The sequence below is a fragment of the Pomacea canaliculata genome, linkage group LG3 (assembly GCF_003073045.1).
Source record: "Pomacea canaliculata isolate SZHN2017 linkage group LG3, ASM307304v1, whole genome shotgun sequence".
Taxonomy (NCBI): Eukaryota; Metazoa; Mollusca; class Gastropoda; order Architaenioglossa; family Ampullariidae; genus Pomacea; species Pomacea canaliculata.
The window spans coordinates 12,440,620-12,728,977 of NC_037592.1; the positions used below are offsets into that span (position 1 = coordinate 12,440,620).

The 288,358-nt window shown below is 39.5% G+C and overlaps 14 protein-coding genes and 5 long non-coding RNA genes across 39 annotated transcripts; 14 read left to right on the forward strand and 5 right to left on the reverse strand.

The window, feature by feature from the left end:
- Positions 1-20,243: 20,243 nt before the first annotated feature.
- LOC112559018 (tumor protein p53-inducible protein 11-like) lies at positions 20,244-88,326 on the forward strand. 4 transcript variants are annotated; one of them, XM_025229835.1, is made up of 7 exons: positions 20,244-20,462; positions 22,572-23,521; positions 64,981-65,074; positions 67,161-67,268; positions 67,801-67,900; positions 70,994-71,095; positions 83,693-88,326. In XM_025229835.1, exons 2-7 carry the CDS (start codon positions 23,382-23,384, stop codon positions 83,854-83,856), a joined length of 708 nt encoding a protein of 235 aa, XP_025085620.1. In that variant the 5' UTR covers positions 20,244-20,462; positions 22,572-23,381; the 3' UTR covers positions 83,857-88,326. The 4 variants fall into 4 exon arrangements, 2 of the variants coding, with proteins under 2 accessions (XP_025085620.1, XP_025085621.1); XR_003098262.1 differs by lacking the exon at positions 20,244-20,462 and adding an exon at positions 76,246-76,441 and having other exon boundaries at positions 22,573-23,521; positions 83,693-83,827; XR_003098261.1 differs by lacking the exons at positions 20,244-20,462; positions 83,693-88,326 and adding exons at positions 76,246-76,441; positions 76,947-78,597 and having other exon boundaries at positions 22,573-23,521.
- Positions 88,327-94,129: 5,803 nt separating this feature from the next.
- Positions 94,130-98,442, forward strand: LOC112560732. Its single transcript, XM_025232757.1, has 4 exons — positions 94,130-95,057; positions 95,307-95,430; positions 95,594-95,718; positions 96,203-98,442. The coding sequence occupies exons 1-4, from the start codon at positions 94,973-94,975 to the stop codon at positions 96,358-96,360; spliced, it is 492 nt and encodes a 163-aa protein (XP_025088542.1). The 5' UTR covers positions 94,130-94,972; the 3' UTR covers positions 96,361-98,442.
- A 763-nt stretch (positions 98,443-99,205) lies between these two features.
- On the forward strand, positions 99,206-105,727 carry LOC112560334 (transmembrane 7 superfamily member 3-like). The gene is made up of 10 exons (XM_025232130.1): positions 99,206-99,485; positions 100,110-100,430; positions 100,596-100,870; positions 101,245-101,422; positions 101,646-101,732; positions 102,522-102,602; positions 103,019-103,171; positions 103,360-103,457; positions 103,774-103,936; positions 104,346-105,727. Exons 1-10 carry the CDS (start codon positions 99,413-99,415, stop codon positions 104,552-104,554), a joined length of 1,638 nt encoding a protein of 545 aa, XP_025087915.1. The 5' UTR covers positions 99,206-99,412; the 3' UTR covers positions 104,555-105,727.
- Positions 105,728-107,630: 1,903 nt separating this feature from the next.
- On the forward strand, positions 107,631-112,580 carry LOC112560143. 2 transcript variants are annotated; one of them, XM_025231745.1, is made up of 6 exons: positions 107,631-107,681; positions 108,214-108,339; positions 108,603-108,619; positions 109,292-109,366; positions 110,166-110,443; positions 111,007-112,580. In XM_025231745.1, exons 2-6 carry the CDS (start codon positions 108,263-108,265, stop codon positions 111,325-111,327), a joined length of 768 nt encoding a protein of 255 aa, XP_025087530.1. In that variant the 5' UTR covers positions 107,631-107,681; positions 108,214-108,262; the 3' UTR covers positions 111,328-112,580. The 2 variants fall into 2 exon arrangements, with proteins under 2 accessions (XP_025087530.1, XP_025087533.1); XM_025231748.1 differs by lacking the exon at positions 107,631-107,681 and adding an exon at positions 107,858-108,011.
- A 1,973-nt stretch (positions 112,581-114,553) lies between these two features.
- Positions 114,554-121,869, forward strand: LOC112560142. Of its 3 annotated transcripts, none has more exons than XM_025231744.1 (10): positions 114,554-114,648; positions 115,311-115,431; positions 115,697-115,713; positions 116,213-116,284; positions 117,089-117,384; positions 117,979-118,285; positions 118,678-118,881; positions 119,274-119,421; positions 119,896-119,942; positions 120,734-121,869. In XM_025231744.1, the coding sequence occupies exons 2-10, from the start codon at positions 115,364-115,366 to the stop codon at positions 121,198-121,200; spliced, it is 1,626 nt and encodes a 541-aa protein (XP_025087529.1). In that variant the 5' UTR covers positions 114,554-114,648; positions 115,311-115,363; the 3' UTR covers positions 121,201-121,869. The 3 variants fall into 3 exon arrangements, with proteins under 3 accessions (XP_025087529.1, XP_025087528.1, XP_025087527.1); XM_025231743.1 differs by lacking the exon at positions 114,554-114,648 and adding an exon at positions 114,685-114,918 and having other exon boundaries at positions 117,143-117,384; XM_025231742.1 differs by lacking the exon at positions 114,554-114,648 and adding an exon at positions 114,687-114,918.
- Positions 121,870-123,204: 1,335 nt separating this feature from the next.
- LOC112559777 lies at positions 123,205-128,412 on the forward strand. Of its 3 annotated transcripts, none has more exons than XM_025231178.1 (8): positions 123,205-123,464; positions 123,953-124,056; positions 124,588-124,625; positions 124,886-124,959; positions 125,739-125,937; positions 126,502-126,628; positions 126,883-126,947; positions 127,528-128,412. In XM_025231178.1, exons 2-8 carry the CDS (start codon positions 123,962-123,964, stop codon positions 127,968-127,970), a joined length of 1,041 nt encoding a protein of 346 aa, XP_025086963.1. In that variant the 5' UTR covers positions 123,205-123,464; positions 123,953-123,961; the 3' UTR covers positions 127,971-128,412. The 3 variants fall into 3 exon arrangements, with proteins under 3 accessions (XP_025086963.1, XP_025086962.1, XP_025086961.1); XM_025231177.1 differs by having other exon boundaries at positions 123,206-123,457; positions 124,573-124,625; XM_025231176.1 differs by having other exon boundaries at positions 123,207-123,464; positions 124,573-124,625.
- On the reverse strand, positions 125,805-130,793 carry LOC112559778. Of its 3 annotated transcripts, XR_003098367.1 has the most exons (6): positions 130,749-130,793; positions 130,001-130,057; positions 128,856-128,937; positions 127,613-127,817; positions 126,479-126,601; positions 125,805-125,944 (listed from the first exon to the last, which is right to left on the reverse strand). It is a non-coding gene; the product is annotated as an uncharacterized LOC112559778 (long non-coding RNA). The 3 variants fall into 3 exon arrangements; XR_003098366.1 differs by lacking the exon at positions 130,749-130,793 and having other exon boundaries at positions 130,001-130,133; XR_003098365.1 differs by lacking the exons at positions 130,001-130,057; positions 130,749-130,793 and having other exon boundaries at positions 128,856-129,266.
- Positions 130,116-150,464, forward strand: LOC112559775. Of its 4 annotated transcripts, XM_025231172.1 has the most exons (10): positions 141,419-141,475; positions 142,402-142,466; positions 143,725-143,841; positions 144,397-144,488; positions 145,065-145,177; positions 145,808-145,956; positions 146,833-146,917; positions 147,423-147,555; positions 147,891-147,976; positions 148,405-150,464. In XM_025231172.1, the coding sequence occupies exons 3-10, from the start codon at positions 143,833-143,835 to the stop codon at positions 149,361-149,363; spliced, it is 1,626 nt and encodes a 541-aa protein (XP_025086957.1). In that variant the 5' UTR covers positions 141,419-141,475; positions 142,402-142,466; positions 143,725-143,832; the 3' UTR covers positions 149,364-150,464. The 4 variants fall into 4 exon arrangements, with proteins under 4 accessions (XP_025086959.1, XP_025086957.1, XP_025086955.1 ...); XM_025231174.1 differs by lacking the exons at positions 141,419-141,475; positions 142,402-142,466 and adding an exon at positions 130,116-130,222; XM_025231170.1 differs by lacking the exon at positions 141,419-141,475 and having other exon boundaries at positions 142,334-142,466.
- On the forward strand, positions 130,932-137,376 carry LOC112559776. Its single transcript, XM_025231175.1, has 8 exons — positions 130,932-131,610; positions 131,925-132,016; positions 132,439-132,551; positions 133,443-133,591; positions 134,478-134,565; positions 135,058-135,190; positions 135,489-135,574; positions 136,001-137,376. Exons 1-8 carry the CDS (start codon positions 131,458-131,460, stop codon positions 136,294-136,296), a joined length of 1,110 nt encoding a protein of 369 aa, XP_025086960.1. The 5' UTR covers positions 130,932-131,457; the 3' UTR covers positions 136,297-137,376.
- LOC112559779 lies at positions 138,792-142,361 on the reverse strand. The gene is made up of 3 exons (XR_003098369.1): positions 142,240-142,361; positions 140,161-140,255; positions 138,792-139,563 (listed from the first exon to the last, which is right to left on the reverse strand). It is a non-coding gene; the product is annotated as an uncharacterized LOC112559779 (long non-coding RNA).
- A 1,747-nt stretch (positions 150,465-152,211) lies between the features above and the next one.
- Positions 152,212-159,468, forward strand: LOC112560372. Of its 3 annotated transcripts, none has more exons than XM_025232192.1 (9): positions 152,212-152,605; positions 153,112-153,218; positions 153,923-153,967; positions 154,996-155,021; positions 155,445-155,548; positions 155,846-155,942; positions 156,369-156,507; positions 156,918-156,973; positions 157,956-159,468. In XM_025232192.1, the coding sequence occupies exons 2-9, from the start codon at positions 153,133-153,135 to the stop codon at positions 158,828-158,830; spliced, it is 1,428 nt and encodes a 475-aa protein (XP_025087977.1). In that variant the 5' UTR covers positions 152,212-152,605; positions 153,112-153,132; the 3' UTR covers positions 158,831-159,468. The 3 variants fall into 3 exon arrangements, with proteins under 3 accessions (XP_025087977.1, XP_025087979.1, XP_025087978.1); XM_025232194.1 differs by having other exon boundaries at positions 157,959-159,468; XM_025232193.1 differs by having other exon boundaries at positions 153,123-153,218.
- Positions 159,469-159,562: 94 nt separating this feature from the next.
- On the forward strand, positions 159,563-166,147 carry LOC112560373. Of its 2 annotated transcripts, none has more exons than XM_025232196.1 (8): positions 159,563-160,695; positions 160,959-161,027; positions 161,346-161,377; positions 161,951-162,048; positions 163,048-163,153; positions 163,551-163,674; positions 164,145-164,203; positions 164,825-166,147. In XM_025232196.1, exons 1-8 carry the CDS (start codon positions 160,601-160,603, stop codon positions 165,511-165,513), a joined length of 1,272 nt encoding a protein of 423 aa, XP_025087981.1. In that variant the 5' UTR covers positions 159,563-160,600; the 3' UTR covers positions 165,514-166,147. The 2 variants fall into 2 exon arrangements, with proteins under 2 accessions (XP_025087981.1, XP_025087980.1); XM_025232195.1 differs by having other exon boundaries at positions 159,614-160,695; positions 161,343-161,377.
- A 1,356-nt stretch (positions 166,148-167,503) lies between these two features.
- On the forward strand, positions 167,504-173,961 carry LOC112560374. 4 transcript variants are annotated; one of them, XM_025232200.1, is made up of 8 exons: positions 167,504-167,634; positions 168,226-168,300; positions 169,006-169,068; positions 169,606-169,637; positions 170,076-170,739; positions 170,969-171,083; positions 171,381-171,442; positions 172,480-173,961. In XM_025232200.1, the coding sequence occupies exons 5-8, from the start codon at positions 170,550-170,552 to the stop codon at positions 173,268-173,270; spliced, it is 1,158 nt and encodes a 385-aa protein (XP_025087985.1). In that variant the 5' UTR covers positions 167,504-167,634; positions 168,226-168,300; positions 169,006-169,068; positions 169,606-169,637; positions 170,076-170,549; the 3' UTR covers positions 173,271-173,961. The 4 variants fall into 4 exon arrangements, with proteins under 4 accessions (XP_025087985.1, XP_025087982.1, XP_025087983.1 ...); XM_025232197.1 differs by having other exon boundaries at positions 167,506-167,634; positions 170,966-171,083; positions 172,480-173,960; XM_025232198.1 differs by having other exon boundaries at positions 167,605-167,638; positions 170,966-171,083; positions 172,480-173,960.
- A 1,645-nt stretch (positions 173,962-175,606) lies between these two features.
- LOC112560530 lies at positions 175,607-182,332 on the forward strand. The gene is made up of 9 exons (XM_025232449.1): positions 175,607-175,755; positions 176,115-176,190; positions 176,844-176,891; positions 177,230-177,261; positions 177,720-177,868; positions 178,580-178,670; positions 179,165-179,291; positions 179,520-179,584; positions 180,826-182,332. Exons 2-9 carry the CDS (start codon positions 176,123-176,125, stop codon positions 181,758-181,760), a joined length of 1,515 nt encoding a protein of 504 aa, XP_025088234.1. The 5' UTR covers positions 175,607-175,755; positions 176,115-176,122; the 3' UTR covers positions 181,761-182,332.
- A 10,362-nt stretch (positions 182,333-192,694) lies between these two features.
- LOC112560776 lies at positions 192,695-193,510 on the reverse strand. Its single transcript, XR_003098583.1, has 3 exons — positions 193,489-193,510; positions 193,095-193,347; positions 192,695-192,837 (listed from the first exon to the last, which is right to left on the reverse strand). It is a non-coding gene; the product is annotated as an uncharacterized LOC112560776 (long non-coding RNA).
- Positions 193,511-197,868: 4,358 nt separating this feature from the next.
- Positions 197,869-198,862, reverse strand: LOC112558888. Its single transcript, XM_025229633.1, has 3 exons — positions 198,625-198,862; positions 198,249-198,408; positions 197,869-197,920 (listed from the first exon to the last, which is right to left on the reverse strand). The coding sequence occupies exons 1-3, from the start codon at positions 198,860-198,862 to the stop codon at positions 197,869-197,871; spliced, it is 450 nt and encodes a 149-aa protein (XP_025085418.1).
- Positions 198,863-211,119: 12,257 nt separating this feature from the next.
- LOC112558889 (putative G-protein coupled receptor F59B2.13) lies at positions 211,120-211,854 on the reverse strand. The gene is made up of 2 exons (XM_025229634.1): positions 211,617-211,854; positions 211,120-211,370 (listed from the first exon to the last, which is right to left on the reverse strand). The coding sequence occupies exons 1-2, from the start codon at positions 211,852-211,854 to the stop codon at positions 211,120-211,122; spliced, it is 489 nt and encodes a 162-aa protein (XP_025085419.1).
- Positions 211,855-231,304: 19,450 nt separating this feature from the next.
- On the forward strand, positions 231,305-239,301 carry LOC112559968. Its single transcript, XR_003098448.1, has 4 exons — positions 231,305-231,482; positions 231,818-231,976; positions 233,850-234,631; positions 239,201-239,301. It is a non-coding gene; the product is annotated as an uncharacterized LOC112559968 (long non-coding RNA).
- A 7,206-nt stretch (positions 239,302-246,507) lies between these two features.
- Positions 246,508-251,737, forward strand: LOC112560914. Of its 2 annotated transcripts, XR_003098622.1 has the most exons (4): positions 246,508-246,677; positions 250,589-250,791; positions 251,121-251,331; positions 251,463-251,737. It is a non-coding gene; the product is annotated as an uncharacterized LOC112560914 (long non-coding RNA). The 2 variants fall into 2 exon arrangements; XR_003098621.1 differs by having other exon boundaries at positions 251,121-251,737.
- Positions 251,738-288,358: the final 36,621 nt, after the last annotated feature.

The following is a 288,358-nucleotide window of genomic DNA, read 5'->3' on the forward strand; positions in this document are numbered from 1 at the left end:
GACAGGTGCACCAACCGTCAGCAGCTACTAGTTACGACTAACACGAAGCAACCAAGACGTGATGGTGCTTGGAGCAGTAAACTGTTTCGACGAGTCAGTGAGGGTGAGCAGTCTAAGGGAAACAACCACTATTGAAACATTAGGTGGTATTTAAAGCGTTACCTCCCATTATTTACCCTCCGCTTAGTCTCTAACCTCAAACCCCCCCCCCTCTCCTAAAAAAAAAAATCATACTATTTTCAAAAGAGAGGTAAATCATCGTATTTTAAATGGGCGCGTTATACTGGAATATTTGTAAAGTTGCAATGTAAATACGAAGTCGGCCAACCATTGCAGGATGAGGATGGCGTGAAGTCTCAGCTGATGGGATCATCTCAGCGCCTTTCAACCTCAAGCGAGGGCTTACGTTTTCTGCATCTGGCACAAATGCAGGGATTCTCCCTTTTTCGAAAGATGTTCCAACTCCGCTTCGGTCTGACCTAGAGTTTGAATGACCTAGGGATTATAACGATAAGTAAATTATGTGCATATGTTTGTACCAGCCACTGCCGGATATTCCTCATGCTTTCGAAAGAAAGAACTAAAACACAGTAAAACAAAAGCAAAAATTTGCTCCAAAGAGAAATAGTAAGAATAAAGTAGTCTAAGTTATATAACATATTCTGCCACTCGTTTATTCCAAAGGTTGACTAGCAGGTACACGTGGTTTTAGTATAATACTAGCGAGCAGAAAGCAGGGTTCAAGAAGCATAGTATATCGGCAGCAGTTAAGTTGCTACATCACAGGATGACCCTCCGCCTCAGTATACATCGGTCCATTTCGGATATATTTGTAACATGGCGTCGAAATGTTTTTCGAATTAGGTGCTGCTATAATTATAGGCGTACACCTGGTACATTTTTATCTGCTGCTTATGTCATTAACTCCACGTTTATATGATCCTCCCTCTCTTCAACCCTGAGCCTCTTCCACCCAGCTGGCCTCTTGGTTATCGTTTGTAGGTATTTTGCCAGACATTTCTGTTGCGTCTTTAGAAAAATATAATTGTATGTATAACTACTGTACAGCTCTACTGCAATGCTGTACTGAACAATGTGCTCAATATTTGCATCAGAACACTGAGCCAGTCCTGGGAACGACCACACAAACCAGTGTCATACCGAAGAAGTGGTTGTCAACAGTACTGCTTCGAATTCCAGCTTATTAAATTTTCCCAGTAACTACTATAGCGAGGCAGATGCGTAAAGAGCTTCCGGTTTCAGGCACATTCTTGTTAAAGCTCGCCGAGACTAACAGCAGAGAACTTCGCAAGAGGCTAAGCGCTGGTCTCGGCAGACAGACAGCAGTCCACCTATACACGTCCGTGGACCAACGATTCTGTGCACATGCATGCAGGACCGACAGATAAAGGCTGTCCTTCGTTGTTTCGGTCGTGTGACTTCTGAACACTGCTGTGTACGAATGAATATAGATTATTTGTAACCCTGAAACGTGATTGTAGGAGTCTTTTTGGTGGAGCGAATATGAATTTATTGTCGTTTTATTGTTGTGCTTCCATATAGAGCTGTATCTCATTGCCCTCTGGGATAAATAAAGTCTTAGTTAATCTAATTCTTCTCGAACATCGCCATCTCATTCTCGATATATCCTCTACATCCGTAGGTTTGTAGCCTCAGGAGTTCTCGTTTAATATTAGTAGACGAGCTAAACTTCGATCCGTCCTTTGTATAATTAGCTGTAAGTTATGGGGATTGTGGAATGGGCAGGCTTGGGCATTGCATATGCATTATGCATAGAGTTTAAAAAGTTTATAGCTTAGTTTAAAATTCTTTATAGGATGCTCCATGTGTTAAAGCTGTCAATAAGCATCATTTGTCTTCATTTCTTCATAATTTTTCTTGGTCGTTTCCACAGACTTCACTCGCACTGAAAATCCGTAGTTCTTCAAAGATTTTATTTTGTTCCTCTGTAATTATCTGCTGTTGGCTGTAGAAAGCCTAACGAGTCATTGATTTTTCTCTTTGATCTCGCTTGCGATTTACTTAAGTGGGTGTGGAGACCCCGAAGAACAAGACAGTAAAATCCGATTTCAAGAAATGCCGTAAAGATGTTAAGACGCCGCGAAGACTTCAGGATTCAACTGCTAAAAGTAACGGCTTGCACGTGTCTGGTCTCTCGGTCCCCCTGTCGCCACAATGCCCAGCAAGGATTCGTCCTGTTTTCCGTCGCTGTAATCCAGTGACGTCGGTGGGATTTGAAAGTAAACGAACATGGCGCGACCTTTTAGATTGCCTTCCCGAGCTTTATGTTCAGTAGAGTCTTTCCAGCTGACAAGATGGCTGTTTCTATGCAAGTCTCTTTTCACGCTTCAGAGTTGGTAATGTAGATATTCTACACTCCACCCATAGTCAGCAATATGTATCAGACCTCAGCATTTCACAATATACTTAATTTTATTTGCACATATCTATCTAACGGTCTGCACCTCATTAGTCAAGATTTCATTCCGGATCTTAAGGAAAGAGTCGTCGCCAAGGACAGGTTTGTCACCGTTATAGAGATTCACTGGTACCACTCCAGAGCGGTCGTTTGATTGTTATTATTGTACAGTAGAGTAGAAAACTGCATAGGTCTGGTTTATTGTGGAGGCATTGGGAGCAGAGAAGCTGCAGTAAGCTAGAGTATACATGATCACATGACAAAATATTCTCGCATTAATGTAGCCAGATCTTCTGCTCTGCAGTGAACGCCCGAGTAGTAACAGGAATGGTGCTCCCAGAACTGTATAACCACCAGCTGGCGCGTCAGAGCTCTCCATCCTACCCTTACATCTCTTCCCTGAATCCCACTGTTCTAGGAAGTAGCCATCACTCACTGCATTACAATGGAGTATTTGTCTTTCTCTCGCTTGTGGACAGCAGCCAGCAGCCAGCCAGGACAGCACCCCCCTCACAACCCCTGCACATTCTTATCGAAGGGATTCAAGTGCAGCCATTCAACATTCCATCTTAACGATCACGTCAGCGAAAAGTATTTGCTCTGCAGCTTCAGCAAGTAGCTCGCAATCGGTGTTAGATTAGTTCATAAAAATCCCCCTTGATAACAATTTTTTTACATCATTTTTCTCCCCCACCCTCCTAATTTTTTTTTCTTTTTTTTTTTTTTAACCCTTTCCAATGCTCCTGTTGTCATTCACACTCCAACCGCTTCAAGGACCCGGCCAGCAATGGCACCGCTCTGAGATCTCGTCTCCGTTGCCATGGCAATGACATGAGCAGCTGCTGTCAAAGAGGTCAAGAACGGCGAGGCGTGTGTCCCCAAGTCGATGAGGGTTGTCCTGCCGAGATTGACGTCTTCCTGCCAGGATTGGCGTCTTCCTCCGACACCGGCTACTGCGGAAAGGGAAGTTTGACCAGTTCGCAGCAGGCAGCCATGGTCGACATACCTTTGACTCGTGACTTTAATGTTTTAAATGCCAACTCACAATTAAAAACTTTAAAACCTAGTACGGTTCAAACCCGATGTGTGAGTTTATTTTTCTATATCTATATATCAAAACTAAGATTCCAATGGAACACTTTTGTATGCAATGTATGAAATTTGTTTTCATGACATGTACCTACTTCTTAACAATAACATATTCCTCCTGCCTGTTAACGGCCACACCAATCTGTCTCAGAGTGATTAGCCAACGACCGCTTAATCCGGGGATAAACTGTTACAGGGCCTGACTAACTGCCAATAATCACCCAGAGAACAGCTTTAAATTCCAGTTCCTGAAAAACGAGACTCCCCCCCCTTCCACCTAGGTCCCGATACGTGACAAAGCAACACACAGCCCGCCATGTGCCTGTAATCACACCAAGATAAGCGAACAGAGCGAGCACGCGCCCATCCACTCTGTCAACGGCATACCGGAAGATGTCCGGCGCAAGCTAAACGCTACTCACAGGTAAATGTCAAGTGGGACAATCAGGGAATTAAAAAAGAAGTTCAGCCATGCGTAACGGCAGCTTGGAGGAGGTTGGGTGGTGTGCGGCTGGCGATCAGCTTATGTGGCAAGAGCATGGTCTCCTCCCTTCCTCCCTTTTCTCTTGCCATCGTAATGACCGCTCGACATTATACAGAACATCATTCGTCTCGTCTGAAGACGTGGAATACTAATTTCATGTCTCGCATCGCCAGCGCCAGCGAACTACAGCACTAACATTTTTTAATTAATTTTCAAAAGTTTTCAATTAACGTGACCTTGCAGAATAGTGTTTTCCGTTGGGGCAAAGGTTTACTCTCACAAGTCAACAGACCTACTAACAGTTGTGACAGTTGTTGACGGACATCATGCAGTGGCACGGCGCTGACTTAAACTTGTTAACAAAACCTGTTTGCATATGGATGACACGAGCACGCGGTCTCGTAATGCGGGACTGAGATCTCATACATACTGATGACAGTGTCGTCGCCTTCTGACGTTGAAGAACGTTGTTGGCGATGGGGGACTGGACACGTGTCGATGTAAGGGGCTGGCAGAGTGACGTCATGAAGGGACCTGCTGGTGGCGCGGAGGGCACACGTTGATGAAAGATAGAGGAAGTGGAGGATGAGCAGGATTACTGGCGGACCGAGATCAGTCTTCACCCGTAACACCGACTAGAAAAAAACCTTTAAAAATTATGACTTTCTGGACAATTTGCATCAGTCATACCTCCAAAATGTTTTTTGCCAGTTAGATGTGATGGTAAACTACTTTCTCTCTCTCATTCACACGCACACATACCCACGGCCAAACAGCTACTTACTTGATATTGTGACCTCGGGTGGAGTATGCGTTACACGTGCGGCAAAGCGACGCGGAATGGCGATGTAAAACTTACAGTTTCCTCATCTCCTCCATCCTTCATCTAGTATTCCTAGTCTTCTTCAGAAATGCCCAGTCCAAAGAGAAAGAGGGAAGAAAAAAAGACAGCCACAAATAAAACCGCACACACACACACACGGTAATTGGTTCTTCGTCCACTGAGTCTCATTAACCTTCTCTGATTCCCAGCTTCTGCCGCGGTGTAGTTTGGTCTTCAAGTATTCTCTTTCAGGACCGCTCTTTGTTCCCGCGGCGAGTGCACAGGGGAGAGTGCTACACTGTTCTACACTCAATGATCTATGAGAATCATCATCCCCACGGGGGCCCAGAAAACAGGCGATGGAGCGGGTTTTGTCAGCAGCAGGCTATATCCAGCTAATTCCTGTTACATAAACACATCCTGCTACTCTACGTCCCGTTATGTAACTACATCCTGCTTGTCCTCGATTGAGCGTTAAGAAAAACAACCCATCCTGCTATTTGGATATACTTCCCATTATGTAATCACAACATGCTATTTGCAGCTACTTTCAGTTATGTCACTAGGACCCGCTATACGCACGCAGATCTTGCGCAAGGCACACGTAACCCTACTTGCCAGGACACACGCGATCCTCATGTGACGTGTGCTAAGAGATCCGAGTGGAAACTAGATTATTTATTGTGCTTTAAAATGTTCGCACATTATTTTACATCACGAATTATTTATTCATTATCTAAGAACTTGTCCAGTCCAAACACGGACTAGACGGACATCAACGTGCGTCACATCAAGTGCGTACGTCACATCAAGCTCACCATGCAAACTCACTCACAGTGCGTGCTACTAGCGCTGGGTGATATCTGTGACTATAATTATTATTTACTTGACTGTAAGACTAACTCACCTCCCATCCAGTCTTGAACTGCGCCCGCGGTCTTGGGTGGGTGAGGTAGTATGTGTGGTGGTGGTGGTGGTGGCGGGGATGGTGGCAGGGTGCAGGCAACCTTCAACATGCTGCAGGATTTAAGCTTTAAAGAAAACAGACTACAAATTATTTAGCTCATCAGATTTGGAGATTTTTCAAGCAGTTTTTTTTCATTATAACATTTGGTTGTTTGTTTTCGAACACATTTCTGATTTACAGTTACTGTCAACTTTCATTCTAACCTAATCTGGAGCTTATCTGCAGCCGTTGGCAACAATTTCTGATGAAGATCAGTCTATTTTCGTCTGGAACTTTTTTATTTATTAGGTCCACACCAATCGTACAGGCGGATAGCTGTGACAGGAAGAAAGAGCGAGAGAAAGAAAGCCATAAAGACTAGGGAGACAAGGAGGAAACAAAGAGTTACTTCAAAGTCCTTGTGCACAAGAGTCAGACTCGTCTTTGTGGGTCAGCGAATGGCAGCTGGACTTGTGAGGCGCTCAGAGTAAATGTAGCAGCGCTACCTACCGGCCAATTTGTCCGCCCGCAATGCCATTCTGAGCAACTTGAAGCGACTGGAGAGCGTCTGGAGCAGCTCGTTACAGTCTGCAAATGTTGGGGTCCGCCCTGGGCTCCCTCCCAGTGCTGAGCACGGTAGGCGGAATCGTCTGCTTCAACCGATCGCATCTTCAGAGGCAAAGAAGGAGAAAAAAGACCATGCTCATAAGAAAGTGTTTGTGCTCACATTTGGTTGGTGGCTTGCATATTAGACATATAAGTGTGTTTGATCATTCAAACAAACAAACAAAAAAACAAAAAGAAAAGAAAAATCCCCAAAAAAGAACAACTGCACACCACCGAATCATTAATGTCACTTTCCTCGCTAGTCGTCTCCATAGAAACGTTGTTATTATTTTTTTTTATAACAATCGCATCTCGTCTCGAATTCTGCTGAAGCGTTTTACAATGCCCCTGTATAGTCTTCTCCATAAAAAGTTTGACCGTCTTTAGTGAGCCAGAGATGACCAATTAGCAGACATGCCATAGGTTCGATCTGGGGATCATGAAAGCCCACGGGAGACAATTAAAGGCAAACACAGCTAGAGTTGCTGGACGTGGCGAGCGAACGGTGCACTGGAGGAGGAGGAGGTGGAGGGTAAGTGCAATAAGGATAGGTAACGATCCTACGACAAAAACATACAGACAGACAAACAAGTTTAAAATAAAAGAAGATAAATGCTTGGGGGTCGGCTGCTAATTGTAAAGATGCGCAGAAACGGTTTCTTGTAGGCTTGCAGGCTTGTAGGCTTTTCTCATGGGAAGCCTCCTTATACAGCACAGATCCCAGCATATAGCCAGGCTCTCCACTATTTACATTGTCGGGCTAAGAATAATACATGTATACGTATGTATGTATACCTTCATTGGAGGTAGCACTTGTAAAATCTAATACTTTCCCTCGCCTTCTCTTTCCAAACACTCACACAAACACACACAAATGGCGCACATTTTAATTGCAGACAACTTCAAACAGCAGTGAGGAGGATGGCACTGCTAAGCTTCTCAACCTTGATATTGTTTATCTGGGATTCTCTGTCCACTGTGCTGGAGGCTGTGGTTCGCATCCTCTTCTAGATGTCTGTAAAGAGCTCGGCATCCCTCCTGTCACTCCTCTCAACCCTCTTGAAAACTGGAAAAGAGAGAGAGAGGAGAGAGGAGAGAGGAAAGAGGAGAGGAAGACTATCAGAAAAGGGAAAGTATTTTTATCTTCAACTTTCGCTCTATTTTGGGACTAATTTTCCCTCGACGGAGGGACATTAATGGCTGTACTACCTAATTCATGTTGAGTTTGATTAGGTTTCCATCCTAACCAGACCATTTCCTGTCTTAATTAAGCCCCGGAGTCCCACCCATGGAGGCTGGGCTCGTTACTGACGTCTGCACCTCGTGGAGCGACGCTGCTGTGGAGGGTTCAACACATCCACCCGAGAGATCGTTGCTCGGAATGGACTGATGACGAGACAGTGAGCGGGACATCACTGGTCCAAGTGTATGTCGGCGCCTGCTGCACGTGGACAGTCGCTGGCAGCTGTTTGGATGTTCACGTGAGGTGCACGTGAAAGGACAGGACATGCAACCGAAAGTACTTAGTGACAGACTGACAGCACCTATCACGGGAAAGAACAATATTTTTGAATTACAATCTTTTAAGAGGTGGAAATCAATCTGCTGTTCGTTGGGAGAGAAGCATATGACACTTTATTCATCCTAAAAATTTATGAAGCTCTCTAAATAATAATTCTGAATGCGATTTTTAAACAAAAACCAGGAGCAAACGGTCAGGTCAGGTCAGGTCAGATCGAGTCAGGGGGAGACTAGCGTACATGTACACCAATCAAACGGTCATATTTCAGAGCCCTGGGGATGGGCAGCACTCTAGAAACATGCTCGACACAAGCTCTCAAGCTTTCTGCAGGCTGCCAGAGATAATCTCATTTTGGAATAATTCATTTCCTCTTCTCCTCCCTTTTTACCTCCTTATGGCTTCTTCATTGCCATGTGTACCGGCAACCGCCGTCATTCGGCATTACCTCCCTTGCCTGCCAATGGCAGCAATGAAACGCAATGCAGATAATGAAACACAAGGAGACTATTAACATCTGCGGCTTGTGTAGACAGAGCATGGGACACTTTTAGCAATGTTTCACCTCAGTTGTACTCCACAGGGCGTGATCGGTGCTCGGGACCTTGTGACGTCATGGCGGGACCGAGCGGTGCACGTGCTGGCGTTGATGTTGGAGGTCATGGGGTCATGGACTGTGATCAGTAATCATTCAAAGAGGATTAGAATCCCTTAAGATACTTCCTCGTCCTCGACCAAGAGGTAAAGAGACGCCAGTCATCGCTATCATCTCTTGGCGGGTGATTTAGAGGGCTTCCCGTGGGACGGTGTGTACTCACCCACACCAGGAATGCGCTGAGAGCACAAGATGGAGAGCTGAGCAGCCAACTATAGAAAGTAAAATGCTGCCTTTTAAGCGCTTTACCACGATCCCTCTAATAAATGTCGGCAACTGCGATTTCTCATACTTACAGCAGTACAGGGTGGGATGGGGGACGTCTGTAGACACATTCGTTCTGTATACTTATCTTAATTCAACAGAAAACAGGACCTCCAATGAAAGCCAACATGGACCTCAGAGCAGACGACCTTTCCGGGACTCCCCAACATTAATTGTACTCGTTTATTATTTTTCTAGTGTATAACAGTATGTTTATAAATTTTAATGATAATGGGAATGTTTATATTTCTTTTACTAAAGCAATATAAACAGCAAAATTTAGGAAAAGTGCACAGAATTTGGATCTACATCCCTGAATGAGATGAACATTTGAGAACTGTACACATGAGTGCTGAGTAAATGAGGGAAAATGCAGGCACACACCCATGTGGACTGAGCTCCTGCCTCTAAGACCATCACTGCACCAACTTTCACTCCATCCAAACAGCTTCACAGAGAGGATGCATGAAGGGTCGTCAATCACCATTAGTTATAAAGTGTTCAGTTTCAAAAAACAAATCACAAGCTATAAGGCTAAGCTAATAATTGGTGTTCATTTAAGTAGATCACAAATAGAGGAACAACATTAATTCACAATCATACAAATGTTTTGCTGAATTATAATGGTGCGTTAAAACCTAATTAAGCAATAAAATACAAAACATTTTTACATGTTGACAAAGGACTTAGTAGTAAAATGTTTATGTCTCGATGCATGAAAATAGTCGGTGTCCAGCCTGACACGAAAATGATAGCCCTGACTACACCTTTGTCTCCAGCCTCACCTGCTCACCTCACTACTCCACTAGCACACCTCAGACTTCAAATTTGATTTCTCCATGATTCAAGCTCTGGTATTTCTTCCCATACATTCGTTAACAAAAGAAAAACAGTTACTGACCAAGACTGCCCCTCCCTCTTCTTCCTTCTTCGGGTCCGGGTACACCACCTCTCTGATCCCCCACCCCACCCATCGTCCAGGGTGACAAAGATGGCGCTTGATCACGTCATCTTTTCATGGCAACACGAACATCCCGCAGGCAGTTGATTGACAGAACCATGTGTGCATGTGTGGACGGCCGGCCCGTCCTACGGCAGGCTTCCACGAGCGCTTGAACCACTCCACCTGACAGACGAGACACTTCACCGACAAGATTATTTTAATTGGCATCAGAACGTCACCGCGAATGTGCGAACTACTTCCGACATGCGCACACCACACACGACAGAGGCAAATCAAATCGAAAGTAGGACCAATGATAAGATAGTCACGCTCAATACAACCTGCACTAAGTGTACACACATTCAATCAGCAATGTATGCAAATGTCTGTCTATAAACTGTTTGTGAGCACGATGAACAAGCTCTAGCAGATTTTATCTCGAATGTTTTCACTGAATGCAGCAGCAGACAATAGCGGGTGGGTGGGGAGAGGGTGGCGGGGTAGCGCTTCATTGGTTTTGATTCACAGCTTCATGTCAAAGGTCAATGCTGGCCTCACGTACCACAGACACGAAGCTTTAAAAGTCGAGCTTGATGGAAATGGATGCATGTTCATGTTATATTCAGATGCTGCTCCCGGCAGGAAACGTCGCAGGAAGGACACACATGGAAGGCTGCGCTTGTTGTCATCGGCGTGGACCAGGAAGCTGGAGGCGAGATGAGGGTCTAAGGGCGGACAATCGACTTGTCAGCTTACAACCCATCATGCTCTAACATGTTTCTAACCGTGTCATCACAACAAAGACTGTAAAACACGTGCACTCCCGGATCTCTGACTGTTGAATGTGGTCACGTGATTCAATAGGCACAATGATGACGTGACTTCCGTGCAAACCGATTTCCTTTGCGCTGATATAAATACTAATCTGGTTGATCAAACATCGAATTCTAGATATCAACACAGCCACGTTTCCTTAAGATTTGTATTTTTTTTTTACATTTGTTCCATCAAGATGTGTTCATTTGGAGAATGCGCTAAGTACTGGCAGACTGGTCACAGGTCATTGACTTGTGTTCACACGTGACCTGGTTGAAAATTACTCGAATGGGCTTATGGAGGGAGATCAAGGGAGTGGAGTCAGCGGTGCATCTGCATCATCCCATGAGACTGTGTGTGGGAAGTTGGTGGGGAAGATGTCGCAAGTGCATCGTATCGCAATCGATATACACTCGACAGAAACACATTTACTGCACTGAAGTGTAAACAAACCCGTTCTTCACTCACAAGATCTTCGCCGAGCGGCAATCTTTCGCACTGCACCGAGCAGAAAGCTGTCTGTGGAGAAATGTGCCGGAAGAACATGTTTATCCGGCGTCGGGATCCACAATCCAACAAGACAGTATACCAGCAATAGGGCATCATGCTAGCAGAATGATCTTTGTTTAGTTCTTGGACACGACTCGCGCATATCAGCGATGAAGAACATGTTTGTATCCGTGTAGTCTTGCAAATCAAAATATATTTCTCTACAAATTATGTCTTCCGACACTTGGACACAATCTTATGCCCAAGAACATGTACCGACATAATTTTCTACATTAAAAGTAATCTTCCATACACAAATTAACACTGTTACATTGCTAAACAAGAAGAAGTGCAAACAAACAAAAGCTAACATATTGTCCTCTGGCTCAGCGCCATCTACAAAGCTGTCCTCCCGTTGCCCGCCCAACATCGCTCATCTCCTCGGGTCTCGAATACCTGTATCCTTTGTTAGTTTAGAAAGCGGAATCGAAAAGCCATCTGCCCAACACATTTCTAACTTATTTGTTTAGATAATCACATTTATAGAAAGCGTACAACACAATTTAAAAACTTGTTTGTTAAAAACCTAATCGTTTTAAATAAGATACAGCTGTTTTAAGCCTGTCTGTCGCTCCCATCAGAATATTTTTGTTAAACCCTTGTTCATCTCATCTAGATGGCATAGGAAAGATTTTTGAAAAAATTGCTTCTAAGTTTGCTTCTATTCCCAGGTCTCACATTCACACAGCAGACTTGTACATCCAGTCCTCGGCAGCAAACCATTGGAACTTGGTGGCTGTGCCAAATACTGATGAACCTGACCATGGAGTCCCAAGGCGAATTTCTGCTGTGCACCTGCCAGCCTTCGGCTGACTTCCAGGTACTTGAAAGTGCATACCTTCTTGACTTGCACTTCGTTCATATAAAGCTCTACTTTGTTGTTGTAAATAGTGTTAAACATATTTTACTGTTGTCATTGTTGGTCTCCTTTCCATATTCATTGCCACTGTCATTAGATGAATGTCACAGCATCGCAAAGCGTATATGTTACATACCAGATCCCACAGATGGACATGGAGGTGTGATGGGGTCATGGAGGATTCCTCGCATGATGTTATACAAGAAGGGGATGAGAGGTAAAACAATAGGAAGGCACCCTGGACATCCCTGATAGTTGAGCAGCACTGCACTCAGTGAGATTTTGTACAACATTCGATGACTTCATTAAGACAGGGTCGTGGTCGCTGCCTGTCTACTACTGGATCTTTCTTTTGTTTTGGCTCTGATCTTGGATTTGAAACGACTTGGCAGCAGGATTCAGTCAATTCAATTATGGACCACACCATCTGGAGAGTGCCAAGATCGTGTCCTCCATTCTTTGTGGGGATGAAGGGTGCTAGCTAAAGTCAGTGAGTGGTTCTGTGTGAAAACTCTGTCAAAAAATTGTCATCTCAAACATTGTGATGACAAACACTGATAGTTCTGGCGGCCCTAGTGGCGTAGAGGTCCGGCATATGTCGCCAATACAGTGAGGACTGGGTGTCTCGAGTTCCGAATCTTGTCTTATTTTGTTCTTTCTATGCATGCAGCAATTGTTTATATGGCCGTCTGCCTTGCCGTGATATCGCCAGACCTGACAACACCAATTTTCCTCCGAGCATAAACAAGATTACCGTGAATAAATGGAAATGGCAAGTTTCCAGAGCTCAGAGCAAACAAGACTTGCATAAATTAACGGAAATGCCAAAGCGATAAAACTCCCAAAGAAAGAAAGTAAAAAAGCAAACATGAAAACCCACTCTAAACCAAAACAAAACTTTTTTACATCAGCAAAAGAGACAGTATTATTTTTGCTGCATATTCGATTGATTTCGTAGATGAAATAAAGGGTTAAATGTCGGTGTGAAGGATACCCACCAAAGGCGGGAGGACATGTGGATGGTATACGGGACACGTGATCATCAGGCGTCACCTAGAGAAGTTTATTCGTCTACTTGTTGTTATTGACTTCAGGGAAAAGTGGTGACTCAAAGAAGGGAGGAAGGAATCAAGGATAGCTTGTGAGAAGGCAGAGGGTCTTTGGATGATGTATTGCTCTGTGCCAAGTCCTTGCACTGATGCCAACAATCACCCAGCCTCTGGTTAGAGACTCTAATTCGGTAAAACACTCCCATCCTCTCCAACCGTTGTGCTGGCATAAATATCCCACAGGCCCTCCAGATATCAAACAGACTGGGCAAACCTCCCAGGAGCATCCTTGCTTGCTTGATATTGTAAACAAGAGTAAAACTCTTTACACACCGGTGTAAGGCTTGTACCCTGTTGTCAGACACACTTCACTCGTTCTTCGTCCCATTGTGATGTCACAACGTGCAACACATCTCTCACTTCGCTGTCAAAGAACTGAAACATTTTCTTGTCCCACGTAGAAGTGTCGGGTACACGTGACACTCCACCACCACTTTTTTTACAGTTTCGCCGAGGCACTGAATGACACCCACATTCAAATGTTAAAATCGTCCTCTCACCTGTCTCACCTCCACCGTCTCTGTCGTCGCTGTTTGTTGAAGTCTGATGTCAAGTTGAAGTTGTCGCTCTGCTTCCTTGATGACCAAGGCACGTTTTGAGTTCCTTCTCGAAATGGCAGGTAGCCAGTGTACAAATGGGTTTTCTAAAATTCTCTTTGAAATTGAAGTTGTGAGTAACCTGATCTGTCTGTCCAGGTATCATCTGCGCGAAATAAAACAAACCTCCGGTCAATAAGGAATGTATGAGAAGTATCAAATTTATTTGAGGAATGATTGATGGTGACAAACATCTCGGTTGGGCAAATGCTTTGATTGTGCACCTGAAACCCTGTGTAGCGGAGAACAGCAATCAGTCACACTGTCAGTGATGTATCCACAATCAACAAAGCAGGAGCAGGCTGTTGTGAGGAAATTGAAGAGAATGTGAGGATCGTTTCTGTTTTGTCTTTGTAAACTTTGCCTACAGAAGACAACAGACATCTAGTGACTTTCACCTACAAACATCTTCAAACATTCACAAGAAAAAGTATTTGTTATCCGCTAAAGATACATCAAGGAATGTCAGTGTGTTGAATACATCAAGGCTGCTTCAGATTGCTTATCGTCTGGAGGACGATAACGACTTTCCTCCTCCTCCTACTCGTCGTCCTTGTCCTCCTCCTCCTCATCATCATCTCCTAAGCACTCTTTGCCGCGAGTTCGTTCATCCTCATAGTTTCACAGCCAACTCTCGCCATTTTCTCATCTCTCTGATATTCTCTATTTGCCGAAGCCAAGCCAGTCTCCTGTTTCCCCATTTCGTCTTTTTTACTTCTTCCTACTGTTCCCAGCGGGACCGACTTCGCATGGTCTGATGATCATGATGGCCGTCATGAAGTAGTCTATATGAAACATAAATAAATATTCCGGCCTGGCTGGTCTTGTTACCGGGATCTCTCCATCCAGTGGTGTTCTCTCGAAATGGAGCTTGCATGTTCATTGTTTTTATGTAAATGAGTGGCAAACTAAATTGATCCGTGATCAATATTGACCAATATCATGGTGTGACAAAACATCTGTAGAATTATTTCCAGGAGTTGTTTTTGTGTCTGCCGACAGTAACATTAGAACACAGCTTTTTATTAGAGGATGTAAAAGAACATAAAATGTGTTTCAACCTCAATTCAGTTCTGCATTTACAATCATTTCTAGATGTATCCTCGACAAAATCGCTGTAGCTACATGTTTAGAAAACAACTGCAGGTGAATTAGAATAACGACTAGCCATGTGTGGTTGTGTGCGTGCACATGCACAAACAAATACAAATCAAGGTGGAGAGAAATAAAGAAGGAAAGAAAACGAGAGAAAGAGTGTAAGATTGGTAAAGAAAGAAAGAGAAAAAATTGACAGTAATTTCGTCGGAAGAAATCACTGTGGTCACTACGATCCATGGCCTCCCCAACCCGCGACTGTTGCCAATGACACTAAACTCAACATTGGAGTTGAATCAGATTTTGTGAAATGTTTTGAAGGTGAATTGTCCTCCTTCCTGTAGGAGAGACGAGACCAGAATAACCGAGATGGTGTGGTGCTTACTGCGTCTGGCGCCGAGCGAGTCAGGAAAAATGGATGTGTGGTCACCGGAATACGAACATTGAATTCCGCCTGGTCTTATGGATTGCCTTCTTTGTAAATCATTCGTCAATGTTTGGCTTTCTTTTTTTATGGACCTCAAAGGAAGACAAGCTGAAATGTAGTAGCGAGGGCTTCGAATGAAGGGCTGAGGATCTGTTTTGCACAGCTGTCGTACGTTCTAACGAAATGAGGAATTCGCACTTTATTTTTGATAAAATTGTGAAAGTGGTTTGATGCTGTTTAATAAATTCATCAAAAGAAATTCTAAACTTTTTCTAAAAGATGCAGGAATAGTAGTTTAGGAAATCTCGAATTCAATGGGATGGATCTGGCTGTTTGAGGACACTCAACCTCTGAACAAAGTGACACATCCTGGTATGTCTACAAACTTTGTTTCACCCAAAACTGTGTGTGTCTGCTGTTTGGTTTCCGGACTAACCACTCTCCCTGACTAATGAACTGTAGAGTGGTTCTTATGGTGGTCAGCCAAAACCTGAGTCCATACATGATTGACACTTGAGGCTGATAGGTGAAATCCTGGCGTGGAAATGTGTAACCTTTGATCCTGACACGTGATGCTAAGGTCCAGCCTCCGCAAGGATGGACACGTGATGTTAACAAGTACTCGCCTCTACAAACGAGTGACTGGAAGTCGACCTGTGGTCAGTCAGATGCTGGACTTATCAAAGGATTGACTGGCTTGTGGTCTTCAACAACCAGCTTCTCAATGATGGATCCGTGAGAATTGACACAAGATCATTCAAATAAAAAGAATGTCTTCTTTATTACTTTTTTCTTCTTTTCTGATGATGATGATGATGAGAAAAGGAGCACTTATAAAACGCATTTCCCCAAGAGGTAAGAAGATCAACTGAGTTTCACAAAAAAATGTACCACAAAAGAGTTATCAGGAGTATTAAAATATGAAAGTGAAATACTCAGAGTTTCTCTCTGCGGCCATGATTTACTTTTGTACAGTCCAAGATACCAGACATGATTCAAATCTGTACACCATAAAACAAGGATGTTATTAAGAGATTATCAAGTTACCAATGCATTCAACGGACTGTTTACTCCAAACAGAAAAAAGTTCACATAAAAATGACAGTTTGTTGTCCCCACATAAAAGCCAGATAAACAAACACCACGCCCATCAAATTCCTCACCTCCTCAACGATTTACAGGTGCTGCCATGAGTAATATGCTCTACTATTTTATACACAGACATTACGATATAAAATGTTCAGATTTTCCCTCGCTCCTGTCGATTTCGGGGTAGGAGTTATTCTTTTGTTTTCTTTTGATCAGGTCTGGCATTTTGACGGTTAGCGTCGCGAGCCGAAAAACTAATCAGAGAAGATTTACATTCTCCAGGGCTGCTTGTCAAGTCGGGCAGCATCGCCAAGAAAACATTTGTCTGGAGCCACACGGAAGGTCCCCCTTTTCTCCCCAGAAACCACGAAACCTTTCCCGTTCCTGTAGCCCGACTTCGGGAGCAATGGAGGCAGACTTGTGGCGACACCAGGGTGTAGTGGACTGACAGCGGCGACCGTGCGGTACGCAGTCGCCATCCGAACCTCATAATTCATCGCCGCCTGCAGTCTCCCACCCCTCCATTGCCAGTCTACCCCGAACTCCCTCTCCTCTCCCCCAGTCCTCTGTTCCCTCTTCCCCTGCATCCCTCCGTGCGACGTTAAGTCATGTTCGATTGAACTCTCTTAGATTCGCGCTGGGCGAGTCCAGAACCTGGATGAAGAGGGTGGCCTGAGATGGGTGACGGAGGGTACCGTGCAGGTTTCCACCTCCTCCTTTTAATTTCCAGCTTGTCACCTGCAGCTGCGACAAATAACGAGTGCGCATGCGCACACGCGCTTAGTGTGGGTGACTTCCGGCTTCCGGTCAACGAAAGGCTGGGTTATTGTCTTTAAGGATCTGACCACCACTGGTGGGAAACACTGCTGTTGTACTGAGCGGAAAAAAGGTTTTTTAATCTGCAGAGAAAGCTGGGAGAGGTTGGGACTAGCAGTAGTGTCAAATCAGCTCACTGGGCATTGAATTCTGATTCTTTTCTCGTTCTGGGTGAAGGAGAAATTGAAAGAAAAATGCCAGTGAAATGGCAAGACGGGATTAAAAGATTTTCCCACACAAAATGTTGGCTGTAAAAGAATTCTCATGCGAGAATGTTCAGTAAATTCGCTCAAAGAGATTTTTGCAATGATGGAATGTGAGCGAGAGACCGAACAACAACAAAACAAGACGGGAACATCAAAAATCAAAGACACATAAGACAAACATCAACATACAGCTAAAGTAGGCCACAACAAGTACTAGGCTAGCCTCAATATCGTCTAGCCAGACCAACCAAATATGCTCACCAATCAGACTAACCACATTGACGCCCCTCGTAAGTCAGATGGTCAAAATCGTGATGTCGGATTCTTGGAGCAAGAACTGGAGGCTGGGTGGTGGGGAAGGGTCAGAAACGTTAGGTTATGAAGAGCTGTCTGGCAATAGTCAGATGAAAGTCGCCAGGCTCCAACCGTCAGACCAGCATATATCTCCACCTTACCCATCCCTCAAAGCAGCCATGACAGATTTTTGTTGGCACACTTTTCGCCTAATGCGTTTTTCAAATGCACTGGCTGCTGCAATATGGGCTGGAGGTATAAAATTAAACCTCTCCTCGGAATTTTGTTTTAAACACCGCTCCCACAAATTTACTGCAAGCAGCAGCGACCTGGGACCGAGTACACAAGACGTTGCTAGGCACCGGCCGGAAGCACAACACCAAACAGTCAGCGAAACACTGAACATGTTTATGACCACAACATATTAGAAAATGGCACAGGGCTACTGAATCTTTATTTCTAATTGCTAATGTAAATGTCAGCTGGGAAAATAAGAGTCAACCGTGGCCCCAGGGCTTATGGCAATACTGGTTACAACTGACAAAATAATATCGTCAACAATAATCATAATAATTACACGTTTGCTTGCCATTATTAAAGAGCTCAGGGCTCAAATAAAAGGTATTAAATATTGTAAAATTCGAAATTTCAACTGTTCAGGGTTTCCCAATCAGTGACATAACAGGTGTTCACCGCAATTTATAGCGAAACATAAGGAATGTAAGTCCAGAGAAGGATTAGACTCCACCAAGGGATGTTTGTTGGCTTTCAAGTTCTACCAGACAAAATTAATATTTTTAATTAAAGAATCACAATAGGTTACACATCATGGATATTAAAATACTTGAAATCTTTTATACTGAGATAAACTTCTAATTATTTAGGTTTTTAATATTTCTATTAAATATTTAAACCTTTAATGAACATCGGTCTGACTTTGAACGAGACCACAAAGCACCATTAAGTTTAATCTTGATTAAAAATATCTCTTCTGGCTTATATTTCATGCAAGAAGAACCCTTTACTTGTATGTTTACACTTGTCAACCCCTTTTCACTGACACTTTTAAGACTTATTGCTTGAGCAACATTATAGATATAATTATAGTGACCAGTCCGTGAGAATGAACGGCTTTAAAATAGTTGTGTAGCAAGTGCATCTTGTTGTTTAAAAAAAAATACAAAAATAATAAGAAATTAATTGTTTTGGCAAATCGAAATAACACACAACTGTGAATTATTAATCGTTTGCTCGATGGTGAATAATTCGTTTTATGACTTTTAAAATAAATCCGAAGCTAGGCTGAACATCAAGGACTAGTTCACCTCGTCACATTTTTCACAAAGTGTTATAATTTGAGATATTGGCTGTTTCAATCATTTAATTACTAGTCCTAGAAGAGAAACTTCGAGAAGATTTGTGTTTTGCCAAAAAAAAAAAAGTTTAATAACACATAATAATTTTAATCATGGTTATCATTCTCAAATAAATAAAACTATCGTTGATTGATGAAGCTGTCAAGCAGAAGCCAGAGCAAGCAACATTGACTGTTTTTTGATGTGATCCAAATAAACACTTTTGAGTAAAAAGTAAAATAAAACTGATTAATGTACAGTGAAAGTCATTGAACATTTGACAAAGGGGATGGGAACAACCATATATTACACTTACTTTGGTCTTGATCACATGACCTGGTCCTTTGGACAAAACTTCATTTCTTGTACACTGAGCACTCCGGTATCCTCCCCTCACCTCCTCTTCCATCTTCATCTTCTTCTTCTTCTTCATCATCATCCCAGAGTGCCAAGTCACCTGTAGGCACTTTCCTGCCAAACAACTTCTACTCTTGTCAGCTGCATTTGTGTCTCCTGTCTCCTACTGCTCAATTAACCTTTAGGAGACTCCAGCTCTCCCCCGTACATCATATCCTTCGCCAGGTCACCAAATGTCAGTGGCAGTAGCGAAGTAGGGGGTCTACTTCCCAAAGGGTTTTATTGTCTCACAAACATCTAAACCAGAAATACTCTGCAATTTCTCCTTATTTCGACTGAATAATTTCCTGTCTAGCCTGTCGGAATACCTCCCTTTTCTCCATAATTAATGTAAAACTCGTATTGTCCTCAACCTTCGTCTGTAAATCTTGAAGACATATCCCACAAAGCACCGCACAGTGATGCCCTATGTCCCTCTATTTTCACTATTATCAACTTTAGTACAAAGTAAATTACTAGAAAATAGCAAGGGACGTGAATTAAGAGAAGTAAGAACCTATCCTTTCTTTCCAACCACAACAAGACAGCAATAAAATGAGAGAATTAAAGGCTGGTTTGGATACTCTGTTGTCGCCGAGTCCGCCATCTACATTGTGAGAGGATTTAGAGAAAAGTTGATGAGGACGGAAGTCAGGATGGCTTTGAAGCAGCTTAGAAATCCTCAGCACTGTCATTCTAGAGGAAGAACTTTTTAAAAAAGAAATTTAGCGATGAGGACTTTTGCTTTCACAATTCTATTTGACAGAGTGTTTATCATTTAGGAAGTAATTAAATAGTTGCTCCAGTTTGCTGGTTGATCAGGAACATTCATGGATTCTACAAATGATTGTTAAGATGGAGTAGAACTCATTTACACAGGAGACTGTCAGTGACTGTCAGCAGCCCCTTGTGTCCAAGGTTCTATTTTCAGTTGGAATGAAAAGTGTTGACAAGGTATCAGGCGAACTTTGACCTTGTCGCTTGAAGTGAGAACGACATAGCAGAAGGATTGTTTATGTGATTGAAGGATATCCCAGGAGTCTTCATTGTTTCTAAGATCTTCACACTTTCAAGTAGGGACCCAAGGTGAGACAAAATAAGATATTTAACTGTTTTCTTCCATTTATGTCTGCCAAAGAGACTGATTTTGCGCCAAAGCTTTTCACGAGCTCGCCATGTCCCCCTCCATCCCTTAATCGAAGATATTTGAGACGATGAGATGGATTTTTCCGTCGAGACATTCAACAAAAAATGACAAGCGCCATAGCAGCGCTTAACACCTTTAACGATCCGAGACCACGTGATCGGGTTCGATTGGCGTTATATTTAGAGAACTCGTCCTCCCACCTCTCCTGGTTTGTCTTCCCCTTCCTCCCTCAACATCCGCCTGTAGTGCCATGCCATCCGGGGACTGCGTGCAGACGACCTGAGAGAACTGTGCGCGCGTGGCAGGGCGCAGTGGTTGTGGGTGTGTTCGATAGTTCGATGTCTGTGATCACAGTCAGGCGTGTCTGGCGCCGAACATCTGTGGATCTGAATAGTCCATGCCTACACCACACCCGACATACCCCGCTTCCACTTTACCACTTAGTGTCGCTCGTCGCACCCTGGGATTAGCTTCCGGCCAAGTAGAGGAGGTGGAAGTGAATAGATAGACTGTTTGGTTACCAGGAAGGGAAACTGTGTGTGTGTGTGTCCGTGCGTGCATGCGTGCGTGCGTGTGTGTGTGTGTGAGTGTGTGTGTGAGTGTGTGTGTGTGTGTGTGTGACTGACTACTAGAGCTCTCCTGAATACTTCAAACATGCCGACAAATAGTTCGAAACAAAGCCATGGTTGGGTAGTCTTAAGGACCGTGGCTGATTTACGTGACCCGGATGAAGTACCTCGTGAACCCGCACACGCGCATTTTTTTATGCATTCCTACCTTCTTGCATCTGAGCATTTTTGAGTATGTGTGTATACCTTTATATATATACAGTCACGCGATAGAAATTGCTACCGCTTAGTGCCAGACTTGTAACATCTCTATTGTCATTAAGAGTAATTTCGGGTTAAGCGAAGAAGACAGCCTGTGGCAAGGGCAGCAGAAAGTTGAGACAGAAGGAGAGAAAGAAGAAGTTCGCGGCAGCTGGGAATGTAATCAGCGGTAAAAGCCACACCGCCGCTGCTGAAAGCTATTAGTGTACGATGGGCGGACTAATCTGTCTGACCGGTTTACTGACTAATTTCTCCACAAATTGGTCAGTGGCTGTCTCACACGCACTTCATTTGGTCCTCACTATTTCAGTTTTCTCTTCCTCCATTTTTCTTCTTCCTGTCTTTTTATATTTGCACTCATGCATGCATGCACACGCACACACACACAACCAAACATATAAGTGCACACACCTATGCACGCGCACGCCCAAACACGAACTACCGAGAATTGTCGAAACAGGAATTCGATTTCGCCTCTTTACATCCTTTTTCCCAAGTAATTCGGAAACACAGTTCTACACTCAACTAAACCTGTGCTCTCCATTTTTAATGCCCATCCTTTGATGTACTCTAGTATTTCAATCCTGCATTAAACATGTTGTTCGCTTTTTAAACACACTCTGGCAGGCACACGACCTGGGCACGGCTGATGAGGTAAAATAAATAAATACAGAAATAACAGAAGCGCGCACCTGACTCTCAGACTCTCTTCCATGTGTAACGGAATCATCGGCCACAGCTCTGTGAGGTGTGTGGACGGCCGTGTGGCTGTCTCGCTGGCTGATTACCAAGTAATTCCTTCCAGTATGTTGATTGACAGCTCTCTCACTCAGCTTATTGTCACTTAGCTACACCTCTCTCTCTCCTGTATTGGGGATGGATGATGTGCGGTGCAAGTAAACAAACAAGTATTTTGATCCGTTCTGCGTCAACACTGGGGTGAGTAAGTCAATGTTTTCGAGCATGCGCAGGCTAAGATGATACGAAAAAAGAAAACCATTCCTCAAAACGCAAATACATTCTTTCTGCGTCTTTAACACACACTCCATCTTATCTGAGTAGTTATGAGTGTAGATGAGTTTTTTATTCGCTAGTGGTCGCGAGTGTGACTGTGGGTGTGTACATATGCTAGCAGTCCGCTCACGTGTGTGTGTGTGTGCGATGCAAGCCTGTGTGGCAGAGTTAAGAGATAACATTATCTCTGTTTTGAAATTCCAGAATGAACTCGAAGAAGGTGAGCAGAAGGCCCCCCGGAGTGGCGGGCCTGGCGGGACAGGCGAGCGACGAGCAGCATCACAGCTCCTAACGGCGACAACGCCACGCATCCCACGCCACTGGCACCACCTCCATCACCACCACGGTTTGCAACAACAGCCCCGCGATTTGCCACGCCACTGAGCGACTGCCGCGGCAGAAGCAAAGAGCGAAGAGAGGGACTGGAGGGAAGAAGGGGGTGAATGAAGAAAGGGAAGTACAGCGAGGGAAGGTGGGGTGAGTGCAGACGCTTGGCTCACGTGTGCTCAGCCTGTCTTTCTCTCCAGCGCTCGGGTGTGGAGCAGTAGCTGGCTCGACTCCTCCCGGGTCAGCTGCTGCTGTTGTCCTCTCTTGTGTGACGGGCTCGTGTGAACTAGAGACTGGGGTGGACTACAAACAACAATAACAACAGGAAAACTGAGTTCTCCGGCAACTACTCCGCAACAATAATCGGAAAGAAGTTTTGTTTACATATCAGAAGTAAAAACAACAACAAAAACAAAAAGGAAAGTGAATCAGCTGTTGGGTGTTGACAAGTGAGATCATGTGCGAATCGAACTCCTCGTGAGAGAGAGCGACCGTCGTTGGTGATCGTTGGGGAAGTTAGTGAAGAGAGCCCTTTAGCAGGTGGGAAGAACTGCTTTAAAAGTTTTATTTGACAAAGTCTTGTTACCATGGGGACGTCGGTCTGAGGACCCGCAACACAAGAGAGAGAGATCAGCGTGTGGCGCGTGCACCACATCCCTTCTCTCCTGACCGCCCGTGTACCGGGACATGGAAGAAGGCGACATGGTGGCAAAAGGAAAAAGCGAGGGTCCCCCATTGCAAGGACTGGCACAAGCAGTCAACCCTACACCTGGCGATGGCTCCACTGCTCAGACGCGCCGCATGCCCCACCTGCACAAGCTGGAAAAGTGAGTAAACTTTTTATTTAGTGTCTGTCATCGACTACGTGTGCACTACGTGCTTGTCACGTTTCTTGTCCGTAGCACGTGAATATCGTTAGTTCGTGTCTATCGGTATTACGTGCATTATAAGTATTCAGTGGAGTGTCAAAACTACAGGTATTTTCAGTAGTTCTGTGAATATTACAGTAGTATATCCCGTCTGTATGACAATCACTGTCAATAGTATATACTTAACTCTTTGTTGATTATTAACAGTCAAAAACAACATTGACAGTGGTTGAAAAGAAGAAATTTAAGTTGTAAAAGAGTTAATCATTAGTACCTGTATTACTAAATTCACGTGCATTGCACACACTCAAACCTCACCTACACGTGTAGTATATTTAGCATGAGGACAGTAACAAAAATTACGAATTTCCCAAAAGTCGGGAACCAAAGCTTTTTATTTTTTGCTTTTCCATCTAATTCGTCGACGCTGTCCTGTGGGTCCATCTCCGACGGACATTCAAAAGCATTGTTTTCAACTTTCATCTGTTGTTAATCCTATTTTTCAATTACAAAGAAAACCGTATTTTTATCTTTTATCTAACATTTTAGACATCTTCTAGTTTGAGGGCTTGCCTCATCTGTTGTGTATTACTGTGTATTGCTTTGCCCACAAATAATCTCACTGGTTCCTTCTTGTATGATAGATGGCAACATTTTGCCCACGAATGATTTCACTGCACCTTTCTTGTATGATTGATGAGAACAATTTTTTGAAGGATTCAGTTTCGGTCTGTTCTACGGATTTAATGTTTACTTGAATACCTATTCTACCCTTGCCAAAAATATCTTCTTAGAATTTGTTTCATCCGTGTGGATTTATCTTACTCTTTGTGTTCTTGATTCTATTTTGAAGTCTGAAGTATTTTTGAAGACTTTGAAGTTTTACATTTGTTTATTTTTGTCTGTCTACATGTTTATTCGTACGGATTTCCCATAATTGTAAAGGGATATTATCAGAATGACAAGAATTGTAAGAGCAACACATTGAATTTGTTTTATCAACGACTGATATAAATCAGTATATACTATGTATATGGTATACTAAATCAAGATTGCAGATTTTTTCCGGGGATTACATGGTTTTATGTAGGTATCGAAGTTATTGATAACTTTGTTAACAGATCGCCTTGTTAACACCTTATCCTAAATGTGTAACTTTAGAAACCGATTTCACTCAATTGCGCGCGCGCGCGCACACACACATACACGCACACACATACACGCGAGCACACACACACACGCGAGCACACAAGCACACACCCACGTACACCGATGATTGTTTCTTTAAATGCCTTGTCTACGCTTCTCATCTCCCCTGAGGCACAAGTCAAAATATTTTGTTTTCCCCTATTCTGCGGCCCCACGTCAGGACGCCATCAAAATGGCGCGCGTGTAACGGGAGAGAACTGCTGGTGCTGACAGGGGCACTGCCGTCATGCTTACAACGACTTTAGACAATTTCAACGTTTTCTATTTAACGAGGATATCACTCTGGAGGGATTTATTTCCTTTCGTCTTTCCTTCACCGTCTTCATTCCAAAAGTGGAAGGATTATTATTCATACGTGCGACGACGATGATGACGGGCATGATGGTGGAAGGAGTTTGGACGATAATATTGACGACAGCGATTTGAATGATGATGACGATGATGAGAATGGTAATGGTTTGGAAGATGATTTTGACAACGACGACGATGGTATAGACGATGGCAATGATTTTAATGATGCAGGTGTGGATAATGAGGACGCGCGTGAAACTATAGTAATTGGTGAAGAAAAACAGGGATGACAAGAATAATGAAGGGAAGCTGTTGAATGACAGATGCTTGAAGTTTTGAGTAATTGAAACATCCCTTCACGACTCAACGATCTGCTCTACAAATGTGTTTGTGTATCATTAGACCGCAGCTCATTAATGACACCACCATAGTACGATATTAAAAAGTATTCTCAACTGATTACTTTCACCTGATTAGTTCATTTTCCTGAAACTTCCAACTGATTAAACTGTGGCTGACAAACAGTGATGCCACAAGAGTCGTGATTGTTACTTCAGTGTGTCTCCAACATGCTATCCCAGTAATGCCTTTATTTTCTGACTTGCTCTCCTCTACACTGCCAGTAATCACATGCTGTCCGAAATGACAACAAATTATAGCATTGTACTAGTTTTTTTGGTAATTACAACCACATCACCTTGCTGCCACGACGAGAAAATGAGACGAGATCTTGTAACACTGCCATCGACATAACAGGATTGAGACGCCCTGGCCCGCCATTAGCCTGTGTAAAGACACTGTGCAGGGATTCTTTAAATTATTTCTCATACTTTTTTCTTTATTCTTTGTCTTTGTTTAGGGTTTGGGATTACTTGCTTGCAATTTAGAATTTAAAAAATGTTTTAGGGAAGACATTGTTTAAGCTATGTTGGTGTGCATACTCCATCACTTCACGATTTCAAAATGTTTTCACGTTCTTTTAGCAAAAATTGTAGAAATTAGTCGCAATATTTTAAATGTGCTTGAAAATCATTATAAAAGGACTAAATAAAACAATAAATAATAATAAAAAAATAAAAGGACCATGAAATGTGATCCAAAATATAGAAATGTAATAGGTTACAAAAATGTAATAGCTACGAGTACATAGGAAGATCAAACATTAAACTGTAAAAAGTGTTGAGTGAAGCAGAAGACATGTAAATGTAAGTGAAAGTCAATGTAAGCCAGAAAAATACTTAAAGAAACTTGTATATAAAGATAAGCTCATACGAAATGGACTCCTGTTGCGAAAAGAATGAAGCAGGGTGCTCCCCGATGTGTTCAATTTTACTTGGGTCCTCCATTGACCAGGCGGCTAGTTTATGCTTAGAGTTATCCCTCGACAGTCTGAGCGCCATTTCTAGTCGAGCAGCTTGATACAAGACTCACCACAACTAGTCAATCGCAGGCAAACAAATGAAAACTTGTAATCCCTGTCCGCCATTGTGATACTTCCGGGCAAAATGAAGGGGAGAAAACTCTTGCGACTTTGACAAAAATCAATGCAGACTAAGTAAAAATACCTTTTCCAGGCAAATTTAATTGGGGAATTTTCCCCAGGAACGCAAAATCGATGACAAAGTGGCAGAGGCGTTGCACCTTGATTGGCAAAATGAATAAGATGAGATTCCTCCAGGATCAAAGAAGTCGGCACATTGGGACAAAACCTCTGTTCGCCGGAGACATTTTTCTGGACGTCTTTCTGTCTCTACAGAAATTTGGTTAAAAGTAAAACAATGGCCGGAAAGAAAGCTAAAGAGCGGTAAAGACAATCAGATCTTGCAGTATGTCTTTAATGTGTCCAAGAGTTCTTCTGGACCCGTCAAGTTACATTAATATCGTCGAGAAAAAGTTGAAGAGTAGAAGATAAAGAAAGTGGATAACAAAGCTATTAGGAATTAACAAAACAAGTCACAATCACAGCCACAACCACAATTACAAGAAAAAAAGCCTTACAAGTCATCCTCAGTGAACGACTTGTATTTCCAATCCCACTATTCACAAAGAACATTTTATAAAGACACCATAGATAAGAGTTCCATGAGTGATCTATGTCACGGCATGGTTCAAGCTTTTTAAGGCTCAGTGTCAAGAAACTCAAGAATTATATTTAGAAAAGGGTTAGATGCAAGGTGAATCCCTGGCAGGACAACTAAAGATAATAGTTAAACAGGTTGTGTTAGTAATACTTTTTGATCAGCAATTTACTTCCATGCTGATAGTTTATTTCTTATATTCGGAAAGAGAGGCAGAGAGCGATGGCAGACAGCTTACTATCTAGGCTTGCATGAGAATTTAAAAATGAAAACAAATACCATGCCAACCGTTAATGGATATCAATTTAGCAGGTATCATCAAAAGTACTTAGCAAATGAGCTTTGTGTCATTCACCAGCAGTCTGTTTATAATCATTCCAAATACTTCAGAATTCCACGCATCTGCTTCACAATTTTTATACACGATGCTCTCTAGCGTATCATTCAAACAAAATAAATACCTTGGCCATCAGCTTCTCATCCTGAAACCAAATAATATCACTCTGTCCATCAAAAGAGCTTTAGGCACATACTTTTTTGTTGTGTGTTCCCTTTATTACTTTATTTATTAATTTTGTCTTCATGCACTAGCTGCTTCAAGTGAAATGAAATTTTAATTGCAAAACTGTTTTTTTTAATATTAATAGACTATTTTATTATTAGTAGTATTACTACGATCATCATGTGATCAAACCCTTATTTTTTCTTCCGTTGTCGATCGCTCAATTATCCAGGAAAATCAAATACTTCCTGTCTTATTTCCACAAAAATTTTTCAGTAAAAAAAAAAAAAGCTAGTGGTGCTGCATTTGCGAGCGACCTCTGCAACACGCGTCGCTTCACAGTTGATGACCGAGTTTATTCTTCTCTGACCCTTGACCTTTTCTAGCACAACGCTTCTCCTCTGACCCTTGACCTATTCCAGCGCAACGCTTCATGGGATAGGCGGTGGGCGGCTCTGGCAGGAAACTGCTGCTTGGGTGAGCTCAACCATGACAAAATACGGAAATACACCAAAAATCGCTCTACTTCAATTTTATAAAATTTTGATTCACGAGTGCTGAGACCTCCATTCACAAAACGCTTTTCCGCACTTCCATCTCACTCGTTCTCCACTTTCTTGTTTCTATCGAACGACCCTGCTGACTCAGGCTTAAAAGAATAATTGCCTGTAAGGAGTTTGCTAGGTGATCTGTGAATAATCTGATTAAAGATAATGGAGAAGAATTATCTCAGTTATGTAACCTCAAGGGTAATAGCTTTCGAATAGGAGGTTTCTTTTTGGAGATCCCTGTTTTCCTCCGCGCGCATTATCCGCGAACAATGAGTTCACGCCTGCAACTCACAACACATGCTGAGTGAGAACCTTGGCAGCAACAACACAAACAAAACAAAAACACACCAGGATTTACTCCCACATTTAGGACGAAGGCGATTACAGTAAATTTGAATTATTAAACCTAAAGTTAAGTATGAAACAAAGCTATCTTGTAACTGAAAGACAATTATTTCATCGGATTTTTTTTGCGAAACCAAAGCGAAGTAAAAACAAGCAAACAAACAAATCTCGAGGATAGACATAGTGATAGTGCTTCTGTAGGACAAAAATAATGAAAAATAATAAAATTGTCTTTGTGGACAAGAAACATGTTGATAAGTCTCAAAGTCAACACTCACTAAAATCCATTTAAACATGTCTAACAGCACGAATAAAAAGACAGTTTGTTTATGTTGTGATAAATGACAAAGCTGCGGTATCCTGGCCTAGGAAATAAATAATTTGTAAAAATGTGGAAGTGCTTTCTTGTGGCCTGGTGGCTATAAATGTAGGGTTGCTAACAAAGATGAGTAAATAACATACTTGTTACTATGTGCAAGCCTCCACACTTGCTGTCTACCCGCTCTGTGCACTAAGTAATAAGTATTAAGCATTTTTTGTTTGTTAGAATAGGGAAAGCCAGAGTGCCCCTTTATTGATGGAAGACAAGAAGGGAAATAGTGATTTTCAAAAGAAGTGAGATTAATAACACTTCCAGAGCTGAGATGCTGCCTCGGGGAGGCTGAGGAATTGACAGAATAATTCACTAGAGTGTGTTTTTATTTTCCTTGCACACACACACGCGCGCGCACAAACACTCAAACCGATTACAAAAATTTAATAAAGCTTGTGTTGTTTCATAAAATCGCGGGTTAGTGCGTGAGTAAGTGAATGATTGAATGAGTCTATAACTATATATATATACAGAAGAGAGAGAGAGAGAAGTAGCGAGAGCTGTTGGCAAACACTTTGCTGAGGCATAAAAATTTTTTCATTGCCGAGAGAGAGAAAGATCCATCAGTGACAAGAGGCTGCTGTTACTTTATTGCTACATTTTTTTTGCATAACACGACAGTTCAAGACTGCTATTTTAAAAGCACAGACCAGACATATGAGAAAGTAATAAACATTTTCAAAGATACTCAAAAGTTGATTTCATTTTGTCAGATATATCTGAAAAAATCAAGCGAAAGATTACATTTACTTTAGATGACAAAACAATGCAAGGATAAATTTTAAATGTATATCAGAGGTAGAATATATTGATATCTAGGATTGGCTAATTTTTAAAGGAAAATTATTAAAGAACAAACACCAGGCAAGATACATGCAATACTCAGCATTTTGCAAACCGACGGAGAGCCTCACAAAATTTATCACGAACATGCTCGAGGGCTGTCTGTAATGTGCTGCAGAATCTGGTGATAAAAGTTTCCACTTGATGCACCTCTGAATACAGGTTTCATACGATATTTACATCACAAAAGAAACATCTTCACAAAAGCTTAAAAAAGATGCAAAAACTGTCAGAAGTTTCAAACTTCCAGTTTTCCGGAATAGATACAGGAAGAGTGCACGAAAGTTTCCATCCGAAATTGAAATTCCGATGAGCAGATAAGACCAGCCGGCAATTGAGCGGAGTAGATGAAGAACATGGCCACATCAGCTCCTCAGCATCTCCATGGCCGTAGTCGCTCAATTTCTGTTTCTGGCAGAGGACTACATCCACTCCCAGCCTTCTGGAATGTTCTGTCTCCGACCTCCATCGCCGGCAGTTAGGCTTGCAGAAAATTCAAAATATAATCAGATCAGACAGACCGACGGTAGAGGGTTTTGTACATGATGTACTTCGCCTCATGTCCCTCAGGACAAGAATATTTTTTTTTTAAAGGGTTGGAGGAAGAAAACGGGAAATGGTTTTAGAAGACGAGTCGTTCATCTTGGGAGTTTATCGGTGAGGTAGCCTAATGGTCTCAGCTTGCTACTAAAATATATTTTTATGGTCATGTTAATTGGTTCTTTTGAAAAAATAATGTATAAAAATAATAATCTAATGGTAAAATAAAATTAGATTGATGCTGTTTATATAAAAGTCAGCAAGGAAGGAGAAGTTTGATTAGAATTAGGATGAGGCTCTTTGTAGAAAAGTCGTCAGGGAAGGCCAGCGACGAAGGGACTTACTATTCCTGGTCATGTGGCCATTAGATTATTAGTATCTATTTCAGAAAGTCCCATCAGCAAAAGTGGTTCTTTCTTTTCACCTTCAACGTTTCTCCATTTTTATTAACAGGAACTTAGTGACTACAGCTTAATTCAAAATTTGCTATTTCATTGCATTCAGCAGACAATGGACGTGGTCAAAGAAGAGAGATTTTCCTTCAGTAAGACTGTGTACTTCTCCTTCCATCTTTTCCCGTAGGACTGGTAGGTCTGTCGGTTCACTGGCTACAGTCTGGTTGTTCCTTCATGACTGAGGTCTTGCCTTCCACAATGGCGCAATTACTTCTTTGTAGATGGAACTGCTTTGGGATTGTTCTTCTTTCTATCTTCAAGGCCCTCCTTTTGTTACAAAAATTCGTTACAGGTAAATCACAGTCTACAAGCACCTGAATCATTGCCATCCACAAACATTTGAATGAACTATAACATTAACTTGTTTTTCCTTGCAACCAAGGTGCCAAGCAAACTGCAGCAGAAAGTCTATTATCCACGCAAGTTGGACAAAATTGCACAAGTAACCGCTTGTTGTTTGCTGCAAATAAATATCACGGTAATCATACTTCCAACGGGGCTAATTGTTTTTAATGAAAACAAAACTTTTAGGAACCAGTAGGCATCTAAAAAAATTATTTTTGTTCAATCAACGGATAATAATGAACCTGCAAACGTCTGTCCGTCTGTCTGTCGATCTATTGACGAATTCACGAATAAAGTTGTGACTAAGGAGGTGTATATGTTAGTACTTTTCTTTTTTCTTTCCTATTCTCTCAAGAAAGCAGCATACGTGTCATGGTGATGTTGCATAGGGTTAGAGGTGTGGAGGTAATGGGGAGGGGGTAGCAGACCTTATAATCTAGTATACTCTGGTCCTTCTACAGCTCAGTGTGAGCTCTGATACTACTGCATCTTATGGTCTTGTAGTTAGCAGCCAAAATATTGCTACTTTTCTTTTCTGCTTGAAGAAAAACTTGTGAGCAGATTCCTTCGAGCTCTGAAGCCCTTCACAACGCCTAAATTCGCATTTTCTAGTTAGAAATATCTAATAAAGATTCCGTTACTTCCAATTGTTTTCCAACGGCCAAAATGTTTCCGTTTACAGTCTTCAACTATCTCTGTCCTTAGACACTACGTTTGTCTCAGTCAGCATTGTACTCACAACAAAATAAAACCCAGCCGTTCGCGTTTTGTGTTTGCGAATAGATAATACCGCTCGTCGTGGGACGGGAGGTGCTTCCGGCACTGCAGTGCGCAGACTCCAGCTTCATCATGAATCCTGAGAGAGCCGAGCGCCTGCAGGCACGACGGTGGCTTACTTCTCCACACCCGCTCGTTTAGACCTCCCGCGCTCTTTCATTTCCACCGTTTGCAATGGCCGGTGTTTTAGCAGGCCTGTGATTTTGTCCAAATACACATGGAGCCGCAAGCTACAAAATGGAAGGCCAGCAAGCATGAGGGACACGTAGAAGAAAGAAGAGCTTAGAACAGGTTGAGAAGCATTGGATGGGGGCACGTCTGGCATCTGGGTTCGTCTCTTCATGGCTTGCAGATCGATTTATCGAACAGCATTCTATCAGCCGCGCTTTCATTTGCGGAAGAGAATTTTCTGCGTCGCCAGACTCCTTTCTTCCAGCTTCCTTCAACCTCTTATTTCCCCCTGGTGATGGCGCCAACCAAAAAGACCTGCAGCATTGGGGGAGGGGGAATTAGTAGACCAAGCTGCCAGGATCGCGAGCTTATATATGATACAACAATAGGACAAACAGCACAATTGATAGAATTCGGCATATATATATATAGAGGTAAAAGACAAGAAACAGAAGCTAACATCAATCTCACGCTCACAGCGAGGACAGGCCAGGAAACAGCAGGCAACAGGATCTCTGGCTCACACACAACGGAGACTAAACCAGACGAGGGCTAGACAGAACCCCTGACCCCTATATAACTAAACGAGAATAGTAAGAAGAACCAAGACTGATAAGATCTCTGACTCGTGTATAACAAAACTGAGATCAGAACCAGGAACAGAAACACGCAAATGTAATACGTGTGTGTGTATATATATATGAGGATACACAGATAACAGATTCTCTACCCGCCTCCACACACAGTCGTAAAGGTCGCGTCAATACTATTGCACGTGACACCCTGCACCCCGGGGCGACCTAGGTGTATGGATCGAAAGTTAACTGTTGAGAGATAAATTCTCATGAGATACACGATAAATATTAAATCTTCACAAAAACTAAAACTTGAAAGTTAATCTTTTAGTGGAAGGAAAAATACATTTATTTGGGAGAAGGGGATGCGGGGTTCCAGAGAGGTGAAAGGTCACAATAAGGCCTTCACTTCGCTTTTCGACACTCGGGGGGTCACTTATGGGAAATATTTCACGATGCTCAGTTTTCTTCTGACAGCTGATGGTACAAAAAAGTTTCAGAAGAGAGAGAGAGAATATGAATTACATGAGATTACTTTGAAAATGTCAAGGTACAAGACTGTACAATTTTCTGTGTACAAGGTATACACTGCTTGTATATTTTTTTTAAAGAAAGAATTTAAGAGACGTTCGTCGAACCCTTGGCCATCGCAGATTAGCAAGAGTAAACACCTTGTAGAGATTCTCCTGTCTTTGAGGACACAAACAAACAACTAGCACCTGCTGGGTCTTCTCACACACCAAGGAATGTTAGTCTGAACAACGAGATGTGAAAGTTAAACAGTTCAACCTCATGAAACGATATGTTGATTGACGGGCATGGGGATTAAAGATATCGGCCCTCCACATGTAAACAAAGCCTTGCTGTTTATCACACAACTGCGATAAGAAGCAGTGGCAGGTAAACATGGAGGAGGAACAAGAGGTAAACAGACTGTTTTCGGCGACCGGTGGAGGCGGTGAGCCCGGTCCAAGCGACCCCATGATTACTTACAATTTGTCTGACTAACAAAGTAACAAGGTATTTCCGTAGGGAACTGAACTTTTAGCTAGAATGATTTTATTACTTTAGCATAATTCTCACATTCACGCACTACGTCTTGATGACTAGTTTTATTGTTTCAGCATGGTCTTCAGATTCCATTGCTACATTCTGCTAACTGTAGTTTTGGTGCTCTCCATCTCCTCCTGCCCCTCCTCCTCGATTCTTTGATGCCGTGGGACCGTAGTTGTAGATCGGGGGCTGTACTCATGAAGGTAAGTTGTCGTGACAGGTAAATAACGGCAATCGTCTTGCCTCCGTACTGATAAATCATACTCCCCGGATGTTGCTTTACCTCTGGAACCGTAGTTTTAAATCACTGGTAACGATGCCCTGTGGTAAAGTAGCATAAAGCTGTATCCACTTGGTCTGGAAGTTCATCTTTACGAAGACAAGGCTTTTTTCTTTGAGTTTCACTCAACTTTATTACTCACGGATAAAAACTTGCCCTCGCTTGTTGAAACGGAGCTGAAGCATCTCGCTCACCTTTACGCTCGGTCGTACCACCGACAGTCTGCGGGTTCCTTTGGGTGCTGCATCAGGGTCACGAAATTGTTTGGTCGGAAAGCGCATTACGAGGAGGAAATTGCCTCCATTCAAAAGCAGGACCCTCCGTCTGCCCACGGCAACCTCTGGACTCGGTGCATCTGGGTGAATGGTCTTCACGGAGTTTCCGCACATTACTCTCAGAATGAAAGGCAAGTGTTAGTCAAACATCAACTTAAGCTCACAGCTGCCGGTAAATTAACAAATCACAGCCCTGTCATTACCATGTTAGAAATTCATTATTGATTTTTAATAAGTATTTATCTAGAAAAGATCATGTGCATTGACCTAAAAGGCTGGTTAATCTCGTCAACAAAAGCTTCAGACTATGTGAGAGCTGTGATGGTCAATCAGTCATCTAGTATTTGTGATCTCGCTGGAAACAATGTCTTGACTTCTTTCCAAAATCTTGGTAAGGACTGAGACGATCAAACTTTCTGCTCAGATATTGACAATCACCGACTACTACTGTTAATCGCAATATCACAATTAACCAATGATAATAGTTATGGACTGATTTCCCTGACACACAGTAATCTCAATGCACGTTGACAACAAGGTGAGGTCCTCACCATCTGTTAGCTTATGGTCATCACTTTCTTACCACAAGACAGCTGCAAGACTTTCATTCTCAATCTCCTTGCAATGTTCCTTGCTCTAGAATTCAATGAGGGGTCAAGGTAATCGGTGTTGTCTTATTTAATTGAAAGTCAAGCAGAGAGAAGCTAACTTGATGCTGAGAGATTTTCTGTCTGTCTGGTTGCATTTATCTAACAATTGCTTTGCCCCTCGCGCCGTTTGGCAGTCAACTTCTCATTCGTTTTATTCCAAGTGTTTGAGACAAAAGGTTTTCGCTGGAGCCGTGGGTGAGGTCCCCTGTTGCCGTAGTTCTCTTCTGGGGGTGGCAAGAAAAGTCGAGATGATTGCATGCATCGCTTGATGACACTGAATGCCAGACTTAGGTCTGCCAAGTCAGATTAGTAAGAGATTATTGCGTTGGCATTTCACCTCGTTCACTTTTTATTGAAGTTTTGGAATTCTGTCATCGCGTATAGATTAACGAAAAGAACTAGTCCAGTTTCCATAAAATTTTGTGTTGAGTGCCTTTTTTTTTGCAAGTGGCGAACACACGCACGCAAACACACTACAGACATACATGCATATACAGGAGAGAAAGAGAGAGAGAGGGAGAGAGAGTGAGATTATCTTACATCTTAGATACATCCTCTGAAAACATCGACATGCTGACATTTATTGACAAATACTCACATCGACACCTTTTGAAGATAAAAGTGTGATGTGACACAATGGAGAGAAAAATTTGCTAAAGTCCTCGTTTTAGGATAACTGGGATTGTGCAATGGTCGACATTCTGACAACAACAGATAATGATGATGCTTTGGCATTTTACTCGGCCAGGCTTTGAAAAGTTTCTGACATTATTTAGCAGCAGACGACGATTGGTTTTGTATTGTGGGAGAACAGTTTACGATGTGGTGTGTAGAAACAACTGTCATCAACGCTGGTTATAAAGTTGCTGTTTGAACAAAGGAAGTTTGGAACCTTAAAATATTTGTATCTTTCTCATTGTAAGAGATATTCACGATGAGTATTAATAAAAATCAGGCCGCTACATGACGTTCATGAGGTTTGTTACTTATTTGCATCCTCGTTTGTCAGACTCAGAACTGAGGGAGTGAGGCTTGTCTAAACATTTATGAGAAAATAAATCGTTTGCAGAAAAACACAAAGAGCGAATTTGTGGACTGTCCAAATGGAAAACAAAATATTTATAGACAAAGTTCTTTGCAAGCTTAGTCCAGGTATTACCGTGTAAATATCTGGATATCAAGTTTTCAGACAGTCCTCAATGCGTTTTTAACAGCAAAGCAAACTTCAGATGATGAACATAAGATAACAGACGATATGAAATAAAAGGTCAAGCTCGCGTGACTAGCAAGTTTCATGAAGGACGACCACACTTGTTCATCATCATCAAACGATTGCCTTATTGGTTGTCTAGACTGTAATATACTTCTTTACTGGACAAAGAATTTTGACAAACACCACACAAATAATACGGAAACTCAAGCTAGAAGATGAAACTAGTCAAGGCAGGGGGAGGAAACGCAAAGGACGTCAGTAGACATTTGTAATAAATGAAGTAAGTATACACTTTCATAAAAAATAGTATTCATTCATATAATTACTTTATCAACATTTACGAGCTGATGCAGCTGGTCTGGAGGCTAACCGCTTGATGGCACCCAAACATTTAGTTTTTCGGAAACTCGTGAAAATCTCAAGCAGCGATATTAAAGATGATGGAAACTGGTTTGTATGGAAGACCAATTATCCATAAACATACTCGATGAAGGAAAGTGTTGGACTCAAAGAGCCTAACCCACTCAGGCTGCACAGCTTTGTTTATCATGTTAGTCCCTGTAGGCCAACACTAAATAGGATTTCTTCCCTCTGGCGAGCTCTCAGTAATTCCTGCAATGGTGGTAATAGGTGTGTGTGCGTGTGTGTGTCTCTGTGTGTGTCTGTGTGTGTGTGTGTGCCTGTGTGTGTGTGTGTGTGTGTGTGTGTGTGTGTGTGTGTGTGTGTGTGTGTGTGTGTGCATCTGTCTGTGCGTGTGTGTGTGTCTGTGTGCCCGTGTGTGTGTGCATAGGTCCTTTATTGTCATTGTTATCTGCTCCTGAAATCTCCAAAGGTTTGTTGCTGTGAAGGTCTGAGTGCTGAAGGCTATGGTCATCAAGTTCTTTCCTTGCAAATGCGATTCTTTTGATCTTCCAGCGACAAAAGTGTGTGTACTTTGGGTTGAGAGGCGGGGACTACCACTGTCACAGCATAAACATGTTTATGTCGCGGTGTTTACATTTTAGATGACGGAAGAGATACCAATAACAAAAACTGAAATGGAAAAAATATGTATGATATCTAAAATTATTCAGCGACCAAAAAAAATTGACATATTTTACAAACATCCATTAAGAAACAGCAAAAACCACAATTTACAATTTTATAGATAAAATTCTATCGGTAGTCACTGTTGTAGGTACTTTGTTTTGAAGCTTTCTCCTTCAGGGAGTGCCAAGCAGACAGTAGACTATCTCCCGGTCCATGCCCCGCAAGATCCAGCACACCAATATACAAAGAACACAAAAAATAAATGGACAGAAAAATATAGCACTTAACAATAGACCAATTATTCAACTTTACTATACCACATATAAACAACTCACAAAAATTTAATAAACCTTACCAACTGAAAAGATTCTAGGATTCGCTGACTCACGAAGAAATACTGACTCTTTTCACAAGTCAGGGTCAAGACTTCAGAAAATTGTCTGGTCATTATTGAACACAACAGCGAGGAAAATTACCAGATTGTCCGCCCCGGTCAAGGGGGAGGCTATTACAGAAGGATGGACAAAGCAGCAGGACAAACCCCTGATTGGACTCGGCCCTGATCTCTGCAAGTTAGAATAATGCAGCCTCTCAATGAGGTAGTTACAGAAAGAAAAAAAGAGATGCCATCACGGCCTGCTATTATCCACACACTCACTCCCTCGCAAATCGCTCGCCATCAGCACACCTTCCCCGTTTCCCGTTCGGACTTCAACCCGTCCGGCCATTCCACCCCAAAAATCAAACAAAAAACTTCAGGTTTGTGACATTAGAAAATTTTTTCTTCGTCCATATCTGTCTACCTACAGTAAGGTAGGGATAATCAGCCCTCTATTTGAAGAGACATCTGAAGCTAACTGCACGGAGAGTACACGAAGGGATGAGATTTTTCGTGATATGCCCATCTTTTCTTCTTAACAACGATGATGACGATGACAACAACAATACAAATTGTGGAGCGCAATTGAGGTGAGCTCAATACGTTGTGCTCGAAAGACTACAAACAAACGGATATTTAGCCACAAAACAAAGAAATACAAGCTCCAGCAGGGGATGACACCAAATACTAACGACGAGTGTGGACAAAGATGAGGAAATGAGCGAGCGGAAGAGGTCGCTGGATTATAAGAGACCTTGAGACGGCTTTTGATGCAGGACTCGAACATTTTGAACAGAGATACAGTTGCAAGAAAAAGGGGCAAACGAATTTCAAACGGTTTGGTCTGAAAAAAAGGGAGGAAAGCGTCTGCCGAACTATTCTCGTCTGGTGCATGACAGAGATCGGCACTAGCATGTCAGAGTCCACCTTCCACTGGGTGGTGGGGCGTCAGTGTGTTTGAAGACATCGGTAGGACAGTGTGGTGATCTTTGTAGACAATGGGAGACATTCTTGTAGACAATGACCTGGCGCCCCCTAAAGCTCGCAAAAGACGGATCTGATTTTTGCTTACAGTTGACAAGAAGAGAGGCATTACTGTGAGCTCTCCGAAGTGTTTCCAGTAAGCTCTCAAGGAAATGGAGGGGTAGAAAGTTGCAGTAATCCAGCTTTAGCCACACGAATGCAGACAAGACATTTGGTGGAGGAAGCTGACAGGAAGAGTCTGTGACTGCAATGCGAAGATCGTTGTTGAATGGCGGTACGGCAAGGCTAAAGCTGAGATGAGGGTCAGATGCCACCATCTGTGTGACATCAGCACAATGGGATGCTGCCGGCCCAAGGAACGGATGGCAAGACCAAGTGGCTGAATGACTACGGACAATAAAAGAAAACCAGAAAGCTGAGCCCTGAGTCACCCAGCACTTCAAGGTCGCAGGTCAGATGTGTCTTCAGCTAACCACAGACTGGGTGCGATCTGTCAATCAGGTCCAGAGCGAGGCCAGAGAAACCCAAAGTCAGGTAATAGTGTTGAAGAACAATGTCCAGTGCACCAAACTCACTTAGCAGATTCAGCATTGACAGTAACGAGGCGTCCTCCCTGTCGAAGGCAGATAGTAGTTTACCGTTGTACTGGAAGGATTTTTGCGAGAGAAAGACTTTGAATAAATTGTGAGTAGACTGTGTCCGGCAAACAGTTCAAGAGAGGGAGTGGAACTTCTCAGGTTAAAATTGATTTCCGTTATAATCTCTTGCAACGCTTGGTGGTCAGACATGTAAATACGTTTCAATCAAATCAACTTGACATCCTATTACTTTTAATCACTTGAAGTCTGAGCTGTCTTCTGTTGGTTGAGGTTTCTTTCATTCAAGCAAGAAAGAGAGAGAAAGATAAAGGGGAAGGAAGAGAGAGATATATATAAAAACAGACTCTACCTCTTCATCCTTTTTGTTTTAAAATTGTTTTTGTAGGACAGAATCTTGAATAAAAAAGATAAAATGTTTTTTTCCTCGCTAATAAAATACACCAGCCAAAAGCTTCGAAGACAGTCTGGCGGTCGAAATGGAAGTGAACATATGTTTTTACTCTTCTTTTGTTCTTATTTAAAAACTAGGAAACGCCTGCTCGAGGAGCACAATCATGTCTGCGAGAGAAGTCCTGAGTAATGAAGTGGCTAGAAAAATATTTACTCTGGCAGTTGACGTCAATCTTAAGTTGACTTATCAAAAGAAAAGTTACAGGCTGAGATGGACATGAACTCCCCTACCTTCTAGGACATTCTCTAGAACAATGAACGTGTCTTTCTTGTATTGCTGCTGATGGCGTCGATGACAACCGTCTTCGCAACAGCAGACCCTAAAATCAGTGCAATTCAGCAATGCTTTAGAAAGAAGCCTTTGAATACATTTTGTGTAGACATCAGAAATCAAAGGCTCAACGCGAACAATGAAAACTCAAGATGTATTTTCATCAAGTTTTATCTCTCCTGTCAATCCGGAATTATTTCGCTTTCAAAGAATCCCACAGTTAACTCATCTTGAAAAGACTTCAACAGATTTTTGTATTATTCTTTCTCCTCCAAAAGATTAAAAAATTCATTTAGGCTGTTTTTTCATTCTGCAATGACCCTGTATTGTCATTTCCTGTCCTTTATACATTTTTTTTTGTCCTTGTGCATGAAGTCTACAGGCACAGCTTTAGACAGAAAATTCATAAAAACGCGTTTGAACGGGTTGAAACGCGATTGCTAGACCTATACCTTAGTGCACTTATTATTGGCATGATCTGTATAAATAATTTTCAGCAGAGTAGTAAGTTTTTGGACAGACTTATATCAATACTAACCTTAAGAAACTGGATGCGTTTCGAGCTTTAATTCACAATTAGCTGATGAGTAGAGCAAAGATTTCAACTTGTCTACTGTCATGAACCATCATCTGATATATTAAGTCTGATCCCAGTCCTGCTCAACCACCGATGTTAAGTGTGGGAGTATTGTTCACAGTTATATGGTAGTATTACATCTTAGTAATACAATGGCCAGGTGTAAAGTCATTTAGCCGACAGGTTTATTACTTATTGTCGGGAAGTGGCTGTGAGACTCGGCATGTGGAGGACGCCATTGCTTGAACTACTTAGTAAAGGACGGACATTTTCCAGGCAGCTGGTGGTAGTGTTGGTGGTGGTGGTGTTGGTGGTGGTGGTGGGTGATCATTACATACACAGTAGATATTTGCTAACAGCACTACAGAACAAATCAGGCCTCCAATATATTTTTGTCCTTGTTGATAATAAGATAAAGACTTCGTTCATAAAATTTCGAGTTCGTTTCCGCACCTGATTTGAGGAAATAGAAATGATTCATGTTATTTTAAGCTATGGGTTAAATAAACATGGCTACAGTTGAGGTATCTAGACCTTTAGTTCACTATTGGGATGTAAAGGTGTAGGTGTGGAGGAGATTTTCCATGAAGTGAGCCTGTTTGCATGAAACACTTTGCCTGTGATTCATAACCATGTTGAATATTCTAAAGAAAGCTAGCTTTCTGTTTAGAAAGTTTCAAATTGACACACCCAATCTAATTTATACAAAGTATGCAGTTGTTTCTCATGAACCATTCATTTTAAACAGCATTACTTACAAACAATTTTATTCAAAATTGCAGGAAACTAGAAATACGAGGCTACTTATGTTGCATCTTGCTTTGCACAAAGGTCAAAGGTAGAGAGGGTCCATAGTGTGGTGACATTAGGGACATCGACAAGGAGTGTTTCACTCTGTATACGACACAGTATGTGAAGAGCAAGGTTTGACAACACATTACTTGATGAAAGTGTCCCCCATTCCTACTGGTCAGCCGGGTTAGGGGTCACTTAGGGAGCTTCTGTAACTATGAGGTCCAGAGATAATCTAGAGGTTGCCCTGTAAAACACTTACTGACCATCGTACATTGACACGAAAACAATTTCGTAAGATTATTCCATAAACAGGATGGAATCAGAGCATCTTCAGTTAGCTCAGGTGTCTAGCTGATGGACATTTTCCGACAATAAAAGTGTCTACAGTCTCTAAGATGCTTGCAGACGTTGACTGCACAAAAGAACAACCCTGCATTGTCTCAGACAAGGAGGTTTTACACCCTATCTATTTCTGTATTGAATTTCGTCGATTGTAAGCCGTCTGTAATGTGTGGAGTTTGTGTATAACTATTGTTGTCTCGGACAATGTTGATTTCACTAACAAGTAGAGTCGTAAACAACCTTCATTGAGAACTTAAAAGAGGCACCGGGGTTATTTTACGGTCGCACTTACTGGCCCTTAATTTAGTTTTTCTGATGGCATTCCGTGCTTTGAGAGAGTGGAGATACTAAAGAACTGTTTCTCGGAGCTGTGTATTCATTGGTGGAGGACATAAAGACTCCCGTCTAGGATTTAGTCTGTAATAGACATTCACACGATCACGTCTCTATCTATATTGCTTTTCTTGGCAAAAAGACCTCATTAGTGAAGAAACCACGAGAAAGGTTTGATCAGTTCCTAAAGCCAGTTTAATAAAATCTTGAATAAATATGTTTTGGATTAAAGCTTGTTGTCCACGGGATTCAGAAAGGCTTTATTACACAGTGTAACTGGAGGACCGCGTGTTATGTGGTGCCTTTGATTCTATTCTGATATCAGTCTTTATAAAACTCTTTGAAATGCTCTACAAAGCTCACTCAGCTCTGTTACATATTAAATATGTTTCTATGCTTTGGTGACACGTTATGCATTTTCCCCATATAAATTCTTGTTGTCCACCCTCGCCATGTCCAGCCGCTACCCTGGACAGTTCCCTACTGTATCTAACTGCTTAAATACCTTCTCTAAGCTAAAATAATACAAAATGTATTTTTTTCGTGGATCACTTTTGCTCAGGTTAGAAGAAATGCTGTCTGATTGTCTACTGGACGTATCAGGCACCGCTGTGGAAGTCGTAAATGTCGTCTTCTGTTGAGCTAACTGTCCCTCAGGTGAGGCCGCCGCCCACGGCCCAGACTGAATGGAACCTTGGGAGGTTTCTTTAGTTAAATAAACTTCAGAATGTCGGGAGAATCACAGCCATTTGGAGGTATTGTGACAAATAGCACCACTGTCTCCAGTCTGTAACTTGCAGAACCAACAAATCACGGAGAGCTTCTAAGAAAGATACTTGATCAGAAAGAGAAAGTTCATTGAGTTCTCACAGTTCAATCATCAGGAGTATTATTAACTGATTTCCCATCTTTTTGGTAACATAGTACTTTATTACATTTTTTAAATTTTTTTAGTTTAAACAGAAATGAAATAACGCTGTAGTGACTTTTGTTTATTGTGCAAATGTCTGAGGATAAAAACTCGTGAGTGGACGCTAATGCCTTGTTTTAAAACTTAATGAAACGAAACTTTGTATTTAGATAGCTTTTAGTAAAGGTCAGAAATAATAAAAAAAAACAAAACAAAACATTCGGCTTGCTATTTTTTTGTGAACCATCATTTTGCGAAAGTGGTCTTGGCTCTCATTGACATGCTCAAGTCGTATGGCGACATGAAATCTTGGGCAGCTCGACTTTTCCCTCCACTCGACCTTTTGTCATACAGCTTCAGCTGCGTTTTGCGTTCTTGAAGTGAAAAAAAACTTTTAGATGAACACGAAAACTCCAGTTTATGTTATGAGAATGCTTTCGCATTCACGAACCGGATGATACTGGATTTATTTCCCCTCAGAGAAAGAAATAGGCTTTCGCTTGGAGATAACAGGAGAGTGCTCTTCTCTTCAAGAGCATCTCGTTAGAGAAAAATCTCGCGAGACTGGAATTTGTCCTCCGTTGCGTCACGTGCGGTGAAGCCAAGTGACGTTTGGACTTCACACTCCAACAACGGTGATTTCACTTCTCAGTGGAGCGGTTTACAGCCCTCAGTGACCCTAGGGGGCGGGGCAGGAGTCAGGAAAATTACTTTCGGAAACTTCGTACAAGGACTTTGGACTTGCAAACTAGTTCAGACATCATGGTGAAGTTTGTGGGGAGAGTTTTAAAATGTGTGTGTGTGTGGGAGGGAGAGAGGGAGGGAGGGAGGGAAGGAGGGAGAGAGAGAGAGATGTAATGAACAGCGAGATGTGAACTATCATGTCAATATATTCCTCAACATGGAACTCTCTTTGCCGAAAATTCTTGTTTCAGTCTGTTGTAACTTTCAGATACTTGAAACACTTCGACAAACAAACAAAAATTCCTCTGATAAGACCGGGGGGTTGGGGGTGGGGGGTGGGTGGGGAGATCTCCATCTAAGCATCCACGTGAAGTAACCGAGAGAGATAAGCTAAGGAACTGACAATACGCGCCTACAAACAGAATGCACAGAAAAAAAGTCAAAATTGGGATTTCACGAAATGCCTAATTAGCATATGTTCCCAGGTCTCCCATTGGCTGAAACTTTTATAACGTAAGACTTATCCAAGCACTTCCTGGACAGCTGTGTTGTTAACCTCTTTCTCTGCAGCAGGAAGTTTCCAGGCCTGCATCCCGATGACTGAAGTGGCAGTCGAGGGGTATTAATCCAAATGTCGAGAAGTAGTATCTTGCTATTGAGTTTTACCAAATCACGGGACACAAATTGTGCACGTGACTAGTTTTTTTTTTCAATGTACTTTAACCAAAAGAAAAAAAAATTAAGCTACTTTGAAAAAGACAGGAAGCCTATAGAAGGAGAGGTTTGTCGTGGAAAGTGAGTGAAGCCAAAGTGGGGCTTGGTGAGACTAAGCTTGTCATGTCGCCCTTGACCGGCCACGCCATTTCCCGTCAGCCCCTGCCTGCAATATGGAAACTGCAAAAGTCGATAGCTTACAGAGTGTCCGTCCGTCGTCAAGGTAACGATATCCTTGTGTTAGAGACCGAGAGAATCAAATTATCCTCCTGCTCTATTGAAATCAGTTATTGGTAATGGCAGAATAAGCAAGAGAAAATGAGAAGTTGGTGGACTGGCAAATCCACGACCTTCCAAAGCAATTCCTGACGCTGCTGCCGTGGACAAAACACTCCCACTGAGAGAAACAGGAAAGTATTTTTAGAAAGTTGTCAACAGGGGCACAATACCTCGTGTAGAATAGCGGTCTACCTCCACAAGGTCTGACTCTTTGCATTGCAGATCGTGCATCGAGAAGCCGCCAGGTTCCTCTCCGCCATCACGCGATCTCACCCTTTTTCCGAACTTCTCGTCTGCGAGGAAACAGGGGTCTGTCACGCCACCAGGCGAATCTCTACGAAAGATCTCATCACTCATTCCCTTTCTCACCCCATTCCTCTTCCTATCAACATACGCACACAAGCACACTAACACATTTGTTTCGCATAACGCAGGTGTAAAATCTATACTTCTGATTATTAAAGATTACAAAAGGAAAGCTATGTAATTTTCTGAATGTCGAGAATACAGGTGTCATATATATGATCTGATGTGTATGAGGGTGTCATCATGCTCACATCAACAAACATCGGCTAATGATTGTCTCTCGCAGCTACCAGTAAGAATTTGCTGGAAAGTTAATAAGAAATAATCACAATTTGCTAATAACCGTAGTTACATAAAAACACATGTCATATGAAATAATAATGACATTCTAAATGCAGTTCGTGAAAACAAGATAAATAGTTCTTGTCCTTCCTCCATCATTTTCTTCACTTTGATTTGTAAATCTGACTTGCCTAATGGAGAGCTCTCAAAGACAGAGTGGCGGAGATGTCTGGGACAGAGAATAGCCGAGCACGTTCTTAATTTTTTTGTCTTTCTTAGCTTCCACAATAATAATAAAATTTATTTGACGATTGTGACTGGTGGCGTAGGCGTTATCTCCGGAAAGGGATAATAAAGAGAACAGAAGAAATAAATAAAAAAACAAACCCGAAGAAGCTAAAGTCTTGTAAAAATCCACGTGAGTCAGCCTGGAATTTGCAGGACAGCACATCAGTGATGGCTGTATTTTTTTGGGCCGATGAACATTGGTCTTATGATGCATGAAGGGACAAACGGGGACATAAATAATGCATTTCAAAGCTATCTATCTCTCTAATTAATAGACGAAAAACATTCTTTAAAAACATTTTGCTGGTCTTTATTTCTCGCTGCCAGCCAGCAGCGGCAGAAATTTTCGCTGGTGATGAGCCGACAATGGCAGATGATTAATTGGAGAGGACAATAAAGACAGATAGAAACAGGAAAGGGTGAAGGGAGATGCATTTGCTGTCAATGAAATTAAGATGAGGTCTTATTGTGCGGGCTTTGCAGCTTAATTTCTTTCTTTCTCTCTTACATTTCTTATTTTGTTTTTTCTTGTCTTTCTTAGACAAGAATTTAACTTTATTACTTATTTCTGTGCGAACTCTGGACTAAGTAATGCCATACGGTGTAAATGCCACACTATCCCTGCTGCAATACTTCACCAGGAGTTAGAAATGTATTGCACCATGTCCTAAAGTTCTTATTTTTGTCGGACGGGGATGAAAGCTGGGAGCTGGGGGCTGGGAACAGAGATGGCGAGAGAATGAGACTGAGAAGCTTACTGGGATGTAAAGTTCGCTATAAATGAGGTTCTTCTGCCAAGTGACATTCATGTTCTTGCTCGCCTGTGGTATAGCTTATGTCTGGTTGGTTGACTGGCATGAATGGAATATGGAAGACCTCCTTGTCTACTCCTATTTCTCTTTTCCTCCATCTCTCTCTCTTAAGCCTTGTTCAGACCTACCAAGCAGTTCAAGCGCGTGAATATCTACTAACCCATTTTCTTTACTGGCTCTTTTTTTATCTACTTATTCATTCGGTCCCTTCCTTGACCATTACTTCATTACCAGCTTTAATGGTTGACCAGGACTGGTCGGTGGGACTGGATAAACACAGCTGCTGACACTGCTGGCTACAAGGTCTGTTGTTAGTGTTAGTGTCAGGTTAGGGTTAGACACGTCCTGTATTGTATGTCCAGTCTGTCTCTTTGCTGTTCACGAGCCTGTTTTTTTTTTCTATTTACCCTGGATTCAGCCTTTCTCCTAGGTACCCCGAAGCACTGTCTTAGAATGCGGTGACAGGTTCCATTACCAGATTAGACAAATTTGTGCCGCTTCACTGTTGCCAGAAGGGGTTCTTGGGGGTCCACATAACGACCTTATTTGCGATATACGTATTTATAGCTACGCAACCATTTGTTAATATTTTTTCCACGTAAGAAAATTGGCAGCAATTTCCTTACATTGTCGGTCTTAAAATGCCTAGTTTTGTTCTTTTTATACAACAGGACACCTTTTCGCATTTCTGAATATCTGTTTCAAACAAATTACATATACAAGCAGAAAATTCGATCTGGGTTAACAAAAGAAAGCGCAGAAGTCCAACCTCGAAACTCACATTAAGTTGTCAATATATTGGAAAAGATGCTTGAAAGCAACACTTCCTATCACCTCGAGTTCCAAGTGCCTAGAATGTTGACATCAGAACCATTTTGTCTTCGATTTCCTTCACACAAAGCTTTGCCAAAGTTTGTGAAACCTTGGACACCATTTTACATAACCAATAAGTCAAAAAAGACATTGCCAAACTTAGCCACACTCTGGTACATGTTTGTTTACTTTTTGAACAACCTTGAGGCAAATTTGCTGCTGTACACAACAGTCATGACTATAGCATTGCGCCATTGTTGACATGCTGGATCACGTGACTCTTGAGTTAGCAGTCCAGTAGAAGTTTAATTCATGGCACGCGTGCTATGGTAGTGTTCGTTTTGTTTCAGACGCGATCCTTAGTAGACTATCGCTTTGTTATCCGCATTTAGAAGTCAGTATCCATCATATAGCCCAACTTATTATTTGACTTGCCTGATCCTTTAACTGTCCTGGAAAGTTTTGATGACCAGACGGACCTGACTACTGCACACTCGGTCACGTGAGCTTGTCATATCCGGCAAATTTCCGGCAGTCAAAGTGACATCTAGACAATGAGTATCTCTGAATGAACTCATTCTAGCAAGCACTTGCTAACCGCCGAGCTAAGTTCGCGGAAGAATAAGTTCGGTCTAGTCTTACAACAACTTCCCTGCCATCACCAGTGCTCAGATTTCAGTGCAGATTCATCAATTTTGTATCACGTTTCAGCTGACTGTCATCACTGCATTTAATTTCGTTCCATGGAAGAAGTTCTTTTCTTGAAATTTTGTCTTAAAGCACACCTCTGTAAACCCCAGACCGCTTTCTGACATTACTTCTTCCCTCCAAGGCTGTCTGGTGGCGCTTTGGGATCTCTCTAAGCCAGTATCAAAGCTAAAGGAAGAACTTGTAAAGAACATTTTCCGAAAAAAGACAAGAGGACGATCTGAATACATATTTTAAAGAAAAGTTTCAAGGTGATTAATGCCTAGAAGAAGCCATTAGAAATAATATATAATTTAAGTGTAGCTTAAATCTGGGATTGTATTTGTCTGACTGGAGAGGACGGATGTCCAGGAATGCCAATTCCTTTATCAAAGGTCAGAGGTCAGATTAATGTTGAGTTGTAATTCAAATTTTAACGCCTTACGGAAGCCATTACGAAACTGAACGAGGTCAGGGCCACTTATCACACAGCGAAATTATTTTCCTGCAGACTTCTCAGTGAATTCACTTGACGAAATTTCCGCAATCATATAATATATAACTAATAAAGCTTTGAAATCATGCTCATCCATTTCGTAAAGACTTTGTTGGCCCCGTGGTGTCAGTCAAGTGCAAGTAGACATTTTTGCTGCATCTTTCTACCTCCCTCTCGTCTCTCTTTGTCTTTCTATCTCTTTTGTAGAACAGTGAAATAAATAATTCCCCAAAAGGAAAGTAAAGATGGATTGCGTAATGCAATGCAATTCCAAGCCTTAAAATAAATTGAATAGTTTGAAGTCTAATCTTCCATTTCCGCACTTCATTGCCCGAGGCAGTCCATTGGCATGACTTCACTCCCATAATTCTTCGTAAAAGAGCTTCCGGTAAACTTGAGCAAACTCCACTAAATGTTGCAACTGTCACGACCTCAGCTCCATTACAGCTTAAATTTTAAGCAAGAGAAAATAAAAGAAACGTGAATGCATCAAACTGTGTTTGGAAGGAGAAACGACGTGAGTGAGTTTTTTGAGCTTACTTTCCGAAAAAAGAAGTTTCTTAATGTTGTATCCTGTTATTCTTAACTTCCCCTTCTCTCTCTTTTAAACACACATGTAAACACGCATTCACACACATTAAAAAAACGCATGATTAAAACACATATGCCATCCAAGGAAAGGACAGACCTACACATGACAAGGAAATATTAATTAACACGGTAAACTTCATTTCAGTTTCCTCGGAAATTTTCTCTTCCTGGCTTTTGTTTGAACTTTTGCCAGTGTGTCTGTGTGCATGTAACTGTGTGTTCTTTGTGTATGAGTATGTTTTCGAGAGAGAGATAGAAAAAAAAATCAAAACTCAACCACTTGCCATAAGGCTTCTGAACATTAAAGAAAAGAATAAAGAAATAGACTATAGCAATCAAAAAACGAGAGAGAGAGAATGGGCGAAGGAAAGAGACTAAAATGAGGGCGGCAAAGACTGTGTCTATAAATTACACTTTTACATTATTTGTACACAATACTCTTGACCCTCTGTTTGCAACAACAAAACATCCCTCAGTCCTTGTCGCTCTGTGGTTACAATACCTCTTAAAGGTTTTAAAAAACATTCTTCATCAGATTGAAAAAATAAATACATGCTGTGCTGTGTGTATGTCTTGTTTATTGTTGAGCTCGAAGTAATTTAAGACCAGCGCGGGAGAAAAAGAGCAACGGAGTAACTCTATTTCCTTCTTTTATTTTTGGTTTTGTTTTTGTTCCTGAGAAAAGCTTTAATGTAGGGAGGCTGTAACTGCAGAAAATGGGAAAAAAAGCTGGTCATTTATTTGCGTTTCATCTCTGTCATGCCAACAGTAAACGTTTGGGTGGAGGACGAAAGCTAAGAGGCGCACATGTTGCACGCGCCGTGTGGCACGCCACGTCCTGCTCGGAGACTTTCTCTGACTCCCAGCGTTATTTGACAGGAGAGCTACCTCCAGAGCAAGCCATAGTTTCCTCAATCCCCGTGATTAAGTTTCGAGCACATTGCACGTTGGCGACACAGGTGACACGTGACTGTTCTCCGCTCTCACTGCCACGTCGGCTCACGTAACAACGTATTGTTCTTGGCGTTGGAGATTGCCAACAGTTTCCCACCGCCCGTCAACCTCACAGCCGGCCTGAGCACCCTTGACCCCAGAGCCTGCAAGGACGAAAACAATCCGAATGAAGCAAAAGGGGAACGACTCCGTGACAGGAAATTCTCACTCAGTTTTCTCGTCCACGAAAATGAGTCAGACGGTGGCCAGACCAGCAGCCATTGCTCAAGCCCATGTGGGCTTCTAGTCGACAGCTGACAGTGAAAAATAGAAGCTTAGCCGCGCTCAGCAAGGAGGAATAAAATGTAACAGTTAGTCCGTTACAACACATGACGTGATAGTCCTCGAATGGAAATAAATGTCGAGACCATAAAAATGAAGCGATGACCGATACTATATTGGTTCGTGGATCATCAGGGATTATATTTCGGGCATCATAGATTATTCTGAAGAGGACTTCTCTCATTACCAAGTCCACAGGAGTCGATGACCGACTGTCTTCTTGCCATCTGGAAGTCACTGCGTACAATGATATCTTCATAACACTGTCAGTCCATCATTACTAAGGACACAGGAGCTCTTTAGTCGTTTCTGAACTGGCAAGGTAGGCTGCTCCAATTTTCTTTTTTATGTCCATAATTCTAACGCCGGCTACACCGAATGGAACTCTCAACTGACAATAGGGCAACACTCTTAATATGGCCGAGTCACGCTTGTTTTTCAGAGAGGCAGAAGTAAGCTACAGGAGGATGGGATGTCATATCCGGTAGGAAGGCGCACTACATGTTTCCTCATCTGCATTCTGCAACTTGTTTCGCCTCTGCATCGTAGTTTCCGGTTCGCTGATTCTGCGGTTCGACGACCACCTGACCCCTGCACGACTTTCCTTCTCGCTGCTGTCGTCTGGACAAGCCGCTGCCAGGTGTGCGAGTAAACAAACGCACTGATCATTGATTATGCGGATAGTGGAGTGTGCGCCAGACCCGCCGTGGATTAGTCTGTCGGCAGTGAAATATTGTTCTAACCAACGCAGTGTTGACGCCCTTCTATACATAAAAAGAAGCTTTTCCATCGTGAAGGCTGTCACCATTCCCCGTTAAGTCCACCTAACAGACACGTGATTAGCAATAACCAGGGAAAGCTTCCACCATCCGTGGTAAACTCCACATAAGTCATTGACTGTAACAGCTGGACGTCTGCTTCTGCTTCTGTTAGTTACCAGCATCATCGGTCCTCATCGCTGACTCTCTTTCACATGCCAAGATCAACATCAACCCAAAAAAGTGATAGCATTTTTCCGGTTTTATGTAAAAACTGTCAATCGTCAAAGCCAGATCCTTATGAACGGACAGTTTATAGGAGAGATTTTTGTTAGTAAGGTAACGGTGGCTTGGCTACCTTCTGTTGTTGGTTGGCAAGAGCCAGCTGTGCAAAGTCTCAAGCAATCTAAGGGCTTGGTCAGTGTCACTGCCACCGCTCCTCACCCACCATCACCCCACCCCTCAATCCTTCTTCAAAGAACGCCACTCGAGCATCGAGAGCCAGGGTCACTTACCACAGGTCAAGGTCACACAAGTGCTTTGGAGCCGTTGTGACTGCTTGAGACGACATTCATCTTTCCACCCCCTCCTTCCTTCGTCACTTCCTCTACAACTCCACACCCTTAACCGACAACACGCCGCAGACGACACTCGACTGGCAGGTTTGAGAACGCGCTTATCTCTCTCACCTCCCTTCTCGCAATTTCCCCTCGCCAAACAAGAAGGTATTCACGTCTATTTTTGCCTGATGCAGGCAGCATCCTGTCGTGATACAACCGTCGACTATAAATGAAAGCAGGAGGACAGGTGGGGAAGTCGGCTGCCTGAGCGCTGTTTGGCCACCACGGAGGCAGTTTAAGGTCGGGAGGAGGCTGGCGTGATGTGCAACCAACTGCTGGGAACACGGAGCATGTAGTGCCTCTAGTTGCAGATGTAATCACGGGGAGAAGCGATTGTGCTGAAATTAATCTGCGACCAGGCGACAAGGTTTCCTCGCTCTATAATCAATAACGGCGTGTGCTTGGAGGAAATATTTTTTTGTAATATTTTCTGTGAGATTTTGCTCGACGGTCATTTGTTTTGCAGGAGTGGAGTGAGTACGTTGTAAACTCTATTTGCCAGCTGACTCAAGCACCTGGCTTTGAAACACCTTGCCACCTGTTCACCGAAACTAGAGAAAGAAACGATGATGATAGGTTAGCAGGTGACATGCTCTTCATCAACGCGTGGATTCGCCGTTAGTTCTTCAGTGAAAAGCAAAAAAAAAAAAAAAATTAAAAGTGAGCAGTCATTGCTGGCTCTCGTCTCAACATTGCCATCTGCCACAGTGAAGAAGTTTGTGGATAAGAGCGAGAACTCACATCTGACGGCAGTGGCAGGTCCAGGGAGGATTACGTGAGAGCCAGCGCCACTCCGGAGACGATCATTTAGAAAAGTGGATACAAAAAGGAGGTAGACTGTAAACATCGCACGACTTGTTTGTATTGGCAGCTCCTGAGAGTGTGGTCTGCAAGGTGTGGAAGAGGAGGAACATTATTTAAATAAACCGTTGGAAATGTCTGCAGCACAGAGCGTCAGATCAACGGACAGCATAACCGACGTCAGATATGAGGCGTCAACAGAACGTTGGTAAGTGAGATATCTTTCTCCCTCCTCCACCCCAATACTATAAACATGTAGGTAAGTGAAGAGTAGATTAAAATCTGTACCGCTTTGTAACAGAAGAAATCAGAACTTATGCTATATACTAGCTAACTGTAGCGAAACGTTAGAAATGTCTGACGTCTGCTGTCCTACAGTCGTACGTTTAACGTGCTCGATGTAGGGACAGAACAGGGCAGGTTCAAAGTCACTCAGGCCAGAAAATAAAATATCTTCCTTATTCCACAGTAGCAATGGTTCATTGAGGAAGTTACACAAGGAAGGAGCCCCTGTGACGTATACATGTGACGAACCCACTTGCAGCTTGCTCTCCTTCTCTCTCTCTTGCGACTCGTAGGTCGTGGGGTCGCTACCTTGTTAAGGAAATTTGTTTTCTGTATTGATTATTGATCCCCATTGGACATCTGGGCGGCTAGCTGCGTGGATCGTCGCTGAGAGACAATATAATCCTGCAGAGTCCGGCGCTCTTTAGAAAGACATTTTGAGGCAAGATGGTGGGTCTGTATCGTTTATTAGTGAGGTCACATCCAGCTGTGACCCTCGGGTCAATAGTCTCTGGAATAATAGAAGTGCCAGGGAAACTAGATATACCAGCTTTGCTACAGGGTTTTGCTAATTTTCTGTAACTGATCCATGTACTTATTTATTGAGACGGGCGCTTGACAGAATCACTTAACTATGAACATGCTAATTAAGTTTATTCGATAGAGAAATGCTTGAATCTCCTTGTAATATTGTAACTGAATCTCCGTGTATTTTTGAATTACTTGGGACGGGATGGAGGGGAGGGAATAGGTGAGAATGATAAAGAGAGAAAGAAAACCAGGGTACAGGGACCAAGTGCAGTAAGGTCAGCTGGCAGGTATCACGTCCAGAGAGAAATTAATTTGCCCTGAGATGTGAAGCAAGGACCTTTCTACCGTCACTGCGGCGGTGACTTGACTTTTACCAGACTGGACCCCTGAGAGAAAACTCTCCATTGGGGGGTCCTGTATCCCCATGATGCGTCCCTGTCTCAGCTTGGTCTCTCGTTGCTCTCTTCTCGAACACACTTCTAGATGGACCCAATGGCTGTTCAGTGTCTTGGCAGAGGTACTTACACCTCTCCCGCGTGTCGATGTTTTTCCAGCATCCAGATGCTCTCGCAGTAAAAATTAACGAACCCCCAGGGTGTGGATGGCCGGTCTTCACTCCCCACCCGGCCAGACTCATGTGCGAGTCCATTAAAGGAATTGAAGATTGTCCTTGGCCTGTATGTCATGCACACAACTCTCAATCACACACACACACATCAACGATTATTAAAGGCTAAATTACTGGCAATCAATTATCATTCAAAGAAAAATACTCTCTAAATCCCCAAAAATCCGATTGTAGTATAATTAGAAATAATAATACACATTAAAGATCTACAAAAGTAATTATTTCAAAAGTCAGGGGTGAGGTCAGTACTAACACTACTTCTATGTGAATAACACCATCTCTTCTCGAGACACACACTACGAGTATCCCCATCGACAGAAAGTGTCCAGAAAAACTGGCATCGGGTAGATGTGTACACCTCCGTTGTCAAGGCAACTACCGATGTAAAAAGGATCGTAGACTATGTCACGTGTTTTGCATTCATAATGTTTGATATCCACTGAGAGATTTAGAGATAGTGTAACTTTTGACCCACTCATTAAAAATGATTTTCCACTCTCACAGACCTTTAACTAACAATTTTGAAAAGAGTTCTCAATGTTCATCTCTCTGTTGCCCTCGTAAACCGAGATGAGTGCGCATGCCCACTGGCAAGGTCTTCATCGTGTTCAGTAAGAGGAGACTGGTCAGCGGCTGGCGTGACGATGGCGTGCAATCCCGTTCCACACGCGAACACGACATTGGCAAGATTATTTCCATCCTGCCGTACTTCCCTCATCATCAGCAAGCTGACATCTGTCAAGTGCCTTCAATCCATAAAGGATTGTCTTCCCGTAAAATTGTAGATCGAAGAGATAAATATAAAAAAAAAATAGATAAGGATGATAAGTGGGCAGAGAGAGAGAGAGAGAAAAAAAGACGAAGACAGAAAATGAATTAAATTAAAGACGTTTGAAAAATGAGAAGAATGGATAGGGAGGAGAGAGGAAGAGAAGAAGAATAAAAATAAACGAAGACAGGATAGAAAGAGAGGTGGAGTAAGCCAGGAAGAGGTTGATGGGGTTGTGGGAAGAGGGCGTGACAGTGAAAGGCAGAACTTGGGGAAGAGAGAGAAAGCGTGTGTGGGAGAGAGGAGAGAGAGAAGGGAGAGGAAGGAGATCTACTGCGCCCCTCCCCTAACCCAGCTATCTCCAACATACGGGCTACTGCCGAAAAAAACGTCCTGCGACCACGGGGCCGGTATTCAGCGGTCTTATGGATCGGCCATCGACCACGTCTCTCAGGGTTAGTGGAATTTGCCAGATTCTTGAGCGGGAGGCTGAGTGGAGAGGAGATGGAGGCGGTGGCGAGGGGGAGAGTTTAAGAAAACTACGGGCTGAGGATTAAAGTGAGTGAAAGAGAAAGAGAAAAAAGAAAGCATGAGAGGTTATTATTGAGTGGATATATGAGTGTAACTGTGTGTAAAAGAGACTGTGGATGATTGTGTGTAAATACGATTGACTGGCGTGTACACCCACACGCACACACGTGCACCCACTTCTGGAGCCTGGGCAGTCTTTGACTGCTGACGTCACACCCGAACTTTGAACTTCTCTAATCTGTCCAACTTCCGATAGTGGCTGCCCGCAAATAGATGAGATGAACGGGGAGAAACATCACCGGATCTGGACTTCTTTACTCGTGTCCTCTGATAGCTAACATACGGGTGCTTCCTTAGGCTTCATGTGATCGCCGCCATATTGTTTGTAGGATTCCAGATGTTTCCTTCTCGTTCTTGTGTATATCTGTCTATGCACAAGTCCCCTCCGGTGTCGATCGATTGGACCTCCCCATAAAACAACGACCCCTGGCTGAGCAAAAAGTCGGTGCTTTTCACACATGAAAGCATTTCCTGAGGATTGTGTGTTTTATGTAGCTTGTGGACTTAGCAGCGTCCTCCGACTCCAGACTTACACCTGTGAACAGCACGATGCTGTTACCTCTGTCTTTTTCTCATTTTGGCTAAAAGGGAAGGGTGGATCGGGACAGGGGTAGCGCAACAGAAACCAAATATGTAGTCATCGTTCAGTCACGTGGTTTTACCTATTTTAAGAGCCATCATGGCCTGCAAGATGAAGTGTCCTTCAGCCTACAGCAGCAGCCATCAGTTATATGCCTTTTATTTTTGGCCACTTCAGAGAAGCAAAAAAAAAAAAAAACCAAAAAACAAAAAACCTTAAGAACCTTCTTGAGGAGGTCGACAAGACAGGCATGAGGATCGAACATTTACGTTGTGCAGACTGCAGCTAATGGGAGAGCTGTGACCAAATGATTTTCCTAAGAATTTGGAAAACTTCCAGCTCCATGAATTGTTGAACAGAATCAGTGAGTTTTACAAGTCTCCTAAATAAAGCAAGTGTTGATACACAATTAGGCGTGTCAAGTAATGTCAAAAGTTTGACTTCATTCTATGCATTTTGATGTTTGTAGGCTTGTATCATTCATTCATTAGTTGGTGGCGGTTGTTGTGCTGGGGGAAAGAGACAGACGCGGCTGTTGACAAGGATCCCCATCTGGCCTTAGTGGGCGACGGTGAACAGATCCTGCCAATGACCAGTCCACTCCTTTGCTTTCGTGAGTCAGTTCTTCCACTGGACACTGCGACATCGACTCCCCTAACTCCTTAAAGGACGGTTTTCAACAAAGTATCGCAGGATCACAATGCCAAACCAGACCAATTTACATTTGATTGTTGAGAGAAGGGGTTCCTGGTGTTTTACGACTGTCACTACCTGACTTCATACAAACTGATTGGTTTTATGTTTCCTGTAATATATCCTGAGCAGCCTTCTCAGTCCCTTGTTCTTGAATGCCTGGATTATCATTTCCATATCAGTTAGCAGAGTTCACATCCGTAAATGAGGATTGTTACTAAAACGGACTTGTAAAGACCGTACTTGGTAAACCGGAGGATACTGCTGTAGCCAAGCTATTGTAGCCGTTGTTGCTGACATCTTGATGCGGATACCTGTCGAGGAGTTGCCGTCTTTGGAGAGGGTGACTCCCAAGTATTTAAATGTTTACGTCTTCTTAGCAGTTTCAACATAGAAAAAGAGATTGAGAGAGGGAGAGGAAACTACAGAGAGAGATGAAAAAAGAGAGAGAAATCGACAACATCAATAAACAAGAACTGCTGAGCTACTATGATACAGTGGACGTGAGTGAGGTGCATTCAGTGAACGTGCATTGACACAGGACACCCTGGAGCTGTGGTCTGGCCTCAGGCTCATGTGAACGTATTGATCACAACTGGAGTCTCATTGACCGCTTGTTTTTAGAGCCATGGAGCCTGATGAATTTCTTGTCAGGTACCCGGCTTATTTCCTGTAACAGAGCCTGATTTATTCTGGACAAGGACCCAGATAGTTTTCCTCTTGCTAAACCATTATGTAGCTGATGTGTACTTTTTTCCAGTCATTACATATTTCTTGTCGAAGGTAATTACGTATTTTTAACTCATAAATTACGTATTTCTTGTCGAAGGTAATTGCGTCTTTTTGTCTCATAAGTTACGTATTTCTTGCGTCAGAGCCATTACGTATTTGTTATCAAACGTCTTCTGTTCCACTTCCCACGCGTGTCTGACGTCACTGGTTTTAAGCACGTTTCAGCTGCGTGGAAGCATGACGTGAGATCATTATTATTTATTTTAATTAATTATAATCTTTAGCCCTCAGTTCTGCTGATTTATATTGTCTTTGAACAGGAAGATTCCTTGTGTATGAATTCTGACATCTCATTAGCTTTTCTTAAAATAGCATCTTGTCAGATAATTGTTATACGTGTAATAAAGTATCTACCCTTATTTTAGGGTCTGTGGAAGTACCTGACAGATCCTTAGAAAGAAAGATACAACAGCTGTATGCACCTTAGAACAAGCACTACTAAATGGCGACTCTTTCATTTCTGTTATATTTCTCCTTCTCTGCATCTGTTGCTGTATTTCTTCTGCTCGTGAACAAATCATTACAGCCAACACTACAAAATATTACAGAGAGAATGCAGTAAACAGTAGAGGAAAAATATGCAAGTAAAGAGCAACAATGGCTAACGAGTTGGGGCACGAAAGAAAGAAAGGAAGGAAGAATTTAAGAAGCTGGTCATGAAGTCGGTGTGATTTAAAGCTGGTCATGAGGTCGCTGTGATTTAAAGCGATTATCAGCATAATCCCACCCGTGGAATCGAGGAGACCGTCTCTTGTCAAGCTTCTGACCGGTGCTTTGTGTGGGTCGACATTGTTCATAGTTTATGGTTTACAGATAACGCATTTTCCCTAGAAGCAGATGCACTATGGTGCTGTTGAACTTACAGGCCACATGTTCTTGACACTTTCTTCTTTGTGGATTAGGAACGTTTCTTAATGTTGCATGTGATAAAACATTTCTACATAGCATCATTACATGTAAACGTGTCCTAATTATTATTGCTCTAACGATGAAGAGAAGTGAAGGTAAGAGAATCAGGTTTCAGAAAAATGGAAATGGTGGATAAGGGGCATGTAAAGTAAGCAGTCTCAAACAGGGAGCAATAATGGTATGTCGTTCACTGTATCTCGTGAAATGCATGGCTACGACGCAACCCAGTCCTTTCATTCCATCACATTTACTTCTGTGATAAATCCGAGAACGTATTGTCCCTGGAATGGCAGGGAGAGGTTTCCATTCACACACTCAAGCGTGTCTCAAATGTCTGTCCTTCCGTTCCAATATCTGTGGCGGAAGAAGCCATGGTTGTAAAGAAGACTTACATCCCGTTTCAATACCTACAGCCTTAGCAAGCTGTCTCTAACGTTAACAGTGGCCCGCACGCATGACGGAACCTTTAAATTATCAGCCTAGTTCTGCGCCTGTCTTCAATTACCAGACAACATTGCTTCCGGTCATAGCTACCTATAGGATAGAGTGCCTCCTCCATCCTATTTCATGACTATGGCTACAGTATTTGAAACCTTTTGGAGACTAGGTGACATGGAAACCTAAAAATAAATGAATAAATAAATAAAAAACCCGCTATGTTTAGAGAAGCAGATCATGTGTAGGTAGAATTGTATAGAAAGTCGCTAGACTGCGAAAACATACATCTACTCTCTACTGACGCGATATTTCTTTTCATTCAATAGTGTTTTGTCACTTTCATTCACTCTTTTCTTTTTTGAAGCTTCCGAGATATCAAAGTGTAGAAGGACTAAGTTAGACGGGTAGCTTTCTTGCCATATAGATAAATGGACTTTTGTACACGGCCTTTCTGGGGCACTATATATATTTTAAAACAAAAATTAAGTTGCGAGAACTCCTTCCATCTCAAGGATGTGACTGTCTTACCTAAATAGCAAGACCAATGCGAAGAAATCATGACATTAGTTCATTCGTCAATTTTCTTACAATTCCCACACAGAGAACGTTCTCCGAAGCAGCACAAACGTGTTTTTTGTTGCTGAAAATAGCTTTTATTCTGGAAACTGACTCCATTCAGCCTTCCAGAGATGCTATCCCTATATCCCCTAACTGCTTGGAGTTTTTTCCCTTTTCATTTTGCTGTAAACACAAAAAATAAAGACATATAACAACGAGGTAGCCAACCCTTGGCTGCATCCTGTCACGTGATCGCTTAGCTACGCGAAAATCTTCTAATTACTTCCTCTTCTTTGGCAGCGCGGACATCTTGGCTGCAGATCGTGATGGTTGGGTCGCGTTGTATTGACAAGCATCGCGTGAGTACAGATGACGTGGCCAATACACAAGCCCTCGCTAGCAGCAGCCTGCAAGATGCTGGACTGAATGGTGTTACTGGAACCAGTCTGAATAGTTCGCTGCATTATGGCATTATGAATAAATCTGTATAATACAAACTCGTCACTCTGTCGAAAAGACAAATTAAATCTTCCGTTTCTTTGACCTTTAACACCTACTTCATACTGAGACAAGCATGAGCGGACGAGCGCGAGAACATTTATACTTAGACAAACCCAAACACTTCTAGTATATGCTTTGGGAAAGTGGGTCTTGCAAAATTTGAGCCATGCTCTTCGTCAGTCGCAGTGGCTCACACACTCAATTACCTGTTTCCCAATGTAATTATCACGGCGGCTATGCTGGAAAAAAAAATGGCAAGTGTTCCAGAACGATCGATCTCCAGCAAAATGTCGCACGACAGTCGCTGATGTTGTTGCAGGGGTGTAAGGTGGTAAAGTGTGGGAGGAACAGCAGACGGTGTCCAACTTTAAAGTTTCAGAAAGGACAACAGGTCAGAACATTTTCTGACAGTTGTCTGATAAATCCCTTCATTCATTCTGTTTTAATCACGTTACACACAGAGTAGGAGAATATCAGAAAGGTTCAGGTTTGCTGGCCATCAACGCCACCTACATAAATATTACCCGGGCGTGTTGGAACAGATCAAAGACATGTTATTCACAGTGTAGTTAAAAATAGCATTTAATTATATCTAGACACTTTAGTGCGAGTGTTTGCATATAATTCCAACTGGGTAATGGCTCTTTGCTTAGAAAAAAGAATGTTTGCATTGTGGAAAATGACAGGAAATCAGCTGTAGCCCTCCCGACAACCCCCCTAAACGCGGTTAGCCCCCGCTCCACCCGCTTACACTCTCCTTCCACAAAAAGGAAAAAAAAAACCCCTGAAAAAACAGATATTACTGATAATGATTCTATGTTGTTTGGAGTGTGAATGACCGATCGAAGCATCGAATTTCTGTTCCCTGCGCAAAACTTATTTTTATCACAAAGCTCGGTTACACGTGATGTTCACACCAACATCTCAGCAGGCGGCACTTTGATGACAAGTCTCCCTTGTACTCCAGCCATCAGAGAACACAGATCCTGTGTCTTGACTGTGTTTTACTTGCTGCAACATTTTGATTACTAGTCGTTAGTTGTCGTCGACTTCCCTCACTTTGAGGACAAGGGACCTTGTAAAGTGTCGCAATTAGGTTTTCACATTCTCGTTGGTTGCCATTCATCGTCTGGAGTAGTCCCGTGCCCCGGTCACTTCTTGATGAAGGTGGTTGGAAGAGAAGTAGCGATGTAGAGAGAACTGCAGGCTGACTACACCGGGATTAAATCAGGATAATGATTGCTAGATTGAGACACGGCTGATTGAAGCTAACGAGGCAACCACAATCAAGAACTGTGTCGAGGTCTGGAGACGTCGGCGAAGTTATCTCCTTTTGATAATCCGGTTTTTTTTTTCGCTCGTTGTCTGTTCGTTTCTTTGTATTCCCAGACCCCCGGCTATTCTCTCCTGTGAATACTTCTTGTCTCCATGCGGCGGGGCCTTAGAGTCTGAACCTCACTTTTTTTTTTTGTTTTTTTTTCATTAAATGAATTTTTATTATTCTCGGGAACGTGTAGCTTGACTGGAGTTTTGTAACATGAACTAAACACATTTATTTCCTTTGCAAATGGCAAACTTTTGAAAAATTCTTATCTCATGTTTCGTACAGACGTAGACTCCTCCGTTCCTGAGATGTGACATGACAAGAGGAACTCTTCAGCAGGAGATGGAAGGTCTAATGATGTCTGACGCCAGACGTTAGAACTTAAGTCACTTATGTAGTCTGATTTTTAACAGAAATACAAATACATTTGCGAAACATTGCAACACATTTTTTTGTGAGAAACTTATGACACGATATTAGGCATCAATCACCGGGTATCTCTGAAGCTTCCCGTCTTACTCAGGTTTGGTTGTGACGTTCGTTCCACTACCTGCCAGGTAAAGATTGTTTGTCGTCCGATGTTTTTCAGGTAAAGGTCATTGCGATGAACTGTCCAATGATGCTCTTCAATATTTCCTTCATATTGTTCTGTTTTGTTCCAGTAACTGCCAGGCAATGAGCATTTCACTATGTTGTCCACAATAAAACGTAAAACCGAAAAAAAACCCACAGTTAACAAGATGTTCCCAATGCGGCCACACACTCCCTCTCGATCACTGTCTGCCATGGCATCATCGATCAGTTTAGCTCATAAATCGTTTAAACTGCGGACCGTTATTCTTGCTACAGCGCATGCGCATGCTTTTGCTTCCTCCCTCCTAGCACTTAACATTGTGACACGAGCAGAAAGCTTTTGGGATTATAACAGATGGGACAAGCATATTTATCGCAATGTTTTAAAGTGCGGCTAATAAGAGCCAACAAAATGGAGCATGGGCAGACATGTTTGAAACACTTAGGCAGTCTAGACCGTTGGAACACGCAGTGGCAATGCTATGTTTATTCTGTTACATACAAACAGGCAAAGAACGGGTCAACAGAGTCGTTAGAGCACTGGAGCCAGAGCTTTCCCGCAGGCAGGGGAGGGAAACAAAGGAGGGGGAGGGTAGTTTGCGCCTAATTAGCCTAACGGCGTCAACAACGCAGAGTGTAAACATTGTAAAGGCGCCGCCGTCCATCACAAGGCACGTGATCTGTAACAATAAACAAATCTTTGCTAGATGTCCGGCAGTTGCCTCGTTATCCTCGCTGTTTGAAGGGGAAACCACTTTCTTCGCCGTGCATCGTAACTCTAGACCGTGTTTACGTGCTGTTTGCCTTGGCCAGAGCTAACAACCCTGTGTCTTGTTGTTGAGACTTTCTTTAGAGATAATGGGCATGGGTACAAAGGGACGATTACCTTGTTTTTCTTTGTTACAAACAGATAAAAATATCTGCGAAGAAATGTCAGTCATGTAATTAAATGTTAAAACAAAGTCATAATGAAGCAGCTGTTCCAGAAGATTTTGGCCTCATGGTCTGGAAATATTTGTAATTTAGGCAAATCGTAATCGGCTTCTCAATTGTCTGCGTCTCTTCAAATCAGAAATTCAAAACAAGGAGGACGAGGAAGGAAACGTACGCGGGCACAACTGTTTTAACTTTCATTTATGTAGATGTCTTGTATAGATGTACACATACTGTACACATCTACATTCACACAGAAAAAGCTGCTTATTTCCACCTTATGATTCTCTTTCATTGCTGTTGCCATCATGTGTGTGCCTGGCGTCGAGTGTCTGCAGCAATGGCTCATTAAATCACAGAGACCCATGGAGCATCCGCACACCGCGGGGACTGCCATCGAGTCCACGCTTCACTTTATGCTCTGAATCCTTTGAACAGACCCTGCCAGTCCTGTTTCTTGTTTCTCTTATCTCTTTTCTCTCTCCTGCCTTGCCTCTCATTGAACCACGAAAGCGATAACACGTTTGTGCTGTGTGTTTATTTGTGCCGGTGTAGGGATTGTTTACGATTATTTCTTTCCTTTGACTGGGGTATATCTGTGATGTGAGTGTGCAGAATAAGACCTCTTTCAGTTGGCAAAACATTAAGTAGGTTCAGCAAAGCCTGACCTAGGTTAAAGAACAGAACTGTATAAATATTCCTCTTCTTTTCCTTTTATTCACTGGTCTTTTCTTCTTATTGCTGTTATTATTATTAGTATTTTATTGGTCGTGACCAAGGCGACCTGTAGAGGGAACGGGTATCAGATGCGGTGTTGCTTGGAAAGAAGATGGACGCCGCCAAGCGTACAAGCCAACTGTGGGCTGGTCGATCTCTATCCGATCTCTATCTGACCCCACTGCTGACCTTCTGTTTGCACCAAGATCCACGCACGAAGTACGCAAAGAGAAGTAATTCTGTGAAGAACTAGATGCAGTGCCGAAACATTCCTCGTTGCCATTGGCGATTGAAATGTAAAGGTCGGCTCATCCATCAACGGACAGGAAAGGTAGGAAGATTCGGTGTAGGAAAAGCATAGGACCAAGACCTGAGGCTTTCCAGTTTGCACTGCCTCACCCTTGCCAATACCCTATATCCTCACATAAGGGCGTCTGCGGCGATCTTGCACTCTCCGGGTGAATCGATGAATCGGCGTCATCTTGGTCCCAAAGCACTTTGAATTTCGCACATTGTTGCTAAAACAGGGGTATTCCCAGACGCGGTTATGGTTGACATGATCGACATGATCGACGGTGATGAAGAGACCCTCTCTGGGAACAACAAAAAGGTGCTACTGTCCAAAGTCAAAAAAGTTTTAGGGAGGCCTCAGAAAAAACAACCCTGAGTCACGAAGGACGTTCTCGACTTTTTCATTTAACCAAAGGGGACCCTTAAGAGCAAGAAGTAAAGCAACTCTGAAACAGCAGCCTAATACAGAAATGTTTACAGGGATGTTAGAAAAGGGATGAAGGTAGCTCTGGAAAACCGGATTGCGGAACAATGCCATGAGATCGATGAAGGGCTGGTATGCGGAAACAGCAATAAGGCCTTTCGATTACTCAGGACCCGCACCAACAAAGGTCTGCAAAGAACATCAAAGACAACACTGGTCGCCTTCTCAACGAAGATAAGGCTGTACTCAGCTGATGAACTGAATACTGTAATGACCTCTACAACTTCCCACTGGAGACAGACCCAAGCAAGGTGACCAGTGAAATGTTGACCCTAATTAATCATCCTAGTAAGCTTATGTTGAAGAAGATTCAAAACCATCTCAGCCATATGTCTGAGGAGCTGCTAGCAGAAAAGCATGGAGGCTTCAGAGCGGAAATGAGAATGGTCGAGAAAATCTTCAACTGTCACGTTGTGATTGAAAAATACCGGCAGCATTCTAAAAATCTCCTCCATAACTTTCTTGACTTTGAAAAGGCCTTTGATCGAGTCTGGCGTGTGATGATAAATGAAACATTAAAGATGTTCTGTCAGACCACCGAGCGTTATACAAGGATTCCAGGAGCCCAGTGGGTCTTACCAACGACGGAGCTTTCCCCAAGGCTGCACTCTGTGGCATGCGAAATATACTCCCTGACCACCGCACCTCCCTGCCCATCGGAGGAAGGCCATTACGTAACATACGCATTACAGATGAGGTTTATCTAATAGCAGGAAGTAACTGTGAGTTACAGACCCGACACACAAGCTGACAAGAAGCTGGATCTCATATGGACAGGACATCAGCAGGGAAAAGGACAATCGGAGATCCGACCAGTGCCAGCTAAGGGAGTGATGATGATGATTATGATGATGGTGAAGAAGATGATGATGTATTATTGCTCTTATTTAACAAGACATAAGTCTACTAGCTTCTTTCTTCTTTATTATCTCTTTCCCTCATTTTCGATCTTCTTTCCAAAGTCTCCATCTTGCAAAGCTCTATTGATTCTGCTAGCCAGACAGGAAAACGAGAGAAGGAGAAAGGAGATCAGCTTGAAATCTGACCCAACGAGCTGAGTGTTGTCGGTCCTTGAAAAAGGATCTGAGCACTGATGTCTACTAATGTTGGACATGATGAAACAGACATAAAAGACACGAAGCTGAGGTGAGGCGATGATCCTTTTTAACAGGAGGATGATGGAGGGTGTAAATGACATGACTTTATTTTTCTGTTGCAGGAAGCTGAGTAGCAGTGATCTTCACAGTCGCCTCAAGACGCGGAAAGTGCTCGGCGTCGGAGAAACAGACGATGGTGACGTACACAGGTCAAAGGTGAGGATAGTTATGACCTTTCTTTGTCTCCTGCTAAAACTACTGTAGCACTCTCATCGGTGTCTTTCTGAGAAATACTTAAATAAGTTTACTGTTTATGAAAAGAAGCCTTGGCATCCAAGGAGTAAATTCAAGGGGGCAGGACATAATATATGAAGGAAGGAAACATCTTCTAGTATTTTGGACGCGGGAGTATGCCTCCAGTCCTATGGATGGATTGAAGGATTAAGTGGGTGTGACACTGTTTTCTAATAACTGGTTAAATCTCGGAGCAGGAAAACTATTCTGGGGTAAAGAACTCCTTCCGCTCTAAAGTTACACACCTACAAAGATCACTGTGCTCACGAGGTGAAGCTGATGACATCACGTATGTGCATAGACACACCTAATAAATGTATAGTACCAGGGGACTGCTTAATTCTACAGATTTCAACTGTAGTTGACAGTCTGCAGGCTGTCATTCTTCGACCGAACCAACGCTGCCATCGTTTCCAGTTTTGATCACAGATGTCCACGCACCCTGAACTTTGCGTCCTGCTCGCCCTCTGGCCTACCAGCATCCCTCCAGCAATTACACCGTATGGCCGCCCAGGCCTGCAACATCCTGGCTATCTTGGCTTTCTTGACCTTCTTGCCCTTTTTGTCCTTCCACTTCCCACCGTCCTCCTTGCCCAGTATCTTAACCGATTTCGCCGTTGACTTCTCTCACAAGTCAGTGTCGGAGGAAATGTCGACGCTCGCATATCTTTGAAGTCAACAGCTTTACAGATTTCAACGTCGACTTCCGTCGTAATGAAGCTTCACTCGTTGATAATAATAATAAAAACTTCATCTACATTGACAGTGCCGCATTTCAGATCAGTTACTACTTCCACTTTATGGTCACGCGAGCTTTTAGAGATTTCCCCAGTCCCATGTGAAGTGCAGTGAGGTGCACGCATCTGACTGCGCATCCATTACGAGAGTTGGGTGGGTGGGAAAAAGGGAAATTCTTGCTTCGATACCGGGGTCTCGCACTGTTATTTTTTTTAATATGCTTTTTTTTTCGGTCGCTTTCAGTTCCCAGGATTTTTTTTATTAAAGCTTCCATATAGTGTTTTTTGTGGCTTTGGTCAGTTTTTTTTTGCGCTGTCAAAGTGCGTTTGATCATGTCGAGCTTTAATGATTTAAACCCTCTCTAAGGGCAAGGTCTCTTATCAACAGGAAAAGCCGGTGACATAATTTTATCTCGAGACTAAAGAATAGAGCAATAAACCAATGCTTTGCATTCAGTTCTGCCAGCTAGCAGGCCAAAATTATATAGAAAGCAGATCTGGATGATAGGTGGCCTTGTCCAAAGTTTTTATCACATCACGAAACACGGGTCACAATGGAGGAGCAGAGCATAGCTGTCGATTGAATCCTCCAGTCAGAAAGGAATGTTAAAAATGAAGAATAAAAACCCAGATTCCTTTACTTGAAAAAAAAATTGTGGCAGCCCAGCTTTCTAGCAAAATTTATAACCATGACAATCGATTGTGTTTACTTTTGCTGAAGGCATTTCAAATTAAGGACAAGAGTTTTAATATTGTTTCCCTTCCGTTTGACCTTCGTAAGTCTGCGTTAACTGCCAAGATGGCGACTTTGCAGCCTCATAGACATTATTCTGTAGGCTTGGATAAAAAAAAAACCCCAAAAGTATTTTGAACTCAGGTCACGGGATCCGGGAGTCCAAAGCACGAGGGAGAGATTCCAGTCACTTCTTGTTTTGCTTGCACTTGCGGTGTGGCTTACATACTATACGATTTGTAACCCGAAACATTTTCTTTCAGACAAAATATGTTTTAATTAATCTGTGTTGAAATTTATTTTACTTTACAATTTGTTGTATTTTAGAAAGATTAATATTTACTGTTTCACATGCTCAAGTTAAGTAAATTAAAAGAAAAAAAAATCAACACATGAACAATGACTAACAATTATGACATTAAAATAACTTGGGATCGTTAAGGTTTTACAGTATTTACTTGTTGACGTTTATGCACATGCACGTGTGTTTATGTATGTGTGCGTGTATGCGTGCATGGATGTGGCGTGCATTGTGTAGTTGAGTCAGATTCTGGGGCACAGTGACCAGCTGTACATTCGTCTCCCCTGGGGTCTGAGGACCTGGCAACTCGTCCTCGCTGTCACATTTACAGTTGTCTCCCTCTGGGTAAGCTTTTTAAGAAAAACTTATTATTATTATTTTTATTAGTTTTCGGGAACGAACTGCTTCCCCACTTTATGCCCTCGATATTTTATTCAGTGACCCACGTGAGGTCACGCGACGCTTATCTAATTATGTAAAGGCCGGTCGAACGTGTAAAATGGAAATGTCTAGAGATTTCTCCACACATCTCCGGTGTGTCCAAGTGATAGTGCATTTTGACAGATAGAAAGAGTAATGCTAAGACTTTCAGATAGAAGTACCAGAATTCTTCAAGAAAAATGAGGGGTAACCAGAGTGTACACGAGCGCTCACAGCAATATTTTATATTATTGTTGTAAACTAGTTAAAAGAGAGAAAAAAAGACACCGAGTGTTTTGGACAAAGTGATACAGTAAAAGGACCGCAGTAAATATCGCTTTCTTTGAATTTCATCGTCAGATTTATTCCCATGCCGATGCCAGTATTTGGAGTCTCATCATAGAATAATGCCACAGGTGGTAGTGGTTTTTAATTGACCTGTGACCTTTTGTTGCAGGCGTTGGTGCTGCCCTCGCATTTATTCGACATAACATTTGAAACAGAGGAGGGCCAGTATGTGACATTACCCGTGCGCCTGTATGGTGCCGCCTTGCTGGGTGAGACATTTACTTTGTTCCGAGAGAGACTGTGTCTGCTGCTATTTCCTTCTTACATTCCTCGCCATCCTCTGTACCTGGTCTCTGTCAACCTCCCTGTCACCTGCTTTGTCTCTTGCTGTAGTGTACTATATAAAGAGATTTGGTTAATATGTCTCCATAAACATATTTAATAAGCATTAAGTTCATGTCTATAGATAAACATGAATAAGGGCAGGTGTACACGAGTGCGTGCGTGCTCATGGCTGGTTGGTTGGATGGATGGCCTACAAAGGTAGAGATAGATGTGTAACTAGCTTGGATATGATGATTCTTTTCCGTCACGTTTACTTCTTGATGCATAAAACAAAACGAAACAAAAAAAAAAAAAACCAACAAAAAAACAAAAAACAAAAACAAGAAAGCAACAATCCCAAAAACAAACAAACAAACAAACAAACAAAAAACCAAAACAAAACAGAAAGGGATTTAATTCAATAAATATACGAGCTCTCCTTTTAAAATCTAATCCTGTTTTCTCAAGGTCTTACCTCCCCTTCTTTCTCCTCCATTGTCATTCTGTCTTTTTTCTTGTTTTGCATTAGCTTTTTAGTTTTGTTTTTGTTATTTCCACATCTCCTGTGTCGTCTGTCATCGTCCTTCTTTTTCTTTGGCGCTGAGACACGTGTGGTGGCATACTCACTCGTGGCCTCATTAACTTAAACTGATTAAGCAGCGCACACCGACACCTCATCCTTTCACCCTAAAACAGGCAGTTCTTGCCCACCACATCGGCTAGACGAATTTTGGCCGAAAATAGGGCTTGAGAGAACTCGTGAAAGCGGTTGTTATGAAGTAAAGAAAATCGGGGCATGGTGCAAGGCATCCGCCACAATAACTCGTCCTCCTCCCTATTCCGCCTTTCAGCCTTGGTAGGGGAAGGAAGAGGTGTTTTGTCAGATACATTCAAAGAGGTCTAGAATACCTGATGGAAACCAGGAGCAGTCATAAATATACATTAAATTATTTTTACTTCTCTCTCACATAACCCATCCATCCACCCACAACTCACCTATCCACAAACACACAGAAACGATTACAGACAAATAGCAAAAACAAAAAACAAAAAACAAAACAAAAACAAAACAAAACAAAACAAAAAACAAAACAAAACAAAACAACAACAAGAAACAAAAACAGGTTGCTTAGTTCGTATATTCCGACGTTCCTAAATCCAAATAATATTTTTATGCTCATTTGATGCAATTTTATAAAGGAAACGGTAATACAACTCCGTAGTAATAAACGACCAGATGATTATGGAAGAAATGAAAGGTAATGAGTACGAACTGCGAATAACAGGAAGGCGGGCGAGCAAGATCTTTTGTGTGGATCAAAATATCATGTGGTAGCATTCTTTGCCTCCGATTGGGTTTTGATAACTGTGCAGTGATACATGATCGATTTGCGACAATGTAGCCTAAAAATCAAAGTTTGTGCCCTTTTCGTACCCGGTGTGTTCATTTGTTTTTTTTAGTTTAAAGACGTCAGAATATCTCGCTTCAGAAGCATTGACAGTTTCTGTATGTGTGTATATACGTGTGTGTGTGTGTACGTGTGTGTGTGTGTGGGGAGGAGGAGGAGGGGGTCTAGCCGGTATTGGTATTTCTTCTAAGGATCCCACCGCTCAATGAATGAACCTCCCAAGGCTTAGCTGTAATTGGAGCGCACCCGAGGGGCTGTATCACAATCTTGCTGCGATGCTGCAGAGAAGGATGCAAAAAAAAAAATAATCTATTTTTAGCAGGATGTGACAGGGTTTTTGGCCCTTGAGATGTAACTGTTGCATCGTTGATGACCGACTGCGTAAATAATTGATAGACACATTCCCATTCTGAAAGAAATAAGTGCGTCCTGCCCGCGCAGTGTCTGGAGATGGCCCCCATGGGCGAGTATTGGTAAAGGGCGAAGTTCTTCATCTTGTCCAAGCTGTTGCCTGATCAGGTCTGATCCTTGCCATCGGAGACAAGCATGATGCTCAAAATAAGCAGAAGAGCAGATGTTCGCCTCCTGTCGACGTCACAGCTTTCTTACCTTGGAGGTTTTTTCTTACTAATTGTAATTATTCGACCTGTGTTATCTGATACTCTCCACGGGAAATAAGCAAACTTTCAGGGAGCTTTCCATTCTTCATCCGGAAGATATTTTTTAAGCTTACAGAAGACCTACCTAATGCAGGCTTGGATGCTTGTGATCAGGCTCTAGAAGGAAGATGCTTTAAATAAATGTAATGACGTCACTGGATATATAAAAAAACAAAACTCAGATTTCGTTCTTTGAAGACAAAAAAGTATAAGAGCAGAGTGAGGATGCAGACCTGAAGAAAGAGGGCATGGTTGTGGGCTGTAATAGGGGATCAGGGAGGACACCGACCGCGTGCAAGTCCATCAAAAGACTATTGACGCCATTAGAGTGCGTGTCGGTCGTCCTGTGCGGAGAAGAAAATCAGAAGGTTGGGAAAATGGCTGAGATTTTTCACCTAAGACTTCCGGTAGTATAAAAAGTGTCTTTTTAACCTCACGGTGAGCATTATTTTGTCGAACAAAAACAACTTTTAGAGCAAGCGCAGTCCTCCTTGCTTTGTCTTGCTGTCTTCTGAGTTTCTGACTTTTCAAGTGTAAAAAGTGGGCCGGTGCTGTTGCTTCTTTCAGACCTGCATTGGCCTCAGGGTGGGGCGGTGCTGCCACGTCACTGTAGGATTCCTTCTTGAGGTTTTTTTTTTCTCAGATTATATTTGTCCTGGTGTTTTCCTTCATTATCGATGATGTGTTGATGGTTAATTACGCCGTTAGGCTATAGGATTGTACGATGCCTTTGGCAAGTAACACGGTCTGAAATGTCACTGGAGTTATTAATGTCTGTATCGAACACACAAGACAGTTTTATTCCTTATTCTCTCAGCTTTCTATATGAGAACATCCGTGAGTGCATGAGAGCGCATGTCTGCAAGTTGTTCGGATAAAAAGCTCAATTATAGTAACACAAACAAAATATATTTTATGTTGTCCCTGCTTACTGAGTGCGTGACTAGAACGTGCACGTGACTTGTTGCAGCTCTCGCCATCTTTCACTGGAACTGCCTGTACGCCACTGACCGTGACGTCATCCGCATGTCCCTCCTGTCCAGCGCTGTGTACTTCACCTTACAGACTGCAGGTGGGTGCAGGTGACTCAACATTTTGCATAGGAATGTTGATACAGTTATTATCAGTCAAGATATTACTACTTGTATGGCGATGTGTGTCTGGGAACAGCCTTATTGGGTGGAACTGGGAGGGAAGACGAGGGACCTTACCATCTTGTCTAATGGGTGCTACTAGGGAGGCTCAAAGATGTGGTGATATTATTTTTTCATTACAAATGCTGCAATAATTTTTTTTAACTAGCGCACTGAGAAAATGGACATATTAAACTTTCAAAATGTTTGCAAAGGCAAACTCTTTACAATTTTTTAAATACAATTTAATGTATAGTGAAATACATTTCAAGGTATTATTGGCATTATTTTATTAACTGGTAAGAGTGATTGTCTGTGATCCTGGTGTGAACAGAAACAATGAAAGAATCTTGTAACAATGTTATGATAAAGACCTGAATACTTAATACTGACTGTACTGTGATGATGGTTGTTCCCGCGATTCGATTTTATCTTCTCATTAACTACTCCAATGCTTATCTACAAATAGAGGGCTAAATTAAGTACGTGATTTTTAAACCTTTGGGTTTTTTTTCTTCTACCTGTAAAATATTTATGCTTTTCCTTAAACAGAAATCGAACACAGTGATTTGAGTTTGTAGCTATGACAGCCCATACCAGTTGGATCAGTTTGTATCAGTATGACAGGCTGTATCATTATTATCATTTAATCCATTACGATGGTTGGGAAAAAATAGAATGGTGTTCAGGAGAAAAGTATGCAGAATGGAGAATAAGAGTCTCATCATGATTGAAATTGGACGATGAAATATGAAATTGTCAAGAGAGTTTCGGGGGATTCATCGTAGCTATGTCCTACTGGACACACGACTCGCGTGTTATTCATTCCTGTAGATATCGCTTTTCGGCTTCGAAAATTAATTTACGAGTGTCATACCAAGTATTGAAGTTTTACAACTTTGTAGCTTGAGCTTGTAAAAACTATGTAATGGCGCTGCTATCCCGAAAGAATGATAACTGGTTAGAGGGCGTGCGTGTGTGTGCACAGTTGTGTTGTTTGCATAATCCTGATTGTAAATAGACAATGTAAACATAAGAATTCATCTATCATACATTGCTGTGAGGAAGCGACTGGCCGTGATGATGATGAAGCGCGATGACTTAGCGAAAGCTAGGCTTACCGATCTTCTAAAAATCCGATTGACATTTTCATGAAAGAAAGACTTCTGTAAAACAATCCTCGAATACAAACTTAAAAATATATGAGTGTAATGTTAACACACTCACACACTGATTGGCAAACATAAATGCAAACATAGATACAAGAAAGCAACCGCACGCATCCTTTTTCATTGTAATGGTAAAGTTTTGTAGAAATATGATGAGACGAAGAAGATGGTCGAGTGGTTAGAACACCTGAATTCAAAGACGCTTCTTCGATACCTGCATAATGGTACTGTCCACTTCTGTAGAAATACGATGTCTTACATTCCTGTGGAAGAATGAATAATGTCATGTGACTGCAGTCTTCTTCTGTTTCTTACCATGCAACTACCCATTTACTCGAGCGGGACTCATAACTGATTTCTCCGACTGCACTGATTGACCCTACATGAACCCTGTGTAACAGTGTTAAGGTAATGATAGACGAACAAGTGTGACTACAGGAATGACACGTGCACACGTGCTGCTGAACGTTTACTTCGATGATCAGCTGATATTCAATGATACAACATTCTTCGAATTTTTTTCATAGTAAGGAAGATTGACCTTTATGGCATTAAAGAAGAGAAGAGCGACAGTCTGTGAGAAAACTGGAAGCCATAGATTAGAAAGAAAAAGCCAGAGACAAGCAAAAGGTTAAGCGAAAGGACGAGAATACCACCAAGAATGAAAGGTCAAACAAAGGGCACTTAATACATCACAGGTAGGGGAGGTAACCTCAAGAAAGTAAGGCGAAGGGACATTATTCTCAGATCGTCGTCATATTGATGGCAGATAACAAACTGCATTTTTAGCATGGTGGTGTCGGTCAGAATATATGATAACCCCAGCCTCATCTTGCTGAAGGCCTCATCAAGCTGCATCTCGAAGAAACAGGAAGTTTCGCACTCGGCAGACGGCGTGACGAGCCTTGTCCAACCAAGAGCATGCAGATCAGACGTGGATGGACAGGAGAGGAAACACAGGAAAACATGGAGAGCGACAAAAACTGATTGACCTCAAGCAGCTTTACCATGTCTCCTTACCAGAATAAACTTTTATGTAAAAATTTAAGAAAAAATTATTGATCATTGGAACGAACAAATGTTGCGATGTAAATTTTCACTGAAAAAGTGAATAATAATAATAACAACAACAATTAAAAACAATAAACACGGCACAAACTTTAAGAACTAGAAAGTAGGAAAAACTGAATAAATTAATGAAAAATAGAAGCAGTGAAATGAAACAAACAGGATTACAGAGGAGGGGTGGGTGGAGAGAAACAAAATTTACCTGTACATCTGTAATACGAGAAACATTCACGAGAGAATGATTTCGTTCCTTTTCCTATAGTTTACGAACTACAGACTTTTATAACCACACACACACAGAGTCAGGTTCTCCCAGCAACACCAGTTCGACTGCATGCAACGACGACCGCGGTCATGTTGCTGGACGCTTCGCTTCCTCTTCAAGTGCAGTCAACGCATCAACGCCATCAGAAGCCAAAGGGGATCTGCAGGAAAATTTGTGATATGGATTCTTTTTCTGATGTGTCGCACTAGGGCTGATAACAAGAAGCGGATGAAAAATGGCGGACAATGGTCTGACCCTATAGACGGCACTGAGGCGTCGAATCCCAATGTCCACAGCTTTCCTTTACAAAGACAGACTGAGTCTTCTAGAGACTCAACCTAAACACAAAGGTACCTGGGGTCCGTCTTTAGACCGACAGAGACGCGGTGAGATGACAAGAAATCGAGAGTCCAGGACACTGATCAGTCCACTGCGCATGCCCCTCCAATTTCTGATAAACCCCGATTGTTATAATGCAAAGCATGACCGTCCTGTTGATGGTCTACAGAAAGTGGTGCAGGAGGAAACGAAATGAAGATTTTTTATTCTTGATTATTTTTCGAGAGAGAGAGAGACGCGCTTGAAGTATTGCGTTGATATGCAAAGTGGCCGCCATGTTTGTAGCTCCAGTCCAGGCGTGAATGGCAGCTCGGAACATTTTCAGTTTATTTTGTTTTTGGAAAGACTTTGCTGAAAGTGCAGAGATCGCTGGCGGATGTAAGGGAGTGCTACTGCGTGGGATGCCGTAAAGAGAAAAAAAAAACCTAGTTTGTTTTTAGCTTTGTTTGCCGATGTAATGCAATCGACACCAAAGGCCAGAGAATCTTATTTCAGTTCCACTCAGCCACCCTCCTGATTGTGAATAGCGCCCTCTCTGGGTCGTCTCTGTCTCCAAAACACAACAATCCACTACTCCAGCACAGCACCACTTAGTCAAACGCGTGAAAAATGCAGGCACGCACGAACACTCCCCTCAACACACACACACAGCTGAGAGTCCATATTTATCAGTATGGCAGAGAATTAGCTACAGGAGAAAAACACTGGCACTAATTCAAGACTGGCTGCTAGATGAAATGATTTAGCCAGATATGAAGATACATGAACTTGTCAGCCATACCTTAAGGAAAGATGTCCAGGGGAGGAGGAAGGGATGTCGTCAGACGTGTTGACGGCAGGTGGCTAGTAACAACTGATGTGTGGTTACTGATGTGGTGCTCTCAGCTTTTCACACCGGACTGTTAGAAAAACAACCTCAGCGAATAGCTTCTACACAAGCAACCTTTCTGTTTGAAAGTATGTAGAAGCTGGACTGGAATAGGAATCGGGGTGGAAGAAGAATAACCGCCATTTTCTGTTGGATCCTCTATCCCACTCTGTTCTGTACTGTGCACTCCCAACAAGTCATTCATCCTAAAATGTGTATCCTTCGTTTGGTCCATAACAATTCATATTAATTTACATTACATGTAAGTAATTTTGAAATTCATGTCTATCCTTATTGTACCCTGTTTAAGAATCATTACTACATTTTCAACTGAAATCATCCATCATGTTCTATCCAAAAAGGTTATCCGCAGATATTATTATTATCATTATTATTACTAAACGTTTTCGCAGAATGTAAAACGAACATTTACGTACTTTACATTTAATTTAATGTTAATCTTGAAATCTTACTTGAGATATTAATTCATAGAAAGTGTCTGTTCTGTGAATTAGTTAAAGAAATATTTATGTCGAGAACATTTGCAATTTTATTGTTGAAATAGTTATTATAGTCATGTAAAGTAGCACAGAATAGCTTCTTATTTGCACATTTTGTAAGTTTTGTTTACTTTAGAAGCGCTTACAGCAATCCATTTGTTGTCACATTATACTTTATGCATACTGTACTGTTGTAAGCTGCTGGTGGTGTTGTCTACCATTGTCTACCATTACCATAGATGGACAAGTAAACTTTGTAGTTAGAAATGATTCAGAAAAGTTTGGTATTAAAATGGTATTATGTAAGAATTGTGAAGATTTCAGTTTAGAAGACTTTTTCAAATGAACCAGATTTGATTATGTTAGCTACCTTCTTAACCAAACACATTGTAGAGTTGTGGCTAAGCACATTTTGGGAAAGTTTTCTGTGACAAGCGCAGTTGACATGTAGACTTGGTGTAAATAATAATAATAACAATAACAACAACAACAACAACAACAACAACAACAACAACAACAACAACAACAACAACAACAACAACAACAACAACAATAATAATTCTGTCAAATTGAGCTTGTCACGGGAAAACTGTCCACAACTGCCGATTAAAGACCGTTCTTAACAGGACAGAAATGGATTTGACAATGTTTGGCAAAGATTTTAGGGTTAAATTGGAACAAGAGTTAGTCCTCCATGCCTTAAGAAACCCTCATTGTTTGATGTTTGATGCATTTGGTTTGATATTTTTTACCACATTACAAACGTGCACTTCGATGTACGCCAACAAAATGCTTATGGTGTTGATTGTAGCGTGAGCAGAGCTCAGTGTCCAGCACCAACCTCAGTGACGTACGAATGGCCGTTGTTGTATGTGTACAGTGGCGGTGCTGTCCAGTGTCCACATGCGTGAGATCGTGCCTGTCGGGGGCATGCTGTGTCACGTGATACGTCTGGGGGCGGCGGGGCTCAGCGGTCTTCTGTACTGGATTCTCTGTCGTGACGGCCGCCATTACATGTTCCGCTGAGGGCCTTGGCCCCCACACTCTACCGACGACCCCCCGCCCCGCCGCCACAAGTAAGGTCGTAAGGCATGCTCACAAACAGCTGGTCGCTAGACCATCCACGTCTCTCAGATTCCTTCTTACCTTCTTACACTTTAAGAACCTAGAAGGCTTTGGCGATCTTTAACTTTTATCTTTTCGTAATTATTTTTTGGTCTCTTGCTTGTTTCTGATCGCACGCCTTGCTTTACAGACGATCTCTCACTCAGAGGCACAGCTTACTGTACTGTAGGACTATTTTGTTTACCTGCACTTTTCTTGACAACAACTCTCGACCTTCTCTCATTGCACGTTCCTTACAAGCTTCATTTCCAGTAGCTGCTTTGATCTTCGCTGAAATGCCGTTCTGTTTCTTTAGTTTTTTTTTCTCCTTTTTTTCTATTGCTTGAGGTGGACGAATAAAAGAGGAAGCTTCTTAGAGCACTTTTTTTGGTTGAGGTGTATTTTTGTGCCTTATTTTGAACATAGACTGCGCATGTCCTTCACTGCTAAACAACATCCGCTTTTTTCTTTCAACAGGCTTGTGACCTTTACTTACCTAGGATGTATTCATTACTTTACAATTTCGAGTTTTCGAGAACGCGGCGCGCAGTGAAGCTGAAGATCCAAGAGGGGAGAGAATCTTTTGTGATGTATTATTGTTTTTTTTTTTTTTGCACTGCTTCTTCAGTTTTGTGAGACTTGCACTCCACCATTGGTTAAATACTCGTTTCCCGTACTTTAATAATGCCTTTATATCCTATGTACTATATTATGTTAAGTATATTGTGTTTGTACTCTACTACTGGTTCAGTATATGAGGTCTCTACTGTATGCTTAGTATGGCTGTACTACACTCCTGGTGTCTGTTATATTCCTGTATGTCGTGTTTGTACTGTACTGCTAGATGATAGTGTGTTGTCTGTATTGTACTGTTGGAATAGTATTGCCGAGCATGCGGTATTCGTACTAAAAGTTGAGTATTTTTTGTTCTTCCTATACTCCAGGTTTATTTAGTGTCTGTACTGTACTAGTGGACATTAGGTGTCTGTAATGTATTGCCTTTACTCTCTGGTGCCTTGACCAAATTCCTCGTTCGTTGTATGGAGCTTATCCTTGTACAGTATGTGATGCATGGTCTGTATACAGTCCTGTTCACATCCTCCTACAGCCTTAGTTGTTGGCACGACATAAAACTCAAACCAACCAAACCTGTTGACAAAAGTTTTTTTTCTGTTTGATAGTCAGTCGTGTAATATTCCGTACTGCCAACAGGCATTGCAGCGTTTTTATTATGCAAGCAGCAACCCATCCCTGTTATCCAAAGTGTAGGCAGCCGCAACGATAAGATGCCAGGCATTGCAACGGTTTCATTACGTAAGCAGCAGCTTATTTCTTTTCTCTGAAGATAAGGCATCGATAAGGAGCGTTGACGCACATGCGCCGACTTCCTGTTGTAGTCCATGACCGTTCTTTGGGACAACACCACCGATCACTTGTCCAGCCAAATTTTGTCCCTCCTGGACACTCGGCATCCATCTGTGTCCTTTTAGACCCTTCAGCATCTGCATTCATTGTTTCCTTAACTGATGTTAGTAGTAAAAACAGCTTTTTTCTTCTCCCACGATGGCTTAAATATTTTGGATAACCATTTTAATTTTCGTTAAAAACTTTTGACCGTATCACAAAACTTGCTCTAAAGAGCCGGCAGTCTTTCAAGAACACCGGTTATTGAGCAAGGAACTCGCACAGTGGATGTTGACTCGTTTGAACCTGTTTTTATTTATGCATGCTGTGCACAATTAGTAAATGTTTTGTTTTGTCATGTGTTCTATGTTCTGTGTAATGTAGAGAGCATGACTTCTTTGTGAAATGACTCCCCACAATGATGTTCTTTCATTGTTTAGTGCAGTAATTAACTGCTCTGATGTCAGGCCAGGTTACCTCTCAACACTTGTTTATTTATTTAATTGTAATACATCCAATTGTCTCGTTAGTGTTAAGAAAATCATGCCCACAGACAGACTGTTAGAAAGTGTCATTTTACTAGCTCCATCGATAAAAAGATATTGGAATTTTATTCAGAAATGGAATTTATGTTTTCTTTACTATAGGGAAATTTTTATATGACATTCTTATCACTGATTTCTTCATCACTGACATTGCTAAAAAATAAAATAATCCAATTCATCACATTTTGTGTCTTATGATGAAAAGATCATGGCCGTTACAGATGTTTTATTATTGCGAGATGTATGAAAGGGAGAGAATGGCATTCACTGTAGAGTTACCTCGGTTTGTTTATTAGCAATTCAGTTGAAAAGCAGTTTATGTTGGAAGTTCTTCGTTTACTCTGCTTGTCTTCCAAGCTTTGTCAGTCTGGATGCTCAGTTATACATTTTCTTTATTAATATTAATTACATCTCGTTAGTAATGCGACTAGTGTGTACTTACCTGCGAGTTTTGGATGTATTTTATGAGGTTGTCTGTGTGACATTCAAACAGAAAACAGACTCGCCAGATCTTTCCCAAGGGGAGAACATCTTGTTGTGTGTGGGAATCTATATTTAGTTCCATCTGCTATTAAGAATAAATCTTACATTAAAGCTTCAAGCCAACAAACCGATGGATAATTTCAGGATAACATTTAGTGTCGTAAAAGCTTTTATTTTCCTAACAAGTCTTTTTTTTTCAATGATCTATGTTTAAGTTTATTCATCTTTTCCTCCCGGTTCTTTCCTCTTTCATGTCTTTTTTCTTGTTGGCACGAGCTCCTTCCTGGCAGTCCTGTTACACATCCGCTAGTGTTTTAATGTGATCCTAAAAAGCTTTAGAGAAACACAAGCCTAGGGAAATGTAACCAGATGTGCACCAGAAGACACAAAGTGTGATGTAAGTATGGCGCTTGAAGGGCATCTGAAAATAGTTTTTTTTTTAAATTTCTGTACCGGACAAAGGGAAAATGTTAAACGCACAGATAAACGCGTTTATGTTTGCATATGTAGGTGAAGGTTTGAAGTCTAATCTTGCCTGCTGGCTAGTATTTTTGTGGACCTGTTATTTGGCAGCCCCAGTATGGTCGTCTGTCCATAGCAACACCTGGTCTAAAGAGTCTTTTCAACCACATCATCTGCAAGCCTCATCTGCTGTCTGTGTGGTGTCAAGGATGGAGGGGTGTGGTTTACAGGGGTGGATGACGAGGAGCGGGGTGCTCGGCTTTCTATACTGATATGGCAGAAGATAAAGAAAAATGATGATGCTTCTTTGATAAGAGCTTAATTACCTCCCTGCTTGCCATCTGCATCTCGTCAGGTGAAGCTCTTTGAAGAGCATCCTATAGAGCTTGTTATTAAAGTGCTGTTGTTTCCGAGAACTTTGAGAGTCTGTAAAAATTGGAACTTGTTTTTTCAACCCTTTGTAATCGCCTGCCCGTTACTTAAAACAGAGACTGAGTTCACTTTTTTTGGTAGTTCTCGTGAAGAGAGGCAAAACATGCTTTTGAACTGTCGATGTCTTTCGATTCAATCTTCTCCTTCCAGCTGTAACACATGTGGGATCGGTTAGAAAGAGAGTGGTGCACCATCGACCAAGAAATGGCTGAAAAAAAAAAATCTGTACTTCTCCAGCTTGGGACTAGTCGGTCCCACAACGGTCATTTCATTTTGGTTTTGGGACGTTAAGGTAAATGGAATTAATTTTCCATGAGTAAAACATAGGTTGCAGATTTAATTAATTATTAATAATAAAAAAAAAAAACAAGAAAAAATCCGTTTAGTTTTGCGGTAATTTTTCAACTTTTGCTCAAGATGTCAGACCCAATTTGTCTAACGTGGTGCACTCGTTAGTAAAATACATTTAAGCAAGAACCTGGACAGGAGCCTTTCTTAAAATTAATGAGATTCTTTTGCCAGTGAGAGCATCGGCCTCAGGCGTGTAAATGTGAGCTGCTGGTTTTCATAAAACAAATTTGGACTTACTTTCTAGAGTTTTTTTTTAACAGAGAGACATGTTTATGAATCGTGTGACGAGTCAACATGTTCATTGTTCATCGCCTCATCCTTGTGAACTGGAAGGTAAAACTTGTGAGGATAGAGAAGACACGTGTTACTTAACAGAACTGAGGTATCGAGGTTTTGTGTCTGCTACAGGAAATTCATGGTCACGAGGTCTGATTGAACCTAAACACCCTGCTGGGATGCTGTATGTGCTGGAGAGTTTGTGGATTCTAGATTGGATTGATCAGACCGCCGTGTGTTCCATGAAATGCCAGAATATTTCGTTGACTCCCTTCTACTGCCCTCAACCTTGAGCGAACGAAAGGAAAAAAAAAAAAAAAAAAGAAGGAAAGACGAATGAAAGAAAGAAGAAATGGTGAGAGATGATTAAATAACGATCGCTGGTAGCCACAGAATACAAGTGTCGGCGAACTTCGACCAGAAAAGCTTAAAGCACACACTGCGCTGTAGGGGATTCCACAAGCCAGAGGTTGCAAGAAGCACGTGGAGGTTAAAGGGCAACGCAAGTCAAAACACAAGTTATGGATACCGACATTTTGAACCGTTTCTACATAAAAGTTTGGGTCGCAAACATTTTGCCGACCATCGCAAATGTAACCAGAGTTTAGAGCGAAAATAACTTAAGAACTTTAATATGTAGGCAGTGTTTTTTGACCTGTCCTGTCTTGCCATTAAGTTCTTGTCAGTATAATCAGTGCTGCGTTTGTTATCAACACCTTGTGCAGAAAAATTCCCAGACCACCCAAAAAATTCCCTGGGAATTCTGTACCCAAGTGCCAGATTATACAGATATAATTTTTGACTCGGAAAGTCAGCGTGATCCTTTATAAAAGATGGCTGGCGCCATGTTAAAAGCGATCTTACCAAAAAAGATCGGCGTCTGAGCCCTAGCTAGAAAAGACTAGAAATTCAAACGTTCAAAACCGTTAGTCTGGTGTAGTTAAAGGTTGCAAGCAATCAAAGAGCCCCGTGACGTTCCACGCCCTATGCTCGCTCCACGCTGTCATCACTTATCTCTAACATGTTTCCACATCATCTAACATCACCGTCTGGGAAAAAAATGCTCATCGAATTTCATCTGAGAACCGACTGTCGGTATCCTGAGCAAATTCACCCCAGGTGCCTGCACTTACTGAGACTCACAGGTCAACTACGTGGAGCTTTTGATGTTCCAACAAATCCAGCTGCGGCGCATGCGCTCTGTGATCGTGATCCGCACGTGCCGTGACCGCTGTGGTAGAGTGAGTTTAACGTATCGGTGTCTGCAGCACGTAAACACGTGACCTCAACCCAAGAGACCGCTCCTTGTGTGCATGGATCAGCCTAGCATCACGTGGACTTGAACATGGTGTGTTGCGCATCACAATGATGAGAAATATTGCCCAATGGGAGACAACTTGTTTTAACAAGGAAAAAAATGCGAAAAATAACGTGTTTGCGGAAATTGGTGGTCAATGTTGCTGGTCAGACTTTGCCTCAAACATGCGATCAGTCATGACATCATGTCAGATTGAAGCCTGCGAACATCAGGTTTGGCTGATAGACAAGCAGCTTCTTCTGCAGTCATTATCTTTGAGTAAATTTGAACAGCAAACATTGAAAAGGACATCGTTGCATGGCGCATTGGTCTCCGAGACTTGTCTGCACTTGGCTGTGCCTTAACGGAGTGATCCAATCCAGTCCCAACATCGATCACCGATCATCATTGATCCTAATTTTTTTGTGATTAGGAAGAACTAAGCTTCGAATTCTGTCTGGGACATTCGTCTCGAACTAGGTTCATGGTGGGAAACGATGCTACCGGAACTGCTCGTCTGCTAGTCGATCTATGCAGGCGATTTGTTGTGTGGACAAGACAAGATATACTAAAAGTCTTGAAACATGTAGTGGAAATCAATCAGTAAACTTAAAAAAAGTACGAGGCCTTGAACAAAGACGTGGAAACCCCCGGTGTGGAGGACAGCAACACTTTTCTCTGCCATTGTCTTGTCTTCTCCTTGGCCAGTCAAGCAAAAAGAAAGGCTACTGAAAAGAATTTGTCTGCAACATTATTCCCGCTTGTGGTAGCAGCCCTCTTCGATGTCGAACTGATAAGTTTTACATTATAGACAGGGTGGAAGCACGTGTGTGGGTGTATTGACTGCTAGATGACGTCATGTCGTCTGCCCGGGGGCAACGGAAGTCGTGCAGAGCCGCACTCAGAGAGAACGAAGATGGCGGCAAACACAACCTGCTGGGTGAGAAAGCTAATAACAAATGTTAACGACCGTGGCATTTGTTCGCGATCTACAGAACGCAGCTCTCTGAACAAAAGAGAATAGAAACAGCGCTCGTGACATATTAGTTAAGATGGTTTCTTTTCACATAAAACAGTCACGACTCTCTTTGATATTTTGCGGGCAGGTAGCAAACTTGTGACTGAGACGAGGTTGTTGATTTGTGTCATCCACTGGGTGTGTTCTGGTACAAGGTGGGGGTGGGACAGGCATTTCAGACTGCCAGTACTAAAAAATTATTTAGCTGCTTCAGAAAAAAATCATTACAACAACTGATAAAAAAAAAAAAACCAACAAAAAAAAACAACTCCATCATAGATTACTGGTATTTATGCTCTTTGAAGCTTCAAACTGATGGCAAGTTGATGACGATGACAACGACGACAATGATGATGATGATTGAATTTGAATCTGTCTGTATGTTTCGTCTTGCAAATGTTCTCCAATGCAGGGTGAGCCACTTAAAAGTAGCTCTCCTCTCTTAAGGATACCCGTCGATTCGATCATTTACCAAGTCGATTCGTCTACAGCCCTAAGTCGATTCGACCACAGCCAGAGTCGATGTACCCCAGCCCACAGTCCAGCCCACCACTGGCCTCGGTGGATTTGACCACCGAGTACAGAAGTTAATGTTCAGTGCAATGATTCACTCTCTGCTCGTTGTATGTAAAGGAAACGACATGTTTTTTTACACAGATAGTCACATGATATCCAAACTTCACTTATTTCGTGACTTAATTAAAGCTTAGATAATGATTTAATTGAATGGACTATAAGAAGTGGCCAAGTCGAATATGGACTGATTGAATCGACTGACGGTCGAATCGACCATCCCCTCCTCCTCCTATGATACACTCTTACAAGCCGGACTTTTAAACAGTTTCCTCCGTTTTATGAGTCTCTCAAATACACTTTTCACGAGAATGGCAAAGCATTCAGTGAAACTTAACTGTTTTACCGACTGATTATCGACATGTTTCTCGCTATGTTGCAGTGACGTTCGTGTCGATAGTCACGTGGGATGGCGTGGGGCAGCACGTGACCGTGGCGCAGGCGTTTCGCGTGACGTCGGCACTCGTCAGTGGCCTGTACTACCACGCAGTGGGCTGTAAGTGTGTTTCCCTCAAGAAGGCCAACAAAGAAGCATCGAGCGACTGAATGGCTGAGCCAGCCGACACAGGGACAGATTTTGTTTTTTCGAATGTGTTGAATTACCTTTTCCTGAGCCCGGCAACCAGTCGTTTCACCACTCTGCCCCTTTACCCTCCTTAAAAAATAAACCCTGAGAATTGCAGACTAATGTTTCAGCTTGTATTCACGTTTCAAGATACCATCGTGATGGTTGTTATGTGATATTGGGGTAGGAAATTGGAAAGGTTTGGGAGTTTGGGGGACGTTGCGCATGCGTGGAACCCCTCCATCCTTCCTGGACATTTCTGCTGTCTTGTGATTTCTGCTGCCCTGTCCTGGCAAAGGATATCAAACGATGCAACCAGATGCCGTTGCTGATGTCAGACTGTCCTTCCCCTTCCACTTCTCATCCTTGTCAAGCGTCCCGTGACATCGCACGTGACATGGCCTTTGTACACTGACCCCTTTGTTCGCTGGATCGGGCGTTCTTCGGCTGAATACACCCTGTGTTGTTTGTACTATATTTTGTGCTTTACCCGTGTCGTGACAGTGCCCTGACATTTCAACGTACACGTGTACATCAACAGTGATCCGCATGTTCGTAAAAGTTTCTTCGTGTACCCGACATCGCAAGCATCAGGATGGAAGAACAAACTTTTCTTTCGTCTGACTTTCCTACAGATGCGTTGTGTCCATTATTGTTCTAACATTCTGCCATTATTATTATTATTATTATTATTATTATTATTATTATTATTATTATTATTATTATTAAACAGTAGTTCTGTAATATTTAGCGCTAAATAAGGCATATATGACAGGAAAACATGCCAGCATGCAATAGAAAATATTTGCAAATTGTTTTACTCTCGTACTAAACCATCTTTTGAAGTCGATCAGAATGGTTTTTACTAGACGACGAACCAGTTTAGCACTAGACCTCAAGACATAATGTTTTGTGCTAAGATTTAAGTTAGAATTTCTGCAATACAGAATATTCCTTCAACAGACAACTGTACCTACTACACCAAAACATGCAGGTCCAGCATGGTGTGAAGACATCATGGTGTGGCAGGAGGTAGTAGTTGTGTAAAAGGCATAAATCATAAATCACCATCAGTCTGGCTTAGAATGGAAGCTCGTAACCCATCCCTTGCAGCCTTAAGGGTACCCGCAGTGATGGGGTTCCATCTATTTCTTGCCCTTTCAGTGTTGAATTATTAATAACTGAAGCCAAACAATTATATGTGCAGCTCTGTGAAACTTTGTTTAAATGTTTAAACTATCACCAACAGGTGTGACGTAATCTGGCGAACGTATAAACAACTAGTCAGTTTACCTAATGTGACTGATGATGTTTACGGGGTAAAGCAATACGTAAATAGTTACTCATCACATCAGTGTCAGGTGAACGTGCGTGTTATCTCCTCATTGTGTTCACCCTCACAAACAGAATCTCTCTTTCAGCTTGAATGGTTCGTTTCCCGCAAACGTCGGTGGGTTAATGGTCTCTGGAAGGAGGTCATCGATTGCATTTGGTGATCGAAGCAATCACTGGGCACGATTGTCATGTTTTTGTGACTAGACAGCGCAGCGTTCTGATCGAAACAATCACCAAGCCCACAATTTCAGACCAGTATCTGATATGATGAGAAACTTTCCAATGGAACCAGCGGGAAATGGTTTTCTGTCTGGTTCAGTTACATTCACTTGTAGCCTGACCTGTTTTGCGATTATTTGTTCTCTGCTTTTTCTTGTCAACTGTTAATTCCTCACGCTTTTAATCAGTAAGCTGGAAAGGTATCAGAATAATTCTTTTTGCTAAATGTATGTGGGTAGAACACCAGTAAACCGTTTTGATAACTTTGTGTACACATATCTACGTTCGTTTAGGAGCCTCAACCTTATTTACATCGATCTCTCTACTTCCTCATACGCATGCACGCACGCACATACACATTCAGGCAAATAAACAAACCCCGAAATAAAATATTAGGTGTTAAGACTCGTTGGCATTAATAGCAAGTAACAAGCCGAATAATAGCAAGTAGCAAGCAAAGTAAAATGATGACAAGAACCAGCTTCTCTCTTTCCTCATCTTAGCTTTTAACACCGCTGTAAAGTGGTATAGCTATAGCTATAGAGTAAGCATGTAGCTATACAACAAGCATGTCTGACCATCGAAGGTGCGCGTCTCTGCAACGCAAAGCTTGGTGCAAGCTGTGAACGATTACGAGGACTATACGCCAGCCGTCAGACCTTTGGGATAGGAAAACAATCATCGTGAAGACGTTTCTGGAAAGTTGTGAAAGTGCTTCTGGACAATACCGAGTGGTGAGATGCATGTCCTCCAGCTAATTTGATTTGTCCCAAGAGGGTCTGGTTTGCTGACCAGGTGTCTTTGATGATTCCAGGCCACTTTCTTACACGCTGACCGTCAGTAAAAATAAACGACCTGCTGATGTCAGGATTCTTTGAGGCACCCAAGATTACTTTTCTTTGAAAAGATCACGTGATTGCCATAAACTCTGCGTACCTTTATTGACCTTCCTCCACGCCATCTCCTTTCCCTATAAATCTTTGTTTCCCGGGAAGAAGAGACATGAAGAAGTCGTAGGACTGCAGCTCAGCCTTTCTCACCATCAGGCCATCATGTTAAGATTTATATCCTTTAAACATAAACAAGACTCGCACATCAAATCGTTCACCAAGTTTGCGTTGACATTTAGGTTCCTAGGGGAGGTGGGTTTTAATTTTTATACAGTTACTTCTGTGCTACGAGAAAAAATAATTAATAAATAGCATTCTCTATTTGCTTGAGATGGATTGATTAGATGCTGCTGACGATAATCTTTCAACTTAACTATTATTGTATAAAACAGCCTTTTGATTGGTAGCCAGTTATGTCAGCAGATGTTACTTCTTCCTGGACATGGCCTTTGACAGTGGATCAAACTGTGACACACTCATGTTGCTGATATGTCACAAAGTATCATGTGTTGCATTGATGTTTTTGATTTACCAGAATGTATTAACTTTTTTTTACACAATTCATTTTCCATTAGTTGCTCTAAATATTTTTTTTATTTCCTTGACATAGTACTTTGTGCGGGGATAGTCTGGAAGCGCTGTAATTCCGCTTTCTGAAAGCACCTTGAAAATTGATTTTTCCTTGAATACACAAAACCCTTTGAAAAAGTGAAAATGGAACTGAAATTTTAGATCATTTGAGCCTTTAAAAAATATGCCATCACTTATGAATAAAAATAGCAACATCATTTGATTAGACACATTGCAAATTATCCACCTTTCTCGTACAGAAGTAAAATGTTGTGCCTGGATTCTAGAGGCTGTGGACAAATAAAAAAAATGATATATATATATAAAATGAAGAATCAAACACAAGGGAAGAGAAAAAGAAATTGCTAACGACAGTCCTGAGATATGTAGTTGATCGCTCTCATCATGAAGTCATCGCAAAGTGGGTTTTGCCATCGATGCCCTGGATTTTGAAACGCAGTTCAGTCTCGTGATTTCATTTGAAATGGAGGGAAAGGCGGCATTATTTCACCTGGGCCATTTAGCCGCTTTACAAACCACTTACCTGAGCATTTAGCTTCGTTTTAATGTACTTCCTAGGGCAAACAGAGTAATTCAATACTAGACACCCCAGGCGGTGCTCTGGAACGCTCATAAAGCAGGTTTTTATACCACCGGGTACATGTCAGGCTCTGCTGAAGGCGGGGTGGATCAAAGTTGCTCGCGTTCAAAACGGTAAAACTCGAGATTTCACGAGAACTGCACTGATCTGCAGGCTGCTGAGTGCATAAAACAGTGATGTAGTTCGTCTTTAGATACTGACAGACACTGATCGTTAGACAGGCACGAGACATAAGTGCGTGTACATTATACGTTTAACCTTTACGCCGCTAAACGCGGATAACAATGAGCTCGTGTCAGTATTCATTTCAGGACTTAACACTCGCTTTGCCTCATAAATATTTGACGGCCATTAATTTACGACACATAGTTGTATTTACCCATTAGGAGTCTGAAGCGAAGTGAAAACAACTTTTCCTGAGAAGACAGTCTCCGAGGACTCTAACAGATAATACCAGCCGTGAAGCGTAGCATCATCACCTCCCCTAGAAAGGTCACGTGAGGCGTAGTTTCTATACTATCTGGGTCTCGCTATGCCACACTAAAGATAGCCAGCCAAGAGTAAACAAAGAAATCCCGACTAATGCTAAACCTTCTCATGCGTTAGCAGCACCAGAATACCCCCGGGACCTGGGAGGCTCTTCAGCATGTTGTTTGTGCCATCACCAGCTTCTCTCTGTGTTCTTGGCGATAGAAAATGGCTGTTGTTAAGGGCACGATAGAAACAAAAGCAAACTTTTGACAGACTTGACCGACAGGCTTGTCACAAACTCCTGCAAAAAGCCGAGAAGGAAATTTTTGTGAACTAAATCAAATTTCCCGCAGAGGATAGCAAAACCTTAGAAAAGCGAAGAAAAAAATCATGAACTATAGAGTTAAGGTCTCGTGCATCGAGATGGAAATTTGGATCGAAAAAGTTGATTTAAGACAGTAAAAAAGAGCCCACCCATTCTCCTAATTTAAAAAAAAGCTACATCTTCATGGCAACTTGTCTCACAAACCCAGTCGTTTTCTTCCTTCTGTCTGTTCAAACGTCCTTTGTGCATACGTCATCACAGGAGAGTAGGAGGGCGGTGGACATTCATGACCTCCCTGACCTTCTCGGTCGTCTGATCTCCAGAAGATTTCCTCCCCTCCAACCATGGGATCACGCAGGCGGTGCTGTGTCCTGACCATTGCGCAGTCTCAGAGACGGAGTCATTAAAGGTCGAGGCTAGCCCGGAAATGCCGGTAAAGGGAAGCGGAAGCCCCGCCAACTACCGCAGGCCAATCCGGGCACTCTCAGCCGCTTGATTAGATGGTAACATTTTTCTGGGTAATGAGCGTAGATTTTTCATCTACTGATGGTCATCTCCTCATGTCAGACATTTTTGTAAAGAGTTTCACCTTCACTACTAAAGCTTCCTCTTTATACGACGATGGTTAATTTGTCGTTCGACCATGCCATTTAATAGGACCAATGTTCAAAATAAAAAAAAAAAATAAAATAAACAACCAACAAAACACACACACACACACACTAAAGGACTTCCCAGACACAGATACCAAAGGTCCAAGAAACGGGTTTCGTTCTAACAGCCTTCAGATAAATACTGCTCATTCAGTGTTGGCATGAGTGAGCTTAATGAGCGTTCCTTATCTAACTCATTTCCGACGAGAACTGCTTGAATGAACTAAAGCTTGCCTTGTTCAACTGAATATAAACTCTACAGATATTTTAAACTCAGTTTTCGAGCATAATATTTCCTCCAAGTTCATACGGCTTCTACATCTCCATAATGATTCAATTTGTCTTGACATTGTGTTTGTTTTTATTAAATATTGTTTTGGTGAACATAAACTTTAAAATAAAATACTTTCTGCATGTCTTTTCATGGATGACTGTCTACCAAAGTTCTATTTGCACTATTCAACTTTAATTTGTAATCATGCACCTGACATTTTACTTACTAATAATAGGGTAGATTGCGGATGTTGTTTATTTCATGCCTTTTGAAAAACAAATCATCTTTGTACATTGGATGTCGAAATGAGTTGATCCTGTTTATGTATTTTGCTGCCTGACCATTCCCAGTGAAGTCCAGTGTTGTCACTGTGAACAGTCAAAACTGTGTACATTAAAAGTCTGGATATTCTTGCACTTCGTGATGTTTTGTGACATTTTATTGATGCAAGCTGATATCCATATTCATACTCTTGAACAATCGCAGTCACACGGACATCATTTAGTTAATTTGTTTGTCTAATGACTGGATAAAGCTCAGTGAATTTTATTCCCCTAAATGTCATCGAATATGTTACTGTCATTTCGAAATTCATTACCAAGATAAACAGAAGGCAGATAAACCTTGGTACCACAGTGTGTCTACCTGTAAAACTAACATCTATTTCTCACTCTTAAATATGAAGGAAAGATTTTGTGGTTGTAATACATATTTATGTCCAGCGGCACATTACTGACATATGTCTGCCGACTCATGGGTGAGCAAAGCAAAGAAAGCTGCATTAACAATTTATCAGATGAACAAACCGCATGGATCTCTCCTGGTCCGGAAATTCGTGGGTGGTGGGCTGGAGGTGTTGACAAGTTAATCAGCAAGCCCGGAAGCAAAGAAGAAGCAGGCCACGATTTTATTTATCCAGGCTCTGAAATTTGCGTGCGATTGCATCATGGGCCACGATCTACAAGTAGCACGGCCACAAAGACCGAGTCAAAAGATGGAGAAGGCAGTCTGGTCTGGATTGAAAATAAGCCAGCGGGGAGGAGGACAGGGAACGAAAACGTACAGGCTCTGTGGCGAACTTCATGAAGCGAAGGTAAGTCGTCTCGGGTGAATCAAGGGCAGCCATCTTAGAAGGTGGTGTCCAGACCCTAAAAATGCTACTTTCTCTCAGAGTATCTTTACTGCTGAGTTAGTTTACAGTCACTGGGTTACACTATTCATGGGGTCTTGACATGTATTGACGGGGACAAGAAAATTGTTCTTAATTTTTTTCCATCTCTCCCACAATTAACGACTTACCATCGCGTCATGAATACAGCCTCTGGTCAGCATTTGGGGGCGGGGGAGAGGCTGCTATGTAGTCCTAGATGTTATTGTAATAACCAGCCAGACAGCTTCTTATTGACTCGTCTTCTTTACTTTTTTTTCTCTTCTGTTTCCTTTAGTCCCTTATTTCGGCGTATGAAATTATTGTGTCTGTAGTAATTTTAACCCCCAAATTATAATATCTACTAATTTAATTTCCGAAGGTAAGTGGGATCGTTGGTGCGATTTCGGAATTATCAGTTAAAAAAAAACTTCACTGACGCAATTGTCCACATCACAAAACTGGGCTACACTTGGAAATGGCAAAGACCGCGAGGCATGCTGGGAGGCAGGCAGCGCAAGGGGAAGAAACAGGGCTATGCACTGCATGCGCAGCGGAAACAGCGCCGCCTGGTGGCAGTAAGAACCCGGTTGGGCATCCTCAAGCCCCGTGATTAGTTCAGCCGAGTTCAAATTATTCCCTTGACCCGACTAGGCAGCAGCAGTGGGCGAGGGCGGATATTTTAACGAACAAAAAGAGAAAGGCTCGCTTCAAGAACTTCAGCTGACAATACAAGGTTACGATGATTACGTCACAAAGACGCCGAGGATGTGAAATAGCTGTTATCTACCGTTGCTTACGTCATTGCCATTACTGGTTATCTTTGTTGACGTCATTCCCACTGTTCGTTGACGTCATTCAAGATGGACGCCTGCTTTATTCTAATCAAGTCTGACATGTTTGTGTCTGAGGATCAGATGTTACGCAGTCGTTGTATCAACATCGCTTGCAATAAATATAATTGATGTAAACTGTGAACCGGTGCGTGTAAACATGGCGTCCTTCTGTCAACACTTTGTGATCGAGAAAGTCTCCATCCTTTGTGCCATCACGACCTTCACCTTGCTCGTGCAATCTCCACAACGTGACAGCCGACGAAACTTCTTCCGGTTCGTGAAGTGGCATCTGCTTTCTCAGACCACTGGTCCACACCATTCAGAGCTCTGATGAAAAACAAAGTTGAGATGAAGCTAAAGGGAGAGAGCACACTTGCTGGATGGATGGCAGGAAACAAAATGATTGGTCACGTGACAAGAAGCCATGAGATAGGATGTGTTGTTATGGGCATTGATGATGACTTCAACAAGTTTTATGTCAGGTTTGATGTACATGACATGACTCTGAAATGAGAATTGCATTGTTCTTCCCTGTCACCAAGTAATGATTTAGTGGTCGAGAAGGATGTAGCATCTCGCCATTCCAAGATTAATCCATTCAATGCCCCCGGACCAGGCTGTCTAAAAAGACGGATGATCATATCTTGTGCCCAGCAGCTGAGCTCAATGGTCACGTGATGTTTCATCTATTCTTGAACTGTCAGCGCTGCAAGACCAGTAATTATTCCAGAACCAAACAAATCCCACGCCAAAGACCTAAATGACTTCAGATCAGTGGCTTTGACCCCTATTCTTGCTAAGTGCCTAGAGGGGATTGTGTGCCACTAGCTAGTCCATGTCATTGCTAATCAACTAGATCCTTAGTAGTTTGCGTACTAAACAAATAGAGGAGTGGATGATGCCTACGATACTTCAGTAATCTGTCACAAAGCCATCTGTCACATCATCATCAACAACAACAACATAGCTTGGTACAGTAATTGCACAGTAATCAAATAAAGTAAAGCAAAAAAAAAATAATTTTTTTTTCAATAAAAATATGTACTTAGTGAGCACTTTAAATCAAAGAACCAATGTATTCTAAAGTAGGTCTGTTATTTTCCGAATCATCTGAAGCCGGTTTTCGTGCTGTCAAAAGCGGAAAAAATATCTGCTTTCGGCTGATTTTGTAATGATATATTGACCGCGGTAGGGCCTGATACATGTGTGTAAACTGTGGAACGCTAGACCTCTCGAGTTGTCTTCCTTGACAGCAGCGCGGTAAACAGAGGGCGTTGTTGTCGACTGGCAGAGGACCTCTCTCGTAGACGATAATCGATAGAGAGCATCAGAAACACACTTCCGATACGTTTACATGGCTTAGTGCTTCAGTGTGTCCATCGTCCACTTCTCTCCTTCCTCTTGCTGACAGCAGCTCTCACGCCTGTTGTCCTTGGTCTTCTGGCCTTGGTCTTCTGTAATGTCCTGCACCGTCCAGTCCTTTCTTATCCTCAGGATACTTTAGGATCCTGTTCTAAATCTTTCGAAAAGCACGCGGACAAAAATGTATGCATTTCGCCCGTACACGCGCGCAAACATAGATAAAACACACACACTCTCGAACGCTCTCTCGAACACACTCTCGAACGCAGTTAGATAGTTACATTTAATTAACAAGTCGAGATATTCATATTGACATCCTTTATTGCTGACGAAATATATTAAAGTTTATGTATTAAATATATTAAAGTTTATTTTTAATTTATTGTTATCTTATGAATGTATGGGTTAAGTAGAAAAGGCTGGTGCTTAATTCAACGGGAGTTTCATCACGGCAAGTAAGTAAAATACAGCTCAGCTTAAACTCAATTTTATTATTCTTCTTTTCTGCTGGCAATGTTTCTATTCAAAGCTTTCTCAAATCCAGAGAAATTATGGCAGGCAATTTAGAACGATCCAGTATTATATAAATGCTATTCCAGCTGAAAGCTGTGCGCCAATTCCACTTTCTGGACAGAGTTCTGTGACTCCGATGATCAAAACATACACATTTGTTCTTATCTATGAAAGGTTTATTACACATAAAGCAAACTGCAAACATTCCTTTCGTGGTCTGAATAGGAACAAGTTGGCACAGCTCCGAGAGTCTTGCTTGATGAAATGCTTCTATCGATTGTCGCTTCATCTACTTTAGTTCTGAGAGGTTGACAACAACAACAACAAACTCAGTTGCACTCCTGGTGCTAGTGTACCTGGAATGAATTTGTATCAATTTAGGAATCATTAAAAAAAACTATATCTACTTCTGCTTCATCGAACTCTTCATCAGTTGCTGCTTGCCATCCCTTTTTGTTCGATCTATCTTGTCCTTCTGCGTGAATGGAAACGCTAAATAAACAGTTGGGTGAGATCACCGCCAATCATACCAACCTGATTTAATATTAGATATGTAGTCTTATACAAAACGTACTCCTGGAAAGAAATGAAATACTGTATGTGACAATACTTTTTTCGCTTTTTGGAAACAGTTTAGATAAGGGAATGTAGTTATTTTTGTAGCTATAACCTTCATTATAAACACACTTTGTAGGGTAGAAATAGCTACTTCAGGGTACTTGTGCTTGAAGTGTAAATACATGAACCAGAAAAATCAACAACTTTCACAGAGATGAGCCTAGGAAAACAGATACATTTTGAGAACTTTTTTTCAGTTATGAAGAAAACATATTTTGAAAAGTGCTCTTGCAGGAAGATGGCGCAGCTAAATACTGATTACATTATTGAGTAATTTATCGGGAATCCTTGTCTCACCACATAATTGAATTTGGCGGAAATGTAATTTCTGTAAAAATAGCTAGACCGTTGGCATTCATAGTGAACAGAATTTTTGTTAGCCCTACACTGCACGCGCACAAACCAAATACACTTGCCCGCATGCACACACACACACACACTGACAAACACACTTACTTGACGCCAAGTACACATTGGAGAGCACGCTGACTAAAAGAAGGAAAAAAGGAGATAGACCAGTGTACGCATTAATTTGGCTGAGTCGTCGTCCTTGTTTGAGAACGCGATGGTCATCGATCGATTCTGCGCGGCTCCACGACGAAACAGGATGGCGGCGAGAAGTACACCACGGACAGCATCAGCGACTACGGTAGCCGCGCTGTTGCTGCTGGCTTGAGGAGAAAGGACAGGGAAGAGCGAAGGTAGGGTGTGGAGGCTAATGGGAAGTAGGGTGGGTGAGCACACGTGCAAGGGGGTGTGCGTTGGTGGGTGGGGGCTGCTGAGAGGAAGTTGGATAGGTGGTAAGGGGAGGTAAACATATTTTTTCTGGACAGGGTTCGTGCTCGGGATATGACTCGTGCCATTCTTTTCTTGCTTCCGACGCGTTTAAAATATGCATTGAAGCCGTGACCTAGTGACCTCCCGCCTCATCTCAGAGGATTCTTTCCGAGACAACATTTACCACAACGCTACTTCTCTCTGTTGATGACACACTGCTTTGTCTGGACTGTAAACATCCTCTCCTCCCATCTCTTCGATGTTGGATTTGGGTGGACCAACCCTGCGTGCAGCTTGATGTGTTTGAGGGCCGAGCGTTCTATCAAGCCAAACCTGCAGTTTGTTTTCTTCTACTAGCACTTTGGACCGCAGAGACTCATCAGTCATCAATCATTGGAAACAACGTGAGGCTGTAAAGGGTTAAAATAGAGACTAAGCTAGCAGCTGGGGGCGAAGGCGGGGTATGAGTGAAGGCTGCAGCCTAAAGGTTTGTAGGTTAGGACTGAATGATGATGACGCCGGCGATGTTTACAATGGAAAGAACGAGGGCAACCACGGGGCATCCATCTACTGCGCATGTCCTGTTGCTAGGTGAGTGACTTGATTGTGTTGGCTTGATAGCTTTTTGTGTGATCTGAGTCGCATTATCACCTGGCCTTGTGAGCCAGCGATGCAAGACATCGTAAATCAATCACATGTGCATTAGTAGGAGCATCCTGAATTTAGGGCATCACCATGTTTTGAGTTAGTGTTTTGAGAGCTGCAGATCTCCATGGAAGCAGATAGTAAGTTTAGACAGGTCCAGCCACTCTCCTGTATTGTTGAGTGAATTTATTGCAGTTTTTTCATGTCTCCCTCTGACGTCATCGGTGACCTGTAATGCATACGACACGTGTTTCTTGCCCGAAAAGAGGCTGGAGATGCAGGAGGCGGTGTATGCTCAGGACAAGGAAAAGGTGTGCAGGTGAGTAGGCAGAGCTTTGTGAATACTTGCAGACGCACTCACGCACACACACACATATATACATACGCCCTCCCACACACATGTGCACATACACGCATACAGAGAAGAAGTGTGAAAAAATCCTTAGTTGAGGACATGTGATCCATTCAATTGTTGTTCCCAGACTGGTGGCGTCAGCAATAGAATGCCTGGATAAGGCAGAGGACGACTGTAACAACAGCGAGAACGTCCCGGTGATCATCAAAACCGGCATCGAGCATCGACGAGCCAACATTAGTTCTTACTGCGGTAAGGAAGCTCTCACATGTCAGATATCTCATGTCAGATGCTGTAAGTAGTGGACACCTTCACCTGATGTTAAATATCTCATTTAAACAACAAAGGCCTTCACATGTTGTCAGACATTTTACTGCAAGCATCCGACGCCTACAAGTCGCCCAAAGGCTTGCTCCTTTAAGAAGACAGCCACTAAATTGTCGTTACAGTTAATAAAGAATGAAAGGACAAAATATGTTATGGAGGTACTCAAATGCCTACAGATGCTGACAAATATCTGAATGGTTACAGACCCGCATATGTTGACAAATATTTTAATTCAGCACATACTGCGCCAAAGGCTTGTAATGATGACATTCTTCATGTTGATAATGATCACAACATTGGCCATGTATGCAATGATTGCATATAATGTATACAGGTGTGTGTAGAAATCACAGATGCTGACTACTTTGTGTAATAAACACAACATTGTCACAGTGTCCTGTTCGTTCAGTTTCAGAGGCCAGCTGCGCCGGGCGGCTAGCTGTTAGTAGGACTGTCATCACAGGCTGGACAATGCTGCTGATGGTTTCTACAAGCAGTTCGGTCTTATCTACACTGGCGAAGGAGTTAACCCTTAGTTTCCTTCATCATCTAGCCAAGACTTCGTGATCAGCTTGCAACCTTGAATGAGGCAGGTGGTTCTCATCTCACCCTAGGCAGCACATGGCTTTCAGAGAGCCTGGGACCAAGTGGACACCACGTGGCTGGACGCTGTGAATGGCTAACGCCTGAGTCTTCAGTAATGAGCATTTTAGCAAACTGCTAGCCAATAGCCTCTAGTATGCAGCTAGTGACCTCCTGTGTCTCCTGACCCCTGGGAAACAAGGAGTGATGGAGAGAGGTGTTCGCTAAGATATTGTCAAATGAAGGTGTGTAGGGAGGAGTAGTAGTAACGGAAACCAAGTCGTTGAAGCTTTCGATAGCATCCTAGGAAGGTCGTTATATTAGTTTCAAAAATAAGGTCGATTTCACTTTTGAAACGATTTTGTGCGACTAGCATAAATGTAGTGACACTTTTATCTATTTACCATGGTCTTTGATGTTTTTTCTTTTGCCTGGCATGTTGTATGGCGATTTGTAAAAAGCATGGAACAGTATTTTACACTTGTTACAGTTGTTTAGGTAAGATATGCTGTTTTAAGGGGTGAAAATATTTTCTCGCTTGGATGTTCTTTTGAGGAGTATTTTAGGTGCTAGTCGAAAGTTTCACATCTTTCGTGCTGGTATTTTACCTCCGGGATTTAAAACTAACACCAGAAGGTCCACAAGTACTCAATGGGAATTATGTCACGAGTTTGAAAACTTATGCTGGCAGTTTCCCTTAACTTGCACAATAAATTCAGGTCAGGTGTAGCTTTGTTGATGGAAATGCTTTTAATCTGAATGTCAGGATGAATAATTACATTCGTCAATCAAGTATGTTTCTGGAATATATGTTGTTCTCATTAGAACTGCGCAATTACTATAAGGCACCCGTGTTTTTCTCAGAGCAACAGGGAAAACAGTTGTTGACGCACAAGGGGAGATTTCTCGTGTATGTGGCCTTCTTTTGTTCCATTTCTCATAATGATCACACTGTCTTGACATTCTTTCGTGCATTTCCAGGTTATAATCCAGAATTTCAGCAAGAAAAAGTTGAAAGTTGACATAACAGATTTGTTTTTGTTATCAGCAAATTGTGACTTGGATGACCTGGAGTCGTTTTTGAACGCCGTACAGCCATGTTTCGAGTATTCATACTGTTTCTAACGGTTGTTTGTATATTGTAAGTTGAAAAAAAGCTGCTTAATTCTGACGTTTTTTGTTTACTTTCGAGATACATATCACGCTGGTGAAATAAACATCACAAATAGTTATTACAAGGAGAAAAGCAGAGTAGCATGTTGTCATACTGTTTTTTGGTGACTGATCTTCGTATTCGATCAGTCTGCGATTTTAACTCGCTTTACTTCACAAACTTGTATCAATGATTTTTTTCCTGCAGCCATCACAGAAGATTAGGGCATGTAAACTCACAATTTTCTTTGCTACCTTAATAGAACAGTGGAAAGGGGAACATTAAATTTTTCTCTTCAATTTTCTCGTCTCCCCTGTCGTCTCTTTTTGATAATTATTGATCAGGTTAAACAAGACTTGCACAATCAGGGTGGAATTTTTGTCTGGCAGTTTTCCATTATGCGGAATGAGTGGGTGCAGTGATGTCTTGACACATCACGTGGCAACGTATCATTATCTGAAGATTAAACTTTAATTAAACTGCTCATCAAAATGAAGTATGAACTTACATGCGATTAATAGCATGCTTTATTAAAGGACTATGGGGACAAAGAGTTACAAAATAAATATAGTTACATACAAGTCTATATGCTATACTATATATCCATTTGTCTATGTATACAGTACAAGGTCCATTATTTGTAGGTGTGTTGTTAAAATGTAAATGAGAAGTTGAGATTAGATATTGAGATTAAATATCTGCTGTGCACTGCGGAATTAGTGTTTGTGTCTAGCGATATTTAAACAACATGTTTATCAAACTGATTTTAATTGTTATACAATGGCTTGACCTGAAGAGAACTTATTTGTTGTTGACGATATATGTCCATTCCAAACAAGTTCATGTATTTACTCCGCATTTATAAATGGAGCAGCTGCGTTTTGGTTTAAACGAATAAATGTTATTGCCCTTTACGTCGATCTCTACATGTGTGTTTGTGTTTGAGAGTGTGTGTGTGTGTGTGTGTGTTTCGCGGCATTTATTGTCTCTGTATTTGTGTGAGCGTTTATATAGTGTAGTGTCTGACATTTGTCAACAACATTTATGGTAAATTATCGTATATATCCGCCATATCGTGAATTCTTATTACCGAAAATCAGCCCTAATTCTTCAGGAATAGTCTTCGAAGCAGTAATACGTACTTGTGGCAAATATGTGAATATGTGTGCAAGATGTTCCACGGAAAAATATAATTATTTCCTAGATAATACGTACGTTTTTAATCCATGCCAGGTTAATTAATTATCGGTCTTTCGTCGTGTGTGTGTGTGTGTGTGTGAAACAGCTAGCTATAGGTCTATGCTTCACTAGAAGGTCTATAGGTCTATGCTTCACTGGTTTGCAACGAAAGTCGAAATTGAGCATTATCTTTAAAGTTGCTGCATTTTAAAGATGAAAATTAAAGCCAATTAATTAAGCAAAAATCGGCACACATTTAATTATGCATAATCATTTAGTTTATAAAGTTTACATGTGGTCAGAAATCAAATATAATGTCCGTAATGTTGACTAGAAAATGTGTGTCTTGGAAACTACATCATTATCGTTATCATCATTGTGATCATTATTGGTTATTTTTATCCCCTTCCCTCAGACATGTTTCCCGTTAAATGACGCGTAACTGCCATTGAGCTGGTGCAAGGGAAACAACCGCTGCTTGTAAGACGTAGTAGTCTCCCTTTGTTTATCAGTCGACAATGTCGTCTAAAGTTGTGTGCAATCGCACAGTTTTCTGTCAACTAAAGATGGACACTGGGCATAGATGAAGATTACGAGGATCGGTCCTCGCATATGAGATCGTGCCCTTCATGCAGAGGAGACTTCCTTTAGGACGACTGCAAGTAGCTTCTCTCGTTTGCCTGCAGTACACCCGGATATTTAAGAATGGAAATATCTCGATGGACTGTCATCGGTTTTGTTTGTTTACAGATCATTTGGATTCGCTTCATTGGGTCAGGTAAGCTAGTATCATCTGTGACAGGTGTTTATTAGTCATGTGTGCGTGTAGCCTCTGTTTGTATTAGCTGAGAAAATCACAGCTCAGTAGCTGTGGAGAACAAAACATTCGCAACATTCACACATACACATGGCTACGCGCTGAATTGTGTACGATAGCCCAGTCAGTGGAGAAATTAAGCACTTGGAACCTCGGCCAATAGTATATGTCAAAATGATGTGCAGACTTACATTTCAATCTACAAAATAATCCCCTTTACTAGCTTGTCAACTGTGACAGTCAAATCAGTATCGTAGATGCTCATCAGCGAGCATTTGTTTCCTAATTGTGATAAAGTGTAGCAGCACCGGAGCATGAGATACTCCAGCACAAACATAAAGTAGTTGTCTTTTACCTTCTAATGGTATAAATGAATCCATTCTATCTTCAAACTTTAATCAAGCACTATAATTTTTTATTATGATTAAATTCATTTCTACTGTTACTATGCATGTAGTGTGCATTTAATTTATCCAAATGTACCAAAAAAAAAAAAAAAGAAATTTGAAAATGCAGGGAGTTTCTTATTTTGAGAGTTGGCTTGAAGTGAGGGAAAATCTTTTACATAATGATGTTTGTTTGCAGCTGAACCCATTTTGCTGGAGCCAGGGAAGATTCAGGCAGTTACTTTGTCACAGCTGGGACCCCAAACATTTAATGTTGTAGGAGTAAAACCTTCCATTCATTATCTCCTGATGCAGGTTCACTCGCAAGGGGTCCCATTAGTTCTGAAAACCACATTTCCACCTTCTACAGAGTCCATCACAGGCACCAGCATTGGTGTGGTCACTTTTCTGCGTGCCAATGACACCAACGCAACCTGGGATGTTGGCATAGATTACAGCAACAGTAATCATACAGGCAATGCCACTGCTGTTGTCTTTGTTCAACAGTTTGACGAAGATGGTGAGTGTGACAGTTCAATGTGAGGACAATATTATGAACTGAAAATTGAAGTATTTTGCTACTTTTTTAATTTACTTTTTCTGTTTTCTTAAAATTAGATTAATATTAAATATTTACTGATTTTATTGATTCATAATCAGTTTTTTAAAATTATTTTTTGGACAGCACCAGTTCCAGGTGGATGTAACCAGGTATTTGAACTAGAGACTGATGCCAACATTAAACTGAGCTCCTTGCCATATCAAACAAAGGTGTGGTTTCAGTTGGCTAATGTAGGCTATCATCGTAAGGACAGTCCTCCTAGCTGTGATTCAAACAGCAACTTGCAGTATGTTCTGTACGTTGCATATGTGAAAGAAGGTGATCATGGATTTGAAGCAATGTTTGACACATTGCAACAGATGTTGACACCAGAAATGATTGAAAGTAATGCTTACAAGGTATGTGTCATTTTATTTTTTGTTGTGATATTATTAGGCAATGTTCTTTAATAAATTCAGAACAGTGTTTTATTTTTCCTTTGCAGAGTAAATCAAGATTAAAGAGAGTAAGATGAGATTCAGAGCATCTACAGTATTATATATATAAACAAAAAACTGTTTTCACCTTTCACCTTTGTTTAAATAGCAAATGCACACACACACGTACACACTTATGAAAGCACACACACATGAGCACACATATCTGCATGAACACAGGTTCAAACTCATGAACACAGAGACACAGGCCTCAGAAATAAAATCTTGTAATAGCAAGATCATGATGTGACAGCATAATACAGAAAGTGATGGCCTCTCACCCTTGACTGTCACAGGTTCTAAGCATGCAAGATGGTGGTGCGCAAAAGTCACTCCTCAGGGTCACAGCATCAGAGAAACAGGGGGCAGTATTTGCAGTCGTTGTCAGGGATTCAAAAAATGGCATGGCGTCCAGCTATGTAACTGCTGTTACATACTCCTGTGACTTTTTATCAGGAACCTGTGATTTCTCATGTGAGAAAGAGTACCTTCTGCTGTAGTTTCTGTCTAAATACACACACACACACATATGCAAACTCACATATAAATATAGTGTGCACAATTGCATAATATGTGTAGTCATTATTTTATTCATGTCCATATGTAATGTATATTTGTGCAACTCTTTGCAGAAACAAGTATTTTTAGTATCATGTTCATTCATCATGTCTCCTGATTTTTTTTCCTGCTGATCAAGTTGGAGTTATAGAGAGTGTTCTGACCATTGCGTGTGGAGTGGTGGGGCTGTTTCTTCTGCTGTTTGGCCACAACTATTTGAGAACAGGTATTGCAGACTAGATTTTGACATAATAATAGTTTTATTGGTAGATATTTCAGATATTTCAGTCTCATTGTTATCATTTCCACTTGTTACTCACCTAGAAAACTAAAGAAAAATTTGGCACATGATATACATGTTTTTGATATTTTTGTCTTTCTTGACATGTTTAGATACTACCATCAACATGACTTAATCAGCACTCTAAAAGATAGAAGCTTTACTCAGGCTATTAGGGACAAGCTATTGAAATATTAATGAAATACTTAAAAAAAAAGAAAAAAATGTTAGTCTGTATGAACAAATGTTTTAAAAAATGCATACAAAGGATGGAAAAAGAGATATTTGTTGCAACTCTTCAGCCTATTAAACTTTACAGTAAAATATTTTGCTTAGACAAGAGTTTACAATGATACTCCTAGATCTTAAAAAAAAACCAGCTTATGTGATGTGACTCACTGCTTGTTTAAAGATCTGCAGTCATTGTACAACATAAGATTTGAGAATGATTATTCTTTTCACATGGGCTTTCAAAGCGTGTGGAGGTCTGCTGTTTTTGTTTTTCAGGAACATTTGGTATAGATTATTTTTAACTAGTGTTTGTATTAACAATTTTCAATGGCTGCTCAGTATAATTATTATCATCTGGGTAGTCAGAGAGGCGGGGAGGGTTTGCTGGGGGGTTCGGAAAACCTTCATCATTTTATGGATTGCACTTGGAGAGAGAGAAAGAGTAAGAGTGAGGTAGAGAGAAATGTAGAAATAGTTTGTGATTGTTTCTGCTTGTACCAACAGGATTTGGAATCTTTGGCTTTATTTCTGTCAGTCTGGTCTCCTTCAGTCTTCTCATGAGGGCTGGCACATTGACAGATGCAGGTAATAATGGGAAATTGAGAGCTATGTTTTAGAAAGATGGTGAGGCAGGGAAGAGCTGTGGGGTCAACATAGTTTGATGCATATCGCATTGAATATGTAAGAGTATGTCAATGGAAAAGTGAATGAGCCATAATAACACTGGCAACTAGCACCGGAGAAAGTGCAAAAGTTGATATTTCAGGCTCTGTCATTTAAATTAGCATGTGAGAATCTGTAACATGCAAAGTACCATCTTAAATTGTTGAACAAATGCTCTCTAGAAAAAGAATAGTTATGTAAGGAAAAATAACTCAATGCCACCATTAATAATGTAAATTTTCTTTCATTTTATTCAAGCTCGATAATTTTAAAATATCTTTGACATTTGATCGTGGAGTATTTATGACAGGTGCTTATTTCTGTCTATTCCCTTTTAGCCAGCCTGGGCATAGCAGCTGTTCTTGGACTGCTGGGAGCTCTAATATGGCTTGGAGTCTGGTGGTGGCTGATGTTTCCCACGGTGTCTGTTCTGCTGCCAGGCATGACTGCAGGCTACCTAGTGTCCAGCACCTTGTTTTTCTCTCCCTTTGGTAGACAGTTTCTCCTGTTCATTAATCTCTTTGGTTTTTTAAATAACAGATGTTTGCAAGATTTCTTTCCACAATATTTTTTTTTAAATGTTACCAAAAAGCATTCTTCTGCAGTCTTATGTCTGTATTCAGAACTCCTGAGAAAGTAGTATGCTGATCATTACTGTATAACTGATTTTTACCAACAGCCAATCTGTCATGGTGGGCGTCAGGTCTCAACTATGGACTGATCTTTTTCTGCGTTGTGCTACTCTTTCCGATCCTTCTCTTATGGTCTCCACACACTGTAGGTCTTATTCTTAATTAAAAATATTTTTGACGTTCTCTAATAACTATGATTTGTCATGATGTTTGAGAAAACACAGTGTGACAGGTTTCCAGCAGATCACATTCCTTTATATGCTGTTTTTTCCCCTTTTATCAGTAACTTAATTTATCAGTTTTAATTTTGTGAAATAATTTATGTTCAGCAAGTACATAGACCTTGACAACTTTATTATTTATAATTTTTAATGTATGAAAGAAAGTAATGAAGGTATTAAACTTTTATGAAAACTGCATGTTTACATTAGATTGACCTCTGATGCCTGTGTGTTGTGCAGTTGAATATGGTGTGTTGTGGACTAGTGGGGAGTTTCTGTGTGGTCATGGCAATTGCCATTCCTCTACATTCCAGTCTTCCATACATCATACTCACTTCTGTGCATCATGCTGCAGTCCCAGGATACTCTGGTGTTATTGTAGTCTACCCTTTCCAGACAAATGGTTAGATATTTGTGTGTTGTGTATGTATGTGCATTTAGAAGCAGCAGCTGTAGTAGTTAATCATAATACAAGTTTGATTCTGACAGACCATAGTCTATAGTAACAGGAGGCGATAAATAAGAAATGAAGAAGTAATGGGAGGAAAAATTTACCATCTATACAAGTCAAGAACAACGCAGCAAATCCTTTGTTATATTTTAAGGCTTTAAAAACAAATGGTTAAATTTTGTGTTCATGCATGCTGGGTGCATATGTGTGTGTGTGTGCGCAGCTGTGGGAATCAACTATATGTGAATATAAATAAATATTAATGTATGTGTGGGTACTTGTAAAGTAAATATGCCTGCTTTATATATGTATTCCCTATCTCATGGGGATGAGAAACTGAGATGCCAGCTGTTTATTGCAGACATCATTCTGGCTGTGCTCTGGGGTCTTCTTGTCATTGGAGGATTTTTATTTCAACTGTATCGGCAGCGAGGTGAAGTCCCATTTCCAAATCATCATTCTCTGCAAGCTTCACAGGCTCAAGCTTCACAGGCTCCGGCTCATCAGGCCCGTCATGCTCAACTGCCTTCATCTTCTGATGACGAAAGGACGCCACTTCTTGGGCACTAACCTTCTTTATTAACCGATCTCCCATTATAGTCGGCATCTAAAAACTGAGCTAGCTAACATGACATGAACTGTTTTGTTTCTTATAAGTCAAACTGAAAATAAGTGCTCATGTTGTCAGTGCCATGGAGAATAGGACCTAGTTAAAACCTAAAATGGCATTTTAGGAATTTATTGCTATGATAGTTGTGGTTTTTCATTTGCAACAAATTCAAGCTGTTCATCCTGGTGATTGCCCTGTTTTTGTGTGTGTCTGTGTAAAAAAAATAATTATACATTATAAAAGTTTGCATATTCATGACATTCATGTGTATCTTCCAAATGGCATTATAAATGAGTGCTACAGTGAAGATATTTGTATATAGCTATAGATTGTTGAGAATACTTTGATTTTCATTCCTGGTTTAACTACTTGATGATGCTCACTACAGATGAGCCATAGATGTACATTATCCATACGCTACTTTGGATTATTAAATCCCACATGCTGATTTAATTTTCTATTAAATTTGTTGTGAACATGAAAAGCAGATAAGCATTGAATAACTATTTTTTATAAAAATGTATAACAAGATTTGCCACTTGTAAATAACTTTGCACAGAGTAACTTTTCCACAGCATTAGTGTAAAATGTCATTGTGCAACTGTTGAGAGAACCAAAATGTTTGTTACGCCATTTTTGGCAATTATGATGATTGAAGTGTTTTGCTTTTATCCTTTCACCAAATCATACAAAATATATTTGGCACCTTAAGTATTTTTCATATTGTGTGTTTGATGTTGAAATAGCACTTTCAGATTAAAGTTTTACTAAGTTTTTCGCAAAGAATATTTTGTTTTACACCTTTACTCATGTAGAAAGTATACAAATTATTACTCCTATAAACATGCTTTACAACTGAAATATTGAGAACCTTCGTTTTAAAAATTAACCCTGAAAAAGTAATCCCACTGTAAAATATTTAAATAATGTACTTTTACCATCCAATTAACTCTGCACGTGGCAGAAAATCTTGAGTTGTATCCATCTCAACATTTCTCCTTTCTGAATGTGCTAAGTATCTGACTACTATGTAGTCATACATTGTTAAGGTTTTGAATTTCGTTACTGCATAATTTTTTAATAGTTCATACTATCTGCTCTGACGCAATAAAATTTATCAAATTTCTATTCAATATGCGTTGAATATTTTAGAAGGAGTTGTAAAAAATTAATGCTATTTATTTACTTGGATATTTATTTCTTAAATTTTTTTATTTTTCATTTGAGGAATTAAAACTATGTTCGTGTACTTAAATTACTGACGTAACCATTGTTTTGAAACAGTAGTCAAGGTCAGGCTTTAATAATGGCCGGAATGGAGTTGTTGTGTTGCTGCTGGCTTTGTCTCCTCAAACCCTGCGCCAGATCCCTGCCCCTTTGTCCAGCTGCGGGGTTGCCTGAAAGTGAAGTGAATGACCCTGGAACAGTCATTTATGTGTATAAACAATGGGAAAAAAGTAGTATCTGCACCGCGAGAGGTCATTCTTTCCCTAATTTGAGGAAATATCAGGTCAACAATTGTTGTTCTAAACACTTCTGTAGTGTGTATAAATTCTAAGCACTTTAACCAGCCAATACTAGACATGCAAGTAGCTAATACACTTGCCTGGTGATGGAGGGGACAACATTGACCCAATACTTTATTTTAGTGATAACAGACAAACCAAAACTGTAGGGGAAACAAAATCCCTTTGTAATCCTGGTCCCATAGTTTCTATCTGTGCTAGTCTCTGTACAGGTTTCTCCTAGTAATCCAGTATTTTATTGTCGCCAATAAGCATGTTTGTTGTTCAGGAAAGCCTGACGTGGGACAGATGATCTCAAGTGGTTTGAATTTCCTAGCTGTACTGCTGGCTGTTTACTTTTTCTTGCTGCGAGTTTGTAAAGACATTTCTAAGGAAATGACTAAAATAAATGACAAACATATATATATACATTTCCATTCCTAAATGATACATCAATGCCACTACTGCTAACTGAATATGTGGAGCTCATGTGGATGTCATCTCAATGCACTGAACACAAAATCGACTGTCAACAATATAAGAAACGCAAGCCAATGAATAACACCATGAAAAACATTAGCGAAGTTTATGTATAAAGATAAAGAACTGAGAAGTGAGCGAAGTACAGTGATACCTCGGTTCTCGAACATAATTCGTTCCGGGAGGACGGTCGAGAACCAAATTGTTCGAGAACCGAAGCAATGAAACCCAAAGGAAATAATGGAAACTGGATTAATTCGTTCCAAGTCCCAGAAAATGCCTATTTACTGGCCTAATTTGTATATAATATGTAGAAAAACATGAGTCTCAACAAGAAATAAGAAATAAAAGTGTATTTATTAAAACAAAACAAAAAACAAAACAAAAATGTACAGTACAGTACAGTAAATTGTGTTTCATTTACTGTACCTGTACCAAACTTTATGGCAGGAGGGAATGAATGTGGAGGGAGGAGGGAAGGGGGATGGTTATTGTCACTGATGACGCAAGCAAGGCGCGCTGGGCAGAATGAACGCCATTCGGCTCAACTCGGCTCATCTCGGACGTTCGGATGTTCGAGTTCCAAATATTTGTTCGAATTCCAAGACAAAATTTTCTCGAATTTCCTGGTCGAATACCGATTTGGTCGAAAGTCAAGGCGTTCGAGAACCGAGGTATCACTGTAGTAGGGAATAGTTGATAATAAAACAATATTTCTTAAGGAGGTGAGTTTTGAGGCAGAAATTGAAAGTTCGGCATGTAGACAAAGAACACAAATGGACATTGAATTCCAAACAGAGAGTGCGAGTTTTATGCCCCAACATTATGACATTCTGGAGGCAAGTTATACAAACACATCCACTCATCCTGTTTCTGACAACTGCACGTCAAGATCCGATTAACATTTTATTTCCTGCTAGACGGTCATCATGACAGAACACTCTGGTCACTGTTGGTAGAAAGAAGCTGTCATCCCACACACAACTCGACTGTGTCCTGCATACAGTAAGTTATATGTTTAGACTTAATTGTGTCACATGTGGAGAGTACGTTCACTTTAATCAGAATGTAAGGTTTATGTGTATATTTCAGTTGAAGAAAGGTAAACTCTGATTATTCTTTGACTGTACAGTAAGAAGACAGCCAATTGTTAAGACTGTTGTTCATCGCCATCAGCAAAGGGTCAGATCCGTGGGTACCGCCGTCATAGCGGAAATGGGCGTGTTTGTCTCTCAGTTTAACTCACTGGCATTGTCACAATGTACGCCGTGTAGTTTGAACACTAATAATATGCAACGAAATAAAAGTAAAAAGAGAAAGAATTAGTATGTTAATGTAATTACAAAAACATTTCCTACAACTTAATGACAACGGATGTCGATTGGGCTGTATATAGGCTGCTAAGGTTGAATGACTTGAGCCTATGACGATGGTAATTGTATTAAACTTTCTTTACAAAGAACAGATTTAACAGATTTCCTATGTCTGGAAGTGGCGGTACGCACAATCCAAAAGCAAACCAACCACAGGGCGAGAAAATGTCACGTGGAAATAAAAGAGCAAAAAGAGACTGAGAAATGAAGTGTGTGAGCCTTATAAATGAATGTCAGTACAACTTATCCTTTTCTTCACAGGAATTTCACTCCGACCATTTCCGCCATTGCCCACGACTGTCTCCAGACTATGAAAAAAATGAAAATTTTTGTGCGTCAGCTACTGAGTCTCTGGCCATTGCTGCTGACTTTGCCAATCAGTGTTAGGTAAGAAAATTATTGTGTAAGGAATATCAGCAATTACTGGCAATGGAGATTCCGGAAGAAATAAAGAGTTAAGAAATAAAAATAAACTTTCTCTGTGATAATTTTCCCATTTTACTGTTGTCCACGATGTCCAGCAGATGTAAATCGTTAGTTTTCTCTATGGTTTCCTAACATCTTGCCTGCTCGTAGCACTCACATGACATGAAAGCCACAATGTGCGGTTAGTGATGTCAGCTTTTTGTTTCAAATGTTACATGTTGCAGGTCTTGCACTGAAGATGGTAAGTAATGTTCTGAACAATTATTTTAAAAGTTGTATTATACGTTCTGTGCCTGTACCTATCTCACCGTCCACTATCTGTTCATTTGTCATTGCTGGTCTGCTCAGTGAGTGCATTATATCTTGCTCGTGATGCTTCGCATCATCATCATCATCATCATCAAAGCACTGTGATATTTGAATATGAATATTACCAATTCGTAACTATAGTATTTTATACAATACTTAATAAATCTTTAATGTTTCACAATCCCATATGCTCACAAAGACAAGTATTTAGCTCTTCAACTTTATCACTGCCTTGAGAATAGACTAGAAAAAGTAACACATAAATACACGAACTTTTATCAATTTGAGAGATTGAAGGAGAGAGAGAGAGAAAAGTTTTGCTTACTGTTTGACAATGCGCTTGATAAATTCACAGCTTTGCCTAACAGGCCCATTATGTACAAATAGGAATTAAGAGTTAATAAATAAAATCAATAATATTGATTATTATATTACTAAATGTTTCGATCTAAAACTGTGGAGCGAATTAAAATGTTTATAAAAAAGCATTAATACAATTGATGTTTTAAAATTAATCTGTGCAAGTGTTTAGAACATTACAACATACGTGCTCTGTGTATGTGAGTTGTTGATGTTGACTAATTGTCGGTTTATGTCTGGGTAGTCAGCTGCACGTTTGGTCTTGTTGGTCAATGTGGATGGAACAGTTTGAGTGAAAAACAATTCGAGATGAAATGGAGTAAGTTGCTTCTGTTGCTAGTTAAAACTTTGTCGGTAATTGGATTTCCTCTCATTACACCTAAGGCAATTCCGCTACTACACTTAAAACACCACAAACAAAAGTTTATAAATTTATTGGTCCCGTGTGCAATCCCTCTCCGTCATGCCTCTGTTAATTCATGTTTACTTGAAATAATATTGCAGTTTTGTTGTTCTTCTAAGAAAATATAAGCACAATATAATATTCGCAAACAATCAGGTGCAGTTTTTCTGTCTTTTTATAGAATTGTGATGGAAAATTAAAACCTAAACAGGATAATTTTATTTTTTTTAATAACCTACATTCACAGATGTTTAATATGCACACGTTTGTTATTCAGTTCTAATCTGCCTTAAACAACTCAGCCTTCTGATCTAATGCTCACGCAGTTTGACGACAAAGTTTGTCTGTTAGCTTGTATAATTTTTAAGAGTCAGTTTATCAAACCATAAGTACAACGTTATTCAACTAAAAACGTGAAAAAGTATCAGCGCAGTTTCAGACATGGTCCGCCCTCAGTGTCACAATTTTAAAGTACAATTCGTTTTTAGATAAAAAGAATATTACAGAAAATTGTAATATTTCTCAAATAATTTATATGAATGTAGCTTATTCCCAATTCGTTTAGTTTTCCTTTACTAAGCTTGCTTTCCTTAATTTTACTACGGCATAAATATTATGAACTCACATACGTGATATTGTAAAATAATAGTTGTTGTTAAATCTGCTTTAAATTCTTGAAAATTAAATAGTATTTGTTATTATAATTTATTCAAAGAGCCTGGTAACATCTACATGTCTGTGGACATGGGAGGTGACACACAAGCACACGTCACGTCGCTGTACGGCAGTCCGCTGATATGTAAGACAAACGTCACGCACTCCTTCACCTTCAGATACAGTCTAGAGAATGGTGAGAATTGTCACATGACATCCTATGCCATTCGTTCAGACGGAATAAACATCAGTCTCTGGGACACCAGTGTCTTCATGGAAAGCGAACCTTACTCTCAACTCCCTCCTGCTTTGATCTGTCCTCAAGACACAGTGTTTCAGGTGGTCGAGTTTAATAATTATTTGTGGCAGAATTGTAGTCTATATGTGTCACGGTGGAAAGTTGTAGCTGTTGACACTGTAAGAGTTGAATCTTGAATTAAACTTTCCAATAATTACATTTATAATGTACCTTGCACATATGTTTTATTTAGCTGGTTACTTATTGGACTTTGTATTCAAATGATTATAGAGTCTGCTTTCTGTCATATATATTTAAAGACCATAAAGTTTATCTTTGTATTGTCTTGCTCTTTGCTCTCTATCTTTCTTACCCCATCCCCACACAAATGACAAAAATAGCTTGGTGTCTGTTTTGACCATTCGGGAGAATAGGGATCATCGTACAGCTAAAATCAAGAGGCAAGAACATATTGTTACAAAATACTACATCAAACATTAAAGATGATTAAACTGCATTACACTGTTTAGGTATGAACGATTATTACTTGTGATAACAGGATGTAACAATGGTTTTCACATCATGCAATACTTTACTATAATAGATATGCGATAGAATATCGGATGAGATTTGTAAGAATTTGAAATATCTCCATATATTGCAGATAATTATTCAAGTAACAAAGATCCGTCGTGGTGGGTGTGGTGAGGTCAGGGTCGATGATGTTGAGTACTACTCATCTACAAGCAATTTGACGACCTGCACAGTAACGCCCTCTACATCTACACCAGGTCTCCAGAGGAAGACTACCTCTGTAGTCAAGTCAGCAGACATATTGTCATCCTTGAAGTCACAGTCACTAACATCTAATACCGCTACAGTTTGGTCTTTATCGTCTGAAACTCCACACACAGGGACTACTCCGTCTTCAAACTCTGCCACATCTTCAACGGACCTTCGTGAGACGACTAAAAAAGGTAAATAATTTGAGTCATGTTTGTGATTGTATTAATTAAGATTTAACATCAGAGATGTTTTGTGGAGTATCGGTTGTCAGTATGCTGTATGGTAACAGCAAGAGAAATCACAGTAGCAAGTCTTATTTAACATAGATACCTTACTGACTCGTCACATACATTTGTGATCTTCTACACTCTTGGTGTTGGAAATACTTGCATTAATACACAACTGGTTTGATAAGTTGACCATTAATGTTCATTGTTGAAAGTGCCGCTTAATGTGTTTGGTCATTTACATCAAGACATTTTTTTTTGTTTCACCATCAGAAAGCACTACAAAATAAAGAGAATAAACTTGTTTTCTTAGGGACAAAATCTGCAAATTCTTAGATAATGAAATACACTTTGAATTTACTTTGCACTCAGTATTCAAGCAATTAATAGAACACTGAGAATACAACAACGAACACGAATAATTTACTGTTTTCTATCACAGACCAATCTTTGTCAGAACCAAACGTGACTCACTATACGGGCCTTGTCTATTTTAATCATTCAAAGGTACCGTGTTATCTCTTCCACACCCAATCTTTCCAAATACATTCACACACATGAAGTCTTCCTAGTAACAGTACGAGGGACGGAGGCTCCTGTCCCAGCACACAATTCGTTTAGCACCTGTCTCTTTGTCTCTTTTTACATCAACACATACAACCTCACCATCTCCCCTCCCCCGGGACCAAGTTTTGTTCGGTAGCACATTACAAGAATACGATAGCGTGTGTAGTCATCTGTCTGGTAGCGGGTAAGGTGAGGTACTCTGTGCTACACAGTCTCTAGGTATCACCTGTCGTCATGCTCTGCTCGTGGCGATATGTTTCGAGCTGAAGAGAGTTCAGATTGTGGCTGACATGGCGATCCTCTCACATCTGCTGCCCTAGCGTACAGGTCTATCCTTAAATATATAATTATATTTTCTCCATGCATCATTCTTACATCCGTAGTGCTGACCTCTTGCCGAGACAAGCGCAACAATTGAAACCTTCTCTTGTGCTTTCGCTCATCCCTCGGTCCCTCCCGACGTGTAGATCTTTCGCGGCGAAGGACAAGCATTGGCTATCAAGAACAGGGGGTAAAAACCGTATTTCAAATATCGAACTAAAAGAAAAGACATGGACCATTCAAAGCAGTATTGGGAGATAAAACGTTGACTTTGCCGGATGTTGTGCCGACGGACTTTTGTTACCGATTGTGTCCTCATAAACCTCGCGTCTGCTTTCTTTGCGAGAACTTGTCCTCGTGACTTCCGGAGTCTTGTTGCCAAGCAGCATTCACTGGATTCCCTGGCTACAAAAGGGAGGTAAGTCTGTCTACATGATGTGTGATTGAACTCTTTTTCCAAGAGGGAATCGGAAATAGTTTCGACATGGCCAAAGTAGGAGACGAATTCCACAGTAATCACTGCCTTAATTACAAAAAGTGAAAGTGGTTTTTGATAACTGAAAAATGTTTGTCAGTTTCTACTCGCCTCCCAAACCCCAATAAAAAGTTAAAAAGTCTAGTATATACTAAAATAGTGAAAAACAAAGAAACGGGTTCTGTATATAATGCTGTGTACTTGCTGAAAGTAGCCCATCGAGCTTTCTACTGTGTTTAAAGGTAGTCTCTACCCATCTCTGAGGCTGGGCTAGTAGATTCTGAGAGTGGTTTGGCGAGTCGGCTGAGTTGGGGTCAGTGGTGACAGTCTGCCGCCAACAACTAGTTGACCTCTTGGTCCAGTCAGTGAATTATTTATGAAATGATGTTATAAACAATTTGTTTTATACTTAAACAAAGACAAATGCATTAACTGTTTAATAACTTTTGGAAACTTAATGACCTCTACACAAACTGTCTGAACGAGTGAGAGTGACTCAGTCTCGTTCATGACACTTCTTGATATAACTTATAAAACGCTGTGCATGTATGTTCATGTATCAAACATGTTCAACACACCGCTTATATTTCAGTAATATCCTTCCTCAATCAGACATGGACACTGTAGTCGTTGTGACTCTGCTTGTGATGGGATTTCCAGTCTGTGATATCCAAGCTAACTATAGCCTCATTAACTCTTTCACTCTTCCTTTCCTTGTCTCATTTAGTGATGATAGCAACTTTCTGTCCTCGCCATGTCTCCTATCAAACTCATTCTCTCCTTTTTTTCCCATTTCATCGTTTGCTTTCCTTTTGTGTTAAACTGCAGTTGTCTTACTATGTACGCGCTATCTGAGGAAGTATCAGGTCAACATGTGTCGTTCTACTCGCTCCTGTAGTGTCTATAGTTTCTCAGTATTGTAACCAGTCAATAAAAGTAAACATAAAAGAAGCAAATATACTTGGATGTTGATGGACGAGACACTTAACATTGACCCAATACTTTATTTTAGTGATAACAGACAAACCAAGACTGTAGGGGAAACAAAATCCCATTGTAATCCTGATCCCATAGTTTCTAGCTGTGCTAGTCTCTGTACACGTTTCTTCTAGTAATCCAGTATTTTATTGTCACCATCAAGCATATTTGTTGTTGAGGAAAGTGTGAAGTGAAAAAAGGTAATGATAGCTTTGTGAATGTATGTGTATCATGTTTACCTGTAGCTACAATGTCAGACACGTGATCTCACCTGGGTGTTTGAATTTCCTCGTAGCACTGTCAGCTGTTACTTTCTCGTGTTGCAAGTTTTCAAAGACATTTCACAAGTTTTCATGACTGAAATAAATTACATGCACATTTATATTTCCATTAATGAATAATACATTCCTACTACTACCACTATTAATATATGATAAATTCATACTACTACTATTGACTGAATGTGTGGCGATCATATCCCGTTGTGGCTATCAGCTCGGTGCACTGAACATGAAGGACTATAAACAAACCGACAGTCAACAATACAAGAAACACAAGCCAGTCGATAACACCATGAAAAGCACAAGCGAAGTTCATGCATAGGTCTGTGAAGTGAGTGGAATAGTATGAAATAATTAATAATGAGCAATATTTTTTTTAATGAGGTGAGTTTCGAGTCAAAAATTATAAAGCTTTGCATGTAAATAAAGTTCGAAGATAAACATTGCATTCCACACAGAGGTCAAATTTCATGCCCACACACCATGACATTCTCGAGGAAAGTTATACACACATGCACACAGCTTGTCTGACAACTACACACCAAGCTCTGATTAACATTTTATTTCCTGCTCTAGACGGCAGTCATGACACAACCACAGAGTTAGTACAACGCTCCGGTCACTGTGGTGGAAAGTTCTCATCACACATCACAGACTGTGGGCGGCAAACAGTAAGTTATGTGTTTAGTCTTAAGTGTCACATGAAACTACAGGACTAACGACAAACTAACAGTAACACACACACACCTATGTTTGTCTCCCTGACCTTTCAGTGTTTTATCACCTTTATACCGGGAAGTTAGTTTCGTAAAATTTTAAAAAAAAGGTATTAAAGGATGTGAATATTTCCCTGCCTTAACTCAAGATTTGACATCTGGTGGATGCAAATAAGCACGTTCACGTTAAGCAGAATTTAAGGTTGATGAGTATTTCACTGAAAGGTAAAATCTGATTATTCTTTGACTGGAATGGCTAACTCTTCATACGATAAGACACAATCGTCTATCAATAAGACTACCATAAATGTTCGTAGAATTTACAGGAGCGTGAGACGGCGGAACAAACGAACAAAACTAAAACATTTCCAGGGAAAGTCGAGATTTTTCAATTCGTGCAGCACCTTGACAACAACTGCTTTTAGAAGAAACTGGCATCAGCATAGCTAAGTGAAGCCTAGCATGACTAGAACAGTGAGAAGTCAGTTGTTAAGACGTTGTTCACCGACATCAGCAAGGATCAGGTCTGTGAGTACCGCCATCTTAGCGGGTATGCGTGTGTTTGTCTCTTAGTCATTGTCACAATGTGCGCATGTAGTTCTATTCTTTCTTCACAGGATATTCACTCCGACCATTGCCACCATTGCCTGCGACTGTCTCTGGATTAAAAATGAAAATGTTTGTGCGTCAGCTACTGAGTCTCTGGTCATTGCTGTTGACTGTGCCAATCAGTGCTCGGTAAGAAAATTATTGTCTAATCAATACCAGTAATTAATGACGATGAAGATTTGGTAAATGCAGCATGAGAACGAAGAAAAGTTAATCTCTCTCTGACAGTTTTTCCATTTTACTTTGCCATGACTTTCTGAAGCAGCAGATGTTAAATGTTATTTTCACTATAGTTTCCTAACATCTTACATGCTCGTAACACTCGTGATACACGAAAGCCACAATGTGCTGTTAGTGATGTAAGCTTTTTGTTTCCAATGTGATTATGTTGCAGGTCTTGCACTAAAGATGGTAAGTGATGTTCTGAACAATTACATAGATAGGGAAGTATTTTGTTAAAAGTTTTATGTATACATAATAGCATGGATATATATAAAAGAACATTGTGAAATTTGAATATTACCAATCCTTAACAAAAGTATTTTATTCAACACTTTATAAATGCTTCACATTTCACAATCACATTTGCTCACAAAGACAACTGTTCAACTATCAACTCCTTGAAAATAAATAAGAAAAAAGTAACACACATGAACTATTGTTATTTTGAGAGAGAAGTTTGCTTACTGCGTGACAATGCATTTGATAAATTCACAGCTTTGCCTTACAGGCCCATTTTGTACAAATACGAATAAAGAGTTAAAAAATTAATTCAATAAATGTTGATTATTTTATTACTAAATATTTTAGTCTAAAACTGTTGAGTCAGTTAAAATGTTTATAAAGAAATAATTGATAATTACTTGGAAATTTATAATGTGATTTATTGTGTCGGTTTATGTCTGGGTAGTCACCTGCACGTTTGGTAGTGGTCAATGTGGATGGTACAGTCTGAGTGAAAAACAATTCGAGAGTAAACGGAGTAAGTTGCTTCTGTTGCTAGTTTAAACTTTGTCGGTAATTGGATTTCCTCTCATTATACCTACATTAAGGCAATTCCGCTACTACACTTAAACACCACAAACAAAAAGTTTATAATTTTATTGGTCCCCTGTGCAATCCCTCTCCGTAAAGCCTAGGTCATGCCTTTGTTAATTCATGTTTACTTGGAATAATATTGCTGTTTTGTACTTTTTCTAAGAAAATATAAGCACATAATATTCGCAAAAATGTGCAGTTTTTTCTTTTTATAGAATTATGATGCAAGATCAAAACCATGACAGGATATTTTTTCTATTAAAAACACTACATTAACAAACCTTTTATATGCACATGTTTGCTATTCAGTTCAATATATCAACTAAAACTACATATCTTATCTGTCTTAAGAAACTCAGCTTTCATATCTGATACTCACACATTTGAAAGACAAAGTTTGTCTGCTAGCTTGCATTGTTTTTTTAAAGTCATTTTATCAAAACCCAAATACAATGGTAGTCAAATAAAATACGCGAACAAGTAGCATATCACTTTTAGTTCTTGTCTGTCCTCTGTGTCACAATTTCTAAGCACAACTCAGTTTTAAATAAAAATATTACAGTAAATTTTCTCGAACAATTTGTATGAATGTAGCTTATTCTATATTTGTGCAGTTTTCGTTACTGAGCTTGCTTTGATTCTATAACATCATAAATATTATGAACCTCCATACGTGATATTTTAGAACAATAGTTGTTGTTAAGTCTGTTTTAAATTCGTGAAAAGTAGAGAGTATTTGTTATTATAGCTTATTCAGAACTCAAAGAGTTTCTTAACGGCTACATGTCTGTGGACATGGGAGGTGATGCACAAGCAAACGTCACGTCGCTGTACGGCAGTCCGCCGATATGTTCAACAAAACACGCGCACTCCTTCACCTTCAGATACAGCCTGGAGAATGGCAAGAATTGTTACATGACATCCTATGTCAGTCGTTCAGACGGAAAAAACATCAGTCTCTGGGACAGCAGTGTTTTTGTGGAACATGGTCCTTACTCTCAACTCCTTCCGGCTTTGGTCTGTCCTCAAGACACAACGTTTCAAGTGAGCGAGTTTAAATTTTTTTCTGGCAAAATTGTAATTTACATGTGTCACTGTGAAAAGTTGCAGCTGTTGACACTGTAACAGTTGAATCTTGAATTAAACTTTCCAATAATTACCCTTTATAATTACCTTGAGCGTGATTTTAATTTTGTTAATTTATTGCGCTTTGTATTCATTTACTAGGTAGCTGATGATAGAGTCTGTTTTCTGCCGTAATTTTTAAAAACCGAAACAGTTTATATCTACATTCTTTTGATTTTTGCTCCCTTTCTTTCTGTCCCCATCTCCATTCAAATGATTGAAAGAGTCAGTTGTCTACCCTGGCAATTAGACATACCGACTGCTGACGATCGGAGAATGGGATCATCGTATAACGAAAATTAAGAGGCAGAAACACATTGTTACAAAATTCAACATCAGACATTAAAGCTGATTGAGGCGAATTACATTGTTCAAGTATTAATGAATACTACTTTTCATTAGAGAATGTAAGAGATGTAGAGGTTTTTACATCATGCAATACTTTACCATAATAGATATATGATAGAACATTGGATGGGATGTAAGAATATAAAATATCTCCATATATTGCAGATAATTATTCAAGTAACAAAGATCCGTCGTGGTGAGTGTGGTGAGGTCAGGATTGATGATGTTAAGTATGACTTAACAAGGGACACGAGGACCTGCACAGTAACGCCCTCTACATCTACACCAAGTGTCCAGGGGAAGACTTCACTTGAAGTCACATCAGCAGACACACTGTCATCCTTGAACTCAAATTCAGTAACCACTAATATCGTTACAGTTTCGTCTTTATTGTCTGAATCTTCACACACAGGGACTACTCTGTCGTCAAACTCTGCCAAATCTTCAACAGACCTCCGTGAGACTGAAAAAAGTAATTATTTTGTCATGTTCATAATGGTATTATTAAACTTTAACATCAGAGACATTCTGTGGAGTATTGGTTTTCAGTGTACAGTATTATATTATATCTATTACACAGCTGATACGGACTTTGTATTAGAAGGCAGAAATCAGAAGAAAATTTGAGTATCGAAGTGTTCTTTAACATATAACATATCTACTTTGTCACTAAAGCTCTCCACTATAAATATCGGCTGTGATGGTCATAGCAAGAGAAATCCAAGCTGCGAAGTGTTTCTTAACATAAAAATCTTACTCTTATAGATGATAGCTATGTGCCTCGACACCTACATGGACCGACATGCAGTAATACACTTACGCTTTATTGGTTTGATTAACTATTTATATTCATTTTTGGCATAGAATCTCCCGCTACATCTGCACCAGCTGTCCAGGTTAATATTTCATCTGGTACCCCACCAGCAGGCACACTGTCTTCCCCAAACTCAACATTAGAAACCTCACATCCATATTACCCAGAACGGTTCTCTGCAACTACATTATTACCACAAGAAACACCGTCGTCTTCACATTCAGCGATGTCGGTAACAGACGTCAAGAGTCCAGGTAGTGAAGGCAGAGCTGATGTTATAATCATGTCAAGTTGAAGTCACAGATTTTCTGGAAATTGTTTCTCATATTAGGGAAAATATCTGTACACGACATGTTCCTTATTTACTTGTAGTGCACTAGAAATACCAGGGCTGCTTCACCTTTGTTTGATGTAAACGTAAGGAAATTGTCAGTGACATGTCTATCCGTCTCAATTCTTATCTCCTTCGTCAAATTCGGTTGAATTTAATCGTGGAGTGTTAGTGAAAAGTTCAAAAGCTCTAGCAGCATATTTAAATGTTTATACTTTAGGTTTATTCCATTTGCAGTGGTTTTATATTTCAATGTCTCGACTGGAATAAGCTGTGTAATTTAAGGTTTTATAAATTCTCATTGTCTGTTGTCAGAAGCACAAAGAGGATCAGCTTCACAAGACAAAATGTCTGCTGGCCTTGGCGCGGGCATTGGCATCACTGTTTGCATCATTTTTATCGTCTCTGCCTCTGTGACCGTAATCGTCGTCAGGAAGAAAAGCAAAGCGACTTCAGAAAAGCGGTTGGGGCACTATTTTTAACCAACATTCTTAAAAAAATTATATAAAATATGTATAATATAGTTCATAAAGAACTAGCGATACATCGGGAGAATGAAATTATACATTTTTATCATTTTTAGCATAAGCAGCAGAAACTCCTTCAATGAGTTCTCATTAGTTTATGTGCAAAATATAAAGGGACATTAAGGTTAGAAAATATCATTGATAAAATACAATTTTTAAAAGCACATAATGGGGAGCAGTTTAGAGACGATAGCTATTCTTATGATGGACCACTTACGAAGTTCACTGTACCCGCGGCAACACGGCCATGCTACTCTGTCTCTCCATCCTCTTCTATTTTTAGCCTTATGTCTTAACTGTGGTTGGAATTTGTCTACACTACAATTAATTCCTCTTGTAGTTTACTGAGCTCACCAATAAGTATTAGATGTTTCAAACTGACTGATGTCATTCGATCTTACATTTTTCAGAACAAATATTATTCTGAACACAGCTGCATCCATTCATGAGACCGCAGGTGAGATCATTATTGACATGACATTCTTTAAGTGTAGGACACTGACAGTTAATCTAACTTGGAGATTTCCTACAAATACAAAGTTTTAACACGAGTGCCTTGTGTCTATAGGCAGCAGTAACCATAAGATCGTGTTTTCTTCGTCTCCCAGCATCTTGCATTGGGGCATTATGGTATTTCCATCTCGTTTTTGATGGTAAAAACATAAAAATTGTTGATAATACTTATTATTAAGTATCATTTGCCACATCTATGGACGAGTTAACTGTTGGGTGAGGTAAACATACGGAAAGTGATGTTCGAGGGAAAAGGTTACGGATTGTTTATAGGGCACATAGAACTTCTCATGATCTTAAAACTTCAGCACATATGGAAGTCATAATCTACTGCAAAACTCGGGGAAGTATTTATATGGACAAGTATAAATTATTTTATTGTTGTATGTATGATTTTATTTATTTCACTAAGCTGAATGTAATCCTATTAAAGAATTTGTAAAGACCTAATTTACCTAACTACATCTGCTAATGGCTGGTCATGCTTGCAGATTAACAGCTATAAAAATTAAATTTTAAATATTGCTATGTGTATTAATTAAAAAATAATGGTAAGAGCAATTGTAAATTATTAAAGCTCAGTCACATTAATCATCAAAAGGAATCCGAAATTCGAAAAATCTCACTAATGCGATATTCCAAAATAAAAAAAAAGGATAACGATGAATCAAAGGAGACATCAAACCACTCCTACAAGTGTGTAGATAACGATCAAAAGACTTTCTGTTACTAAAGGTAATGAAAAACCAAGAAATACCCAAGAACCAATCGCTCCTGATGGAGACATGACCGTCCATACCGAGTTACCTGTGCACCAACGGACGACGCGTGACGACAGAATGACGTCATCTGATCACGTGATCACAGAAGGCGACTCGTTTCAAGACTCATCCCAAGAGAACTACAGCGTCCTTTTCAGCAAAGTTTCAGGAGAGCAGACGACACAGCATTTCGAGTTGGACACGTACAGTCATCTTCAAGCACAAAGTGCAGCTGGCGATGTGTCCCACGATAACAAAACTTTGAGGATTTCTGAACTGGAACAGCGCAACATGTCTGCCGACAGCAAAGCCAGTGCCCCACCAGCCACCGACGACGACTATGTAGCATTGCGAGCCTCTCTAAATTCACATGGCATAGCTAGTGACGTGTACGACCACCTGAAGAATGAATTGTATGTGAACGACCCTACAAAGAGATGAAACCCAGCATTCCAGTGAAGGGAACTTATAAAGGTTTCAAAAGTTTCGATACTTGTAAACAATCTGTTTTAAGTGACACTAACACTTTTCCGAAGTAGTCATCTTAACATTAAGGACTTTATTCATCTATTTAAGGAAAAAATAGTTTTGTTTATCTCGTTTGTAATTTTGTGCAGACTGACGCAATTTTTGCTTTTTTGTTTATAAACTTTGGACTAACAGACAACAGTGATTACATCTAACGGTCACTGTGGTTCATATAATCTATTTACATATCTAAGTATATATATATAGACATCATCCGCCAATTGTGAGAGCCATGGATTAGAGAGGATGGGAAATGAGAATCTTAGATTCTTAGATGAGTCATTGTCTTTATTTACCGAGGTTTTCATCTTCGCCATACTGCTTTAATAAATCTTTGAAAATTTAAAATCTTTAACAAACCGAAATAAAATTGTAAAGAACTTTTTAAAAATTTCTCTTATTGCCTTCCACGCGTGCTCTGCATTTGTCGCTTGCTATTATTTTTGTTTCTGTGTATTAGATTATGTACTGCTCTAATTTTTCTGCTAAGCAGTTAGTAGTGATCAGTAGTTGGTATTACACTAGCGATGGAAACAAAAGAATGTGTTGTTGTGTTGGCAATAAAACTGACGCTGTACCTCACTGCCTGTGTTATTCAGATTAACTCGTACCTACTTGTCTATCTTTTGTTTTTTCATGACTTTTCAGTTTAACTGTTTTGTCCAATTCTGGTATCTGTCTCAGATATAGCTTCAGCCTTCTCTCGTACACTTTTGGTGTCCTTTTCAACTTTTAGTCTTTGTCGTCTAGTTTTCATTTCTGTCTTTTGTAAGCTTGAACATTTACTGTTCATTGCAGTATGTGCTGAGGAGTTTCCTAGTTGAAATTGGCCTTAGAAAAATTCGCTGATTATTTCGACAATAAATATCCGCTTTTGAAGGCAACGAGGGTGATTGAGGAAGGGCGTTAATAATTATCATGATGAACAGGAAACTGGTCAACTCTCTGATAGCTGTACAGGAAATGAAGCTTAAGTTTTGAAGAGGACACTTTGGCGCTAAATTATACATTTGTACAATGACTGCAGTTAACTAACATATTTAAAAATGATGGACCCATCCACAATAAATACAGTAAACAGGACTTCACGTAGGGATCAAATGCCGTTGACAAGATGTGACCTCAACTGCATCGCAATATACGTTAGCTCTGTACGAAACATTTTCACGAAATGTCAGAAAGTGTAGGTAAAATGGGAACTTTCACTCTCTAGCTCACACGAATACTACACATAGATCTCGATTTAGGTGAGACAAATTATAAGTAAATTTATTCAATACAAAATCTGACTCAGTCATGTTAAATAATTACAGTATGCAGTCAAACAGTCATATTGCCTCAATTACAGAAGGTCAGATGTAAGAAGAGTAAGTAAAAAGACTGCACACGAATGTTGGTTTAGGATGAACACTTTCAGAGTACTTTCATAAAAAATAAAGACTGAGGGCTCATTATCAAATACACTGTCGGAGAAACATATAGCAGAGCACATTTGATCTACCATAAAGTAGTAGTAGGTATCTGGGTCGAAAAGAATATCCTGCAAACATCTCTCTGATCACAGTATGGATTGACTTTTAATTTAATTTAAAAAATCTTTTTTTGTCTGAAGCAAAGCCATAGCATATATATATATATCCATAAGTATACTGTCATCTGTCATTCAAAGGCCGCACATTCAATTTGGGTCTAAAAACACATTTTTTTACTGGATGAAGTCACACACACACGTCCTTTCTCCGGTATGACCATCGCTCACCCCCTTGTCAAACAGAACTTAATATAGCTGAAGATAACATAGTCGAACAATAGTGTACTATGTATACAAATAAAACTCTCGTAAGAGGTGGACCCGTCGGAGTGAGTCATGTATTTATGTGTATTTTGTCATAATTACTGACGTTTCTCTACATCAAGCATTTACTTCCGCCGGAGACTCACATTTTGAAGCCACGTATCGTATGTACACTTCTGCACAACTGACAGGGCTACAGGGAAGGAAATTGTCTTCCTGAAATACTGAAAAGAATTTTCAACGCTCAAACCAGCCAGCACATTCAGCATTGCATGAAAAAATCAGGAAGTATACTGCGAGACACATTTAGCTTTTTGACAAGAACATTAAGTGTTTCTGGACATCTTGCTAGTTCCGGCTGTTTGAACAAAGAAGGAAAGTCGTAAGTACAGTCCCTTGATCTGATTTTCGCGCATTTAACCATGTTACTATTCTGTCGCTGACGCTATTCTGATGCGATTGCCCCTGATTGAACTTCTCTGAGTGTTGACCTTTACCCACTCTCTCTTTGTGACTTGTTTGTGAAGTGCATGAGCTCTAATCACTGAAGAGTTATCTCCCACTGGGTGGACAGCGACGAGTACACGTTTGGTGGTCATGAAGGTTATTGTAAGCTGCAAGATATTTTGAAGACCAGCATAGCATTCTTAACAAAATCCCTTAATCCCTCACATCGTTATTAATACTAAGCAGAATCCCAACCCCAGGTATGAGAAAAGTGTCGAGCTGAGAACACAACCCTGCCGCAGTCCCTGATGGCAGTTCAAGAACCTGGGGCAATGATTGCTACACTTAATACATACCTTACACTACACTACAGTACATACTCATGTCTGCTTTAATAACAAGAATGCTAACACGTATTTGCAGTGACCTGAAATGAACTTGGTGACAAGGATGTTGCTTCTTCTAGCCGTTTCCAGTTCCCTTTCAGCAAAGACTAGACGACAGTCACATAGGACCTACAATAACAGGTTTGTTTGGCAGTCCTACTAATAAAACAGGTTGATCAATCATAGTAATGATGTTGAGAACCTATTTTGAACGCGTTTGTCTTCAGTGTTTTGTCTCTATTTTGTGCGGGTATCACCCAGTAACCCTAGGAATTGAAGAAAAAGTGAAACAATTCATACTGTCAAATAAGCCGAAATTTAAATTCTACAGTATAATCAATCAATCAATCAATCAATCAATCAATCAATCAATCAATCAATCAATCAATCAATCAATCAAAAACTACAAAAAGACAGCTAACAGGACGGCCTGACAAGAGGAAACCTGGTCACATGTTGAACACTCGATATCTAGCCCCGCTGTAACAAATTCTAAAGACTGTGTTTGATTCCTTAACAAAGTACTAGTATGTATACGTATATATATATACATTGCCCTACATACTCAGATGGCTGATTATTTAGGAGCATGTAGATGTTGCTGATTGACCAGCTTAGCAACACAATCCCTTGATGTAAGAGACTGTCTACTTGCAGGATATTTAATTCCAGGAAACATCAAGAAAGGAGAGACCCGCTCTCACTGCCAGGTAAAGGCAAAATATTTAATTTTTTTACATAAGATGTATTAAACACTCTAGAATTCTCTGACTGCATATATACAGTTCGGGAACATCATTAGCTATAAGCTATACTTCTTAATATAACACGATGATCAAGAGAGATAAGGTAACAAGAAGGCGACTTTAAAAGAGAATGTTATATAAAAAAAATTGGCAGGCTCACTTGAAGAGCAAATATTTCTTACATCGTCATATTTGACTTATGTTTGACTTTTTTGTTATGTTAGATGCAGGATCTTGCAACGTCAACATTTTCTGTTATTGGCCATGTGACAATATTGTTTATCAGATATATAATAAGGTAAGCTCAGCTTTTAACGAAACATGCAAATATAACGATACATTATTTTAAATATTATTTTAAGGAAAACAACTGCACAGTAAGGACCTTGTATATGTTTTTTTCAAGCTAAACTTAAAAGTAATAATGTAAAGATGTTCTGGCAGTTTACTGATTTTATGAACAGCTAAGGCTAAGAGGTCTGCTTTTAATTTCTCTATATTTTTTAAAGTCTATGATTATGCGGTGGAGACAGTTGAAGTTGTGAAGTCTGCTAGTTGTATTCAGATGTTACAGTTTTCAGTTATGAGATGCTACTACTATTATTATTTTATTATTATATTATTTTTTTCCAGCAATAGTTTTTTTCTAGAATATACAAACTTCTACCTTTATGTTCACACCATCTAGTTTAATAACAATGAAATTTGCTTTGTATTGTTTTGATGACCATTATCGTTGTATCTATAACTGTCCTTTTGACGAGGACTCCTTGCAGTGCAAAAGTTTCATTTAATCGTAATTTGCATGGTACTGTCTCTGTAGCCGAACACAATCTTCTTAAAGACTAATCTTAGGTTCGGAAATCCTGAATACGGTTTTGTGATATGCATGTACATTGCATGTCAATTTTAGAGGGACGTTTCTACTTAGTTTTCGAAAGTATGAATGTTACAATTTTTTCATACTGTTCGCTCGTGCAAGCGCGCTTGCACACAATCACCCAGAAGTTCATATATACGCTTGCTCACTTAGCACACAAGATTATAATATGAAGACTTTCTTTATGTCTGTTACAGGTTTGCGGCAGCAGAAAAGGTTGCAGATGTGACGTGTTGGTGTTGAAGACATTGTGGTCAGAGCGCTGTGACTGTAGGAAGGGCTCCTTTGTCTCAAGAAGCACCCCGGGTACTCCGAGTACATCGAGTTCAACGAGTACACCGAGTACACCGAGTACACCGAATACCACTGTACTGACTGCAGCAGCTGGCACGCTGGGTAAACACTATAATGACATGACAAGACAGCAATAGTTACCTGATGCTCTACTTCAGACTTATGGTTTATTCTCTTTCTCACTGACAGCAAATTTTAAACACACATTCGTGAAGTTTCTCTTATTAAGTCTAGATAGACAAATGTTTACTACTGTTATTAAGGTGTAAGCGCATTTGTTTCATAAAACAAGCTATAACATCATAATATTAAAGCGGAGTACAAGACTATAGAGTATTTATTCTTAAACAAAACCATGGAGTATTTATTCTTACTGTTTAATATCTTCTAAGAACATAAATGCACAACAACGTTTCAATTCAGCACTTAGGTGAAAGCTGGTCTTGTTAATAACCGTCATTAACGTCATTGTCGGCTATTAAACATTAATTTGTGTAACTGACCTTACAGATCTAAGAACGGTCAACTATTTGCAAAACATTTTGTAACAAAATTATTATTTTTTTTTATATTTGGTTATTTAAATCAGAGAACTAGCCTAGTCATTAAGGGGAAGAAATCAAGCCAAGAACATTAACATTACCTCCCTTCCATCTTTTTGGCCAGTGGGAACAGCGGCCACCAGTCGGACTTGTGTAATAATTGGCATTGTCTGCGCTGTTGTGGCATTCTTTCTTGGAGTGATCCTCAGCCTTGCTGTGGTCTTCTTAAGACGAAAAAAGGCCAATAGACAGTGAGTCCAACGCTGATTATTTTTCAATGTCTACATTACAATCCTCATGCCATTTTTTTGAGTAGAGCTATGAGCGGTAAAACTAAACATCTAACACCTCCTTGGCTCTCTCATTCTCTCTATAAAACAACATACCCCACATGCTGAAATATTAAAAACATTTTGAGTTAAATATTTGCTATGGTAAGTCCCTCAAACTCATTTGAAGTGTGTTTTAATGCTAATGGAATTTGAATATGTTAATGAAATTACAGGCATGAAGAACCTTCTAGGGAAAATGAAGTGAGTGAAATAAAAGCACAGCTAAAAGAGGCGTCAGGTACATATATTTTTTCTTTTCTGTTTGTGTGAGCCAAATATGTTTTAAGTCATGATAAACTATTTATTCTATTGTTGGGTTTGTATCTACAGTGCAGTATCTCTGTTGAGGTCATTTATTTTAGTTTCCTTCCTCCTGTAAAAATTTGAATTTGTTATCAAAATGTCTTCTGATTTGTAATCAAGATGTTCTTTGAATTATAATCAAGTAGTCTTTTGATTTGTCATCACTCTCCTCCATTATCTCTCAGAGAGAGTATGCATGTAGATGTTCTGGCATTGAAATTCATATCAATATTTCCGGTTTTATTCTCACTAAAATATCTTTGTAAATGATTATATATTTTTTCCTGCTACCTCGTGGCTCTATCGTCTCTCTGCCTATTAAAGATATCTGTACCTAACATATAAATGCTCAATCGCATTCTGCATTCCATCTTGAGGCATTCAGCAGATTAAATTATATTTGCATGGGCGAAAACATCAGCAAACTATTCGTTTTCAGAGCCGATAATAAATATTTTGCATACTAAGAAACATAACTTTCCAAGTCAGACCAGGATTTTAATGCTTTTGTGCAGACCACCGCGAGGATATTCACACCTATTATTTGAGAAAGGAACCAGACACGTCCAATGACAACAAATCTGTTATCGAATCAGAGACCTCTCCTGATGTCCTTCCTAAGAAAGAAGATTCGGATGCCGGCGTGTGCTGCCATCTTGGTGTTGTCAGTGAAGCTAAGACTAGAGAAAACACATCTTTAATGTCGCCAGACCACGATACTGCAGATGATAGTAGTTGTACTTCTTCGGGAGACGAAGACGACTACACGTGTTTGAGAGTCACGATGCCCCAAGCTGCAGGCTCCCTGGAACGTAATGAGAATATTTATTTTGAGCTAGAACCTCCCAGCGCCCTGGAAAGGGATGAGACTATATATTTTGAGCTAGAACCTACCAGCGCCAATGGTCGAGACGAATCGGGTGATGATAACAGCAATAGGAATGACCATAGCTATTAAGATTATAATGCTAATATATGAAAATACCTCATCGACAGTGAAACTCGACACCATCAAGCAAAGACAGTTACTGCTGTCTTTGAGATCATAATTATTTGTATGTCTCTGTGTTTATATTTTAAGCTCCTTGAGACTGGATGATGCTGTAGAAAGGCTCTATTGAAATATGCTTTATTATTATTATTATTATTATTATTTACTGGCAGTGTTGACTACGAGCTAAATTCATGGGCGACAAAAATCCACCTTAGCAGGTTTTTTTTTGCTGTAGTTAGAAATAATCCAGGTTTATTTCTTAAAGAAAAGAAACAATAATTTATCTTCATACATATACATAGATATTGCGCTGGTTTACTTTCACTAACTCTTAAATACAAATCTGATTCTTACTGTTAAAGTTATTCTTCCATGCACTTTGTTAATAAACTTAAACGTTCTTAGAGATATAACACTTCAATATTTATTTATCAATTTGATGTTTTCAAGTTGCAAGAATCATTAGCCTTCTTATCTCTCATTTTTCACCAGCATTTCCTAGTCGCGTCTTAAGTTGGGAACCATAAGATTTCGAAAGCAAAATTGTTTGTGCACTTGTTGACATTATCCGTCATCGAATTCTTAGGATATATGACAGCTGACCACATGACTTTCGCTTAAAATTAATAATTCTTCAAGGTATGGTTTAGGTCTTTCGTGAATTGGCTACAAATCTACATTCAAACAGGTCGCTAAGTTGTAGATAATACGTTCAACAAACTGAGAAATTGTCACAAATTTAAATATTTGTGCAATATGATGAAAGCATTTCATGTTAATGCAGTTAATGAGAAGTCAAGTAGAGGTCTTACAAAATTACCCACTACTTTTCAACAAGAACAGACTCACCAACACACAACATACGACCTGGTCTGGTGATGTGGTCACAGGCTTGTGTATAGCTCTTATGGCGTCCTCTTTACAGACATTTCTGAAAAATTATCTGACGGTGCACTAGCTCTAACAGGAAGTAGACACCATTAAAGACATAAAAATATAATTACGTCATAAAACAATGACGTGTTTCTTATGACGTCATTGGTGATGTTTGTTTTTGTCATTGCTGCTCTCAGGTAAACATTAGAGCACGAAACCTATACATTTTTTGAAGGGAGCGAACTTAAACTTTTGTAATAAAAGTACTGTATATTGCATACTTTCAGTGCTGTGACAACAATAATCCAAGAAAATTCATAATTTATTATTAACAGATCTACGTGGGCTACCGGCCTTCATCGACATCGGCAAAAACCATCAATTAGAAGCAAACAGACTGGCTCAAATAAATTAAAATCATTAGCAAACTCGCTTTCAACAACACATTCTTCGCTAGTGTACCAGCAAAGTCATCCTCATTGAAATCGCTTGATAAACCACTCATTTTTTCCAAGAAACAAATCGCTCAGAATAAATTCAAAATTGCTCTAATACAGCAGGAAGTAGACCTGAGAATAGAAACAGACTTTCTGATTGGTTGGTTTATAACTGAATCAACCAATAGAAGCATACTAGCAAAGCCACGATTATGGTTTATCTTGCTATTTAGGACAGATTAATGCAAGTGATGTGTACACTGATAATGGTGTGGTCGGGAAATTGTCAACTGAGAGCATGTGCGCCGATAGCAAAGTCTGCCTGACACAGGATGTCAAAGACTGCAAGCCTCGCTTACTACACACGATATTATTGATAGGAAGAAACTATACAAATGATGTCTGTGAATGACATGTCATATACAACATTGCGCTAATCTATTCTGATTTCGCTACTTTGAAACATGCTAGTTCATGTTAAAGTAAAGTATTTCGAAAAATCAGTTTCAAAGTATAGACAAAAGTCTTTTGTTTTGCTTTATTTTGTAAGTTACTTCATAGTCTTTGCTGATAATAATATTTAAACCTCGCAGCAATCTTGACAAAGGTGACAACATCTGACGGCGTACATGACGAGCTATTAAAATATTTAGCATCAGATATTAGTCAACATCAGCTTACCATTTTAGGTCTGGAGAACCACATAAGACAACACTAAAGTAAAGTTCTAGCAACCATCTGTAAAATAAACATAATAAACAAAACACTTAACAATCGTAGGCAGGTCTTATTCTTGGTGACTGGCAATACACAGGGAAGTTAATCATCTGTCCGACAGGATGAAAAGTTTTGGAAACGCGACAGAACGAACACATCTCTACATTTTCTCAGAAAAGTCAACGAGTAAGTATACTTAACTCTTTTGTTTTAGTGCAAGACACATTTTCCAAACTCGCTATTAGCTCATTTACGGGCGCCTCGGATTGATCATTAATTAAAAATGACAATTTTTTTTTAATAGTAGTATGATTACATGTGGAGTGTCAAGATTCACTCTGACTAGAACGCTCAGTGAACGATCCTTGAACGATGGTACAGGCAATATATAACAAATGTTTTGAAGAGTATCTGCTACGTTTGTCTACAGTTCATGAGGTGCAGGGTGTTCGACAAATCTGATGATGTCAGTGATAAATAGTTAATTCATTCTTCAGTCGTGCAATACATAAAAACGTTCAGACAGGCTCTGCATGAAAAAAATCACTCTCGTACACAAAACAAATGGGAAAAGGCCTGCAGATGAAAAAAATAAAATTCCTCAAGTGTTGTCTTTTATGTTCACTGAATACCCAGTTAAAGACTTACATTTACACTGCGGTTAAAATTCACTACAACCCCCTATATCATCAAAATAAAAAAAATCATGTACCAAAAGTTCGAGTGAAGCAACATCCGTCAGCCTCCACGTCCATTGGTTCACATACTTGTTCACTTTAAAAAGAGAAATCAAAAGCTACTTAGCCGATTAGTGCTGTTAATTCTAAAAGATGATTAGGAAACAAAGTGTTTATCACATTTAGCGGCATTAGACTTAAAAAAAACACAAAAATGCAGTATGAGTGTAGTCTGACGAAGGATGGGTGCCGATCTAGTTCTCAGCTTTTCTCGCAAACTGTTCATCTGATAGAGAAATCGTCGTTTTCTATTTTTAGTTCTTTCAATGAAGTTTGTGACTCAAGGAGCATCTGTGCAGCTACTGCATGTTATGTAGAAGCGGGAAGATAAACAGATTCATTGCGATCTTAATTCAGTAAATACGAAGCAAGCAGATATGTGTGACACAACTGTCCTGCAGGCAAGGGTCGAGTCCTCACTTCCTCTGTTTGTAGAGGGACTTACACGTCGGTCACACATCTCACTCTTCACTGTCAGTTCCGACTAGAGTGTAAAGAAACATATCTATCTCTATGTTCCGATGCACGGACAGACTTTTAGACGGACCTTGAGTAACAAAAATCTGTATCCCCAGAGAGCTCATCCAGCGTGAGGCGAACATAATAGCCCTGAATATATTTCTCTTTCTAACCCTACTAGTGATCTCAGGTCACTATATTGAAAACTTAAAACTCGACATCTCCATGTGCAGTGCTTTGATATTCTTTACACAGAAAGGAAAAAGAGGAAATATAAAGAAATATATTGACCAAGATCAGGCTCCTTCGCAGCCGCGTGCCCGGGTACATCAGACCCGTTTCACCCTGTCCACAAGGTCAAGTCAGAGAATGTCTGTCGTAAGTACAGGATTTTGACCCTTAGCCTTAGAAACGTCTGAAATCCATATTGTCCTCAAGTCTCATTGTATTTGAAGAAACCACGATAAAAGTAAAGGAAGTGAAGCCAGCATTCCTAGTAATGGTCTACGTTAATGTTCATTGGTTCATCGCTGTAGATACACTTAGTTTAGTCTCGTGATAAATAAATTATTTATTTATTTTCAATTCAGTGTCGAGTGACTGAAACTGTCGTGAGTGTGTACTGCGCTTTTTGAAAGCCATCATTTAAAAATGTCTAAATAAACAGTTTTATATTTTATATAAATGTACAGGCACCGAATTACAGTCGCCGTGTAATCACCAGAAAGACAAGGGCTTTGCGTCTGGTGGTTTATTCATTTTTTCTTGTGACGGCAGACACCTGGTAAGAGGAAGACGATGAGTACATTGTAAAAGTGCATTAAAATAAGATGGTGTCTAAATCTTTCTAGTTATTTATTTAACTATTGTTAAGTTTCGAACATATAGTTTATTTCAGTGTGTATTGTCATTTTCGCTGTACATATTTCAGTGTCTTTGATTTTAAAAATTCACTAAACACTTAAGATGCTACAAACGCAACTACTTCAAAACAAATGCACGACACTGTTTGAAATGATGTTTGCAGATAAAAACGGTAAGGGGTGAGATCGAGGTGCTTACCACAAATGCTATGTATTGCTGATAAGTTTGTGACGAGTCCCATCCTATTCAGAGCAGACAATAGTGTGTAAGAGACTTGCTTTTGTCTGTGAGTGAAAAAAAATAACTTCTCCTGCTTTCAATGATGCAAATTTGATTTATCAGGGGAGGTGGAGAGGGACACCAGCGAAACCCCTGTACTTTCCCGACTACCACTGGGACTGTTTGCCTTGCACATAAATGTTTACACTGTAACATTTACAAGAACAATTTACAGGGTAAGTTTAAAAATGCATTTGGGACACTAATTTAACTAGTTGAAACTCAGTGACTCCAACCGTCAATGTTAATTTGAATAACAATATTAAAAAGTTTGATTTGTATAGTGCATGATCATGTTCATGATGGAGCATGCTGTTAGCACTTGAGACAAGAACGATACACGTAGATCCGAGGATCCGAGGGTTGGACAGATTAACAACCGTGCAGACAAGTAATAACAGACAAAGGTACAAGCAGTCAGTCCCCTAACCTTTAGGTCACAGGGGAAGGAAGTATCTGAGCTCTTACTTTTACATGGAAAACATTGTGTGATTGGGTACCCATCTTCTCTCTTTCTCGCTGCCTTACTGTTGCCATCTGTATACAGAGTAAGGTATCTACTTTACAATAAAGTGAAAATGGGGAAGTATGGTGCGCTACGCTAGTTTCGAACCGCTGGGTACAATGCGTGCCTTCGCTTTAACATCTAAACTGCCCACAATGGGATACTTCGAATTGATTTATTTACACATATGAGGAAGAGCAATATAAACATCCGATATAATTTTTTGTGTGGAACAAACGTAGCTAAATAAGCGAAGAGTGACGAGAGTGACACACCAGAACAACATTATTTGTAATCTAATAAATATACTGACAAACGAGCGCAAGTTTATTTTACCTTGATAATCATAGTCTATTTCAAAGATAGTAAATAATAGAAACGTGGAGATTTATAAAGTAGATATTCTTCAAGAAGAGTGAACAATTTATCTGTTATTTTTAATGTCAATCCATTGAGAACTCGAGTGAAACTTGACGCTACTCACATTATTAGTAACATATAAGAAAACTAATTTCAGAAATCTCATTTACATTAATGTGTAAACGTTCTGTTTCATTTACAGTTGGCTTCTCTGTAACGGACTGTAAATATTGCTCTAAAGATTCTGCCTGTTGTATCCGGTGGGACGATAACAATCTTTTACTGGACTGCAGACCTTGCTCTACAGATGATGCCAGTTGTATCAAGTGCGAGGAAAGCTGCTGTACAGAAGTAAGTTCGTTTCTTAAATTGTTCATTTCTCTGCATTACATGTATATTTATCGCAAACATAAAATGAGGAGAGCTGCCTCCCTGTAAGGCGAAGGGCCACTCGAGAACCATTGTTATCCATTGTCTTTACACTCCACAGGACAAGCAACCCTACTTCTTCCAGCTACATCTTTGTCTTCCAGCTACATCATGCTCTGTTGGTAATACATTGAGATCGCTGTTGATATTAACACAACATCGAATGAAAATGTTGCCCAATAAAAATTTTACCTGGAGAAGATTTACTTACCAATCTGTTGAGTGAATTTCGGTTGAACCTTTTTATTTTCTTAACTTCAGTCGAAGCTTCTAAGTTCAAATCTGTAGGATGTATTTCAAAATCAGCTGTTTCATTTTCTCGGAAAAATCGTTTCTTATACACGACAATGTGAGTGATGTTTCTTCATGTGAGTAGAAGAAATAAATAGATTTGCTGGACTCGCTGTAACAAACACTGTTTATATGCAACGGAACTCTTCTCTGTATAGAGAAATTTTTTTCTGCTCTCCGGGGGGAAAGTGAGAATGAAGATATTTGAAGATATAATTATGTACTCATACTTTAGAAATTATTATTTTAATGAACCTAACTCGATCAAAGAAAAAATGTTGTATTCGTGTCGTCCTTTAAATTATTCCCATGACCCTTCTTGACTAAAAGCTGCTTTGCGCGTACGTAGAAATCGTCCTGTCTCCATATTTATCATTATTAATAAGATTTACTTTCAATTTTCTTGTTTACATTTTTGATGGCTTATATTTTACTGGTTTTTTGGTATTTACTCCCTCACAAAGTTCGTGTATAATTAGTTCATTACAGCTGACTTTCAATGTATTTATTTTACAAGGTTCCTCCTCCCTCTAATAAAGAAGCCCCAAAATCCACAACCACTCTATCCTTGAGTTCGAGTTTGTCGACATCAACCCACAAAGAAGGTAAACATTATAATGACACAACATCGTTATTTACTCGAATCGCAAATGACTCCAGATCACTTCTATATACTTTTATCTTCCTCCAACTAGGATGTTAATTTAATCTCACTGCAAACTTTTACATCGGCTACATTCAAGCCTAAACTAGACAACGGATTATTTTTTTATTTCTGTCTGTCTGGTTGTAAAAGCTCGCACATTGAGTCATGTCAAAGTTCACAAAGTTCAGATCCAGAAGGCAAGTGTTATTTCAGAAAATATTCTTAATTTAATTTTTTCTATAACAGCATTTAAATATGTTGCACTTAAAGTCTTCAGTATTTTGCCATTATTTAAACAGTTTTGCAGCTATCAAGGAAGTAGGTATGATCAAGAAATGCTAGTGAAAACGTTTTAAGATAAATATGGAGCAAGTATCTTTGTTTCGGAAATTCGCGGAATCCATTCATCTAAATAGAAAATCAAATAAATTATTTTGTGCTTTCTTCCAAGATGGAGATGGAAACGACGTTCATTTGTCTGCCTGCAAAACAATCTGCATTCTAGGTGCACTTTTGGCATTCATTGTTGGAGTCATCGTGGGCCTTCTCGTAGCTTGGCTTAGACACCGGAAATGCAGTAACCCGTATGTCAAAAATTACCGTTATTTCGAGAACTGCAACTTACAGAACAAAATTTGCGATATACTCCTACCACATCAATTTGTTAAAAATATCTGTTGACTTTATTTAGTATTACGGCACTTCTTATAATAAAATGAAAATAACACTGCGTCTTCTCTTGTTCTCACAGACATATACAATCACAATACGTACACAAACTGTGAGGCTTTACAAGAACAATGTAGATAAATCATCTTTCAGTTGGGTTTTTGTCTACCTAAAAACATTCACATTAGTTTAAATGCCTTTTCAAAATTACAGGCTTCAAGAGTCGCCTGCCAACACCGGAATGTCTGAGATGGTCAACACCAGACACGACCACAAAGACCGACAAGAAGCATCAGGAAGTATGCAGTGAACTTCAAAAGCCATATTTGAAAAAGCATTTTGTTTAATTCAGTTCTAGGGTTTCATTTTATCAGATTAAGTTTACGGCTTGGAAACCAAATACGTCTCCCCTAAAGGATTACTGTTTAATAGCTAGAATTTGTTTTTACCAAGTTTTGTTCACTATTTCAGGCTGTTCCTTGTCCTTATATTTCTGTGAAAAATTGCTTTTCTGTAAACTTCCTCTTGAGGTGTATGTACGCGAACAAGAGAACAGGGAAGTAAGATTGCATGGCCACAAGGTTTTAATATACATTTTTATTTATTTGAGGTATGTACATGTTTTTGCACTAATGTGTGATGGTGTGCATCCCGTGCCAATCATGAATTCTACGTTTTCAAAAACGTCTGAAGTTAGCAACATCTTGTGTTTTTCTTTTCCTTAGACAATTGCGAGGATGTCCATTCCTTGGCCCAGGTACTCAACCTGCCCAGTGACGTCGCATCTGTTCTCCAGCCAGAGACTTCTACTGTTCCTAACGATCAAGATTCTGGAGCTGGCGTGTACTCTCATCTTCGTGTTGTCAGTGAAGCTGAGACTACAGAGTACACACCTCTGACGCCTCCAGACGAGAACAACATCACAACGCCGCCTGCTTCCCAGCAAATGATGGCTACTCAACATCTTCCCAACATCGACGAGGCTGGATATGAGATACCAGTGGTTCTTAACCTTGTTTGAGGTACCGAACCCACAAGTTTCATATGCACATTCACCGAACACTTCTTTAGTGTCATCACGAATTGCGGGTGTGTCTTGACCTCCGTGGCGGAGGCTCCGCCGAACCCCCGAGACCGACTCACCGAACCCCTAGGGTTCGATCGAACATCCTTTAATAACCACTGCTCTAGACCTTCTGAACCTCTCAGACATCAGAGCGCCACCTTACGGCAGGCACTCTCCCTAGACCCTCTCGAGGTACGTTTCGACGACGCAGAAGGCTTGATCGTCATGACAACCAATGACAACGTACTGACTACGAGCTGGCTAAGGTCGTCAGCGACAAAAGCTCTCTGTAGCTGGATTTTGTCGCAGCATCATCATGTAATTGACCTTAATGTATCTCAACACCACGTAATATTTACGTGTAATAACCATCAAATGACAACTAGCACAGTGCTAACTTTTCCCTTTAAAGTTACTTCCTTTGCTTTCAGCATTTAAGTATGCAATGGTTTTCGTCTGATGGTCATCGCTAGAAAATACTTTTACTGAAATGCAATGAGACTGACGAATGCAACTGGCCCTCATCCCCTCATCTCACGTACGTGACCTGTACGACTAAAACAGTTGTCAGCCAGACAAAGGACTCCTCGTGGCTTTTCCTCTGTTTCAGAATATTCTTCATCGAGATGAAGAGATAGTTATTCTACATCCTGAGATGTTTCCGAATCTGAGCTAGAAAAAAAAAACAACAACAAAAAACAAAACAAAAGAAATTTAAATACCCCCAAGCACTTATTGCAAAATATTAATTATGAAAATGGTTTTTGATGAAATACATCTTTGATATTAAATTATTAATTTGATTATATGCATCTCCATTTTAGTGATGCCTCAATTCAAGTGCCGATCACTTCTCTCTCCCCTTAGAACCTAATGGACATTTCTGTAAATAGTTCCAGCACCTGGAAATAGTTAACTACCTTGTTCGATTCATATTTTACAGCACAGCATATGTTAGAAAAGTGTTTCCGTCTGTAAAGCGTTCTTAATAAAACTGTTTTTTCCAGTTATTTAATAAAAATTATTTTTCAAGAATCACTTCCTTGTTTTGCTAAGCATGAATATGGGAATTAACAACTAACCCATCTGTCTGCTCTTCCGCCATTGTCCTTGTTGAATAAAAAACTCTCATAAAGAGACACAACCCTTATGACATTATTTGTGAGAGTATATTTTAGAAAAAAATGTTTTAAAGATTTGTAATAACATTCTGTGACAGAATGACCATAAATACACATTTTTGCAAAATAAAACAACGGATGATTGTAGAAGAAAGTGTAGCTGTTGTAGTGCATACAAATATCTCCTTGAAGTGTTCATTGTTTTTTCTGTCCATCTTCCTGTCATATCTAACTTAGCTTTTAGATCTTTGGTGCAACTGCACTCAAATGTAGTATGGGGTGAGTTCTGTATCAACAAATAAATAAATTAATCTAATGGCGATGTTTGTGACTGTAGTTGTGGTGATAAATGAGTGTAGTGGTGATAGTGAAGGCAGTGGTGTTATTTGTAATGGTGGTGTTAGCAGTATTATGCACGGCTTTGGCTGCTAACATTTACAAAGTTATTTCAGTATTTTTATAGTTCATTTAACTATAAAGCCCTCGCGTTAATCGCATCTCACTAGCTCATTTTCAAGCAGAGAAGGATGTAGAGGTCTTTCTTTGTTGGTCTTCTTACGAAAATGTTAAGAATATTAAAATTATTATAATGAAGCAAACTGTATTAGCAGATCGTGTATTTTTGGGTATGCAACTGACTTGATGAACTCGATGTGTTAGACTCAAACAATATTACAGATGAAAGCATGCGTGTCAGACAAAGGATGCATTCTTAATAAGATAATACGAAGACTCGTGGGACTTCGTTCTCTCTGCTTCCTCGAGATAAAGACAGTTCCTTTCGCATCCTGACACTTTTCCTGATTAGCACTAGAGAAAATAGAATCATTTTACCATAAACAAAATCGAGTATTATCTGCGCAAAATATACAAAGGCGTTTTGACAGTCTATGTACCATATAAGTAAAGATCTTGAGTATCGCAGAGACAATGGGCAGTGTATGCGAGCTCAATGCGCTGGACACGCAAGACTACACACAGACCGACAGTCAATCATACAAGAGACTAATTGCGCCGATAAGAATTTAGGAATGGGATTCACTGTAAGACCTGTATAGTAGAGACAGAATAAAGTAGTAAGCAATCGTAGACTCAAGATTTGATTTTAGTTTTAAAAATGTTCTTTGTGAATCTTTCCATCCCTTTTATTTGATTTTTATTCTCGTGCTTTAAATATTAACCTTTCTTTGTATACAAAATGTCTATCTTTTAGTGGGAGCTGTGACACACAGCAGATTACCAGTGCTGATTATGTTCTGTGCACTTTTAAAATAATCACTCTGTTTTCAACATCCGCACTTTCTCTGTTACTTTGCTCTGCAGACCAGGGCATCGTCCGGAAGCGGAAACCAGCCCGCCAACGGCTTAATGATGGCGAGCAAAGGGAGCAGCATTTGCAGTTAGCTGCAGTCGTGAGCGACAAAGACCCACATTAGCTGTGACTCAGACATTAGCTGGGTCTTTGTCGCAACATTAGGCGCCATGATATAAACCCCATGATAGATAACTGCTCATGCATTCATGTACTGCGCCAATAATATAAATTTTGTTTCCATTATATGATGCGCCATCGATCCTACTTTTTTTCTTTTTATTACATCCTTATGAAAAATTATTAAATTATGACACTGACCAGCCGGTGACTTCATGTCTTTCTGTTCATGTTAACCCCTTGAGTTATTTGTACGAGAAATTACTTAGTTATTCTTAGACTATTTTGTAATCCGCTGAGGCACAGAGTGCACGACATATGCATGCATAAATAGTGCCAAGTATAGCAAGTGCAGTGTGAGTCTATGTCAGAAAAAATTACCGTCCAGACTTCGCCACCTGCTAGCCTTTTGATCCTCCACCGCAACAGCTTGCGTGTCATCAACTCACGGAGGTCACTTGTCCGTGACCCTCGCGGTGCGACGACTTTGCCGACACGGCCACTGCCTTTCGACAACAGGAGAATCTCCAACCATGGACGTGTATAGGTGGATTGTTGTTTGTCTGCCAAGACCAACGCTTAGCCCAGTGGTTCTCAACCTGTGGGGCGCACACCCCCCCCCCCCCCGGGGGGTCGCGACGTGCCTACAAGGGGGGCGCGTAGGTGGTCCTTTTTTTAAAAGAAAAGAAACAATAATTCATCTGCATACATGTACATAGATATTGCGCTAGTGTACCTTCACTAACTCTTAAATACAAATCTGATTCTTACTGTTAAAGTTATTCTTCCATGAGCTTTGTTAATAAACTTAAACGTTCTTAAAGTTATAACACTTCAATATTTATTTATCAATTTGAAGTTTTCAAGTTGCAAGAAACATTAGCCCTCTTATTTCCCATTTTTCTCCAGCATTTCCTAGTCGTGTCTTAAGTTGGGAACCATAAGATTTCGAAAGCAAAATTGTTTGTGCACTTGTTGACATTATCCGTCATCGAATTCTTAGGATATATGACAGCTGACCACATGACTTTCGCTTAAAATTTATAATTCTTCAAGGTATGGTTTAGGTCTTTCGTGAATTGGCTACAAATCTACATTCAAACAGGTCGCTAAGTTGTAGATAATACGTTCAACAAACTGAGAAATTGTCACAAATTTAAATATTTGTGCAATATGATGAAAGCATTTCATGTTAATGCAGTTAATGAGAAGTCAAGTAGAGGTCTTACAAAATTACCTACTCCCTTCCAACAAGAACAGACTCACCAACACACAACATACGACCTGGTCTGGTGATGTGGTCACAGGCCTGTGTGAAGCTCTTCCTGAGTGGATAATGGCGTCTTCTTTTGCAGACATTTCTGAAAAAATATCTGACGGTGCACTAGCTCTAACAGGAAGTAGACACCATTAAAGACATAAAAATATAATTACGTCATAAAACAATGACGTGTTTCTTATGACGTCATTGGTGATGTTTGTTTTTGTCATTGCTGCTCTCAGGTAAACATTAGAGCACGAAACCTATACATTTTTGGAAGGGAGCGAACTTGAACTTTTGTAATAAAAGTAATGTATATTGCATACTTTCAGTTCTGTGACAACAATAATCCAAGAAAATTCATAATTTATTATTAACAAAAAATCAACACATCTACGTGGGCTACCGGCCTTCATCGACATCGCCAAAAACCATCAATTAGAAGCAAACAGACTGGCTCAAATAAATTAAAATCATTAGCGAACTCGCTTTCAACAACACATTCTTCGCTAGTGTCACCAGCAAAGTCATCCTCATTGAAATCGCTTGATAGCCACTCATTATTTTCAAGAAACAAATCGCTCAGAATAAATTCAAAATTGCTCTAGAACAGCAGGAAGTAGACCTGAGAATAGAAACAGACTTTCTGATTGGTTGGTTTATAACTGGATCAACGAATAGAAGTATACTATCAAAGCCACGATCTTGGTTTATCTTGCTATTTCTTCTTCTTCGTTCCTATTCGCACCCAGTGGAGCATAGGGCCGCAACCACACGCCGCCATCGGACCCGGTCCAGGGTATCCCTTTCTAGTTGGGACCATGTCATGCCAGCTGTCTCTGCCTCTCTGTGGACTGATCGTCTCCACGTCTGTCTGGGTCTCCCAACCTTGCGTCTCCCCTGTGGGTTCCAGCCCAGAGCTTGTCGCGTTATATTGTCGGCTGGCTTTCGTAGAGTGTGGCCAATCCAGCCCCACTTTCGCTTCTTGATGTCTAGGCTGGCAGGGTTTTGGTTGGTTCTCTCCCACAGGGCGGTATTGGAGATCTTCTCAGGCCATCGGATGTTAAGAATACGGCGCAGACATTTATTGATGAATGTCTGTATCTTGTTGGTGATGGCATTTGTCACCCGCCATGTCTCAGATCCATACAGAAGGACTGACTTTACATTGGTATTATAGAGGCGGATCTTGGTGTGTAGAGACAAAGCCTTGGAGTGCCAGATAGGTCTTAGGGAGTGGAATGCAAGCCTGGCTTTGTTTATTCGGCTTCTGACATCTTCATCTGTACCTCCGTCTTTGCTGCTGACTATGCTGCCAAGGTAGGTGAAACGGTCAGACTCTGTAATACATTCTCCATGTAGTTGGAGTGGGGCTTCTTGCTTTGTGCTGACCCGCATTACAACCGTCTTTTTGATGTTGATGGTCAGGCCAGTCATTGCTGCTTCTTCTGCGAGCCGAGTGAGCTTTGTCTGTGCGTGTTGTTGCTTGTGGGATAGCAGGCTGATGTCATCTGCAAAGTCAAGATCCTCAAGATGCCTGGCGAATGTCCACTGAACGCCCGTGTTGCTGTTAGAGGTTGTTCTTCTCATGATCCAGTCTATGACGATCAGGAAGATTGTTAATCTTGCTATTTAGGACAGATTAATGGTAGTGATGTGTACACTGATAATGGTGTGGTCGGGAAAATTGTCAACTGAGAGCATGTCCCCCGACAGCAAAGTCTGCCTGACACAGGATGTCAAAGACTGCAAGCCTCGCTTACTACACACGATATTATTGATAGAAAGAAACTATACAAATGATGTCTGTGAATGACATGTCAGATACAACATTCCGCTAATCTATTCTGATTTCGTTACTTTGAAACATGCTAGTTCATGTCAAAGTAAAGTATTTCGAAAAATCAGTTTCAAAGTATAGACAAAAGTCTTTTGTTTTGCTTTATTTTGTAAGTTACTTCATAGTCTTTGCTGATAATAATATTTAAACATCGCAGCAATCTTGACAAAGGTGACAACATCTGACGGCGTACATGGCGAGCTATTAAATATTTAGCGTCAGATATTAGTCAACATCAGCTTACCATTTTAGGTCTGGAGAACCACATAAGACAACACTAAAGTAAAGTTCTGGTAACCATCTGTCAAATATACATAATAAACAAAACACTTAACACAAATATCGTAGGCAGGTCTTATCCTTGGTGACTGGCAATACACAGGGAAGTTAATCATCTGTCCGACAGGATGAAAAGTTTGGGAAACGCGACAGAACGAACACATCTCTACATTTTCTCAGAACAGTCAACGAGTAAGTATACTTAACTCTTTTGTTTTAGTGCAAGACTCATTTTCCAAACTCGCTATTAGCTCATTTACGGGCACCTCGGATTGATCATTAATTAAAAATGACAAATTATTTTTTTTAATAGTAGTACGATTACATGTGGAGTGTCAAGATTCACTCTGACTAGAACGCTCAGTGAACGATCCTTGAACGATGGTACAGGCAATATATAACAAATGTTTTGAAGAGTATCTGCTACGTTTGTCTACAGTTCATGAGGTGCAGGGTGTTCGACAAATCTAAGGATGTCAGTGATAAATAGTTAATTCATTCTTGAGTCGTGCTATACATAAAAACACTCAGGCAGTCTCTGCATGAAAAAAATCACTCTCGTAAACAAAACAAATGGGAAAAGGCCTGCAGATGAAAAGAATAAAATTCCTCAAGTGTTGTCTTTTATGTTCACTGAATACCCAGTTAAAGACTTACATTTACACTGCGGTTAAAGTGTACTACAACCCCCTATATCATCAAAATAAAAAAAAATCATGTACCAAAAGTTCGAGTGAAGCTACATCCGTCAGCCTCCACGTCCATTGGTTCACATACTTGTTCACTTTAAAAAGAGAAATCAAAAGCTACTTAGCCGATTAGTGCTGTTAATTCTAAAAGAGGATTAGAAAAAAAATAGGTTATCCCATTTAACGACATTAAAAACAAAAATGCAGTATGAGTACAGTCTGACAAAGGATGGGTGCCGATGTAGTTCTCAGCTTTTCTCGCAAACTGTTCATCTGATAGAGAAATCGCCGTTTTCTATTTTTAGTTCTTTCAATTAAGTTTGTGACTCAAGGAGCATCTGTGCAGCTACTGCATGCGATGTAGAAGCGGGAAGATAAACAGATTCATTGCGATCTTAATTCAGTAAATACGAAGCAAGTAGATATGTGTGACACAACTGTCCTGCAGGCAAGGGTCGAGTCCTCACTTCCTCTGTTTGTAGAGGGAGCTACATGTCAGTCACACATCTCACTCTTCACTGTCAGTTCCGACTAGAGTGTAAAGAAACATATCTATCTCTATGTTCCGATGCACGTACAGACTTTTAGACGGACCTTGAGTAACAAACATCTGTATCCACAGAGAGCTCGTCCAGCGTGAGGCGAACATAATAGCCCTGAATATATTTCTCTTTCTAACCCTACTAGTGATCTCAGGTCACTATATTGAAAACTTAAAACTCGACATCTCCGTGTGTAGTGCTTTAATATTCTTTCCACAGTCATTCGGAAAGAAAAGGCAAGGAAATATAAAGAAATATACTGACCAAGACCAGGCTCCTTCACAGCCGCGTGCCCGGGTACATTAGCCCCGTTCCACCCTGCCCACGATGTCTGTCGTAAGTACATACTTTTGATCCTTAGCTTTAGAATTAAAAAAGTCGTTTGTAGCAGAAACATCTGAAATCCGTATTGACCTAAAGTCTCATTGTATTTGTACATTTTTGGCAATGTACTGAGAACACGTGTGGATGTAGGTCTGCATGTTGATGTAAGTTCCAATGTCTTCAACATTCACCTCCCAAGCTAGGGGTCTCCTGTCGTTTTTACACACACCACTAGCAGCTTAATGCCGTGCTGTGCAGCGGGGCCCACTTCTCTAAAGGACGAGCGTTTGGCCGAGTTTTTACATATATTACAACAGAGAAAGAGAAACAGCGATAAAAGTAAAGGAAATGAAGCCATCATTCCTAGTAATGGTCTACGTTAATGTTCATTGGTTCATCGCTGTAGATACACTTAGCTTAGTCTCGTGATAAATAAATTATTTATTTATTTTCAAATCAATGTCGAGCGACTGAAACTGTCGTGAGTGTTTACTGCGTTTTTTTGGAAGCCATCATTTATTAATAGATGTCTAAATAAATAGTTTTATATTTTATATAAATGTACAGGCACCGAATTACAGTCGCCGTGTAATCACCAGAAAGACATGGGCTTTGGGTCTGCTGGTTTATTCGTTTTTTCTTGTGACGGCAGACAACAGGTAAGAGGAAGACGACGAGTACATTGTAAAAGCGCATTAAAACAACATGGTGTCTAAACTTTCTAGTTATTTATTTAACTATCGTTAATTTTCGAACATATAGTTTATTTCAGTGTGTATTGTCATTTTCACTGTACATATTTCAGTGTCTTTGATTTTAAAAGTGCGCTAAACACAAACGCAACTACTTTAGAACAAATGCACGACACTGTTTGAAATGATGTTTGCAGATATAAACAGTAAGAGGTGAGATCGAGGTGCTTGCTATGTAAAGAAAAGACGAATATTACGAAAGACGGACGCCTACAATAAGAAATGTTCACATTACCGTGCTTTAATATTTTCCCAGCTTACACAAATAGGATATAAACTTTGTTTTAAAGTTGTTTTAACGTTTGAACTATTTGGATAAATTTTTCACGTTTAATTTTACACCACAAATGCTATGCATTGCTGATAAGTTTGTGACGAGTCCCATCCTATTCAGAGCAGACGATAGGGTGTATGAGACTTGTTTTGGTCTGTGAGTGAAAAATAACTTCTCCTGCTTTCAATGATCCAAATTTGATTTATCAGGGGAGGTGGACAGGGAGACAAGCGAAAACCCTGTACGTTCCCGACTACCATTGGGACTGCTTGCCTTGCACATAAAAGTTTACACTCTAACATTTACAATTACAATTTACAGGGTAAGTTTAAAAATGCATTTGTGACACTAATTTAACTAGCTGAAACTCAGTGACTCCAACCGTCAATGTTAATTTTAATAACAATATTAAAAAGTTTGATTTGTATAGTGCATGATCATGTTCATGATGGAGCATGCTGTTAGCACTTGAGACAAGAACGATACAAGTTGAGGATCCCAGGGATGGACGGATTAATAACCGTGCAGACAAGTAATAACAGACAAAGGTACAAGCAGTCAGTCCCCTAACCTTTTGGTCGCAGGGGAAGGAAGTATCTGAGCTCTTACTTTTACATAGAAAACATTGTGTGAGTGGGTACCCATCTTCTCTCTTTCTCGCTGCCTTACTTTTGCCATCTGTATACAGAGTAAATATACTCACAAACTAGCGCAAGTCTATTTTCCCTTGATAATCATAGTCTATTTCAACGATAGTAAATAAAAGAAACGTGGAGATTTATAAAGTAGATATTCTTCAAGAATAGTCAACAATTTATCTGCTATTTTTAGTGTCATTCCATTGAAAACTCGAGTGAAACTAGACGCTACTCACATTATTACTAACATATAAGAAAACTAATTTCAGACATCTCATTTACATTAATGTTTAAACGTTCTGTTTCATTTACAGGTGGCTTCTCTGTAAAGAACTGTGAATATTGCTGTAAACATGCTGCTTGTTGTATCCAGTGCGACGATAAGTGCCTTTTACTGGACAGTGAATCTTGCTCTAAACATGCTGCCTGTTGTATCCGGTGGGATGATAACTGCCGTACAAAAGTCAGTTCATTTCTTAAATTGTTCATTTCTTTACATTATATATATATATCGTAGACATAAAATGAGGAGAGCTGCCTCCCGGTAAGGTGAAGGGCCACTGGAGAACCACTGTTACCCATTGTCTTTACACTCCACAGGACAAGCAACCCTACTTCTTCCAGCTACATCTCTACATCATGCTCTGTTGGTAATACATTGAGATCGCTGTTGATATTATCACAACGGCGAATGAAAATGTTGCCCAATAACATTTTACCTGGAGAAGATTTACTTACCAATCTGTTGAGTGAATTTCGGTTCAACCTTTTTATTTTCTTAACTATAGTCTAAGCTTCTAAGTAAGTTCAAATCTGTAGGATGTATTCCAAAATCAGCTGTTTCATTTTCTGGGAAAAATCGTTTCTTGTACACGACAATGTGAGTGATGTTTCTTCATGTGAGTAGAAGAAATGAATAGATTTGCTGGACTCGCTGTTACAAATACTGTTTATATGCAACGGAACTCTTCTCTGTATAGAGGAAGTTTTTTCTGCTGTCCTGGGGGAAAGTGAGAATGAAGATATTTGAAGGTATAATTATGTACTCATACTTTAGGAATTATTATTTTAATGAACTTAACTCGATCAAAGAAAAAATGTTGAATTCGTGTCGTCCTTTAAATTATTCCCATGACCCTTCTTGACTAAAAGCTGCTTTGCGCGTACGTAGAAATCGTCCTGTCTCCATATTTATCATTATTAATAAGATTTACTTTCAATTTTCTTGTTTACATTTTTGATGGCCTATATTTTACTGGGTTTTTGGTATTTACTCCCTCACAAAGTTCGTATATAATTAATTCATTACAGCTGACTTTCAATGTATTTATTTTACAAGGTTCCTCCTCCCTCTAATAAAGAAGCCACAACCACAACCACTCAGTCCTTGAGTTCGAGTTTGTCGACATCATCCCACAAAGAAGGTAAACATTACAATGACACAACATCGTTATTTACTCGAATCGCAAATGACTCCATGACTCCAGATCACCGACTATATACTTTAATCTTCCTGCAACTAGGATGTTAATTTAATCTCACTGCAAACTTTTACATCGGCTGTATTCAAGCCTAAACTAGACAACGGATTACTTTTTTATTTCTGTCTGTTTTTTTTATTTCCGTCGGGTTGTAAAAGCTCGCACATTGAGTCATGTCAAAGTTCACAAAGTTCTGATCCAGAAGGCACGTGTTATTTCAGAACATAATTTTTTCTATAACAGTTTTTAAATATGTTGCACTTAAAGTCTTCAGTATTTTGCCATTATTTAAACAGTTTTGCAGTTATCAAGTAGGTATGATCAAGAAATGCTAGTGAAAACATTTTATTTAAGATAAATATGGAGCAAGTATCTTTGTTTTGGAAATTTGCAGAATCCATTCAATTAAATAGAAAATCAAATAAATTATTTTGTGCTTTCTTCTAAGATGGATATGGAAACGACGTTCATTTGCCTGCCTGCAAAACAACCGGCATTCTAGGTGCACTTTTGGCATTCATTGTTGGAGTCCTCGTGGGCCTTCTCGTAGCTTGGCTTAGACACCGGAAATGCAGTAGCCCGTAAGTCACACGTCAACTTATTTCGAGAACTGTAACTTACAAAACAAAATTTGCGATATACTCATACCACATCAATTTGTTAAAAAAATCTATGTTGACTTTATTTAGTATTACGGCAATTCTTATAATAAAATAAAAACAACACTGCGTCGTCTCTTGTTCTCATAGACATATACAATCACAAATGCACAAACACACGTGTACTATTTTTAAGGAAGCAATACATACACAAACTGTGATGATTTACAAGAGCAATACAGATAAATCATATTTCAGTTGGTTTTTTGCTTACCTAAAACATTGACATTAGTTTAAATGCCTTTTAAAAATGACAGGCTTCAAGAGTCGCCTGCCAACACCGTAATGTCTGAGATGGTCAACACCAGACACGACCTCAAAGACCAACAAGAAGCATCAGGAAGTATGCAGTGAACTTCATAAGCCATATTTGAAAAAGCATTCTGTTTAATTCAGTTCTAGGGTTTCATTTAATCAGATTAAGTTTACGGCCCGGAAACCAAATGATATCTCCTCTATACGATTACTGTTCAATTCGTAGAATTTTTTTTTTACCAAGTTTTGTTCACTATTTCAGGCGGTTCCTTGTCCTTATGTTTCTCTGAAAAATTGCTTTTCTGTAAACTTCCTCTTGAGGTGTATGTGCGCGAACAAGAGAACAGGGAAGTAAGATTACATGGCCACAAGGTTTTAATATACATATGTGTTTATTTGAGGTATGTTCATGTTTATATACTAATGTATGATGGTGTGCATCCCGTGCCAATCATGAATTCTACGTTTTCAAAAACGTCTGAAGTTAGCAACATCTTGTGTTTTTCTTTTCCTTAGACAATTGCGAGGATGTCCATTCCTTGGCCCAGGTACCCAACCTGCCCAGTGACGTGGCATCTGTTCTCCAGCCAGAGACTTCTACTGTTCCTAACGATCAAGACTCTGGAGCTGGCGTGTACTGTCATCTTCATGTTGTCAGTGAAGCTGAGACTACAGAGTACACACCTATGACGCCGCCAGACAAGAAGAAGAACATCACAGCGCCGCCTACTTTTTCCCAGCAAATGATGGCTACTCAACATCTTCCCAACATCGACGAGGATGGATATGCGAGAATCGCTGACACGGTTACTATCTCTAGACCTTCTGAACCTCTCAGACACCAGAGCGCCACCTTACGGCAGGCACGTTCCCCAGACCCTCTCGAACCTCGTTCCGACGACGCGGATGAGTACGACAGACTTCATCGTCATGACAACCAGAGCAAAGCATTGTCTGGTGATGGCAATTACCAGCATCTCCAGACTATTGCGCACAGGCGGGATAACACTTCGTCTTGTGGCTACGAGCTGGCAACCGTCACAACTGATATCAGAAACAAGACGAAGGAAACCGAAGCATCCCAAAGTTTTAACATCCCAGGAAGGAGGGAAGACAACCCGAAGAGCTTGTCTTGTGGTCCCTCTGCTTCTGATGATCATCAAGAAGAGCGTCTGAAAGACGGCCTTCTGACAGCCATCGAGAGGCATGAATACTTTGAACTCGAACCTCTACATGAACCACGTGATGATGATGAGGACGGCAGCATCAATAATGATCATAATGACGATGTACACGACTACAGCAGCCCCAATGATCCAGACATCAGACTTCTCGAACAGCCATGCACAGAAAACTCTCGCCATCTTCAAGATGCTCATCGTGCCGAGGTCCTTGTGTCTAGTGACTACGAGCTGGCTACAGTCGTCAGCGACAACGACTCCGTAGCTGGGTCTTGTCGCAGCATCATCATGTGATTGATGTTAATGTATCTCAACACCACGTAATAAATTACATGATTAGTGTAATAACCATTAAATGACAACTAGCGGAGTGCTAACTTTTCCCTTTCAAGTTACTTCTTTTGCTTTCAGCATAAAAGTATGCAATGGTTTTCGTCTGCTGGTCATCGCTAGAAAATACTTTTACTGTAATGCAATGAGACTGACGAATGCAACTGGCCCTCATCCCCTCATCTCACGTGCGTGACATAAAACACGTGACCTGTACGACTAAAACACAGTTATCAGCCAGACAAAGGACTGCTCGTGGCTCTTCCGGTGTTTCAGAAGATTCTTCCTCGAGATGAAGAGATAGTTTACTCTACATCCTGAGATGTTTCCGAATCTGAGCTAGAAAAAAAAACAACAAAAGGAACTTAAATACCCTCAATCACATATTGCTTGAATTATGAAAATGCTTTTGATGAAATACATCTTTGATATTAATTTATTAACTTGATTATAAGCATCTCCATTTTAGTGATGTCTCAGTTCAAGTGCCGAGCACTTCTCTCTCCCCTTCAAGCCTACTGGAGATTGATGTAAATAGTTCCAGCACCTGGAAATAGTTCACTACCTTAATTCATATTTTACAGCACAGTATATGTTAGAAAAGTGTTTCTGCCTGTAAAGCGTTCTTATTAAAACTGTTTTTTCCATTTATTTAATAAAGTTTATTTTTCAAGAATCACTTCCTTGTTTTGCTAAGCATGAATACGGGACTTAACAACTAACCCCTGTCTGCTCTTCCGCCATTGTCCTTGTTGAATAAAATCTCTTATAAAGAGACACAACCCTTTTGACATTAAGGTGAGAGTATATTTTAGAAAAAAATGTTTTAAAGATTTGTAATAACATTCTGTGACAGAATGACCATACAGACACATTTGTGCAAAGTAAAACAACGAATGACTGTGTAGCTGTTGTAGTGCATACAAATGTCTCCTTGAAGTGTTCATTGTTTTTTTCTGTCCATCTTCCTGTCATATCTAACTTAGTTTTTAGATGTTCGATGCAACTGCACACAAATGTAGTATGGGGTGAGTTCTGTATCAACGAATAAATAAATTAATCTAATGCTTGTGACTGTAGTTGTGATAATGGAGTGTAGTGGTGATAGTGAAGGCAGTGTTGTTAGTTGTAATGGTTGTGGTGGTGTTAGCAGTATTATGTACGGCTTTGGCTGCTAGATTTGCAAAGTTATTTCAGTATTTTTATAGTTTATTTAATGATAAAGCCCTCACGTAAATCTGCATCTCACTAGCTCATTTTCAAGCAGAGAAGGATGTAGGGGTCTCCGTTTGTTGGTCTTCTTACGAAAATGTTAAAAATATTAAAATTATTTTAATGAAACAAACTGTATTAGCAGATCGACGAATTGAATTGATGAACTCAAACAATATTACAGATGAAACCATGCGTGTCAGACAAAGAATGCATTCTTAATAAAATAAAAGGAAGACTCGTGGGACTGCGCTCACTCTGCTTCCTCGAGATAAAGACAGTTCCTTTCGCATCCTGACACTTTTCCTGATCAGCACTTGACAAGAGAATCATTTTACCAAAAACAAAATTGAGTATTATCTGCGCAAAATATACAAAGGCGTTGTGACAGTCTATGTACAATGGAAGTAAAGATCTTGAGTATCGCAGAGACAGTGGGCAGTGTATGCGAGCTCAATGCGCTGGACACGCAAGACTACACACAGACCGAGAGTCAATCATACAAAAAACAAATAGAAAAATAGAAAAATTGAGGAGTGGAATTCACTGCATCTGCAAGGCCTCTACATTCACACAGTGTTTTTACGCTCAGAAAAATAGAATAAAATAAATTAAATGTGAGTGATTGAGGAGACTGTGAAAAGAAAATTATTTTAACGAGCTATAAAGTAGAGACGGAATAAAGTAGTAATTAATCGTAGACACGAGCTTTGATTTTAGTTTAAAATTTTTTTATGAATCTTTCCATCCCTTTTATTTGATTTTTATTCTCGTGCTTTAAATAGCAACCTTATTTTGTATACAAAGTGTCTATCTTTTAGTGGGAGCTGTGAGACAGCAGATTTGCAGTGCTGATTATGTTCTGTGCACTTTTAAAATAATCAATCTGTTTTCAACATCCGCACTTTCTCTGTTACTTTGCTCTGCAGACCAGGCCATCGTCCGGAAGCGGAAGCCAGCCCGACAACGGCTTAATGATGGCGAGCAAAGGGAGCAGCAGTTAGCTGCAGTCGTGAGCGACAAAGACCCACCTTAGCTGTGACTCAGACATTAGCTGGGTCTTTGTCACAACAATGAGAACTGACACAAAGCAAAACTTTAAAGAAAACGGACTAAAACTTATTATTTGAAACGAAACCATGTTTACCGGAAATGGTTCTTGAATGCCAGACAGGATGGTTAACTCATGTATTGACAGTATAGCGCGTGAACATTTTCCACTCTTTCTTCATCTTTACTTCCTCGAGATGAGGAGGCAGTTGTTAATGCATCCTGGCAGTTTCCCTGATCTGGTAAAGAGGGATAATAGGGATTATCCTTTTCCTTAAACTAATACTGTATGCATGTATATCTACACATCGTGGTAACGTATAAACAGTGTGGTCTCCGCTCCTATTAAATACTTGACTCCAAGGCTGTCATGTCTATCACAAATATGTCTGCATATAAAATATTCATCCGATGTAAATTTATTAATTTTGTGCTGTGAACTACCCAGCTTTATTCTGTTGAAAAATATAGTCTTTGAAAATATAATTGGCAACACTTTCTTAATAAATCGGCTTTCGTGTTTGGTGATGATCGTTTGAAATCAGTCTTTGTTTCACATTTGACTCGTCGATCATTTTGCGTCGCAGACAGGTTTTTTAGATACAAAATTATTATTCATATTCCAGCATGTTATTTGCAAAACCCACACACCATACACCAAGTTTCGGGTCTTTGTTAACTATGAGCATTAGAGACCATTAGTCACATATTCCCTGATTTCCTTCTTGCAACAGATTATCCTGGACAGCTTATCATCAGGTCGGTTTGAGACTTGGTATCTGACTGTACTTACAGCGAGTAAGCCTTTGTATGGATCGTTGTACATCAGAAAATATCAAACGAGGTGCAGTTCTTGACTTTAGTCTAGAAGTTAATTTTGTGGCCAACTTTCCTCTAAATACTGAAAGTTGAAACTTTCATTGTTTTCTTATTGATATTCAGACGTGAGTATTAGCCGATTTCTCTATTACCGGACAGTAAAAGTATTTTTCTTGAACGAAATAGAATTTTTAATACAATTGAAATTTTCATGTAGCAAATAGGATGAAAGATGGCGTTTCCTCCCAAACTATATTTGCTTTAATTTTGTTGACTACTGAATGTGTACATGTGATCATAGAACAATACAATACGACTTTATTAATTACATTTCTTTCAAGTTATTCATCCTTTTAAAATATATTCTCGATATTCAGGAGCTTAAGCCTTAAATGCTGCTAAAGCTTTTAGTAAGTTGAAACTCAAGCTTACAAACATAGAACTTTATTGAAGTATGAAAGAATTTTATCAATCGTGAATCATGACCTATTCTTATGTTGTCGCTGATAATCTCTTTGTCATGAAATATTATGTAGAGAGAGGCTAATCCTGATCTGTCTAATGCATTTTGCATGTTATTGCTCATATTGCTACAGTGTTCTTCACCATGTGTATTGACAAATGTTTTTAGTGAATTTGCAGCGACAAGGCAATGACTGCAACGTCCTGGATGCTCCTTCTACTGATGTCTTGCCAGCAGGTTTATGATGCAAAACCTTGTAGAGACAAACATCTTTGGTATGTACTATTTTTTTCTTCGTTTTGCTTTTCATTATTATCGTCTTTGTTTCGCTGTTTTGCAAATATCATCCAATAAAGTCCTTATCAGTCTTCATTATCATGTATCTGACCCAAGACCACCGATACAGAGAATACCTACCAACATTAGTTCAACTCTGATCAGAATAAGCTCAACCCAAGCTCGTGTACTGTGCAATCACACCTTAATTTTTGCAAACAAATTATGATGAGATTGACCAACGAGTTGCTTTTCACCCATCGGCAAGTCGTGCTCAAGAAAAAGCAACATGTGTGAGGTCTGGAAAACGAGTCTTAAGATTCTGGTCTGAAGGGGAAAGTCGATTTGAACGAGAGACATTACATGTACCCAATCAAACGGATTCAAGATTATTCATGATACAAATAGTTAATCAGAAAATGCCACGAAGCAAATAGTTGTTACTTTGTATCTCATTGAGACTGAAATGCACCTCTAGATTAACTGTCACCAGAAAAGGATTTTAGCAGTTTGTTAAACAGTATTCTGTGTTCTTTAAAATATCACTTATTAATGGTTTGCTTATACACTGGTATGTTCTGGACTTACATAGCAGCATTCAGAAGCCAGGTAATGTTCCTAGTCCTTTATACATTGTGTGTTGAGGTTCACTATGTGTGTGTAAATAATCAACAACCTAATACTGCCATTGTCGCATTTTCAGCTGTAAACAGGAAAGCTTTGCTCCTCGTCCAAATCAGACTCAAAGGTATGCATCTCTATGTTTTGTGTTTATTTTCAGTTTTGTCCCTCGTTTCTCCAGCGTGCGATATTTATTCCTGTACTTTACAGAAACAAAGAAACTCCTTTCTTCTTTATATCCGCCCTTTACCTTACACCGAGTCTTGTAAACGTGTATTAAAAAGACTTATTTTCCCTGAAAACTACTCCTGAACTCAGTCTACTACTAACCCGACATATCTATCTATAATTAGTCTGTTTTGTCGACATCCATTTGTTGAATACTTGTCGTCGCTACTGTTTGTTACCTCGGTGTCTTCTGTACCTTCATCATTGTTTAGTTTTCTTGTTACATTGCATAATAGACTTATATTAAGCGTAAAAATGTTGTTGAAAAGAAACTAGGCTTACTTTATTATGAAGAAAATAAGAAATATTAAGATTCATGACAAGTTGGTGGCAGAATTGCACAAAATGTATTTGCACGTAGTGAGTGTAGTGCAGGCCATCAGTAGTACATTTAGTATATCGATTCTCATATATAGGGAAATATTAATTTAAACAAGCTATTTCTTGTATACAGTAGATCTTTTTACTCCCAAGACTTACTAAACCATGTTAGACTGAATTCTGAAAGGGATGAACACTAAAAAACCTGAATTTCTACAAACATCACACTGCCTGCAATTTGCTGAATGTTTTCTGCCTAGTGTAACATAGTACACAACTAGTGCTAATGCTTTATAAAATCGTGGAAATACCTGGTAGTCTTCTTAATCCGACTAAAATATTAGATAAATTGCTGAATGAAGAAAAAATTATGCTTTGTTACTAAGAATCACTTGTGACAAACCCTCTCACACACATTCTAATCACTATCAATCTATCAGCCAATTAATCAACCACCAAGCAACCCAACCTAGTCCAGTTCACCTACCCACCGATCACCCCACCAACTCACTCAAAAGCTCGAGTAAGATAATATTATTGGTATTTTAGTATATTTAAATCTGATAACACACCAGAAACTGAAGATGTTTAATTTATTTTCAACAGAAGTGACACATGCAATCTAGCTTTCGGTAAGTTTCAAAGATTGTTTTTTCTTGTTCAAATTTTGTCAGTACTGCACAGTTTGTCTACAGTGAGATATCATAAATAGACACCTAAAAAGACAAGAGTTTTTGTGTTTTTTACGGCTTTTAATACTCGAACTAAAAAAGAGAAGATGTAGACACGTAAAACTGAAAACAAACTCAAAATTTTCCAAAACAGATTACACTGAAAAAGGTAAAAATAACGTACGAAAACCAAGATTTAGAAGATATAATAAAAACACTAATTGTGTTGGTATACCTGCAAAACTAAATACTAATAAAGACAGATGTTTGTTTTTAATTCTACAGCACATTCGTATACAGCACGACATTTCAAGAACTAATAAAAAGTTAATTTACAAAGTTGTTGTACTTATGATGATTTTCACCGTTACTATACATTCACAGGGAATAATGCCAGCCAGGATTGCAGCATCTGCGTAAATGGAGAAAGGAGAGAACAAGCAGGACACAACCAGTATACTCAACAGTATTGCACGGTACCTGTGCAGGTGAAGATATTACTTTCAGTGTCTTAATTGTATCCGGTGTTTGCTTGTGACATCGTTAAGTAAGAAACACTTTAAAAAAATCATTTTGTACTAAAGTATTGCTCCTCGTTTTAGTCTAGCCATGAGAAAAAGCATGTGAGCTAGTAACATTTATTTCCCTGGCCATAGTAGTTTTCAGCAAGAAACTGAAATTTCCTGAAGTAGAAAAATACAAGAGCGCTCTCTTTCTTTCTCTCTCTCTCACACACCCAAGGCTCGCCATAGCATTTGTATGATATTTTTTCTGATTCTTTCTAGGATGATGCGAGAGGGAACTGCAAATGCTTCTTATTATGCAGTAATAAATTCTACGAGTGTGAAGTGTGTGAGTCCAATGATGGCCAACGTCCACACGGTACTAATTGCATTAGTCTTTGTACTGTACTGTCAGCCTCTGTATTTACATGTACATCTGCTCATTTAAAATACACCAGTCTCTGCTATACTTTTGTGATTTCGTATCAACAGAAACCTGGTCGATAAATGTCACAAAGAATATGTTTTTCCAAAACTTTAAAAAGCAGATAAATGGTGCCTCTGTATTAATGAATTTAATTTATTGGTGAATTATAAAAAAAGTTTGTAATTTGAAAGGATAGGACGCAGATATGGAATTGCTTCAATTCTTACATCATAATTATGACAATCGTAGACGAGTTGTTTCAGGTAAATAACAAGTAAATTGCATTTTAATATAAGATTTGAAAATTTGTGTTCCATGGTGCTTGAGTGTTTTTCCGTATTTTAAGACAAGTAAGTTTAACAAAGCGTCATTACAAAGTGTCGTCAGGGAAACAGACAGGAAAAAATTCTTGGGACAAGAAGACCTTTGGGACCATCATCGGCGTCATCGTTGTTAGCGTTGCTGTTGTTCTTATTGTGACATTCAGAAAGAAAATTAACTGCTCCAGGGGAGACCAGTGAGTCACGAGTGCACATAACATTTCTAACTTACTTCTTATTGAGATAGAAAATGTGTTATTCGTCTTTAAATGCTTCGTTAAGTAATTGTTTAAATACTTATTATATATATGTTACTTCTATAATCGAAAATTCATATAAATAAAAATTGTATAAACCAGCCTCCCAGAGATCGCACCTACCATTACATTTAAAAGAAAGCGTTGTCATCTCCAGTGAAAAATAGTTTGTACATATCACATGTTTACAGTGGCGTCCCACAACAGCTGTAGTTCTATAGTTAGATGTTATGATCAGTGTCCAAAAATTATAAACCTTTCAGAAATTCATGGATAAAATGCTTTTATTGTGATTCATTTTAAGTCAAAATTATGAAAGCTTATTACTTATTACATTATTTTTATTGTAGGAATAACCAGTCTCAAAGAAACAGCAAGAGAAACTTGGATGAGGAAGGGGTTTCAGGTAAGAATTAACTGTTCCTTTAGAGTAAGTCAAACAAGTGTTTTCGAAATAATGTCCTAAAAAAGCAGCTAGCACTGATCAATTTGAAAAAAAAACATTAGAGGAGGAACGGGAAGGTGACTTGAATGGTCTAAATAGGAGGATGAAAGTATTTACAATGACCGGTGGACAATTTACAGAAATGTTTCGAGGAATAGAAAAACGAGTTGTCGAGCTCTGCGGCCAGTCTGTGGGTACTTTGAACCGAATATCTTCTAATGGTCGGTGATAATTGAGTATTTGCTCGGTGAGGACTCACTACTAGTGCCTCTCGTGTAATAATGATACTCTCCCAATATTCATTTGTTGTCGATCAAGGATTGTGGGTGTTTCGTGAAACGTCTTCACGCGTCGCCATACCAACGGGAGTGGCATTATTAAATGGTGATGTTTACTTTCTCTTCCAATATTTTCCAGTAAAGTAACAGTTTTGCTATTGGTTAATATTGTGTTGTGGCTCTTTTGAGAGACTGAATGATTGACTACTGCATGCAGTGTATAGGTTTCTCTAGCGTGGGGTGTGCGTGGCCATCAACATCACCATCAACATCAACATAAAGGCAGTGGATGACGAATAGACATTATTGTAATCAATTAATCAATGTTTCTTTTTTTCAGACTCTTCTCTGTTATTGCAAATGTGGGTATATTTTACACATTGTGAAGGGCTCATTCGGACACGATATCGTGTTCTCATGTCACTAGTGTTTCGTCTTATGTTTTGATAGATGGTCCTCGACCAGATTTCTCGAATACTTTTCATTATGTCATCTTTCTCTCTTTTGACATTACATCGTTGTTCTGTTGAAATCATTTTTACATGTCAGTCCAACTGATTAATTTCATCTTTCATTGCTAACCTATAAACGTTTTTATCTAATTCGTCTTTGTAAAGACTGAAAATGGGAGTTTTGATTTTTGGCATCTCATCTGTTTGTCAAAGCAGGGTGTTCCCGATTCACCTCTCCCAGCGACCCTGACTCTAGCACTGGAATGTACCGTCTTCAAAGAGATCGGGAAGTCGGGAGAAACTACAGACCTCTAGGGCAATCAATCACACAAACATCCTATCATTTCCAGCTACAGACTTCCATTCATCGGCCGTTCGAAGATGAGAATGAAGATGAGATATACAATGAAATCAACGACGAAGACATCAGGTGTTTCCCAGAACGCGGGTTATTCCACAATGCCACATCTCGCCAGGTGTGCGAGGTCCCTCCGTCTTTTCTTGAGAGACAGTGGGATCAAGCAGGAGGAGACGGAGGGTACTATAAGAAGCTCGATCGTCATACTGCCAGAGACAATCCCACAGACTGCATGTCAGCTGCTAATGAGAACTATCAACGTCTTCCCGGTCCTCAACCTTCTGGTGGATACGTGTTGGCGAAGGCAGTAACAGACGCCCACGTCCACTCCACGACAGCCCATGAAGAGCCTTCAAATAACAAGGTGCTCAGTGACAACACTCCCTTAAACAACATTTCCAATGACCACAATCCCTATGATAACGCGTTTAGTGATAACTCTCCCGAAAACATTTCCGAAAATCATAGCCCCGAGGGTAGCGCTGTCTGCTCCAGTGACAACAATCCCCATGATAACGCCTTTAGTGATAACTCTCCCGAAATCAACATTTCCGCAAACCGTAACCCCTGCTCTCCCTATGACAACATTTCCAGTGACAACAATCCTCATGACAAAAGTCTCCCGGAGAACAATGCTCACCATGAGAACACTGAACATAACATTTCTGATGACAAGACTCCACATGAAGAGACTCACCTTGACCCCACTGCCCACGAACCTTGTCCATGACTGTCCAGGACAGTAATTTCATCGACACTAACGCACCCCAGGACAACTCTCCCCCTGGCAACTCTTATACTGATATCGATGGTAGTGAAAACACTGTCTACGATGACTTGCCTTATGACAACATTGCAATCCACATTCACCGTGACCAGATCTCCTCGAAGTCACACCAGGTGATTGTGAACACACTCTCAATGATAACTTTAACGACACTTCACAAGACCTCACCTGGTGACCCACTTCGTCAAAGCGACTGAGCAGACATCACACCCTTGACATCGCTAAAGACGTTCGCCACGTTCTCTAAGAACTCCATCGTTCCTCTGATGTTCGTGGAAAGCTAATATTGTTGAGTGGCTGTTGTCTTGACATTGTTGTGCCAAGTATTACAGAACAGTGATTGCATGAACGATTACAAAATGCTCTTGTATCATATTTTATGTGTAATATAAACATTTGTTTTGTTTGTAATTATGATCAAATAGATTATAACACACCAATTCTTTTCATACATTTTTGAATATTTTGTTTAACATATTGCCTTACAGTCATTATTTGTGATCATGCACCATTAGAGTAGACTAACCATCTTCCGTGCAATATCATCAGCTCTTTTATACTCAGCCCCAAGCTCTGAGAAAGGAAATAGAAAAAATAACATGTATAGAACGACAAGTATGAAATCACTATGCCACAAATTGCCACAAAAGCTTACACTGATTAAAGCCATGTTATTTATGTAATGCATGTGTCATTGTTATAAAATGTTCATTTACATGAGCATCCTTGGCTCTCTGAGGGGGGGGGGAACATAACTTCCCAACTCTGACGTGGGGAGGTGGAAGCAGTATTGTGAATCGGAGCATGGGGGCTAATACAGATTTCTGTTTTAATATGTCTGCATTTGATTTGTGAGACCCACACAAAGGTGAAGGGTAGTGTGACGAATTTAAAACTGGACAAAACAGAGGCCCGGGCAGTCATAAAGTATCTGCAAAAGAAAACTATGACACCCATGGAAATCCATGAGGACAAGGTACAGACACTTGCTGAGGACTCCCCTTCCTATGCAACTTTGAGCAAGTTCACCGTGCAGACCTGGATGACAGACTCTTACTGCCAAGCATAGAGAGTCAATAAGCATTAGTTCTGGTCAGTCAACACTGCTTTAACTGAGATCTTGAAGATGAGCAAGCTTTCTGCAAGATGGGTCCCAAGAATGCTGACATCAAAACATTTCTTTTTCCAATCTCCTCAATCCCCTTTCTTTGAGTTTAACAATTACTCTTTTTTCTTTCATCTGATGTGACTTCAGTATCCCATATTTTCCAGAATATCTTACTTCTACTTCCTTCTTCATACATGGCCTGGTGCGTTTGCATTGCTGGATGGCTTCCTTTACTTTAAGGTCTTATTCACGTTCAGGGAAGTTGGCTAGTACTGGTGGTCGGTTTTCTCTACCCCAACCTTCCCTGATCCTCTACAGCTGCACCGAATTGGGGAAGTTCGCTTGTATCTCTGGGGTATTAAAGTGCACATCCGAGTTCTGACTTCCTAACCACTTGGCCATCCTCTTCTCTTTTTGCAGAGAGCAAACCTTCACTGGGTGTACAGTTGTCAGCGTGGATATCTGCCTTTGTCAGGAAACATTATTTACTCACAGCTAATCAACCTCACAATTGTTTTTTGGCAGGGACGTTTGAAGATTTAGTTTTGCTCAGCCTCTTGTGAAATATTTTTGTACAGTTCTAACGGATTTGCAGCTGCACTAAAATGATCTTGATGTCATGGATACTGCTTCTGCTCATATCTTCCTGGCAAATTTTGGCTGCGCCTCAGGATTCTTGTAGAAAACCAAACAAGATTTGGTATGTGCCTCTTTCGATAAGTTTATTCTCCAATCCATCATTGTTTTCTGTTCTTATGGTTCAATATAACAGTCAGTGATTAAGTCCCTTTTGTTGGTAGAAAGCACTAATAGCGGAAGCTTTACGGTGCTGTTAGTCACTAATTCACTGTTATTCCTGTGATTTATTGTTTCTCCATAATCAAGTCATTTACATTGCCACAGGTTGGGTAGTCCATAGTTTCAAATAAGAATTGCTTTTTTTATGGGGGTGGGGGATTTCAGTTGCAGTAAAATTCCAGAGGAGACAAACAATGCCTCAAGAGAGATAAATGATACATCTGAAGTCAGTAGGTATGTGTCTTCTATTAACCTCTTGACTAATTGTAAGTCACTTTCAACACCTTTCATTAATACTGTCAACTTTCTCTTGTCATGTACAAACGTTGATTTATGTTAATAATATTTTATAAGTAATCTTTTATATAAAAAACAAATACAAAAGCACTAAAACAATAAATTATGACATAAAGAAATAATAAAAAAATAGTTTATACCTTTATCAACAAATGTCAAAATATACATATAAAAAAGCGATCTATGTATCCTATTATATCCAAATTGCATAGCATGCTTTCACGCCATTCTAACTTTTCGAATTTCTTGCAGCAGCATTAGAAGTTCTAGCTGCCCCTTTGAGGGAGGTAAGTTTAATATTTCCTGTACTCCCTCTGTTGATGATATGCAATGTGTAGAAGTGACTTGAAGTGAACGTTTAAGTAGAAACTGAGCATCAAAACGGCTGACCACTCAAACTGTAACTGGTATTAAAATCAGATGTAAAACTCATTGTGGGCATGTGTCTAAGTACTAAGGTTAGGAGAATCACTTCATACATTTTATTCACATGTTCTCTATGATGAATCCACGAAAGAGAGTAGAGCCCAATAATAAATTACCTGAGGCTAAAAAAAAAAGGTCATAGGCATTAAAATGGATCGGTCAAATGTCACTCAGTAGAGGAAGATCGCATCCAACACTCAATGACGAATGCACGATAAATTTGCAGACCATAGTTAGATGACAGCTTGAGATCATCTGCAATAGTTTCTTGAGGTTTATGTCCTGATTAACGTCAATCATCTTAGTGACCAAGGTTTGTCTCAGAAAGATTTTACATACCTCGAATATATTTAGGTACATTTTATGCACCTTGAATACATTAGGCAATGCAGGAAGCAAATCAAAATTGTAGTTTGAAAAATTATTCTTTGCAGAATTAAAAACGGAGAATTATATTTGTAAGAAAATTAGTCCAACAGAGAATTACACCATTGTTTCTGGAACGCATAGACGTGGCAAGGGGCATTTGAAGGTGAGTTCTTTATTTGTTATTGCTTTGAGTTCATGTGTTACGAGGCCAATTTGTATAAAGAAAATAGACGAAAATAAGGAGAATTGGAAAGGATAAATCAAATTCTCTAAAGACCTATTTAAAATGTGCACAGCTTTGATCAAGACAGGTAGAACTTGTACACACTTGAAACGTAAACCACAAATCAAAGGGTAAATTACAAATTTTTGTTTATTCTTGTTATGCCTAAAAATAAGTATCTTATCACGAGTGAAAATATTTCCAAAGACAAATCCCCTAAATATTTTATAAATTTGAATAAAAATATTTACATATTATTGTTATAGAAAATATAAATAAGTAGCGCTACAACAAATTATAATATGCGCAAGTAAACAATAGTGTGAAAAGAATATCTCGTCACTGATTGCAATTGGAGAAACACACTAATTAGAATACAACAGTGTGACGAGAGCATTTCTGCATATGTCGAATCATCACTCCAGGTAGCAGCATCCAAAGTCTCCATGACATCACGTGCAACGATTAATAACACGAACACGAACACAAACAATAGAACGACCGGTCCTACAAAGCCAATCCAACAGGCAGCGGGTAAAATAATGAGAATGACAATGTTAAAAAAAATTCCTTATTGCTATCTTTAAGATAATAAAATTAATACAGTAACAGTTTGTGATTTGTCTCATTGGTTTTTTACTGGTTTGTGGGCTTGTCTGGGGAACACATCTAAGACAAATGTCTTCAAACTGTAGCCAAAGGACAAAAGGGTAACACATAAACGGGACAAGATACACAGTCACCCACACAAGTGAGTTCTCATACAGACACCGTACACGCGCACACACCCATGTATCATAAGCCACAGACCTACCCACACCACCATCCCCCATTACAAACATTTCACTCCAACATCCCCAAACCTTTCCACACACACATTAACTTTGTCCTGTACCCCCAGCCCATTAGTAATATTACATTTTTTCTTGAATTTAATAGCTTAAACATAAAAGGAATCTTCGCACAGAATGTAAATGTGATCATCGATGCGAAGAAGAAACAACGATCATCTCATGTGGGAAATGCACACATAACAAAGAGAAAGGTATTTCATAATCATTTCTTGACATATTGCCATGTCCGCTACCACAACTAATCTGTACTAATTTCTCGAGATTTTGCATGGTAGAGACAAATGTAAAACATCATTTTAAAAATAGGTTTGAAGAAAGCATACAGTCCATCAGTTAGTCTGTAAGTCCGACTGATCAACAAAAGGACGGAAATACATACTGTGTATGCAAACCTGATGATTTGTCAGTTCTTAGGAAGCCTACCTAGATGTAAGATAAACGGTAACTCAACCTTTATACACAGAACAATAATACACAGATAGTTGCAATTAAATAACATTGTTTACATGCCTCTCTTACGAATTTGTTTTCCTTGCTTCTGCGTGTGCTGCTTTTTAGTTGTACATTTAGTTATTTCTTTGTCAAAAGCCCAGGAAGACAGTTCGTGGTCCAAGGCGACCTTCGGAATCGTCATCGGAGCCATTGTTGTTGGTGTTGGTGTTGTCTTTATTGTGATCTGCAGAAGGAGAATAAAGCGATCCAGGGGAGACCAGTGAGTCAGAAGAGAAAACAATTACCACATTTGTTTTTTATTTCGATAGAAGATGTCTGATTTATCCTTTTTTATTCATTGAAATGTAAAACTCGTCAGACAACCTATATTATTCAGATTAGTCAAGGGTTCGCATCGATCAGTACATCGGGAATTGAGCGCATCATCTTCACCTAGTTAAAACAAAACAAAAAAAACAACAAAAAAACAACAAAAAAACAAAACAAATATAGATATGAAAATGTTGCATAGACGTCCCACAATATTGGTGATGATATTTAAATACTAATTGTATATAACTTAGGAAATTAGTATAACCAAGTTAATGTCCCACAAGTATCAGAATTTCAAGGCAAAATGCAGTTTATACAAGGAGAGTACATTTAAAAGTCTCAGAAAGAATGCTCAGCATACATGGAGCACCTTGTATTATAAGCAAAATATCCTTCAGTAAGTTTGATATAATCTAGGAATGGCGAATCCCAGAGGAACATCAAGAGAAGATGTGAAGAGGAGAGAGCGTTCTCAGGTAAGCAGTAATTGTTGTCATTCATAAATACAACCAAAACATCATAAAAAGTAGCAAGTTATTATGGTATATAAAGTACAATACAGTGGTTGAGGACGGTAGATTCACTTAAAATGGCCAGGAAAGTGGAAGGCAATCTTAAGACTGATTGCACTTTACAGACAACCGGATTGAAACTTTTCATGTTTTCACTATAATAGACAAATTATAAAACTGTGTAGTCTACTGCAAATTCTCACCAGTAACAGGATATTTAAGGATGTCTGTGAGTACTCTTTGTTGACGTGAGTACTATTTAGTGGTCCTTGAGTGTTCTAGGGAATCTCTAAAGGCTTGCGAGTCCTCCCAAACTTCTCTATTAGTTTCGAGAGAGAAGTCAGTCGGTACTTTTTAAAAGTCCAGCTGATTTTGAAATTAGAGATTTGTGAGTGCCTGTAAGGACGGCGAGTATCACCAAGTCCCAAGGTATGATTTTCTATCTAAGTTTGGACTTTCTTGTTGTATATGTGTCCATTGGATTAATTCATGTCACTTCGTCTTCGTTTAATTTATTTATCCGAAAGATATTTTTATTCAAATGTTATCGCAAGACCAATTTATTACCTCATTTGTTTCCAATAGAGCGTTTACAATACACATTCGCCAAGGACCTAGATTCTGCTTCTGGAACTTACAGTCTCCCATACGATCAGATGGCGGTCAGGAGACACTACAGACCCCTGAGGCAATCAGCCCAAGCGGCCCAAGATTTCCAGCTACAGCCTTTCATTCATCGGCCTTTCGAAGACGACAACAAAGACGAGACTTACACTGAAATCATTGAACTTGACACAAAGTGTGATTCACGACACCAGACACACTACAACGCCATCTTGCACCAGGCTGGTGACATCACTTTTCTCGAGACAGAATGTAGTAGAGGAGGGGACATCGACAGAGATTGTTACAACAGACTTGGTTGTCAAGGTAACGAAGATAAGCTCACAGACCACGTGTCAACTGGTAAAGAGAACTATGGACGTCTTCACCGTCCCACTCAAGCACGACTGTCTGGCGGGTACAACAGGACGAACACAGCAACAGACGTCCACATCCCCTCCATCAAGATCGAAGGAGAGCCTGCCCATGATGACACTCTTCCTGACACCAGTACCTGTTGCACAAACTGCGATAGCCATACTTCTGCTTACCATACTCCATATGACAACAGTCTTCTTGACCTGACTCTTTCTAAAGAGACCCAGCCTGAACATGGTTTCCCGGACCACACAATCCATAACACCATTCCCAATGATGCCACTCTACCATAACCTGACAGTACTCTACATCACCCTGACGATGAACTTCTGGCGAAGGTCGGGTGGTGCTCGATGGAAAATGGTTTGACAGTTCCGGTTGATGATAAGAAGAGCAACCAAGGGGTTCCAAGGAGTAATAATAATGAACAGATCATTGATGCTACTTGACTTGATTTTGCTTAAAATGCAACATAAGACATGTATTTTGTGGTTTGAACCAAAACAACGTATTTATATATGAATAATAAGTGTGATTCTTGAAGATGGAAAGACTATTCTGGTAAAACTGCAACTTACAGGAAGTTATATCATGAATTTTATCCGCGTGGTCCTTTTAGTTTCAGGGTATAAAAAGTTTTCTTGCTCTTACCGATGTTACTCACATATCTGAATGATCTCACTAGGCAACTTCACTAGTAAATAGTCTGTGTAATGAGCTTTTATAAGAAATACCTTAAAAAGTAAGTATATAGTCATTGATACAATATTACACTAATTATATTTTAGAATGTTCAGTGTGTATGATAGTAACCTGTAAATAAGTAATTTATATCTCTTTGTGTGCTTTTTTCAATCGACAGAGAACTCTTGGGCACATGAAAATCCAAGAGTAAGACTACTCTGTAGTGCTACATTAAAATGTACGTTGGCATTCTCTTGTGTATTATAGTATTCTACAGTTGTTGTGTACGTCTGAGTGATCACTCGAATCTGTACGTTGAATATGCTTTCGTCTTTGTCCATCTGTGTTGTAATGAATTTTTTAAAGCTCCCTCTCTGTGTGCGTGTGTGGATAGATGAATGGATGTTTGTACGCTTGTTGAAATGTATTGATATACGTGTACAAGCCCCGCACTCGCTCCTGTGTGTATAAGGGAGCAGGGAATACCGAAATCCATCATTTTATTTTCTTCTTCAAAAATGAATCAAACACGTTGAGTCATATTGAACCATAATGCTCAAGGTTGGCTATGGAAAACGAATACATTCACTAATTAGCCTCGCTTTCACAGAACTGTCAAATGTAGTTTTAGTAACGATATCATCCCAGTATGCAAATTTCTCCCTGCCTTGAAGACACGTGCACGATCCAAAAGTCCTCACTTGAACCGAAAGACACTGAAGACTGGAGACGGACCAGGCTGCATGGTGCATCTCGCTATGAAACCGAATATTCCACAGCAGTGTAGTCTCTACAGACACTGTCATATCTACGCTAGGAATGGTTCCCCCTTTCTTTCCCAGACCTCACTCAGAGATTTTTCTTGAGGGTTTCCTGTAGAAGTCCTCCCTCGCCCTCACTGGTCTGTTTCTTGACTTTCAAGAGCAGCGGAACAGCAGCAGCATCATCAACAGTTTGTGGAGGAGTCGCCAAGTCACTGACTGTGAATTCAATAAGACAATAGAGACCAAATCTTTCTTTGTGGAAGAGCTACTGCCCCGTTAACACTGTAATAAAGGGCAATTTTGTTTCTAAAGGCTGGGAAAGCTTATTGCAAGATACTTTGTCGGAGATATGGATGAACTCCCTCCCTTCTTGAAATATTCGCCTACGCACATCGCCGTGCACGACAAACTCGACACTCCCTCCTAGCAAAATGACAACAACTTAATATACTACATCATAAACTTGAAGACTTAATTTACACGAAAATCTTAATACTAAGACGCGTGGCAGTGAGTTTTGTCTTCCTGAGATCGACTAACATGATACCTCATGATAGTGTTTCTGGTATAGACATGAACATTTAAAAAGATTTAACCGCGATACACGAGTCTAACATTTCAGCACCGTGTAGAAGGATGCTCTACAGTAGAGTCTGAACACATCGTCTACGTTATCTGTGTGAGCATCTCCGCTCTCGTCGACTGTGAAAACACTTGAACATTGAAGTGGGTCCCAGCTCGCCACACATCACCGATACATTACACAGGAAATCGTGCGAGAATGATTGAGCGAAAACATCAGCATTATAAGAGAAAAAGGACAGAAAAAGAGTCAAAAGATCGACGGCATGTGACCACCTGATAAAGTATCTTTAATATCTTTCTGAATGTTTGCTCTCTTTTTTTTAATTACAAGGGCGTGGATGCTTTTATCACACTTCCGAATTTGCAGTGGACGTAGTCGCTGTGCGTGAGTTCTGGAAGTTTTTTTTGTTACTAAGTGCATCACGAGTTTGTAACTTATAACAATGAGTATAAAGCACCTTTTTTTTTTTTTACATATCAGAGCATTTTGTCATGTATCTTTTCTGGTTCTAAGAGATTTGTCAGCAATTATTTTCGATATAAATACTGAAAATATCATTTTTTTAGAATATTTTTTTTACTAATAACAGGGCTTCTGCTAAGGCTAAATTCTCTGGGGTCCCAGGGACCCCTTCTTCAGATTTTTAAGGGGTCCCTGTTCTTCGCCCAACTTTGGAGGGGACCCCATTGACGAAAATTGAAGCGGTCCTCCGAACTTTTAATGCGTACTGTACGCAATATTTTGCGTAAGCAGAAGCCCTGCTAATATGTGTTTGCTCACAGTTATACTTATTGAACCGAGAGACCACAAAAGACGAACTCAGTCACCGAAGATATGGTGTCATGCTCTAGTACTATTTCCTTTAGTTCTAAAATGTATGTCTATGCTAGAACTATAATATTAATTGCAAGCCTTCGGAAGAGGATACCTTTCTGCAAAATTAACACAAGTCGGTTTTCATGGATTTGCAGGTTGCCTGAAATGTTCGTGGATTTATGGCTGCTGCTCCTGCTATCCTCTCCCTGGACCGTTTCTCTAAGTCAAAAGTACTTTATTTAAGTTCTGAGACTATAACTCAAGAATACTAGAATGTCTTAAAAATCTGCATTTTTACATTTTTCTATAAAATTTTTCTGTAAAATGTCAGCTGTTACTTTTGTAAAACATGGTCGTTTCTATGTACTCATTTGAAATAATCATCACCAAACTTGTAATACGCATTTACCCATATGAATGATGCACACGAAAGACTACAAACAGTCAAACATACAAAGTACGTAAAAAGGGATGACACCATATCAACCACATGAAGAACTGTGTAGTCAGAAGAAAAATACGCTTGTTATATAAGATATTTTTGAAAGAGATTAGTTTGAAGGCCTGGAATGAAAAAGAGCAGAGATGATGGCGCGAGGCTACAAAGACAACCATAGTATTCTTACAAAAGGTGTATGGAACTCAAGACAAGACAAGACAAGACAAGTTTATTATAATCCTCAGCGGAAATACATGTGTCCACGTCAGGGGCATAAAATACTTCAACATTCCCATACTACCACACAACACACTTACTCAGTCCCACACATCCCACAACAGGTCATCAAACTATTGCTTAAAATTATTCATTGCTTATAGTAATCATGGTGTATATTTCTCGAACGTTGTTGTGTGCTAACATGTCGATATGATACACTACCAAGAGATTTGGCACTCAGTCGACAAATATTTAAAAGTTCTGCTCTGACTTGCAGCTGCTTGACGATGACATTGGACTCTGATGTTCCGTCGAATGGACAGTTCATATTAAAGACGGAGTATGTAGCTGATTATGTGTTGCGTTTCGAAATTACTTTTTATTTCAAACACTAGTTTTTTAGTAATTAAAATTGCGCCTCACTTTTGCATAACTAAACATTTTTGATCAGATATCTTAGCAAAATATATGTTTGTTTTTTGTGTGTTTGTGTGGTTATTGTTGTTCTCACTGACGTTGTGTTGTGTCTGTGTATAAGCCACTTTAAAGAAAAATATATAAATTGTATACCCCGGGTACGTATACTGCACAATCAGCATGAATCCTTTTCCTAAAAAAGTAGTTATCACTTATAAATAAATATGCAACTGATAAATCAAAGATAAAATGCTGACAATGTCCACATACGTATTCAATACGACTTAATTTAATACAACAATAATGTGTTGAAATTTTTACAGACATAAGTGTTTATAAACGTGTTGTCATAAAACACATTGATGAATGTTATTTGCATCCTGGTGAACCAATATTTCAAGATAATCATTGATGATCTTACTCATACATAATATGGGATTTCAAATTTATTTGCAAACAGAACTGACGTTATGAGATGCCAGTTTACGACAGGTAAGTTTGACCAATCTTTTAAATTAATGAAATTGAGAAATGTAAAATAAAGAAACACGATTCTTGGGGAGGTGTTTTTATGACTAATAACAGAGGAGCTCAATGGCCTCATCATTAACCACATAGAAAAAATGTAATAGCAGATGTAAGAGAAATGAAAGAAACAGATGACAACCGGTCAACATTATCAATCAAAGAGCTGTGGAGTAATGAGCTAGAAGAGAAAGTCCCTCTGAAATTGAAGAGACAAAACTTTTTCTTACCTAATTACTTGCGATGTTTCTGGCAATTATAAGTGTAATTAGATTGTAATAGGTAAGTGTCATTTATTTCAGTTTTATACCTACTTTAAATATGCTGATTGTTGCCTGCAAGACGTCAGTTATAAAGCAAACCTCATTATCATTTTCATGGCGAGATAATACAAACTCTTTTCAGAAAATAATACCTTTGACCTCAAGAAAAACTACTGTATGGAAATCAGACGTTTCAATGGAATCCTTATAAACATGAGCTTGACCAACGGAAGCAACAGCTTTAGTCCAAACTCCACTTCATTTATAAATAATAAATCTCGATCTGTGCCACAAGTGGTATTCTTTTGTTTTATTTATCTAATAGTAGCTTTACACAGATCGCTATTTAGTATGTAGTACTTCCTCTTGTTTGCACACAGAAATGCTTACAAAGCAAAAACCTATCAGTACTGCTTAGATATGTAGATCATCTTCTTCTAGCAGGACTTATAGTCTTTCAAAATGTAAGTTACATGAGTCATAGGCCTGCATCACCTTGTAGCACACCTAGTTGTCACAAGGAGTATGGATGGTAGAGAACAATAAAGTGTACAGGCTGAAGATAAAACAGTGATACCAAATAATGGTAAAACTACTGTCCTGGACATAAAGAGAAATGTTTTATCCAGACAGTGATGTTGGATTGTTTGCAGAGGCAACAGCGCACCATCACCTCATTTGTGACAACTTTTCTCTTTTGCAGGTTGAGGACGAGATGCAGCAGCTGATGTCCTGTTCGTGTTTTTTCTGCAACACCACACGTAGAAATTATGTTAATTGTAGGATTTGTTCTGAAGCAGATACAGGTACTTTGAATTTTTTGGCTAGAGTGATGTTGCTGTATTTTAATGCATAAGCTTTTTGCAATCATATATCTTTAAAATAGTATTTCGGACTTCTGCATTAACATACATGTGGTAGGTAGTTCGAATAACAACATGAAATCTATCTCATTCCAGCTTTTTTTCGTGCTTTGTTATGTTCTGTGTAAAGGTTATTTATTTATTTTGTAATTTTCTTTTGTTTCGAAAGCAGACGACACTTCTTGGGACAAGGCAACCTTTTCGATCGTCACCGTGGCCGTTATTGTTGGTGCCGGGTTCGTCCTCTCTGTAATCTTCAGAAACAAAATTATTACAGCCTGGAGGCGGTAAGTCAGAGTTGAAAAATGTGGAACATAAACTGCTTTCTCATATTCATGTTCGATTGTAGATTGACAACTTTCTGTCTTTCTGCCTGCAGCTTTTGGAATAGCATGCAAATACTTAATTTACGTTAATTACAGTGACAATACAGACCCCGATTCTTTTTACTCACATCGAAAAAAGCAATGCATTCTGATGTAATTGGCTCCATGATGACTGACAATACTTTTAGTAACATAAAGAATGGCTTTTTAAAAATAGATTCCAGGTACACTGAACTTGCATGCTTTTGTCTCTTTTAGAAACGACAAATCTTCTAGATGCGCCAACAACTCATGCACAGACAAAATAGAAGTGATTCCAGGTAGGAATTGGTTTCTTTCTCTTGACTAGATAAAACTTGAGCAGCAGCAGTGGAGCCAAGAACTCGCCTCTTGCACAGTTTGCAGATATTTTTACGATATTGTTGTATGGATACGCACTTTTTGTTTTAACGATACACATCTAAAGTATCACTAGGCACAAAAACATGGACAAGATAGTAAGACACGTTTGTACACAGATATGCCTAATTAACACATGATCCCAGCTCTCCCATTGGCTGACTTCGTGACGTACACATGTACACATGTACAACCCTGATGTCACGTAAGTGTTTTGGACCTTGTTTCTACCTCGGTGGTCTGTGATGAGCTATACGTTACTTCTGTGACCGACCAAACCTTAGAAGCATCATTATCAAACCACATAAGTTTAAATTAAATGGCCGTTAGTTTAATGAAAGTTTAATTAAATCCTCATGGAGGAGATAGATATCATGAAATCAGTGTGTCTGAGCCGTGAAGTGGAAGATGGCCAACATCAGACATCAGCTCCCGGTGTCAGGGTCTGGTGCATCTCCTGGTGCAGTGCTAGGGGACGTAATTTGACATGTTTTATTCATCTTTATAAATTTTTATATTAGTAATATTGTGAGTATTTTGCGAGTATACAAACCTTTTTAATCACTATTCCGATTAATGTTACATTTGGCCAGAGTCCTAAAGACATTAAAGTAGTAGATAAAGATATCTTTAGATGATATCCCATCATTTATTATTAAAAACGATTGCTTTATATTCAGTCTTTTCTACTCCGCATTCACTGCCTATCGTCTATGTGTCTGTATTTGTTTTTGTTCAGTTCCTCGAAAGCTAAGACAAAACTTCTTTACAGTCAAACATCGCATGAGTGCGTCATATTCTTTTATAATTTTTCTGCCTTTTCTAGTAAATTGTCTGGTGTATAAGGTCCTTCTTTTTCTGTTTATAGATACTGTCTTCCAGCGTTACTCCCATTCCCCTTCTCTCTTTCTCTCAGTTAATTAACGGGGGTACCCCCATTTCTTCTCTTTTGACACAGAACGTCTCCATCACACTCTGGCTAATGACACAGAAACTAGTTCCTCGACGAGTCGCCTTTCAAGTGCTCGAACAGAAGTCAGGGAAGACTACCGACCTCTGCAGAAGTCAGTAATAAGGAATAACCCCTTCACAACAACCCAGTGTTTACAGATACAACCTTACATTCATAGAGTTTTTGAAGAGGAGGGTGAATGTGAGGTATACACTGAAATCATTGACGACGACATGGAGTGTGATCCGAGACCTCAGGCACGCCTTGAATGTGATGTCATGTCGCCTTTTTTAAAGATGGAAGGTGGTCAAGAGGTAAATGATGATGACTACAATAGGCTTGATCATCAGAGTAACAGAAATAAACCCACAGACTGTGTGTCAGCTGATGAAGAGAACTGTCGACTTCTCTGCTGTCCTGATCGTCTGACTGAAGCACAGCTGTGTGATGAATATGAAGTTGCAAAACCTGTAACAGATGCTCATGTCAACTCCAACAAATTTGCCAATGACAACTCTCTCCCTGACAATACTTTCGATGCCCACACTGAACACGAAATTACTCCTAGCACTCCTCGTAGTACCTCCCTTGACTACTCCTCCGATGAACACACTCTGCATGACAGTCCTCTAGAGAACAAAATTCCTCAACACCAAACTTCCAATGAACATCCTTTTTCTGACCATGTGTCTAACAACAACCTTCTCCATGACAACACTCCTACAGAGAGAATTCCCCGTGACAACCCTTCCCCTTACGACACACTCACGACATTAAGCCCCCAGGAAACTGTTTAAGACAACATTCTGGTGGATAAACTGATGGAGGAGGTCGACTGTGTCCAGTCTTGTCAAGAGAATACTTCAACAGTCAACTGATGCTGATAAGGGAATAAGGGCGACAACAGCAATGGACCATCAGCTCAGTCTCAATCTGTCTGCCTTGGGAAATAACTTGGGATGACACTAAAGAACAGGGACATCCCTCTTTAAGTCGATGAAAATGACAAAAACAGTCGTCGTGCTACTTCTGGTGGGGAAAAATGACCTTTTCAAAAATGTCCAAAACACCGCGGGTTATTAAGCGGAAGTGACGATTGCGACAGTGTAGACCTCACATAATCCGATTTCCTGTGCACATTTCCACAGCCGATTAAGAAATCTCAATTAGACCATTTCAATTTACAGTGCAAAATAAAAATTAATATTAACAGACTTGAAATGCCCCCTGAAGTGATTAAAAAAGGAAATGGAGTTTATATGTATAAGGGTTGTACATTTTTAGCAGCCTAATTAATTTTGAAGAGAAAAACTATCGTTTTAGCGGAATTGCATTTTAGTTTAAAGAAACTATATCGCTTCATCCACTTGGTGTGCCATTGCTTTTCTGACGGGGGGAAAATAATTTCAGGTTATTATCAATGTTAGTGATCGCACTAGATCAGCAAACAACAGATCATGTAACTTAACCCTTTTGAAAAATTTAACAATTCTGATAAATAAATAAATTTTATAAGAAGTAATTTTGTGTGTATATCTATATTTGTGTGTGAACGTGCTCGTCACACATACACCCTAGGAACATGTAGTCCAAGCTCTCTTATTGGTTATAGTCTTCATAACATAAACGTATCATTATTGCTCTTAATCTCTTTCTGTGCCCGATGATACAGAAGAGAAGTATCTCGAGAACGGAAGGAGGACATCTTGTGTCTATAAGTCATCATATAGAATAAAATGAGAAACTGTGATTTAAATCCCCACTTTGGGCGGAGTTATATCAAACTAATCAGAATGAAATTTAATTTTCTACCTATCAAATAACATGATTTCAACGTACTAGGCATTAAGTTAAGGATATCATTGTTTGCACCGAAGACTAATAGTTCAGGTTACACATGGCTTGTGAATGTTGTGATACAAGGAAGCGTGACTTCCGCTGTTTCTGAATATTTACTTCCACGAAATGGACTTACGTTGATGTTACATCCTGACAACCTTCCTGCTAATGAGATAAAGCTCTCTTCCATTCACTTCCACTGCCCAGAACACATACAATCTTTGCCAAAAGATACAACACTGTACTCCAACTTGAAGTATATACCAACAGGTTTGTGTGGTGGCAGAGTAGCTTTCATATCAGCTTCTAGATAACAAGCAAGGAAACCATGGTCATCAAAAGATCATCAGCATCTTTGCTTTTTTACATGCAACACACTCAGAATGAACTCCTAAACATTTTGTGGCAAATCTCTCCTTTTATTGAAGATCATAGGTAGAAGCTTTGTACAATGCTTCCTGCTATAAAAATTTCTTTTCAATCAAAGATTTAACATACATGCCAAACACCAGCAAGAACTCTTGACTACCACTGCCGTTAAAATTCCCTTTATCTTCTCCATTATGACCGTCTATTTGTTTTGTTCATAAAATACTAATTTGTAGATGATTACTGAATATTAAACCCACTTGTGTTTCATTTTTTTTAACCAGGAACACCTTTCACGGGAACTTAATAAACTTATTTTGTTTGAAAACAGTAATAAACAACTAAAACGGAGACGGAATCAGGATCAGAAATAGTATAACTCTCACCTAAAGACATGAAATAATTTATTAACAGAAAAACTGCTGTGTTCACCTTATTGCCATCCCATAATAAACGGTACTACACGATATCAGCGAAATATTATTAATATTAGCCGGATACTCATATTAAACAATGAGCTGGGGTCGCACAGCTCCACTTGTCTTCATACAGCCATTCGGTGTTCGAATGAGATCCGTTTAGTCGAGGAAAGAGATTGTAGTTTCAGTTTTCAAAGATCTTTCAAACAGGATCCCTTTACTGGAATAACTGCCTCGATACTGTCCCACTGGCTGTGTGTGTATGTGTGTGAATTTTACAGTTGTCTCACCACCTTCATCCCCACAGCTGCCCCACCTTCGTAACAACCTTATCTTAATAAGAAATTTTGTTAGATATCATTGTCGTACCCTGGGCATCTTTTTCTCTGGAATAAATTGATGGCATCATCTATGTTTTCTGCTTAAACAACGAGAAAAAAAAATGTAGTCATGAGTGATGCTGAGCGCACAATAGGATGTAGAGTATAGTGGGCGTGTAACTTATTAAAATATTAATTCACTTCCTTCATACATATTACTGTATAGAATACGACAGTTTTGTGTGTTGTCCAGCCATCCTTGTAAGCTGCGTCGAGGAAGGAATTTGTTGTTATTAGTTTTGCATGATTTTAAACTATTTTGACAGTATTCAAACGTAAGTATAAAGGTTGTTTTGTGATCGTGTACATTTACAATACATTCTAGGCATGCAATTATTTTCGATCATATTACAAGTTATATATTCAAAGACACCACTTTCAGTAGTAGAGTTGATTTTTCTCTCAGTCTGACTACAACACCAGTAATCGACATATCTTCGTTTTATAAATATATAGACACGCACAAAAATATATTATATATACCCCCGAAATGCATTTCTTCATACATACTATTTGATCTAATATATATATATTCATGCTGTAAAATATTATTATCTACAAGATTTTTTTTGAAAAGACATCCATCAACTTGTCTCTCAACTGCTGCTGTAAGACGGTTGCTGTGATTTTGCAGAGTGCCTGATGGCGAGTTCATGGCTGCTGGTTCTGCTCGCATTGTCCTGTGGTGCTTTTGGTCGTCAAAAGTTTGAGTAAGTCCTACTATCTTTATCTCACTTATTGTTTTAGAACTTTATTTTATTATTATGATGTGACTGGTGATCGAGGAACCTATCATAAAGCGTATCCTTAGCAGAAGTAAGAGATGGGTTAGAGCCAGGAATCAAAAAGTTAAGAGACGAGAGGAAGGAGGACACGCCGGTTAAAAGAAATGCCCACAAGAAGCGGAAGTTGTGAAGAGAAGGAGAGTCGTTGTCCTGAGGAAACATGGAGAAAAGAAGGACGAGTGTCTTCTTTCTGTAGTGTGTGTGTGTGAATTGGTGTCCAAACATTAAACGAATGGCGTTCGAGTGACATTTACAAATAGAAGGCAGTGGTGGAGCTCAGGAATTTTATTATTCTCACAAACCAGCATTTTTCATACCTTCTTTTTTTAATTTCTGTAGAGCATTTTTACAACTCAACTAGAGTCAGTGAATATTTCTGATTTAGCATTTTAAACACTTGGGTTTTCCGAAATACACATCTAAAAACAACTAAACAAAGGCAATAAAATTCCCAGTTGTTTTGTTTATTTTGGGCGCTGTTTGCTTATTTTTTAAAACAAAATCAACGACTTTTTAAAACATAAGTTTTCTGAAGTTTTAATCATAGAAATGTATCGAAGATTTTTTTCTGGTCGCAGATGCACTAAATGGATAGTAAAGGAAGAGAAATCATCTGACGAAACTGCGTATGTGTCTTACTATAGTTTTTCAACAGTCTGTTTAAAACGTCAACCTTTAAGTTAGTTGTAACACATTTTATCTAGCTTTTGACCTATCTATTCAGAACGAAGTTCAAATTGTCAAATATCTAAAGAAGATTTGTTATATATTGTAAACAATTGTCTTAAAAACAGCATATATATAAAAATTATAAACATATAAAAGATAAGAGACGTGGACGTCACTGAGTAACCTGGATACATGTTAATTTTAAACAGTTAGAAGCATGGTGGGTATATAAAACTTATGACATAAAATTTTCACATATAAAGTTGAATTAAAATTCCAAATTTATTTACAACAGAAAGGACAGAATAAACTGCAGCTTTCATGAAGGTGAGTCTCACAAATCAAATTTTATGCGAAGGATATTATTAAACAAGATCTCAGACTTGAATACTTCACAAAATTAAGTAGGTTCTTTTGATCTTGTGTAACAAATACAATAACAAGGCAATATCCTGTCATTAATCACTCGAAGTACAAGGGAAGCAAAGGCGACGTAAGAGAAAGAGATGTGCAGATAAATGCTGAATTAAATCTTGCAACCAAACTTTGTCAGAAATTCCTCTATTTATATACGTTTCTCATAATATTCTTTTGTACAAGTCCCCTTGAATGAACCTAAACACCAAACACATAACCAACTTATAATATTATCGGTATTCAGCTCTTAACAAGTTAATGACTGATATAGAGGAAACTAATAAATGGAAATATATACATAAAATAAAAACCGTAGCTATATAATATTTGTATTTATGTTTTCGTTTGCTCTTAAAACATTTTTTCAGAGAATAATACCATCAACGTTGAAACTCCGATTTCCTGCTTGAATTCCAGTGAACTCGCTGAACTGACCAAAAGCAGACACTTCCACCACGCTGTTAAACTTTCTTTCAGTTCTAATAATAGTTTATATACCATAGAACTTAAGAAAAAGGTAAATTGATTTATTTTTATTATTTTTTGAAATTGCTTAATTTTATTATGTATACATAGGCGATGTTATTTGATAAGAAATGAACACTTACACAGCAGGTTAAGAAAGAAAAAAGTGAAACAGAAGTTGCTGCTAATATTTACATATCTTTGCACAAATGTATTGTTTGGGTGATGTGCATAGTTTGATACAAAGTAAAGCAATATTTCAAAACTTAAGTGACACAAGTGTCGTATCATATTATATTTTTTTGGATACTTGAATTCTTCACAATGCATAATAAATTGTAGAGTGAGGCTTTGATGTAAACCGTGATATCAATGAATAAAATGTTAAAACAAGTCTGTGAGAACAGTTAATATTAATTCATGTCTAGAGATGAAGTCAAATATTTTGTAAACAAGGTCACACTCATAGGCAAGACATTGAAGAAACGTGATCATACAGACAAACACCTGTTTTTTTAATCGTTGGCAAATGACTTACTGCTAGCATGCTCAAGCTAGAACATACAATGTATTACTTTCATACCACTTTTAAAAACTAGATTGTTGAAGGCAATTTGTCTAGTTTATTTGGTAAACGATAAAAGCTCAGAGGAAAGCATTCAAAAGTATCAACAGATAGAAATATTAAAACACAAGGACACAAAGCAATCGAGATACCAGGACACAGCATTTGATAAATCAACTTTTGTTTTTCTGTTCAAAGGACAATGATGAAGAAAGCGAGAGACGTGATTGTTGGTGCCGTTTCTGCAAGAACAAAGCTGTTAAATGTCGGACATGCTCACCCACGTCAGGTATTCTTCAGACCAAGATATAATGTGAAACTAGTTTATGAACATGTGTTAATCTGAGGAAACACTTAGTCTCTTACAATATGTCTTGAAATTTTTGTTTTAGAAAAGGAAACGCTCATTTATTTGTTTGCAATATTGTACATGATTGCCAGTCTCTGTTACATATGGTTTGAGTAAGACAACCCAACCCCCGCCAAACCTTTGTTATCTGTGCACATGATATAAAACTTTGTTTCCTTACCTTCCATCCAAAATACATAAATAACAAACATTGCAAGTTCACTCAAATTTGTCAATGTTCACATCTAGATCACTCGAGAGGCGCATGCGCTAGACCGAGTTATTGCTTCCGGTTTCGCTTTACACAGTGCATTGCAGAGCTACTGTCGTTATTACTTTGAGATGCCAGGCACTAGCTGTGCCATTCCAGTCTTGATTGTCTAGGTTTGCATGTGGAAAAAATAATAAACCTTTGTGTCGACTTTTCCATACAGGGCATCATAGAAAAGCACAGCATTGGGACAAGTTAACATTTATCCTCGTCATCGTCGCTATAGTTGGTGGTATCTTCCTGTTCCTCTTTGTGATTTTCAGAAAGAAAATTGTAAAGACTTGGAAATCGTGAGTCTGAAGAATGATGTTGCTGGAGATTATTGTTCTGAAATAATATACTATTTAGACGTTTGTTGTCACATAAAATCCAAAAATGTTCTTTTAGTTTTTATTTTTAGTATAACATAGTTTTGAGGAGTCTACTGCTTAAGACATTAAACTAACAACTGCTTAAACATGTCAACTTAAACTGACTATATTTATCCATGAATCATGATTTGATTTTATTGTCTGTAGGAATAATGACTCTACCGTAGCCACCAGGAAACCCTGCACAGACATGACAGGAGAAATGGCTCTGGGTACTAACTCCTTGTTTATCTTTATGGATGCAGCTTTAATAGCGGTGTTTGATAACAAGATGAAGCTGTTTTACTTAGTTTAGTGCAGTTATTTGAATTATAAATATTTTAAACAAAAAATAATTGTTACAATTATACAGTAATGTAACAGTTACAACGTGTACATAGTCATCGGGTGAGCACGGGCTTGGAACAGCGATATGGCAGAGGATATCACTGGAATAATTTCTATCTTACCTTAGCTTGCCTTAAGTCTTGAGTTTTACAATTGGAGACTGAAGTTTGATATCGATAATATGTGTGTCTGGTGTGTATCATGGAGCTTGTGTAGGGTCAAAGTAAGGTGACCAGACGTCCCGCTTTAGGCGGGACAGTCCCGCTTTTGACCTCGTGTCCCGCCTGCTAATCGGGCGGGACGCCCAATGTCCCGCTTTCTGGCTTTCTGGCAAGTCCATCAAATGTGCCGCTTGTCTTTAAAAATCACTTTTTTCGGCGTTCTTTGACGGTGACGACACCATCATCGGCACGTGTCCCGCTTTTGCCCTCGAAACGTCTGGTCACCTTAGTCAAAGATCACCAAAGGTCATCGCAAAACATTGCCAAGTCCTGTGTGACGACCCTTCAAAAGTTGCATTTTCTCTTCCTCTGTGTATCCTACACGGAAATCCTTCTCTATAAAATGGTTTTGTGTCTCGTCTGTTTAGAGTTAGTCATTAGAAACTTGAAGGCGAAAAGCGGTGAAAACTTTTAATCATCGAATTTCAGAGACGAACTGTAACTTTATGCTCAGGAAAATTTTGTTTTCGTCAATGCTTTGATTAAAATTACATTTTCATCTAACTGAGAATGGGTAAGTGATCAATTTTATAATAATTATAGCGGCGTATATTAGTAAATGTTATAAATCATGGTCACCCCCATTCGATGTCTTTTGCATGCTTTATGTTTATATGCTTTTTTAGCTTTGTGTTCTTCACACCCATACACTACTCAGTTTATTGGAGCTTATAGTTTTCTTGCTTGTTTTTCAGCTTTTTTTCGGCTTCTTAAGCGTGTCTTCTTTGTGTCAGTGACCTTTTGCTAGATTGTCTTTCTACCCATGTAAGATAGCTTAATTACTCATTTATTCTCATTTTCTTCATGAAAGCTGCTACTTATCTATTTCGTTTTCTTTTGTTATATTTGCACAGAGAAGTTAAATGTAAGAGGTGCTGTTTTCTTTTGTGTTTTCATCAAAATAGGTCGTTTTGGGTACACAGCTGACCTAGGTTCTAACTCTGGAACGTACAGTCTTCCAAGAACTGAGATTGAGGGAAGGTGCTACAGACCCCTGCAGCAGTCGGTGACGAACACAACAGACCCACATTTTCAGCTACAACCTTTCATTCATCGCCCGTTCGAAGATGAAAATGAAGATGAGACGTATACCAAAATAATTGACGAGGACATGGACTGTGATCCAGGATATCAGACACACCACGACGCCATCTCTCACCAGGTGTGTGGTGTCACTCCATCTTTTCGCGACAGTGACGGGGAGGACTATAACAGACTTTGTCATCAAAGTAAAAGAGATGAGCCCACAGACTGCGTGCCAGATGCTGAGGAGAACTATCATCATTTTCGTTGTCCTACTCGATCGCCCGAAGCACGACTATCTGACGGATATGATTTGGCAAAAACAGTAACTGATGCTCACGTCTGCTTCATGAAAGACAAAGAGACACCTGCCTATGACAACTCTTCCAATGACCACATTTCGCAAGACATTAATGCTAATACTGTCCGTGATGATATATCACTTGACGACACTTCCGATGAACACACTCCACATGACGATTCTCAGGATAACAATACTCCTCATCACCAGACTTTCCATGACTACACTGTCTCTGAAGAAGATTCCCGTAACAACCCTTCTTATGAGAGCGATTCCCATGAGAACTATTCTCCTCGCCATACTCTCGATGACAACACTTCTCGCCACAAAGCTACCCCTAATCCCACCCCTCTTGACAACCTGGCTGACGACAAACATCCAGGGGAAGTCAGCCGCATCTCGTCTTGTCCCCATCATGAGAACATTTCTGCAGTTATAACTGCCAATAACAACGACGACATCCATGAACCTTTCCAACAAGCAGTCAAATCTCAGCCTACCTACCCTGGGAATTAACTTAGGAAGGTTTAAGAACCAAGAGCAGATGCATCCTTGACGTTGATGACAAAGACGAGGACAGTTGTCGTAGTTGCTGCTGTCAGTCACATACCCGACCTCGCCAGTCCAATACGGTTGCCGTGTGCTCTCAGTAAGAATCTAATGCTAGTGTGTGTGGTCAGTGTTAAGTCATGTCTGTCAGCATGTGCCTGATTCTACATGGTCAGTGTCTCGAAGTTGAGGAAACGCAGGACATTCTCTGATTCAGACGGCCAGGAAGATTATTATAGATGAGAGCCACGTACTAGGTAACGGATGTTGGCCCTTTGCCATCTGGGAAGTGTTTCTGTGCCTTCAAACAGCCACAACATAACACAACACTTTTGTACCAAGGTTTGAACAGGTTGAACAGGCGTTGTTGGTCTGCAACTCAAGCCAATGTGTGAAGAATTGAGAATGTGGGTTGTATATATATATTCTAATCGTACCTTAATGTACTTTGTGTATCATACTTGTCTGTGAATGGCGAAGTTAGAAACGATTTCAAAATTCCTCTCTAAAGAGATAATAAAATTATTGTCATCCTTACATTCTTTTTGTCCCATCCGTCTTTCTCTCTCTAGTGTATGTGTATGTTTTGTGTGTATGTATTGTTTGTTTTAATGAGTACATACACATGAAAATACAAGCTAGTGGATTATTATACATGTGAAACCAGAAAGAAGAGAGAAGGAAGTACATAGAGGTTTTAAAATATTTATAGTATAACCCTAGTAACTGCGTTCTTTCTGTATTCTTCGTAATTGCATAGTTCCTAAGAAGAAAGAACATTTATTATTTAAGAACTCTGTCTTTCACAGACACATCTGCTACAGGAATTGCGTGTTGACCTGAAAGTTTTCACTTCAAGAAATCTGTAAAAAAGAAACTACCATCTCAAACAAACTCGCTTCTTTCAAGAAAACTAGCCTCCGATCTCGATACACACGAAACTATAATGAATATTCACTGAGAGAGTGCTGGATGTGTTGAATAAACACTTCTTTCTGTTCACCAGGCGAAGGCAACAATTTCTGGTTACTAGCGAGGTTTAAAACTTCCTGATTGTGTTCAAAACTACATTTACAAGCCGTGTACACAACATCTGATTAAGTGAAGAGGATTTGCCACAACACAGGAAACACATGGCCAGACCTTGAAAGACAATCTGATCGACACATGAACAGCGATGCTGAAAGGGAAAAGCGTTGCAGATAACAAAAACATTGAACATCATGGTAAAGGCCAACATACAAAGCACAAAACACAAAAATTGTTGCGGCCCTGTGCTCCTCGAGGAGTAACAAGAGCTAAACTAAACAAGAATATTCTCAAAACTGCAATTTTTGCTAGCTACTATTACTTACATTAATAATAAAAGATATAGATGTAATATGCTTTAATTTTATTAACATTTCTTTAGAATACATTATTGTTACGAATATTATTTTAATTTAATATCATTTTTAAATCACATAAACATTTCTCCCAAAGACCCATTCGTGGCTGGATTAACGTGAAAGTTCAGTAATAATGTCCATCGACAAATAACATAATAAGAGACAAAAAATGAGACGTTTCTCTGCTGAATACTGTGGAATGTTTATTTATCATATTAACCCAATGTATCGATTCCTTCCTGAAATAAAACGCACCTTTCTCTCACTCGCTCTGTATGTGTATGTGTATGTGCATGTGTATGTGTACGTGTATATATATATGTGTGTATGTGTGCAGAATAGAATTTTAATGCATTCGTACTTTAATAACTAACCAATTCACTTTTCTTGTGCCTAAGTACTTGTAATTCCTCTGTTGATGTGTACACTGTATACGGTATGTATTCTCAAAGACTCTCGACCCAACAAAGAATCAATGAACACTTTCAGTATTAGGTTAGTGTGGCTAGCAATGACAAGAATGAGAAATGTGAGGTAGCAAGGTCCAATATTCTATCACAATTGAGTCCGATAAGAATCAAATTCTACGTTAGTGATAGACCAGCATAAATCGACTTCGTTCTTTCAGTAAAGTCCCAGTATTAAGCGACTCTTAAGGCTCGAGACGGAGGACTATATCAATATATGTCAACATCTAGTCAGCATGCCTGAAAGAGACGTTTCCATAGCAACCGTTCCATCTCTTGTACAGTAGGGTCGCGTGTTAAGTTGGTAAACAACAGCAATGTTCAATCATTGTCTACAGAAGGTAACCGATTTCTTGGGGTTACTTAGACCGTGAACCCCACTGGACAGTTTTTTAAATTATTTTTTAAGAAATGGCATTCAATGTATTCCTTTAAAGTTCATATACAGCTGAAACATCAAGCAAACGGCAGGTGGCAGCATTGTAATACGCGGGAAAATTGATTTCCACCTGGAGAAAAATGCTGTCTGTACTACAGGGTCCAAAATAAGTAGCAGGCTGAAAAATCTCTAACTGTAGGGACAAATAAATTAACATATCCTCTCTGCATCTCTTTTTATCTTAGTCGTCATATCATGGCTTTATCTCCACTAAATTGCTCAAACACTCGACAATCAAACATTTACCTTCATCAATTATCCATTAAAAAAAACTGAACCACTAGTCCTCATTTATAATCTAACTTTTTCGATAATCATTCCAGTTATTTTATTCGATCATTCATCTATTGATGCTCATCTATTATCCCATACGTTCTTTCTTTACTGGATTTATCAATTTTTTTCAATCTATCTACATTCGTTATTTATCAAATTTCATGGATTCGTATAGTATCATTCAGCAACCATTTATCATCTACCTAAACTTTAACGTACGAATAGTCTTAGTCTCAAATAAGATTGCAAACGGGAAAATTATTCATTTAGCGATATATATATATATTGATTAATAATACTGTTGCTTTCCATCCAAGGCTAATACATTGTTGTTACATCGTGTAATTTGGCAAAATATGTATTTCACGTAGTCTTATTACACAATCTAATGTCACAGTATCATCAACTGTCAAAGATACAAAGATATTTCTGTTAAACTTACTCAAAGACAATGTGAGTGAATACTTGAAGTGTACAAAGAATTGGACTTTAATGGGACGTCACTACTTCTCCCGACACAAACTGTGTATCTGCTCTCTAAACTTTGACCCCATGACGTAGTACACACAGAAATGGACTGAGGAGCGAACTCCGCGACACGCGAGAACAATATACCAAACCGTAAAGTTGACAGTAATGTACATCCTGGTGGAATACAGCTCTTGTAGGACAAGAGAAAATATCTGAACACCAATATTGGGCATCACACAGATGAGAAAGAGAACTGAGGTCCCGATCAACATCCGGGTTACTGCCATCTCTTTACTCGACATACTAGAACCGAGATGTTCAGTCTTCTGTGTCCCAGTCGTCATGTTTGTCATCGACTTTCTTTTTTTAACAGCTGCATTGAGTTTCATTGCTGTAATGGTAGTGCACATCCCTATGACAATGTAGAACGTGGTTGGTAGCACTGTCGAGTAGATAATAATATCGAAAATGTCAAGGATTTTCTTGTTGTCCATATAGTACCTGAAAAATGACACAACTATTTCATTAAATAGGTTTTTGCTGAACTCCTGTTTAAATACACCACAAAAGTGCTCGTGATGGTAGTTTTAATTAATGATAACCTGTTTGCTTGCTTTCAGACTTACCTGATTAAATGCTGTCTACATGGTTACATGCCACTTAGGTAACTTGAATGATCTAACATAGGTTTTGCGAAAAGTACAAAGAGAGAACTGTAAGGATTACTTTTTATTGATGTGTTAGTGTACCTGTAAGAAAAGATATCAAACCAAAAGCAAGAAAAACAAACACTATTTGTTATCTTCGCAGAAGAGAAGAAGTTAAGGATGGAAACTAGTTTAAGATAAAGGCACGCCTCGTGAAAAAATGTAACACACAGTAAAATAATAAATACCTGCTTATAAAGAAATTACGAAACGTTGATTATCCACAGAGATTATTTCAAAACATTTTTGTCTGTGATGTAACACGTTATACTTTGTTAAGACCGCGTTTTAGTATCAAATATGTCTTAGAAGATGGTCTATGATATGATGTTAAAATTGTTTAAACCTTTTCTTTAAAATATGTTTACTTTTGAAGTATTTATCTTTGGCCTAAAATGTATGTCTCAGAAATATCTTGTATAATCAGAGTTTCCGTTCCGCTCACTCCTAATTCTCATTGTTGACACACCTATTTCTTGTACCTTTGATTGTCGGTTCATTTCTAGTCATCGGTGTCAGCGCACTGAGTTCAAATCCACATATTCTACTTTACATATCCTACTTTTTGCTGGTTCCCAGTCACTTAATCCCCAGACACTTCATCCCCGACACTTCATCCCCGACACTTCATCCCCTAGACTTTTAATCCCCAGACACTTAATCCCTAAACTAAATCCTTAACTATAAAAATTATGAAGTCAGCGAAAAATTTAATTGAAATTCAAATTCAAATCATGCTATTAACTTCAACGTCATTTGAACATCTACAACATTAGTTAAAGTTCATATAAGCTAGTAAATTTAATGTTCTTCAACAATATGATATGAAAATTGTTCTTGAGTGTCGGGGATGAAGTGTCGGGGATTAAGTGTCTGGGGATTAAAAGTCTCGGGGATGAAGTGTCGGGGATGAAGTGTCGGGGATGAAGTGTCTGGGGATTAAGTGACCGGACACCCTTTTTGCTATTTTGTGACGTGGCCAATACCCTTACTGTGTCAAAGTTACGAAGGACCTGGTGATGTTGGCAGACGGATCGTACATAAAACTGATGGTTTGCTTGGGAATCATGATAGCACACATCCCGGCCATCAGAACGACGCAGCAGACGACAACAATGGCGGTCATGGTGGACGTCTTCAGCAGCCGCTTGGCGTGGAGGGGACTGACGACACAGAAACAGCGCTCACAGGCGATGACAGCCGACAGCAACTGAGAGGCCCACTCGACGCTGATTAAACCTGCATCAGTAACGATATGCAGTTCTCTAATGTTTATTACTTATTAAGTGAAAAAACTCATGTTTAGTATTAAATGATTGTAAGTCACACAGAAAATAAAAATAACTACTAGGTTTGCATATCCTTGACTTTGCAAAACTGAAAACAAAAAAGAATGTCTGTAAAGTCAAAAAAATTCTAGCATTTCTAAGACTTACTTTAAAAAAAAATAAAAAAAGAAGACAGCTAAAGATCATCGCAAGCACTCACCTCCCAAATAGGTTATTGTGAACCAGGTGTCTGGACTAACGTGTTTTCTCACTCGGTCCTCGACAAACACGAGAAGCAGGATGACGACGTTGACGAGGTCAGCCAGCGCCAGGAGGAAGAGACAGACGTTGATTCTCTCTCCAAGACCCTGTCTGTAGAACACCATGGCGCTCACCACGTTGCCGGGGATTCCAAGGAACAGAAGAAAGGGAATCATGAACCAGCACATGGCCGCCATGATGATCTCGTAAATCTTGATAGGACACAGATAAAACTTCGCAAACTGAGGCATAAGATAAAATAAAAGAAAAATGCGTTAGCTAACAACAATAATGCTCAAATATAACACTAAATTGTAAAGCTGATGTTATGCATTGTTGCTATATGTTGTTGTTGTTGTTGTCTTACTTCAGCAGATAAAATGTTCGTCTCATAGTTGGACAGCTGTAAATTTGTGGTTGTGAAGCAACTCTCAGTGGCGTTTTCCCATGGTTTCAGATCCGATGATATGTTGTCTAACATGGGTTCCATGCCTGTCAGTGATGTCGCATAGAAAGACAACCAAGTAGCATGTCTTTCACTTTTACTACACAAAGTGCTCTCCCCGTAAAGTAATGTTTAATTCAGATACGGAATCCTCCCAGGTACTAAGACGCTAAATGATCTGAAGAAGTGTTTGTAACCAACAATGAATCCCATCAGCTGGTTTCTGGTAGCTCGAGGCAAATTGTTATCAGAGTCACAGGCAAGTATGTGAACTACCATCACTTTTATCTGCTTCTTCTAAGTTAATATACATCAGTTAATAATAAAGAGCAAACACTGTAACTATCGCTTGGATAATTAAACAATATTACAAGGAAATTGGGGAAATACGAAAATCCCATGTAGCGATTGATCACTTAAGTATAGAGAAATGTCAAGAACGTAGGTTTAAAGGATTTTTACTGATGACATACGTTGATTCCTGTAAGAACATTTAATTATAGAGGTTTCTGTACAAGGAGAAACTGTCAAGGTGCAGCCCTTGTTTTTTTAATCTCAATTAAAACAAAATAATTTCATGTGGAAGAAGTATAATTCTACATATATCCTTTGATGTAACTACGATTGTAGGCATTTTTACAGCAAAATTATATAAAACAAATAGCTAAAAAATATTAATAACTGCATAGGTTATGTGGAAAATAAAATAATATATTTGTATATGTGTTGTCCTGCATTAATGGGCATGGTGCTTGTATACTTGTGCACGCGATCGTTCATAAACATGGCATTTAATTAGTAGCTCATCCTGTCTTCTACTAGATAGTCGGTTTGAGTCACAGTGTTTCGTTTCTTCCTTCACTATTGGTCGGTTAGATGTTCTCTGCAGGTTTGCCTTCTGGGCGCAGATGTAACTGTTTACCTCTACTAGCCACGTCAATAGAACAAAAATTTTTCCTTTGTTTAAGGTAAGTACGAAATTTCTCTGTTTCATTGCTGCCCTAAATGATTGGGAGGACCTGGAGACGCAACCCATGATTAATTAACAGTAAAGTAACATGTTGGGAGGATGTCTGTAAGGTGGACCAGAGAATCTTTGAGTGTATGTTCTGAAAGCTGGCTGGTCATCTGCTATCCTGGTCACGTGGGCGCTTGTCTGTCTGCTGATGGATGCCAGGGAGACCTACTCATGGCGTCAGGACCCACGTGATAGCACACGTGATGGTTCTCGCTCATAGTAAGGGACATGTGTTACAACTGCCTAACCATATTGAGTCTTTTGAGACAGCTTTCCCCTCTTCGTCATCAGGAGGACCTTTTCGTGTGACATAAGAGGAGAGAACTACAATTACAGCAACAGTGCTGACATGATGGCCCAGTCTTGGTCGGACATGGTCTATAAATGGCGCCCACGTATGATGATACACTCTTGTCGCATCATTTGATTTGACCACATTGGACAAATCTCGATACGACCACAAACCTTTTGTGTAAATGTACACATAATAAATTTATTAGTAAATGTGGATGTAATCACAAATTTACTATTAAACTGGATTTTCGTAGAAAATATGGATCACATATATACTGGAGAGATGTGCGTGTGGCAAGGGAAGTAACAAGTGAGGCACTAAGACGATCCATAGAGAACTACAGAATTCCACTGATTCACAATAATAAATGAATAACTATTTTTGGATTACAGTTATTAAAAATATGTAGTTGTACAAGTATTTCAATCGGTTTAAGGTTTGATCCACTTCATCATTGCCAGCCTTAACATAAAGACAGTTGCCTTCCATGTAGACAGTCGCTCAACTCCTTCACATTCTTTCTTTATCTTTCACAGCAGACATTGCATGATTAAAATTATGACTTTGACCATAATGTACGCTGGCACATTAACTTGTATATTATCTTTTTATTTTCGTTTTCTGTTTCTCTCAACCCTGCCCAGCCCTGTCGATTCATTTCGAAAACTTAAGAAAACCTCTTATACTCAATTAAAATCACAATACGGTCACGAAATAAATGTTTTTGTTGACAATTGCAAAATGCAGTGGTGGCCAACCTTATCTTGCCCGAGGACTGCACTGGACATGATATAAAATCCCGCGGGACAGAACATGGGGAGGTTTTCTCCAGGTATCCCAGTTTCCGTCTCTCTCTCCTCACATTGTGAGAAATCGCCGTACGGTGGAAGCACTTTCATATTAAATAAACCAACTAACCGTGGCTGGTGGTTTTGCCAGAATCATATGTCGTTAAAAATGAAACTTTGTTATGGCTAGTTAAATTGAGTGGGCCGGATGAGGCGCCTTCATAGACCGTAGATTGAGCACCTCTGGCATAATGGTAGCAAAGAATGATAAAAATTTTGCTTCTAATTTGCAATTTTATTTTAATCTCGTTTTAAACAAAAATAAGACAGACAGATAGACAGGCAGACAACTCTTGTCACCATGACTGTGGGAAAAAAGTCACCAGATGACAATAATATGCATCCGATATCCATTTTTGATAAAAGCAAACTTTGCCATGTAAACTGTCAAAGATAAGAAAGCTCGCAAGCTGCCGCACAGGTTACAATATTCATACATAACAGCAGTAGCCTAGTACTGAGCATCATTTGAAAGCTGCTGACAAAGACGGGGGCTCTCCTGACCTCATCGCTACACAGAGAAAACAATAACACAGTTTTAAACATTTAGATAATGAATTGTTAATTGCTATCGATAATGTTAAGCCAAAAATTTGTTACTCTTAGAATTTAGTCGATTCATTATTCTCAGTCATTTGACCCATTTTAGTGCTGCTTCTATTATTGTTTCTTCTTTTCTTGACTTATGTTGCCAATAATTTGCACTCCCTGTGAGAGGACTTGTACTAAGAGGTACACGTTGACACCAAGGACAGAAGTCGTCGTTCTCAAAGGAGGAGAAGGTCTGCTGAGTTCATCACACTCCAAAGAACCAGAGAACTTTGCTTGAAGGTGGAACAGTCGTCGGAGACACCACGTGTTTGTCCCTGGACTGGGACAGTGCTCGACTCTGTGTCTCCGGGAGAGCAGTCGTCACTCTCTGACGACGGACAGGCGGAGCAACACTTTCGAGGGAAAGTCATCGGAGTGTCGTGATTGTCAGCTGGAGTATTGGTCTCCTCAACAACAAACGTGGCCTCACAAAACAGTACGAGAACAGCTGTAACATCCAGAAGCCAAGTTAATGTGTGTATGCATGTGAGAGTAACAGGCAGTAATAACGAGAGGTAACAGCACTGTACTAGTGGAAGTACGATTTACACGAATAGTACTGTGGCACCTTTTAGGCTAGTCGTTTTGTGTGTATTTTCATGTTTTTTATGTTAAATAAACCCTTTTATTGCTATAATTTAAATCACACGTCGTTGAGTCTTGTGTTTGGGGAACAGCAGCGGTGGGGTCTCGTTGTTCCCCGGTGCCTGTGTTCACGCTTTGGCTTAAAAACAAGAAATATTGCGACAATAATTGCGACAATGTTTAATTATTGCCTAGTCAAGTTCAAAGTTTTATATTTGCTGTAGCTGAGAAGCCCACTATAACGTTTGGTGTCTTTTGTACCTGTTAATGGAAGTTAGTGTATTCGAGTGAAGTCCCTAAGCATCTACCACATAAAGCAAACAGCGGGTCACGAGATACGGACATCTACTGTGGGTGGATGCAGGGCAAACTAATCACCCCCTGCAACAATATACTGTCTGGAACTACAACCTTATTTGTCGATATCATAAATCCATGTATTCTTATCCAATGACTCTGCGATTATACATCTACCTTCATCAATCATCTACTTATTCTCGCCGATCCACCATTCCTCATCTACAATCTTTATCAATAATCAGCCTATGTATATCGAACAGTCCATCCCTAATGATTGATTCATCTTAATCTGTTTCTCCCAATATTCTCGTTTAGTTGACAGCGATTGTTGTAGATTTACCGATTATGTACCCTCAAATATATCAATAGTTTCGTCTATTTCCTTTGGATATAGCCATCCCTGTCCATTTGTGACATAAGAGGAGATAACTACAACTACATCCCTGTCCATTTATCCATGATCGAGACTTATCCAATTTCAACGACCCGTGTACTTTTTATTGCGACCTTTCATTATCCACTAAAACTCTAATACGCAAAAAGACTAAAATAAAACTGTTCTGAAGGGATACATTATTTCATATGTCAAGAATGTATATTTATATACTAGTAAAAGATCTGTACCTTACCGTCAAGACCAGTTGTTGTTGCGAGGTGTATTTAAACAAAGTATTTCTTTCACGTAGCACAATATCAATTTGAATCCTCACGAATAAAATGTCGTTGCGATGCTTATTGTTAGAGTTACAGAGATATTTCTGTAAAACTTACTAAAAGACAGTGTAAGTGATCACTAGGAGTCTACAGAGAATTTGACTCGTGAGGCATCACTAATAAAAAATGTTCTTCCGCTGCAGACACTGTGTACATATTCTCTAAACTTTGACCCCATGATGTAGTACACACAGAAATGGACTGAGGACCGGACTCCGCGACACGTGTGAACAACATACCAGAGTGCAAAGTTTAGAGTAAAGTACATACTGGTGGAATTTAACTCTTGTAGGAGAAGAGAAAATATCGCAACACCAATGTTGGGTAACCCACAGATGAGAAAGAGAACAGAGGTCCCGATCAACATACGGGTTACTGCCATCTCTTTACTCGACATACTAGTACCGAGATGTTCAGTCTTCTGTGTCCCAGTCGTCACGTTTGTCATCGACCTTCTCTGTTTGACAGCTGCTTGTAGTTTGATGGCGGTAATGGTAGTGCACATCCCTATGACGATGTAGAAAGTTACAGGTATCACCGTGGAGTAGATAATGATGTCAAAAATGTCTGTGATTTTCTTGTTCTCCATATAGTACCTGTTAAATGATAAAAAAGGTATTTCACCAAGTATTCTTTTACTGTACTTACGTTTGATTATATTACCAATATTTTCCTTATTATAATTTTTAGTCAATAATAATTTGTTTTCTACTTTTAGACTTACTTTGTCACTGTCAGGAAGTACTTGGTGATGTTAGCAGTCGAATCGTACATGGAGCCGATGGTGTGTTTGGGAACCACGATAACCAACATCCCTGCCATCAGCACGACACAGCAGACGACAACAATGGCGGTCATGGTGGACGTCTTCAGCAGCCGCTTGGCGTGGAGGGGACTGACGACACAGAAACAGCGCTCACAGGCGATGACAGCCGACAGGAACTGAGAGGCCCACTCGGCGCTGATTACACCTAAATTAGCAAAATATGCAATCTTTTGATGTTTATAACTAACTCGAAAATAGATCGTATTTATTGGTAAATTATTGTACGTTAAGAATATTGTCAAAATATTTAATAAGCTTGTATGTCATGATTGTCTAAGACTCAGAAAAAAAATTCTTTTAAGTTAAGAGGCATTGACTTTCTAACATTTCTAATACCTACAAAAAAAAAAAAAAAAAAAAAAAAAAAAAGACGATAGCTAAAGGTACATCACAAGCACTCACCCCCTAAATAGGTTATTATGAACCAGCTGTTTGCATTAAAGTGTTTTCTCACTCGGTCCTCGACATACAACAGAAGCAGGATGACGACGTTGACGAGGTCAGCCAGCGCCAGGAGGAAGAGACAGACGTTGATTCTCTCTCCAAGACCCTGTCTGTAGAACACCATGGCGCTCACCACGTTGCCAGGGATTCCCAGGAACAGTAGAAAGGGAATCATGAGCCAGCACATGGCCGCCACGATGAACTCATAAATCTTGACAGGACAAAGAAACAATTTCGCGAAGTGAGGAATAAGATAAAATAAAAGATAATTACGTCAGTTAACAATAATTATGTCAAAATATAACACCAAATTTTAAACATGATGTTATTGTTGTCATTGTTGTTGTCTTACTTCAGCAGATAGAATGCTCGACTCATTGGCGGTCAACTTTAAATTTGTGGTTGTGAACCAACTCTCACTGGAGTTTTCCCAAGGTTCCAGATCCATTGATTTGTTGTCCAACACGGGTTCCATACCAGCCAGTGTTGTTGCATAAAAAGACAACCCCAAAGATGTCCGATACTTTTACTACACAAAGTGTTCTCCCCATAAACTAATATTTAGTGCAGATACGGCGATGGTCCCAGTCATACTCAACCTAACGCTTTAGCCGTTAAATGATCTGAACAAGTGTTTGTAACCAACAATGAATCCCATCAGCTGGTTTTTTGTAGCTTGAGGCAAACTGTTACCACAGTCAAATGTAGGGATGTGAACTACTATCGCCTTTATCTGCTTCTTGTAAGTTAATATTTCAGTTAATGATAAAGAGAAAACGCTATAACTATCGCTTGAATAATAAAAAAAATATTTTAAGGAAGGCGGAGTTAGTAAATACTAAAACACCATTTAGCGATTGATCCGTTAAGTATAAAGAAATGTCACGAGACTGGTGGTAAAGCACGTTTTACTGTGAATATTAGTTGATTCCTGTAAGAACATTCAATTATAGAGGTATTTGTACAAGGAGAAAATTTCAAGGAGCAGACTTTTTTTTAAAAAAATCTCAATTAAAACAAAATAATTTCCTGTCGGAGAAGTATACTTCGACAAATATGTTTTGCAGCAACTACGATTGTAGGCAATTTTTTTTTTACAGCTAAAGGTAAAAACTGAATTGGAAAATAGCAGCAGGCTTTATTAACTGAAATGGTGGGATATGTAAAATTAATTAGATAATATGTGTGTATATATACAGTGTTGCATTAATGGGCACGATGTGTGTGGGTACGTGCGCGCGTCTGTTTTCTTGTGCACACGATCGTTCATAAGCATGACATTTAGTTACTCGGTAGCCTTCGTGCTCCGTGAACAAAGCTCATCATGTCTTCTACTAGGGAGCTCGTGTGATTCATAGCATTTCATTTGTTTCATACACTGTTGGTCTGTTCGATCTTCTCTGTAGTTCTGCCTTCTGACGGCAAATGTAACCGTTTACCTCTACTAGCCACGTCGTTAGGAAAACCTTTCCTTTTGTTCGAGGTAAGAAATAAATTTCGCTATGTTTCATTGCCTCCCTGAAGTGTTGTTAGAACCTGGAGACACGACTTATGATTTGGTAACAGTAGTAATTATTAGTAGCAAGAGTGGTAGTGTTAGTGATATTTGTATTCGTATTCGTATTGGTAGCGGTAGTGGTAGTGGTAATAATAATAAGAACACTAATGTGAACTTACAACGCGCAACATCAGGACCAATGATAAATAAAAGATAACAGCCAGTGGACAGTGAGGTAGGTATAGGTACCCTGAGCAACATAAAGATGAGGTACAAGAGTAGAATGTAAGGCGATAAAGAAAGATATGAAGGGATGTAGATACTAGAAACAGTGTAAGATGGAACCGTTACATGATGGTTAGCATGACAGTATTGCCAGGGAGTTAAGATAGTATTTCAGGGACAGTACTTTGTGAACAGATATGTTTTCAGAAAGCATTTGAATGTAGCCTTTGAGTCCGAGTGGCAAATGTGATGAGAAAGAGAGTTCCACTGCTTACCAGTACAGAGGGAGGACGTCCGTTGCCCGTATGTAACTGTCTTTGTGGGAGGGAGGATAGAATGTGAGGATAGAATGCGGGGGTCTCATGAGGAGCGAATGTTTCGGGCAGGAGTATGGACAGACAAGAATTCGGGGAAGTAGTGGGGGAAGGAGCCTTCAAAGAATACATGGCATAAAGTTGAGAGCTTGTGGTCTATTCTAGCTTCAACTGGTAGCCAATGAATGAAGAAGTGGTGTGACATGTTCACATCAGCGAGTCCGAAAAACGAGACGAGCAGCTGAGTTCTGACTTTCTGTAGCTTGTGGATGAGGTACTGTGGACAGCCAGCAAGAAGACAGTTTCAGTAGTCTAGACAGAACAAATGAGCAGATGAGAATTTTGGTTGTTGAGATGGACAGAGCTATTTGAGTTCATTGTTCACATTTTTTTCGTTAAGCACAAAGGCGTGGCAATAGGAAAAAAGACTTTAATTTGTTATTACGTATAAAATACATGTATTGTGACAAATGTATTATAAAAAGTAAATAAATCTTCGTCTGACAAAAGCCAACTCCGATCGGTCTGCACAAGTTGATCAAACTATCTTGAGACCAAACAAAAACTTTCAGGTTGTTATGACTGACATCCGCTCTTTACATATAGTACAGTTGTATTTCTTCTGCTTGAGAAAGGGTTACAGTTATTAGTCAATTAAGGTGTCAAAATAAAAGTAAAATACGTGAGGCACACATTTGTTTTCTGGGAGTAGGGGTGGGGTTTGTTCTAAGCATGTGATGGTTATCCTCCCTCCGTGTTGTCTGTGTGTGCGTGTGTGTGCGTGTTTGTGCGTGTGCGTGTGTGTGCTCATGGTAATGTACTTCTTTCAAAAAGAACATTCTTGAAAGAAATTTCTTTTACCACAAAATACGAATTTCTTATCTATTATCAGCTTCGTAAGACAGCTGTTAAAGAGTGGATCGTTAAAATCGTTTTCAATGAATGCTACTAAGAACCTGCACTTCATAACAAACTGTTTTTGTCCTTCTGTTACATTTTGTCTTTTGTTCAACGCGTTTCTCACACTATACATCAAACAATGCGCAAATAAAAACAACTAACACCGGAATATATAGTGAACGCACTGACAGATAGTATTCACAGTCATGAGAAATTTAAACACAATGATACAGTAATAAGTAGCATTATAGAAAACTGGCTAACAACAACAACAACAACAACAACAACAACAACAACAACAATAAATGATGATGTGAGCTTGTATAGTTTACACACCGCCTGAAGACAGGCTCACAACGCTTAACAAACACAAAATCAGAAAGAATCGTGCGGCTCTTTCAAAGCAGGTATCGGGAGACTTTGTTGTTGATCAGCTGGATGAAATCTTCTCTAAAAACCAAGATGGTAATTTGGTACAATTAAAATTTACCGCTCCTAAAGAGATTGTTTCTTCCATGGCGAACGGCAATCATCGGTAGTAGCGATGACCGCGATGTTGGGTAAAGACGACGACAAAGTTTAAAAGTCAGAGATTATATGTCAATGTTTGTCTGTTGGAGTACATCTTTATTAGAGACAAAGACCGGGATCTGTTCAGAGGTCGTAAACACAAGTTTATCAACTATATCATGAAGAGACTGCCTTTTTAAACCACATAAAGATGCGTTTTCTCACAAATACATACTCAGCCTACTAATGCCAAAGGTGAGTTATAATATTATTCCTAAAAAAAATACAGCACAGGACAAAGACAAAAAAAACTTTTCTGTGCAGAATACTATAAAATAAGTACTAAGTATATGTAACCCATCACATCTGTTCCTCACTCATGTATCGTTTAAGGTTGTCTAAATAAGTAGACAGAAACTGTGTACATATTCTCTAAACTTTGACCCCATGATGTAGTACACACAGAAATGGACTGACGAGCGGACTCCGCGAGACATGTGGACAAAATACCAAAGTGCAATGTTTAGAGTAAGGTACAACCTGGTGGAATTGAACTCCTGTAGGAGAAGAGAAAAGATCTGAATACCAATAGTGGGCATCACACAGATGAGAAAGAGAACAGATGTCCCGATCAACATCCGGGTTACTGCCATCTCTTTACTCGACATACTAGTACCGAGATGTTCAGTCTTCTGTGTCCCAGTCGTCACGTTTGTCATCGACTTTCTCTGTTTGACAGCTGCTTGTAGTTTGATGGTGGTAATGGAGGTGCAGATTAATATGGCGATGAAGAAAATTATTGGTAGCACCGTGGAGTAGATAATTATGTCGAAAATGTCGATTATTTTCTTGTTATCCATATAGTACCTGAGAAATGAAAAACTTTTATTTTGTTAATATACAATTATTTTCAAACTTTACCTATGGAATGCCTTCTACATGGCATATATACGTTCAAAGTAATAATATAGGCTTTACGAAATGTGGTTACAGCAAAGCACACATACATTATATTTATCTTTAAACATACGTTGAAGTAAAATATAAAACAATGGGAACCTACGCAAACAATAGGTACGCTGTTTTCCAAATGACCAAGTTTCATTATGCCTAATGACAAGAATGAACAAAGAAACATGAAAAGTATCTAATTAAAAAAAAATATTGGACGTTGATTTTCGGCTAAGACTGTTTTAAACAATTCTTCTCAGTGATGTAACTCGTCCTATTTTGTTAAGGAAAAATCTTACTTTAGGACGTTACAGGTGTCATGCCAAATGTTCAACTACTCTGGATTTCTTTTACCTTTTTCTCGAACTGTGTCTTTTAGATCAAGCCTTAAAACCGATAAGATATTTTAAGAAATATTTTGCATAATCAAAGTTACTATTCTATCTGTTCCTTAATTCATCATCCATGCACCTTTAGTCATTGTCCTCTCTTTGCTTACGCTTATGTTCATCCTATCGATGACTGTCGGTTCGTTTGTAGTCTTTCGTGTGTAGCGCATTGAGTTCGAGTCCATACAGGAGAAAGTACTCTGCAAAACATACTAATATTTATGACCAGTTCTCTTACTTTGTAACTGTAAAGTAAGACTTCGTAATGTTTGCAGTCCGATCGTAGATAAAGCCGACGGTGTGTTTGGGAACGACGATAACAAACATCCCTGCCATCAGCACGACACAGCAGACGACAACAATGGCGGTCATGGTGGACGTCTTCAGCAGCCGCTTGGCGTGGAGGGGACTGACGACACAGAAACAGCGCTCACAGGCGATGACAGCCGACAGCAACTGAGAGGCCCACTCGGCGCTGGTTAAACCTACATCAGTGAAAATACACAGTCCTCTGATGTTTAGTACCCATTAAGTGGAATATATCGTGTTCCTTTATAAATCATTGTTTGCCAATAAGACGAGTATATCTAATAGGCTGTACGACCCACAAAAGAGAACGTTCTGTCTAGTCAAAGGGCTTTGACATTGTAAGTGCTACGTCACTAAACAATAAATAGTAAATAATAATCACTATCACTTACCTCCCAACCAGATTGCTATGAACCAGGTGTCTGGACTAACATGTTTCCTAACTCGGTCCTCGACATACATAAGGAACAGGATGAGGACGCTGACGAGGTCAGCCAGCGCCAGGAGGAAGAGACAGACGTTGATTCTCTCTCCAAGACCCTGTCTGTAGAACACCATGACGCTCACCACGTTGCCAGGGATTCCCAGGAACAGCAGAAACGGAATCATGAACCAGCAGATGACCGCCATGAGGATCTCATAAATCTTGACAAGAGAAAAGTACAGGTCAGGCGCCACCAATGAGTGGAAATATTTCAAAAAAGACACAAGTGGTAATGAATTAAAAAATAAAATAGGCTAACCTAGGAATAGGAAAAAAAGAAATCACTAGTGTAGTTGAGGATTGGTTTACTTCATTTGTATTGTTTTGCTCAAAATTAAAAAAAAAACACATTTTTTTTCTTGGTTTGAAACTTAAAGGGGGTCAAGGACATGGACAAGCGAGATAATCTATTTACAAACAACAAGAACAAATGAGTGAATGTTAAAGACAAATCCAAAATCAGACATTAAGAAGCACTGTACTCTGTTATGGTAGTGTTTTTATTTTTGTACAGCACATTGAGTCTGTTCTATAATAGAGATATGCGCTATATAAATATGCTTATTATTATTTAAATGCTATTTAACATCAAGCAAACTCACACGAGAGGCTCAAAAGGAGTTTGCGAAGATTTGAATTAGGAGAATTAAAGAAAGGCACAAAAGAAAGCACAGAATATGCTCCACTAACCTGAGTTTAACGGCAAGAAAATTAATTTGTTTCTTATTCTTTTTTCAAAAGTATGATGACACGGTAGAGAAAAGTCTGCGAAAGTGTTTACAAGCACAAAACAAGAATTCACAAATCAACAACTAAAAACACTGTATTGCAGTCATTACGAGATAATAGTTATAAAGCGAAATGCGTTTCATTAGCTCAGATATAAGCATGACTAAGTACTTAGCCACATGTAATGAACATTTAATATTATGTTCAATGTAATACAATATTTACTGTTGTCTTACTTCAGCAGATAAAATGCTTGATTCATCTTCATATACCATTGAACCTATGGTTGTGACCAGACTGTCCCTGATGTCTTTCCGTGGTGGCGGATCCGTTGAACTAATATCTAACATGAGTTCCATATGTCAGTCCACGTTTTGTATAAAAGACAACCACAATGTGTGTATGAGACTTTCGGCACAGTCTTCTCCATATAAAATAATGATTGTTTCAGATACTGCGTTCGCCCAGTCATACATAACCCAACACTTCAGACGTGAATGAGCTGGACAGTGTTTTTCAGCAAGAAGGAATCCTACCAGGTGCTCTCTTATAGCTTCAGACAAATTGTCACAACAATCAAAGATCGGGATGTGAGCTGCTTCTTAAATAAACGATGCATCAGTTCACCATAAAGAGCAAATACAGTAACTGTTGCTGGTATAATTATTTACCAACGGAGTTAGTAAATACGAAAATTCATGCAGCGATTGATCCGTAAATATGGAGAAATATCACGAGAGTAGTTTTACAGAAGTTTTTCGTGTGCACATATGTTGAGTACCGTAGAAACATTTACTTAAAAAGGTTATTGTATAAATAGAAACTGTCAAAGTATGGGTTTTTTAAATCTCAGTCATGACAAATCAGTATGATTTCAAAATATTAATTCTTCCATAAACACAATTTGCAGCATTTATGATTGTAGACATTTCTACAGCGAAAGTAATATATCTATAAAATAGCATCAGATTTTAATAACTGAAATTAGTGAACGTAAGAAATAATAAGAAGGGCGTAAGTGTGTGCGTGTGCGTGTGCGTGTACGTGTGCGTGTGCTTGGTATTTAATTAGTTCGGGTATATTTGTCGCTCCGCTCACCCTTTCGTCTTCTAGGGAGTCTATTTCAGAAAAAGAGCTTCCTACGCTTTCTCTTGTGTAATATTTTTCTGTACAGCCACTGCTACCCTGAAGTGTTGTGAAGAACTGGTGTAGGACGGTAAGATAACAGTAAAGTAATACTTTGAGAGTATAACCATGGGATGATTTTTACTCCTCCCTTTCCATGTCGGGGTGTGTGTGTGCGCACGCGCTCGCGCTAATGTAGGTCTGTAAATAACAGTTTTGAAATCTTTTGTATCTGGAAACAGACTGTTGACTATGTGACCACTTGAAAAGTTCCACACCCTAGTTTACGAAAAGGACAAATATTGTCACTTAATTGACAACAGATTCAACAGACTGCTGCATGGTTGTCTGTCAAAAACTCAGAAGATTTTAGTGGCGCCAGTGTTGCTTGTATACAGAGCGCTGCACTCTGTGGAGTTTGTATGTGGGATGATGATGTGCATTGAAGGTTTGAAACTGCTGGACTGTGCTGAACGGGTGAATGATATTAGACATTGTAATTGTTCGTCATCAGCTTAAATATTGTAACAAAATTCACAATGCGGATCTTTTATTGTGTTATTCTTATTCTCATCTGATCACCGAGATAAATAAATCACACCCTCTTCAGAAAACTTTAAAGCGCTGGAGACATGGTTGTGACTCCTTGGGTTGGACAACCCTCAGATGTGGGCCCCTGTCACTGGAGCTGCTCCCCAGGTTACCATGCTTCGGGTCTCCAATGCGGATCTCGGTGAGCAGTAAGTCTGAAAATACCTATTCTTCTCGGAATATTTGCATAGTCTCCTCTTGATTGATTACAGTGTAGATATTCACTGCTGACATCACGAAGTCACTAAAGCATTTGGTTACAATCCTGGACTTAGCGATGGTCTTTTGGGACAGGTTTTCACTCTTCTTTGCCAATCTGTTAGTTACTTCGCTGTGAAGAATATTGTAGCAGAGGGGATGAACCTTACTGCTGTATGATCAATGAACAGTTGACAGCTTTACAGGACAGGTTTGCACTGTTGAGGAGAACTTCTAAGACTGATAAAGAGTAAGAGAAAATGTCGCTATTGTTTGCTCTCCAAAATAGCAAAATGTCTCTCATTCCTATTCATTGCAAACATTTTATTGTTTGTATTAGTTACGCCTGAAGCCCCAAAACGCTATCTGTGTAAAAGACTGGAAACTTTGTAAAATGAAGGATTTTAAAAATTATCTGTTAAGTTAGAATGGCGACATACTTTTAGGCTTGGTGTTTTTGGGGCTTATCGTTAAGCTCAATGGCAGGAGATTTGAAAGCTGGCGTATATAAAAACCTAATATAACCTATTTTACAGTAAACTACAAGAGCAACACATGACCTGTAAGACTCAGGCATATTCTTTGTACCTTTTATATGCATATATGTGTGGGAGGCGGTCTGGGAGAAAAAAAGACCTTGAGTACAATACCGTGGATGACCTGTTTTTGATGAGCTACATGATGTGAAAAGACTGTGCTACATTTGCTACATATGCTTATGAGCTATTTATGGGTGTTTTATATGTGTTTCTCTTAAGTAAAAAGATGAAAACAAAAGACTTCAAATTCACGAAAAACGATTAGACACTTTCATTAACCTCGACTACTAGAACTTGTCTCCAACATTTGTTTTGTGCACCCTGTTAACAATTATGGATTCTCTGTCTCCTGAGAGTTTTCCTTTATCTTGTTGTTGTAGGTCTTCGTACGATAGAGAAGAGCACGTGGCGAGATGCAAGCATGCATGTTGTCATCACTGTCAATGTACTCGTCAACACGGAGACTAAAGACTAAAGTGAATCCAGCCCTATCCATGTCATGGATGGCGGAACCGCACAAAGATGTAGTTTCCACAGGCACATATTGCTCCATACACAATAAGAACAAGAAAAAAAGTACTTTATTTAATTTGGCTTTGCTGTAGAGTACATGTACTTTCTTATCGATGATAATTAGGATAATATTTATCACGATGATGACACTAAAATTAAAACTACCAGAGCAACTAAAAGACTATTAAAGTAAAATTAAAAGAAAAAAGCCGATCATGTGTCAAAACAAAATGCAGACTACTAACATTCCTACTTCCTCCACAATTTAGACCGAGGCAGAGAGAAATATAATGATCATTTCGTCTTCCTATGTTTAGTGAACACCAAATTACTGGATGGGTTTCTTTGAGGAATTCACTCGACAAAATACAATATGGAGGGTTTGTAATACAGCATGTGACAACCCGTGATTTTATCACATTTGTTAGTAAATGGTTTCTCTTCATCTCAAAATTTCGAGCAGGGATGATTTAAAGAATGAACATCTCTCATTAGGACTGTCTTGTCATTTCCATACCCTTTCCCCTAGAGGAATACAGGGGTGCATTTTATTTTTCTAAGTGCAGAATACAGTTTTCCGAATTCTGAGGGAAAATACTTTCTGAAATAGTGGTTCGTCTTTATCACTACATCATTTTGATTTAAAAATATCGCATCGTGAAGACGTGTGTGGTTAACATTTCATTTAACAAGTCTTCTTTGTTGTTCTGCTGGATTAAATCTTTTTTTTATCGAACTAAATGTTGATTTGACAGTTATTAACATGTACAGGTAGTACAGGCAGTGTTTCTTCAATAGAAGAGTAATGAATAGTTTTGTAGTAATGACAACTTGAGAAAGCGTTTTGGCATCAGGTAGATAAGGATGCCGCTGATTCAAATGATATTTTGAAAATATCGCATCGTAAACATGTTTGTGGTTAACCTAACGATAAAAACTGGCCCAATCAATGGAAACCAAAATAACAAACAAATGAACCAGAAATACACAAAATCTGGCGACCTGCCTCCCTCAATCCTGTAAGGGTAAGGGACACTACTCCAAAACATATTGTTGTTTACATTATAACGACTTCACACACTTTTATTGAAGTCACTATCCGTATCTATCGATGGAGTTTTGTAATCAATTTTTCATCTACTTCCGATCGTCTTATATGTTTGTAATTGTTACCAATTATTTATTTTCGGTGACAATGCAATGTTAATCTAGTTCCAGCAGTAACATTTTTCTTAATTTGGAAATTTAAAAACATTTCAGAACATATGCAGAATTACGGGAGATATGAAACTGATGATCTGCGACTAGTAGACTGTAGATATCTCCCTTGATAGGAAGGGAAATAAGTCACAAAGAAAAAAGAAAGACGTTGATAACAGAATTCAAACCTCCAATAATTCTTTCCATTGGATGATTGATTAAAAATAAGAACAGCAACAAAAAAACTACATACAACTATTAATCTGACCTACAAGAAGGGGAAAATGTCACAAAGCAAAAACATCGATCACACAATTCAAACATGCAATAATTCTTTCCCCTTGATGATGGCATTGCATCACCACCTTCGCCCCTTCCCCTCACGCAAAAAAATAAATAAAAAGAAAACCTCCATGCAAACATAAAACTAAAAACGTTAGGGGCGTGGCCAAACAACCCTCACATACAGGACCGTGTGTGTACATGTTTGCTGTTCAATTCTTGTTCGTGTCACACAAGGGCGCGAGTACTGTGCACATCGTTTCTCAACATTTTTGTGTGCGCACCATGCTCTTAGTTGGCCCAGCGGCAAAAAAAAAAAAAAGAAAAGAAAAGAAAAGAAAAGACAAGAAAAGACAGGAAAAGACAGGAAAAGACAAGAAAAGAAAAGAAAAGAAAAGAAAAGAACTAAAACAGCTAAAATACCGTTTAATTGTCTCGTTATCATCTCCGTGTAATATTTTTTCTGGTGTGTCTCTCTATCCGTTCTCGTAGAAGTTCGGTCCGACAAAGAGACAGTTGGCACGGTCGGTATGTAGCTAGTGAGGTTAGCAATGACAGTACCCAGATAAGAGGAATATTTTGGGTCAGCATGGGTCAACATTGTACAAAAACACGCCGATACTAAATCCAGTAAATATTTTACATCAGGATTGGCTAACATTTGTACTTTTAGTAAAGTCTCAATATACTGGTATAACATCTGTAATTTTGAGACCTGGAATAATATGTTGTGTATTTCAGCAAAATATTTCTTTCTCATAGAACCATAGACGACAGCGATGCATTGAATTTTACTTTCTTGCGATTTTACTACTGAAACTTTTCGTTCTATTTTCTCCCAGTCCACAGACAGAAACTGTGTACATGCTCTCTGAACTTTGACCCCATAATGTAATACACACAGAAATGGACTGAGGAGCGGACTCCGCGACACATGCTAGCAAAATACCACACCACAAAAATTATATTAGTCAAGTACATGCTGATGGAATTGAATACTTGCAGGAAAAGAGAAACAATCTGAATACCAATAGTGGGCATCACACAGATGAGAAAGAGAACAGAGGTCCCGATCAACATCCGGGTTACTGCCACCTCTTTACTCGATATACTAGTACCGAGATGCTGAGTCCTTTTTGCCTCAGTCGTCACGTATATCATCGCCTTTCTCTGTTTGACAGCTGCTTGTAGTTTCACGGAGGTAACGGAGGTGCAGATCGCTATGGTAATAAAGAAAGTGATTGGTAGTACCGTAGAGTAGATAATGATGTCGAAAATGTCGATGATTTTCCTGTTATCCATGTAGTACCTAAAAATAGAAAATCTATTTCTTCAAGTACTCTTTTACTGTACTTACGAATATTTTGAGTAATTTTTAACTTGGGAAAAGTGTTAGCTACTTTCAGACTTGACCGACTGAATTCTCAAAACCCATCTCTATAAGACATGTCTCGCGTATCAAGGTCGTATTCTACCCAATAGTCAGATCTTTATCTAGGTGTATTTTGCCATGGTGTTATCTGTTATCTATGCTTATAATCATTATATGGCTGATAGTCGGTTTGTTTGTAGTCTCTAGTGTGCAGTGCACTGAGATCGTGTCCACACAGAAAATGCATTTTACAAATCATTTTGTGATGTGACCAATAACCTTACTTTGTTACTGTAAGGAAAGACTTTGTGATGTTGGCAGACGGATCGTACATAAAACTGATTTCGTGTTTGGAAATCACGATAACACACATCCCTGCCACCAGCACGACACAGCAGACGACAACAATGGCGGTCATGGTGGACGTCTTCAGCAGCCGCTTGGCGTGGAGGGGACTGACGACACAGAAACAGCGCTCACAGGCGATGACAGCCGACAGGAATTGAGAAACCCACTCTCCGCTGGTTAAACCTACATCAGTAACGATGCACAATCCTTGAATTTTCATAACTCATTAGCTAACGAGACATCATGCTTAGTAATAAACCACTGTACGTTTGGAAGATGATTTAAAGGCTTGTATATCTTTGATTATTGCAGTCTGAGAGACTCACTAAAACTGATGTCTGTCAAGTCATACGGCAGTGATTTTTAAAAAATTTCTCCGACTCACTAGCAAAACATGCAATGAGAAGGAAATATTGCAAAGACCCACCTTCAAAATAAATTGTAAACCAGGTGTCTCGATTAACATGTTTCCTCACTCGTTCCTCACAATACACAAGGCAGAGCAGGACGACGTTGACGAGGTCAGCCAGCGCCAGGAGGAAGAGACAGACGTTGATTCTCTCTCCAAGACCCTGTCTGTAGAACACCATGGCGCTCACCACGTTGCCAGGGATTCCCAGGAACAGAAGAAAGGGAATCATGAGCCAGCACATGGCCGCCATGAGGATCTCATAAATCTTGATAGGACAAAATTAATGTCAGTTTCACGTAAAAGGTCTTAAATTTGACTTAATGTTAGAGTGTGGAAAACTTAGTTCTCTTTGATTATTGGATTCTCATATACTTTTAAATAGTTTATCAAATAAAGCCAACAAACTCTATCAGATCACCGACCTGCTGTCGCTGTCAAGAAGGAGAAAAGATAAAAATCCACACACATATCAGTTTGTGTGGAAACCAAGTTCATATTTCTCCGATCTATTGCTTCATGGAATACAGAATTCATGACTAATGAAATAGAAGATAAAATGATGAGTGAACTTAGTGATAGGAGGAAAAGAAGAAGGAAAAGAACACATTAAATAAGTGCAGTACCGATTTGATTATTTGGCTGAAAATCGAACAGATGTTTTTTATTTTGCTCTTCCTTTGAAACGTACGAGGTCAGAGACAGGAACAAGCAGGTAAAGCTATTTATAAACAAACAAAAAAAAGACAGGAAGTTACAAACATATACAACAAAAGACATAAAAAAACAACAACATTGTACTCCGTCATTCTTGTGTACTTCAAGATAATAAATATGTTTCAAAATAATGCAGTGCGATTGAACAGAAAGAGAAAAGCCTGCGAAAGTAAAATAAATAACGAAATGCGTTTAATTAGCTTAGAAATAATACATCACATACATGACTAAGTACTGTGTAATATGTAAATTGACTTTCTTAGCTAGCGGTAGATCATTTAAGTTATTGTTGTCTTACTTCATCAGACAGAATGTTTGACTCACTCAACAGACTGTCCCTGAAGTCTTCCCATGGTTCCAAAGTCGTGGAATTGCTGTCTAACACAGGGTACATAGCTGTCTTGTGTTGTCACGTAGACAAACACAAAGTATGCATGATACTTTCAGAATACAAAGTCCGCTTAAAACAACGTTAATTATAATTGTATTAATTATACACAGTAACACTTAAGATGGTAATGATCTTAATAATTATTTGTCACCGGGAATGAATCCTATCAACTGGTTTTTATAGCCTGAGGCAAATCATCAACACAGTGAAAGATGAGGATGCCAGCTACTATCGCCTTTATCTGATTTTTGTAAATGAAAAAACAAAACAAAAACACACCAGTTAATCACAAAATAGAAACACAGTAACTATTGCTGGTATAATTAAGAAATATTTTACGGGAGGCGGAGTTAGTAGCTAGGCAAATCCCATGTAGAGATGGATCCGTTGAATATGGAGAAATGTCAGGAGAGAAGTTTTAAAGCACCTTTTCTTGTGCACGTACGTTGATTGCTGGTTGTTGTACAAGAAGAAACAAGAAAAGTATGGCCGTGGTGTTTTTAATCTGTCATAACAAACTAATTCATGTCGAACATGTATACTTTTACAATTTTCAACACTAATGATTGCAGACATTTTTAATAAGTAAAAAAAAATCCGACTTTATTATCTGAAATAGATGGATATGGAAATTAAAAAAAATAATTTGTTTGTGTGTGTGTAAGGTAAAGAAGATTCTTCTTTTTCTTTATCTTGTGCTGCTACTTTAAGGTGCTGTGAGGAGCTGGAGACGGTGACAGGAAGGTCAACCTTCGTTAGCCAGTTACATCATGATTTTAAAACGCTGCATTGTAAACACGTGTGTGATGAACATTTTTTTGCAGATAACGGAAACCTTCTTCGTTGTTCTCTTGGATTTCTTGTTTTGAACAGTTTTGATATCAGGGTCGTAAGGTCAATGTTTCGTCGGTGGGAGAACACATCAATCGCTACTGAGGCGAAGTGTAGACCAAATGGTCAAGAGAATGAATGGATGTATGCAATCAGAATACAAAAAACTGTATTAGATAGAAAACAGGTAAACTGCGACTAGTAAACTGTAGTTATCTCTCTTGATAGGAAGGGGAAAAAGTCAGAAAAAAGAAAGAAATTGATAACAGAATCCAGACATGCAGTAATTCTCTCCATTGGATGATTGTATTGAAAATAAGAACAGCAGCAAAAAAAAGAAAAAAAAAAAAAAAAAAAAAAAATAAAAAACATAAAACTATTAATCTGACCTACAAAAAGGGGAAAAATTTCACAAAGAAAAAATATCAATAACTCCCAACAAACATAAAAGTAAAGACGCAACGCTTTAGGGGCGGAGCAAAGTAAGCCTGACATACAGGACCGTGTGTGTACATCTTTGCTGTCATATTCCTGCGAGTGTCACACACGTAGGGAGTACTGTGCACATGATTACCCGACATTTGTGTACGGACCCTGCTCTTGGTGGCCCAGCAGCAAAAAATAACTAAAGACGCTTAAATACCGTTTAACTGTCTCGTTATTATCTACCTTCACTATTGTTGCTTATGTGTCTCTCTATCCGTTCTCGTAAAAGCTCAGCGGCCCGGTGGCGCAACGGTTAGCGCCTGTCACCAATACAGTGAAGGTTGGCTGCCCAGAGTTCATTTCTCGTCTCGGGCACGCTGTTCTTTCTCTGCACGTGGCATCTGTTTACAGGGCTGGCTACTTGCCGTAATATAGCCTGAGTTGCTGGCACGGCGTAAAACACAAATACCCCCCCCCCCTCGTAAAAGCTCAGTCCAACAAAGAGACAATTGGCACTGTCGGTATTTAGCTAGTGAGGCTAGTAATGACAGTATCCAGATGAGAGGAATATATTGGGTCAACATTGTACAATAATATGCCGATACTAAATCCGGTATATATTTTACATCACGACTGGCTAACATTTGTACTTTTAGTAAAGTCTCAATATACTAGTACAAAATCTGTAATTTTTGAGTCCTGGAATGATATATGTTGTGTATTTTTTTCCAATATTTTATACAAAAACAAATCAGTTCTAGCAATACAGGTGTTACCGACCAGTCCGTGACTCCGTGTTTTCCAGATTATTTTAACCCCTTTGAGACTTACGGACTGCGAGTGTACGTTGAATGTGTGGGAGAATGATTAGGAACACTAGATGGGAAAGAGTTAGAAGTGACTCGAAAGTACACGGTAAGCCTTGTTCAACAATAGGTTTTTGGCGGGAACGAGGTTGATAGTGGATAGTGGATATCAGACCCGGGATAATGAAGGAAGAAAACGTGCTTGAGTCACAGAATGTAAATCTCCCTAGCTGATATTACATAGTAGAGCAGAGGGAGTGTGTGGCACAGTACTAACCCCTTGTGGATTAACATCGACTAGACGAAGTATCACATTTTTTTCTGTTATTGCTTGTGGAATTATAATAGAACTCATGTAGGTTTCAAAGTACCTCTGCTGTGACCCCGGAAGCCGCCTGACCGACACGGAAAGTGTAGAATTTTAATTCTCACTGTTTTTGCTTTTGAAAGCACAGTACAGTGTGATATCTCATGCTTACCTCTTTGGTTTGTTTCATGGCAGGGTGAGTATACTTTTTTTTTCTTATTATTTTACAAATCAGAAAAATTTACAGATCACTTTTAACAATACAGGACTCAAATTGGTTTTTCTATTCTGAAAGTCATGCCAGTGTGAGATCTCATGCTTACCTCTTCTTTAGTTTGTTGTCAGAAGACCAAGCTTCAGAAATGGTTTAAAACATCTTAAGTCAGAGTATGTAAGTATACTTAAAATATACTGGATTCATTGTTTACAAAAATTTATGCAAAAACACCGAAGTTCTAAAAGTATAGGATTTCAATGTCAGAGATACACAGATATTTCTATTAAACTAACCGAAAGGCATTGTAAGTGAAAACTGTTTGAGAGTGCACTAACAGTTTGATTCTCTTGCCACGTCACTAAATAGTCTTCGCTCGACGTTCCACTAGTTCACAGACAGAAACGCGTGTACATGCTCTCTGAACTTTGACCCCATAATGTAATACACACAGAAATGGACTGAGGAGCGGACTCCGCGACACATGTAGATAATATACCACAGCGAAATGTTGAGAGTAAAGTACAAGCTGGTGGAATTTAACTCCTGTACGAGAAGAGAAAAGATCTGAACACCAATATTGGGCATCACACAGATGAGAAAGAGAACAGATATCCCGATCAACATCCGGGTTACTGCCACCTCTTTACTCGACATACTAGTACCGAGATGTTCAGTCTTCTGTGTCCCAGTCGTCACGTTTGTCATCGACTTTCTCTGTTTGACAGCTGCTTGTAGTTTGATGGCGGTAATGGTGGTGCATATCGCTATGGTTATAAAGAAAGTGATTGGTAGTATCGTAGAGTAGATCATGATGTCAAAAATGTCGGTGATTTTTTTGTTATCCATATAGTACCTGAAATGATAAAGAAAGGTATTCATAAAGTAGTCTTTTACTGTACTCACATTTTAAATTTTATTTCTCACATTACAAATGTTTTGTCGTACGTTAAAGGTAAAGATAGTAAACGAGAAACAAGGTAACAAAAGTTATTTGGTGTGTTGACAATAGAAAGTATAGGACGGAAAATCCTTCTTCATAGGTTTGTCGCGTATCGTCACAAAATGTACTGAGAGACAAAATACCTTTCTGTACATTAAAAATTACGAAACGTTATTACATATACTATTACTTTGTTAAGAAGTCTTTAAGACTTTTCTCTAAAATGTATTAAATTTGTCTTCAAAGATGGAATCAAAACTAATTTGTTGAAAAATATCTTGCATAATCTAAATTACCGTTCCTTCCACTTCTCAATCTGGTTTTTGACTCCTTTGTTCCTTGTACGTTTAACAATCGGTTTGTTCCTATTCATTGGTGTGCAGCGCATTCAGTTCGAATTAACACATGATAAATGTTCTTTACATATTTTACTTTTGCTATTTTGTGATGGGACCAAAACCCTTACTGTGTCACTGCCAGGAAGGACCTGGTGATGTTGGCAGACGGATCGTGCATAAAACCGACGGTGAGCTTAGAAGTAATAATAAAACACATCCCTGCCATCAACACGACACAGCAGACGACAACAATGGCGGTCATGGTGGACGTCTTCAGCAGCCGCTTGGCGTGGAGGGGACTGACGACACAGAAACAGCGCTCACAGGCGATGACAGCCGACAGGAAGTGAGAGGCCCACTCGACGCTTCTTACACCTACATCAGTAACATCAGTAACGATACACAGGCCTTTGATATCTATAACTCTTTAACTGGAAAAAATTATGCTTAGTCGAAAATCGTCATTCGTTACAATCATGAAAGTTATTTATTTGTCGAACTATTTATTTACCTGAAATGGTCAGTTGCATTTAGAAAATTCATAGAGAAAGAAGGAATTTCTAAAACGTTTCGAAAACTCTGTCAGAAAGAAAGCGATAGATAAGAATTGTCAACACTCACTCCCCAAATAGATTGCTATGAACCAGGTGTCTGGACTGACATGCTTCCTCACTCGGTTCTCGACATACAACAGAAGCAGGATGACGACGTTGACGAGGTCAGCCAGCGCCAGGAGGAAGAGACAGACGTTGATTCTCTCTCCAAGACCCTGTCTGTAGAACACCATGGCGCTCACCACGTTGCCAGGGATTCCCAGGAACAGAAGAATAGGAATACTGAGCCAGCAGGTGACCGCCATGAGGATCTCATAAATCTTGATGAGACAAAAGAAGAGGTCTGTGTGTGAGCGTAGAGACGTAAAATGAAAAGAAGTTACAATAGTCACTTGTTAGTGTATTTAACATCCAGGGCAACGAATTTAAATTGGGTCAGGAATGTTGCTAGTTCTTTTCTTATTTCTGATAACATAATTAAGACATAATATAAACAATTTGTGTACTTAAGTTACAGTGTAAGTAGCTCGTCATATAAAGCCAACAAACTGTATCATTGACCTGCTGTCACTATCAGGAAAAAGAAACGAGATGTAACTAAACACATAGATCAACATGTGTTTAAGGCAAGTAACGGGAATCGTTTCAAAAAAAAAAAAAAAAAATCTAAGCCTCACCCATAGTTGAGAAAAGTCAAAGTTGTGATAGCACACTACAAATCTTATTGAAAATAGAAAATCTAATACAAGTTTCTATTTTACTTTGTTGCACGTGAGGCTCATTAAAGATGAAAGGTAGTCCAACATATCTAGAAATGGACAGAACAGAGGCACGAGCAGTCATAAAATATCTGCAAAAGAAAGGTATGACACCCAAGGAAATCCATGAGGACACTTGCTGAGGACTCCCCTTCCTGAGCAACTGTGAAGAAGTGGGCTGCTGAATTCAATCATGACAGGGTCAGCACAGAAGATGTCCCTCGGTCTGATAGTCCAAGAACCTCAGTCATTGATGAAAAACAAAAACAAATAGGAAGGAACAATGCATAAGAATAAACACAACTGCAGGAATCAGTCAAGTCAAAGCTCAGAGGGAAGCTGAGGGCAGGTCTTGCTTAAGGTTAACGCGCCCGTTCACTTTGCTCAGGTTGCAGTATCTCAAACAATCAACTGTGGCCTTACCATCCCCCTCACTCACTATACTTAGCTCCGTCTGACTTTTACCATTTTCCTAAACTCATACCCAAACGACGTGGTCGTAATTTTGGAAACGATGATGACGTCATATGTACTGTGGAGGAGTTTTTGATGGTCCAGGATGCCACCTTCTTCCATAATGGGATTGCAATACTTCAGCATCGTTAGACCAGCTGCATTGATGTCAAGGAGGACTAAATAAAATAAGTGTGAAAAACTGTCTTGTTTCTTCAACTCCTTCTGGGTGAGGCTTAGAACATTTTGAACGACCCTCGTGATATTGCTGCCATGTCGGTTACTGAACCTTTCCGTTTTCGAGATACTCTCGTGAACAAATATCATACGCAGAAAGCAGCCTACAAAATAGACAGTAGGATGATGCGTGAAAACATTTAAACTGCGATAACAGCTGATGAAAGATCTGGAAACAGTAATATTGAGGTTCATGGCGCCCTAACAATGTTCTCGTCTTTAGGTTTCTGGGGCTAGTTGTAGGCTGTCATGAGATAATAGTCTTACACCGAGCTTTTCTACTGCCCTGTTTGATTAGCTTAGACGTCACATAAATGACTAAGTACAAAGCCACGTGTAATACTGAACTTCCCATCCTGTGATATATTATATATCTTATTGTTGTCTTACTTCAGGAGATAGAATGTTTGATTCACTATCAGAAAGTGTTGAATTTGAGGGTGTGTATACACCGTCAGTGTAGTACTCCCATCGTTCCACATTCGTTAAATTGATGGTTAACAAGGATTCTATTTCTTTCATTATAAGACATCCACGATGTGTGTCTGAGACTGTTAACACACAAAGTCCTCTCCACTTAAAATGATTTTTTTCCAGATACTGGGTGTGGCCCCAGTCGTACTTGCATGACACTCAAGATGCTAACCACAGTCTAAGATAAGGACGTGAGCTGTTATCGAATTTTTCTTTTGCTCTTAAATTTATAAGATACATCAGTTGATCAAAAAGAACAAACACAGTAACTATTGCGTGTATAATTAAACAATATTTGTAGAGAGGTGTAGTCGGTAAATACTAACCTCCCTTGTAGTGATTGATCCGCTAAATGTGTAGAAATGTCACGAGACTAGTTTTAGAGGACGTTTTTCTGTGGACATACGTTGATAAAGGAATATTTAATTGCAGAGGTTGTTGCAAAAGGAGGAACTGTCGAAGTGTGACTTTGTTTAATCTCAGTCCTGTCTAATTCATTTCAAAGATGTATACTTTCACAAATATTGTTTGCAAGACTTATAATTTTAGACATTTTGTATTGCAAAAGTAAAAAAAAACCACAAAAAAACATAGAATTTTAATAACTCAAATGGGTGGATATTGTAAATAATAAAATAATTTGTATCTTCTCTTTCATAAGCATGATATTTAATCAGTGCGGGTAGATTTGGCACTCCGCTCTGTCCTCTACTATGAAGTTTGTTTCAGTAAGAGATTCACACACTGCTGATGAAGTAATCGAATTACAATGAGAGACAGAAATTCACTGTCTTGCCTGCATCTTCTTGGGAGTCTCTAAACAATAAATTGTTCTGAATGTGTCTTTGCAGCTTTACCTTCACAGTTAAACCTCTACAAGCCACGTCGCTAGGAAATGTTTCATAAGGTTAAGGTAAGGAAGATTCTTCTTTTTTCTTTATCTTGTCCTGCTACTTTAAGGTGTTGTGAGGAGCTGGAGACGGTGACAGGAAGGTCAACCTTTGCTAGTCTGTCAGTTATTTTGCACAAGGGTTATAGTAGTAGAACGGAAGAATAGATTGAGCATATTGCTGTCTATTCAATGAATTCAATGAAGGTTGGAGTTGGAGAAAATGTAACTATTGGTTGCTCTCCTAAACTACTGTCTACAGAGGCGCCTTCTCACTACTCACTGCCATGTAGCTCGCCATCCACGAGATTGCTTCCCTGTAGTTTGTCTTTTCCATTCATTGAAAAACATGTGTTTATTCTGTCAGTTAAGAATAATTTTCCCCAAATCTACATGCGGAAAGATATGAAACTCAAGAAAAACGATTGAACCAAAGCACAAAACAAGACACACACACAAAAAACCAGGAAAGAGTGAGTGAAGGAACAAACAAGTCAAAAGAAGAAAGAAAGAATGCAAATGCCAAATATTTTTAAGTCAAAATGTAAAGGTCCTAAATAATTTCCTTTTATCTAAATAATTGACCAAGTTAAAATGCTTCTTTTTGCAAGTACCAAAATTAAAAAAAATTATAAAATTCGAATTTAGCTTTAATTAATCTTGACAATGAGATGGGGGAATGCATAAGGGGAGATAATTTTTTCTAACCCATGACCAATGTCTGTATTTTTCTTCCAAAACAGGTTGTGTTTTATTTGAAAACATAACTCAAGCATGAAGAATACATAGTCAACAATATATCAAACAGTTTTATTGAAAAACGTCTGTGCATTTTTCTAGGCTTTCTTAAAATATCAAGATATACCGGGCTGTGTAATGAAATTGTGATCATTGGATAATTGCACCATAAGCTTATTATGCAGAAACTGCACAAAACTTTACACACTACAGTAATATTAATACTGAATCATCTTCAAAAAAACATAATTTTGATATAAAAACGCCCAATTGTAAAGCTCGAGACAATATCAAACTAGCTAATACTTTTCATTCAGTCGAAGTCTTAAATAAAGTCATTTTTATCAGTAACCATGCCATTCTCATCGATCAGTTCATCCTTACTGATTGATTCCTTTTCATCTATCATCTAGCTAACAAAAGCTCATCGATTCTCCGAAAGTTTAGTTCACAATAAACCATCTGAGATATGTATATACCAACACCGATCACCTATCGTTGAAGATCGATAGCTTTATGTCTCAATTTGTCCCATCATTGTCGATCCATCCATGTTCTTGATTCCTCAAAATTAAAGATTAGTGGGCCCTTTAGCGCGAGCCTTTACCTTCCACCAGAACTCGAAAAGAGTTTCACCTAATGAAATTACGAAGGGGCAATCATTGCATGATGTGTGATAGATATATAGACACTGGTACCAAATCTTTATCTTTTTATTTTGTGCTTATACGCTGTTGTTACGAAGTGTATTTTGGCGGTAAAACTCTGTCACATAGTCTTATTACATTAAACACATTATTCGCGAATGTAACGTCCTAGTATCCTCAAATGTCAGAGATACACAGATATTTCTATTAAACTAACTGAAAGACATTGAGAGTGAACACAGTCTTTGCTCGACGTTCTACTAGTCCACAGACAGAAACGTGTGTACAAGTTCTCTGAACTTTAACCCCATAATGTAATACACACAGAAATGCACCGAGGAGCGCACTCCGTGACACGTGTAGACAACATACCACAGCGAAATGTTGAGAGTAAAGAACAAGCTGGTGGAATTTAATTCTTGTAGGAGAAGAGAAAAGATCTGAATACCAATAGTGGGCATCACACAGATGAGAAAGAGAACAGAGGTCCCGATCAACATACGGGTTTGTTAAGAAGTCTTTAAACCTTTTCTCTAAAATGTATTAAATTTTTCTTCAAACCTGGAATCAATTAATTTGCTTACCAAATATCTTCCATAATCTAAATTACCGTTTCTTCCACTCCTCAATCAGCTTATTGACGCGTTTGTTCTTTGTACGTTTAATAATCGTTTTTTTTTCTATTCCTTGGTGTACGTTGACTTCGAATAAACACAGGATAAATGTGCTTTACACATCCTACTTTTGCTATTTTGTGATGTGACCTATACCCTTACTTTGTCACTGTCAGGAAGGACATCGTGGTGTTGGCAGACGGATCGTACATAAAGCCGACGGTGTGTTTGGTAATCACGATAACACACATCCCTGCCACCAGCACGACAATCTGATGTCTCTTCGTCTGACTAAAAGACATGCAAAGATTAGCTAGACTTATCGTGAAAATTAAGGGAGATTATGTGCTTATATTTTTGGAATTATTTTAAAACAAACCCGATCACAAAGAAAAATGTTGTGCGTAATATTTATGTTGATTTGTCTCAATAATTGGTAAAAGTTCTCGTAGAAGTTATTCCCAAAAGGAGTAACATTTGTACTGCCAGTATTGAGCTAGTGTGGGTGGTAACAGAAGCATAAACTAGGTCAGCAAGGGTTACCATTGTAAAATAACACACCTGTACTGTATGCAGTATGTCTGTAATTTTACCTCCGCTTTAGTCAATTTTGTCTAGTTGTAACATTTCAATCGCGATAAAATTCTGTCACATAGTCTTATTGTTAAACACATTGTTCGCGAATGTAACCTCCTAGTATCCTCAAATGTCAGAGATGCACAGACATTTCTATTAAACTAACCGAAAGGCATTGTGAGTGAACACAGTCTTCGCTCGACGTTCCACTAGTCCACAGACAGAAAGGTGTGTACCTGTTCTCTGAACTTTGACCCCATAATGTAATACACACAGAAATGGACTGAGGAGCGGACTACGTGACACATGTAGACAACATTCCACAGGGAAATGTTGAGAGTAAAGTACAAGCTGGTGGAATTTAACTCTTGTAGGAGAAGAGAAAATATCTGAACACCAATAGTGGGCATCACACAGATGAGAAAGAGAACAGAGGTCCCGATCAACATCCGGGTTACTGCCATCTCTTTACTCGACATACTAGTAACGAGATGTTCAGTCTTCTGTGTCTCAGTCGTCACGTTTGTCATCGACTTTCTCTGTTTGACAGCTGCTTGTAGTTTGATGGCGGTAATGGAGGTGCATATCGCTATGATGATGAAGAAAGTGATTGGTAGTACTGTAGAGTAAATAATGATGTCGAAAATGTCGATGATGCTCTTGTTATCCATATAGTACCTGAAATGATAAAGAAAGGTATTCATAAAGTAGTTTTTTAAGGTACCCACACCTTAAATTTTATTTCTCACATTACAAATGTTTTGTCGTACATTAAAGTAAGAGATAATAAGAAACAAGGTAGAAAAGTTATTAGGTGTGTTAACACAAGAAAGAATAGGACAGAAAATCCTTTTTCCAATGTTTGTCGCGTATCGTCACAAAATGTACTTAGAGATATAAAACCTATCTGTACATTAAAAATACGAAACGCTCATTATTACTCATACCTAAACTTTGGTAAGAAGTCTTTAAACTTTTTCTCTAAAATGTATTAAATTTTTCTTCAAACGTGGAATCAATTAGTTTGCTTATAAAACATCTTGCATAATCTAAATTACCGTTTCTTCCCCTCCTCAATCAGCTTTGTACGTTTAACAGTTGGTTTGTTTCTATTCTTTGGTGTACATTGACTTGGAATAAACACAGGATAAATGTGCTTTACACATCCTACTTTTGCTATTTGTACTTACTTTGTGACTGTCAGGAAGGACCTGGTGATGTTGGCAGACGGATCGTACATAAAGCCGACGGTGTGTTTGGAAACCACGATAGCAAACATCCCTACCATCAGCACGACACAGCAGACGACAACAATGGCGGTCATGGTGGACGTCTTCAGCAGCCGCTTGGCGTGGAGGGGACTGACGACACAGAAACAGCGCTCACAGGCGATGACAGCCGACAGGAACTGAGAGGCCCACTCGACGCTTCTTACACCTACATCAGCAACCATTCACAGTCGTCTGATATTTCCAATGGTAAAAAATCATGCTTATTCGTTACAATTATGAAAAGTTATTTATTTATCGAACTGAATATTTACCTTAAATGTACAGTTGCATTTGTTAAAACTCACATAGAAAGAAGAAATTTCTGTCAAATCAAATGGCATTGACCTAAAACATTTCGAAAACTTCATCAGAAAGAACGCGATAGATAAGAATTGTCAACACTCACTCCCCAAGTAGTTTGCTATGAACCAGGCGTCTGGACTGATGTGTTTTCTCACTCGGTTCTCGACATAAATAAGAAGCAGGATGACGACGTTGACGAGGTCAGCCAGCGCCAGGAGGAAGAGACAGACGTTGATTCTCTCTCCAAGACCCTGTCTGTAGAACACCATGGCACTCACCACGTTGCCAGGTACTCCCAGAAGCATAAGAATAGGAATCATGAGCCAGCAGATGACCGCCATGAGGATCTCATAAATCTTGATAGGACAAAAGAAGATGTCGGTGTGTGAGCCTAGAGAAGTAAAATGGACCTACAGCAGTAATGTTGTTAGTGCATTCAACATCCAGGGACACGAATTTAAATTGGGTCAGGAATGTTGGTAGTTCCTTTCTTATTTCTGATAACATAATTAAGACATTATACAATCAATTTCTGTACTTAAGTGACAGTGTGAGTAGTTTGTGATGTAAAGCCAAAAACTGTACCTTATCATTGATCTGTTGAAGCAGAAGAGAGATGTAACTACACACATACATCAACATGTCTTTAAGGCTAAATACGAGAATCCAAAATGGTATTGCGATACTTGAGCATCGTTAGACCAAGTGGAAGGAGGACTAAACAGAATCAGTGTGAAAAACTGTCTTGTTTCTTCAACTCCGCCTGAGTGAGGCTTAGAACATTTTGAAGGACTCTCGTAACATTGCTTTTATGTCCGTTACTGAAACTTTCCGTTCTCGAGATACACTCGTGGAAACATAGCAACACAGTAAGGAGCCTACAAAATAGACAGTAGGATGGTGCATAAAAAAATTTACACTTCGATAACAGCTGATCTGGAAACATCGTAATAATGAGGCACATGTCGCCCTGCTAATTTGGTCGTCTGTAGTTGTAGGCTGTCATAAGAAAATAGTCTTGTATCGAGTTTTTCTACACATCTAGGAAATAAATAAATAAATAAATACTTAGCCACGTGTAGTAGTGAACTTCGCATCTTGTGCTATATTATTTATGTTATTGTTGTTTTCTTACTTCTTCAGAAAGAATGTTTGTTTCATGTCCAGAAGACGTTGAATTTGAGGCTGTCAATACACTATCAATGTATTCCCATCGTTCCACATTTGTTACATTCATGCTTAACAGGGATTCTATTTCTTTCATTAAAAGACATCCACGATGTGTGTCCGAGACTTTTAAAACACAAAGTCCTCTCCACTTAGAATGATATTTATTCCAGACACTGTGTTCGCCCCAGTCGTACTTAGCCTGAAACTAAGAACACTAAATAAGTAAGTGTTTGTCACCACAGTCTAAGATAAGGATGTGAGCTATTATCGAATTTTTCTCTTGCTCGTAAATATAGAAAATACATCAGTTGATCATAAAGAACAAACACACTAACTATTGCGTGTCTACTTAAACAATATTTTCTAGAGGGGCGTATTTGGTAAATACTAACCTCCCATGTAGTGATTGATCCGTTAAAGATGGACAAATGTCATGAAACTAGTTTTAAAGGAATTTTTTCTGTGGACATACGTTGATAAAGGAATATTTAGTTGCAGAGGTTGTTGCACAAGGAGGAACTGTTTAAGTATGACTTTGTTTAATCTCAGTGCTGTCTAATTCATATCAAAGATGTATACTTTCACAAATATTATTTGCAACACTTATAATTTAGACATTTTCTATTGTAAAAGTAAAAAATAATACCATAGAAGTTTAATAACTCAGATGGGTGGATATTGTAAATAATAAAATAATTTGTGTGTATGTGCTCTTTCAGAAGCATGATATTTAATCAGTGCGAGTATATTTGGCGCTCCGCTCACCCTGTCCTCAACTAGGAAGTCTTTTACATTAAGAGTTTCACACACTGATAATCTGTTTTATGAAGCAGTCTCATTTCGGCTTTCAATGAGAGATAGAAATTCACTGTGTACATCTTCTTGGCAGTCTCTAAACAATGAATCGTTGTGAATGTGTCTTAGAAGCTTTAAGGTAAGGAAGATTCTTCTTTTTGTTTTATCTTTTACCGCTACTTTAAGGTGCTGTGAGGAGCTGGAGACGGTGACAGGAAGGTAAGCCTCCACTAGTCTGTCATTTATTTCTCAAAAGTTTATTGTAAGAGAAGGGATTGATACTATTGCTGTCTATTCCATGAATTCAATGAAGGTTGCTCAACGCTTCTGCAAGGGCAGGTATACATTGTCGAAGAAGGCTTCCAAGATTGATCAGGAGTAAGAGAAAATGTCACTATTGCTTGATCTCCTAAACTACTGTTGACAGAGGCGCCTTCTCACTACTCACTGCCATCTACAGTGGTGGGCAGTTCGCCATACACGAGATTCATTCACTGTTGTTTCTCGTTTCCATTCATTGAACTACATGTGTATATTATGTTAATGAAGAATAATTTTCCCCAAATCTACACGCTTAAAAGATATGAAACTCAAGAAAAACGATTGAACCAAAGTACAAAACAAGGCACGAAAAAAAAAAAATAATAACCAGAAGGATCGAATGAAGGAACAAACAAGTCAAAAGAAGAAAGAAAGAATGCTAATGCCAAATATTAATATTAATAGTGGATCATCTTCAAAACTACATAATTTTGATATAAAAACGCCCCATTGTAAATATCGACACAGTATCAAACTAGCTAATACTTTTCATTTAAATAACGGAAGACTCCTTTGTTTATCTCATGGACTAAAACTTTTTTTATTGTCCCAGATTTTGATATGGTAATGTTAACATCTACAATTTGTAAATAAATATATTGTTTCTTTAAAGAGTAACGCAGAAAAGATCCACTCTTTTTGAGCAGTGGAAGTCTTAAATAAAGTTCAAATCCATAGGACTGTATTCCAAAATAAGCTATTTCATTTTCTAGGAAGATTCGCTTCTCGGACACGACAACCTAATGTCTCTTCGTCTGACTAAAAGACATACATAGATTTGCTAGGCTTATCGTGAAAAGTATGCGCGATTATGTGCTTATATTTTTGGAATGATTATAAAATGAACCCGATCATAAATAAAAATGTTGTGTGTAATATTTATGTTGGTTTGTCTCAATATGTGGTATACGTTCGCGTAGAAGTTATTTCCAAAAGGAGTCACATTTGTACTGCCAGTATTGAGCTAGTGTTGTTGGTGACAGAAGCATATACTAGGTCACCAGGGGTTACCATTATAAAAAAAAACACACACCCGTTCTGTATACAGTATGTCTTTAATTTTACATCCACTTTAGTCAGTTTTATTCTTTTTGTAACATTCCCATATCGGACGCAAATACAGGCCTTGGTCGACCATCAGGACAGCATGTCTATGCTGTTGGGGAAGCTCAACAGCAACTGGTGTATCTCAGGTAGTCAGAGTTATATAGTCAGAGGTAAACAGCATCAGTGTTTCTGATTTTCTTAATCTGGACTTTTAATGCACATTATGGAAGTTAATTTAATACAGCAAACAGTGGGGTCTCAGGACACCTACGTCCACTGTAGGTGGCTGCAGGACAAACTAATCACCACATGGCAAATTAATTTTGTTACTTCACTATACAAAATAATCAGTTATAACTGTTTTCAGCTGTAGAGACAAATAAGTCACCAGAGTTAAAAATTATTATACAGTTTGCAACTGCAACCGTATTGGTCCGTATTATAAATTCATGTATTCGTATCCTACGACTTGTACAACATCTGCAAACATACATCTGCTGTCATAAATCTTTTTCTTATTTTCGCCGATCCCCCAGTCCTTGTCCAAAAGCCGCTTTTATCAATAACAATGCCATTCTCATCGATCAGTTCATCCTGATTGATTCCCTTTAATCTTTCATGAAGCTAACAAAAGCTTCTAAAGTTTAGTTTACAATAAACCCTCTGATATACGAGCGGTCCTCGACTTACGACGTTGTTCCGTTCCTACGTAGCGTCGTAAACCGATTTTCGCTGTAAGTCGAAACATACGTACATACTGTAGGTAAATAACATACTTTGCACTTATCCTATCCTAACACCTATCCTAACACAGTAATTATCAAAAACACATGTAAAATATGTTTTATTCTACCGCCGCGCACACTAAACACGATGCTCACCACTGAAGTGGAAACAAGGCTTTATATACGGTCAATGGTATATGTGTCGTAACCACGAAACATCCTAACACGGGGCTGAACTAACCCGAGGACCGCCTGTATGTATTTACAAACTCCGATCACCTATCCTTGACGATCGTTAGCTTTATGTCTTAATTTTTTTATCATTGTCCATCCATCCATGTTCGTGATTAATCAAAATTAAAGGTCAGTGGACACTTTTGCGCGAGCCTGGTACCATCCACCAGAACTCAAAAAGACTTTCAGCTAATGAAATTACGAAGGGGTAAATTATTTCATGATGTGTGATAGATATATAGACACTGGTACAAAATGTGTGTCTTTTCATTTAAGGCTTATACGCTGTTGTTGTTACGAAGTGTATTTTGGCGAAACAATTTTCTCCCATAGTCTTATTACATTAAAGACATTCTTCGTGAATCTTACGTGCTAGCATCCCCAAATGTCAGAGATACACAGACATTTCTATTAAACTAGCAGAAAGATATTGTGAGTGAATACAGTTTGGGTGTTCACTAACAGTTTGATTCCTTTGCGACCTCACCAAATAAAGTCTTCGCTCGATGTTTCACTAGTCCACAGACAGAAACGTGTGTACATGCTCTCTGAACTTTGACCCCATAATGTAATACACACAGAAATGGACTGAGGAGCGGACTCCACGACACATAAAGACAAAATACCAGAGTGCAGCGTTTAGAGTAAAGTACAAGCTGGTGGAATTTAACTCCTGTAGCAGAAGTGAAAAGATCTGAATACCAATAGTGGGCATCACACAGAAGAGAAAGAGAACAGAGGTCCCGATCAACATCCGGGTTACTGCCATCTCTTTACTCGACATACTAGTACCGAGATGTTCAGTCTTTTTTGTCCCAGTCGTCACGTTTGTCATCGACCTCCTCTGTTTGACGGCTGCTTGTAGTTTGATGGCGGTAATGGAGGTACAGATCGCTATGGTAATAAAGAAAGTAATTGGTAGTACCGTGGAGTAGATAATGATGTCGAAAATGTCGATGATTTTTTTGTTATCCATATAGTACCTGAAATAATAAAGAAAGGTGTTAATAAAGTAGTCTTTCTTGTGCTCATATTTTAAATTATATTTTTTACATTACAAGTGTTTGTCATACGTTAAAGCAGAAGATAATAAACGAGAAAAAAAGGCAACAAAAGTTATTTGGTGTGTTAACAAAAGAAAATATAGAAGGTTTGTCGCATATCGTCACAAAATGTACTGTGAGAAATGATACCTGTCTGCACATTAAACAAATACGAAACGTTGGTTATTACATATACATTAACTTTGTTTACAAGTCTAAAACCTTTTTATTTAAAATGTGTTTAAATATGTCTTCAAACATGTCATCAAAACTAAACTCTTAAAAATATCTTGAATAATCTAGCTAAACCTTCCATTCCTCAATCTGCTTATTGTCGCCTTTGTTTCTGGTATTTTTGACCATCGGTTTGTTTCTATTCTTTAGTGTGCAGTGCATTGACTTCGAATGAACACAGAAGAAATGCGTTTACATATCCGACTATTGTGATGTGACCAATATTCTTACTTTGTCACTGTCAGGAAGGACCTGGTGATGTTGGCAGACGGATCGTAGATGGAGCCTACTGTGAGCTTAGAAGTCACGATAAAACACATCCCTGCCACCAGCACGACACAGCAGACGACAACAATGGCGGTCATGGTGGACGTCTTCAGCAGCCGCTTGGCGTGGAGGGGACTGACGACACAGAAACAGCGCTCACAGGCGATGACAGCCGACAGCAACTGAGAGGCCCACTCGGCGCCGCTTACACCTACGATATACAGTCCTCTGATGTTTATAACAGCTTAACGGAAAAAAGTAATGCTTAGTCGTAAATCATTATTCGTTAAAAAATCAAAAGTTATTCATTCATATACTAGTCATAAATGGACATTTGGCAGAACTTACAAAGAAAGAAGGAACTTCGTCGAAATCAAATGGCTTTGACTGGAATATTTCTAAAACTCCGTCAGCAAAAGCGCGATAGATAAGAATTGTCAACACTCACTATCCGAATAGATTGTTATGAACCAAGTGTCTGGACTGATGTGTTTTCTCACTCGGTCCACGACATTCATAAGAAGCAGGACGACGACGTTGACGAGGTCAGCCTGCGCCAGGAGGAAGAGACAGACATTGATTCTCTCTCCAAGACCCTGTCTGTAGAACACCATGGTACTCAATACGTTGCCGGGGATTCCCAGGAACAGAAGAAACGGAATCATCAACCAGCATATGACCGCCATGATGATCTCATAGATCTTGATAAGACAAAAGATGTCGGTGTGTGAGCCTAGAGACGTAAAATGAAGTTACAGCAGTCAAGTTGTTAGTGCATTCGTCATCCAAGGCAACGGCTGTGATTTTAAATCAGGTCGGGAGTGTTGGAAGCTCTTTTCTTATTTCTGATACTTTAAGTAGCAAATTATACAATCAATTTCTTTACTTAGGTTATAGTGTAAATAGTTCATTACATAAAGCCAAAAAACATCCAAGCCTCACCCATAGTTGAGAAAAGCCATAGTTGTGGTAACAAACTGTCTTGTTTTTTTCAACTCCTGGGTGAGGCTTAGAACATTTTGAACGACCATCGTGATATTGCTGCCATGTCAGTTACTGAACCTTTCCGTTTTCGAGATACATTCGTGGAATATAGCATACTGAGAATGAAACCTACAAAATAGACAGAAGGATGGTTCGTGAAAACATTTACACTGCGATAACAGCTGATGAAAGATCTGGAAACAGTAATAATGAGGTACATGGCGCCCTCACCATTTTCTCATCTTTAGGTGTCGGGCTGGTTGTATGCTGTCATGAGAAAATAGTCTTGTACCGAGCTGTTCTACTCCCCTGGGAATATATATATATATATGTTTGATTTGCTTAGACGTCACATAAACGACTAAGTACTATAAAGCCACGTGTAATACTGAACTTCGCATCTTGTATATTATTTATGTTATTGTTGTTGTCTTACTTCAGCAGATAGAATGTTTGATTCACTATCAGAAAGTGTTGAATTTGAGGGTGTGAATACACTCTCACTGTAGTATTCCCATCGTTCCACATTCGTTAAATTGATGGTTAACAAGGATTCCATTTCTTTCATTATAAGACATCCACGATGCGTGTCTCGGAATGTTAACACACAAAGTCCGCTCCACTAAGTATGATGTTTATTCCAGATACTGTGTTCGCCCCAGTCGTACTTGCCTGACACTCAAGATGCTAAATTAGTGATTCTCACCACAGTCTAAGATAAAGATGTAAGCTGTTATCGAATTTTTCTGTTGCTCGTTAATTTAGAAGATACATCAGTTGATCAAAAAAGAACAAACACAGTAGCTATTGCGTGTATAATTAAACAACATTTTCACGATAGGTGTAGTTGGTAAATACTAACCTCCCTTGTAGTGATTGATCCGATAAATATGGAGAAATGTCACGAGACTAGTTTTAAAGGACGTTTTTCTGTGGAAATACGTTGAGAAAGTAATATTTAATTGAGGAGATCGTTGTAGAAGGAGGAACTGTCGAAGTATGATTTTTTAAAATCTCAGTCATGAGAAACTAATTCTTGTCAAAGATGTATACTTTTACAAATATTGCTTGCTACACATAATTATAGACATTTTGTACGGCAAAGTAAAAAATAATAATACCATAGAAATTTAATTACTGAAATGGGCGGATATTGTAAATAAGAAAGTGAATTGTGTGTGTGTGTGTGTGTGTGTGTGTGTTATGTTTGAGTGTGTGCCTGTCTTTCAAAGGAATTAAATTTAATCAGTGTGGGTATATTTTGCGCACCGCTCACCCTTTCCTATACTATGGAGTTTGTTTCGGTAAGAGTTTCACACAGTGCTGATCTGTTATATGAAGTAATCTGAGTTCGGATTACAATGAGAGACAGAAATTCACTTTCTGCATCTTCTTGGAAGTCTCTGAACAATGAATCGTTGTGAATGTGTCTTTGCAGCTTTACCTTCACAGTTAAACCACTCTAAAATGGGTTGTTTAAGGTAAGGAAGATTCTTTTTTTTCTTGATCTTTTACTGCTACTTTAAGGTGCTGTGAAGAGTTGGAGACGGTGACAGGAATGTCAACTATCGCTATTCTGTCAGTTATTTCGCACAAGTTTATTGTAGGAGAATGGTTTGGGCCTATTGCTGTCTCTTTAATGAAATCAATGAAGGTTGTTCAGAGCTTCTGCAAGGGCAGGTATACACTGAAAAAGACTTCCAAGATTTATAAGAAGTAAGAGAAAATGTCACTATCGCGTGCTTTCCTAAACTACTGTCTACAGAGGCGCCTTCTCACTACTCCATCTACGTCGGTGGGCAGTTCGCCATCCACGATATTGATAAAGATTAATTCCCTGTAGCTTCTCTTTTCAGTTCATTGAAGAAACATGTGTTTTTTCTGTCAGTTACGATTAATTTTTCCAAAATTTACAAGTGTAAAAGATATGAAACTCAAGAAAAACGATTGAACCAAAGCACAAAACAAGGCAGAAAATAAAAAAAACAAAAACAGAAAGAACAAATAAACGAACAAACAAGTCAAAAAAGAAAGAAACAATGCAAACACCAAACACTTTTTAAAGGCAAAATGTAAAGGACCTAAATAAGGCCCTTTTATCTAAATAATTGTTCAAGTAAAAATGCTTCTTTTTCCATGTGCCAAAATTATAAAATTCTTCGCTTTAAATAGTCTATGACTATGAGACGTGGGTATGGATAAGGGGAGAGAACTTTTTCTACACAATTTTTTTTTTTTTGCACCTCGTTAACTCTCTCTCGGATAATTACCCTTCAATACCGTTATTATAAATCTTATTTCCTACGATAGAGTGTCACGGATCAGTCCGTGCCTCTATGTTTTAAGGTTAGTTCAACCCCTTCGCTGTTTTTGAATTGCAAGGGGAAAATAACATGTAATGAACAATGAGTGAGAGCGTCAGCGAGGAAAGGGAGATCACTCTAGGAAAAAGGATAGAAGAAGCAGACGGCATTGGCGGACATGACAGTGGAATGACGTTGTGTCAGTGTTAGTGTGAGCGTGGATGCCAGAAGTAATTCCTTGCCTAGCCAAGGTTTTCTGTGTGTACCGGCGATGGTGTTAGAGCACTTCTGATCTAGGAGTAGATCTAGAAATCCTCGATCGCCTGATGACACACACAGCAGTGTGAGGCGGTGTAGTGTAGGCTTCGTGTCGCCAAGAAACTGTAACTGAAGCACTCAACGACGACTGCTGGTGCGATTATAAATGAGGTAATATAATTTAAACTTTGTGTTGACGAACAGAACTGTGATAGGCGTGTGTTTTCCATACATAGATGATGAGTTGAGAATAAGATTAAGAGTTATTTGACTGAGTGTGATTGATCGGGGAAGTGGCCCGCAGATAAACATTGTATGTATCGTTAGCTGTGTGTCGCCGATAGAGTATTGTGTAGAGGCGAACTATTATTTATGCATTTGTGTTTTGTAATATGTAAATCCTGAGCCATAACAGCAACTTATTAACATTATGTGGACAGCCTCAGGCAATCGTTGTTTTGTATGTTGAAAGAACGCGTACAGACGTCGTGTGTGTGTGTGTTGCTCGTGAGAGAGCCGGCGTCGTGACAGAGAGAACTGTACTGTGTGACATGGCTGGCGTCGTTACCGTAGATGTACCTTTCACGACGGAGTGACGATAAGGTATAAGAACGACAAAAAGAAATTGCTATTTTATTTAATTTGGTTTTGCTGAAGACTACTTTCTTACTGATGACAATTACGATGACAATTATCACTACAATGCCACTACGACTACTGTCATGAAAACCAGAAAAACGAAAGGATTTTTAAGACGAATGCAATTCTGACTTCCTCCACTGTCTTACCATACAAGGGAGAAACACGATGACCACCTCACCTGTCTGTGGTTAGAAACTTCACAGTGCCATCACCAAGTCCAGGATGTCAGCGTGTTGTTGACTCGCCCTGGATGGTGTTCTTACTGACGTCACTCAACAAACAACATGGCGGCTTCCTTGTACAGCCCGCAGTTGTAGGTAAACGATTGTTTCATACCTCAAACTTTTGAACGGAGAAAATTAAAAACCCAACCTGTATCTACGGACTTAGCAAAGGTAAGCGCAATATATTGTTTCCAAACTTTTGAGGGAATACAGCTACTTCCGTTGTAGGCCAGCGACATGTGAAAAACGGAGATGTCCTTTCAGTAACCTGGGTCGGGGGGAGGGGAATGAGGTATTAGAGACGACACTTTATTCTCAAGACTAGCTTTCTGTGAGGTCAGTGCCTGTCTTAATCACTATCAAATGTCTTCTAATAGAAGGGACTACAAGAAAGTTGCACAACAAAGGTCTGTATTTTCCTTCCAAAACAAATTGTGTTTTATTTAAAAACATGACTCAAGCATGAAGAATACATAGTCAACAATATATTAACATTTGTAAAGATTTTTTTTTTCAAAACGCCTCTAGGTCTTTCTAGGCTTGCTTAAAGTAGTAAATTATAGTCGGCTGTATATTGTGATTTGACATAGTTAACATCTGGAAATCGTGATTCTGTCACTGCGTATCCTCAGCCCGCTGATAACCGAACGGACTAAGTGCCAGCCTACGTATCTCACTCCTGTGGGGGATGCATTGTTGAGTTTTTTAAAGACATGTATAACTCGTAATTTAGTAGAAAAAATGCATAATTGCGCTAGAACAATCATTTCTTAACACAGTTAGCCCCCTTTCATGTGAAAGGAATGCGTTTAATTCGAATTTTCTGTAATTTCCCACACTGCCCTTTCTTTTTCTTTTGGAAACATGGCGCGACGCTACACTACTCTCAACATCCGTGACATGGTTTTTGGCGAATTGGACGAAGAAATGGAGTTGGAGGTGGGAGATGACGACGATGACAAACAAGAATATATTGACGTACAGGACAGCGTAGTTTTAGAGGACGTTGACAAGGAATTAATTGACGGGTCACAATTAGAAGACGAGAACATGGTTGAAGCAGACGACGCATATGAAGATGACTATGAAATCGATAGACATACTGCACATCGTGCTTCAGAAGAAGGAAATCTCTTCGACACCAACCTGCCGGAGGATATTTCGGATTCTGGGGAAGGCGATTGTCACTACGAGTGGTGCAAAAACCTTCGGGATTTCCCGATGAGCCAGATTTCATCGCCACGCCAGGTGTGCAGGGCCCACCTAACCTCCTCCCGTCCCGTCACGTAAGATTGATTTCTTTAGACTATTTATTATTAAGGAACCGCTAAAAAAAACGAATGCAGACAAAATTTTTTATGCTACATAGGTAATAAATAAGGTTAAAAAGTCGAATATTTCTGTTTCAGTTAGGTCTAAGATAAATACATGGAAAGGTGTTAAAATTCCCGAGATGTATCATATTTTTTAGTAATAATTGCACACGAGTGTTTTGCACAAGGCGAGAATCAATGTGTAACGGATAAGTATTTAGTAGAGGGGGTTAGGAGGGAAGATCGACAACCGTGGTAGATCTGATTTAGCGTAGTGGGCTGGAAGTTGTTTGCCCTTGAGCAAATGACGTAAACTGGGACGTCAAAAGAAGGTGACGTAAAAGATAGAGGAAATTAACGTTAGAGAAAATAACGGTGGGCAGAGAGCAGACGGCGAAACAAAAGTTGGAGCTGGTGGATTTTTCTCGGGACTTTCTCGCAACTGCTGCGACAGCGGAAAAAGTATTACGGGAAGTAATACCGTGGGTAAACTACAGGTGGATGTACTTCACAGGTCGTGAGTCACTGTAGTCCGTGTTCGCACCGTGGGGGAGCTCTGTGGCTTGGGCATCCCAGTTTCTTGGCGGGGTCAAGAAACTAAACACTGGTATCAGCGAGAAAAGAACAGAAAACTTGGTGCAAGACTGGGGCACCGACTTCCATCTGTCGCCTGGAAGGGGCAGCTCTTCACAGCCTGAGAGTAAGCGCCGGTGGAGGAAAGGTTTCCTCCCGGCCTTCAGCGAATCTAACATCATCTGGCCAAACATCTAGGAGGCGGCCGCATGCGCAAGATCGAGACGTCTGCTTATAAACTGTGGGTACTGTGAAAAACCATTTATTTTCAATCATAAATAGACTTCGTGGAAAGAAGATCAGTGGGATTAATTGGAATAGAGGACTTGGGAGGGTCTCAAAGACTTTAAAATAAGAGGTTGATGTTTCATCGGGAGCGAACATTGGGTTCTTCATCAGTAACAATAATTTAGGAGAGTCGATTTTATTGTTACCTTTAATATTATGTGGGATGAATGATAACATATTGGTAATACATCTTGTGTGGCGAATGAAGGAGTGAATCTATGAGTGTGGATTTTGCCTTTGTTTCATTTGACTTTGTATTTGATTTGAATAATTATTTGTGCCTCTAAGAAGGTACGCCCACCCTCAAGCGATCAGGATATTTTGGTTTGTGGAAAGAATGCGCATGTCTGCGGACGGTCCGTGACACAATGATTAATAGGCAAAACATTCAATTTTACAGTCTACATTTGCTTCGAGGATAATGAAGCGAGATATGGTTCTTAGTATCCTCACTTTTTTCATCTGAATGATAATTCTGTAGCAGTACCACAGGAGCAACCTGGTTATGACCCGCTTCATAAACTGAGACCATTCATGGACCACTTGAACCATGTAAATATTTGAGAAAACTTATTTTCTTTAGTTTTTATATTATATTTTACACAATTTTAAAATAAAAATGCTATGTGATATACATGTTTTAGGTACAGTTATGTTCTTTATATTTTATTGATAAAGTTTTGTTGATAAAGTGTTTATTACTGATTGTTATATCATATTCATTATTGTATTGAAAATTATTGCGTAAAACTTTGCACAATACATAAATACCTTTCAAAACTACTACTTTGTGAGTGAAAGCTGTTTTGAAATGGTTTGCATTTAGAATACGAGTGCCACGTCCCCTTTATCAGTATATAAATAACCATACATCACTCATTATTCAGGCCTCTCAGAATACATACATCCTTGACCCGCACATTAGCATTGACGAGGGCACGAGGCCATGTGTCCATGGAGGGGCCGGCTAAGCTTCAAGGTGTACATGAGGACAAGCCCATCAAGTGAGGAATCATGCTATACGAGTATGCCAAAAAAAAGTCTAGGTATGTCTGGCGCTTTGAAGTCTTGTGCGGTATGCCTGGACTGAACAAAATACAAAATAATCAGTTATAACTGTTTTTAACTGTACAGACAAGGAAGTTACCAGAGATAACAATTATTATACTGTTTTCAACTACAGCCTTATTGGTCCGTATTATAAATTCATGTACTGAATTTGTATCCTATGACTCATAGAACCTCTTTGATCATACATCTGCCGTAATCAATCATTTATTTATTTATTCTCGCCGATCCAATAGTCCTCGTCTAAAATCTATCTTTACCAATAATCATGACATTCTCATCGACCAGTCCATCCTAACTGATTGATTCTTTTTCATCCATCATCAAGCTAACAAAAACTCACCGATTCTTCTAAAGTATAGTTCACAGTAAACCATCTAAGATATATAAAAACAGACATAGCGATCACTTATTCTTGAAGATCGATAGCTTTATGTCTTAATTTTTTTTCTGTCATTGTTGATCCATTCATGTTTGTGATTCATCAAAGTTTAAAGACCAGTAGACCCTTTTACCTAGCATTTACCATCCACAAGTACTCTTAACACAAGGAGAGCTTCAGCTAATGAAATTACGAAGAGGTTAAAAATTTCAGTAAGTGATATGTGAGAGATATATTATATAGACACTAGTACAAAATCTGTTTTTTTTATTTAGGGATAATACGCTGTTGTTGTTACGAAGTGTATTTTGTCTAAAAATTCTGTCTTGTAGCCTTATTACAATCAAGATATTCTTCGCAGATCTTACATCCAAGTATCCCCAAATGTCAGAGATAAACAGATATTTCTATTAACTAACTGAAAGGCATTGTAAGTGAATACAGTTTGGGAGTGCACAAACAGTTTGATTCTCTTGCCACCTCACTAAATGAAGTTTTCGCTCGACGTTTCACTAGTTCACAGACAGAAACGTGTGTATAAGCTCTCTAAACTTTGACCCCATAATGTAATACACACAGAAATGGACTGAGGAGCGGACTCCACGACACATAAAGACAAAACACCACAATGCCACGTTTAGAGTAAAGTACAAGCTGGTGGAATTTAACTCCTGTAGGAGAAGAGAAAAGATCTGAATACCAATAGTGGGCATCACACAGATGAGAAAGAGAACAGAGGTCCCGATCAACATCCGGGTTACTGCCATCTCTTTACTCGACATACTAGTACCGAGATGTTCAGTCTTCTGTGTCCCAGTCGTCATGTTTGTCATCGACTTTCTCTGTTTGACAGCTGCTTGTAGTTTGATGGCGGTAACGGAGGTGCATATCGCTATGGTAATAAAGAAAGTGATTGGTAGTACCGTTGAGTAGATAATGATGTCAAAAATGTCGATAATTTTTTTGTTTTCCATATAGTACCTGAAATGTTAAATAAAAGTATTCATCAAGTTGTCTTTTACTGTTCTGAAATTTTAAAGAAAATTTTTCTCTCATTTCAAATGTTTTTCAGTAGTTAATTTTCCAAGGTTTGTCACGTATCGTCATAAAATGTACTTGATACCTATCTGCATCTTAAAAAAATTCGAAACATTGATTACAATGTACATCGTAACTTTGTTAAGAAATCTTTAACCCCTTTATTTACAGAAAATGTTTCTGTTTGTCTTCAAACATGGAATCAAAACTAAACTGTTTAAAAACTATCTTGCGTAATCTAAATTACCATTCCCTCCACTCCTCGATCTGCTTATTGAAGCCTTTGTTTCATATACGTTTAACAGTCGGTTTGTTTCTATTCTTTAGTATGCAGTGCATTGACTTCGAATGAACACAGAAGAAATGCGCTTTACATATCCGACTATTGCTATTTTGTGACGTGATTAATACCCTTACTTTGTCACTGTCAGGAAGGACCTGGTGATGTTGGCAGAGGGATCGTACATGAAGCCGACGGTGTGTTTTGGAGCAGAGATAACAAACATTCCTCCAACCAGAATGACACAGCAGACGACAACAATGGCGGTCATGGTGGACGTCTTCAGCAGCCGCTTTGCGTGGAGGGGACTGACGACACAGAAACAGCGCTCACAGGCGATGACAGCCGACAGCAACTGAGAGGCCCACTCGGCGCTGGTAAAGCCTAAATCAGTAACGATACAGTGTCCTCTGATGTTTATAACTCTTTAACTGCATAAAGCACGCCTAGTCGTAAATCATTATTTCTTACGAAGATGAATTATATATCGAAATATATATTAGACTGTAATGGACAGTAAGATCGAGCGCAACTCACAAAAAAGAAGGAATTTCTATGAAATCAAATGGCGTTGACATAAAACATTTCTAAAACTCCATCACAAAAAACGCGATGAAAAAGAATTGTCAACACTCACTCCCCGAATAGGCTGTTATGAACCAGGTGTCTGGACTGATATGTTTTCTCACTCGGTCCACGACATTCATAAGAAGCAAGATGACGACGTTGACGAGGTCAGCCAGCGCCAGGATGAAAAGACAGACATTGATTCTCTCTCCAAGACCCTGTCTGTAGAACACCATGGCGCTCAGCACGTTGCCGGGGATTCCCAGGAACAGAAGAAACGGAATCATGAGCCAGCAGATGACCGCCATGAGGATCTCATAAATCTTGATAAGACAAAAGAAGATGTCGGTGTGTGAAGCCCAAGAGGTAAAATGAAAAGAAGTTACAGTAGTCACGTTGTTAGTGCATTCGTCATCCAGGGAAACGGTCACGAATTCAATTGGTTTAGGAATTTTTTAAGCTTTTTTCTTATGTCAGATCATATATGTAGGACATCATATAATCAATTTGTGCACTTCAGTTATCTTGTAGTGAGTAAGTCATACAAAGCCAACAAACTGTATCTGATCATTGACCTGCTGTCACTATCAAGAAACAGAAAAGAGATTTAACTACACACATAAATCAACATGTGTTCAAGGCAAGATACGGGGATCGTTCAAAAAGATCTAAGCCTCACCCATAGTTGAGAAAAGCCCTAGTTGTGGTAAAACACTACCACTTCTCGGTCAGGTAGTCCAAGAACCTCAATCACTGATGAAAAAGAAAAACAAGTATTAATGGAAGGTACTATGCATCAGAAAGAACACAGCTGGAGGAATCAGTCAAGTCAAAGCTCAGAGAGAAGCTGAGGGCAGGCGTGCTCTTGCTCCAGGTTAACGCGCCCATTTTTGCTCAGGTTGCAGTAGCTCAAACAACCAACTGTGGCTTTGAAGTGCCTCCCCCTCCCCCCCCCACTCACTATACTTAGCTCCGTCTGACTTTTTCCTGTTTCCTAAACTCATATCCAACCGACGTGAACGTCATTTTGGAAACGATGATGACGTCATATGTTGTTGTGGAGGAGTTTATGATGGTTCAGGATGCCACCTTCTTCCATAAAAGGATTGCAATACTTCAGCATCGTTAGACCAAGTTCATTGATTTCAAGAAAGACTAAATAGAATAAGTGTGACAAACTGTCTTGTTTGGTCAACTCCACCATGGTGAGGCCTCGAACATTTTGAACGACCCTCGTGATATTGCTGCCATGTCAGTTACTGAACCTTTCCGTTTTCGAGATAAACTCGTAGAAACATAGCATACGGAGAATAAAACCTACACAATAGACAGTAGGATCGTGCGTGAAAACATTTAAACTGCGAAGACAGCCGATGAAAGATCTGGAAACAGTAATAATGAAGTACATGTTGCCCTCACAGTTTTCTCGTCTGTAGGTGTCTAGGGATGAGTGTATGGTGTCATGAGAAAAAAGTCTTTTACGTAGCTTTTCTACACCATTGGAAAAATCTATCAATAAATAAATCTGATTAGCTCAGACGTCACATAAATGACTAAGTGCTAAGTCACTTGTAATACGGAGCTTTGAATGTTTGGTATATTATTTATGTTATTGTTCTTGTCTTACTTCAACAGATAGAATGTTTGACTCATGACCAGAAAGTGTTGAATTTGAAGCTGTAGAAACACTCTCAGTGTAGTATTCCCATCGTTCCACATTCGTTAAATTGATGGTTAACAAGGATTCCATTTCTTTCATTATAAGACATCCACGAGCCGTGTCTCGGAATGTTAACAAACAAAGTCCTCTCCACTAAGATTGATATTTATTCCAGATACTGTGTTTGTCCCAGTCGTACTTAGCCTGACACTCAAGATGAAAATGAGTGTTTCTCACCAGTCTAAGATATGGATGTAAGCTATTATCGAATTTTTCTCTTGCTCCCAAATTTAGAAGATGCATTAGTTGAACACAAAGAACAAACACAGTAACTGTTGCGTGTATAATTAAAGACTATTTTCAAGATAGGTGTAGTTGGTAAATACTAACCTCCCTTGTAGTGATTGATCCGTTAAACATGGACAAATGTCACCAGACTAGTTTTAAAGGACGACATTTTTCTGTGTACATACTTTGTTGACAGAGGGATATTTAATTGCAAGGGTTGTTGTACAAAAAGGACTGATTTTTTAAATCTCAGTTATGACAAACTAATTCGTGTCGAAGATTTATACATTCACAAATATCGTTTGGAACTCATAATTATAGGTATCTTCTCTTGCAAAAGTGAGAAAATAATGCCATAGAATTTTAATAACTCAAATTGATGGATATTTTAACTAATAAAATGATTTGTGTGTGTGCGTGTGCCTGCTCTTTCATAGGCATAATATTTAATCAGTGCGGGTATATTTGTCTGCCTTGCTCACCCTGTCCTCTACTAAAGATTCTGTTTCAGTAAGAGTTTCACACACTGATGATCTGTTGTAAACGATGTGTTCGAATTGCAATGATTGTCTGCAGCTCCTTCTGAAAGATTGTGAGCAATGAATTGTTGTGAAAGTGTCTGAGCATAAAGTATCTTAGCCGCTGTGCATAAAGTGTCTCAGCATCTGTTTATAAAGTGTCTCAGCAGCTGTTTATAAGGTGTTTTAGCAGTTGTGCACTCTGACGGTGTAGGTAAGAGTTGAACCACTGCTGGCCAAGTCGCTAGGAAATGTTTCCTTCTGTTGTCACCAAGTGGTGGGGCTATGTGTGTCAGCAAACTTTCTCCCACACAGAGAGAGGCAGAAAGTAGATAGCAAGTGTACGAGGCTTTAATGAACGGGTTTGAACAGAAGTTGTCACAGCTCCTCTCGTCACAGCGAGTTTAGTGTCACTCTTCTGTCCGCAGCACATCTGTCTTTTGTCACTTCTCAGTTCTTCCCTTACACACTAAACTTTCCGCGATGCTCTCGTTCGATGACAATGATCTGGAGCTAGAAACCTCGCCAACTAATGCCGAGCACTTTCTTGCGATGTTTCACGTCCTCGCCGATGTGTTTCGCGACAAAGATCCTTTTTATTTATATTTCACTTCTACTTTGGGGTTTGAAAAACGGCTGTAGACGGTGACTGATAGTTTGGATCCAGTAAATTCATGCTTTGGGAAAATCTTCAAAACTTCAGCATTTTGCTGGTAGGCCAGATAATCTTGAGTGTATATTTTCTAAATGGTGGCAGGTCAACTGTTATCTTGGCTCACTGCCTTTCTCTCAGATGCTAAATATTTGGAGGACCTAAGATGCATTGTATAGGATTAAAGTGCGAAAATGTTAATGTCTGTGTCGACCGCTTTTCTTGCCGGATAAAAATGGAGTTTAAGGCAACCACATGTTCTTTTTAAACTAGCCAATTAAGGCGTTAACATGTCTTGTTATAGTCTTGCAGGCCTGTCTCATAACGATTATCGTACCGGTCGTACGCCAGAGTTACGCATCAAGCTTGGAAACAACAGCAATGTTACTCATTACCTAGACAGAAGTAATTCCTTACGACCATATTGGAGTTCTTTAATATCACAAGACAATTCATTTAACGAACACATTCACGCCGGACAGCAGAGTGTTCCTTCAACAAATGACAACACGATTGCCTGAGGCTTCACAGATCGTGTTATTTTCACTTCTGTGTTAGGCCCAGGACTTTACAAGACAAATCGACACAAAGTTTCCCTCCAACTATAGTCAGTCCCGCAAGGGGAGGTAAAATTATATAATAAAGCAAACAAAATTCATTAAATGTAATACTCACAGCAAACAAATCAATAACGGAGGTGTAATCATGAAACCAGTTAAAAATGCTGTATAAAATTTGCTCCTATTGTAATAATAGCAACATCGACGTACACAACTCACGCTAGGAAAAAAGGTTCCGGTCACGCCCCCTCTCTCAACATGTGAATCGCGTTTGTCCCCAGTAATACAGCAAATAAAATATGATCACACTTCGCCCTGGCGAGGTGAAACACCAGTTGCGTGAGTACCACACAGATTTGCAAACTTCCAGATCGGTGATTGATATTAATGAACTATGTTCTGCACACTCAACCCACTCTAGGCGAAAATTATTTCTCTTTACTCATAAGCGTCATTCCTACTCCATATTCAGGAACCTGAGTGATAGTTTCTTGTGGTTTCCCGCCAATTTTTCGAGTGAATTCTATTGGAAACATTTTTGTGTATCCCTTAACCCATTGATCGTTTGCATACTTGTACAATATCCCACTAATTAGCTTTATTAATTCAACTCTCCCGATGCAGAAACTGGGAATAAATTCTCTTAACTTTGACCTCAAGATGTAGTACACATCGAACAACTTAGGAGCAGGCTCCACGAGACATGAAGACAAGTTAAGACAACTTATAGTTTAAAGTGAAGTACAGGATGGTGGAATTTAACTCGTGTAGAGGAAGTGAACAAGATCTGAAAACCAATATCACACAGAGAATAGAGGCTCCGATCAACACATACGTTTCTAAGGAGAGATACAGTATTAAATCATCATTGCATATAACTAATACTACAACTGAGCATGTCATTGTTCCGCTCGATGAAATCTCCTTTATTATTATGAACCAAGATCTTGATTTGTTATAGTAACAATCCACAAGTTCGTGAAAAACAGAGAAAAGATCGATCAATAGTAATGACGACTTGAAAAGACCATTACAGCGTCAGGTAGGAAAGACGACGGAACAGTTTAAAAATCATTGCTTAAATTTTTCCTCGTAGATATTGGGTTCAACGAAAAGTTAATTGGCTCTGCCAATATCGAGCTAGTGTGTTTAGCAATGACAGAATCTAGATTCGATGTATATAGATATATCTCATGGGTCGACATGAGTAAACATGCCTGTACTGAATCCAGTAATGGTTTAGCTTTGTATTTTTAGGAAGTCTCAACATCTGACGCCCATGAAAGCCCGACAAAATCACGCCATGATCAGGCCAGCGTGTCTCTTCCATGGTGACAGTGCCATAGAAACCATTCGACGGAATGAGTTACGTATTGAGTTGGTAAACAACAACAATCTTTAATTACTGCCTAGACATTTTGAAATTCTAACGACGTTTTATATTTGCTTTAGCTTTAAAGCCCACTACAAAGTTTGTTGTCCTTTGTTGCACTAAAGGGAGATTAATGTATTGGAGTGATGTTCCACCTACAGTAGACAGCGGGTCACGTGATACGCACATTAACTGTGGGTGGCTTCAGGGAAAACTAATCACCACCTGCGACAAGATATTGTCTGTAACAGGAGGGTACAAAATAATTAGTATTTAGAACTGCTTCCAACTTTAGGAACAAGTAAGTTGCCAAAACCAATAATATACTGTCTACATTTACGTCCTTTTTGTGGATCAATCTGGTCTTATTCAATGACCCATACACATACTGCAAGTCTACATCTACCTGCATCAATCATCTATTTATTATTGCCGATCTACTAGTTGTCATCTACAAGTTATCTTTATTAATAATTATCCTATTCTAATATATTAAACCATCACTATTGTTTAATTCTTTGTAATCGATCATCTATATAGGCTTATCGATTTCCACAATATTCTCAAAATTTAGTTCACAATATAGAATTCTCATAAATTCATCAATGATCTATCTACACCGATTAATTCTTTTATCTTAGTTATATCCAACCTTCTCGACTCGACCATAATCGCAATCCATCCAATTTCATAGATGAGTATACCTTATCACGCGACCTTTCAGCATCCGACAAAACTTTTATGCACGAATAATATTAGCTAATAAAAAAACAACGGAAGTACAAATTAGTTCATCTAGTCATATGTCATATTATATACTAGTACAAAATATGTTTCTTTAAGGGCTAATACGTCGTTGTGGTTACAAAGTATATATTAGCAAAAAAGGTTTTAGTCTTAATACAATTTAGACATTCTTCCCTAATCTCATGTTTTGGCATCATCGATGGTCAGAGATACAAAGATATGTCTGTAACATTTTCTCATGGAATTGTAATTGATTACAATTTGGAAGTGTACAAAGAGTTTGACTTTCTTGTGGCATTACAAATAAAGTCATCGTTCGACTTTCTGTCGCAGTCATAAACTGTGTACATATTCTCTCAACTTTGACCCCATGATGTAATACACACAGAAATGGACTGAGGAGCGGACTCCGCGAAACAAGAAAATAAAATACCAGAGTGTCAGGCTTAGAGTAAAATACATACTGATGGAATTTAACAGAAAATATCTGAATACCAATAGTGGGCATCACACAGATGACAAAGAGAACAGAGGTCCCGATCAACTCTTATGTTCGAACAGCCTTAGCTAATAAAATAACAACGGAAGGAACAATTAGTTCAGTTAGTCATAGGTCATATATATATTGGTAAAAAATATGTCTCTTTTCTTCCAGAGCTTCAACTTCGTTGTTGTGACAAAATATATGTTAGAATATGCTTTAGTGTCAGTACATTTTACACATTCTTCGCTAATCTAACGTTTTGACATCCTCGATAGTCACAGATACAGAGATATATTTATAAAATTTTCTCAAAGAATTGTCAGTGAAAACTATTTGAAAGTGTACAGAATGTTTAACTTTGTTGTGGCACTTCTAATTAAAGTCATCGTTCGACTTTCTTCCGCAGACACAAACTGTGTACATATTCTTTAAACTTTGACCCCATGATGTAATACACACAGAAATGGACTGACGAGCGGACTCCGCGACACATGTGAACAAAATACCACAGAACAATGTTTAGAGTAAAGTACATACTTGTGGAATTTAGCTGTTGTAAGAGAAGAGAAAAGATCTGAACACCAATAGTGGGTATCACACAGATGAGAAAGAGAACAGAGGTCCCGATCAACATCCGGGTTACTGCCATCTCTTTACTCGACATACTATTACCGAGATGTTCAGTCTTCTGTGTCTCAGTCGTCACGTTTGTCATCGACTTTCTCTGTTTAACAGCTGCATGTAGTTTCATGGCGGTAACGGAGGTGCAGATTGCTATGACGATAAAGAAAGTGATTGGTAGTACTGTCGAGTAGATAAAAATGTCGAAAATGTCGATGATTTTCTTGTTCTGTATGTAGTACCTTAAATGACAAAGAAGTTTATTCATAAAGTACCCTTTCACTGTACTCATATTTTAAATTATATTTCTCACCTTACAAATGTTTTGTCGTACGTTAAAGTAAAAGATTATAAACGAGAAAAAAAAGAAACAAAAATTATGTGTTAACAATAAAAAGTATAGGACAAAAATTATATTTTCTAACGTTAGTCGCGTATCGTCACAAAATGTACTCAAGAGACATGATACCTATCTGTACATTACAAATTTACGAAACGTTGGTTATTACATGTACCTCAACTTTGTCAAGAAGTCTTCAACCATTTTCTTTAAAACGTGTTTAAATTTGTCTTAAAACATGGAATCAAAACTAAACTTTTTAAAATATATCTTCTGTAATTTAAATTACCGGTTCTTCAACTCCTCTATATGCTTATTGAAGTTTTTGTTACTTGCACGTATAAGATACGGTTTGTTTCTAATCTTTCGTGTGCAGCGCATTGACATCGATAAAGACGGGAGAAACGTGCTTTAGAAATCCTACTTGTGCTATTTTCTACCCTTACTTTGTGACTGTCACAAAAGACCTGGTGATGTTGGCAGACGGATCGTACAAAAAGCCGACGGTGTGTTTAGGAATCACGATAACACACATCCCTGCCATCAGCACGACACAGCAGACGACAACAATGGCGGTCATGGTGGACGTCTTCAGCAGCCGCTTGGCGTGGAGGGGACTGACGACACAGAAACAGCGCTCACAGGCGATGACAGCCGACAGGAATTGACAGGCTCGCTCGGCGCTGGTAAAAACTAAATTAGTAATGATACACAATCCTTTGACGTTTATAACTCTTTAATTGAAAAAAAATGCTTAATAGTAAATCATTATTCGTTACAAACACGAAATATAAACCGAACTATATATTAGGCTTTAATGAACAGTAGGATCTAGCAAAACACAAGAAAAAAGGAATTTGTGCGAAATTAAATGGCGCTGACATAGAACATTTCTAAAACTCCATCAGAAAAGCACGATAGATAAGAATTGTCAACACTCACTCCCCAAATGGACTATTATAAACCAGGTGTCTTGACTGTGTTTTCCCACTCGGTCCACGACATACACAAGAATCAGGGCGATGACGTTGACGAGGTCAGCCAGCGCAAGGAGGAAGAGACAGACGTTGATTCTCTCTCCAAGACCCTGTCTGTAGAACACCAGGGCGCTCACCACGTTGCCGGGGATTCCCAGGAACAGTAGAAAGGGAATCATGAACCAGCATATGACCGCCATGAGGATCTCATAAATCTTGATAGGAAAAAGAGAACAGGTTGTGTAAGTGAGGTACAAGATTTAAAATGTAAGTTGTGTTAGTAAACAATAATTATTTTTAATGTAACACTGAATTTTTCAGAAGAAATATATAATTCTTGTTATATATTGTTCTTGTTTTGTTACTTCAGCAGATAGAATGCTCGACTCATTCTCAGACAGTGTTGAACTTGTGGTTGTGAACAGCTTCACACTCAAGTCTGTCCATGGTTGCTGATCGGTTGTACTGATGTCTGACACAGAATCCATTTCTGTCAGTGATGTGGCAGTGGCAACTACAGTGGGTGTGTACAACTCATCTTAACAATAACATTTTATTCAGAATCGGAGTTTGCGCCAGACCTTCTCCACCCAAGTTATTCTGGGCTAAATGATCTATGATGGTCTTTCAAAACATGAATAAATATTGTAAACTTATTTTGTACAGCTTGTGGTAAATTTTCCTTACAATCATTTATAAGAATGTGAGCTTCTGTCGCTTTTATCTGCTGCTTGTGAAGAAAAGATTCAGAAGTTTACCTTAATTAGGAAACAGTTATTATTGCTTTCATAATTATGCAATATTTTAATAAAAGCGGGGTTGGTAAATACCAAAATTCCAGATTGATCCCTTAAATATCAAGAAATGCCATGTAACTAGTTTTACAGTTTTTGTTTCCTGTGCACAAACCTTGATTGCTGTAGGAACATTCCAATACAGAGGCTGATGTAGAAAGAGAAACTGTTTAAATGTCGCATATTTAATATCAATTAAAAAAATAATAGAAATTCACGAGCTTATACTTCCACAAATATCATATAAAAGATGTGGAAAGAGAAACTGGTAAAATGTAGCAATGCATTTGTAATCTCAATTAAAAGCAAATATAGAATGTCAAGACAAAACTTTTACAGAAATATCCTTTTAACTCTTATAATTGTTGAATTTTGTATTGCAAAAGTTAAAAAAAAATATAATACCGTAGAATTTTAATAACTCAAATTGGTGGATATTGGAAAAATTGTTTGTGTGTGTGTCTGTGCTCTATCATAAGCATACTATTTGATCAGCGCTGGTATATATAGAGCTCTGCTCACCCTGTCCTCTACTATAGGAAGTCAGAGTTTCGGACGTTTCTGATATGTTATATGCGCTGTGTTGGGTGCAATTAGGGTGGAAAAACATTCACTGTCTGCAGCTCCTTCTGACAGTTCGTGAACAATAAATCGTTGTCTTAGCAGCTGTACATAGTGTCATAGCAGCTGTACACAAAGTGTCTTAGCAGCTGTACATAAAGTGTTTTAACAGGTGTACATAAAGTGTTTTAGCAGCTGTACATTCTGAAGGTGTAGGTAAGTAGAACAACTGCTGGCCAAGTCGCTAGGAGATGTTTCTTTCTGTTGTCACCGAGTGGCGGGGCTATGTGTGTCAGCAAACTTTCTCCCACACAAAGAGAGGCAGGAAATAGCCAGCTAGTGTGCGAGGCTTTAATCAATGGGTTGGAACAGCAGTTGTCACAGCTCCTCTCCTCACAGCGAGTTTAGTGTCGTGTCGTCAGGCTCTTCTCAACTCGTGTGTCGCTCTTCTATCCGCAGCGCATCTGTCTTCTGTCTCGTCTCTGTTCATCCATTACATACCATTTTTCCGCTATGGTCTCGTTCGAGGACAATGATCTGGAGCTAGAACCCTCGCCAACTACTGTCGTGCGCCCTTTTGCAATGCGGCATGCCGCGCCGATGTGTATCGAACGACAAAACTTTAAAAACAAACACCGGAGTACCGGCTGCCCCTCTAAACGTTTGTTCAAGTTAAGTAAGAATCTTCTTATTTGTATTTCACTGCGAATTTGGGGTTTGATAAATAGCTGTAAACGGTGACTGATAGTTTGGATCCAGTAAGGTCATGCATTGCGAGAACCTCCTAAGGGTCAACATTTTGCTAGTAGGCCAGACAGTCTTGAGTGCATATTTTCTGAACGCTGGCTGGTCAGCTGTTGTCTTGGCTCACCGCCTATCTCTGAGATGCTAAATATTTGGAGGACCTAGGATGCATTGGATAGTGTTTAGCTTCTCCAAATCAAAGTGAATTTCGGGGGCTGTTTGAGAGTCACTTTGCTTTCAGCTTCAGCTTTCGGTTCGTTAGAATAAGGTCATGGTCGCTACCTAACTCAGCACCTGGGTTTGTCCTGGTGTTGGCCTTGTTGATGCTGGATTTAAAGCGTGTGGGCAGCATGATCTAGTCGATTTGATTCAGGACCAATCCGTCTGGTGAATGCCACGTGCCGTTCTTGATTCTTTTGTGGGGATGTGTGGTGTTGGCTAAGGTAAGTCTCTGGCTCTACGTAAATTTTATGAGTCTGATGCCCTTGTTGGTGGTTTTAACAAGGCCGGATTATCTCACCTGTCCTGCCTATTGTAGGTAGGCATCTAGGTAGACCTTGGTGTTTCAGTCACCAAGTACATCGACGATGTACGTTTTGGGAACTGTCTTTACAACCCGATCTAGTTGTTGGCAAAACTCCTCTACTTCGTTGTCTTTATGCGTGGTGATTGGAGCGTATACTTGGACAATGGTGACATCAAGGAGCTTAGCGGATATTCCACGCGAATGGATATATCCTCTCTTAGCTGGATTTCTGTTTTGTTTCCATCAGCACATTTCTCACTGATCCCTTCCTGGACTCTGCAGATAGGTAGTACGGTCGTTGTTGTTCCAGGCCTTGCTTGATCCTTGAATGTTCTCTCTTGTGGCGTGTATCCTTTATAAAATTGAGCATTATTCACTTGGCAGCGCCCACTATTATCCACGTGAACCTCTGCCAGTGGTCGCCTGGCCATGCCCTTGCCCGTACTTTCATCGTAGAAAGTCTTCGCTCGCTGATGCCGCTCTAGCATCATGATATTCTGTAGGGTTTACTCAGCCTTTATCTTTCCCACGATTTCCGTCATGGCAATGGGTCCATTTTTCCTTGGCTAGGATTGGTGTGCAAAAATGGTGATGTCTGTGTCGACAGCTTCCATTGCCTGGTAAAATGAAGGCTGCGGGTACCACATGGTCTTTTAAACTAGCCAATCAGGGCATTAAATGTTAAGCTTGAAGTCTTGCAAGCCTGTCTCATAACGACTATCACAACGGTCGTATGCCTGAGTTACGCATCAAGCTTGTAAACAACAGCAATGTTACTCATTACCTAGACAGGAGTAATTCCTTACGACCTCTTAGAGTTATTTAATGTCACACCACAATTCATTTAGCGAACACATTCACGCCGGACAGCAGAGTGTTTCTTCAACAATTAACAACACGATTGCCAGAGGCTGCCGAGACCGTGTTATTTTCTGTTCGCTGTTAAGCCCAGGACTTCACAAGACAAATCGACACCAATTTTCCCTCCAACTATAATCAGTCCCGCAAGGAGAGGTTAAAAAATATACTAAAGCAAAAAAAAAATTCATTTCATTTAATACTCACAGGAAACAAATCAATAACGTAGGTGAAATCATGAAATCAATTCAAAATGCTGTATAAAATTTGCTCATATTGTAATAATAGCAACATCGACGTACACAACTCACTCTAGGAAAAAAGGTTTCGGTCACGCCTCCTCTCTCAACATGTGAATCGCATCAAAATCACAAAGTTTTCTTTTCATAAAATCCACAGTCATAACCACCTGGCATCAAAGGACATATACTCACAGTTCTTTTGACAGAGTTTAAGATAGAAGGCACTTAAATGCGTAACACTTATGTTCCTTTATAAGATGATGAGAATTCTCTCTTGGTGTGGTTTTTTCAGTGGTCAACATGTAACCAAGGTGTTGATTATTCCTTGAAGGTCACAAGGTTGAAGGCCGTTGTGGTAAAGGTATCCTTACCCGAATGCCAGAGTCGAGTGAGTGGCTCAGCAGTCCCCGGGTTGAGGACACGAAAGCCGTCCGCTGCACCCCCTCGAGTGGATGTTGACACAACACGGTGGGTTTACCCAAGCACTGGGCTCTCTTGTGATCACAAAAGTGAGCAGGTGGAGAGTTTGTTGAATAACAATTTCTCCGGAAAAAGAACATCCAGGGGAAAAAACCCGTCATTCATGTTTACAATACATATATTTATCCTTATTTATCCAAACATTCTTCTTTCACTCATTGTATCACTAAGGTTACAATCTTAAAATGAATGCATGATTTACAATATATTTGAATACAGCAAATAAAATATGATCACACTACGTCGTGGCGAGGTGAAACACAACTTCCAGATCGGTGATTGATATTAATGAACTATGTTCTACACACTCAACCCACTCTAGGCGAAAATTATTTCTCTTTACTCACAAGCGTTATTCCTACTCTACATTTAGGGACCTGAGTGATAGTTCTTGAGGTTTCCAACCAACGTTTTGAATGAATTCTATTGGAAATACTTTTGTGTATCCCTTAACCCAGACCTGGGCAAATGCCGGCCCGCGGGCCGGATCCGGCCCGCCTCCTGTCTCTGACTAGCCCGCCCGCTGGCCCGCCCGCCAGTATATATACTATATATACAGTATTGGGTAAAACTGAGTTAACTATATTAGTCCGGCCCTCTAAAACCATCCCAGTTTCTCATGCGGCCCCTTGGGAAAATTAATTGCCCACACCTGTTCTAAGGACAGGCTTTGGCATATCATTGGTGATTTGCATACGTATTGCTTTTTTCTTTTTCCCGTGCATAATGTGAACGTTTGATCCCTTCACTTTGTGGAAATGTACAAGCATATTATATGTCGAAAGCAGGTATAAACATGTGCGAATGCCTTTAGGATATTGTGAGTTCATCGAGTTCACATATACTCGTAAAGTAAATCGTGGCCTAGTTCCAGGGCGGCTTTGGGGTCCTATAAGGCGAGACAAGCATGACGCGACCATACATGTAGTAGCCTTACAATAACATCACACGAGCACATAAAGATCACAACGTCTCGTAAAATCGAAAACTAGGACAGTAAATGGGTGTGCAGAATCGATGCGGAAAGTCACCTGGCCGTACATCGTCTTGCCTGCCAGGAACAGGTAGCAAGTGGAGCTAAAATCTGACGAGCACCTTAAAGACTCGACACCGGCATCGACATGCACAGAGAGAGACTCCACATTACAAAGGCGTGTAGTGTCATCTCTTGATCACTCCGGGTAGTGTCATCAGAGCTACGAACTGTCTAGGACAGACCTGGGCAAAGGCCGGCCCGCCTCCTGTCTCTGACCGCCCCGCCCGCTGGCTTGCCCGCCAGTATATATACTATATATACAGTATTGAATAAAACTGAGTTAACTTTATTAGTCCGGCCCTCTAAAACCATCCCAATTTCTCATGCGGCCCCTTGGGAAAATTAATTGCCCACACCTGCCTTAACCCATTCATCGTTTTCATACTTGTACAATATCCCACTAATTAGTTATATTAATTCAACTCTCCAGATGCAGAAACTGGGAATAAATTGTCTTAACTTTGACCTCAAGATGAAGTACACATCGAACAACGTAGGAGCGGACTCCGCGAGACATGAAGACAAGTTACTTATAGTTTAAAGTGAACTACATGCTGGTGGAATTTAACTCGTGTAGAGGAAGGGAACAAGATCTGAATACCGATATCACAGAGAGGAGCAAAAGAATAGAGGCCCCGATCAACATATACGTTTCTAAGGAAAGATACAATATTAAATCGTCATTTCATAAAACTAATACTACATCTGAGCTTGTCGTTGTTCCACTTGATGAAATCTCCTGTATTTTTATGGTATACAACAATCTTTAATTATTGCCTAGATATGTTGAAATTCTAACGACGTTTTATATTTGCTTTAGCTGAAAAGCCAACTACAAAGTTTGTTGTCCTTTGTTGGACTAAAGGGAGATTAATGTATTTAAGTGATGTCTCTAAACATCTACCACATACAACAGACAGCGGGTCACGTGATACTCACATCTACTGTGGGTGGCTGCAGGGCAAACTAATCACCGCCTGCGACAAGATATTATCTGTAACTGCAGGGTACAAAATAATTAGTATATAGAATTGCTTCCAACTTTAGGAATAAATAAGTTTCCAAATCCAATAATATACTGTCTGCGTATACGTCCTATTTATGGATCAATCTGGTCTTATTCAATGACCAATACACACCATGCAAGTATATATCTACTTGCATCAATCATCTATTTATTATAGCCGATCTACTAGTTCTCATCTACAGGTTATCTTTATTAATAATTATCCTATTGTAATCAGTTAACCCATCCCAATTTATTAATTCTTCGTAATCGATCATTTATCTAGGCTCATCTGTTTTCTCAATATTCTCGAAATTTAGTTCACAGTATAGAATTCTCATAAATTCATCAATCATCTATCTACACCGATTCATTCTTTTAACATTGGGCATCTTTGTCGACTCATCCATGATCGCAATGCAACCGATTTCAAAGATCCAACAAAACTCTTAGTTCGAATAGCCTTAGCTAATAAAATAACAAGGCAAGGACCCATTAGTTCATTTAGTCATAGGTCATGTCTATATATACCAGTACAAAATATGTCTCTTTTCTTCAAGGGCTAAAACGTCGTTGTCGTGACAAAGTATATGTCAGAATTTATTTTAGTATCAGTAAATATTCTTCGCTAATTCACTAATTTACATTCTTCGCTAATCTTACGTTTTGACATCCTCGATGGTCAGAGATACAGAGATGTGTTTCTAAAATTGTCTCAAGGAAATGTCAGTGAATACTATTTGAAAGTGTACAGAATGTTTGACTTTCTTGTGGCACTAATTAAAGTCATCTTTCGACTTTCTTCCGCAGACATAAACTGTGTACGTATTCCTTAAACTTTGACCCCATGATGTAATACACACAGAAATAGACTGAGGAGCGAACTCCGCGACACATGTGAACAAAACACCAGAGTGCAGCGTTTAGAGTAAAATACAAGCTGGTGGAATTTAACTCTTGTAAGAGAAGAGAAAATATCTGAACACCAATAGTGGGCATCACACAGATGAGAAAGAGAACAGAGGTCCCGATCAACATCCGGGTTACTGCCATCTCTTTACTCGACATACTAGTACCGAGATGTTCAGTCTTTTGTGTCCCAGTCGTCACGTTTGTCATCGACTTTCTCTGTTTGACAGCTGCTTGTAGTTTGATGGCGGTAACGGAGGTGCAGATTGCTATGATGATAAAGAAAGTGATTGGTAGTACTGTTGCGTAGATAATAACGTCGAAAATGTCGATGATTTTCTTGTTCTGTATGTAGTACCTAAAAGGATAAAGAAAGTTATTCATAAAGTAGCCTCTCACTGTACTCACATTTCAAATTATATTTCTCACAGTACAAATGTTTTGTCGTACGTTAAAGTAAAAGATTATAAACGAGCAAAAAGGCAACAAAAATTATTTAATGTGTTAACAAAAAAAAAGTATAGGACAAATTTCTATTTTCTGTGGTTTGTCGCGTATCGTCACAGAATGAGACATGATACCTATCTGTACATTACAAATTTACTAAACGCTGGTTATTAGATATACCTTAACTTTGTTAAGAAGTCTTCAACCATTTTCTTTAAAACGTGTTTAAATTTGTCTTAAAACATGGACTCAAAATTAAACTGTTAAAAAACTATCTTGTTTAATTTAAATTACCGTTTCTTCAAATCCTCAATATGCTTATTGAAATTTTTGGTACTTGCACGTTTAACATACGGTTTGTTTCTAATCTTTCGTGTGCAGCGCACTGACATCAAATGAACACGGGAGAAATGTGCTTTAGAAATCCTACTTTTGCTATTTTCTAAACTGACCAATGCACTTACTTTGTGACTGTCACAATAGACCTGGTTATGTTGGCAGACGGATTGTACATAAAGCTGATGGTGTGTTTGGGAACCACGATAGCAAACACCCCTGCCATCAGGACAACACAGCAGACGACAACAATGGCGGTCATGGTGGACGTCTTCAGCAGCCGCTTGGCGTGGAGGGGACTGACGACACAGAAACAGCGCTCACAGGCGATGACAGCCGACAGAAACTGAGAGGCTCGCTCTGCGCTGGTAAAACCTACATCAGTAACGATACACAATCCTTTAATGTTTACTCTTTACTTGAAAAAAAAACAACCTTAGTCGTTAATCATTATTCGTTATAAAGACGAAATATATATCGAGCTGTATATTAGTCTTTAATGAACAGATGGATCTGGTGAAGCACCAAAAAGAAGGAATTTCTGCGAAATCAAATATCGTTGACATAGAACATTCCTAAAACTCCATCAGAAAAGCACGATAGCTAAGAGTTGTTAATACTCACTCCCCAAATGGACTATTATAAACAAGGTGTCTTGACTGGTGTGTTTTCCCACTCGGCCCACGACAAACAATAGAATCAAGGCGACGACGTTGACGAGGTCAGCCAGCGCCAGGAGGAAGAGACAGACGTTGATTCTCTCTCCAAGACCCTGTCTGTAGAACACCATGGCGCTCACCACGTTTCCGGGGATTCCCAGGAACAGAAGAAAGAGAATCATGAGCCAGAATATGGCCTCCGTGAGGATCTCGTAAATCTTGATAGGACAAAGAGAACAGATTGAGTAGGTGAGGTACAAGATTTCTAAGTAAACAATAATTATTTTTAATATAACACGGAATTTTTCAGAAAAAATATATAATTGGTGTTTTTTATTGTTGTTGTTGTTGTTGTTGTTGTTGTTGCTTTACTTCAACAGATAGAATGCTCGACTCATTCTCAGAAAGCGTTGAACTTGTGGTTGTGAGCAGCCGCACACTGAAGTCTGTCCATGGTTGCTGATCGGTTGAACTGATGTCTGACACAGAATCCATTTCTGTCAGTGATGTGGCAGTGGCAACTACAGCGCGTGTCTACAACTCATTTTAAAAATAAAATTTTATTGAGTATGCACCAGACCTACTCCACCCAAGTTATTCGGGGCTAAATGATCTATGATGGTCGTTCAAAACATGAATAAATATTGTAAACCTATTTTGTACAGTTTGATGTAAATTTTCCTTACAATCATTTATAATAATGTGAGCGTCTGTCGCTTTTATCTGCTGCTTGTAAAGAAAAAATTCAGCAGTGTACCTTAATTAGGAACCAGTTATTATTGCTTGCATAATTATACAATATTTTAATAAAAAGCCGTTTTGATAAATACAAAAATCCAGATAGCGATTGATCCCTTTAATATGGAGAAATGTCATGTCACTAGTTTTACAGGATTTTTTCCTGTGCACAAAGTTTGATTGCCGTAGGAACATTTGAGTATAGAGGTTGTTGTGGAAAGAGAAACTGGTAAAATGTAGCAATGCATCTGTAATCTCAATTAAAAGAAAATATAGAATGTCAAGAAAATATTTTTACAGAAATATCCTTTTAACTCTTATAATTGTAGACATTTCCATTGCAAAAGTTAAAAAATAATATAATACCCTAGAATTTTAATAACTCAAATTGGTGGAAATAGGAAAAATAAAGTAATGTGTGTGTGTGTGTGTCTGCTCTATCATAAGCATAATATTTAATCAATGCGGGAATATATATATATAGAGCTCTGCTCACCCTGTCCTCTACTAGAAAGTCTGTTTCAGTCAGAGTTTCGGACGTTTCTGATCTGTTATATGCGCTGTGTTCGGTGCAATTTTTTTATTTTTTATTATTGCCCTTCGCACCTCCTGGTGCATAGGCCATCGACGACAGTTTACTGTTGTCGATGTTTTAGTAGCAAGGATTTGTTTTTACAATGTGGGGGTGCTGGCCCCACGCCCAACCCTCCTCCTTTTTCAGCCGGGCTTGGGACCGTCCTTGGCGGAGAGCAGCCAGCCCTGTAAACAGGTGCCACGTGCAGAGAAAGAACAGCATGCCCGAGACGAGAAATGAACTCAGGGCAGCCAACCTTCACTGTATTGGTGACAGGCGCTAACAGCGCTAACCGTTGCGCCACCGGGCCGCTGTTCGGTGCAATTAGGGTGGAAAAACATTCATTGTATGCAGCTTCTTCTGACAGTTTGTGAACAATAAATCGTTGTTAAAATGTCTTAGCAGCTGTACACAAAGTGTCTTAGAAGCTGCACGGTGTAGGTGAAAGTTGAACCACTGGCCACTTCGCTAGGAAATGTTTCCTTCTGTTGTCACCGAGTGGTGAGGTCATGTGTGTCAGCAAACTTTCTCCCACACAAAGAGAGGCTAAAAAAAATATCCAGCAAGTGTGTGAGACTCGAATCAATGGGTTTGAACAGAAGTTGTCATAGCTCCTCTTTTCACAGCGAGTTTAGTTAGTGTCGTTTAGTCAGAATCTCTTCTCAACTCGTGTGTCGCTCTTCTACCCGCAGCACATCTGTCGTTTGTCTCGTTTCAGTTCTTCCCTTACATACTATTTTCCCGTGATGCTCTCTTTCGAGGACATTGATCTGGAACTAGAACCCTCGCCAACTACCATCGTGCGCCTTTTTGCGATGCTGCATGCCGCGCAGATGTGTTTGGATCCAGTAAAGCGATGCTTTGGGAGAATATCCGAAGGGTCAACATTTTGCTCGTAGGCTAGATAGTCTTGAGTGTACATTTTCTGAACGCTGGCTGGTTAGCTGTTATCCTAGCTCACCGCCTGTCTCTCAGATGCTAAATATTTGGAGGACCTAAGATGCATTGGATAGTGTTCAGCTTCTCCAAATCAATTTCGGGGCTGTTTGAGAGTCACTTTGCTTTCAGCTTCAGCTTCCTGTTCGTTAGAATAAGGTCATGGTCGCTACCTATTTCAACGGCTGGGGTTGTCCTGGCATTGGCCTTGTTGATGCTGGATTTAAAGCTTCTGGGCAGCATGATCTAGTCGATTTGATTCAGGACCAATCTCTCTGGTGAGTGCCATGTGCTGTCCTTGATTTTTTGTGTGGATGTGAGGTGTTGGCTAAGGTAAGTCTCTGGCTTCTATGAGTCTGATCCCCTTGTTGGTGGTTTGAACAAGGCCGGATTTTCTCACCGGTTCTGCCTATTGTAGGTAGGCATCTAGGTCGACCTTGGTGTTTCAGTCACCAAGTACATCGACGATGTACGTTTTGGGAACTGCCTTTACAACCTGATCTAGTTGTTGGCAAGACTCCTCTACTTCGATGTCTTTATGCTTGGAGATTGGAGCGTATACTTGGACAAAGGTGACATCAAGGAGCTTAGCGGATATTCCACGTGCTAATGGATATATCCTCTCTTAGCTTGAAATATGTTTTGTTTCCAGCAGCACATTTCTCACTGATCCCTTCCTGGACTCTGCAGATAGGTAGTACGGTCGTTGTTGTTCCAGGCCTTGATTGATCCTTGAATGTTCTCTCTTGTGGCGTGTATCCTTGGTGCTAAAATTGGGCAGCGCCCACTATTATCCACGTGAACCTCTGCCAGTGGTCGCCTGGCCATGCCCTGGCCCGTACTTTCATCGTAGAAAGTCTTCACTTGCTGATGCCGCTGTAGCATGATTTTCTGTAGGGTTTACTCCTTTAGCCTTTATCTTTTCCAAGATTTCCCTCATGGCAATGGGTCCATTTTTCCTTGGCTAGGATTGTAGTGCAAAAATGGTGATGTCTGTGTCAACAGCTTTCCTTGCCTGGAAAAATGGAGGTTGCGGGTACCACATGGTCTTTTAAACTAGACAATAAGTGCATTAAAATGTTAAGCTTATAGTCTTTGCTAGCCTGTCTCATAACGACTATCCTACCGGTCGTACGCCAGAGTTACGCATCAAGCTTGTAAACAACAGCAATGTTACTCATTACCTAGACAGGAGTAATTCCTTACGACCTCTTAATGTTCTTTAATGTCACAGCACAATTCATTTAGCGAACGCATTCACGCAGGACAGCAGACTGTTCCTTCAACAAATAACAACACAGTTGCTCGAGGCTGCCCAGATCGTGTTATATTCTTTCGGTGTTGGGCTGAGGACTTCACGAACGAAAAAATACACAAATTTTCCGTCGGAGTATAGTCAGTCACCGTCAGAGGAGGTAAAATAATAATTAAAAGAAAACACACAGAAGTCATTACCTCAATCCTCAATCCTAGAAGTCAATCCTCATATCAAACAAATCAATATCAAAGGCGTAACCATGAAACCAATTCAAACTACTTTATAAAATCTGCTCATATTGTAATAATGGCAACGTCGACGTACCCAACTCACGCTAGAAAAAAGGTTCCGGTCCTGTCTCCTCTCTCGACCTGTCAGTCACATAAAAATCACACAGTTCCCTCGTCATAAAGAACACAGTCATAACCACCTGGCATCAAAAGCCATATACTCGCAGTGTTTAATGCCTTATTACGACAGTGTTTAAGATCGAAATCACTTAAATGTGTTTCTCCCAATATCTCTTGTGTTCCTTCGTAAGATAATTAGAATTCTCCCTCCCCATAGTTTTTAAAGTGGTCATCCTGTAACCAAAGTGTTGATGATTCCTTGGAGGTCACAAGGTCGAAGCCCGTGCCGGTAAAGACATCCTCCCCCGACTGCCAGCGTCGAGTGAGTGGCTCACCAGTCCACGGGTTGAGGACATGAAAGACGTCCGCTGCCCTTCCTCGGTGGTAGACGAAGTGTGGTCGTCTCTACGAGCGGATTTTGTCACAGCACGGTGGGTTCACCTAAGCACTGAGCTATCTTGTCATCACAAAAGTGAGAAAGCTGAGAGCTGTTTGAATAACAATTTCTCCAGAAAAGTATCTCCCGGGGTAAAACCTGTACCTCGTATTTACAACACAATACATATAGATATATATTTACTTGTCCAAGCATTATTTTCTCACTCACCGTATACGAACGTTAAAGTCCAAAAATATGTATTATTTACAATACATCTGAATACAGCGTAAACAATATTATCACAATTCGTCTTAGCGAGGTGAAATATCATTTGCACCAGAACCAAACTGATTTGCAAACTTGGATATAGGCATTAATATTTACGAAAAAGTATCTACACACTCAACCAACTGTAGGTGAGAAGTGTTTTTTTTTTTTTGACTCAGGAACGTCCTTCTTCCTCTACATTTCGGGACCTGAGTTTCCCGCTAATTCTTCGAGTAAATTCTTTTGGAAATATTTTTGAGTACAGATAGTCCTCGACTTACGACGGTGATCAATTCTTGCGCGGCGTCGTAAACCGAATTTTGACGTAAGTCGGATCATTCGCTACTTAGCCTATCCAAACACCTATCCTAACACAGTACCTACATAATTATCAATAAACATAAGTACAGTAAAATATTGTGCAGTACACTACGCTTTGTTATCACTGTCGCTTTCATAGGAGCAGATCGTTTCACATGTTCAAGGATGCGATCTTTATCCTTGATAATCGTAGCGACAGTCGAACGACTAAGTCCTAATGACCTGCCAATTTCTGTTGCTGTTTCCCTTCTCAGATTGCCTTATGACTTCCGCCGCACGTGGAATGAGGCGCACGTACAGTTCGACTTACGACGCTAAACCTCGTAAGTCGGAATGAGCGTCGTTTAAAGCTTCGTAACCACAAAAAGACGTAACTCGAGACCGTCGTAACTCTGTATACCCTAACCCATTCATCGCTTGCATATTATACATTATCTCACTAATTCGCTTTATTTATTTAATTTTCCCGATGCAGAAACTGCTAATAAATTCTCTGAACTTTGACCTCAACATGTAGTACATACAAAACAACGTATGAGCGGACTCCGCGACACATGAAGACAAGTAAGGACAACTTATAATTTAAAGTGATGTAGATGCTGGTGGAATTTAGCTCGTGTAGATAAAGAGAATAAGATCTGAACACACATAGCACACAGGGCAGCAACAAAATCGAGGCCTCCATCAACATATAGCTTTCTGAGCAAAATTTTTTGTCCTTTGTGTCGCAAAAGGGGAGTTAATGTATTGGAGTGTCTTAACATCTACCACATACACCAGACAGTGGGTCACGTGATACGCACATCTACTGTGGGTGGCTGCAGGGCAAACTTATCACTCTCTGTGACAAGATATTGCATGGTACGAAATATTTAGTTTATACAACTGCTTCCAATTTTAGGAACAAATAAGTTACCAAAACCAATAATATACTGTCTGAATTTTCATCCATTTCGTAGATCAATCTTGTCTTCTTTGATGATTCATATACACCCTGTAGTTATACATCTACCTGCATGAATCATCTATTTATTATCGCCGATCCACTAGTTTTCATCTACAGGTTATCGTTATCAATAATTATCCTATTTTAATTGATTACCTCATCTCTATTGATTAATTGATAAAATTCGATCATCTATCTTCGCTTAATAATTGTCCCAATATTCTCGAGTTTTAGTTCACAGTATAGGATTCTCATAAGATCATCATTCATTTATCCTCAGAGATCAATTCTGTTATCGTTGGCAATATCCATCTTTGTTGATTCATCCATAATCGCAATCCACCCGATTTCATAGATCAGTATACCTTCTCATTCGACCTTTCATCATCCAGCAAACAGTCTTATGTACGAATAGCATTAGCTAATAGAATGAAAGAGCTAATTAGTTCATGTAGTTATATGTCATATATATACTGGTAATAATTATTTCTCTTTTCTTCCATACGTCGTTGTTGTTACAAAGTATATTATTAGCAAAATAGGATTTAGTCAGTATATTTTAGATATTCTTCGCTAGTCTAATGTATTGGCCTCCTTGAACATCCGAGATACTGAGATATATTTGTAAAAGTTTCTCAAGGAACTGACAGTGATTACAATTTGGACGTGTACACCATGTTTGACTTTCTTCTGGCATTACTCATTAAAGTCATCGTTCGACTTTCTTCCGCAGACATAAACTGTGTACATATTCTCTAAACTTTGACCCCATGATGTAATACACACAGAAATGGACTGACGAGCGAATTCCGCGACACATAAAGACAAAATACCAGAGTGCAATATTTAGAGTAAAGTACAAGCTGGTGGAATTCAACTCCTGTAGGAGAAGAGAAACTATCTGAACACCAATAGTGGGTATCACACAGATGAGAAAGAGAACAGAGGTCCCGATCAACATACGGGTTACTGCCATCTCTTTACTCGACATACTAGTACCGAGATGTTCAGTCTTTTGTGTCCCTGTCGTCACGTTTGTCATCGACTTTCTCTGTTTGACAGCTGCTTGTAGCTTCATGGCGGTAACGGAGGTGCAGATTGCTATAATAATAAAGAAAGCAATTGGTAGTACCGTAGAGTAGATCATGATGTCGAAAATGTCGATGACTTTCTTGTTATCCATGTAGAACCTGTAATGGTAAAGAAAGGTATCCATAAAGTAGTCTTTTACTGTACTCATATTTTAAATTTTATTTCTCACATTACATATGCTTTGTCGTACAGTAAAGTAAAATATAATAAACGAAAAAAGTCAGCAAAAGTTATTTGGTGTGCTAGCAAAACAAATAATAGGACAGACAATCTATTTTCTAAGGTTAGTCACGTATTGTCACAAAATGTATTTAGAGACATGATAGCTATCTGTACATTAAAAATTACGAAACTTTGATTATTATGTAGATCTTAACTTTGTTTAGAAGTCTTTAACCTTTTTCTTTAAAACGTGTTTAAGTTTGTCTTAAAACATGGAATCAAAACTAAACTATTTGAAAATATCTTGCATAATCTAAACTATCGTTTCTTTCACTCCTCAATCTGCTTATTGAATCCTTTGTTTTGTGTACGTTTGACAATTGATTTGTTTCCATTCTTTGGTGTGTAGTGCATAGACTTCGAATAAAAATAGGATAAATGTTCTTTACATATCCTAGTAATGCTATTTTGCGACTTGACCAATACTCTTACTTTGTCACTGTCAGGAAGGACCTGGTGATGTTGGCAGACGAATCGTACATAAAGCCGACGGTGTGTTTTGGAGCACAGATAACAAACATCCCTGCCATCTGCACGACACAGCAGACGACAACAATGGCGGTCATGGTGGACGTCTTCAGCAGCCGCTTGGCGTGGAGGGGACTGACGACACAGAAACAGCGCTCACAGGCGATGACAGCCGACAGGAACTGAGAGGCCCACTCGGCGCTGGTTAAACCTACATCAGTGACAGTACACAGTCGTCTGATGTTTATAACTCTTTAACTTTTAAAAAACGCGCTTAGTCTGAAATCATTATTTGTTACAAAGACGAAATGTATTTATTTATCGAACAATATATAAGGCTTTAATTGACATTTGAATCTGGAAAAAATCGCAAAAAAGAAGAATTTTTGGCGAAATCAAATAACGTTGACAGAGAACATTTCTAAAACCCTATCAGAAAAAGCGCGATAGACAAAAATTGTCAACACTCACTCCCCGAATAGGCTGTTATGAACCAGATGTCTGGACTGATGTGTTTTCTCACTCGGTCCTCGACATTAAAAAGAAGCAGGATGACGACGTTGACGAGGTCAGCCAGCGCCAGGAGGAAGAGACAGACGTTGATTCTCTCTCCAAGACCCTGTCTGTAGAACACCATGGCGCTCAGAACTGTGCCGGGGATTCCCAGGAACAGAACACACGGAATCATGAGCCAGCACATGGCCGCCATCAGGATCTCGTAAATCTTGATAGGACAAAGAAAACAGGTTGGGTAAGTGAGGTACAAGATGTAGTATGGAAGTTGTGTTAGTTAACAATATTTTTTTTTTCAATGTAACACTGAATTTTCCAGGAAAAGTATAGAATTGTCATTATATGTTGTTGTTGTTGTTGTTGTTGTTGTTGTTTTACTTCAGCAGATAAAATGCTCGACTCATTCTCAGACAGCTTTGAACTTGTGGTTGTGAGCAGCCGCACACTCAAGTCTGTCCATGGTTGCTGATCGGTTGAACTGATGTCTGACACAGAATCCATTTTTGTAAGTGATGTGGCAGTGACAACTACAGGGCGTGTTAATAACTCATCTTTAAAAATAATTTATTAAGAATCGGAGTTAGCGCCAGTCCTACTGCACCCAACTCTTTAGAGGCTAAATTATCTAGGATGGTGTTTTAAAACATGAATGAATATTGAAACTTCTTTTGTAGAGCTTGAGTGACATTGTCACCACAATTATTTATAAGGATGTGAGCTACTGTCGCATTTATCTGCGGCTTGTAAGGAAAAAATTCAAAAGTGTACCTTAATTAGGAAACAGTTATTACTGCTTGCATAATTATACAATATTTTAATAAAGTCGGGGTTAGTAATTAGTAAAATCCCAGATAACGACTGATCCCTCAAATGTGGAAAAATATCATGTAACTACTTTATATAATTGTTTCCTGTGCACAACCCTTGATTACTGTAGGAACATTCCAGTACAGAGGCTGTTGTACAAAAAGAAACTCTGTAAATGTCGCAATGCATTTCTCAATTAAAAGAAAATAATAGAATGTCAAGAGACTATACTTCCACAAATATCCTTTTATCTCTTATAATTCTATACATTTTCTATTGCAAAAGTAAAAAAGAATATAATACCATAAAGTTTTAATGACTCAAATCGGTGCATATTAGAAATAATAAATTGATTTGTGTGTGCGTGTGCCTGCACAACTTTTAATCAGTGCGGGTATATTTGGCGCTCCCCTCACCCTGTCCTCCGCTAGGAAGTCTTTCTCAGTAACAGTTTCATTGATCTGTCATATGCGCTGTGCTCGCATTGCAATGAGGGGGAAAGTTCATTGTCTGCTGCTCCTTCTGTCAGTTTGTGAACAATCAATCGTTGTGAAAGTATCTTAGCAGCTGTACATAAAGTGTCTTAGCTGCTGTACACTCCGACGGTGTAGGTAAGAGTTGAACCATTGCTGGCCAAGTCGCTAGGAAATGTTTTCTGTCTGTTGTCACCGAGTAGTGGGGTCATGTGTGTCAGCAAACTTTCTCCTACAGAAATAGAGTCAGGAAATGGCCAGCAAGTGTACGAGGCTTTAATGAAGGATTAGTATCATGTTGTCAAACTCTTCTCAACTTGTATGTCGCAGCATGACTGTATCAGTTCTACTCTTACGCACTAAACTTTTCGCGAAGCTATCGTTCGAGTACAACGATCTGGAGCGAGAACCCCTCGACAACTACTGCTGAGCACTTTCTTGCGATGCTTCATGTTTGCGAGAAAACTTTAACATTAAACACTGGACTACCGGTTGCCCCTCTACACTGTTGTTCTAGTAAGTCTTCTGATTTATATTTCACTTCTACTTTGGGGTTTTCTAAATAGCTGGAGACGGTGAGTGACAGTTTGAATCCAGTAAGGTCATGCTTTGGAAAAATCTCCAAAGGTCAATATTTTGCTCGTAGGCCAGAGAGTTTTCAGTTCATCTTTTCTGAACGCTGGCTGGTCAACTGTTGTCTCAGCTCACCGCCTGTCTCTCAGATGCTGAATGTTTGGGAGAATTACACATGCGGTCAAGCCCCTCATGATAACGCACGTGATGTTCCTCGCTCAAGCTACAGGGCAGTTTTTACAACTGTTCTGACTTAAGAAAGACCACTACTTGTGGATTGTCAATTTGTTACTTTATATTTATTTTTGTTCAATTATTTTCACTGACGAGAGAGAGACCCCCCATACTGACCCTCTTCCTCGTCTCGTTCTGGCACTATTTGCTGTTTCCTTTTTTATGGCAGGGGTATGATTAGTGACTTTGGGCCATTCCTTTTTGTTGCAAGACTCTTTGGTACAGGACAGTCAGGTCCTTTTTAGTGTCTTCTCCTTCCTGCTTGAGCAATATATCTGGTACATTATGAAAGCCTGGAAACTTTGTAACTTCAGAGTGTGCACTGCTTTTATGACCTCCTCCCGTAGGAATCGTAGGTCTGCAGGTTTACTCTTTCTGGCCTGGTTCTTTTGGAGGATGTTGGCATCGATCTTCTCTACTACCATCCCCTCCTTGGACCCTTCCTGTTCCGGAGATTAGTCTTGATCTTACAGCTTTCAATAAAGGGGACACTAGTGATCTCATCTTTCTCCAACGTTTTCATGAACTCCTTTCTGACTATCCTGGATTCTGCTCAATCTTTACAGACGGCTCAAAAGTCCCAAGTTGTGGCCCAGTCGCTGCTGCAGCAGTTCCGTCCTGCCAACCACAAAGGACTGCTTCAGTCCGACTGGCGGATGGCTGTTCTATTTTCACGGCAGAACTTCACGCCATCCTGCTTGCCTAGTAACATATTCACCGCTCTTCGGAGCACAACTTTCTGATTGTTTGAGACTCTCTTTCTGCCTTCGAAGCTCTCCTTTCCAATTGTTTTTACCACCCTCTTGTGGTCCAGTTTAATAAAATTCATGCAGCACTCATTCAGTGAAACAATGACATTTCTTTTATTTGGGCTCCTGGTCATGCTGGTATCTCAGGCAATGTTTGACCAGGCTGCCAAAGCTGCATGTAAGTCTCCTGGCAGCTGGTATCATATGACTGTAAACTTTTCTTCACGCCCTACGTTCAATCCCTATGGCAACGCCACTGGGACACTCTGGGCCAAAACAAATTATATGCCACACTTCCCTGTCTTTCCGACCGCCTACCTTCGTGCCATCCTGTGAGGAGGGAGGAAGTGGTCCTTGCTAGATTAAAGTTAGGACACACCTATGCCACGCAAGGACACCTCTTACGAGGTGAAGCACCACTCGTTTGTCCATTTTGTAGGGAAAGTTTTAGTGTGGTACATATTATGATCATTTTTCCTGAGCTCCAAACTATCCGTAGACAGGATTTCTTTTTTACAGAAAATTCTGTTTTTATTGTTCAGATCCGTACCATTGGCAGTAGTCTTTACATATTTAAGGATGATATGACTTTACCATCAGATTTAAGAAATGTTATGTCCTCGTTGCCTTTTGGGGCTTTACCGCTATTTTTTACACTTGACCCATGGAGTCTGCCGATAAGAGAGTGAAGTCGTTGTTGTTCCAGGCCTTGATCGATCCTTAGATGTTCTCTCTTTTGAGGGGTGCATCCATGAGCATTTAACATTGAGCATTATGCACTTGGCATCACACAACTCTTTTCCAAGTGAACCACTACTCAGATTTTCAAGATTTCCCTCCTGGCCGTCAGTTTATTTTTTCCTTGGGTAGGATGGAAAGCGAAAATGGTGAGGTCTGTGTCGACCACTTCCCTTGCTGGTAAAAATGGATGTTAGAGCGTCCATATAGTCTTTAAACTAGCCAATCATGGCATTAAATGTTAAGCTTGTAGTCTTGCAAGCCTGTCTCATAACGACTATCCTACCGGTAGTACGCCAGAGTTACGCATCAAGCTTGTAAACAACAGCAATGTTACTCATTACCTAGACAGGAGTAATTCCTTACGACCTTAGAGTTCTTTAATGTCATAGCACAACTGAGTTGGTGAACACATTCACGCCGGACAGCAGAGTGTTCCTTCAACAAATAACAACACAGTTGCTCGAGGCTGCCCAGATCGTGTTACATTATTTATGTGTTGGGCTGAGGACTTCACGAACAAAACAAAAAAAAAAAAAACGAAGTATAGTCAGTCTCCGTCAGAAGAGGTAAAATAATATACGAAAACACACAGAAGTCGTTACATTTAATCCTCATATTGAAACCAATTCAAAATGCTCTATAAAATCTGCTCATATTGTAATAATAAAACGTCGACGTACCCAACTCACACTACGTCTCCTCTCTCGACCTGTCAGTCACATAAAAACCTCACAGTTCCCTCGTCATAAAGTCCACAGTCATAATCACCTGGCATTGAAGTCCATAAACTCACAGTGTTTAATTCGTTATTCCGACAGTGTTTAAGATCTAAGACATTTAAATGCATTTGTCCCCACTAACACGTATGTTCCTGTGTAAGATAATAAGAATTCTCCTATGCTGTGGTTTTCCCAGTTGTCGTCATGTAACCAATGTGTTGACGATTCTTTGGAGGTCAGAAGGTCAAAGGCTATGCCGGTAAAGACATCCTCCCCCGACTGCCAGGGTCGAGTGAGTGGAGCAGCAGTCCCCGGGTTGAGGACATCAAACCCGTCCTCTGCCCTTCCTGAGTAGACGAAGTGTGGTCGTCTCTACGAGCGGATGTTCTCACAGCACGGTGGGCTCACCCAAGCACTGGGCTATCTTGTCATCACAAAAGTGAGGAGGTGGAGAGATCGTTGAATAACAATTTCTCCGCGAAAAGCATCTCCCGGGGTAAAACCTATAGCTCGTATTTACAACACAATACACACACATATATATATATCCCTACTTATCCAAGCATTCTTCTTTCACTCACCGTACACGAAGGAGAAATTCTAAAATATATGTATGATTTACAATACATTTTAATACAGCATAAACAATATGATCATACTTCGTCTTGTCAAAGTGAAATACCAGCTGCGTCAAAACCAGACTGATTTTCAAACTTGGATATCGGCGATTAATATTTCCGAAAAATTATTTCCACACACTCAGCCAAATCCAGGTGAGAAGTGTTTTTCTTGATTCAGGAACGTCCTTCTTGTTCTACATTTAGGGACCTGAGTGATAGTTTCTTGAGGTTTCTTTGAGTACATTCTGTTGGAAATATTTTTGAGTATACCTTAACCCATTCATCGGTTGCATACTTGTACATTCTCTCACTAATTTGCTTTATTCATTTAATTCTCCCGATGCAGAAACTGGTAATAAATTCTCTAAACTTTGACCTCAAGATGTAGTACACACACACAAAATTAGGAACGGACTACGCGAGACATGAAGACAAATAAAGACAACTTATAGTTTAAAGTGAAGTACATACTGGTCATATTTAACTCGTGTAGAGGAAGAAGACAAAATCTGAACATAAATATCACACAGAGCACAACACAATAAAGACCTCGAACAACATGTAGGTTTCTGAGCAAAGATGTAGTATTAACTTACAATGTAAAACTACTACAACTAAGCTTGTATAGCTCGACATCCAGGCTCACCACACTTGATGAACATAAAAACACAAAGCAGAGACAGAAATCATGATTCTTTTATTGTACAGAAGACTTTCTCGTTGTTCTGCTTCATGAAATCTCTTTTATAATTATAGACGAAGATCTTGATTAGTTACAGTAACAATCTACAGGTCGTAAATAACGCAGAAACGATTAATCAATAGTAATGACTACAAAGAAATAAAACCGTTACAGCGTCAGGTAGGAAAGACGACAGGAATGTTGTAAAGGCACAGACTAATAGTCGTTGTGTGTGTGTTTAAATGTCTTCCTCATGGATATTGGGTTCAAAGAAAAGTCAATTAGCACTGGCAGTATTGAGCTCGCGTGGTTATCAATGGTAGCATCGAGAAGTGATGTATATAATGTATGGGTCGGCATGGGTAAGCACTGTATAATAACATTCCGGTAATGAATCCAGTTTTTACATCACAGTTATGTATTAAGTTGGTAAACAACAACAATCTTTCATTATTGCCTAGACAAGTTGCAAGTCTAACGACGTTTTATATTTGCTTTAGTTGAGAAGCTCAATAAAAAGTTTGTTGTCCTTTAAGGCACTAAAGGGAAGTTAATGTATTGGAGTGAAGTCCCTTAACATCTACCACATACAACAGACAGCGGGTCACGTGATGCGCACGTTTACTGTTGGTTGCTGCAGGGAAAACTAATCACCGCTTGAGGCAAAATATTGTCTGTAACTGCAGGGTACAAAAGTAACTATTATAGACAACTGTTTCCAACTTTAGGAACAAATAAGTTACCAAAACCAATAATATACTGTCTGCATTTACATCCTTTTTGGAAATCAATCCAGTTCTTTTCAATGACCCACACACCCTGCAATTATACATCTACCTGCATCAATCATCTATTTATTGTCACCGATCCACTAGTTCTCAATGAAAGGCTGTCGCTATCAATAATTATCATATTTTAATCGATCAAACTATCCCTATTGATTAATTGATCGTTATCGATCATCTATCAATGCTTATCAATTTTCCCAATATTTTCGAGTTTTAGTTCACAGTATAGGATTTCCATAAATTCATCAATTATCTATCTTTAGAAATCAATTGCTTTATCATTGATTATATCCACCTTTGTCGACTCATCCATAATCGCAATCCAACTGACTTCATAGATCAGTATAGCTTCAAGTTCGACCTTTCATCATCCAATAAAACTCAAATAGCATTAGCTAATAAGATAACAGCAAAAAGGAAAATCAGTTCAAGGGGTTATATATATATATACTGGTACAGAATCTATGTCTTTTCTTCCAGTGCTAATACGTCATTGTTCTTACAAAGTATATATTAGCAAAAAACGTGTTAGTACATCTTACACATTCTTCGCTCATCTCATGTTTTGGCAGCATCCTCGATAGTCACAAATTGTAAAAGTTTCTAAAGGAATTGTCAGTGAATACTATTTGGAAGTGTACAAAGTACAAAGACTTTCTTGTGGCACTACTAATTAAGTCATCGTTTGGCATTCTTCCGCAGACATAAACTGTTTACATACTCTCTGAACTTTGACCCCATAATGTAGTACACACAGAAATGGACTGACGAGCGCACTCCGCGAGACACTAAAACAAAATACCAGAGTGCAATATTTAGAGTAAAGTACACGCTGGAGGAATTTAACTCCTGTAGGAGAAGAGAAAAGATCTGAACACCAATAGTGGGCATCACACAGATGAGAAAGAGAACAGAGGTCCCGATCAACATCCGGGTTACTGCCACCTCTTTACTCGACATACTAGTAGCGAGATGTTCAGTCTTCTGTGTCCCAGTCGTCACGTTTGTCATCGACTTTCTCTGTTTGACAGCTCCTTGTAGCTTGAGGGCGGTAATGGAGGTGCAGATTAATATGGCGATGTAAAAAAGGACTGGAAGTATCGTGGAGTAGATAATAATGTCAAAAATGTCGATTATTTTCTTCTTATCCAAATAGTACCTGAAAATGAAAAATTATTTCATCAAGCAGTCTTTTGCTGTACATTACAATTAAATTCAGTCATCTTCATTCTCTGAGTTACTTGTAGACTTAATAAAATACGTCACTTTTAAGTAGGTTTAAGGAAACGAAATCAGTTTTGGCAAAATCTGGCAAGAAAATGTCAAAGTATACATGACTTTTATTTATGCTAATGAGTTTTGTGAATTAAAAGAAAATACTGAATATCTAAGCTAAAAAGATTTTAGTTGTCTGAGGAGAAGAAAATAAGATTAGGACGAATACCTGTTTACCACATGATTTACATTCAGACACCAGTGGCGACAAGATTGAGCTTAAAAATACGAAAAGAATGGCATAGACTTTGTATCGACATATGAGAATCCATTTTACAAATCCCGTTTCAACTACTTTGTGAAGTGACCAACGTTCTTACTTTGTCACTGTTAAAAACGACTTGGTGATGTTTGCAGACGGATCGTACATAAAGCCGACGGCGTGTTTAGGAATCACAATAACCAACATCCCTGCCATCAGCACGACACAGCAGACGACAACAATAGCGGTCATGGTGGACGTCTTCAGCAGCCGCTTGGCGTGGAGGGGACTGACGACACAGAAACAGCGCTCACAGGCGATGACAGCCGACAGGAATTGAGAGGGCCACTCGACGCTGGTTACACCTACAGTAAAGATATACATTCCTCTGATGTTTATTACTCATTTACTTGAAAAAGATCACATTTGTGAAAAATCATTGCTTGTTAATAAGATAGTTGAAACTATCTACTACGCCGTACCACTCATAAAAAAAGACATTTCCGTCAAACAAAAGGGCATTGACTTTGTAAGTGTTATGCCACAAAACAATAAATCAATAAATAAAAATCGCTATTACTCACACCCCGAATAGACAAATATGAACCAGGCGTCTGGATCGAAGTGTTTCCTCACGCGGTCCTCGACATACAAAAGGAACAGGATGACGACGTTGACGAGGTCAGCCAGCGCCAGGAGGAAGAGACAGACGTTGATTCTCTCTCCAAGACCCTGTCTGTAGAACACCAAGGCGCTCACCACGTTGCCAGGGATTCCCAGGAATAGAAGTAACGGAATCATGAGCCAGCACATGGCGGCCATCAGGATCTCATAAATCTTGATAGGACAAAGAGAACAGGTTGTGTAAGTGAGGTACAAGACGTAGTATGGAAGTTGTGTTAGTTAACAATAATTTTTTTTCAATGTAAAATTAAATTTTTCAGCAAAATTATATAATTGTTGTTATATTTTGTTGTTGTTTTACTTCAGCAGACAGAATGCTCGACTCATTCTCAGAAAACTTTGAACTTGTGGTTGTGAACAGCCGCACACTAAAGTCTGTCCATGGTTGCTGATCAGTTGAACTGATGTCTGACACAGAATCCATTTCTGTCAGTGATGTGGCAGTGACAACTACAGTGAGTGTCTACAACTCATCTTAAAATAAAGTTTTATTCAGAAACTGCGTTTTTTACAGTCCTATTGCCCCAGCGCTTTAGAGGATAAATGATCTAGGATGGTGCTTTACAACAGGAGTGAATATTAGAAAATTCTTTTGTACAGCTTGAGGTTAATTGTCAACACAATTATTTATCACGATATGAACTTTTTTCGCATTTATCTGTTGCTTTTAAATAAAAGATTAAAAAGTGTACACTAATTAGGAATCAATTATTATTGCTTGCATATAAAACAATATTTTAATAAAGGCGAGGTTAGTAATTACTCAAATTCCAGATAGCGATTGATCCCTTAAATATGGAGAAATGTCATGTAAGTAGTTTTAAATAATTTTTTCCTGTTCACAAACTTTGAAGGCTGTAGGAACATTCCAGTACTGAGGCTGTTGTAGAAAGAGCAAATGATTAGATTTCGCAATTCATATTTAATATCAATTAAAAAAAATAATAGAATTTCACGAGCTTATACTTCCTCAAATATTCTTTAAACTGTTGGAAACTCTAATAATTGTAGATATTTTCTATTGCAAAAGTAAGAAAAATATAAAACTATACAATTTGAATAACTCAAATGGGCGCAAAAAAAACTAAAGTGACGTGTGTGTGTGTGCGCCTGCTCTATCATTAGCATAATAATTAATCAGTGAGGGTATATTTGGCTGCTTTGCTCACCCGCAGCTCCTTCTTTCAGTTTCTGAACAATGATTCGTTGTGAAAGTGTCTTAGCAGCTGTATACTCTGAAGGTGTAGGTAGGAGTTGAACCACTGCTGGCCACGTCGCTAGGAAATGTTCCTGTCTGTTGTCACCGCTTGGTGGGGTTGTGTGTCAGCAAACTTTCTACTACACATGCAGAGGCTTTAATCAATGGGTTGGAACAGCAGTTGTCACAGCTCTTCTCTTCACAGCAAGTTTAGTGTCGTGTCTTCAGGCTCTCTTCGTCAGGCTGTTTGTTCTTTTTGGGAGGGTGATCACAAGTGACTTTGGGCCATTCCTTTCGTTGGCAGACTCTTTGGTACAGGACAGTCAGGCCCTATGTAGTGTATCTCCACCCTGCTTGAGAAGCTCAGCTCGCACATTATAAAAGCCTGGAGACTTTTCTCACTTTAGACTATGTATAGCTTTTTGACCTCCTCCCGTACGAATAGTAGGTCTGAAGGTTCACTGTTTTCTACCTGGTTGTTTTGGAGGATGTTGGCGTCGATCTTCTCTACTACTATCCCCTCCTTCGATCCTTCGTGTTTCAGAGATACGTCTTGATCTTAAAGCTTTTAAAAAGGGGACACTCACCTTTCTCTAACATTTTCATGTACTCCCTTCTGACTATCCTGGATTCTGCTCAATCTTTCCAGACGGCTCCAAAATCCCAAGTGGTGTCCCAGTCGCTGCTGCAGCAGTTCCGTCCTGCCAACAAAATGTGACTGCTTTAGTCGGACTGGCGGATGGATGTTCTATTTTCACTGTGGAACTTCCCGCAATCTTGTTTGGCCTTGCAGGACGTTCACCGCTCGTCGGAGCACAATTTTTGGGGCCAAAATAAATTATATGCCATCCTTCCCTGTCTTTCCGACCGCCTACCTTCGTGCCATCCTGTGATGTGAGAGGAGGTGGTCCTTGCTAGATTAAAGTAAGGACACACAGAGTCCACGGGTTGAGGACATGAGAGCCGTCCGCTGCCCTTCCTCGGCGGTAGACGAAGTATGGTGGTCTCTACGAGTAGATGTTCTCACAGCACGGTGGTCTCACCCAAGCACTGGGGTCTCTTGTCATCACAAAAGTAAGTGGAGAGATAGTTTGATAACAATTTCTCCAGAAAAAATCACCTCCCGGGGTAAGACCGGTATCTCGTATTTACAGCACAATACATATATTTATCCCTACAGTCCAAGCCAGGGCTTCTGCTAAGGCTAAATTCTTTGGGGTTCCAGGGACCCCTTCTTCAGATTTCTAAGGGGTCCCAGGCTACCTTTAAGGGGTCCCTTTACTAAGTTGAAAAAAAAAAACCCAACAAATCAACTACTTTGTTCAACTGCCTTTCAGGCACACAAAGCACTAAAATGTCTAGTCAGAAACGGAGATATTTCTGTGCCATGAAGAGTGTGCAAGCATCTGTGATGAGCTTATGCTCACTGTACTTGGGGTGCTCACTTTCTTTCCTGTTCTGAGACGATGATTTCAACCACGCTGTCAACGACATCTTGGGAATAGGTTAGAACTCTTCCCGGTAAGGGGAAAAAAAACCCAAAAAACAAAAAAACTGAGTGCAAGGGAAGTAACTCTCACCTTATAGCAGACGACAATAGATTGGGCTACGATGTAAGACACTACACTTACCCAATTTTGTATCTGTTCTTCGCTTAAATTTGAAGGGGTCCCCTGGGACCCCATTGACGAAAATTGAAGGGGTCCTCCGAACTTTTAATGCGTACTGTACACAATTTTTTGCGTAAGCAGAAGCCCTGCAAGCATTCTTCACCGTATCAGAAAGGTTACATAAGGTCTTAAAATGTATGTAGGATTTACAATACATTTGAATACAGCAAAGAAATATGATCACACGTCGTGGGGAGGTGAAATACCACTTTGGTGAGTACCACACTGATTTGCAAACTTCCAGATCGGCGATTGATATTAATGAACTATGTTCTGCACACTCAACCCACTCTAGGAGAGAAGTGTTTCTCTTGATTCAAGAGTGCCCTCCCTACTCTACATTTAGGGACCTGAGTGATAGTTTTTTGCGGATTACCGCTAAATTTTTTTTTAAATTCTGTTGGAAATAGTTTTGTGTTTCCATTAACACATTCATCTCATGCATACTTTACAATATCTCATTTATTAGCTTTATTCATCCAGCTATTCCGATGCAGAAAGTGGAAATAAATTTTCTGCTTTGACCTTATGATGTAGTACAGTGATGCCCAACCTTTTTCGGCCTGCGGGCCATATCCATTTCGGACAGCCGTGTCGCGGGCCATATCCATTTCGGACAGCCGTGTCGCGGGCCACTTCACCGCAAAAATACAAAAAAGAAAAATAGAGCAGATACCATTTTTTATTAGAAACAAGTTGTACTTACCATTAATTATGTAGTAATTAGTGGGATATTTGAAGTTGTTTTCCCGAAACCAACTTCTGAATGTCCGGCCTCATCGTAGAGACACCAAGTCTGAGCACTGAATCGAAATGTTCGTCCATCGAAAAAAAGATTGGGAAACGCCCCTACGTGGGGATAAATACTTCTTCTTCCCTTTTTTCGTTTTTTTTTCGGTTTTTTTAATTATTATTATTATTACTAACATGCCGATTTCCTGCACTGTGGGCAGAAGTTTCGCGGGCCGGATGGCACCGCGTCGCGGGCCGGATATGGCCCGCGGGCCGTAGGTTGGGCATCCCTGATGTAGTACATACAAGGATGAACTTAGGAGCGGACTCCGAGAGACATGAAGACACATTAAGACGACTTTTAGTTTAAAGTGAAGAACATGCTGGTGGAGCTTAACTCAAGTAGAGGAAGAGAACAAGGTCGAAAAACCAATATCACACAGAGCAGCAACACAATAGAGGCCTCGATCAACATATAGGTAACTGAGTAAAGATACAGTATGAAATAACCATTGCATAAAACTAATACTACACCTAAGCTTGTATAGCTTGACACCCAGGCTCACCACACTTGAATCGACTTGATGAACACAAAAACACAGAGTAGAGACAACAATCATCTCTCTTTTATTGTACCGATGTCTTTGTCGTTGTTCTGCTTGATAAAATATTTTTTTATATAATTATGGACCAAGATCTTGATTTTTTATAGTAGCAGAAAAGATTCATCAATAGTAATTACGACTTGGAAAAGTTGAAAATTCAGCGATTACTAGTCAGTGTGTGTGCGTGTGTGTGTTCGTGTTTTAAATGTCCTCCTCGTAGATGTTGGGTTCAAGGAAAAGTCAATTAGCACTGGCAATATTGAGCTAGTGTGGTGACTTGTCCCACAATTAGCAACATGCACAGACAAAGCTCACTCAGCTCGCAGAAGATGCAGCAAAGACTGGGCTGACCATCAACATCAAGAAGACGGAGGTAATATTGGTCAACAACAAGCAAGAAGCCCCAATCCAGCTACATGTAGAATGTATTACAGAGTCTGACCGTTTCATCTACCTTGGCAGCATAGTCAACAAAGATGGAGGTCCAGATGAAGATGTAAGAATCTGAATAAGCCAAACCAGGCTTGCATCCCACACCCTATGACCTATGTGGAACGCCAAGGCTTTATCTTTACACACAAAGATTCGTATTTTTAACAAAAATGTAAAGTCAGTCCTTCTGTATGGATCTGAGAGTGAGAGATGCCGAGTGACAAATGCCATCACTAACAAGACTCCGCATCCTGAACATCAGATTGCCCGAGAAGGTCTCCAATACAGACCTGTGGGAGAGAACCAGATCATGTTATTTACTCTTCTGTTTTAGGCCCAGGACTTCACAAGACAAATCGACACAAATTTTCCCTCCAACTATAGTCAGTCCCGCAAGGGGAGGTTAAAAAAATATACTAAAGCAAAAAAAAAAAATTCATTACATTTAATACTCATAGCAAACAAATCAATAACGGAGGTGTAATCATGAAATCAATTCAAAATGCTGTACAAAATTTGCTCATATTGTAATAATAGCAACATCGACGTACACAACTCACACTAGGAAAAAGGGTTCCGGTCACGCCCCCTCTCTCAACATGTGAGTCTCATCAAAATCACAAAGTTTTCTTTTCATGAAGTCTACAGTCATAACCATCTGGCATCAAAGGACGTATACTCACAGTACTTTTGACATATTTTTTGATCGAAGACACTTAAATGCTTTTGTCCCCAGTAACACTTTATAAGATAATGAGAATTCTCTCTTGGTGTGGTTTTCCCAGTGGACAACATGTAACCAAGCAACATGTAACCAAGGTGTTGATGATTCCTTGGAGGTCACAAGGTTGAAGGCTGTTGTGGTAAAGGTATCCTTGGCCGAATGCCAGGGTGGAGTGAGTGGCTCAGCAGTCCCCGGGTTGAGGACATGAAAGCCGTCCGCTGCCCTTCCTCGAGTGGATGTTGTCACAGCACGGTGGACTCACCCAAGCACTGGGCTCTCTAGTGATCACAAAAGTGAGCAGGTGGAGAGTTTGTTGAATAACAATTTCTCCGGAAAATGAACATCCAGGGGTAAAACCTGTCACTCATGTTTACGATACATATATTTATCCTTATTTATCCTAACATTGTTTCACTGACTGTATCAGAAGGTTAAAGTCTTCAAATAGATGCATGATTTACAATACATTTGAATACAGCAAATAAAACATGATCGCACTTCGTCCTGGCGAGGTGAAATACCAGTTGCGTGAGTATCACACAGATTTACAAACTTCCAGATCGGTGTTTGATATTATTGAACTATGCTCTATACACTCAACCCACTATAGGTGAAAATTATTTCTCTTTACTCATGAACGTCATTCCTACTCTACATTTAGGGACCTGAGTGATAGTTCCTTGCGGTTTACCGCCATTTTTTTTAGTGAATTCTCTTGAAAATATTTTTGTGTATCCCTTAACCCATTCATCGTCTGCATACTTGTACAATATCTCACTAATTAGCTTTATTAATTCAACTCTCCCGATGCAGAAACTTGTGGACCTCAAGATAAAGTACACACAGAACAACTTAGGAGCGGACTTCGCGAGACATGAAGACAAGTTAAGACAACTTATAGTTTAAAGTGATGTAAATGCTGGTGGAAGTCAACTCGTGTAGAGGAAGAGAACAAGATCTGAATCCCAATATAACACAGAGCAGCAACACAATAGAGGCCGTCAGCAACACATACGTTTGTAAGGAAATATACAATATTAAATCATTATTGCATATAACTAATACTACAACTGAGCTTGTCGTTTTTTCTCTTGATTAATCTCTTTTATTATTATGGACCAAGATCTTGATTTGTTATAGTAACAATCTACAAGTTCGTGAAAAACAGAGAAAAGATCGATCAATAGTAATGACGACTTGAAAAGACCGTTACAGCGTCAGGTAGGAAAGACGACGGAACAGTTTAAAAATCATAGATTAATTGTCACTGTGTGTGTGTGTGTGTGCTTGAGTACGTGAGTGTTTACTTAAATTTCTTCCACGTAGATATTGGGTTCAACGAAAAGTTAATTGGCACTGCCAATATCGAGCTAGTGTGGTTAGCAGGGTTGTCCATGGGACATATTTTTCTATCCCGTCCCATCCCGTCCCATGGCAATTTATGCCTGTCCCATCCCGTCCCATCCCACGGGATGTTTCCCATGGGATTCCCATGGTATTAACAATCCTTTGGACAACACTGAAAACCACTTTTCGGCTTTTGTTCTATAATTCCTGCTACTTCACATACAATAGATGATTCAGAGGAAAGATTTAAATCCTTGATGAATGAAATAACAGTAAATTTATTTTGCAATATCAAGTATCGACTACCATGGGAAATACAAATGTGTGCTGTCCCATCCCATCCCGTCCCATGGGACGTTTCCCATGGGATTCCCATGGGATTCCCATTCCTATGGACAACACTGGTGGTTAGCAATGACAAAATCTAGATTCGATGTATAAATATATATCATGGATCAGCATGGGTAATCATGCCGGTACTGAATCCAGTAATGGTTTAGCTTTGTATTTTTAGGAAGTCTCAACATCTGACGCCCATGAAAGCCCTACAAAATCACGCCATGATCAGGCCAGCGTGTCTCCATGGTGACAGTGCCATAGAAACCATTGGACGGACCTTTCGTACGTCTGAGTTACATATTGACTTGGTAAAGAACAACAATCTTTAATTATTGCCTAGACATTGTGAAATTCTAACTACGTTTTATATTTACTGAAAAGCCCACTACAAAGTTTGTTGTCCTTTGTTGCACTAAATGGAGATTAATGTATTGAAGTCTCTAAACACTTAGCACATACAACAGACAACGGGTCACGTGATATGCACATCTACTGTGGGTGGCTGCAGGGAAAACTAATCACCGCCTGCGACAAGATATTGTCTGTAACTGCAGGGTACAAAATAATTAGTATATAGAACTGCTTCCAACTTTAGGAACAAATAACTTACCAAAATCAATAATATACTGTCTGCGTTTACGTCCTATTAATGGATCAATCTGGTCTTATTCAATGACCGATATACACCCTGCAGGTATACATCTACCTGCATCAATCATCTATTTATTATCGCCTATCAATAATTGTCCCATCCTAATCAATTAAACCATTCCTATTGATTAATTCATCGTAATCGATCATCTATCTACGCTTATAAATTTTCCCAAATATTTTCGAAATTTAGTTGACAATATAGAATTCTCAAAATTCATCAATCATCTATCTACACCGATTAATTCTTTTATCATTGGCTATAGCCATCTTTGTCGACTCATCCATGATCGCAATGCAACCGATTTCATAGATCCAACAAAACTCTTATGTACGAATAGCATTAGCTAATAAAATAACAACGGGAGGACCAATTAGTTCAGTTAGTCATAGGTCATATATATATATACCGGTACAAAATATTTCTCTTTTCTTCAAGGGCTAAAACGTAGTTGTTGTGACAAAGTATATGTTAGAATATGTTTTAGTGTCAGTACATTTTACATTCTTCGATAATCTGAGGTTTTGACATCCACGGTGGTCAGAGATACAGAGACATATTTATATATATATTTGTAACATTTTCTCAAGGAATTGTCAGTGAATACTATTTAAAAGTGTACAGAATGTTTGACTTTCTTGTGGCACTTCTAATTAAAGTCATCGTTCGACTTTCTTCCGCAGACATAACCTGTGTACATATTCTTTAAACTTTGACCCCATGATGTAATACACACAGAAATAGACTGACGAGCGAACTCCGCGACACATGTGAACAAAATACCACAGAACAATGTTTAGAGTAAAGTACAAGCTGGTGGAATTTAACTCCTGTAAGAAAAGGGAAAATATCTGAACACCAATAGTGGGCATCACACAGATGAGAAAGAGAACAGAGGTCCCGATCAACATACGGGTCACTGCCATCTCTTTACTCGACATACTAGTACCGAGATGTTCAGTCTTCTGTGTCCCATTCGTCACGTTTGTCATCGACTTTCTCTGTTTGACAGCTGCTTGTAGTTTCATGGCGGTAATGGAGGTGCAGATTGCTATGACGATAAAGAAAGTGATTGGTAGTACTGTCGAGTAGATAAAAATGTCGAAAATGTCGATGATTTTCTTGTTCTGTATGTAGTACCTTAAATGACAAAGAAAATTATCCATAAAGTTGAATTTGATTGTACTCACATTTTAAATTGTAATTCTTCACAATACAAATGTTTTGTCGTACGTTAAAGTAAAAGATTATAAACGAGAAAAAAAGAAAAGAAAAGTTATTTAGTAAAAAAAAGCATAGGACAAAAATTCTACTTTCTAAGGTTAGTCGCATATCGTCACAAAATCTACTCAGAGACATGATACCTACCTGTAGATTACAAATTTACGAAACGCTGGTTGTTACATATATATGTACCTTAACTTTGTTAAAAAGTCTTCAACCCTTTTCCTTAAAACGTGTTTAAATTTGTCTGAAAACATGGAATCAAAACTAAACTGTTAAAAAACTATCTTGTTTAATTTAAATTACCGTTTCTTCCACTCCTCAATCTGCTTACTGAAGTTTTTGTTACTTGCACTTTTAAGATACTGTTTCTAATCTTTCGTGTGCAGCGCATTGACATCGAATGAACACGTGAGAAATGTGCTTTAGAAATCCTACTTTTGCTTTTTTCTAAAGTGACCAATACTCTTACTTCGTCACTGTCAGGAAGGACTTGGTGATGTTGGAAGACGGATCGTACATAAAGCCAACAGTGTGTTTTGGAGCACAGATTACACACATCCCTGCCACCAGCACGACACAGCAGACGACAACAATGGCGGTCATGGTGGACGTCTTCAGCAGCCGCTTGGCGTGGAGGGGACTGACGACACAGAAACAGCGCTCACAGGCGATGACAGCCGACAGAAATTGAGAGGCCCACTCGGCGCTGGTTACACCTACATCAGTAACGATACACAGTCCTCTGATATTTATAACTCTTTACTTGCTTAGTCGTAAATCATTATTCGATTCAAAGACGAAATATATTTCGAACCATATATTAGGCTTTAATGAACAGTTGGATCAGGCGAAACACCAAAAAGAAGGAATTTCTGCGAAATCAAATATCGTTGACATAGAACATTTCTAAAACTCCATCAGAAAAGTACGATAGATAAGAATTGTCAACACTCACTCCCCAAATGCGCTATTATAAACCAGGTGTCTTGACTGATGTGTTTTCCCACTCGGTCCACGACAAACAAAAGAATCAGGGCGAAGACGCCGACGAGGTCAGCCAGCGCCAGGAGGAAGAGACAGACGTTGATTCTCTCTCCAAGACCCTGTCTGTAGAACACCATGGCGCTCACCACGTTGCCGGGGATTCCCAGGAATAGAAGAATAGGAATCATGAACCAGCAGATGGCCGCCATGAGGATCTCATAAATCTTGATAGGACAAAGAGAACAGGTTGTGTAAGTGAGGTACAAGATTTAAAATGTAAGTTGTGTTAGTTAACAATAATAATTTTTAATGTAACACTGAATTTTTCAGAAAAATTATATAGTTGTTGTTATATATTGTAGTTTTTTTTTTTTTTTACTTCATCAGATAGAATGCTCGACTCATTCTCAGACATCGTTGAACTTGTGGTTGTGAACAGCCGCACACTCAAGTCTTTCCATGGTTGCTGCTCGGTTGAACTGATGTCTGACACAGAATCCATTTCTGTCAGTGATGTGGCAGTGACAACTACAGTGAGTGTCTACAACTCATTTTATTGAGAATCGGAGCTTGCGCCAGACCTACTCCACCCAAGTTATTCGGGGCTAAATGATCTAGGAATGAATAAATATTGTAAACTTCTTTTGTACAGCTTGAGGTAAATTTTCCTTACAATCATTTATAAGAATGTGAGCTTCTGTCGCATTTATCTGCTGCTTGTGAAGAAACGATTCTACAGTGTACCTTAATTAGGAAACAGTTATAATTGCTTTCATAATTATACAATATTTTAATAATAGCGGGCTTGGTAAATACCAAAATTCCCTTAAATATGGAGAAATGCCATGTAACTAGTTTTACAGTTTTTTTCCTGTGCACAAACCTTGATTGCTGTAGGAACATTCCAGTACAGAGGCTGTTGTAGAAAGAGAAACTGCTTAAATGTCGCATGTTTAATATAAATTCAAAAAATAATAAAATATCACGAGCTTATACTTCCACAAATATCCTATAAAAGATGTGCAAAGAGAAACTGGTAAAATGTAGCAATGCATTTGTAATCTCAATTAAAAGAAAATATAGAATGTCAAGAAAATATGTTTTACAGAAATATCCTTTTAACTCTTATAATTGTTGAATTTTGTATTGCAAAAGTTAAAAAAATAATATAATACCGTAGAATTTTAATAACTCAAATGGGTGAATATTGGAAAAATAAAGTGATTTGTGTGTGTGTGTGTGTGTGCTCTATCATAAGCATAATATTTAATCAGCGCTGGTATATATAGAGCTCTGCTCACCCTGTCCTCTACTAGGAAGTCTGTTTTAGTCAGAGTTTCGGACGTTTCTGATCTGTTATATACGCTGTGTTCGGTGCAATTAGGGTGGAAAAACATTCACTGTCTGCAGCTCCTTCTGACAGTTTGTGAACAATAAATCGTTGTGAAAGTGTCTTAGTTGCTGTACACTCTGACGGTGTAGGTAGGAGTTGAACCACTCCTGGCCACGTCGCTAGGAAATGTTTCCTTCTATTGTCCCGGAGTGGTGGGGTCGTGTGTGTCAGCAAACTTTCTCCCACACAAAGAGAGGCAAAAAAAGAATACAAACGAACAAAAAAAAAAAAAAAAAAAAAAAAAAAAATAGCCAGCAAGTGTTCTAGGCTTGAATTAATGTGTTTAACCAGAAGATATCACAGCTGCCTTTTTTCACAGCGAGTTTAGTGTCGTGTCGTCAGGCTCTTCTCAGCTTGTATGTCGCTCTTCTTTGGGCCATTCCTTTCGTTGCCAGACTTCTTGGCACAGGACTGTCAGGCCCTTTGTAGCTTCTTCTCCACCCTGCTTGAGCAGCTCAGCTCGCACATTATCAAAACCTGGAGACTTTTCTCACTTTAGACTATGTATAGCTTTTTGACCTCCTCCCGTAGGAATGGTAGTTCTGCAGGTACACCGTTTCTTACCTGGGTGACACTAGTGATCTCATCTTTCTCTAACATTTTCATGAACTCCTTTTTGACTATCCTGGATTCTGCTCAATCTTTACAGACGGCTCAAAAATCCCAAGTGGTGGCCCAGTCGCTGCAGCAGCAGTTCCCTCCTGCCAACAAAACGGACTGCTTTAGTCCGACTGGCGGATGGATGTTCTATTTTCACTGTGGAACTTCCCGCTATCTTGTTTGACCTTCACCGCTCTTCGGAGTACAATTTTTTATATGCCACCCTTTCCTGTATTTCCGACTGCCTACCTTCGTGCCATCCTATGAGGTGGGAGGAGGTGGTCCTTGCTAGATTAAAGTTAGGACACACAGAATCAACGGGTTGAGGACATGAGAGCCGTCCGCTGCCCTTCCTCGGCGGTAGACCAAGTGTGGTGGTCTGTACGAGTGGATATTCTCACAGCACGGTGGTCTCACACAAGCATTGTTGCTCTCTTGTGATCACAAAAGTAAGTGGACAGATCGTTCAATAACAATTTCTCCGTAAAACATCAACTCCCGAGAAAAACCCGTATCTCCTATTTACAGCACAGTACATATATTTATCCCTACTTTTCCAAGCATTCTTCACTGTATCAGACAGGTTACATAAGGTCTTAAAATGTATGTAGGATTTACAATACATTTGAATACAGCAAAAACATATGATCACACGTCGTGGCGAGGTGAAACACCAGTTGCGTGAGTACCACACAGATTTGCAAACTTCCAGATCGGCGTTTGATATTAATGAACTATGTTCTACACACTCAACCCACTCTAGGTGAGAAGTGTTTCTCTTGATTTAGGAGTGTCCTCACTACTCTACATTTAGGAACCTGAGTGATAGTTTCTTGCGGTTTACCACTAATTCTTTTTGTAAATTCTGTTGGAAATAGTTGTGTGTATCCCTTAAACCATTCATCTCATGTCTACTTTACAATATCTCACTTATTAGTTTATTCAATCAACAATCCCCATGCAGAAACTGGAAATAAATTCTCTGCTTTGACCTTATGATGTTGTACATACACGAATAAACATAGGAGCGGACTCCACGAGACATGGAGACGACTTTTAGTTTAAAGTGAAGAACATGTTGGTGGAGGTTAACTCAGGTAGAGGAAGAGAACAAGATTGAAAAACTAATATCACACAGAGCAGCAATATAATAGAGGCCCCGATCAACATATAGGTAACTGAGCAAAGATACAGTATTACATTACATTACATAAAACTAATACTACACCTTAGCTTGTATAGCTCGACACGCAGGCTCACTACCCTTGATGAACACAAAAACACAAACCAGAGACAAAAATTATCTCTCTTTTATTGTACCGATGTCTTTGTCGTTATTCTGCTTAATAAAATATTTTTTTTTATAATTATGGACCAAGATCTTGATTTGTTATAGTAGCAGAAAAGATTCATCAATAGTAATTACGACTTGGAAAAACCCGCTGCAGCGTCAGGTAGAAGTGAAGACGGGAAAGTTGAAAAGTCATCGATTACTAGTCAGTGTGTGTGTGTTTTTTAAATGTCCTCCTCGTACATACTAGGTTCAAGGAAAAGTCAATTAGCATTGGCAATATTGAGCTAGTGTAGTTAGCCATGGCAACATCTAAATATGTGATGTACATATTGTATGAGTCATCATGGGTTAACACTGTACACTAACCTGCCGGTACTTAATCCAGTTTTGGTTTAGCGTTGTACTTTTACCAAAGTCTCAACACCTGACGCCAGTGCCAGCCTCATTATATAATCGGGCCAGTATGTATGTGCCATTGGGAAAGTGCCATAGTAACCGGTGGACCTCTCGTACGTGACAGTTACATATTGAGTTGGTAAACAACAACAATCTTTAATTATTGCCTAGACATGTTGAATGTCTAACGTTTTATTTTTGCTTTATCTGAAAAGCTCATATACAAAGTTTCTTGTCCTTTGTTGCGTCGATCCATCTGGTCTTTTTTGGTGATCCATATACACCCTGAAGTTATACATCTACCTGCATGAATCATCTATTTATTGTCGCCGATCCATTTGTCTTCATCTACAGGTTATCTTTATCAATAATTATCCTATTCTAGTCGATTAACCCATCCCTATCTATTTATTCATTGTAATCGATTATCTCACTACGCCTGAAAACCACTTGAGTAACCTGCCGGTTCCAAGCCCGAATGAAGGAGGGCTGGGCGTGGGACTAGCAACCCGACCCTGAAAAAAAATGCTGTAGAAACCGCAAGCATACTAACTATACAACTGGAGACTGGACGGGAAGATCCCTTCACGGAGGGGCTTATGACTCCTGCTGGCAAAAGCCCTCGCCGACCCATCTTCTCGCGGCCAAGGAAAACCCAGGATATGGACCTGGAACATCAGAACCCTATACGAGAAAGATAAATCAGCTCAGGTAGCAAAGGAAATGAAGAATTATGACATCAAGCTCATCGGCCTGTGCGAGACAAGGTGGATTACAGCTGTCAGACCAGACTTTCGTCAGGGGAGACTACTCTGGACATGAAGACCCTGACCATGACCACACACAAGGAGTAGCAGTACTGATGACACCAAAGGCTGCAAGATCACTAATAGCATGAGAAACAGTTTCCCCACGACTCATGTCAGCCAGGTTCAATGAAGAAAGATCATCATCCAGTGCTGTGCACCTATTAACGCAGCTAAAGAAGAGGAAAAAGAAGACTTTTACAACTCCCTAGAAGCACTTGTTGATCGTACTCCAAAACGAGACCTACAGATCATAATGGGTGACATGAATGCCAAAGTTGAAATGACAGCACAAACAAAGGACACATAATGGGAAAGCATGGTGAGGGCAACGGCAATGAAAATGGTGAGCTGCTCACAGACTTCTGCTTGTTCAAGGACCTTGTAGTCGGAGACACAGTTTTTCCACACAAAACCATTCACAAGACCACCTGGACTTTACTAGATGGACATAGAGAAGACCAGATTAATTACATTACCTTTAATGGTCAACTTTAGAAAGAAGTTCTGGATGTCAGGGTAAGGTGCGGCACAGATGCAGCCACAGACCACCACCTGCTTGTGGCAACCATGAAGATAAAGCTGAGTTCTTTCTATGACACATCAGACAGACCGCACCACAAATTCAACGTGCAGTTTCTTAGAGACCGCAAAAAACAAGAGGACTAATCACCGCCTGCGAAGTTAACTGCGAAGTTAAAATCAGGTTTGCGACACTGGAAGGACTCCTGAAAGAAACAGTGGTCAACCACCGGACAGGATTACAAGAGACCTGGAAGACTGACTGCACACACGTTCTGGGAAAAAACAAAACAGCACAAGGAATGGCTGACTCTAAGGACCTGGCAAAAGATAGAGGAAAGGAAAGAACTGAAGCGAAAGACCAACTAATGTCAACACCAGCAGAAAAAAGAAGAGCTCAGAGCAAAATACTGGAAGATAAACAGAGAAGGGAAGAGTGCAAGGGACGACAAGAGACAGTTCGCACACAGGATGGCAGAAGAGGCAGAACACGCAGCTGAGCAAAATAGCACAAAGAGACTATACGAAATTACAAGAATTCTGTCAGGAAGGAAACACACCAATGCATGCAGACCAATAAAATAAGAATGTCTGCGGCATGACCGGAGATGCAGACCAAAGATCACGCAGGGTGGAACATTTTGATGAAATACTTAACCGACCCCATCAACAACCGCTTTGGACATTGCCCCAGCTGCCGAACAGCTCCAAGTAAACACCAACCCACCAACAAAGGCAGAAATCATCAAAGCCATCAAGTCCTTGAATTCTGGCAAGGCGGCAGGCCCAGATGGCATTCCTGCAGAAGCACTCAAGGCAGACCCAACAGCCGCAGCAGAGATGCTACACCCCCTGCTGCAGAAAATTTGGGAGTTCCAGCAGACTGGAACATTGGCTACCTAGTAAAGCTCCACAAAAATGGTGATCTGACACAGTGCAGCAGTTGGCGAGGGATTACGCTGTTGTCCATTCCTAGCAAGGTGCTGACCAGAATCATCCTGGAGAGACTGAAGAATGTCCTAGACAAGAGACTGAGGCAAGAACAGGCAGGCAGGCTTTCGGCAGGGAAAATCATGCACATACCAAATCGCTACTGTAGGAAATATTATCGAACAGTCCATCGAATAGCAGTGGCCGCTATACATAACTTTTGTGGATTTTGAGAAGGCTTTTGACTCCTTAGACAGAAAAACCATCTGGAAACTGATACAGCACTACGAATTTCCACCAAATTTCATTGCAATCATCCAGCATTTCTATGAGGACTCGACATGCCAGGTGATAAACAACGGAAAGCTGACTGACCTATTCGCAGTGAGGACTGGAGTGAGGCAAGGTTGTCTGCTCTCACCGACAATCTTCCTTATCGTCATAGACTGGATCATGAGAAGCAACTTCTAACAGCAAGACGGGCGTTCAGTGGATCTTCGCCAGGAAACTTGAGGATCTCGACTTGTCCCACAATTATCAACATGCACAGACAAAGCTCACTCAGCTCGCAGAAGAAGCAGCAAAGACTGGCCTGACCATCAACATCAAGAAGATGGAGGTAATGTGGGCCAACAACAAGCAAGAAGCCCCACTACAACTACATGGAGAATGGATTACAGAGTCTGACCGTTTCACCTACCTTGGCAGCATAGTCAGCAAAGATGGAGGTACAGATGAAGATGTAAGAAGAGGAATAAACAAAGCCAGGCTTGCATTCCACACCCTATGACCTATCTGGAACGCCAAGGCTTTATCTTTACACACAAAGATTCGCATCTTTAACAAAAATGTAAAGTCAGTCCTTCTGTATGAATCTGAGACATGGTGAGTGACAAATGCCATCCCTTACAAGACTCAGACATTCGTCAACAGATGTCTGGCCGCATCCTGAACATCAGATGGTCGAGGAAGGTCTCCAATACAGACCTGTGAGAGAGAACTAACCAAAAACCTGCCAGCCAAGACATCAAGAAGCGGAAGTGGGGATAGATTGGTCACACTTTACTGAAGCCAGCCGACAATTTAACCAGACAAGCTTTGGGCTGGAACCCATAGGTGAGGCGCCTGGTTGGGAGACCCAGACAGACGTGGAGGTCAGTCCACAGAGAGGCAGAGACAGCTGGCATGACATGGACCCAACTGGAAAGGGACGCCCAGAACCGGGGTTTGGTTGCGGCCCTATGCTCCACGGGGTTCGAATAGGAACAAAAAGAAAGAAGAATAGATTATCTATCTAAGCTTATCGATTTTCCCTATATTCTCGAAATTTATTTCAAAGTATAGGATTCTCATAAATTCATCGATTATCTCTCTACAGAGATTAATTCTGTTATTATGGGTTATATCCAACCTTGTCGACTCATCCATGATCACAATCCATCCGATTTCATAGATCAGTAGACCTTCTCATTTGACCTTTCAGCATCCGACAAAACTCTTTTACACGAATAGCATTAGCTTATAGAATAATAACGAAATACAAATTAGCTTATGTAGTGATATGTCATATATATATATACATAAAAAATATTAGTACAAAATATGTCTCCTTCCTTCAAGGGCTAATAGGTCGTTGTTACAAAGTATATTATTAACAAAATAGGTTCTAGTCTTAGTACATTTCTTCGTTAATTTAATGTTTTGGCCTCCTTGATGGTCAGAGATACAGAGATATGTTTGTACAAGTTTCTCAAATGAATGCAATTTGGAAGTGTTCAAAATGTTTGACTTTCTTGTGGCACTAATTAAAGTCATCGTTCGACTTTCTTCCGCAGACACAAACTGTGTACATATTCTCTAAACTTTGACCCCATGATGTAATACACACAGAAATGGACTGACGAGCGAACTCCGCGAAACAAGAAAATAAAATACCAGAGTGCAATGTCTAGAGTAAAGTACATACTGGTGGAGTTTAACTCTTGTAGGAGAAGAGAAAAGATCTGAATACCAATAGTGGGCATCACACAGATGAGAAAGAGAACAGAGGTCCCGATCAACATCCGGGTTACTGCCATCTCTTTACTCGACATACTAGTACCGAGGTGTTCAGTCTTTTCTGCTCCAGTCATGTTTGTCATCGACTTTCTCTGTTTGACAGCTGCTTTAAGTTTTATGGCGGTAATTGAAGAGCAGATTAATATGGCGACGAAAAAAATGACCGGAAGTATCGTGGAGTAGATAATGATGTCGAAAATGTCGACGATTTTCTTGTTATCCATATAGTACCTGAGAAATGAAAAATTTCATCGAGCAGTCTTTCACTGTAGTTTACATATAACTTAAAACGTCTTAATTCTTTGAGCTTCTTGCAGACTTCATGATATAAATGTCTTTTAAAGTAGTTTTAATGAACTCAAATAGGTTTAACCAAATGTGGTAAGAAAAATGTCAAAGTTTATATAAATGTTATTTCTGTTTGAGAGAACTTTGAATTAATACAAAATAGCGAATATTTAAGCTGACTTTAGTTGTCTAAAGAGAAGAAAATAAATAACGATTGATACCTTTTTACATTCAGACACCAATCGTGACAAGAATGAACTTACAAACATGAAATGAATGGCATAGAGTTTGTATCAATACATCATAATCCATTTTACAAATCCTGTTTCAACTATTTTGTTATGTGATTAATGTTCTTACTTTGTCACTGTTAAAAAGTACTTGGTGATGTTTGCAGTCGAATCGTACATAAAGCCAACGGTTTGTTTTGGAGCACAGATAACAAACATCCCTGCCACCAGCACGACACAGCAGACGACAACAATGGCGGTCATGGTGGACGTCTTCAGCAGCCGCTTGGCGTGGAGGGGACTGACGACACAGAAACAGCGCTCACAGGCGATGACAGCCGACAGCAACTGAGAGGCCCACTCGACGCTGGTAAAGCCTATATCAGTAACGATATACAGTCTTCTTATTTTTATTAGTCATTTAATGGAAAAAGATCATGCTCACTGAAAAATCATTGTTTGTTAATAAAATAATTGAAAATGTCTACTAAGCTGTATGCCTCAAAAAGTCAAGTCAAAGGGCATTGACATTGTATATGTTACGCCACAAAGCAATCAATAGATTAACAATAATCGCTATCACTCACCACCCAACCAGATTGTTATGAACCAAATGTCTGGACTGATGTGTTTCCTCACTCGGTCCTCGACATTTATCAAAAGCAGGATGACGACGTTGACGAGGTCAGCCAGCGCCAGGAGGAAGAGACAGACGTTGATTCTCTCTCCAAGACCCTGTCTGTAGAACACCATGGCGCTCACCACGTTGCCGGGGATTCCCAGGAACAGTAGAAACGGAATCATTAACCAGCATATTGCCGCCATGAGGATCTCACAAATCTTTATAGGACAAAGAGAACAAGTTGGGTAAGTGAGGTACAAGATATAGTATGGAGAATTGAAGTTTTAAATGTAAGACAAAATTTTCCAGCAAAGTTATATAATTGTTGTTATATGCTGTTGTTTTACTTCAGCAGAGAGAATGCTCGACTCATTCTCAGAAAGCGGTGAACTTGTGGTTGTGAACAGCCGCACACTGAAGTCTGTCCATGGTTGCTGATCGGTTGAACTGATGTCTGACACAGAATCCATTTCTGTCAGTGACGTGGCAGTGACAACTACAGTGGGTGTCTACAACTCATCTTAAAATGAAGTTTTTTTTTGAATCGGTGTTGACCTTAGTGCTACTCCACCCGACTCTGTAGAGGCTAAATTATCTAGGATGGTCTTTTAAAACATGAATGAATAATATAAACTTCTTTTGTACAGTTTAAGGTTAATTGTCAGAACAATTATCATAAAGATGTCGCTTTTATCTGCTGCTTGTGAAGAAAAGATTCGGCAGAGTACACTAATTAGGAAACAGTTATTATTGCTTGCATAATTATACAATATTTTAATAAAGGCGGGGTTAGTAATTACTCAAATCCCAGATAGCGATTGATCCCTTAAATATGGAGAAATGTCATGTAATTAGTTTAAAATAATATTTTCCTGTGCAGAAACCTTGATTATTGTAGGAACATTCCAGTACAGAGGCTATTGTACAAAGAGAAACTGTTTAAATGTCGCAATGCACATTTAATATCGATGAAAAAAATAATAGAATATCACGAGCTTATATTCAAATATTCTTTAAACTGTTAGAAACTCTAATAATTGAAGATATTTTCTATTGCAAAAGTAAAAAAAACAAAAAACAAAAAAAACATACAATTTAAATAACTCAAATGGGTGCATTGCTCAAAAACTAAATGATGTGTGTGTGTGTGTGCGCCTGCTCTATCATTAGCATAATATTTAATCAGTGAGGGTATATTTGGCTGCTTTACTCATCCGCAGCTCCTTCTGACAGTTTCTGAACAATGATTCTTTGTGAAAGTGTCTTAGCAGCTGTACATTATGAAGGTGTAGGTAAGAGTTGAACCACTGATGACCAAGTCGCTAGGAAATGTTTCTTTCTTTTGTCCCCGAGTGGTGGGTCATGTGTGTCAGCAGACTTTCTCCTCATGTCGACGCAGATGTGTTTCGCGCAACAAAACTTTAACAATAAAAATTGTACTTCCGGTTGCCTCTGTACACTGCTTTTCAAGTAAGAGTCTTCTTAATCATATTTCATTGCTATATCGAGGTTTTGTAAATAACTGAAGATGTTTGCTGATAGTTTGAATCCAGTAAGGGCATGATTTGGGAGAATCTCCGAAGGGTCAACATTTTGCTCGTGGGACACAGAATGTT

Excerpts from the sequence above, each read along its gene's own strand:
- LOC112559018 (XM_025229835.1), top strand. The coding sequence starts at position 23,382 with ATGGAAGAAGGCGACATGGTGGCAAAAGGAAAAAGCGAGGGTCCCCCA. Across the intron at positions 23,522-64,980 it reads CACCTGCACAAGCTGGAAAA|GAAGCTGAGTAGCAGTGATC; the intron begins GTGAGTAAACTT and ends TTTCTGTTGCAG. Across the intron at positions 71,096-83,692 it reads CTTCACCTTACAGACTGCAG|TGACGTTCGTGTCGATAGTC; the intron begins GTGGGTGCAGGT and ends GCTATGTTGCAG.
- LOC112560732 (XM_025232757.1), top strand. The coding sequence starts at position 94,973 with ATGATGATGACGCCGGCGATGTTTACAATGGAAAGAACGAGGGCAACC. Across the intron at positions 95,058-95,306 it reads TGCGCATGTCCTGTTGCTAG|TTTTTTCATGTCTCCCTCTG; the intron begins GTGAGTGACTTG and ends AATTTATTGCAG. Across the intron at positions 95,431-95,593 it reads GACAAGGAAAAGGTGTGCAG|ACTGGTGGCGTCAGCAATAG; the intron begins GTGAGTAGGCAG and ends TGTTGTTCCCAG.
- LOC112560334 (XM_025232130.1), top strand. The coding sequence starts at position 99,413 with ATGGAAATATCTCGATGGACTGTCATCGGTTTTGTTTGTTTACAGATC. Across the intron at positions 100,871-101,244 it reads TTGAAAGTAATGCTTACAAG|GTTCTAAGCATGCAAGATGG; the intron begins GTATGTGTCATT and ends TGACTGTCACAG. Across the intron at positions 101,733-102,521 it reads CCACAACTATTTGAGAACAG|GATTTGGAATCTTTGGCTTT; the intron begins GTATTGCAGACT and ends TTGTACCAACAG.
- LOC112560143 (XM_025231745.1), top strand. The coding sequence starts at position 108,263 with ATGAAAAAAATGAAAATTTTTGTGCGTCAGCTACTGAGTCTCTGGCCA. Across the intron at positions 109,367-110,165 it reads ACAATTCGAGATGAAATGGA|AGCCTGGTAACATCTACATG; the intron begins GTAAGTTGCTTC and ends ATTTATTCAAAG. Across the intron at positions 110,444-111,006 it reads CTCAAGACACAGTGTTTCAG|ATAATTATTCAAGTAACAAA; the intron begins GTGGTCGAGTTT and ends CATATATTGCAG.
- LOC112560142 (XM_025231742.1), top strand. Across the intron at positions 118,286-118,677 it reads CCTCCGTGAGACTGAAAAAA|AATCTCCCGCTACATCTGCA; the intron begins GTAATTATTTTG and ends TTTTTGGCATAG. Across the intron at positions 119,943-120,733 it reads ATCCATTCATGAGACCGCAG|GTAATGAAAAACCAAGAAAT; the intron begins GTGAGATCATTA and ends CTGTTACTAAAG.
- LOC112559777 (XM_025231177.1), top strand. The coding sequence starts at position 123,962 with ATGAACTTGGTGACAAGGATGTTGCTTCTTCTAGCCGTTTCCAGTTCC. Across the intron at positions 124,960-125,738 it reads TTTATCAGATATATAATAAG|GTTTGCGGCAGCAGAAAAGG; the intron begins GTAAGCTCAGCT and ends TGTCTGTTACAG. Across the intron at positions 125,938-126,501 it reads TGCAGCAGCTGGCACGCTGG|TGGGAACAGCGGCCACCAGT; the intron begins GTAAACACTATA and ends CTTTTTGGCCAG.
- LOC112559776 (XM_025231175.1), top strand. The coding sequence starts at position 131,458 with ATGTGCAGTGCTTTGATATTCTTTACACAGAAAGGAAAAAGAGGAAAT. Across the intron at positions 132,017-132,438 it reads CTTGTGACGGCAGACACCTG|GGGAGGTGGAGAGGGACACC; the intron begins GTAAGAGGAAGA and ends TTGATTTATCAG. Across the intron at positions 135,191-135,488 it reads CACCGGAAATGCAGTAACCC|GCTTCAAGAGTCGCCTGCCA; the intron begins GTATGTCAAAAA and ends TCAAAATTACAG.
- LOC112559775 (XM_025231174.1), top strand. Across the intron at positions 146,918-147,422 it reads GACATCATCCCACAAAGAAG|ATGGATATGGAAACGACGTT; the intron begins GTAAACATTACA and ends CTTTCTTCTAAG. Across the intron at positions 147,977-148,404 it reads CCAACAAGAAGCATCAGGAA|ACAATTGCGAGGATGTCCAT; the intron begins GTATGCAGTGAA and ends TCTTTTCCTTAG.
- LOC112560372 (XM_025232192.1), top strand. The coding sequence starts at position 153,133 with ATGACTGCAACGTCCTGGATGCTCCTTCTACTGATGTCTTGCCAGCAG. Across the intron at positions 153,968-154,995 it reads CGTCCAAATCAGACTCAAAG|AAGTGACACATGCAATCTAG; the intron begins GTATGCATCTCT and ends TATTTTCAACAG. Across the intron at positions 156,508-156,917 it reads AACTGCTCCAGGGGAGACCA|GAATAACCAGTCTCAAAGAA; the intron begins GTGAGTCACGAG and ends TTTTTATTGTAG.
- LOC112560373 (XM_025232195.1), top strand. The coding sequence starts at position 160,601 with ATGATCTTGATGTCATGGATACTGCTTCTGCTCATATCTTCCTGGCAA. Across the intron at positions 161,378-161,950 it reads TAGCTGCCCCTTTGAGGGAG|AATTAAAAACGGAGAATTAT; the intron begins GTAAGTTTAATA and ends TATTCTTTGCAG. Across the intron at positions 163,675-164,144 it reads AAGCGATCCAGGGGAGACCA|GAATGGCGAATCCCAGAGGA; the intron begins GTGAGTCAGAAG and ends GATATAATCTAG.
- LOC112560374 (XM_025232197.1), top strand. The coding sequence starts at position 170,550 with ATGTTTTATCCAGACAGTGATGTTGGATTGTTTGCAGAGGCAACAGCG. Across the intron at positions 170,740-170,965 it reads TTGTTCTGAAGCAGATACAG|CAGACGACACTTCTTGGGAC; the intron begins GTACTTTGAATT and ends TTGTTTCGAAAG. Across the intron at positions 171,443-172,479 it reads CAAAATAGAAGTGATTCCAG|AACGTCTCCATCACACTCTG; the intron begins GTAGGAATTGGT and ends CTTTTGACACAG.
- LOC112560530 (XM_025232449.1), top strand. The coding sequence starts at position 176,123 with ATGGCGAGTTCATGGCTGCTGGTTCTGCTCGCATTGTCCTGTGGTGCT. Across the intron at positions 176,892-177,229 it reads AAATCATCTGACGAAACTGC|AAAGGACAGAATAAACTGCA; the intron begins GTATGTGTCTTA and ends TATTTACAACAG. Across the intron at positions 179,292-179,519 it reads ATTGTAAAGACTTGGAAATC|GAATAATGACTCTACCGTAG; the intron begins GTGAGTCTGAAG and ends TATTGTCTGTAG.
- LOC112558888 (XM_025229633.1), bottom strand. The coding sequence starts at position 198,862 with ATGGCGGTCATCTGCTGGTTCATGATTCCGTTTCTGCTGTTCCTGGGA. Across the intron at positions 198,409-198,624 it reads CATAGCAATCTGGTTGGGAG|GTTTAACCAGCGCCGAGTGG; the intron begins GTAAGTGATAGT and ends TCACTGATGTAG. Across the intron at positions 197,921-198,248 it reads GTCGTGCTGATGGCAGGGAT|GCTTGATCTAAAAGACACAG; the intron begins GTTTGTTATCGT and ends ATCGGTTTTAAG.
- LOC112558889 (XM_025229634.1), bottom strand. The coding sequence starts at position 211,854 with ATGGCGGTCACCTGCTGGCTCAGTATTCCTATTCTTCTGTTCCTGGGA. Across the intron at positions 211,371-211,616 it reads CATAGCAATCTATTTGGGGA|GTGTAAGAAGCGTCGAGTGG; the intron begins GTGAGTGTTGAC and ends TTACTGATGTAG.